The 288,358-nt window shown below is 49.8% G+C and overlaps 1 long non-coding RNA gene across 1 annotated transcript; it reads left to right on the plus strand.

The window, feature by feature from the left end:
- Window positions 1–4,084: 4,084 nt before the first annotated feature.
- LOC142289851 (uncharacterized) lies at window positions 4,085–140,506 on the plus strand. The gene is made up of 5 exons (XR_012750174.1): window positions 4,085–4,161; window positions 12,376–12,474; window positions 57,999–58,065; window positions 107,440–107,486; window positions 140,437–140,506. It is a non-coding gene; the product is annotated as an uncharacterized LOC142289851 (long non-coding RNA).
- The last annotated feature ends 147,852 nt before the right edge of the window (window positions 140,507–288,358 follow it).

Raw genomic sequence — 288,358 nt, forward strand, 5'->3', positions numbered from 1 at the left:
AGAGGCATGTGGCTCATCCCTTTGGCTGCCTTTGAGAAGCGGCTTGCACTCTGATAATGCTAAAGTATGGAAACCATGAATATGTGAACATGGACCTGCATTACTGCTAAGGAAAATCTGAGAAAAATGAGATATTTAGCATATATAAATGGCCATTTGTATATCTGCCCAGTTGCCCCTTCACGGCATATCTCGTAACTGGGTCCCTGATGCTATGCTGAAGCCTCTCTCTAGGTTAGCGAGATATGCCGTGAAGGGGCTACTGGGCAGATATACAAATGGCCATTTATATATGCTAAATATCTCATTTTTCTCAGATTTTCCTTAGCAGTAATGCAGGTCCATGTTCTGGTTTCCATACTTTAGCATTATCAGAGTGCAAACAGTTTTTTTGTATTTTATGTCATGTTCAGTTATGCACCTGTTCACAGGTCAGGTCGAGGAGTGCAGTCAGTCTTTTTTGTCTATTTGAGAAGCGGCTGACAGCGGAAGTTCCGGCATCGGTCGCTATGGTTACCCGATACACATCCTGTATCGGCAGACTACAAGAACCAGGAGGCCGGTGAAAGAAGGGAAGGTAAGGTGAGCAATTAGGCCATGGCCACACGGGGATTACTGTGATCCTCTCGTATGACACTCTGCTCACGCTGGCAGTACAGCAGAGCTGAGTGCCATGCGAGTGTCCATGCGACTGAGGTCTGATCGTGCGAGTGGACCTCAGCTGTGGGGAGCGGACCAGCTCTGCGGAGGGCGGGCCGGTGCTGCGGAGGGGAGGGATTTGTCTCTCTCTCTCCTCTGTTGCCGGCTATTGCCATTCTCGCACTGCGCTCGCGGTACACCGGTGTACCGCGAGTGCAATGCAGTTTTTCTCTTGCCCAGTAGAGTTGAATAGGTGTGAGAGAAACAATGATCGCGTTACAGTCACAGCATGCTGCAATTGTTTTCTCGGTCTGATTAGGGCTGAGAAAATAAATCACTCATGTGCGCTGGCTGACACATAGGCTAATATTGTGATGTTTTATCGCACTCCACTCGCACCGATTTTGATGCCGTGTGGCTTAGGCCTAATGTGTGTATGCGTATGTGTTTGTGCGGACTGCAAAAGCGGCTCAGAGCGCGGTGAAAGTACGGAACCAGAAGTGTGTGCTGTATTTGCTCGTACAGCAAGCTTTGCTCATATAGCGAAATACTCACACACCAAGTTACTGGTAAACAGGGGCGTAATTAGAGTTTGATGGGCCCCGGTGCAAAGTTCAGACCTGGGCCCCCCCTCCACGTACATTGACATTTAGGGTACAGGATAATGACACTGACACTCGGGGTACAGGATAATGATGCTGACACTTGGCTTATACCCACATCACCCAGATTTCCCATGATCTGAAATCCCTCTATCAGCACCCAGCTTTCCTATTTTCTGATATCCATCTTGTCCTCGGCACACTGCTTCCCCATGCTCTGCTATACATCTTTCCCTCAGCACCCAGCTTTCCCATATCAGAGCATGGGAAAGCTGAGTGCTGAGAGAAGATGTATAGCAGAGCATGGGAAAGCTGGGTGCTGAGAGAAGATGTATAGCAGAGCATGGGAAAGCTGGGTGCTGAGGGAAAAGAGCCTTTTTCCCTCAGCACAAAACATTCCCATCCCCTGCTTGTTCTTTGTCCCCCCTTGTATATAGTTCTCCAAATACAATAATGGCACCCACATAGCCTTCCAAATAGTATAAAGGGTCCCACATAACCCTTCATATATTAGAATACACTTCCATAGTACTCCATGTATTATAATGCTTTTCCCATAGTTCTCCATGCATTATAATTCACCCCATAGTACTCAATATATAATACTGCACCACATAGTCCTCCATATATTATAATGCACCCCCATAATCCTCCATGTATAAAGTAGCCCTTCAATTATTATCTTGAATTTCTCATAGTTCTCTATGTATTATATTTCACCCCATAGTTCTCCATGTATTATACTGCACCACATAGGCCTCCATATATTATAATGCAGCCCTATAGTCCTCCTTGTATAAAGTAGCCCTCCAATTATTATAATGAATTTCTCATAGTTCTCCATATTATAATTCACCCCATAGTTCTCCATATATTACACTGCACCACATAGTCCCCAATGTTTTATAATGCACCCCCATAGTCCATGTATAAGGTAGCCTCCATAGTCCTCCATATATTATAATGTAGCCCCCATAGTCCTATATGTATTATAACGCAACCCCATAAAACTTCATATTGCATTATGCAGCCCCATACTCCTCCATGCATAAGGCACCCCTATATTCCATGTATAAGGTGTCCTTCATTTTGTATTATGCAACCCTCCCAGACCTCCATATAGAATAATGCAGCCAGCCACTCCAGGCCTCCATGTATAACAATGCACCCAGCCTCCTCAGGCCTCCATGTATAATATAGCACCCAGTCTCTCCAGACCACCTCCATGTATAACAATGCACCCAGCCTCCTCAGGCCTCCATGTATAATATAGCAGCCAGCCTCTCCAGGCCTCCATGTATAACAATGCACCCAACCTCCTCAGGCCTCCATGTATAATGCAGTATCTCCAGGCCTCCATGTATAAAGCAGCCTCTCCAGGCCTCCATATATAATGCAGCCTCCTCAGACCTCCATGTATAAAGCAGCCTCTCCAGGCTTCCATGTACAATAATGCAGCTTCCCCAGAACTGCCTTCCCAAGCCTCTGGCCACCGTTTACTCACTTATATTAAAAAAAAAAAACAAGTACTCACCTTCTCTCTTCCTTCCACCGCTGCTGTCCTCCCCGCTGCTCGTTCTCCCGGTGCTGCGGTCGGCGTCCTCCTGTCCTGCACTCTGTGCACTCAGCACAGCAGTCGCTCGGGAGTTACGTCATCGCACAGGGGGAGAATGGTGATGCATAGCGCGGCACCGGCCGCGCTATGCTTCATCATTACTGTGCGCGGTGACGGGGGAGACGCCGCAGCCGCTGACACCAGGTAGGGGGCCCCGGTGCCGCCGCTGACATCAGGCAGGGGGGCCCGGTGTCGGCGGCGGCAGCGGGTCAAATAGCAGCCGCGAGGTCTGTGACAGATCAGCGCAGCTCCTCTCACACTGACAGGAGCTGGCTGCTGATCTGCCTGGCGGCCGCCGGGCCCCTAACCTCCCGGGCCCGGTCGCGTCCGCTGCGACCGCGGTAGTTACGCCACTGCTCGTAAACCAAGGTTCCACTGTATAATGTCCCATCCCCCTGCATAGTCTAAACTGGTACCATTTACTGACTTTTGTGTGACACTAAAGGGTGTTTAGCATTGTATTTAGCTAAAAAAAAAAATTAAGAAAGCAACGTATTTTTGATAGCCAGCTAAGATAAAGCAGACGGCTGCAGCCTCCAGACCACAGCGCTCAGCTTTACCTTGGCTGGTGATCCAATTTGGAGGGCACCCCATGCTGGCTTTTTAATTATATATAAATAATAAAAAAAAAGTAGGGTCCCACCAAAATGGATTGCTAGCTAAAGAAAAGCAGACAGCTGTGAATTGGTATTTTCAGGGTCTGAAGAGCCATGGTTATTTGGCCCTTCCCAGCCTAAAAAAAGCAGGCCACAGCCGCCCCAGAATTGGCGCATCCATTAGATGCGCCAATCCTGGTGCTTCGACCCAGCTCATCCCATTGCCTTGGTGTGGTGACAAACAGGGTAATATATGGGGTTGATACCAGCTGTGTAATGTCATCTGGCATCAAACCCAGCAGTTAGTGATGTCACGGCGTCTATATGAATATAAGATACCCGACATCACTAACTGTCAGTAATTAAAAAAAACAAACACTTTTTTTATTTGAAGAAAAAAAAAAAAACACTCCCCAACACATTCCCTCTATCCCCGATTTATTGAGAAGAAAAAAAAACAAATCCGATCCATTTTGGAGGTCCCACGATGTTCCAGGAGATGAGGGGCACGCTCAGGGAACGTATCCCCCATTTTCTGGGAGTGCAGACCCTCCATGCGAGGAGTGTGGAAGCAGTGATCTGAGTGAGACTGCTGCACTACACTCACACTGCGATCGGGAAGCCGCCTGACAGCCGCTCTGCGCATGCGCCAGCATTTCCTCTGACCGCAAGGAGAAGGAGGGGAGGCGGGAGATAAGAGCTGCAAGAGGTAACGGGGGACCGGAGCAGGACCGGGGGGGAGAGGGTGGGTGACAGCCTGACGGGGGGGAGGACCTGGGAGGACCTTACTGTGCCATCTGTCATCTCGGGTTGCACAGAACTCAGAGGAGACGGAGGATGGCTGCGGCTGACACACAACTCGTGCGGCCGCCATTTTAGATCATCGGGACGGGGACCGGGGGGGCTGACCTTGGCCACACCGGGACCGGGGCAGAGCATTCATCTCCCATCTGATATGTTTGATCAGGCCAGATGGGAGAAGAATCTTTTTTTACCGGCTCTGCAGTAATTTGCACATGGTCGCTGTTACACGGTGTATAACGGCGATCATGTGACCTGGGACCGAAAGAAACCGGCCCGGGCCGTGATCTCCAGGGTCTCAGCTACTCCCGGTAGCTGAAATCCCGGAGATCCTCCGACGCTGGGGGGCGCTATTCCCTTTATCCTGAGCGCCGTAATAAAGCGGCGCAGAGGAATAAGCACCTCAGGTAGGGGCCGTTAGGAGGCGTGCGGGCGCGCGCTCTGGGGTTAACGCATTAGTGACCGGGGGAGTTTGGGGCTCACCTTTTCTTTCCATCTTCCTTGTAATTTTCCATGTGAAATACACAATGAGTTCGGGTTTTCTGCAGAGAAGCGCTAGTCTAGGGATGACGTCACTCTGCAATGTACCGACCAATGAGAGAGCTCCAACCGAAGGAAACGGGAATGGCACGGAATTTCCCCCATAGGTGTGTGTGGTCCATTGTGATCCGGGGCCGTGATTGCAGCAGCCCCAGACTTGTGCCAATGGAGTATAGAACGCAATAAAGACTACAATGGTTTCCTTCTCTGTAGCAATTTCTCCTAAACCTCTTCCCTGTGGAGCCATCGGTTTCTTGCTCCTAATCTGGAGCACAGAGCACATATCCCCTCCATCAGAGGAAGAGATTGAAAGACTCCACACAATCATTTATTTTATAGTCTTCATTTTATACAAAACCAGATATTATTTTCCCTTTTAATATTCCGGGTGCCGCGTCCCTTCCTGTTCACCCCGTCGTTCCGTCAGCAGGGCGCCCGTCTCGCAGGCTCCGTGTGAGGATCTCATAGCATGGGGCGACGCCGAGCTCCCGCTCCAGCCCACCGCAGACAGCCGAAGCCCTGAGGAGGTGCATCCAGGCCCGAATGCCGGCTTTTGGTAAGAAACCAAACTTCCACACCGGGTCGGACCTGGGAGAATCCGTGGGTTCGTCCCATCAGGACAGGAAACCAAACTGATGTGGAGGAGAGGTACCGCCTTTTTATCAGTGGGTTTCCTGTCCTGATGTGGGCGGAACCTCTCTCTCAGGTGGTGCTGTCATGGGCTTCTGAAAATCCCATTACCAGTAAGTAATTAAGATTTTCCCTTTTAATATTTGGACTGGGGAAAGGAGGGGATTTCTAGGTGTTTATTGTATGTTTATAGACTTTCTATATCACCTTTAGCTGATCCTGCGATCCTCTGATCCTTGCACTATAGGGGTGCTTGGCAGTTGGTGAACCCTTCAAGATTTTCCAATATTTTTGCATAGATTTGGCCTAAAATCATACATCAGATTTTCACACAAGTATTAACAGTAAATGGTGAATAAAGATTTTTTTTTTTTTATCATGGAAAATGATCTGATATTGCATGTCTGTGAGTGGCAAAAGTACGTTCCGTATTTTTCGGATAATAAGACGCACTTTTCTTCCCAAACATTTGGGAGGAAAATGAGGGGTGCATCTTAAAATCCAAATGTAGCTTACCGGGGGGTGGTGAAGAGGAGTCAAAGTAGGCAGGGATGATGCTATGCGGTGTGCTGAGGGCTCTGCTCTGTGCAGTGCATCTCTACTCTGTTGGGCAGTGAGGGATTGGCCATTCTGAAGATGTCTGTGGTGAAGGCTTCAAATAATGGCGCCTAGAGTCGGCGCGTGCACAGATGGAGCTCTCATCTTCGTGTGCACTGACTCCGGCCGCCATTACTTGAAGCCCTCACCGCCAACATCTTCAGAATGGCTGGAGCCACGCCGCACAGGCACGTCCTCAGCCCCGGCACAGAGCAGTGCCCATAGTGAGTATCTGGGCCCCCTCTGTACCACTCGCAGCATCACTGTACTCCAGTACTGCTGCCCCCCCTCCCTGGTAAGACACCACCAGATTATAAAACAGACCCCATATTTTATTTTATTTTTTATTACTTTTTTTTTCTTAAAATTTGGGGTGCGTCAATAAAACGAAAAATACAGTAGTAATAATAATCATTTATATAGCGCTATTAATTCCACAGCGCTTTACATACATCAGCTCTGTCCCCATGGGGCTCACAATCGATCTCTACATCTTTGGAGTGTGGGAGGAAACCAGAGTACCCAGAAGAAACCCACGCAAGCTCAGGGAGAACATACAAACTCCTTGCAGATGATGTCCTTGCTGGGATTTGAACCCAGGACCTCAGCGCTACAAGACTGCGCTGCTAACCACTGAGCCACCATGCCGCCCATACGTTATCAATTGTTTTCAGTCCATGATGTGATCCCTTTGTGCAGCAATAATTGTACCTAAACATTTTCGGTAATTGTTGTTTAGTCCTGAATAGTGATGGGCAAACCCAATCTGTAGAGTTCGGGGTTCGTACTGAACATAGTGTTCATGCACACGATCCCGAACACTAGCTTTCTGGGAAGCTCGTGTTACAGTTCGGGTCCGGGGGCTGTAATAATAAAAAAAACTCCACACATTAAAAAACATTATTATTATACATACAGGTCCCGGGACACGTCCTGCAGACTGTCTCCCGGCCGCTTCTGCTTCCATGTCCGATCAGTGCTGTGCCGCCCGGTAAGCACCACTGAATAAAGGACCTTCCATGACGTCATTGCCATGTGACTAGTCTGGTGTGAATGTTGTACAGACATTGGCTTACAGACTAGTCACATCGCTATGACGTCATTGAAGGTCCTGTTAACTTACGGTGGTATTCACTGCACTGTTTGTCACTCGGCAGTCTTCAGCTGTTTTCGTCCTTGTTCGCAGTTACCTCAGGGTTTACCCGAGTCCATGGCTCATGGACTCGATTGAACTTTGTGTGTCACAGCGGCATGACCTGGTACGGCCACACACTCTCCTGACAAAAGCAGTCGGCTGCATGTATTTCCATGTAGGCTGAGGCGCTCGTGTCCGGACAATGTCAGTCCGTGTCGGGTGATGGAGATGCGAGACTGCACAAATCATACGCAAGTGGAACTCTGGCCTCAGTGTCAGCCTGCTTCTCACTCTGTATAGACGCTGTCTATACAGACTGATGAAACAGAGCTGACAATGCTCCACCTGTGGCGTCCAAACTCTTTAGAGATGGGTTTTGTAACCTTTTTTTTCACCCTGATGAGCAACAATTCATCTTCTAATGTCCTCAGAAGTCTCCTTTTCATACTTTTCATATCGTGACACACTTCCACAAGTATTTGTTGTGCAGATTGATAGGTCCCTATTTTTAATTAAACAAAAAAAAAGGGGTCTGAGCAGAGTTATTGGTCGGCGTTCCATGGGCACTACCTGTTTTGGATATTATGACCGATGCCAGCGTAGTCGGCTGGGGGTGTCGGGGGGTTCTTCCAAGTCGGGGAACTGTGCACTTGGGAAAGGTTTTTCTGCTCTCTCCTCTGCTAGCGGGTCGCCATGTACGGATCTTATTGGACAACAGGGGGTAGCTGTGTCATACATCATTCACCAGGGGGTACACGGTCAACCACCCTAATGAGGCTAGCACGCCATATATTCTCCCTAGCTCAAGTCCACTTATTGTCTCTTACAGCTCTACACATCAGGGGGATGGACAATGCAGCTGCCAAGTTCCTCAGTCGCATCGGTCAGGGAAGTGGTGTTTTCACGAAGAGGTCTGGATCCTGCGGGGGAGACAGACTCTTCTCCTTCAGGGCCCTATTCTTTCTTTTCAATGTTTTATTTAAATTTCCATATAAACATACAGCCCATTAGAGCACTTTGCAATAAACAACATTATATATCACGGACGACAAAATCGTGAATACAGGTAGCTATTACAGCATGTCACTCAAAAAGCCAGAGTTTAGCCTCAGCCACGTGGTGGCGCCACCTCACTGCTTACATTGGACAGGGCCCTCTTCTTCATTTTCAGGTTCAGGCCTTCATCTACGGCCTGGATTTTAAGAGGAGCGGTTAGAGAATCGGAGTTTTCCTCGAACCTGGTGCCACTCTTAAGTAGTAGGAAACCTTCTCCCCCTAGTTTTTATAAACAGAGTATGACAGAAATTCCTTCCTCTACAGGTCGTTGCCTGGGGGAAGAGGCCCCTGTTCACACGATTCTGCAGTCCAGGGTGGTCTGGAATTGGGGTTGTCAGTCAGTGCCTTAAAAATGCAGGGGGTCAGCCTTAGGGGGCACTGTTGTAAGGTGTTACGGTAAATATTGTTTTTATAGAGTCTAGTACAAGGGAAACACAGAGACACAGCTTTAAAAGCAGTTCTTGTATTACTTCATACAAGTAATTGCACAAAACATGAAGGGTTAAACAGTTGCAGGGTGCAGAGGCTGAGAACAAATTAAGCAAGAATGGATCCTCAAGTTCAGCAGAAGTGTCAAAGTATAATTCAGTCTCTTTTACTGTACTTGTAAATATCCATGGCAGAGCAGAAGGTTCCTGTGTGGACACGAGTTCCAGGGATTCAAAACAGAGGATGGCAGAAAAGTAGTTTTTCCAAAGACTTTAGGAGACCAGGTTACAGGCAGACTGCAAACAGGATTCAGAAACACTGGTCCATCAGCTGAGATGGCTTAAGCAGGTAATTGGCAGGGAACAGGGCGGGAACATAGAAGCTGTGGAATCCATATTGACTGAGGGCAAAGGTGAGGGCAACAGAACAGGAAGCAAGATGTCCAATGAAGAAAAAACAGATTAAAGCAAAATGACAAAACAAGGCAAAAAGTCAGAAATCCTCACATTACTCCCCCCTTAGGGACAGCTACTGGACGACCCCAGACCAGGCTTGTCTGGGTATCTCTGATGGAACTGGCGGAGTAAGCAGGGAGCATTGATGTTGTCAACTGGTTCCCAAGTGTTGTCTTCCGATGAGTAGCCCTGACACTTAATCAGGTATTGTAGCTGATTTCTGTGCAACCTTTGAGTCCAGGATCTTCTCCACTACAAATTCTTCCTGACCATCAAGTAACACTGGATCAGGAGGGGAAGGAGAATGTCCAGGAAATGTATTAGTTACTGCTGCCTTTAGGAGAGAAACGTGAAACACAGGATGGATTCTCATAGTTCTGGGCAGTTGAAGACGACAAGCCACAGCACTTACAATCTTAGTGATCTTGTAGGGTCCAACATACCTTTGTCCCAATTTAGATGATGAAATTCTCAACTTAAGGTTTCTGGTTGATAGCCAGACCAAATCTCCTACCTTGAAGGCTGGTGCAGGCTTACGAAACTTATCAGCTGCTTTGTTATACCTCTCTTGAGCCCAGGTTCTCCTTTAGAAGATCAAGATTCTGCTGTAGCGAAGAGATTCTGTCAGCCACAGCTGGTAAGGGCGAATCTATGGGAAGGCGAGGAAGAATATTAGGGTGATAGCCTAGATTAGCATAAAAAGGAGACTGTTTAGTGGAGGCGCTCTGAGAATTGTTATATGAAGAGGCTGCTTTCACACATCCGGTTTGTGCTGAGCGGCACAATCCGGCTCAAAAACCTATGCAACGGATGCGGCGAAAAAAACGGATCCATTGCATAAGTTTTTCCCATGCAGCCCGTCCGGTTTTTGACGGATGCGGCTTGATACTGAGCATGCTCAGTACAAAAAAACCGCATCCGGCGTTTTTTGCCGATGCGGCGTCCATAGGCTTGCATTGTGAATCGCGCTGGATCCGACGCGATGCGTTTTTTTCGCCGCACAAAAAACGTGCCAGGCAACGTTCCATCCGGCCGCCGCATGCGCTAAATATGCCGCATCCTGCAAAAACCGGACGCAATGCAAGGCCATGCGGCACAATACGGCGCTAATGCAAGTCTATGCAGGAAAAAACGCAACCGGCGGCAAAAAAAAGGTTGCGTTTTTTCTGCAGAGCGCCGTATTGTGCCGCAGGGCAAAAACTGGATGTGTGAAAGCAGCCAAACTCAGCCAGTGGGAGAAGATCCACCCAGGCATCTTGTAGATGGCAGATGAAACAGCAGAAATACTGTTCCAAGGTCTGGTTGGGTTCGCTCAGTTTGTCCATTTGTCTGGGGGTGAAAGGCAGAAGAAAGATTAACTTTGATGTCTAATGCCGTACAAAAATTCTGCCAGAACTTTGAAGTGAATTGCACCCCTCGATCAGAAATAACCTCATCTAGTACTCCATGCAACGGAACACATTTTGAATGATTAGGTCAGATGTCTGTTTTGCAGTGGGTAAGCCGACACAGGGGATAAAATGAGCTGCTTTCGTTAAACTGTCCACCACCACCAAAATAGTGTTCTTCCCTTGGGAGGTTGGCAATTCTACAATAAAGTCCATTGCAATGGAACCCCATGGACGGGATGGAATAGGTAGGGGCTGTAATAGACCTGTAGGTGAAGAACGTGGAGTCTTGAATCTCGCACAGACTTCACATGAAGTAACGTAATTTTGAACGTCTCTTCTGTAAGTGGGCCACCACAAGAAACGAGAAAGGAACCTCTCCCCCCCCCCTCCTCTCCCCCCCTCCCCTCTCCTCTCCCCCCCTCCCCTCTCCTCTCCCCCCCTCCCCCTCCTCCCCCCCCCTTTCCCCCTCTTTCCCCTCTCCTCTCCCCCCTCTCCCCTCCCCCCCTCTCCTCTCCCTACTCTCCTCTCCCTCCTCTCCTCCCCCTCCTCTCCCTCCCCCCCTTTCTCCTCTCCCCTCCCACCTCTCCCCTCCCCCCCCTCTCCTCTTCCTCCTCTCCTCTCCCCCCTCTCCTCTCCCTCCTCTCCTCTCCCCCTCCCCCTCCCCCCTCTACACCCTCCCTCTCCTTTCCTTCCCCCCCCTCCTCTCTCTTCTCCTCTCCTCACCCCCCCTCTCCTCCGACTGACCAACAGAAACAGTGGGTGGAAAATGCAACCAAAATGCACTGAAGAAGTGACATGCTGCTTTTTTTTACTCAACGATTTTGTCAAATAGTTGGCATCCAAAACGGTGCCTAAGGCCTCTTTCACACGTCCTTGTCTCCGGTACTTGTTTGGTCCTTTTCCTCACGTACCGAGACACGGGCACACGTAGACCCTTTAAAATCAATGGGTCTGCGCTCATGTGCGTGTTTTGCCATGGACCGTGTATACGTGTGGAGCATTTGTGTGTCCGTGTGCTCCACACGTCAACATGTCCGTTTTTCCCCGGCATCACGGGTGTCACACAGAACGCAAACGGACCACACGGAGGTGTTCTGTGTGACACGCGCCGGAGAAAACACACGTATCTCAGAAAAAAAAACTTGACTCACCTTCTCCAGCCCTCCTGTCTCTGCTGCTGCTGTCACTTGCTGCCGACCGCCGCTCATTATGCTCATTGCATATTCACTTCACTGCGGCCGGAAGCTGCAGCAGCGGGGAGTGGGCAGGACCAGAGACCGAAGATCAGCACCACGGACAGCGATGCCAGGGACAGGTGAGCAGAAAGTTCCCGTTCTCCGTGTGTTATCACGGATAACACACGGAGAACACACGTATGCCATAAACACGGTTCACGGAGGGGAAAACGCACCTTTCACACGTCCGTGAAAAACGTGCGTGATTTTCACAAACGTATGAAAGAGGCCTAAAAAAAGCAACGTGCGCATGGAATTTGCTGACTTCTCATAGACTTTGCTGGGGAAGCAAAACACATGCATTTTGTCAATGACAGTGCAGTTTTAAACGCAGCCAAAATGCAGGAAAAAATGCAACGTGCGCACACAACCTTACTGTTTCCCTATAATAGTTTACTTTATGTTTACGCCTCCTTGCCATGGCGACCGGCCACTGCTGCTAGAAGTTGTCCAGGATCACTGGATCAGGCTGTTACTACGTTTTCCTGGCCAGCTTCAGCGCAGTAATTGCAAGCTAAACAACCGCGGTGGTCAGCCTCCTAGGCAAAAGAAGTGTTAATATCTCATGAATAACTCCCAATCTTAATAAGTAAAGTGCTCATTATTACAAGCACTATTTGACAATAGCCATCTTGTATCTGTTCATTTCAATAGACTCCTGACAGTAAGAAAATGGATGGAGTTCCTTTCAAAACACGTCTGGAAAGAAGCCAGCACAACTTTCACATACGAATGATGGCCATATATGAGAAGGTTAGTAATTTTTTTTCCTCATACCACAAATGCAGGCCTCAAAAATGAAATTCTTTGTTTTAGAAACTATGAAAAAGGGGAGAAAAAGATGTTACACAAGCACAAGACAGTATAATGTGATAATACAAAAACCATTATTGAACAACAGTAAAATCAATTAAAATACAAGACTACACACCCTGTAACCCATGGTCTCAAATAACCTCATCTGGTAATATTATCACGGTGCAAAACAATCAAGTGTTAATAATAGATCACAGAAGTATCGAACCCCAGTATGACACATCTATGACCGGCAATTATATTATTCAACCCTGTAGCCAAATGACAATACAATCACAATTCGAATAACGAGACAAAAGCTATGCTGGTCATTAGTACCTACATAAATGGTAGTGCAATCATAAGATTAGAGCAAAACTAGAGAATAGAAGATTGAAATAACAGAAGGCTCTGGGAATTACCCGCAAACCTGGAGGAAAAAGTGGCCAACCAGGAACTCTGCATAAGAATTGATAGGGACACAGGGACGCCTGGACCGCTGCAGAGCGAGATGGAGAGAAAGCCTGGTAAGAACACCGATGCAAGAGCAGAGCGGCCAGGGGAGGGAGCTCCTGTGTCATGAGACCAAGGTGGGTAAGCGGGTGTGCAGCCAAGCCCCATGCGTATCGCTGTTGCTGCAGCTTCGTCAGGGAAAGTGTGGGGATGTAAGGTTCAAGAGGCTTATATATATGTATATAACAAAAGATAATATTATAATCACCTGTTTGTGAACGCTGGCACAGCCCGAGCCATGGAACAGGAAGTGCGGGCACGTGCGCAGTAGCAGGTGGACGGAGAGCAGGATAGGACAAAAGCATGGGATCACAGCGACCGTAATGGCACAGGGCAGGATGCAGGCACAACTACCGCATATACAGAAGGGAAAGTGTCAGTGTGTATGGCAGAGGTCAGCTTGGTGCTGAAAGATGTAGGAGTGTATAGCTCATTAGATGCCATAAGAAACAAATAAGGCAATATATTGCATAAGTGTTGGTAGATAAAAAATTGAACACTAGCAACATATTACAACCATCCTAAGATGGACAATAATTAAGATGGTTGTAAATTGGAGGATAGTTAGCATATTCCCACACGTGCAGAGTAGCATTGATCTGCACATGAAGGAAATGCACAAAAAACAAGAAAGCCACGGGGCGGAAGACATTGGAAAAAGCAATGGAACATAAGGGGGTACACATGATTACTACCCCTGTATATGTTGAGGAAACTTATGCATCTGAGAACTGTGAGAAACTGTGCCTAGGTGGTCAAAAGGACAATGGAAAAGGTACACCAAGGTTCACTCAGAAGTCAAGTAGAACCCATATGTATAACCGGGAGGAAAATGCAAACCCTAGAGAAACCATGTGTGGCCGCACATCACAAGGGTACACAAAACAATAAAGGGGATTGAACTCTGAAAGGTTCAGAATGCGGAACCAACACCACACAACATGGAGAGAAAAAAAACACAAAGGGTAAACACAAAACCGGTTAAGGATGAACATTATGTTAGAAAATGTATTTCTTTGTCGCTCCATTGGGAGACCCAGACAATTGGGTGTATAGGCTATGCCTCCGGAGGCCGCACAAAGTATTACACTAAAAGTGTAAAGCCCCTCCCCTTCTGCCTATACACCCCCCGTGCTCCCACGGGCTCCTCAGTTTTTTGCTTTGTGCGAAGGAGGCAGACATGCACGCACAGCTCCACAGATTGGTCAGCAGCAGCTGCTGACTATATCGGATGGAAGAAAAGTGGGCCCATATAGGGCCCCCAGCATGCTCCCTTCTCACCCCACTCTTGTCGGCGGTGTGGTTAAGGTTGAGGTATCCATTGCGGGTACGGAGGCTGGAGCCCACATGCTGTTTTCCTTCCCCATCCCCCTTAGGGCTCTGGGTGAAGTGGGATCCTATCGGTCTCCAGGCACTGAGACCGTGCTTCATCCACAACTCCTGTGGAGCCTGCTGGATAGGAGCCGGGTATCGTTCAGGGACATGGCCCTGCTACTTGGAGGTACTCTGTATCCCTGTGGGGACAGCGCACAGCAACACTCCAGCTTTGCTGGGTGTGCTAGTGCACCGGGGACCGCGGCGCTGACCGGGTTAATATGTGCCATTACACACTCAGCGTTGCTGAGTGTGTTTATGTATAGGGACTGCCGCACTGACCGCCGCTGCCATGGAAACACCGCGGCGCGGCTGGGACTTGTAGTGCGCCGGGGACTTCCACGCCGGCCACGCTTTTACGGCGGCCGCGTTTATTACTAGAGTCCCCGGCTTTTTGCGGCCTAGTTTCTTTTCTTCCCACCCCCAGCCCTGACAGGCAGGGGAAGGGCGGGACGCTGCACAGAACGAGCAGCACTGAGGGCTGGAGCATGCTTTGCTTACTCCACCCCCCTCACTGTGCACAGTGCGGGCACCAGTTCCCGCACTTTCTGGGTCACGCCCACGGCTCCCTCCTCTCCTCAGGACGCCGGCAGCCATTCCTGTCAGCTCCTCGGACGCTGCAGAGGGGGACAAAGTCTGGGAGACCCAGGCAGGGACTCTGGTGGCCTCACAACCGCTTTAAGCGGGTGGTAAGCAGCACCTGTGGTGCTAGCCCCATTGTGCAGTAGTGTAACATTATATGTTTATGGTATATATATTTTACACTGTATGGTGCACAGTTGATTTCTGGCTATATACCCTATTGTGTTGCTCAGGGAAGATAATAGCATGGCGCCCACGAAAGGCAGGGGTGCCAAAACACAGGTTTTTTATGCTGCCTGCGCCGCATGTACGACCCCGCTACCGGCAGGTTCCACTGACCCTCATTGTGTGCACTGTTCGGCCCCTGTGGCACTTACTCTGCCAGAGCCTCTGCTAAGAGGGGCCCAGGGGGAGCCACCTGCTGACACTGTCCAGGTGACGGGGACGGAGTTTGCAAAACTCTCTGAGACTATGGCTAAGATACTAGAAGCCTTGCAGTCCAGGCCGGTATCTCAGCACAGGGACTCTGTTGAATCTTTGTTCCCTGGCCCACCTCAGTTGGACCAACAATGTCCTCCCGGGGTATCTCATGGGTCCCAGGCTGAGGGTTCTGACACAGACCCCAGCCCCAGACCGACTAAGCGAGCTCGCTTAGAATTTCCCTCGACATCATCATATTGTGCAGGGTCTCAGAGGGGGGAATCTCTGGTTGATGAAGCGTGGACAGTTGATCAGGATTCTGATCCTGAGGCCGTTCTCAATCTTGATACTCCTGACGGGGACGCCATAGTGAACGATCTTATTGCGTCCATCAATCTAATGCTGGATATTTCTCCCTCAGCTCCTCCGGCGGAGGAGTCGGCTTCTCAGCAGGAGAAATTCCGTTTCAGGTTTCCCAAGCGTACACCGAGTATGTTTCTGGACCACTCTGATTTCAGGGAGGCAGTCCAGAATCACCATGCTTGTCCAGATAAGCGTTTTTCTAAGCGCCTTAAGGATACACGTTATCCCTTTCCCCCTGACGTGGTCAAAAGTTGGGCTCAGTGTCCCAAAGTGGATCCTCCAATCTCCAGACTGGCAGCTAGATCCATACTTGCAGTGGAAGATGGGGCTTCACTCAAAGATGCCACTGACAGGCAGATGGAGCTCTGGTTGAAATCCATCTATGAAGCTATCGGCGCTTCTTTTGCCCCAGCATTCGCAGCCGTATGGGCGCTACAAGCTATCTCAGCAGGTCAAGCGCAAATTGACGCAGCCACACGAACGTCCGCGCCACAGGTGGCGTCCATAACCACTCAGACTTCGGCATTTGCGTCTTACGCTATTAATGCTGTCCTGGACTCTGCGAGCCGTACGGCGGTTGCAGCCGCCAATTCGGTGGTACTACGCAGGGCCTTGTGGCTACGGGAATGGAAGGCAGATTCTGCTTCCAAAAAGCGCTTAACCAGTTTGCCAATTTCTGGCGACCGATTGTTTGGCGAGCGTTTGGATGAAATCATCAAACAATCCAAGGGAAAGGATACATCCTTACCCCAGCCCAAACCGAACATACCCCAACAGAGGAGGGGGCAGTCGAGGTTTCGGTCCTTTCGGGGCGCAGGCAGGTCCCAATTCTCCTCGTCCAAAAGGCCTCAGAAAGATCAAAGGAACTCTGATGCATGGCGGTCTAAGTCACGTCCTAAAAAGACCACCGGAGGTGCCGCTACCAAAGCGGCTTTCTCATGACTTTCGGCCTCCTCACTCCGCATCCTCGGTCGGTGGCAGGCTCTCCCGCTTTTGCGACACCTGGCTGCCACGGGTAAAAGACCGTTGGGTGAGAGACATTCTGTCTCACGGTTACAAGATAGAGTTCACCTCTCGTCCCCCGACTCGATTCTTCAGGTCATCCCCGCCTCCCGAGCGAGCCGAGGCTCTTCTGCAGGCGCTGGGCACTCTGAAGGCAGAAGGAGTGGTGGTCCCTGTTCCTTTTCAGCAACAGGGCCACGGTTTTTACTCCAACTTGTTTGTGGTCCCAAAGAAGGACGGGTCTTTCCGTCCTGTCCTGGATCTGAAACTTCTCAACAAACACGTAAAGACCAGGCGGTTCCGGATAGAATCCCTCCGCTCCGTCATCGCCTCAATGTCCCAAGGAGATTTCCTTGCATCGATCGATATCAAAGATGCTTATCTCCACGTACCGATTGCTCCAGAGCACCAGCGCTTCTTGCGCTTCGCCATAGAAAACGAACACCTGCAGTTCGTGGCACTGCCGTTCGGCCTGGCAACAGCCCCACGGGTTTTCACCAAGGTTATGGCTACTGTAGTAGCGGTCCTCCACTCTCAGGGTCACTCGGTGATCCCGTACTTGGACGATCTGTTGATCAAGGCACCCTCTCAAGAGGCATGCCAACACAGCCTCGACGCTACCCTGGAGACTCTCCAGAGTTTCGGGTGGATCATCAATTTTCCAAAGTCAAATCTGACACCGGCCCAATCGCTGACATACCTTGGCATGGAGTTTCATACCCTCTCAGCGATAGTGAAGCTTCCGCTGATCAAGCAGCGGTCACTACAGAAAGGGGTACAATCTCTCCTTCAAGGCCAGTCACACCCCTTGAGGCGCCTCATGCACTTCCTGGGGAAGATGGTGGCAGCAATGGAGGCAGTCCCTTTCGCGCAGTTTCACCTGCGTCCTCTTCAATGGGACATCCTACGCAAATGGGACAGGAAGCCGACGTCCCTCGACAGGAACGTCTCCCTCTCTCAGGCGACCAAAGCTTCCCTTCGGTGGTGGCTTCTTCCCACTTCATTATCGAAGGGGAAATCCTTCCTACCCCCATCCTGGGAGGTGGTCACGACGGACGCGAGTCTGTCAGGGTGGGGAGCGGTTTTTCTCCACCACAGGGCTCAGGGTACGTGGACCCAGCAAGAGTCCTCGCTTCACATCAATGTTCTGGAAATACGGGCAGTGTATCTTGCCCTGAAAGCGTTCCAGCAGGGGCTGGAAGGCAAGCAGATCCGAATTCAGTCGGACAATTCCACAGCGGTGGCATACATCAACCACCAAGGCGGCACACGCAGTCGGCAAGCCTTCCAGGAAGTCCGGCGGATTTTGATGTGGGTGGAAGCCACGGCCTCCACCATCTCTGCAGTTCACATCCCAGGCGTGGAAAACTGGGAAGCAGATTATCTCAGTCGCCAGGGCATGGACGCAGGGGAATGGTCCCTTCACCCGGACGTGTTTCAGGAGATCTGTTGCCGCTGGGGGGTGCCGGACGTCGACCTCATGGCGTCCCGGCACAACAACAAGGTACCGACGTTCATGGCACGGTCTCAAGATCCCAGAGCTCTGGCGGCAGACGCCTTAGTTCAGGATTGGTCGCAGTTTCAGCTCCCTTATGTGTTTCCTCCGTTGGCACTGTTGCCCAGAGTGTTACGCAAGATCAGGGCCGACTGCCGCCGCGTCATCCTCGTCGCTCCAGACTGGCCGAGGCGGTCGTGGTACCCGGATCTGTGGCATCTCACGGTCGGCCAACCGTGGGCACTACCAGACCGACCAGACTTGCTATCTCAAGGGCCGTTTTTCCATCTGAATTCTGCGGCCCTCAACCTGACTGTGTGGCCATTGAGTCCTGGATCCTAGCGTCTTCAGGGTTATCTCAAGACGTCATTGCCACTATGAGACAGGCTAGGAAACCAACGTCCGCCAAGATCTACCACAGGACGTGGAAAATTTTCCTGTCGTGGTGCTCTGCTCAGGGTTTTTCTCCCTGGCCTTTTGCCTTGCCCACTTTTCTGTCCTTCCTTCAATCTGGACTGGAAAAGGGTTTGTCGCTCGGCTCCCTTAAGGGACAAGTCTCAGCGCTCTCTGTGTTTTTCCAGAAGCGCCTAGCCAGACTTCCACAGGTACGCACGTTCCTGCAGGGGGTTTGTCACATCGTTCCTCCTTACAAGCGGCCGTTAGAACCCTGGGATCTGAACAGGGTGCTGATGGTTCTTCAGAAACCACCATTCGAGCCAATGAGAGATATTTCTCTCTCACGCCTTTCGCAGAAAGTGGTTTTTCTAGTAGCAGTCACTTCACTTCGGAGAGTGTCTGAGCTAGCAGCGCTGTCATGCAAAGCCCCTTTCCTGGTGTTTCACCAGGACAAGGTGGTTCTGCGTCCGGTTCCGGAATTTCTCCCTAAAGTGGTATCCCCCTTTCATCTCAATCAGGATATCTCCTTACCTTCTTTTTGTCCTCATCCGGTTCACCAATGTGAAAAGGATTTGCACTTGTTAGATCTGGTGAGAGCACTCAGGCTCTACATTTCTCGGACGGCGCCCCTGCGCCGCTCGGATGCACTCTTTGTCCTTGTCGCTGGCCAGCGTAAAGGGTCACAGGCTTCCAAATCAACCCTGGCTCGGTGGATCAAGGAACCAATTCTCGAAGCTTACCGTTCTGCTGGGCTTCCGGTTACCTCAGGGCTGAAGGCCCATTCTACCAGAGCCGTGGGCGCGTCCTGGGCTTTGAGGCACCAGGCTACGGCTCAGCAGGTGTGTCAGGCAGCTACCTGGTCGAGCCTGCACACTTTCACGAAACACTATCAGGTGCATACCTATGCTTCGGCGGATGCCAGCCTAGGTAGACGAGTCCTTCAGGCGGCGGTTGCCCACCTGTAGGAAGGGGCCGTTTTACGGCTCTATCACGAGGTATTATTTTACCCACCCAGGGACTGCTTTTGGACGTCCCAATTGTCTGGGTCTCCCAATGGAGCGACAAAGAAGAAGGGAATTTTGTTTACTTACCGTAAATTCCTTTTCTTCTAGCTCCAATTGGGAGACCCAGCACCCGCCCCTGTTTTTTTGTGTACACATGTTGTTCATGTTGAATGGTTTCAGTTCTCCGATATTCCTTCGGATTGAATTTACTTTAAACCAGTTTATAATTCTTTTCCTCCTTCTTGCTTTTGCACCAAAACTGAGGAGCCCGTGGGAGCACGGGGGGTGTATAGGCAGAAGGGGAGGGGCTTTACACTTTTAGTGTAATACTTTGTGCGGCCTCCGGAGGCATAGCCTATACACCCAATTGTCTGGGTCTCCCAATTGGAGCTAGAAGAAAAGGAATTTACGGTAAGTAAACAAAATTCCCTTCTTATCAAAACATAAAAGAACCGGAATAGGGCATACAGTTGAAGGGAAGTCCTAAAGAGGACATGAAATCATAGGGGCATCCAAATGGGTGAGCAGGGCTAGCTCTAATCCAAGCAGGAAGCAGGGCACAGATGAACAGGCACAGTCCATAGCATGTAGTTTCCAAGGCAAAAGGATCCCACGACAACAGATCCAATGTTGATAATACGACACGGCATCTATATATATAATTGCCTTATTCTGTCTGTCTGTCTGTCTGTCATGCTTCAAAATTGTGTCCTTCCGGTGACATTGTGTCCTTACGGTGACACAAAGCTGATTGGCCGCTGGGCTCGCCATGGCCCCGCCCCCCCACACCGATTGGCCGCTCGCCCAGGCTGCGCCCCCACACGGATTGGCCAGCCGCTCGCCCAGGCTCCGCCCCCCCCTTACAGATTGGCCTCTCGCCCCGGCACCCTGCAGGCATTGGCAACTCGGCCACGCCACGCCCAACACCCCCCCCCCCCCCCCGCGCATTCCTCGAACTGACACGGTCACGGCTCCCAGGTGAGTACTGTACAACCCCCCCCCCCCCCAACGGGAGCCCACATTAGCGTACGCCGCCAACCCAGCCGACACTTACCCTCGCATTGCTGGCCTTGCCGCCGTATGCTGGTGTGGGCTCCCGTGCGAGTGGGGGACGTGATGCGCTGGTAACCATGGTAGCATAGTTACCAGCACATCAAGGTCCTGCAGCGGCGGAAGATCCACACGCACACACATAACAGCACACACACACACACATCAGATCACACTCACTCTCACACACACCTCACATCGCATCCACACATCAAGGTCCTGCAGCGGCGGAACATACACACACACACACACATACACACACACACATCAGATCACACTCACTCTCACACACACATCACACACACATCACATCGCATCCACATACTCACAACATCCTGGGATATCGCTTGCTTCTCGGCGGCGATACCGTGCTGTGAGCTTCCAGGACCTGCCGGAGGATCACATGGCCAGAAGCATGTGGTATCTCAGGATGTTGTGAGTATAAGCGCGTATGTGCGATATCGTCAATGTGTGTGTGTGTGAGTGTATGCGATCGTGTGTGTGTGTGAGTGTATGCGATCGGATCTGTGAGTGTCGGCAGAGGAGCATGGCGTGCTGGAGGAGGCTGGGAGGAGAGAGGCTGATCCTAGGGAAGGCTGGGATGGGGAGGCTGATGCTGGGATGAGAGAGGCTGATGCTGGGATGAGAGAGGCTGAGCCTGGGGAAGGCTGGGATGGAGAGGCTGATGCTGGGGACAGAGAGGCTGATGCTGGGGACAGAGAGGCTGATGCTGGGGACAGAGAGGCTGATGCTGGGGACAGAGAGGCTGATGCTGGGGACAGAGAGGCTGATGCTGTGATGAGAGAGGCTGATCCAGGGGAAGGCTGGGATGGAGAGGCTGATGCTGGGGACAGAGAGGCTGATGCTGGGGACAGAGAGGCTGATGCTGGGGACAGAGAGGCTGATGCTGGGGACAGAGAGGCTGATGCTGGGGACAGAGAGGCTGATGCTAGGGACAGAGAGGCTGATGCTGGGGACAGAGAGGCTGATGCTGGGGACAGAGAGGCTGATGCTGGGGACAGAGAGGCTGATGCTGGGGACAGAGAGGCTGATGCTGGGGACAGAGAGGCTGATGCTGCGGGGAGAGAGGCTGATGCTGGGAGGAGAGAGGCTGATGCTGCGGGTAGAGAGGCTGATGCTGGCGCAGCATGGCGGATGGAGCACGTTTCGGAGTGCGCAGCATGGCGGATGGAGCATGTTTGGGAGTGCGCAGCATGGCGGATGGAGCACATTTGGGAGTGCGCAGCATGGCGGATGGAGCACGTTTGGGAGTGCGCAGCATGGCGGATGGAGCACGTTTGGGAGTGCGCAGCATGGCGGATGGAGCACGTTTGGGAGTGCGCAGCATGGCGGATGGAGCACGTTTGGGAGTGCGCAGCATGGCGGATGGAGCACGTTTGGGAGTGCGCAGCATGGCGGATGGAGCACGTTTGGGAGTGCGCAGGATGGGAGATGGAGCACGATGGGGGGTGCGCAGCATAGGGGATGGAGCACGTTTGGGAGTGCGCAGCATAGCGGATGGAGCACGTTTGGAAGTGCGCAGCATGGGGGATGCAGCACGATGGGGAGTGCGGAGTATGGCGGATGTAGCACGTTTGGGAGTGCGCAGCATGGCGGATGGAGCACGTTTGAGAGTGCGCAGCATGGCGGATGGAGCACGTTTGGGAGTGCGCAGCATGGGAGATGGAGCACGATGGGGAGTGCGCAGCATGGCGGATGGAGCACGTTTGAGAGTGCGCAGCATGGGGGATGGAGCACGATGAGGAGTGCGCTGCATGGCGGATGGAGCACGATGGGGAGTGCGGAGTATGGCGGATGGAGCACGTTTGGGAGTGCGCAGCATGGCGGATGGAGCACGTTTGGGAGTGCGCAGCATGGCGGATGGAGCACGTTTGGGAGTGCGCAGCATGGGGGATGGAGCACGATGGGGAGTGCGCAGCATGGCGGATGGAGCACGTTTGGGAGTGCGCAGCATGGGGGATGGAGCACGATGGGGAGTGCGCTGCATGGCGGATGGAGCACGTTTACGAGTGCGCAGGATGGGAGATGGAGCACGATGGGGGGTGCGCAGCATAGGGGATGGAGCACGATGGTGACTGCGTTGCATGGGGGATGGAGCACGATGGGAAGTGCACACCTCCCCCCAACACACACACGCGCGCGCACTGCACAACACACCACACACACATACTGGGAACCACAAACAACTGCCCTACACAGACACCCACACACAGACAACGCTGCACACACAAATATACGCACATACCGCACAACACACACATTGCACAAAACATACCTCCCCCCAAAACACACCACACACACACAAACCGCGCAACACACACACAACGCTACAGACACACAGCGCTCCACAAACAACGCAACACACATACAACACCGCTCTCACCCCCCGCCACACCCAGACAACACCCAGAACATGTACAGCGCCCTACACAAACATTTGGTAACTACACACAACAACATCTATCTATATATATATAATTGCCTTATTCTGTCTGTCTGTCTGTCATGCTCCAAAATTGTGTCACCGTGACATTGTGTCACCGTGACATGTCCTTACGGTGACACAAAGCTGATTGGCCGCTGAGTTCGCCATGGCCCCGCCCCCCCACACGGATTGGCCTCTCGCCCCGGCTGCGCCCCCACACGGATTGGCCAGCCGCTCGCCCAGGCTCTGCCCCCCCCCACAGATTGGCCTCTCGCCCCGTCACCCTGCAGGCATTGGCAACTCGCCCACGCCACGCGCCGCCCCCCTCACGCAATAAACGTTAGCTCTCGCCCCCCCCCCGCCCCCCCCCCGCATTGCCCGAACTGACACGGTCACGGAGCCACGAATCCCAGGTGAGTACTGTACTCCCCCCCCCCCCCTTTTCCCCCTCACCAACGGGAGCCCACATCAGCGTACGCCGCCGCCGTATGCTGGTGTTGGCTCCCGTGCGAGCGGGGGACGTGTTGCGCTGGTAACCATGCTTGCATAGTTACCAGTAAATCAAGGTCCTGCAGCGGCGCGACTTCCACTTACCAGTAAATCAAGGTCCTGCAGCGGCGCGACTTCCACACGCACAAACATAACAGCACACACACACGCATACACACACATCAGATCGCACTCACTCTCACAAACACCTCACACACCCCTCACACACACCTCACACACACATCGCATCCACACACTCACAGCATCCGGCGATATCGCTTGCTTCTCGGCCTCGATACTGTGCTGTTGTGATCTTCCAGGACCTGACGGAGGATCACATGGCCAGAGGCATGTGGTATGTCCGGATGTTGTGAGTATCAGCGCGTATGTGCGATATCGTCAGTGTCTGTGAGTGGATGCGATCGGGTGTGTGTGAGTGGATGCGATCGGGTGTGTGTGAGTGGATGCGATCGGGTGTGTGTGAGTGGATGCGATCGGGTGTGTGTGAGTGGATGCGATCGGGTGTGTGTGAGTGGATGCGAGGGGCTGAGGCTGGGGACAGAGAGGGGCTGAGGCTGGGGACAGAGAGGGGCTGAGGCTGGGGACAGAGAGGGGCTGAGGCTGGGGACAGAGAGGGGCTGAGGCTGGGGACAGAGAGGGGCTGAGGCTGGGGACAGAGAGGGGCTGAGGCTGGGGACAGAGAGGGGCTGAGGCTGGGGACAGAGAGGGGCTGGGGACAGAGAGGGGCTGAGGCTGGGGACAGAGAGGGGCTGAGGCTAGGGACAGAGAGGGGCTGATGCTGGGGACAGAGAGGCTGATGCTGCGGGTAGAGAGGCTGATGCTGGTGCAGCATGGGGGATGGAGCACAATGGGGGGTGCGCAGCATGGGGGATGGAGCACGTTTGGGAGTGCGCAGCATGGGGGATGGAGCACGTTTGGGAGTGCGCAGCATGGCGGATGGAGCACGTTTGGGAGTGCGCAGCATGGCGGATGGAGCACGTTTGGGAGTGCGCAGCATGGCGGATGGAGCACGTTTGGGAGTGCGCAGCATGGCGGATGGAGCACGTTTGGGAGTGCGCAGCATGGCGGATGGAGCACGTTTGGGAGTGCGCAGCATGGCGGATGGAGCACGTTTGGGAGTGCGCAGCATGGCGGATGGAGCACGTTTGGGAGTGCGCAGCATGGCGGATGGAGCACGTTTGGGAGTGCGCAGCATGGCGGATGGAGCACGTTTGGGAGTGCGCAGCATGGCGGATGGAGCACGTTTGGGAGTGTGCAGCATGGCGGATGGAGCACGTTTGGGAGTGCGCAGCATGGCGGATGGAGCACGTTTGGGAGTGCGCAGCATGGCGGATGGAGCACGTTTGGGAGTGCGCAGCATGGCGGATGGAGCACGTTTGGGAGTGCGCAGCATGGGGGATGGAGCACGATGGGGAGTGCGCAGCATGGGGGATGGAGCACGATGGGGGGTGCACAGCATGGGGCATGGAGCACGATGGGGGGTGCACAGCATGGGGGATGGAGCACGATGGGGAATGCGCAGCATGGGGGATTGAGCACGATGGGGAGTGTGCAGCATGGGGGATGGAGCACGATGGGGGTGCGCAGCATGGGGGATGGAGCACGATGGGGGGTGCGCAGCATGGGGGATGGAGCACGATGGGGATTGCGCAGCATGGGTGATGGAGCACGTTTGGGAGTGCGCAGCATGGGGGATGGAGCACGATGGGGAGTGCGCAGCATGGGGGATGGAGCACGATGGGGAGTGCGCAGCATGGGGGATGGAGCACGATGGGGAGTGCGCAGCATGGGGGATGGAGCACGATGGGGAATGCGCAGCATGGGGGATGGAGCACGATGGGGAATGCGCAGCATAGGGGATGGAGCACGATGGGGAGTGTGCAGCATGGGGGATGGAGCACGATGGGGAGTGCGCAGCATGGGGGATGGAGCACGATGGGGAATGCGCAGCATGGGGGATGGAGCACGATGGGGAGTGTGCAGCATGGGGGATGGAGCACGATGGGGAGTGCGCAGCATGGGGGATGGAGCACGATGGGGAGTGCGCAGCATGGGGGATGGAGCACGTTTGGCAGTGCGCAGCATGGGGGATGGAGCACGATGGGGAATGCGCAGCATGGGGGATGGAGCACGACGGGGAATGCGCAGCATAGGGGATGGAGCACGACGGGGAATGCACAGCATGGAGGATGGAGCACAATGGGGAGTGGGGATGGAGCACGATGGGGGGTGCGCAGCATGGGGGATGGAGCACGATGGGGGGTGGACCACGATGGGGGGTGCACACCTCCCCCCAAAACACACACACACACTGCCACACACGCACTGCACAACACACCACACACACACTGGGAACCACAAACACCACCCTACACAGACACCCACACACACAGACAACACCGCAGACACACAACACCCAACACACAAACACCGCGGCACAGACAAATATACGCACATACCGCACAACACACACATTGCACAAAACATACCTCCCCCCAAAACACACACACACCCACACAAACCGCGCAACACACACACACAACGCTACAGACACACAGCGCTCCACAAATAACGACCCCCCCGCTACACCCAGACAACACCCAGAACATGTACAGCCCCTACACAAACACTTGGTAACTACACGCAACAACATCTATATATATATATATATAACAAAAATCATACATGAACTACACAATACGTAAATTCTAGAATACCCGATGCGTAGAATCGGGCCACCTTAGTAATTCATATTTGTTGATGAGACAAGATATCTTCTAAATTAAGAAATAATTTTCTTTAGAACACCGAGGGTAACTTGATGCCAGGAAAGGTGCAGAGACCTAGGGATGGCAAAAAAGTGGTCTTTATTAATATTATAGTAATAAGAGATCAGTACCAAAAGTCAAAGAGCCAGGTTATCCAAGGAATCCTGTGAGCAAAAGTTCTTCGTTTAAACCTGCAGGGGCAACCGTGCGTAAAAGGAAAATCCATTTGGATTCATGTTGCTGTAGCCACTTATGGCATGAGCCTCCCCTGCCATTCCCGACAAACTTCTGTAGGCCAAACACCCGAATGCCACGTGTGCTTCCCTGGTGGTGAACTAAGAAATGGGTAGCCACCGAAGTAACAAACTTGCCTTTTTTCAGGTCAGACGCAGCCAAATTGATGTTAGAAAAGTGTTTCTGAATACTTTTGCGACATTCTTGCATTGTTTGTCCCACGTAGACCTTATCACAAGGACATAAGAAACAGTAAATCATATCCCTGGTCTTACAATTTATGTAGCTGGTAATGGCGTAATCCTTGGAGTCTTGTGGGTTTCTAAAGACATTCATTGGGTGTAGGGTGCATGAAACTGCACACATTACATTCCCCACAGGGAAAAGACCCTCTGAGGACAATGCCCCGATGAAGTCTGGTCAGCGGCCTAACAAAGTGACTTCTAGTAATGAGGTCTCTTAAATTGGGTGCCCTGCGCGCTGTAATCTGGGGATATGAGCATACCACATCTGATGTTTGTATATCCGTGGTCAGAACCGGCCACCGATTGTGTAGTATGTTCTTAATTCTGTTCCACTGATCATTAAAAGTGATGATGAATCTGGCCTTACCGTCAGTCCACCCAGTAGTACCAACAGCAAGAGAAGCCTGTGTCTCCAAAGAAGCACGTTGATAAGCTTTAGACAAAACCCTTCTAGGGTATCCATGGGCAAGAAACCTGTTGGTAAGCAATTTGGCCTCTTGACGAAAGTCACTATCTTCGGAACAGTTACGTCTGATACGAAGAAACTGACCTGTGGGGACCACGTTCTTAATATGCTGCGGATGAAAACTGTTATATTCCAGGAGGTTATTAGTTGCTGTCTTTTTCTGGAACAGGGTAGTAGACAAACCATCTTCCTTCACCGAGACTTGTAAATCCAAATAGGACACACTGATGCGTGAACTGTTGTGGGTCAAAAAGATGTTAAATACGTTATTATTGAGGGATGAAATAAAGTCCCCACATTCATCTTCCGTCCCAAGCCAGATAAAGAAAATGTCATCGATATATATCGACACCAGTGGCGAACCAGACTTTGCAACCGTTCAGAGGGGAACACAACAGTAGCCTCCCAGCACCCTAAGAACAGGTTGGCGAAGGCAGGCGCACATCGCATACCCATCGCCACGCCTGAAGTTTGTCTATAGAACTCTCTGTCAAACAGGAAATAATTATGATTGAGCATGGAGTCCAGAATGTCAATCAGAAAGGAATCGTGCTTTCGGTCAGAGTGTCCCTGTGCATCCAAAAAGTACGTGACCGCATGCATTCCCTCATCGTGCCTAATGTTGGAATATAAAGACTCCAGGACGTTGCTTCGGCCTCGCGCCTTGTTTGTAATGTGGTTTATATTTCCGATTTCTGGTGGTTCTTCCTGCGGAAGCCCCTATTGCGTCCCCCTCGTCTGGTCCTGTGTCTGGATCGCTGCCGGTTGTAGACAAAAAAAATCACTGGAACTGGCATCCCTGGAGATGGCGTGTCCCTGGGAATTTGCCAGATAGGTCCTAGCGGGTTTAGTCCGACGATTGTTCCCCTTATGTTTCCATCTAAAGATGGTTTTGAAGTCAAAATCAGAACGGTCCCTCTGGAATTATTTACGCTTTTTGTCAATAATATCATGCTCATAGCGATCAACAGACTCATTAAGTTTGCTCTGAAAAGCTGAAACCATTGATTGATCATCCAATTTACTAAGCTTGGCTTCCAGATCTTTAATATTGGTCTTGGTGGTGGCAAGGAGCGTCCGATCATGTTTGATTACTATGTTGGAGCATCTGAGGAGGCCCTGTTCCCAAGCCGGAAAGATGGAAACTCTTAACCCCTGCGGTAGAATACCAGCCCTTAGGTACTCCTCAAGGCTGCATGTATGCCACCATAATCTCACACCTGTTTTGTGAGCCGCAGTCAAATCTTATGTAAGTATGGAGAACTCATCAGATGCATGGGAGGGCGTACTCCCTGATAAAAACACGCTACCTTATTCCTCGATTGCTGATTCCTGATTCCCGAGGGTTAAGAGTTTCCATCTTTCCGGCTTGGGAACCCTCGGTTGCGTTTCAAGACACTTGGGAACAGGGCCTCCTCAGAGGCTCCAACATATTAATCATGAAAACGGAACGAGAGAGAAAAATAGTGAATTTAGAAATTATAGGGCATCATCAATTCTTTACGAATCGACATCTTGCATACAGAAATGCTATGATATGAAACCTATGACCCCCCCCTAAAACATTGAATGCTGGTCACGCATATGGCGCTCATTTAACTTTGATGCTCAAAGTGGCCGCCGTCAGCTGCAATGCACATCTGGACAGCATACTGTATCTTGCTGCACGTTGTGCAATATGATAGGTGACACGTTTGTACAAGCATCTATGATACGTTGTCGTAGGTCCTGCAATGTTGGTGGAGGGGTCGCATACACCTGCTGTTTCATGTGACCTCACAGAAAAAGTCCAATGTGGTTAGTTCAGGTGAGCGTGGAGGCCACTCCACGCAGCCACCATACCCAATGACATGTAGGAAGGTCTCCATGAGGTATCGCTTCACGTCCGCAGCCTTTTGAGTTTTACATGTTCTAATCATAGCATTTCTGTATGCAAGGTGTCGATTAGTATTGAATTGATGATGCCATACAACTTTGTAATTCACTTTTTTCCTCTATCTCGTTCCATTTTCGAGATAAAAATGCTAACTCCGGAGTTTTTCACCAGGTGGCGAAATAGGTGGTTTCATTGCGTAGCGCATGGCTACTTTACTATACCTAGACACCACTTCTATGCTTATAGCAGCCGCCATTCTCAAGTTAATGGCGGTGGACAGGATATGGGTGGACACACTGCGTGCGTGAATGTATGTATGTATGTGTATATATATATATATATATATATATATATATATATATATATATATATATACAAACACTATGTAATAAACTATGTGGCAAAAAAAACAGTTTTTAACAAAATATACTAAACAATATTGTGCAGTCTATGAATTTGTTCTAAGAAATAGAATAGCCTCCATCAGATCCTCCTTCATAGATGACCTCAAATCTGACCTGATAATTTTAAGGCTAGAGAACAACCTCTTTACACTAACTTGGGTTGGAGGCAAAAGGCAAAGCCGTAACCACATGGGCAACATCTCTTAACAATTTCCGAGTATAAAGGAATTGCCTCATGCAGTCAGTTTTGATGAACGGTTGAATTTTTCTATTATTTGCGAGCAAGTGAAAAATGTTGCTGAAATATGGTCAATGTGCTTGCTATAGGAGACGGAATTAAATATTTTTCCTTGTGGCAACGCTTTGCCTGCTCCTTGTCCAAATACTTGTCAAAGTTAAACTCCTCATCTGATGAGGATGAAAATATGGCAGCAGTAGCACTGTCAGGACCCAAGTCCTCTTGCGCCTGGGACTCCTGTAGGCCACTCATGCTAACTGCTACCTCAGTCAGAGCTTCTTTTCCTTTAGTAAGCTGTTGATCATTAAGCAGTATACGATGACTTGGGTTTACATAAACAGCTGCCAGAAGAGTATTATTTTCCAATAGCTGTGTCTCTCCATTTCATTAAAGCAGAAATGCCATCTGGGATTAAATCTCCTCTTTGGGACAGGCAAAATAGCAAGTTCTTCCACTGCCTTATAAAAATGCCAGGAGTTAAATCCTCGGCTTGTAATTTTTAGTCACAGTAAATGGGTGGTTAAGCAATTCCTTCAATTCAGCCACCTGTGTCCATTGACCTTCATTTAGCGTTACCTGAAGGTTCGCCATATCTATAAGAAACGATTTTAGTTCAAGCAATCACTCAATCATTAAATAAGTGCTGCCCCACCGTGTGGCTTGATCAACAATTGCCCCTTTCCCAGCACGTCTCTTCAAAATGGAATCAATTTTAGGGGTTCTGGCGGCAATAACCAATTTCCTCACTTTTCCAATCAGATTTCCAGCATTACCCTCTTGCAGACTATGGGGTACTTTGCACGCTGCTACATCGCTAGCGATCTCGTTAGCGATGTGAAATGCTAGATCGCACATGCGTAAAATGACCTATGTGCGATCTCGAAAGATCGCACTTGCGATCTAGCATTTCACATCGCTAACGAGATCGCTAGCGATGTCGCAGCGTGCAAAGTACCCCTATCTCTTATTGCCAGCTGCAGTGTGTGAACAACACAGCACATGTGATGAATATGAAAGTTTTTGAAGCAGCTTCAACAAGATCATCTAATTCTAAAGTATAATTTTGCTGTTCTTCTGTTGTAATATGTTTGTTCCTCAGTTACATGACCAGCACTGTGGCCTTCCGTCTCAAACATACTGAATCCTAAATTTTCTTCTAGCTGTTGTTCATTACTCTCATTCATCAGTTTAATTGTACTTATCATGTTTGAAGCATTGTTTTGTGAGGATCCGTTTTTGGGCTCATAAACGGATCCTCACGAAGAATGAGCATGTAGGTTTGTGTAGCGTTTTTCTAATCTGCTTTTGCTATTGAAAACAATATCTATTAGCTCAAAAATCTTTCAGGTGATGCGGTTTTTTAGAAAAAACGCTGTGTGTGAAAGTAGCCTTAAGGGCACTTTACACGCAGCGATATCGCTAGCGAGCATACCCGCCCCCGTCAGTTGTGCGTCACGGGCAAATCGCTGCCCATGGCGCACAACATTGCTAACACCTGTCACACTACTTACCTGCCTAGCGACGTCACTGTGGCCGGCGAACCGCCTCCTTTCTAAGGGGGCGGTTCGTGCGGCGTCCCTAAGCGGGCGCCCAATAGAAGGAGGGGCGGAGATGAGCGGGACAAATATCCCATCCACCTCCTTTCTTCCTCATTTCAGGCGGCCGCAGGTAAGGTGATGTTCCTCGTTCATGCTGTGTCACACATAGCGATGAGTGCTGCCGCAGGAACGACGAACAACATCATACCTGCAGCAGCAACGATAATCGAGAATGGAACGACGCGTCAACAATTAGGTAAGTAATTTTGATCATTAACGGTCGTTCGTGCGTTTCACACGCAACGATGTCGCTAACGAGGCCGGATATGCGTCACAAATTCCGTGAACCCAACGACGTCTCGTTAGCGATGTCGTTGCGTGTAAAGCGGCCTTTAGATCAGGAATAGAACAGCCATTTATAGGACATTTCATAACTTTCCCAAATTCCCATGAAAAAATATTCAGCACATTCTGCATTGAATTACTGTACGCTTTTCTGGCCAATGCCTGATTTGCCAGTCCCTGTGGTGGGCCGGAACCTGTAGTGGGCCGCTGTATCTGCAGTCACCGCCACGCTCCTCAACAGTGTGTGCATGCCGGGCACACTAGCTGCAGCAGGACCAGGAGGCAGCGCTGCGCTTTCCCTGCTGTGTGCCCGGCATGCACACACTGCTGAGGAGCTCGCCGGTGCCGGTGACCGCAGATACAGCGGTCCACCACAGGGACCTGCCCATCTTTCAGACGTAAATACATTTGAACAGTGCACCGGGACTGGGCCCCGCCCCTGACGTGCAGCAACGTGATGAGATCAGCATCTTGCTGACGTCATCACAGTGCTGCGGGCGCCACACAGGAGACATCAGGGAGCGGTAAGCGCTCCATGGAGGAGCCGAAAATGGCAGGTTTAATTATTGAGGATGAGTGGGGAGGGACTGAGGACACATAATGGGGAACATTTGTGAAGGAACACAGCTTTGTGACAGGCAGAGGGGGAGTGCTGTATTCCGAGGGAGGGGGGAGGCAGGAGTGTGTAGTGATGGGGTAGTGTAATTTGTGTGTGTAAGGGGTGATGGGGGGGTGCATTGTATTATGTCTGGGGAGGGGGTAATGGAGGGTGCATTGTATTGTGTGTGGGGCGGAGGGGTAATGGGGGCTGCATTGTAGTGTGTGTGTGTGTGTGTGTGTGTTTGTGTGTGCACGCGCGCGTGTGTGTGTGTGTAGAGGCTGATGGGGGGTGTATTGTATTGTATGTGGGGGGAGGGGTAATGGAGCCTGCATTGTATTGTGTGTGTGAGTGAGGGTAATGGGGGTGCATTGTATTGTGTGTGTGTGGGTAATGGGGGTGCATTGTATTGTGTGTGGGGAGAGGTAATGGAGGTGCATTGTATTGTGTGTATGTGTGTGTGTGTGTGTGTGTGAGGGTAATGGGGGTTCATTGTATTGTAGGTGTGTGTGTGTGAGGAGTGGTAATGGGGGTGCATTGTATTGTGTGTGTGTGGGGAGTGGTAAGTACTCACATAATGCCATACGGTGCTCACTTAATGCCATATAGTACTCGCATAGTGTCATACAGTACTCACATAATGCCATACAGTACTTACAGTGCCATACAGTACTCACATAATGCCATACAGTACTCAGTGCCATACAGTACTCACATAATGCCATACAGTGTCAAATAATGCCATACAGTGCTCACAGTGCCATACAGTACTCACATAGTGCCATACAGTGTCACATAGTGCCATACAGTGTCACATAATGTCATACAGTGCTCACATAGTGCCATACAGTGCTCACATAGTGCCATACAGTACTCACGTAATGCCATACAGTACTCACATAGTGCCATACAGTGTCACATAGTGCCATACAGTGTCATATAATGCCATACAGTACTCACATAGTGCCATACAGTGTCACATAATGCCATACAGTACTCACAGTGCCATACCGTACTCACATGCCATACAGTGTCACATAATGCCATACAGTGCTCACTTAGTGCCATACAGTGCTCACATAATGCCATACAGTACTCACATAGTGCCATACAGTACTCACATAGTGCCATACAGTGTCACATAGTGCTATACAGTGACACATAGTGCCATACAATGCTCATATAATGCCATACAGTACTCACATATACAAGTGCAGAAATATATCACACATTCACCATGCGAAAAGTGGGCCTGTGCACCCCCAAATGCCCGGACTGAATTTTAGTCCCAGTCCGGCACTGACCCAATTTATTATATATTTTAGGAGTCGGACCATTTTATACCGACTCCGACTCCACAGCCCTGGTTCTAACAGGCCAAGTGTCAGTGTAAAATGGAGAGCTCTTGTGTCCTTCCCTGAGGTTTTCCTGCAGTAGGCAAAGCCACCTGTCTTTTTCTTAAAAGTTTTTTATGGTGGTCTTGCCATAGTTTTTACAGCGTCTCCACCGCTGGCAACTTATAGGCTAAATTGTAAACAAAAAATATCTAGCAGCTTCCTAACAGAAGTCACCTGGAAGGTTAGCACGCTACTATTAGGCTGCTTTCACACTACGTTTTTTTTAACATGAGTCATGAACGTTTTTTTTAACGCAAAAACGGATCCAGTGCAAATGCGTTTTCATTTCAATGCATTTGCAATGGACTCGCGTCAACATGCGTTCACATGCGTTTGCGTGCGTTATAGTGAGGATCCAGCGACTTGCAGTTTTTTAACTTTTTTCAAAACCGCTACTTGTAGCATTTTTGAGCTGCGTCCAAATACTGTTTTCTTCGGCGCTCCATTGGGAGACCCAGACGATTGGGTGTATAGCACTGCCTCCGGAGGCCACACAAAGCATTACACTAAAAAGTGTAAGGCCCCTCCCCTTCTGGCTATACACCCCCAGTGGGATCACTGGCTCACCAGTTTTCTGCTTTGTGCGAAGGAGGTCAGACATCCACGCATAGCTCCACTGTTTAGTCAGCAGCAGCTGCTGACTATGTCGGATGGAAGAAAAGAGGGCCCATACTAGGGCCCCCAGCATGCTCCCTTCTCACCCCACTTGCGGTTTGTAAGGTTGAGGTACCCATTGCGGGTACGGAGGCGGGAGCCCACATGCTGTTTTCCTTCCCCATCCCCCTGAGGGGCTCTGAGGAAGTGGGATCTTACCGGCCTCCAAGCCCTGAGGCCGGGCTCCGTCCACAGACCCATTGAACCTGCTGGATAAGGAGCCGGGGGTACCGTTCAGGGACAAGGCCCTGCAACATTCAGGTACTCTGTGTCCCCCTATGGACTGGCCGCGCACACTCCAGACTTGCTGGGTGTGCTCGTGCGCCGGGGACAGTAGCGCTGCGCGCTGGGGTTTGAGTCACTGCAGCTTGGCTGAGTGACTTTATGTGTTGGGAACTACCGCGCCGGCCGCTCCGGGAGCGGCGGCGCGGCTGGGACTTGTAGTGCGCCGGGGACTTAGCGCCGACCGTGCTTTTACGACGGCGGCGCTTATAAATCTAGTCCCCGGCTTTTGCGGCCTAGCTCCGCTTCGTTCCCGCCCCCTCCCTATCAATAAGGGAAGGGGACAGGCGTTGTGCAATCGTCAGCGCCGAGGGCTGGAGCCTTATTTACATGCTCCAGCCCTCTCACTGGGCACAGTGGGACGCAGGTTTCCCACTTTTTGTCTGAGCACACCCAGGGCCCGCCCCCCCTCCACAGAGACGCCGGCAGCCATTCCTGCATGCAGTCTGGCTGGGGAACGGACACAGGCTCTGGGAGACCCAGACAAGGGATTTCTGGCGACCACACACCCGCGTTAAGCGGGCGGTAAGCAGCACATTCGTGCTGGCCCCACTAGTGCCACAGTGTTATTTGGTGTACTTTTTCCTGTACCAGATATATCTATATATATTGCACTGTAAGGTCGCTTCTTGGCTGTATACCCCTATTGCTCTGAGGAGACGACAACATGTCATCTGCAAAACGCAAGGGTGCCAAGACACAGGCTGTGAACGCTGCTTGTGCTGCTTGTGGGGCTAATCTACCGGCAGGTTACAATGACCCCCATTGTGTGCAATGTTCGGTCCCTGTGCCACTTCGTCAGCCGGAGCCTATGGTGGTAGTGGCCCAGGCAGAGTCGCCGGTGAACCCTGTCCCGGTGACGGGGACAGAGTTTGCTGTTTTCGCTGACAGGATGTCTGTCACTATGACAAAAATCCTAGAGACCTTGCAGGCCAGGCCAGTTACTCAGTCCATGGACACTGCTGCGGCAATGTTCCCCGGTCCCCCTCAGTTGGAGTTAATCAGTGCTTCAAGGGGGTCCCAGGCATCTCAGCCTGACGGCTCTGATTCAGATGACAGTCCCAGGCAGCCTAAGCGTGCTCGCTGGGAGAGACCCCCCACGTCATCACGCGGATCAGGGTCTCAGCGAGAAGAGTCTCTACATGATGAGACAGAGGAGGGTGATCAGGAGTCTAATCCTGAAACCGCTCTCAATCTGGATACTCCTGATGGTGATGCCATGGTAAATGACCTTATAGCGGCCATCAATAGACTGTTGGATATTTCTCCCCCAGCCCCTTCTGCAGAGGAGGCAGCTGCACAGCAGGAGAAGTTCCATTTCAGGTATCCCAAGCCTAAACTGAGTACTTTTCTGGACCACGCTGACTTCAGAGAATCAGTCCAGAAACACCATGCCTACCCAGATAAGCGTTTCTCCAAACGTCTTAAGGATACACGTTATCCCTTTCCCCCTGACGTGGTCAAACGCTGGACCCAGTGTCCAAAGGTGGATCCCCCAATCTCCAGGCTTGCAGCTAGATCCATAGTTGCAGTGGAAGATGGGGCTTCACTTAAAGATGCCAATGACAGACAGATGGACCTTTGGTTGAAATCTGTCTATGAAGCTATTGGCGCGTCGTTTGCTCCAGCATTCGCGGCCGTGTGGGCACTCCAAGCTATTTCAGCTGGCCTGGCACAGGTGGACTCTATCATATGTCCAGCAGTGCCCCGAGTAGCGTCCCTAACCTCGCAAATGTCTGCGTTTGCGACTTACGCTATCAACGCTGTCCTGGACTCTACAAGCCGTACCTCAATTGCGTCTGCCAACTCTGTTGTCTTACGCAGAGCCTTGTGGTTAAAGGAATGGAAAGCGGATTCCGCTTCCAAAAAATGTTTAACCAGCTTGCCGCTATCTGTAGATAGACTGTTTGGTGAACAATTGGCTGAAATCATTAAGCAATCCAAGGGTAAGGACTCCTCCTTACCCCAGCCCAGATCAAGCAAACCTCAGCAGAGGAAGTGGCAGTCGAGGTTTCGGTCCTTTCGAGGCTCCAGCAAGACCCATTTCTCCTCGTCCAAAGGGACTCAGAAGGAGCAAAGGAGCTCAGATTCCTGGCGGGCTCAGTCACGCCCCAAGAAAGCAACCGGAGGAACCGCTTCCAAGGCGGCTGCCTCATGACTTTCGGCCTCAGCCCTCCGCATCCTCGGTCGGTGGCAGGCTCTCCCGCTTTTGCGACATTTGGCTGCCACAGGTCAAAGACCGGTGGGTAGCAGACATTTTGTCTCACGGGTACAGGATAGAATTCAGTTCTCGTCCTCCGCCTCGGTTCTTCAGAACCTCCCCACATCCCGACCGAGCAGATGCCCTTCTGCAGGCGGTGTGCTCACTAAAAGCAGAAGGAGTGGTGATCCCTGTTCCTCTGCAGGAACAAGGGCAAGGTTTTTACTCCAATCTCTTCATGGTTCCAAAAAAGGACGGCTCGTTCCGTCCTGTTCTGGACCTAAAGCTGCTAGATAAGAACGTTGCGCTGGAGACTCTCCAGACGTTCGGGTGGATCATCAACTTTTCAAAGTCAAATCTGTCCCCGACCCAATCACTAACATATCTTGGCATGGAGTTTCATACTCTCTCAGCGACAGTGAAGCTTCCGATGGACAAGCAGCGTTCACTACAGACAGGGGTGCACTCTCTCCTTCAGGGCCAGTCGCACCCCTTAAGACGCCTCATGCACTTCCTGGGGAAGATGGTGGCAGCAATGGAGGCAGTTCCGTTTGCACAGTTTCATCTGCGCCCACTTCAATGGGACATTCTCCGTCAATGGGACGGGAAGTCGACGTCCTTAGACAGGAAAGTCTCCCTTTCCCAGACGGCCAAGGACTCTCTTCAATGGTGGCTTCTTCCCACCTCATTATCTCAGGGAAGGTCCTTCCTACCCCCATCCTGGGCGGTGGTCACGACAGACGCGAGTCTGTCAGGGTGGGGAGCAGTTTTTCTCCACCACAGGGCTCAGGGTACGTGGACTCAGCAGGAGTCCACCCTTCAGATCAATGTTCTGGAAATCAGGGCAGTGTATCTTGCCCTACAAGCCTTTCAGCAGTGGCTGGAAGGAAAGCAGATCCGAATTCAGTCGGACAACTCCACGGCGGTGGCATACATCAACCACCAAGGCGGGACACGCAGTCGGCAAGCCTTCCAGGAAGTCCGGCGGATTCTGATGTGGGTGGAAGCCACGGCCTCCACCATATCCGCAGTTCACATTCCCGGCGTGGAAAACTGGGAAGCGGACTTCCTCAGTCGCCAGGGTATGGACGCAGGGGAATGGTCACTTCACCCGGACGTGTTTCAGGAAATCTGTCGCCGCTGGGGAAGGCCGGACGTCGATCTAATGGCGTCCCGGCACAACAACAAGGTCCCAAATTTCATGGCACGGTCTCGCGATCACAGAGCTCTGGCGGCAGACGCCTTAGTGCAAGATTGGTCGCAGTTCCAACTGCCCTATGTGTTTCCCCCTCTGGCACTCTTGCCCAGAGTGCTACGCAAGATCAGGTCCGATTGCCGCCGCGCCCTGCTCGTCGCCCCAGACTGGCCGAGGAGGTCGTGGTATCCGGATCTGTGGCATCTCACGGTCGGCCAACCGTGGGCGCTACCAGACCGGCCAGACTTACTGTCACAAGGGCCGTTTTTCCATCTCAATTCTGCGACCCTGAACCTGACTGTGTGGCCATTGAGTCCTGGATACTAGCATCTTCAGGATTATCTCAAGGGGTCGTGGCCACCATGAGACAGGCTAGGAAGCCCACGTCCGCTAAGATCTACCACAGAACGTGGAAGATTTTCTTATCCTGGTGCTCGGCACAGGGAGTGTCCCCCTGGCCATTTGCATTGCCTACTTTTCTTTCCTTCCTGCAATCTGGTTTGGAAAAAGGCTTATCGCTCGGCTCCCTTAAAGGGCAAGTCTCAGCGCTATCGGTATTTTTTCAAAAGCGTCTAGCACGACTTCCTCAGGTACGCACGTTCCTGCAGGGGGTTTGTCACATCGTCCCTCCGTACAAACGGCCGTTAGATCCATGGGATCTGAACAGGGTACTAGTTACTCTCCAGAAGCCGCCCTTCGAGCCTCTGAAAGATGTTTCACTCTCCCGGCTCTCACAGAAAGTGGCCTTTCTGGTAGCGGTCACGTCTCTTCGGAGGGTATCCGAGCTGGCAGCGCTGTCATCCAAAGCTCCCTTCCTGGTTTTTCACCAGGACAAGGTAGTGCTGCGCCCGATTCAGGAGTTTCTCCCTAAGGTGGTATCCTCTTTTCATCTCAATCAGGATATCTCCTTGCCTTCCTTTTGTCCTCATCCAGTTCATAGGTATGAAAAGGATTTGCATTTGTTGGATCTCGTGAGAGCACTCAGAATCTACATTTCCCGCACGGCGCCCCTGCGCCGCTCGGATGCACTCTTTGTCCTTGTCGCTGGTAAGCGCAAAGGATCGCAGGCTTCCAAATCCACTCTGGCTCGATGGATCAAAGAACCAATTCTTGAAGCCTACCGTTCTGCTGGGCTTCCGGTTCCATCAGGGCTGAAGGCCCATTCTACCAGAGCCGTGGGTGCGTCCTGGGCACTACGACACCAGGCTACGGCCCAACAGGTGTGCCAGGCAGCTACCTGGTCGAGTCTGCACACTTTCACCAAACATTATCAGGTGCATACCTACGCTTCGGCGGACGCCAGCCTAGGTAGAAGAGTCCTGCAGGCGGCGGTTGCCTCCTCGTAGGAGAGGGCTGTTTTGCAGCTCTAACTTGAGGTATTACTTTACCCACCTGCTTTTGGACGTCCCAATCGTCTGGGTCTCCCAATGGAGCGCCGAAGAAGAAGGGAATTTTGTTACTTACCGTAAATTCCTTTTCTTCTAGCTCCAATTGGGAGACCCAGCACCCGCCCTGTTTCCTTCGGGATTTTTGTTTTTTTCGGGTACACATGTTGTTCATGTTGAACGGTTTCAGTTCTCCGATGTTACTTCGGATTGAATTTGTTTAAACCAGTTATTGGCTTTCCTCCTTCTTGCTTTAGCACTAAAACTGAGCAGCCGTGATCCCACGGGGGGTGTATAGCCAGAAGGGGAGGGGCCTTACACTTTTTAGTGTAATGCTTTGTGTGGCCTCCGGAGGCAGTAGCTATACACCCAATCGTCTGGGTCTCCCAATTGGAGCTAGAAGAAAAGGAATTTACGGTAAGTAACAAAATTCCCTTCTTTGCAACCTGTACCTCTTGTGCGGCTATGTTACCTGCAGGTTCCACCTACCCTCACTGTGAGCAATGCTCGGCCCCTGTTGCACTCGCTCAGCCGGAGCCTCGGGCACTGGTGGGACCCTCGGCTCAGGTAGAGCCGCCGGCTGCCCCTATCCAGGTGACAGGGACAGAGTTTGCAGTTTTGGCTGAGAAACTCTCTGAGTCGCTTTCACAATCCATGGCTCAGTCTATGGACAGATGTTCTGCTAAGATACTAGAAGTCTTGCAGTCCAGACCGGTCCTTACACAGGCCCCGGGCACTGTAGGATCATCGCCCCCAGGGCCCTCTCGGGCTGCGCCGCAGCGTGCTCCTGGGGTGGCCCCTATGTCTCACGGGGAGGACTCCGGCACGGACCGCAGTCCCAGACCGGCTAAGTGGGCTCGCTGGGAATCTTCCCCGACTTCATCACGCTGTTCGGGGTCTCAGCTTGATGACTCTCTGGAGGATGAAGCGGACGTCGCAGCTCAGGACTCTGAACCTGACGTTGCTCTCAATCTTGATACACCTGAAGGGGACGCCATAGTGAATGACCTTATAGCGTCCATCAACCAGGTGCTAGATCTCTCTCCCCCAACTCCACTTATAGAGGAGTCGGATTCGCAGCAGGAAAAGCACCAGTTTAGGTTTCCCAAACGTACACGGAGTGCGTTTTTCGATCACTCTAACTTCAGAGAGGCTGTCCAGAAGCACAGAGCATTTCCGGACAAGCGCTTTAATAAGCGCCTTAATGACACACGTTACCCCTTCCCCTCTGACGTAGTTAAGGGTTGGGCTCAATGTCCCAAGGTGGATCCGCCAGTCTCTAGATTGGCGGCTAGATCCGTAGTTTCAGTGGCAGATGGTTCATCGCTCAAGGATGCCACTGACAGGCAGATAGAGCTCCTGATGAAATCCATCTATGAAGCCACAGGTGCGTCTTTTGCCCCGGCCTTCGCAGCCGTGTGGGCACTCCAAGCTATCTCAGCTTGTCTGTCTGAGATTAATGCGGTCACACGTACCTCTGCTCCGCAAGTTGCGTCCTTGACTTCTCAGGCGTCGGTATTTTCATCCTACGCCATAAATGCCGTCCTGGACTCTGCTAGCCGTACAGCGGTAGCGTCCGCCAATTCGGTGGCAGTCCGCAGGGCCATGTGGCTACGCGAATGGAAGGCAGACTCTGCTTCCAAGAGGTTCTTAACCGGTTTGCCATTTTCCGGCGACCGATTGTTTGGCGAGCGATTCAAGATCACAGAGCTCTGGCGGCGGACGCATTAGTTCAGGATTGGTCGCAGTTTCGACTACCTTATGTGTTTCCTCCTCTGGCAATGCTGCCCAGAGTGTTACGCAAGATCAGGTCCGACTGCCGCCGCGCCATCCTCGTCGCTCCAGACTGGCCGAGGAGGTCGTGGTACCCGAATCTGTGGCACCACACGGTCGGTCAACCGTGGGCACTCCCAGACCGACCAGACTTGCTGTCTCAAGGGCCATTTTTCCATCTGAATTCTGCGGCCCTCAACCTGACTGTGTGGCCATTGAGTCCTGGATCCTAGCGTCCTCAGGGTTATCTCAAGATGTCATTGCCACTATGAGACAGGCCAGGAAACCAACGTCCGCCAAGATCTATCACAGGGCTTGGAGGATCTTCTTATCCTGGTGCTCTGATAAGGGTTTTACCCCCTGGCCGTTTGCCTTACCCACCTTTCTTTCCTTCCTTCAATCCGGAATGGACAAGGGTTTGTCTCTCGGCTCTCTCAAGGGACAAGTTTCGGCGCTTTCCGTGTTTTTTCAAAAGCGTCTAGCCAGACTTCCGCAGGTCCGCACGTTCCTGCAGGGAGTTTGCCACATAGTCCCACCTTACAAGCCGCCGCTGGAACCTTGGGATCTTAACAGAGTGCTAAGGGCTCTTCAGAAACCACCCTTCGAGCCGCTGCGGGATGTCTCTCTATCACGTCTTTCGCAGAAGGTGGCTTTTCTAGTGGCGGTTACGTCGCTCCGTAGAGTGTCGGAGCTAGCAGCGTTGTCATGCAAAGCCCCCTTCCTGGTTTTTCACCAGGATATGGTGGTTCTGCGTCCGGTCCCGGAATTCCTCCCTAAGGTGGTATCCCCGTTTCATCTCAATCAGGATATTTCCTTACCTTCATTTTGACCTCATGCAGTTCACCAATGTGAAAAGGATTTGCACTTGTTAGATCTAGTGAGAGCACTCCGGCTCTACGTGTCTCGCACGGCGCCCCTGCGCCGTTCAGATGCGCTCTTTGTCCTTGTCGCTGGCCAGCGTAAAGGGTCGCAGGCGTCCAAGTCAACCTTGGCTCGGTGGATCAAGGAACCGATTCTTGAAGCCTACCGTTCTTCTGGGCTTCCGGTTCCTTCAGGGCTGAAAGCCTATTCTACCAGAGCCGTGGGTGCGTCCTGGGCATTGCGGCACCAGGCTACGGCTCAGCAGGTGTGTCAGGCGGCTACCTGGTCTAGTCTGCACACTTTCACGAAACACTATCAGGTGCATACCTATGCTTCGGCAGATGCCAGCCTAGGTAGGCGAGTCCTTCAGGCGGCGGTTGCCCACCTGTAAGAGGGGGCCGTTTTCGGCTCTTTTTATCGAGGTATCTTTTACCCACCCAGGGACTGCTTTTGGACGTCCCAATTGTCTGGGTCTCCCAATGGAGCGACAAAGAAGAAGGGAATTTTGTTTACTTACCGTAAATTCCTTTTCTTCTAGCTCCTATTGGGAGACCCAGCACCCGCCCCTGTTCCCTTCGGGCTGTTTGTTCTTTTGTGTACACATGTTGTTCATGTTGAATTGTTCTTTTGGTTCATGGTTCAGTTCTCCGAACATCCTTCGGATTGAATTTACCTTAGACCAATTTATAAGTTTCCTCCTTCCTGCTTTTGCACCAAACTGAGGAGCCCGTGATGCACGGGAGGGTGTATAGGCAGAGGGGAGGGGTTACACTTTTTAAAGTGTAATACTTTGTGTGGCCTCCGGAGGCAGAAGCTATACACCCAATTGTCTGGGTCTCCCAATAGGAGCTAGAAGAAAAGGAATTTACGGTAAGTAAACAAAATTCCCTTCTTTACATTGCTGTGCATTATTTCTTTTTTGCTGAGCATTTTCACCTGAAAGACATGCACACATCTATCCTGTGCTCTACCCTGAGCACTTACATCTGGGTTACGTTCCAAATCCCCTTAAAAAATTGATTCATACAAAACCCCTGATTGAGCCATTTATTATAATGCGGCAGATGGTGTCACTTTGGACTCCCTCAGGCCTCTATATCATTAGTGTGACCTCATTTTACTGTATTTTTGCATGCACCTAAAATAGATGGGAAAACACCTGGAAACAGAGACCAGACAGTCCAAATTGATTACCAGTCTTATTATAGTGATTTGTTCTGTCTGGGGTTTTATATGAATCGCATTTTCTTTGTCGCTCCTAATTGGGAGACCCAGACAATTGGGTGTATAGCTACTGCCTCCGGAGGCCACACAAAGTATTACACTTAAAAGTGTAAGGCCCCTCCCCTTCTGGCTATACACCCCCCCGTGGGATCACGGGCTCCTCAGTTTTATGCTTTGTGCGAAGGAGGTCACCGGCCGCTGGGGTCAGTGTTTACTGCGTCGCGGCTGGGATTTGTGGTGCGCCGGGGACTTCCGCGCTGGCCGTGCATATATGACGGCCGCGCTAGATTACTACAGTCCCCGGCTTTTGCGGCCTAGTTCGTATCGTTCCCGCCCCCGGACCTGCCAGTCAGGAGGAGGGCGGGACGCTGTACAGACCAGCAGCGCTAAGAGCTGGAGTCTGTTTTACATACTCCAGCCCTCACACTAGGCACAGTGGGACGCAGTTTCCCGCACTTTTGTTTGTGGCACGCCCACGGTCCGCCCCTCTTCACAGGACGCCGGCAGCCATTCCTGCCTGCACGCTGAGCTGCAGAGGGGAGGCTGGGAGACCCAGACAAGGGATTCTACGACCTCACACCCGCTTTTCAGCGGGCGGTAAGCAGCCCTCAAGGGCTCTCCCCCACTTGTGCCATAGTGTACTTTGTATTTTGTGCTGGCAATACTTTGCACTGTACGGTCGCTGGTGATTTTCTGCTATATACCCTCCTTAGATTTCTCAAGGAGACAACAGCATGTCGTCCGCAAAAAGCAAAAGTGCCAAGGCACGGACTTTATATGCTGCCTGTACCGCATGTGGGGCTGCTCTACCGGCAGGTTCCACTGACCCCCATTGTGTGCAGTGCTCGGCCCCTGTGGCAATTGCTCAGCCGGGGCCTCTGCTAGAGGTGACCCAGGGAGAACCACCTGTGAATGCTGTCCAGGTGACAGGGACGGAGTTTGCAGCTTTTGCTGACAGATTGTCTATGACTATGTCTAAAATTCTTGAAACATTGCAGTCTAGACCAGTAACTCAGACCATGGACACTGTTGGTTCATTGCCCCCTGGTCCCCCTCAGCTGGAACACTTCCTAGCTCCGGGGGTGTCACATGCACCCCAGGGTGACGGCTCTGACTCGGACGACAGTCCCAGACAACCTAAGCGGGCTCGCTATGAGCGACCCTCAACTTCATCACACTGGTCAGGGTCCCAGCAGGACGACTCTCTGTGTGATGAGGCGGATGTAACTGATCAGGATTCTGATACTGGGGCCGCTCTCAATCTAGATACCCCGGATGGTGACGCCATAGTGAATGATCTTATAGCGTCCATCAATAAGATGTTAGATATTTCTCCACAAGCTCCTCCTGCGGAGGAGGCAGCTTCACAGCAGGAGAAATTCCATTTCAGGTATCCCAAGCGTAAATTAAGCACTTTTCTGGACCACTCTGACTTTAGAGACGCAATCCAGAAACACCACGCTTATCCAGATAAGCGTTTCTCCAAACGGCTTAAAGATACGCGCTATCCTTTTCCCCCTGACGTGGTCAAGGGCTGGACACAGTGTCCCAAGGTGGACCCTCCAATCTCCAGGCTTGCAGCCAGATCTCTAGTTGCAGTGGAAGATGGGGCGGCACTTAAAGATGCCACTGACAGACAGATGGAGCTCTTGTTAAAATCCATCTATGAAGCTATTGGAGCGTCGTTGGCGCCAGCATTCGCAGCCGTATGGGCACTCCAAGCTATTTCAGCTGGCCTTACACAGGTCGACACGGTCACACGTACATCTGCTCCGCAGGTGGCACCATTGACCTCTCAAATGTCTGCATTCGCGTCTTACGCGATTAATGCTGTCCTAGACTCTACGAGCCGTACGGCGGTGGCGTCAGCCAACTCCGTGGTTTTACGCAGAGCCCTGTGGTTGAGAGAATGGAAGGCAGATTCTTCTTCCAAGAAGTGCTTAACCAGTTTGCCTTTTTCTCGTGACCGATTGTTTGGTGAGCGTTTGGATGAAATCATTAAACACTCCAAGGGTAAGGATTCAGCCTTACCGCAACCCAGACAAAACAAACCCCAACAGAGGAGGGGACAGTCTGGTTTTCGGTCCTTTCGAGGCTCCGGCAGGTCCCAATTCTACTCGTCCAAAAGGACTCAAAAGGATCAGAGGAGCTCAGATTCTTGGCGGACTCAATCACGCCCAAAAAAGCCAGCCGGAAGAACCGTTACCAAGACGGCTTCCTCATGACTTTCAGTCTCCTCTCTCCGCATCCTCGGTCGGTGGCAGGCTCTCCCGCTTTGGCGACATTTGGCTGTCACAGGTCAAAGACCGTTGGGTGAGAGACATTCTGTCTCACGGGTACAGGATAGAGTTCAGCTCTCGTCCTCCAACTCGTTTCTTCAGAACTTCTCCACCGCCCGACCGAGCCGATGCTCTGCTGCAAGCGGTGTCCGCTCTAAAGGCGGAAGGAGTGGTGACTTCCGTTCCTCTTCAGGAACAAGGCCACGGTTTTTACTCCAATTTGTTTGTGGTGCCAAAGAAAGACGGGTCGTTCCGTGCCGTCCTGGATCTAAAGCTGCTCAACAAACACGTAAAAACCAGGAGGTTCCGGATGGAATCTCTCCGCTCCGTTATCGCCTCAATGTCTCAAGGAGATTTCCTAGCATCAATAGACATCAAGGATGCTTATCTCCACGTGCCGATTGCACCAGAGCATCAGCGTTTTCTACGCTTCGTTATAGGAAGCGAACACCTGCAGTTCGTAGCTCTACCTTTCGGGCTGGCGACAGCCCCTCGGGTCTTCACCAAGGTCATGGCAGCAGTAGTAGCAGTCCTGCACTCGCAAGGTCACTCTGTGATCCCGTATTTAAACGATCTACTTATCAAGGCACCCTCTCAAGAGGCATGCCAACACAGCCTGAACGTGGCACTGAAGACTCTCCAGAGTTTCGGGTGGATCATCAACTTTTCAAAGTCAAATCTAACCCCGACCCAATCACTAATACATCTTGGCATGGAGTTTCATACTCTCTCAGCGATAGTGAAACTTCCACTGGACAAACAGTGCTCGCTACAGACAGGGGTGCAATCTCTCCTGCAGGGCTAGTCGCACCCCTTGAGGCGCCTCATGCACTTCCTAGGGAAGATGGTAGCAGCAATGGAAGCAGTTCCTTTTGCGCAGTTTCATCTGCGTCCATTACAATGGGACATTCTCCGCCAATGGGACGGGAAGTCGACGTCCCTCGACAGGGAGGTCTCCCTCTCTCAGGCAGCCAAGGAATCTCTCCGGTGGTGGCTTCTTCCCACCTCATTGTCAAAAGGAAAGTCGTTCCTACCCCCATCCTGGGCGGTGGTCACGACAGATGCGAGTCTATCAGGGTGGGGAGCAGTGTTTCTCCACCACAGGGCTCAAGGTACGTGGACTCGGAAAGAGTCCACCCTTCAGATCAATGTTCTGGAAATCAGAGCAGTCTATCTTGCCCTACAAGCCTTCCAACAGTGGCTGGAAGGCAAGCAGATCCGAATTCAGTCGGACAACTCCACAGCGGTGGCATACATCAACCACCAAGGGGGAACACGCAGTCGGCAAGCCTTCCAGGAAGTCCGGCGGATTCTGACGTGGGTGGAAGACACGGCATCCACCATATCCGCAGTCCACATCCCAGGCGTAGAAAACTGGGAAGCAGACTTTCTCAGTCGCCAGGGCATGGACGCAGGGGAATGGTCCCTTCACCCGGACGTGTTTCAGGAGATCTGTCGCCGCTGGGGGATGCCGGACGTCGACCTGATGGCGTCACGGCACAACAACAAAGTCCCGGTTTTCATGGCACGGTCTCACGATCACCGAGCTCTGGCGGCAGACGCCTTAGTTCAAGATTGGTCGCAGTTCCGGCTACCGTATGTGTTCCCACCTCTGGCATTGTTGCCCAGAGTGCTCCGCAAAATCAGGCCTGACTGCCGCCGCGCCATTCTCGTCGCTCCAGACTGGCCAAGGAGGTCGTGGTACCCGGATCTGTGGCACCTCACGGTAGGCCATCCGTGGGCACTACCAGACCGTCCAGACTTGCTGTCTCAAGGGCCGTTTTTCCATCTGAATTCTGCGGCCCTGAACCTGACTGTGTGGCCATTGAGTCCTGGATCCTAGCGGCCTCAGGTTTATCTCATGAAGTGGTTGCCACCATGAGACAGGCTAGGAAGCCATCCTCCGCCAAGATCTACCACAGGACGTGGAGGATATTCCTATCTTGGTGCTCTGCTCAGGGAGTTTCTCCCTGGCCTTTTGCATTGCCTACTTTTCTTTCCTTCCTGCAGTCTGGGTTGGAAAAAGGTTTGTCGCTTGGCTCCCTTAAAGGTCAAGTCTCCGCGCTATCCGTATTTTTTCAGAAACGCCAGGTACGCACGTTCCTGCAAGGGGTTTGTCATATCGTCCCCCCTTACAAGCGGCCGTTGGAGCCCTGGGACCTGAACAAGGTTCTAATTGCTCTCCAGAAGCCGCCTTTCGAGCCTATGAAGGAGGTTTCCCTTTCTCGTCTTTCACAGAAAGTGGCCTTTCTAGTGCCGGTCACGTCTCTTCCGAGAGTGTCCGAGCTGGCGGCGTTATCATGCAGATCTCCATTCCTGGTGTTTCACCAGGACAAGGTAGTTCTGCGTCCAATTCCAGAATTTCTTCCCAAGGTGGTATCTTCCTTTCATCTCAATCAAGATATCACTTTACCGTCTTTGTGTCCGCATCCAGTTCACCAATTTGAAAAGGGTTTGCATTTATTGGATCTGGTGAGAGCACTCAGGATCTACATTTCCCGCACGGCGTCTCTGTGCCGCTCGGATGCACTCTTTGTCCTTGTCGCTGGTCAGCGTAAAGGGTCGCAAGCTTCCAAATCCACCCTTGCGCGGTGGATCAAGGAACCAATTCTTCACACCTACCGTTCGGCTGGGCTTCCGATTCCATCAGGGCTGAAGGCCCATTCTACCAGAGCCGTGGGTGCGTCCTGGGCATTACGGCACTAGGCTACGGCTCAGCAGGTGTGCCAGGCGGCTACCTGGTCGAGTCTGCACACTTTTACCAAGCATTATCAGGTGCATACCTACGCTTCGGCGGATGCCGGCCTAGGTAGACAAGTCCTTCAGGCGGCAGTGGCTCACCTGTAGGAAAGGGCTGTTTGACGGCCCTATCACGAGGTATTCTTTTACCCACCCAGGGACTGCTTTTGGACGTCCCAATTGTCTGGGTCTCCCAATTAGGAGCGACAAAGAAGAAGGGAATTTTGTTTACTTACCGTAAATTCCTTTTCTTCTAGCTCCAATTGGGAGACCCAGCACCCGCCCTGTTTTCTTAGGAAGTTTGTTTTTTTCGGGTGCACATGTTGTTCATGTTGAACAGTTCAGTTCTCCGAGGCTGTTTCTCGGGTTGAATTTGTATTTAAAACAGTTATTGGCTTTCCTCCTTCTTGCTTTTGCACTAAAACTGAGGAGCCCGTGATCCCACGGGGGGGTGTATAGCCAGAAGGGGAGGGGCCTTACACTTTTAAGTGTAATACTTTGTGTGGCCTCCGGAGGCAGTAGCTATACACCCAATTGTCTGGGTCTCCCAATTGGAGCTAGAAGAAAAGGAATTTACGGTAAGTAAACAAAATTCCCTTCTTTTGGGGGGATTAAGACAGTCCGATGTAAGCGCTCAGCAGGGAGCACAGTATGTATACCGTAAATATGGACTAAGCCTTATACTGATATTTATTCCAAAACTGTGGCTTTCCACTTTACTGGTAGTCCAAAGTCTGCATAAAAGCAATATAAACTCCACTCCCCCAAAAAATAAATAAGAAATTATTCTGTAGAATTGTGCTCCCAAATGCCCAACTCCCATCTGATCTTCCCAATGAGCCTAATCCACCATTAACTCCATATTTCTGCCATGAAGAACCCACCTGACTATATACATGATGCATGTTTCTAAAAGCACAAGCTGGGCACAATGTATGGGTAGTAAGCTGGCATATATGCAATTATATCTCTGAAATGTCACATCATTAGTAGTGATGGGTGGACCCGAACTGTAAAGTTCGGGGTCCGTACCGGATACCTAGTGTCCGTGCACAGACCCCGAACAATAACTTCTCAGGGAAATCTGTGTGGCTGTTCAAGTTCAGCTACCCAAATAATGATAGAAATTTAAAAAAAAAATCAAAATCAGGAATAAAGCATGAGCGTTATACTTACCCACTTTCCCCACAGCTGTCACAGTGCTTCTGGGTCTGCTCATTAGCCCTCAGACATAGCCACTGCTTCCACCACGCGTCTGTGATTGGTTGCAGTCAGACCGCGCCAACACCCTGTGTGACAGCGTCTGGTCGGTTGGAATCCTACACGCTGTCTGCTTTGTGTTTGCTAAGAAATGCAGATTTGTGCTGAAATTATACACCAAATTCCTGCACCAAATGTCCACCTCCTGGCAAAAAAGTCACTTCAAAACTGCATCGCATTGTTTAGATATATATCTATATATTATAAAAAAAAATAGGTATTTGATTCTTCCCAGCCTAAAAATAGCAGCCCACAATTGCCCCAGAGGTGGCACATGTATTAGATGCGCCAAATCTGGCTCTGTACCTTTCTCTTCCCATAGCCCTGGTGCGGTGGACATCTGTAATAAATGGGGTTGATGCTAGTTGTGACTTGCCATCTGGCATCAAGCTTTCGTATTAGTAGAAATATTAAACATTTCCTTTCCGCCTTCTGACTCACATACAGTTGAGCAAGGCAGGGACTGGGGTACCACGGCGATCTCCCGCTCCTGTCTTCATCTCACGGAGCGCTTACCTTTCCCCTCCTGGCTGCTGCGTCCTCGCCACCTCCATGGCTTTGCGTTGCCTTTAGCAGAGTGATGAGATTGCAAAGTGATAATCTCATCACACTGCTGAACATTGGGCCACGAGATGGCACAATGGCACAATGCTCTGCTCCACTGACCTTGCCTCCTCCACATGGCTAATTTGCATGTGATGCCCCTGAAGTGCTTTGCATACAAATTAGCCACTGTAGTGACCAAAGCAAAACGGCCGGGCCCCTCTACTGTGACGAGGGTCCTGTAAAGAGGGGAGCCTGGGGCTTAATAAAACTAAGGAATTACCCCAGTCCCCCCTCTTCACCATATACCAGTCATGGTTGTCATGCCCTGGTTTTGAGGTACTGTGAAAAACTCCAGCTGTGACCGCACATAAACTCAATGACGTCACAGCTGCGGCTCAGTCAGTCTCTGCCTGCAGCCACAACGGGCGGTCATGTTTTGTGCCTGTTCGCTATGACTTCAGGATGTAGCAGAGCTTTGTCAGACCTGTGTGTTTTGGGAATTAATAAAGGGGTGAAAGAGTGGTGTTTAATCTTTTATTTCAAATAAAGGATTTTTTCTACAGGATTAGTAATGGGGGGAGGAGGGTCTCATAGACCCTACTCATTACTATTCTAGAGCTTATTGGCATCTGTGAGCTGTCATTAACCCTTTTATATTAACCGAATTGCCACATCACCAGGGCAATCTGGATGAGCCTGGATTGTCCCATCTAATGGATGTTACATTTCTGTGTGGCTGCAGGCTGCTATTTTTAGGCTAGGGGGCCCAATAACCATGGGTCTCCCAAGCTTAATAACACCAGCCCGCAGCTGTCGGCTTTATCTTGGTGAGTATCAAAATTGAGGTGGAAGGGGGCTGCATGCCGGATTTAATTTATTTAAATAATTAAAAAAAAACAAAACACAACCCGCCTAGGGTCCCTCTTATTTTGATAACACAGCCAAGATAAGCACACGGCTGGGGGCTGCAGCCTGTAGCCTTATGCTTTATCTGTGCTGGGTGTTATAATATGGGGGAACCCTACGCATGACAGCGCGATCAAAATGGTTAACAGGCGCAAGTCACCCTCACTTGTTAGCTGCACATGTGGACTGATCTGATTAGAACATGTCGACTGATCCCCGTGTCAAAGGGAGGGAGGCAACCTACGATGTCTATATACATCCTAGGTCGTTAAGGGGCTTTCCAATGAACAATGTCAATTTTAAAATTTTATTTAAATCTGTGGATCTTGGCATAGTAAATTCCATAATTGGATATTTAAAAAAAAATTCCTGTACTGAGATTATTATGATTTCCTACTATGCTGTGTAATGGATGTGTCTGACTGAGCAGGGATATGGTCTGATCATACCACAGCTCCTGAGCAGGGGAGGACAGAAATCAAGAGTATTCAGACAGCACAACAGAGGATCATAGCTGATTCTGTTTGTGATGCAAACCATTTCCCTGTGTGGAGTGGGGTTTGTTTTTTTTGTTTTGTTTTGTTTTTTTTTCTTTCTTTTTACATAAAATCGCAAATATTTTTTTTTTTATGCTGTAATGTCTGTATACATTAAGTTATAATTAAGTTATAAGTTCCCCCCTGGTCCAGGAGATGTGGTATGATCAGATTTTCTTCAGCGCTCTATTGGGAGACCCAGACGATTGGGGTATAGCTACTGCCCTCTGGAGGCCACACAAAGCACTACATCAAAAGTGCAAGGCCCCTCCCCCTCTGGCTATACCCCCCCCGTGATATCACGGGTTCTCCAGTTTTAGCTTTGTGTGCGAAGGAGGTCAGACATTCCATGCATAGCTCCACAGATTTTAGTCAGCAGTAGCTGCTGGCTATTTCGGATGGAAGAAAAGAGGACACATATAGTGTCCCCAGCATGCTCCCTTCTCACCCCTGGATGGTGTTGTAAGGTTGAGGTACCTATTGCTGGTACAGGGCTGGAGCCTGACATGCTGTTTTCCTTCCACATCCCCTTGTAGGGCTCTGTGGAAGTGGGATCCTGCCGGCCTCTCAGCTCTGACGCCGGGCTCCATCCACAGACCCATTAGAACCTGATGGATTCGGAGCAGGAGTACGATCAGGGACAGGCCCTGCATCATACAGGTACTCTGTGTCCCCGGCAGGCACAGACACACTCCGGGCTGGCTGGGTGTTGTAGTGCGCCGGGGACCGCAACGTTGGAGTTACTGTCCCTACAGATTACTGGGGGATTTTTTGTGTATGGGAACGCAGCGCCGACCCCCTCTGGACCGGGCGGCGCTGCTGTGACTTGTGGTGCGCCGGGGATCCGCCGTCCGCGCTTTTACGGCGGCGGCGGTTATAAATTGAGTCCCCGGCTTTTTGGGCCTAGGACGCCGGCAGCTCCGATTCGTTCCCGCCCCCACCCTGTCATTCAGGGTAGGGGAGAGACGCTGTTCGCTAGCAGCGACGAGGGCTGGAGCCTGATTTACATGCTCCAGCCCTCACACTAGGCACAGAGGGAAGCAGGCTTCCCGCTCTTAGCCAGGAACGCCCAGGGCCCGCCCCCCTTCCTCTCAGGACGCCGGCAGCCATTACATGCAGTCTGGCTGGAGGAAGGACGCAAGGCTCTGGGAGACCTGGACTAGGGGCTATCTGGCGACCACACACCCGCTTTTTAAGCGGGCGGTAAGCGATTTTTCTGTGCTGGTCCCTCTAGTGCCTCACGGTGTATTGGTGTACTGTGTACAGATATATAGATATTGTTTTTCTTGCACTGTGAGGTCGCTTCTGGCTGCTCTCCCAGATCACTCTGTGGAAGCAGCAACATGCCATCCTCAAAACGCAAGGCTGCCAAGGCCAGGGCTGTGTGTACTGCGTGTGCTGCATGTGGGGCTAATCTACCAGCAGGCTCCCATTGTGTGCAATGCTCCGACCCGGTGCTGCTTCGCCAGCCGGAGTCAGGAGAGGTAGTGACCCAGGCTGAGACGCCTGTAAGTCCTGCCCCGGTGACAGGGACAGACTTTGCAGTTTTTGCTGATAATATGTCTCTGTCTATGGCAAAAATCCTTGAAACCTTGCAATCTATGCATGGGGCTCAGTCTTTGGGCACGGCGAGGCCTCTGTCCTCAGGTCCCCCTCACTTGGAATTAATCCAGCCCACAGGGGGGTCCCCGGCTTCACAGGCCGAGGATTATGACTCAGATGATAGCCCCAGCCACCCTAAGCGAGCTCGCTGGGAAAGACCCTCGACGTCATCACATTGCTCAGGGTCTCAGCGCAATCAGTCTCCCGGTGATGTGTCTGATGAGAGTGATCAGGAATCCATTCCTGGAACCCCTCTCAACCTGGATACCCCTGATGGGGACGCCATGGTAAACGACCTTATCTCAGCCATCAATAGGCTGTTGGATATTTCTCCCCCAGCCCCTTCAGCAGAAGAGGCAGCGGCAGAGCAGGAGAAGTTTCGTTTCCTTTATCCCAAGCGTAAATTGAGTGCTTTCTTGGATCACTCTGACTTCAGAGAATCAATCCAGAAGCACGACGCTCACCCAGAAAGGCGTTTCTCTAAACGATCTAAAGATACGCGTTTCCCTTTCCCCCCTGAGGTGGTCAAGCGCTGGACACAGTGTCCAAAGGTAGACCCCCCGATTTCCAAACTCGCAGCTAGGTCCATAGTTGCAGTGGAGGATGGCGCTTCACTTAAAGATGCCAATGACAGACAGATGGACCTTTGGTTAAAATCTGTCTATGAAGCTATCGGCGCGTCGTTTGCTCCGGCATTCGCAGCCGTATGGGCACTCCAGGCTATTTCAGCTGGCTTAGCAAAAGTGGATGCTATCATACATCCAGCAGTGCCGCAAGTGGCGCATCTTACCACGCAGATGTCGGCGTTTGCGTCTTACGCTATCAATGCGGTCCTAGAATCTACCAGTCGCACCTCAATGGCGTCCGCCAATTCGGTAGTTTTGCGCAGAGCCTTGTGGTTAAAGGACTGGAAAGCAGATGCTGGTTCCAAAAAATGTTTAACCAGTTTGCCTTTATCTAGAGATAGACTGTTTGGCGAGCCATTGGCTGATATCATTAAGCAGTCCAAGGGTAAAGACTCCTCTTTACCCCAGCCCAGAACAACCAAACCTCAGCAGAAAAAGTGGCAGCAGAGGTTTCAGTCCTTTCGAGGTTCGGGCAAGACACCATTTACCTCGTACAAAGGGACTCAGAGGACGCAAAGAAACTCAGATTCGTGGCGGGCTCACACGCGCCCCAAGAAAGCAAATGGAGGTACCGCTTCCAAAGCGGCTACCTCATGACTTCCAGCCCCCTCCCTCCGCATCGCCGGTCGGGGGCAGGCTCTCCCGCTTTTCCGGCATTTGGATGTCACAGGTCAAAGACCGGTGGGTGACGGACATTTTGTCTCGCGGGTACAGAATCGAGTTCAATTCTCGTCCTCCAGCTCGGTTCTTCAGAACCTCCCCACATCCAGACCGAGCAGATGCTCTGCTGCAGGCGGTGGACTCCCTAAGAGCGGAAGGAGTGGTGATCAGAGTGCTACGCAAGATCAGATCCGAGTGCAGCCGCATCATACTCGTCGCTCCAGACTGGCCGAGGAGGTCGTGGTATCCGGATCTGTGGCATCTCACGATCGGTCGACCGTGGTCACTGCCAGACCGACCAGACTTACTGTCCCAAGGGCCGTTTTTCCATCAGAATTCTGCGGCCCTGAACCTGACTGTGTGGCCATTGAGTCCTGGATCCTAGCATCGGCAGGATTATCTCAAGGAGTCGTTGCCACAATGAGACAAGCTAGAAAGTCGAATTCGGCTAAGATCTACCACAGAACGTGGAAGATTTTCTTATCCTGGTGCTCTGCTCAGGGAGTGTCTCCCTGGCCATTTGCATTGCCCAAGTTTCTTTCCTTCCTGCAATCGGGGTTAGAAAAGGGCTTGTCGCTCAGCTCCCTTAAAGGGCAAGTTTCGGCACTATCCGTGTTTTTTCAGAAGCGTCTAGCACGTCTTCCTAAGGTGCGCACGTTCCTGCAGGGGGTCTGTCATATTGTGCCCCCGTACAGGCGGCCGTTAGATCCATGGGATCTGAACAGGGTACTAGTTGCTCTCCAGAAGCCGCCTTTCGAGCCTCTGAAGGAAGTTTCCTTTTCTCGCCTGTCACAGAAAGTGGCGTTTCTTGTTGCGATCACATCGCTTCGGCGAGTGTCGGAGCTGGCAGCTCTGTCATCCAAGGCTCCCTTCCTGGTGTTCCATCAGGACAAGGTAGTGCTGCGCCCCATTCCGGAGTTTCTCCCTAAGGTCGTATCCTCGTTTCATCTTAATCAGGATATATCCCTGCCTTCCTTTTGTCCTCATCCGGTTCACCGGTATGAAAAGGACTTACGTTTGCTAGATCTGGTGAGAGCACTCAGAATCTACATTTCCCGCACGGCGCCCATGCGCCGTGCCGATGCACTTTTTGTCCTTGTCGCTGGTCCGCGCAAGGGGTTGCAGGCTTCTAAAGCCACCCTGGCTCGATGGATCAAAGAACCAATTCTAGAGGCCTACCGTTCTGCGGGGCTTCCGGTTCCTTCAGGGCTAAAAGCCCACTCAACCAGAGCCGTGGGTGCGTCCTGGGCATTTCGACACCAGGCTTCGGCTCAACAGGTGTGCCAGGCAGCTACCTGGTCCAGTCTGCACACTTTCACCAAGCATTATCAGGTGCATACCTATGCTTCGGCGGATGCCAGCTTAGGTAGAAGAGTCCTGCAGGCGGCAGTGACATCCCCGTAGGGGAGGGCTGTTTTGCAGCTCTAACATGAGGTATTTCTTTACCCACCCAGGGACAGCTTTTGGACGTCCCAATCGTCTGGGTCTCCCAATAGAGCGCTGAAGAAGAAGGGAATTTTGTTACTTACCGTAAATTCCTTTTCTTCTAGCTCTTATTGGGAGACCCAGCACCCACCCTGTTGTCCTTCGGGATGTTTTTTTGTTGTTTGCGGGTACACATGTTGTTCATGTTGAACGGTTTTTCAGTTCTCCGATGTTATTCGGAGTTAATTTGTTTAAACCAGTTATTGGCTTCCTCCTTCTTGCTTTGGCACTAAAACTGGAGAACCCGTGATATCACGGGGGGGGTATAGCCAGAGGGGGAGGGGCCTTGCACTTTTGATGTAGTGCTTTGTGTGGCCTCCAGAGGGCAGTAGCTATACCCCAATCGTCTGGGTCTCCCAATAAGAGCTAGAAGAAAAGGAATTTACGGTAAGTAACAAAATTCCCTTCTTGTCAGTGTACGGTCAGACACAGCCATTACACAGTACATGGCAGGGACACATTTATGAGATTACCTCAACACAGGAACATTTTATGTATTTATTTTTAAAACACATTCAACTGTGGAACTTATTATTCCTAGATTTATTGATTAAAATGAACTTTGTTCGTGAGAAAACCTCTTTTTAAAGGCATCAGTCAGTAGGTTTTTGCAATGTAAGCTGAAGACAGCACGCTGCAAGGGTTACAGCATAGAATTCAAGGATTCGTGTCTTGTCATGTTCCGTCCCATTGTTTATTTGCTTAAGGCCCCGTTACACGGGACGATATATCGTGCGATTGCAAAAGCGATCGCAACCGTCATTTGTGCGTCATGGGCAATTAGTTGCCCGTAGCGCACAAAGTCGGTAACACTCGTCACACGTACTTACCTCCCGGACAACGTGTCTGTGGGCGGCGAACATCCTCTTTCTGATGGGGGAGGGACGTTCGGCGTCACAGCGACGTCACACAGCGGCCGGCCAATAGAAGCGGAGGGGCAGAGATGAGCGGGACATAACATCCCACCCACCTCCTTCCTTCCGCATAGCCGGCGAGACGCAGGTAAGGAGATGTTCGTCGTTCCCGGGGTGTCACACGTAGCGATGTGTGCTGCCTCGGGAACGATGAACAAACGACGCACAGAAGGAGGGACGATATTATGAAAATGAACGACGTGTCAACGAGCAACGATAAGGTGAGTATTTTTGCTCGTTCACAGTCGTTCGGTGGTGTCACACGCTACGATATCTCTAAAGATGTCGAATGTGCGTCACGAATTTTGTGACCCCCAACGACATATCGTTAGATATATCGTCCCGTGTAACGGGGCCTTTAAACATCAGGATTGATTGTTGCTCGGACCACACTGTCATGCACGTGGCAGTCTGCACTTCCCCTCTTCTGACTGAGCATTGACTTTCAAGATGTCAATCTCTATAGAGTCTGGTATGAGCGGGGGCAGCTTTCTCAGCTCAGCTACATGGCTAAATCTAAAATTTGCACCCAATAATCTAATTGGTATATTGTTGGATTCAGGGTGTCTGCTATCTCATCTGAGAGCAGCATGATGTAGACAAAAAGCTGCTGACAGATTTTAATTGGGGTCCTGGTGCTGAGACCCCCACAGATCACGAATACTGCACAGTGGAACTATTCACTACTCTCCTCATAGACTGACGACTGCTTCCCTAGAATCCTCTTCAGTCTGGGAGGAGAGACTGAGACTGTTCCTCAGTTTTAGTGATCACTGGAGGTCTCTGTACCACAACCCAAAGCAAACATGACTTCCCTGTGGTTGCCCTTTTAAAGGGATTGTTTGTGCCATGTCCCCTAAGTTATGGTGTTGTTTTGGTAAAGTTTGGGTAACTCAAAGATTCCTTTTATTAATTTGGGACTTAAAACCTTTTATGCTTATGACCAACTCTACAGCCTTCTGTGCTGGAGCTAGATAATGCACATTCTGCCCATCTGTTCTATACTGGTTTTCACTGAATGTCATATCTGATAATGAGTGTTATGCCACTTACATACAATGTTAATTTGTTCTTATGTTTCCTAAATTTAGTACGACCGACCCTTTGAGGATGATATTGTTGTGAGCATGGAAGATCTGGCTTATGACACCCCCAGAGGTAAGCAAAGTTTTTGTGCTTTAAAAAAAATAAATAAATGAAAAAAAGTTTTATTTTGGGGGGGTCCAATTTCATCTTTACCATTTTTCACTATGTTTATAATTGATGCAACATTTATTGATATGTAATAACATTATTGGATTGCATTTTAATGGGAACCTGTCACCAGAACGTTCGCTATTAAACTAAAAGAATCCTCTTCTGCAGCTCCTGGGCTGCATTCTAGAAAGGTTCATCTTGCTACTGGCCCCCCTTTCATACCTAATAACAACTTTATAAAATATTACCTTTTGCTATGGTAATGAGGTTTGCTGGCCCCGTGGGCGGGCTGTATTTTACCTGTTATCCCACCTCCTGCCACTGTTTGCCGTCCCCCAGTGTTCATTTACATAGATGAGGCCGCCGCCCTCATGTTCCGCACAGTACTCCTGGAGTCTCACGCATGCGCAGCAGGACTGAGCACTGTTTTCAAATCGCGAGCGCCGTTGATGTTATTGCGCAGGCTCGAGATTATAGGTGGGTACTTGGATGACGCTGGTGATGACATTCACAGCGCCGCCCATAATCTCGCGCCTGCACAATCACATCACCGGCGCTCGCGATTTGAAAACAGTGTTCAGTCCCGCGATAGTGCCACTGCGCATGCGCGAGACTCCAGGAGCACTGTGCGGAACATGAGGGCGGCGGCCTCATCTATGGAAATGAACACTGGGGGACGGCAAACAGCAGCAGGAGGGGAAATAACAGACAAAATACAACCCGCCCACGGGGCCAGCAAACCTCATTACCATAGCAAAAAGGTAATTTCTCTATCGCTTTCATTGGGGGACACAGGACCATGGGTGTATGTTGCTGTGACTAGGAGGCTGACACTAAGTAGAGATAAAAAAAAGTTAGCTCCTCCCTAGCAGTGTACACCCTGAACCGGAGGCGGATCTATGCCAGTTTTTTGCTTAGTGTTGTAGGAGGCTGAAGTGGGCCCATATCTCTGTGGGCCAACCTCAGCCTAGGCTATTCCTTTTTTTCCTTTTTTTTTTTTTTGTGCTATACGGCGCCGCTCAGCCTTTTCATCTTTCTAGGTTTTTTGTCTCTTCTGCAGGGTTAAAGTCCCCGCATCAGAAAGAACCCTCGCCTTCTCCTCCCCTCCGGGTACCGTCCCCAGGGTTGTCTGAGGCTCGAGACGCCAGGCCCTATCCCCCTCCTGCCCCATGGTACCGCCCCAGGGGCTGCTTGGGGTCGAACATTTTTATTTTTTGTAAGGGCACACTCCCCGTCGGCCCCTATGGTACCGTCCCAAGGGGTGCTTCTGGTGGAGGCGGCAAGGAATCTCTGCTACCCAGTACCCGATGTCAGGATCGCAGGCTGCAGCGCAGGAGCGCTCACAGCACCAGGCCTCCCCCAGCGTTCTTCCTTCTACCCTGGGCCCAGGCAGTGGATTTCTTCATGCAGCGCAGGAGCGCTCTGCAGCGTTCCCCAAGCTCCCCAGCGCTTCCCCCCTGGTGTCTCCCAGAGGCAGACTGGACTCACCGGCAGCCGCAGCATCAGAGGATGGGGCCGTGGATCAGAGCGACGCCGCCAGGACGCAGGTGGGATCTTCTCCGCGCGCAGCGCTGCGCTCCCGGCGGCCGCTCAGTAATTTAGCCCCCGGCTTCGGGCCTACCTCAGGCTGGAGCGACCGCCCCCCTGTTTGCGCGCGCGCTTTTCCGGCCAACCCCCCCCCCTCTCCTTCTGCCCGGAGACAGCCAGCTCAGTCCTGCAGCACGCCCCCCATTCCTCCCAGCGTCCCCTACGATGCAGGATCCATGGGGAGGATCACAGCTGCAGCGCAGGAGCGCTCAGCAAATCCAGGCTTCCCCAGCGTTTACTTCTTCCCTGGGCCCAGGCAGGGGATCGTGGTGACCACAGCGCAGGAGCGCTCGGCAGTTCTCCCCAGGCACCTTTCCGGCAGGCAGGATGGGGCCGAGGATCACAGCGACGCCGGCACAACGCAGGTAAGACTCCTCTGCGCTGCGCTCCCGGCAGGCCGCCCACTACTCTAGCCTCCTGTTTCGGCCTGCCTCAGGCCTTCAGTCCTCCGCCTCCCCGTTTGCGCGCGCGTCTTTTCTTTGTCGCTCCATTGGGAGACCCAGACAATTGGGTGTATAGGCTATGCCTCCGGAGGCCGCACAAAGTATTACACTAAAAGTGTAAAGCCCCTCCCCTTCTGCCTATACACCCCCCGTGCTCCCACGGGCTCCTCAGTTTTTATGCTTTGTGCGAAGGAGGCAGACATGCACGCACAGCTCCATAGATTGGTCAGCAGCAGCTGCTGACTATGTCGGATGGAAGAAAAGTGGGCCCATATAGGGCCCCCAGCATGCTCCCTTCTCACCCCACTCTTGTCGGCGGTGTTGTTAAGGTTGAGGTATCCATTGCGGGTACGGAGGCTGGAGCCCACATGCTGTTTTCCTTCCCCATCCCCCTTAGGGCTCTGGGTGAAGTGGGATCCTATCGGTCTCCAGGCACTGAGACCGTGCTTCATCCACAACTCCTGGGAGCCTGCTGGATAGGAGCCGGGTATCGTTCAGGGACATGGCCCTGCTACTTGGAGGTACTCTGTGTCCCCGTGGGGACCGAGCACAGCAACACTCCAGCATTGCTGGGTGTGCTAGTGCACTGGGGACCGCGGCGCTGACCGGGTTAAATGTGCCATTACACACTCAGCGTCGCTGAGTGTGTTTATGTAGGGGGACTACCGCGCTGACCGCCGCCGCCATGTTTAACACTGAGGCGCGGCTGGGACTTGTAGTGCGCCGGGGACTTCCGCGCGGCCGCGCTTTTACGGCGGCCGCGCTTATTACTCGAGTCCCCGGCTTTTGCGGCCTAGTCTTTCTTCCTCCCGCCCACAGCCCTGACAAGCAGGGGAAGGGCGGGACGCTGTACAGACGAGCAGCAATGAGGGCTGGAGAATGCTTTGCATACTCCACCCCCCTCACTGTGCACTGTGGGGCACCAGTTCCCGCACTTTCTGGGTCACGCCCACGGCTCCCTCCTCTCCTCAGGACGCTGGCAGCCATTCCTGTCAGCTCCTCGGACGCTGCAGAGGGGGACAAATTCTGGGAGACCCAGGCAGGGATTCTGGTGGCCTCACAACCGCTTTAAGCGGGTGGTAAGCAGCACCTGTGGTGCTAGCCCCATTGTGCAGAAGTGTAATTATATGTTTATGGTATATACTTTACACTGTATAGTGCACAGTTGTTTTCTGGCTATATATCCCTATTGTGTTGCTCAGGGAAGACAATAGCATGGCGCCCACAAAAGGCAGGGGTGCCAAAACACAGGCTTACTATGCTGCCTGCGCCGCATGTACGACGCCGCTACCGGCAGGTTCCACTGACCCTCATTGTGTGCACTGCTCGGCCCCTACTGCACTTGCTCAGCCGGAGCCTCTGCTAAGAGGGGCCCAGGGGGAGCCACCTGCTGACACTCTCCAGGTGACAGGGACGGAGTTTGCAGTCTTTACGGATAAACTCTCTGAAACTATGGCTAAGATACTAGAAGCCTTGCAGTCCAGACCGGTATCTCAGCACAGGGACTCTGTTGAATCATTGTTCCCTGGCCCCCCTCAGTTGGACCAACAATGTCCCCCCGGGGTATCTCATAGATCCCAGGCTGGGGGCTCTGACACGGACCCCAGACCGATTAAGCGAGCTCGCTTGGAGATTCCCTCGACATCATCATATTGTTCAGGGTCTCAGCGGGGGAATCTCTGGTTGATGACGCGGAGACAGCTGATCAGGATTCTGATCCTGGGGCCGCTCTCAATCTTGATACTTCGGACGGGGACGCCATAGTGAACGATCTTATTGCGTCCATCAATCGAATGTTGGATATTTCTCCCTCAGCTCCTCCGGTGGAGGAGTCAGCTTCTCAGCAGGAGAAATTCCGTTTCAGGTTTCCCAAGCGTACACCGAGTATGTTTCTGGACCACTCTGATTTCAGAGAGGCAGTCCAGAATCACCATGATTGTCCAGATAAGCGTTTTTCTAAGCGCCTTATGGATACACGTTATCCCTTTCCCCCTGACGTGGTCAAAGGTTGGACTCAGTGTCCCAAGGTGGATCCTCCAATCTCCAGACTGGCGGCTAGATCCATACTTGCAGTGGAAGATGGGGCTTCACTTAAAGATGCCACTGACAGGCAGATGGAGCTCTGGTTGAAATCCATCTATGAAGCTATCGGCGCTTCTTTTGCCCCAGCATTCGCAGCCGTATGGGCGCTACAAGCTATATCAGCAGGTCAAGCGCAAATTGACGCAGCCACACGCACTTCCGCGCCGCAGGTGGCGTCCATAACCGCTCAGACGTCGGCAATGGCGTCTTACGCTATTAATGCTGTCCTGGACTCTGCGAGCCGTACGGCGGTTGCATCCGCCAATTCGGTGGTACTCCGCAGGGCCTTGTGGCTACGGGAATGGAAGGCAGATTCTGCTTCCAAAAAGCGCTTAACTAGTTTGCCAATTTCTGGCGACCGATTGTTTGGCGAGCGTTTGGATGAAATCATCAAACAATCCAAGGGGAAGGATACATCCTTACCCCAGCCCAAACCGAACATACCCCAACAGAGGAGGGGGCAGTCGAGGTTTCGGTCCTTTCGGGGCGCGGGCAGGTCCCAATTCCCCTCGTCCAAAAGGCCTCAGAAAGATCAAAGGAACTCTGATTCATGGCGGTCTAAGTCACGTCCTAAAAAGACCACCGGAGGTGCCGCTACCAAAGCGGCTTCCTCATGACTTTCGGCCTCCGCAATCTGCATCCTCGGTCGGTGGCAGGCTCTCCCGCTTTTGCGACACCTGGCTGCCACTGGTAAAAGACCGCTGGGTGAGAGACATTCTGTCTCACGGTTACAAGATAGAGTTCACCTCTCGTCCCCCGACTCGATTCTTCAGGTCATCCCCGCCTCCCGAGCGAGCCGAGGCTCTTCTGCAGGCGCTGGGCACTCTGAAGGCAGAAGGAGTGGTGGTCCCTGTTCCTCTTCAGCAACAGGGTCACGGTTTTTACTCCAACCTGTTTGTGGTCCCAAAGAAGGACGGGTCTTTCCGTCCTGTCCTGGACCTGAAACTGCTCAACAAACACGTAAAGACCAGGCGGTTCCGGATGGAATCCCTCCGCTCCGTCATCGCCTCAATGTCCCAAGGAGATTTCCTTGCATCGATCGATATCAAAGATGCTTATCTCCACGTACCGATTGCTCCAGAGCACCAGCGCTTCTTGCGCTTCGCCATAGGAGACGAACGCCTGCAGTTCGTGGCACTGCCGTTCGGCCTGGCAACAGCCCCACGGGTTTTCACCAAGGTTATGGCTACTGTAGTAGCGGTCCTCCACTCTCAGGGTCACTCGGTGATCCCTTACTTGGACGATCTCCTGATCAAGGCACCCTCTCAAGAGGCATGCCAACACAGCCTCACCGCTACTCTGGAGACTCTCCAGAGTTTCGGGTGGATCATCAATTTTCCAAAGTCAAATCTGACACCGGCCCAATCGCTGACATATCTTGGCATGGAGTTTCATACCCTCTCAGCGATAGTGAAGCTTCCGCTGATCAAGCAGCGGTCGCTACAGAAGGGGGTACAATCTCTCCTTCAAGGTCAGGCACACCCCTTGAGGCGCCTCATGCACTTCCTGGGGAAGATGGTGGCAGCAATGGAGGAAGTCCCTTTCGCGCAGTTTCACCTGCGTCCTCTTCAATGGGACATCCTTCGCAAATGGGACAGGAAGCCGACGTCCCTCGACAGGAACGTCTCTCTCTCTCAGGCGACCAAAGCTTCCCTTCGGTGGTGGCTTCTTCCCACTTCATTATCGAAGGGGAAATCCTTCCTACCCCCATCCTGGGAGGTGGTCACGACGGACGCGAGTCTGTCAGGGTGGGGAGCGTTTTTTCTCCACCACAGGGCTCAGGGTACGTGGACCCGGCAAGAGTCCTCACTTCAGATCAATGTTCTGGAAATACGGGCAGTGTACCTTGCCCTGAAAGCGTTCCAGCAGTGGCTGGAAGGCAAGCAGATCCGAATTCAGTCGGACAATTCCACAGCGGTGGCATACATCAACCACCAAGGCGGCACACGCAGTCGGCAAGCCTTCCAGGAAGTCCGGCGGATCTTGATGTGGGTGGAAGCCACGGCCTCCACCATCTCTGCAGTTCACATCCCGGGCGTGGAAAACTGGGAAGCAGATTATCTCAGTCGCCAGGGCATGGACGCAGGGGAATGGTCCCTTCACCCGGATGTGTTTCAGGAGATCTGTTGCCGCTGGGGGGTGCCGGACGTCGACCTCATGGCGTCCCGGCACAACAACAAGGTACCGACGTTCATGGCACGGTCTCAAGATCCCAGAGCTATGGCGGCAGACGCCTTAGTTCAGGATTGGTCGCAGTTTCAGCTCCCTTATGTGTTTCCTCCGCTGGCACTGTTGCCCAGAGTGTTACGCAAGATCAGGGCCGACTGCCGCCGCGTCATCCTCGTCGCTCCAGACTGGCCGAGGAGGTCGTGGTACCCGGATCTGTGGCATCTCACGGTCGGCCAACCGTGGGCACTACCAGACCGACCAGACTTGCTGTCTCAAGGGCCGTTTTTCCATCTGAATTCTGCGGCCCTCAACCTGACTGTGTGGCCATTGAGTCCTGGATCCTAGCGTCTTCAGGATTATCTCAAGAGGTCATTGCCACTATGAGACAGGCTAGGAAACCAACGTCCGCCAAGATCTACCACAGGACGTGGAAAATTTTCCTGTCATGGTGCTCTGCTCAGAGTTTTTCTCCCTGGCCTTTTGCCTTGCCCACTTTTCTGTCCTTCCTTCAATCTGGACTGGAAAAGGGTTTGTCGCTTGGCTCCCTTAAGGGACAAGTCTCAGCGCTCTCTGTGTTTTTCCAGAAGCGCCTAGCCAGACTTCCACAGGTACGCACGTTCCTGCAGGGGGTTTGTCACATCGTTCCTCCTTACAAGCGGCCGTTAGAACCCTGGGATCTGAACAGGGTGCTGATGGCTCTTCAGAAACCACCATTCGAGCCAATGAGGGATATTTCTCTCTCACGCCTTTCGCAGAAAGTGGTTTTCCTAGTAGCAGTCACCTCTCTTCGGAGAGTGTCTGAGCTAGCAGTGTTGTTGTGCAAAGCCCCTTTCCTGGTGTTTCACCAGGACAAGGTGGTTCTGCGTCCGGTTCCGGAATTTCTCCCCAAGGTGGTATCCCCCTTTCATCTCAATCAGGATATCTCCTTACCCTCTTTTCTTCGGCGCTCCATTGGGAGACCCAGACGATTGGGTGTATAGCACTGCCTCCGGAGGCCACACAAAGCATTACACTAAAAAGTGTAAGGCCCCTCCCCTTCTGGCTATACACCCCCAGTGGGATCACTGGCTGCTCAGTTTTCAAGCTTTGTGCGAAGGAGGTCAGACATCCACGCATAGCTCCACTGTTTAGTCAGCAGTAGCTGCTGACTACGTCGGATGGAAGAAAAGAGGGCCCATACTAGGGCCCCCAGCATGCTCCCTTCTCACCCCAGTATATTGGTGGTGTTTGTTAAGGTTGAGGTACCCATTGTGGGTACGGAGGCTGGAGCCCACATGCTGCTTTCCTTCCACATCCCCCTGAGGGGCTCTGAGGAAGTGGGATCTTACCGGCCCCCAAGCCCTGAGGCCGGGCTCCATCCGCAGACCCGTAGAACCTGCTGGATACGGAGCTGGGTACCGTTCAGGGACAAGGCCCTGCAACATTCAGGTACTCTGTGTCCCCGTATGTACAGGCCGCGCACATTCCAGACTTGCTGGGTGTGCTAGTGCGCCGGGGACAGTAGCGCTGCGCGCTGGGGTTACAGTCTCTGCAGTTTCTCTGAGGGACTTTATGTGTTGGGGACTGCCGCGCCGGCCGCCCCTGGAGCGGCGGCGCGGCTGAGACTTGTAGTGCGCCGGGGACTTAGCGCCGACCGTGCTTTTACGACGGCGGCGCTTATAAATCTAGTCCCCGGCTTTTGCGGCCTAGCTCCGCTTCGTTCCCGCCCCCACCCTGTCAATCAGGGCAAGGGAGAGACGCTGTACGATAGTCAGCGCAGAGGGCTGGAGTCTTTTTTACATACTCCAGCCCCCTCACTGAGCACAGTGGGACGCCAGTTCCCGCTCTTTGTCTGCAGCACGCCCAGGGCCCGCCCCTCTCCACAGGACGCCGGCAGCCATTCCTACATGCAGTCTGGCTGGAGAACGGACACAGGCTCTGGGAGACCCAGACAAGGGATTTCTGGCGACCACACACCCGCGTTAAGCGGGCGGTAAGCAGCACATTAGTGCTGGCCCCACTAGTGCCACAGTGTTATATTGGTGTATTTTTTTCTCTATACCATATATATAGATATATTGCACTGTAAGGTCGCTTCTTGGCTGTATACCCTATATTGCTCTGAGGAGTCGACAACATGTCATCCGCAAAACGCAAGGGTGCCAAGACACAGGCTGTATATGCTGCTTGTGCCGCTTGTGGGGCTGATTTACCGGCAGGTTCCAAAGACCCCCATTGTGTGCAATGTTCGGTCCCTGTGCCACTTCGTCAGCCGGAGTCTATGGTGGTAGTGGCCCAGGCAGAGTCACCGGTGAACCCTGTCCCGGTGACGGGGACAGAGTTTGCAGTTTTTGCTGACAGGATGTCTGTCACTATGACAAAAATCCTAGAGACCTTGCAGGCCAGGCCAGTTACTCAGTCCATGGACACTGCTGCGTCAATGTTCCCAGGTCCCCCTCAGTTGGAGTTAATCCGTGCTTCAGGGGGGTCCCAGGCATCTCAGGCTGAAGGCTCTGACTCAGATGACAGTCCCAGGCAGCCTAAGCGAGCTCGCTGGGAGAGACCCTCCACGTCATCACGTGGATCAGGGTCTCAGCGAGAAGAGTCTCTGCGGGATGAGACAGAGGAGGGTGATCAGGAGTCTAATCCTGAGACCGCTCTCAATCTCGATACTCCTGATGGTGACGCCATGGTAAATGACCTTATAGCGGCCATCAATAGACTGTTGGATATTTCTCCCCCAGCCCCTTCAGCAGAAGAGGCAGCTGCACAGCAGGAGAAGTTCCATTTCAGGTATCCCAAGCGTAAACTGAGTACTTTTCTGGACCACGCTGACTTCAGAGAATAAACACCATGCTTATCCAGACAAGCGTTTCTCCAAACGTCTTAAGGATACACGTTATCCCTTTCCCCCTGACGTGGTCAAACGCTGGACCCAGTGTCCAAAGGTGGATCCCCCAATCTCCAGGCTTGCGGCTAGATCCATAGTTGCAGTGGAGGATGGGGCTTCACTTAAGGATGCCAATGACAGACAGATGGACCTTTGGTTGAAATCTGTCTATGAAGCTATCGGCGCGTCGTTTGCTCCAGCATTCGCGGCCGTGTGGGCACTCCAAGCCATTTCAGCTGGTCTGGCACAGGTGGACTCTATCATACGTCCAGCAGTGCCGCAAGTGGAGTCCTTAATTTCGCAAATGTCTGCGTTTGCGACCTATGCTATCAACGCTGTCCTGGACTCTACGAGCCGTACCTCAATGGCGTCGGCCAACTCGGTGGTTTTGCGCAGAGCCTTGTGGTTAAAAGAATGGAAAGCGGATTCTGCTTCCAAAAAATGTTTAACCAGCTTGCCACTATCTGTAGACAGACTGTTTGGTGAGCAATTGGCTGAAATCATTAAACAGTCCAAGGGTAAAGACTCCTCCTTACCCCAGCCCAGATCAAGCAAACCTCAACAAAAGAGGTGGCAGTCGAGGTTTCGGTCCTTTCGAGGCTCAGGCAAGGCCCAATTCTCCTCGTCCAAAGGGACTCAGAAGGAGCAAAGGGGCTCAGATTCCTGGCGGACTCACTCACGCCCCAAGAAAGCAACCGGAGGAACCGCTTCCAAGGCGGCTGCCTCATGACTTTCGGCCTCCTCCCTCCGCATCCTCGGTCGGTGGCAGGCTCTCCCGCTTTGGCGACATTTGGCTGCCACAGGTCAAAGACCGGTGGGTAACAGACATTTTGTCTCACGGGTACAGGATAGAGTTCAATTCTCGTCCTCCGCCTCGGTTCTTCAGAACTTCCCCACATCCCGACCGAGCAGATGCCCTTCTGCAGGCGGTGGGCTCTCTAAGAGCAGAAGGAGTGGTGATCCCTGTTCCTCCTCAGGAACAACGGCAAGGTTTTTACTCCAATCTCTTCGTGGTTCCAAAAAAGGACGGCTCGTTCCGTCCTGTTCTGGACCTAAAGCTGCTCAACAAGCATGTGAACGCCAGGCGGTTCCGATGGAATCCCTCCGCTCCGTCATTGCCTCAATGTCTCAAGGAGATTTCCTCGCATCAATAGACATCAAAGATGCTTATTTCCACGTGCCGATTGCTACGGAGCACCAACGTTTTCTACGTTTTGTGATAGGAGACGAACATCTCCAGTTCGTAGCTCTGCCATTTGGTCTGGCGACAGCCCCACGGGTTTTCACCAAGGTCATGGCGGCAGTGGTAGCAGTCTTGCACTCCCAGGGACACTCGGTGATCCCTTACTTGGACGATCTACTGGTCAAAGCACCCTCTCAAGAGGCATGCCAACACAGCCTGAATGTTGCGCTGGAGACTCTCCAGACTTTCGGGTGGATCATCAACTTTTCAAAGTCAACTCTGTCACCGACTCAATCACTAACGTATCTTGGCATGGAGTTTCATACTCTCTCAGCGATAGTGAAGCTTCCGCTGGACAAGCAGCGGTCACTACAGACAGGGGTACAGTCTCTCCTTCATGGTCAGTCGCACTCCTTAAGGCGCCTCATGCACTTCCTAGGGAAGATGGTGGCAGCAATGGAGGCAGTCCCGTTTGCACAGTTTCATCTGCGCCCACTTCAATGGGACATTCTCCGCCAATTGGACGGGAAGTCTACTTCCCTGGACAGGAAAGTCTCCCTTTCCCAGACGGCCAAGGACTCTCTGCAATGGTGGCTTCTTCCCAACTCATTATCACAGGGAAGATCATTCCTGCCCCCATCCTGGGCAGTGGTCACGACAGACGCGAGCCTGTCAGGGTGGGGAGCAGTTTTTCTCCACCACAGGGCTCAAGGGACGTGGACTCAGCAGGAGTCCACCCTTCAGATCAATGTTCTGGAAATCAGGGCAGTGTATCTAGCCCTACTAGCCTTCCAGCAGTGGCTGGAAGGAAAGCAGATCCGAATTCAGTCGGACAACTCCACAGCGGTGGCATACATCAACCACCAGGGAGGGACACGCAGTCGGCAAGCCTTCCAGGAAGTCCGGCGGATTCTATTGTGGGTGGAGGACAGAGCATCCACCATATCAGCGGTTCACATCCCGGGCGTAGAAAACTGGGAAGCAGACTTCCTCAGTCGCCAGGGTATGGACGCAGGGGAATGGTCCCTTCACCCGGACGTGTTTCAGGAAATCTGTCGCCGCTGGGGGGTGCCGGACGTCGACCTAATGGCGTCACGGCACAACAACAAGGTCCCGACGTTCATGGCACGGTCTCGCGATCAAAGAGCTCTGGCGGCAGACGCCTTAGTGCAAGATTGGTCGCAGTTCCGGCTTCCTTATGTGTTCCCACCTCTGGCGCTCTTGCCCAGAGTGCTACGCAAGATCAGATCCGATTGCAGCCGCGTCATACTCGTCGCCCCAGACTGGCCGAGGAGGTCGTGGTACCCGGATCTGTGGCATCTCACGGTCGGCCAACCGTGGGCACTACCAGACCGACCAGACTTACTGTCCCAAGGGCCGTTTTTCCATCGGAATTCTGCGGCCCTGAACCTGACTGTGTGGCCCTTGAGTCCTGGATCCTAGCGTCTTCAGGATTATCCCAAGGAGTCGTTGCCACCATGAGACAGGCTAGGAAGCCCACTTCTGCTAAGATCTACCACAGAACGTGGAGGATTTTCTTATCCTGGTGCTCTGCACAAGGAGTATCCCCCTGGCCATTCGCGTTACCTACTTTTCTTTCCTTCCTGCAATCTGGATTGGAAAAGGGCTTGTCGCTCGGCTCCCTTAAAGGGCAAGTCTCGGCTCTATCCGTGTTTTTTCAGAAGCGTCTAGCACGACTTTCTCAGGTGCGCACGTTCCTGCAGGGGGTTTGTCATATCGTCCCTCCGTACAGACGGCCGTTAGATCCATGGGATCTAAACAGGGTACTAGTGGCTCTTCAGAAAACGCCTTTCGAGCCTCTGAAGGATGTTTCACTTTCACGACTCTCACAGAAAGTGGCCTTTCTGGTAGCGGTCACGTCTCTTCGGAGAGTGTCTGAGCTAGCAGCGCTGTCGTCCAAGGCTCCCTTCCTGGTTTTCCACCAGGACAAGGTAGTGCTGCGCCCCATTCAGGAGTTTCTCCCTAAGGTGGTATCCTCTTTTCATCTTAATCAGGATATTTCCTTACCTTCCTTTTATCCTCATCCACTTCATCGGTATGAAAAGGATTTGCATTTGCTAGATCTGGTGAGAGCACTCAGAATCTACATTTCCCGCACGGCGCCCCTGCGCCGCTCGGATGCACTCTTTGTCCTTGTCGCTGGTAAGCGCAAAGGGTCGCAGGCTTCAAAAGCCACCCTGGCTCGATGGATCAAAGAACCAATTCTTGAAGCCTACCGTTCTGCTGGGCTTCCGGTTCCATCAGGGCTGAAGGCCCACTCTACCAGAGCCGTGGGTGCGTCCTGGGCATTACGACACCAGGCTACGGCTCAACAGGTGTGCCAGGCAGCTACCTGGTCGAGTCTGCACACTTTCACCAAACATTATCAGGTGCATACCTATGCTTCGGCGGACGCCAGCCTAGGTAGAAGAGTCCTGCAGGCGGCAGTTACCTCCCCGTAGGGGAAAGCTGTCTTTGCAGCTCTAACATGAGGTATTTCTTTACCCACCCAGGGACTGCTTTTGGACGTCCCAATCGTCTTGGGTCTCCCAATGGAGCGCCGAAGAAGAAGGGAATTTTGTTACTTACCGTAAATTCCTTTTCTTCTAGCTCCTATTGGGAGACCCAGCACCCGCCCTGTTGTCCTTCGGGATTGTTGGTTTTGTTCGGGTACACATGTTGTTCATGTTGAACGGTTTTCAGTTCTCCGATGTTACTTCGGAGTGAATTTGTTTAAACCAGTTATTGGCTTTCCTCCTTCTTGCTTTAGCACTAAAACTGAGCAGCCAGTGATCCCACTGGGGGTGTATAGCCAGAAGGGGAGGGGCCTTACACTTTTTAGTGTAATGCTTTGTGTGGCCTCCGGAGGCAGTGCTATACACCCAATCGTCTGGGTCTCCCAATAGGAGCTAGAAGAAAAGGAATTTACGGTAAGTAACAAAATTCCCTTCTTTGTCCTCATCCAGTTCACCAATGTGAAAAGGATTTGCACTTGTTAGATCTGGTGAGAGCACTCAGACTCTACATTTCTCGTACGGCGCCCCTGCGCCGCTCGGATGCACTCTTTGTCCCTTGTCGCTGGCCAGCGTAAAGGGTTACAGGCTTCCAAATCAACCCTGGCTCGGTGGATCAAGGAGCCAATTCTCGAAGCTTACCGTTCTGCTGGGCTTCCGGTTCCCTCAGGGCTGAAGGCCCATTCTACCAGAGCCGTGGGCGCGTCCTGGGCTTTGAGGCACCAGGCTACGGCTCAGCAGGTGTGTCAGGCGGCTACCTGGTCGAGCCTGCACACTTTCACGAAACACTATCAGGTGCATACCTATGCTTCGGCGGATGCCAGCCTAGGTAGACGAGTCCTTCAGGCGGCGGTTGCCCACCTGTAGGAAGGGGCCGTTTTCCGGCTCTATTACGAGGTATTAATTTACCCACCCAGGGACTGCTTTTGGACGTCCCAATTGTCTGGGTCTCCCAATGGAGCGACAAAGAAGAAGGGAATTTTGTTTACTTACCGTAAATTCCTTTTCTTCTAGCTCCAATTGGGAGACCCAGCACCCGCCCCTGTTTTTTTGTGTACACATGTTGTTCATGTTGAATGGTTTCAGTTCTCCGATATTCCTTCGGATTGAATTTACTTTTAAACCAGTTTATAATTTTTTTCCTCCTTCTTGCTTTTGCACCAAAACTGAGGAGCCCGTGGGAGCACGGGGGGGGTGTATAGGCAGAAGGGTAGGGGCTTTACACTTTTAGTGTAATACTTTGTGCGGCCTCCGGAGGCATAGCCTATACACCCAATTGTCTGGGTCTCCCAATTGGAGCTAGAAGAAAAGGAATTTACGGTAAGTAAACAAAATTCCCTTCTTTTTCCCAAGCTGTACCCCTGCATTTCCTGCCCGGTCCCAAGCCAGCCTGCCCCCCCCTACTGTAAAAAAAAAAAAATGAATGAAGGGCTGCGTTTTTTCTCCACCAATGCTGTCCCTGCAGTTTCTGAGACCTCTGCTGACCTTAACCCTAGCCTCTCCATCCAAACCGGGGCCCCTTTATAGTTTCTTATGCATGCACAGCCTGCTAGGTAAATTCCTCCCAAGCCAGGCTACGCCCCCCGCTCGGCTTGCACCCCAAACCATCCTGTCACCTCCAGCACCCGAGCTCCGCTGCGCTCCCTTACCCCGAGTGGTAGACCCCCTATCCCAGTCTGTGGACTCTCTGCCAAGGGCGTCTATGACCATCGCGCAGGCGTTGCAGTCGCTCCCTACACCCGGGACATGCTCCCCCGGTCCAGCTGGCTCTGGACTATAGTCGGTCTGATCCAGACCCTACTACTGGAGCGCAGAAGGGGACCGGCTGGGCCTCCTCTCAACCCCTCCCGGAGATCTCTATCACCTCCAGGCCCCGAGTGCTCCTCGTCTCCGCGACCGGCCGACCTTTTCTCAGGAGAAGAGTCGGATGCAGCCTCGATGCTGATTCCAGATCAGAGGGCTGATGTCAGAGGTAGGGTGGATAGTCCGGTCAAAGTGGTAAGTCATACACAAAAGCCCCAGATGGGCTCCGTGACTACCCAGTGCTTGCATGTCTCCTTCTAACTGGTTAAACGGGCACACAGGCAATTCGGTAACCATTCAGACTTTGCTGAAATTCTATACAAGTACAGACGACAACCGGTCAAGATATTCAACAATGGTAGGTCGTTTGATTTACTTTTCCGCTTCCCTGAGGCTCCCAGGAAGTAATGGGCAGGCTCGCCTATGGTCGTCCTTAGTTGTTTTTCCGTCTGTCATCTTCCAGTACTATCTTCCCCGCACGGGGCATCGCTCCAAGACGCCACGGATCGAAACACCGAGAGAGTTGCCTGTTCAGTTTTTTCTTCAGACGTCAGGCACGGTTCCCCTACCGCCTTCGCCGCCATCCGGCTGGCAGCATCCATGATGTCCTGGGACGATAACCTCCACAACGGTCTTCGCGCGGGATCGAGCAATCCGAAGTTCACAACATGGCTACACAGATTGCTCTAGTGGATGAGTACATACTCATCGCAGCTCTGTCAGCAACCAACTGCGCACTGCAGGCGGCTAGCAGCACGGAGGGCCATCTGTCGGGCGATCTGGCTCAGCCTGGTATGCGGACGCGGCTTCTAGGATATCACTTACAGCCCTCCCCTTTACAAAAGGTCGTCTGTTTGGGGAATGGCTGGATCAGATTATCGACGAGATCACAGGAGCTTCGGTTCCACACACACAAGAAAACCAGGTCCCCGCAGAGGAACAGGAAGATTCTGTCCCTCAATACATACCTTTTCGGGCATGTCTCAGCCACGCCAGCCGTCAAAGACGACGTCCGGATCACAGCGCTATCCCGCTAGATGACTCTTGTCTTCGTGCGCGGGCGCAGACCTGGTGGAGGTGGGGGCGCTTGTATCATCTCAATCAAGTCTGGCGGACTTGGATCACGGACGCCTGGGTCGGAGAGATGCTGGTCGCAGGGCACACAATAGAGTTGTTCAGCAAGTCTATCGTCGGACATACGGGGCACACCTAATTTGCCAACAGAACAGATGTTTCCTGCGTTTCGCAATAGCAGACGATCATTTTTGGTGATTCCGTACCTGGACGCCTTGCCGATCAGGGGTTCTTCTTTTTGGCGACTGTCTCCTAAGTGTTCAGGTCACCATCGATATCCTGTCCCGACTCGGCTAGCTCATCAATCGGAAGAAGCCCTCTCTGACCCCGGCCAGCAGGATTACCTGTATAGGCATGGAGTTCGATACCATCCAAGGATGCGTGTCCCTCCAAAGAGACCTCCAGATCCTCCGTCACTCCAAGCTGGAGAGTCCTCAGTCGGATGGTGGCGGCAATAGAGGCGGTTCCGTTTACCGCTTCCACCTTCGTCTCCTGCAGCTGACTTGGTCGAACAGATGGGACAATTCTCTATTCACCTTGAATCGCAGGATCCAATTGTCTCCGGGAACCCGCCGCTCGCTTCTATGGTGGGCCAGCGGCCCTCATCGGTCCAGAGGAATGTTCTTCATACCAGTACACTGGCAGGCAGTCACCACGCTGACTGGGGAGCGGTGTTCCGAACCACACGGCTCACGGTCGGTGGTCCTCCCAGGAGAGCCGTCTGCCTATCAATTTTTTTTAGGGATCAGAGTTTTTTCTCCGAGCCCTACAGATTTTTCAGCTTTTCATACAAGAATCGCCATCCAGGATCCAGTCGCACATCACCTGGGCGGAACAAGGAGCGTCATGGCGATGACATAGGTGAATAAGATCTTACAGTGGGCATGACCTCACCTCTCCAGAATTTGTCCGCAATCATTTTTCCGCCGTGGAGAATTGGACAGCAGACAATATCAGCAAGGTCTGGCGGCAGGCGAATGACCCCTCAACAGAGAGGCTTTCGAATGGATCTGCCTAAGATGAGGTATTCCAAATGTGGACCTGATGCCCTCTCGATTCAACAATCAAGTCACACAGGTCATCTCCCTTTACCACGACCGGCAAGTGCCAGGAGTCGACGCTTGCATACCTCCGGGGAATCAGGTTTCCCTTCATCCTTCTTCCGCTTCCACTGATCCCAAGAGTCCGCAGGAAACTCAGGGGGGTATTCCAGTGTCTCTCATTGCTATGGATTGACCCAGGCAAGCGTTGTTCGCAGAGCTCACGCAGCTTATCAGACACCCCATGGTAGCTTCCAGATCGTCTGAACTTCCTGTCGTAAAGTCCTCTTTCTTTGTCGCTCCATTGGGAGACCCAGACAATTGGGTGTATAGCTTCTGCCTCCGGAGGGCACACAAAGTATTACACTTTAAAAAGTGTAACCCCTTCCCCTCTGCCTATACACCCTCCCGTGCATCACGGGCTCCTCAGTTTTATGCTTTGTGTGGAAGGAGGCACACATCCACTCAGCTTCTCATTTTAGTTATATCGGTTGGAAGAAAAGTGGGCTCCCACGGGGCCCCCGGCATGTTCCCTTCTCACCCCACTATGTCGGCGGTGCTGTTAAGGTTGAGGTACCCATTGCGGGTACAAAGGCAGGAGCCTCATGCCGTCTCCTTCACCATCCCTTAGTGGCTCTGGGAGAAGTGGGATCCTGAGCGGTCATCCAGTCACTGGGACCGTGCTCCCTCCGCAGCCCCTGGGGGAATCTGTCGGACAGGAGTTTGTTGATCCTCAGGGATCGGGCCCTGCATCACTAAGGTACTCTGTACTCCCATGGGGGATGTGCATGGAGCGCCTACATCCCGGACGCTGCAGCAGCTGCTTATTTGTGACGGCCGGCGGACTTCCGCGCCGACCGCGCCTGTTTGTCGGCCGCGGTGTTAAATTTAGTCCCCGGCTTCAATTGCGGCCTAGTAGCAAAACTCCCGCCCCCAGGCCTGTCTATCAGGGATAAGGGCGGGACTGCCGACCTGACGTCGGCTGTGAGGGCCAGGGCATCCTGTATGTTCCTCCCCCCCCTCACTGATCACTGTGGGGACTCCAGATTCCCGCACTTTTCTAACGCCGCCCACGGCTTCTCTCCTCCCCTGAGAGCTCCGGCAGCCATTTCTTTGGCACTCTGCCTGTGGAAGATTTCCTGGAAAGAGCTCTGCAACGCTGGGAGACCTAAGGCAGGGAATCTGGAGGACACACACTCCGCTTTTTAGCGGTCGGTAAGCCACACCGGTCACCCGGTGCTGGTCCCCTTAGGGTGCCGGAATAGATACTATATATATTTATATATTTCTGTTCGGTCGGGCTGTATACCCTTCCCATATACCCTCAGTGATCACTCTCCTAGGAGACAACAGCATGTCGTCCACAAGGAGCAAGGGGGCCAAGACACAGGGTTATTTTGCGACCTGTACCTCTTGTGCGGCTAAGTTACCTGCGGGTTCCACCTACCCTAACTGTGAGCAATGCTCAACCCCTGTTTTACTTCCACAACCGGAGCCTCGGTCACTAGTGGGCCCCTCAGCTCAGGTAGAATCCGTTGCTCCCCCTGTCCAGGCGGCAGGGACAGAGTTTGCAGTCTTTGCTGAAAAACTCTCTGAGTCACTCTCACAATCCATGGCTCAGTCCATGGACAAATGGTCTGCTAAGCTGCTGGAAGCTTTGCAGTCCAGACCGGTCCCTACACAGGCCCCGGGCCCTGTTGGATCTTCACCCCCAGGCCCCTCTCTGCCCGCGCCGCAGCACGCTCCCAGGGGGGGCCCTAGGTCTCATGGGGAGGACTCCGGCCCGGACCACAGTCCCAGACCGGCTAAGCGGGCACGCTGGGAATCTTCCCCGACTTCTTCACGCTGCTCGGGTTCCCAGCGTGAGGACTCTCTGGAGGACGAGGCGGACGTCGCAGCTCAGGGCTCTGACACTGACGTTGCCCTCAATCTTGATACACCTGACGGGGACGCCATAGTAAATGATCTTATCTCGTCCATCAACCAGGTGTTAGATATCTCTCCTCCACCGCCACCTGTAGAGGAGTCGACTTCTCAGCAGGAGAAACACCAGTTTCGGTTCCCTAAACGTACACGGAGTGACAGATGCTGTCCAGAAGCCCAGAGCGGTTCCGGACAAGCGCTTTACTAAGCGCCTTACTGACACGTTACCCCTTCCCTTCTGACGTTGTCAAGGGTTGGGCTCAATGTCCCAAGGTGGATCCCCCAGTCTCTAGATTGGCGGCTAGATCTGTAGTATCGGTTGCAGATGGATCATCGCTAAAGGATGCCACTGACAGGCAGATAGAGCTCCTGATGAAATCCATCTATGAAGCCACGGGCACGTCTTTTGCCCCGGCCTTTGCAGCCGTGTGGGCACTACAAGCTATCTCAGCTTGTCTGGCTGAGATTAATGCCGTTACACGTAATTCTGCTCCGCAGGTTACGTCTTTGACTTCCCAGGCGTCAGTTTTTTCTTCCTACGCCATGAACGCAGTTTTAGACTCTGCTAGCCGTACAGCGGTGGCATCCGCTAACTCTGTGGCAGTCCGCAGGGCCATGTGGCTGCGCGAATGGAAGGCAGACTCGGCTTCCAAGAGGTTCTTAACCGGTTTGCCGTTTGCTGGCGACCGATTGTTTGGCGAACGATTGGATGAGATTATTAAGGAATCTAAGGGAAAGGACTCCTCCTTGCCCCAGTCCAAGCCAAAGAGACCTCAGCAACGACAGATACATTCGAGGTTTCGGTCCTTTCGTCCCTCCGCCAAGCCCCAATCCTCTTCGTCCAGCAGGCCGGAGAAAGGCCAGAGGAACTCCTATGCGTGGCGGGCTAAGTCACGCCCCCAAAAGGCCGCAGGAGGCACTGCTTCCAAGGCGGCCTCCTCATGACTCTCGGCATCCCCGAACCGCATCCTCGGTCGGTGGCAGGCTCTCCCGCTTTTGCGACGCCTGGTGGCCACATGTTCAAGACCGATGGGTGAGAGACATTCTGTCTCACGGTTACAGGATAGAGTTCAGCTCTCGTCCTCCGACTCGTTTCTTCAGAACATCCCCGCACCCCGAGCGAGCCGATGCACTTTTTCAGGCGGTGAACGCTCTGAAAACAGAAGAAGTTGTGATACCTGTTCCCCCCCCAGGAACATGGTCGCGGCTTTTACTCCAACTTGTTTGTGGTGCCAAAAAAGGACGGCTCGTTCCGTCCCGTTCTGGACCTCAAACTACTCAACAGACATGTGAGCACCAGACGGTTTCGGATGGAATCTCTCCGCTCTGTCATCGCTTCAATGTCACAAGGAGACTTCCTAGCATCGATCGACATCAAGGATGCTTATCTCCATGTGCCGATCGCACCCAAACATCAACGCTTTTTGCGCTTCGCCATCAGGGACGAACACCTTCAGTTCGTGGCATTGCCTTTCGGCCTGGCGACAGCCCCACGTGTGTTCACCAAGGTCATGGCATCTGTTGTGGCGGTCCTACACTCTCAGGGCCATTCGGTGATTCCCTACTTAGACGATCTTCTGGTCAGGGCACCCTCTCAGTTGGCGTGTCAAAACAGCCTTTCCGTCGCTCTGGCGACTCTCCAGCAGTTCGGGTGGATAATCAACTTCCCAAAATCCAAGTTGACACCGACCCAATCACTGACGTACCTTGGGATGGAGTTTCATACTCAGTCAGCGGTAGTCATGCTACCGCGGGACAAACAGCTTTCTCTGCAGGCAGGGGTGCAATCTCTTCTTCGAGGTCAGTCACACCCCTTGAGGCACCTCATGCACTTCCTGGGGAAGATGGTGGCAGCGATGGAGGCAGTGCCCTTCGCGCAATTCCATCTGCGGCCACTCCAGTGGGACATTCTCCGAAAATGGGACAGGAGGTCGACTTCACTCGACAGGAACGTCTCTCTGTCCCTTGCGACCAAGACGTCACTTCAGTGGTGGCTCCTTCCCAACTCTCGCAGGGGAAATCCTTCCTACCCCCCACCTGGGCTGTGGTCACGACGGACGCGAGCCTGTCAGGATGGGGGGCGGTTTTTCTCCACCACAGGGCTCAGGGAACCTGGACTCTGATAGAGTCATCCCTTCAGATCAATATTCTGGAGATAAGGGCAGTGTATCTAGCCCTATTGGCCTTTCATCGGTGGCTGGTGGGCAGGCAGATCCGAATCCAGTCGGACAACGCCACGGCCGTCGCTTACATCAACCACCAAGGCGGCACTTGCAGTCGTCAAGCCTTCCAGGAAGTCCGGCGAATTCTGCAGTGGGTGGAAGCCACAGCCTCCACCATCTCCGCAGTTCACATCCCGGGCGTAGAAAACTGGGAAGCAGATTTTCTCAGCCGACAGGGCATGGACGCGGGGGAATGGTCTCTTCACCCAGACGTGTTTCGAGAGATCTGTCGCCGCTGGGGAACGCCGGACGTCGATCTCATGGCGTCACGGCACAACAACAAAGTACCGGCATTCATGGCCCGGTCTCAAGATCACAGAGCTCTGGCGGCGGACGCATTAGTTCAGGATTGGTCGCAGTTTCGACTTCCCTATGTGTTTCCTCCTCTGCTGATGCTCCCCAGAGTGCTGCGCAAAATCAGGTCCGACTGTCATCGCGCCATTCTCGTCGCTCCAGATTGGCCGAGGCGGTCGTGGTACCCGGATCTGTGGCATCTCACGGTGGGTCAACCGTGGGCGCTCCCAGACCGCCCAGACTTGCTGTCTCAAGGGCCGTTTTTCCATCTGAATTCTGCGGCCCTCAACCTGACTGTGTGGCCATTGAGTCCTGGCTCCTAGCGTCCTCAGGGTTATCTCAAGATGTCATTGCCACTATGAGACAGGCCAGGAAACCAACGTCCTCCAAGATCTATCACAGGTCTTGGAGGATCTTCTTATCCTGGTGCTCTGACAAGGGTTTTACTCCCTGGCCCTTTGCCTTACCCACTTTTCTTTCATTCCTTCAATCCGGAATGGACAAGGGTTTGTCTCTCGGCTCTCTCAAGGGACAAGTATCGGCGCTTTCCGTATTTTTTCAAAAGCGTCTAGCCAGGCTTCCGCAGGTCCGCACGTTCCTGCAGGGAGTTTGCCACATAGTCCCACCTTACAAGCGTCCGCTGGAACCCTGGGACCTCAATAGGGTGCTAACGGCTCTTCAGAAACCACCTTTCGAGCCGCTGCGGGAGGTCTTTATCACGTCCTTCGCAAAAGGTGGCATTCTAGTGGCAGTTACGTCGCTCCGTAGAGTGTCGGATCTGGCAGCGCTGTCATGCAAAGCCCCCTTCCTGGTTTTTCACCAGGATAAGGTGGTTCTACGTCCGGTCCCGGAATTTCTCCCTAAAGTGGTATCCCCTTTTCATCTCAATCAGGATATCTCCTTACCTTCATTTTACCCTCATCCAGTTCACCAATGTGAAAAGGATTTGCACTCATTAGATTTAGTGAGAGCACTCCGACTCTACGTGTCTCGCACGGCGCCCCTGCGCCGTTCAGATGCCCTCTTTGTCCTTGTTGCTGGCCAGCGTAAGGGTTCGCAGGCTTCCAAGTCAACCTTGGCTCGATGGATCAAGGAACCAATTCTTGAATCCTACCGTTCTTCTGGGCTTCCACTTCCTTCAGGGTTGAAAGCCCATTCTACCAGAGCAGTGGGTGCGTCCTGGGCACTGCGGCACCGGGCTACGGCTCAGCAGGTGTGTCAGGCAGCTACCTGGTCTAGTCTGCACACTTTCACGAAACACTATCAGGTGCATACCTATGCTTCGGCAGACGCCAGTCTAGGTAGGCGAGTCCTTCAGGCGGCGGTTGCCCACCTGTAAGAGGGGGTCGTTTTCGGCTCTTTTTATCGAGGTATTCTTTTACCCACCCAGGGACTGCTTTTGGACGTCCCAATTGTCTGGGTCTCCCAATGGAGCGACAAAGAAGAAGGGAATTTTGTTTACTTACCGTAAATTCCTTTTCTTCTAGCTCCTATTGGGAGACCCAGCACCCGCCCATGTTCCCTTCGGGCTGTTGTTCTTTTGTGTACACATGTTGTTGCATGTTGAATTGTTCTTTTGGTTCATGGTTTTCAGTTCTCCGAACATCCTTCGGATTGAATTTACCTTAGACCAATTTATAAGTTTCCTCCTTCCTGCTTTTACACCAACACTGAGGAGCCCGTGATGCACGGGAGGGTGTATAGGCAGAGGGGAGGGGTTATACTTTTTAAAGTGTAATACTTTGTGTGGCCTCCGGAGGCAGAAGCTATACACCCAATTGTCTGGGTCTCCCAATAGGAGCTAGAAGAAAAGGAATTTACGGTAAGTAAACAAAATTCCCTTCTTTCCATCAATGTTTAGGGGGTTCTCGTTTCCACCGCATGATAACAGAGAGCACAAGAGAGTGGTGTTTTAATGCCGCGCCAATAGATCACTTCAGATGATGTTCAGACCAGTGTTACTTTATTGTTTTCCAGGTCAACGCGTTTCTGGGGCATCTGCCCCCTTCATCAGGACCACCAAAGAAACAGATAACATCCAATCTGTCTAGTACAGACAATGTATACAATATATAGACACATTGACATCACAGGCACATCCCCTAAAGAAAAAAACGAGCGGGAAGGACTGCCACGTTGCATGGAATGACGTCAAACAACCACTTAACATAAAAAAAAAAAAAAAAAAAACCAACACAACAAATAAAAATAAAAATAAAGATTCATCCATATTTGACATGTATTAACATATATTTCCTTATACAGGGATACACATTATTTTCCGTATTGTGTAAAAGAGAAATAAATATATATATATGTGCACAATAAAAGACAAATAAAGAAAAGTGTGTAAAACCATTCATCTGCAATATGTGAAATAATACGTGTACACCCATGGATATTAAACTTGTCTTATACGCCGGACAAGTCAGCGATTTCACAAGGGAGGGATGAGAACCCTCGATTTAATATGTGTAATCCACTTCAGACATTTCAAAGCCACGGCATTATAACCTGCCGCCACCTGTGCTTTTACATCTTTCAACCACCACCATGAAACAGCAAGTGCAGTGTGCCTAACGAAAGAACTAAAGAGATTCAGAAGAACCGCTTCTGATCTGTGAACTCAGACCGCAGTTCAACCCAGGACAAGACCGTGGGAAAAAAAGCAAGAGAGCATGCGCCGAAGCAAAGTACAGGTAATGAGCCGGCACAAGTTCACGGGAGTGCAGGAGCGTGGGAACCAAAACCATTACGCATGCTCAGCCAATCTAATTCATAGACGCCCTGCAACAACCCATAGAACCCGTATAACCTCAGACTTTGAGCCGACCATGAGATTACTCATGATCGCGCTAAGATCATACTAGGGTCAAAGAAACCACAAAACTAACAATAGTGATTTAAGAGCACATCGCCTGTGAACCGGCGAGAATCACAAACCCCCGTGTGGGACAAACAGATAGAATATGGTACAACCTTAAAAATCAGGGTATTTAACCAACATATAAATATAAAAAATTTGCATAAGCAACCATAAATATACACATATACAAACAGTAAAACTGGTGGTCCACTAAAACCGATACACAGAATTTCACAAGTTATGACAATAAAAACAACATAAAATCGCCTAAGAAAGCATAAAACATACACCAAACAAATATTAAAATACATCAGTGAAATAGGTCTGTGACCTCATTGAGGCCATGGGGTTTTAACGTATTAAGTTTATAAATCCAGTACGTCTCTTTTTTGTTTAGGGTCTCCATCCTATTTGCAACTGACACAGGTACATGCTCAATAGGGGTCACTTTCAAGGCGATTTTCTTGTCATGGAAAATGGTGGTATGACGGGACAAACCATGTAACATATACCCTATTTTAATATTATGTCTATGAGAATTGATGCGGTTGTGGAGGGCTTGGATCGTCCTCCCCACGTACCGTTTGTCACAGTCACATTCAATCAGATATATGACATAGTCCGATTGACACGTGAGATGTCCTCGTATACTAAACTCAATACCCCCAGGATCACATCCGAAGCTAACCCGCCTATGCTGGATGGACCTGCAGCAAAGGCAGTTTTTGGTCATACATTTATATGATCCCATGGGTTTGTTTGTCCCTACACAACTGGGGGGACCCCTTAACCTGCTAGGAGCCAGCTGGTTTTTAATCGTCATGGCCCTACGGAAGGTCACCCCCGGTCGGGATGGCAGAACGCCCTTAAGGTAAGGGTCATTACATATAACTGGCCAGTGTTTTCTTAAAATCCCCTTAATGACCTCTCCATCACAGCTAAAAGTGGTTAAAAAATTGGATGAAAAACTCCCATTGGTGGGGGTGGGTACCACTCTACCAGATCCATTGTCAACATCAAGGCTCAAATTCCGCCCCTGGCCTCTAGCTTCTTGATATGCCTTCTTAACTAACGTTAGCGGATATTTCTTCTCCAAAAATCTCTCTCTGGGAGTTTTTCATCCAATTTTTTAACCACTTTTAGCTGTGATGGAGAGGTCATTAAGGGGATTTTAAGAAAACACTGGCCAGTTATATGTAATGACCCTTACCTTAAGGGCGTTCTGCCATCCCGACCGGGGGTGACCTTCCGTAGGGCCATGACGATTAAAAACCAGCTGGCTCCTAGCAGGTTAAGGGGTCCCCCCAGTTGTGTAGGGACAAACAAACCCATGGGATCATATAAATGTATGACCAAAAACTGCCTTTGCTGCAGGTCCATCCAGCATAGGCGGGTTAGCTTCGGATGTGATCCTGGGGGTATTGAGTTTAGTATACGAGGACATCTCACGTGTCAATCGGACTATGTCATATATCTGATTGAATGTGACTGTGACAAACGGTACGTGGGGAGGACGATCCAAGCCCTCCACAACCGCATCAATTCTCATAGACATAATATTAAAATAGGGTATATGTTACATGGTTTGTCCCGTCATACCACCATTTTCCATGACAAGAAAATCGCCTTGAAAGTGACCCCTATTGAGCATGTACCTGTGTCAGTTGCAAATAGGATGGAGACCCTAAACAAAAAAGAGACGTACTGGATTTATAAACTTAATACGTTAAAACCCCATGGCCTCAATGAGGTCACAGACCTATTTCACTGATGTATTTTAATATTTGTTTGGTGTATGTTTTATGCTTTCTTAGGCGATTTTATGTTGTTTTTATTGTCATAACTTGTGAAATTCTGTGTATCGGTTTTAGTGGACCACCAGTTTTACTGTTTGTATATGTGTATATTTATGGTTGCTTATGCAAATTTTTTATATTTATATGTTGGTTAAATACCCTGATTTTTAAGGTTGTACCATATTCTATCTGTTTGTCCCACACGGGGGTTTGTGATTCTCGCCGGTTCACAGGCGATGTGCTCTTAAATCACTATTGTTAGTTTTGTGGTTTCTTTGACCCTAGTATGATCTTAGCGCGATCATGAGTAATCTCATGGTCGGCTCAAAGTCTGAGGTTATACGGGTTCTATGGGTTGTTGCAGGGCGTCTATGAATTAGATTGGCTGAGCATGCGTAATGGTTTTGGTTCCCACGCTCCTGCACTCCCGTGAACTTGTGCCGGCTCATTACCTGTACTTTGCTTCGGCGCATGCTCTCTTGCTTTTTTTCCCACGGTCTTGTCCTGGGTTGAACTGCGGTCTGAGTTCACAGATCAGAAGCGGTTCTTCTGAATCTCTTTAGTTCTTTCGTTAGGCACACTGCACTTGCTGTTTCATGGTGGTGGTTGAAAGATGTAAAAGCACAGGTGGCGGCAGGTTATAATGCCGTGGCTTTGAAATGTCTGAAGTGGATTACACATATTAAATCGAGGGTTCTCATCCCTCCCTTGTGAAATCGCTGACTTGTCCGGCGTATAAGACAAGTTTAATATCCATGGGTGTACACGTATTATTTCACATATTGCAGATGAATGGTTTTACACACTTTTCTTTATTTGTCTTTTATTGTGCACATATATATATATTTATTTCTCTTTTACACAATACGGAAAATAATGTGTATCCCTGTATAAGGAAATATATGTTAATACATGTCAAATATGGATGAATCTTTATTTTTATTTTTATTTGTTGTGTTGGTTTTTTTTTTTTTTTTTTTTTTTTTTTTTTATGTTAAGTGGTTGTTTGACGTCATTCCATGCAACGTGGCAGTCCTTCCCGCTCGTTTTTTTCTTTAGGGGATGTGCCTGTGATGTCAATGTGTCTATATATTGTATACATTGTCTGTACTAGACAGATTGGATGTTATCTGTTTCTTTGGTGGTCCTGATGAAGGGGGCAGATGCCCCAGAAACGCGTTGACCTGGAAAACAATAAAGTAACACTGGTCTGAACATCATCTGAAGTGATCTATTGGCGCGGCATTAAAACACCACTCTCTTGTGCTCTCTGTTATCTACCGTTTTGGTGGCTGCAGCCTTGGATTGTGTGATACATGCGATTACAGTAGTTGTGGCTTCTCACAACTACATCTGGTGAGTAGTTTCACTCCCCCACCCCCACCCCTCACATATTGGGGTAAGACCCTATGCGCTTGTTTTTCCACAGCTTTTTCTCCGTTTCCACCGCATGGCTGTGGAACCATGGCTACTAGCCCAGGCAGGCTTTATCCCACAGGTGATACAGACTATGGTCAGAACTCAGAAGCCTCCATCTTCAAACAGCTACTACCACACCAGAAAGGCCTTCTTTCAAGAGTGTGAGCTCAACGTCAGCTCATCTCCACTGGTTCTGTCACTCCCAGCGTTACTGGCCTTCCCACAGTCAGGCTTACAGGCGGGCTCTCGCTAGCAACCTTCAAAGGGCAGGTGACGGCTCGATCTGTCTTTCCAGAGAAATCTTGCATCTCGGCCGCAAGTCAGGCCGTTCATCCAAGGAATCGAGCATCTGGCACCTCTAGATCGTTTCCCGCTAGAACCATGAGACCTCTAGCTGGCTGTAGGGTCTCTTCAATTAGCCCTGTTCGATCCTCAATCTCACGCCTACCCGGGAAGGTGGTTTTTGTTGATGGCAGTCACTTCAATCAGTGGAAGGTCTGAACGGTCAGCCCTCTCATGCGGGTCTCTTTTTTCTTGTTTCCACCAAGACAAGGTTGTTTGGCACCCATCTCAGGTTTTTCTTTGTCGCTCCATTGGGAGACCCAGACAATTGGGTGTATAGCTATGCCTCCGGAGGCCACACAAAGTATTACACTAAAAGTGTAACGCCCCTCCCCTTCTGCCTATACACCCCCCGTGCTCACGGGCTCCTCAGTTTTTATGCTTTGTGCGAAGGAGGCAGACATCCACGCATAAGCTCCACAACTTAGTCAGCAGCAGCTGCTGACTAGGTCGGATGGAAGAAAAGAGGGCCCATAACAGGGCCCCCAGCATGCTCCCTTCTCACCCCACTTTGTCGGCGGTGCTGTTAAGGTTGAGGTACCCATTGCGGGTACACAGGCAGGAGCCACATGCTGTTTTCCTTCCCCATCCCTTAATGGGCTCTGGGTGAAGTGGGTACCGGATCGGTCTCCAGGCACTGGGACCGTGCTCCCTCCGCAGCCTCTGGGAATCTGCAGGATAGGAGCTGGGTATCGTCAGGGACAAGGCCCTGCTACTATGAGGTACTCTGTGTCCCCGTGGGGACCGCGCATGGAGCGCTGGTGCCATACACATTACAGCACTGCTGGGTGTGTTAGTGCGCCGGGGACTACCGCGCATGGAGCGCTTGTGCCATACACATTGCAGCACTGCTGGGTGTGTTAGTGCGCCGGGGACTACCGCGCATGGAGCGCTTGTGCCATACACATTGCAGCACTGCTGGGTGTGTTAGTGCGCCGGGGACTACCGCGCGACCGCGCTCATTGCCGGCCGCGCTTATAACTTTAGTCCCCGGCTTCTGCGGCCTAGTGTCGTATATTCCCGCCCACAGGCCTGCCAGTCAGGGGAAGGGCGGGACGCTGCACAGATCGTCAGCGCTGAGGGCTGGAGCATACATTAGTATCCTCCTCCCTCCTCACTCAGTACACTGGGGCACTGGATTCCCGCACTTTTCTTGGGCACGCCCACGGTTCCCTCCTCCCCACAGAACGCCGGCAGCCATTCCTGTCAGCGATTCAGACGCTGGATAGGAGAGACAACACAGGGAGACCCAGGCAGGGAATCTGGTGATCACACAACCGCTCTCAGCGCTCGGTAAGCAGCACCTGTGGTGCTGGCCCCACTGAGTACCGAAGTGTATATATATATATAGGTATACATTTGCACTGTGCGGTCGCTCTATTGATTTTTGGCTATATACCCTCCTGTTGTTCTCAGAGGAGACAACATGTCATCAAAAGGCAAGGGTGCCAAAGCACAGGAGTACTTTGCAACCTGTACCTCATGTAAAGCTGTACTACCGGCAGGTTCCACTGACCCTCATTGTGTGCAATGCTCGGCCCCTGTAGCACTTACTCAGCCGGAGCTGGTGGCCCAGAGGGACTCTCTGGAGGATGAAGCGGAGGTATCACATCAGGATTCTGATCCTGACAACCTAGATACACCTGAAGGTGACGCTGTAGTGATTGATCTTATAGCGACCATCAATCAGGTATTGGATATTTCTCCCCCAGCTCCTCCAATTGAGGAGTCTGCTTCTCAGGAGAAATTCCGTTTCAGGTTTCCCAAGCGTACATTAAATATGTTTCTGGATCACTCTGACTTCAGAGAGGCAATCCAGAAAAATCGAGACTGTCCAGACAAGCGTTTTTCCAAGCGCCTTAAGGACACACGTTATCCTTTCCCCCCCGAGGTTGTCAAGGGCTGGACTCAGTGTCCTAAGGTGGATCCTCCAATCTCCAGACTGGCGGCTAGATCCATAGTTGCAGTGGAAGATGGGGCTTCCCTCAAAGATGCCACTGACAGACAGATGGAACTATGGTTGAAATCCATCTATGAAGCTATCGGCGCGTCGTTTGCTCCAGCATTCGCAGCCGTATGGGCACTCCAAGCTATCTCAGCCTGTCAGGCGCAGATTAATGCACTAACACGTACATCTGCCCCGCAAGTGGTGTCCTTAACCACTCAGGCGTCGGCATTTGCGTCCTACGCCATTAATGCTATCCTAGACTCGGCGAGCCGTACGGCGGTGGCATCCGCCAATTCGGTGGTACTCCGCAGGGCCATGTGGCTACGTGAATGGAAGGCAGACTCTGCTTCCAAAAAGTTTTTAACCGGTTTGCCATTGTCTGGCGACCGCTTGTTTGGTGAGCGATTGGATGAAATCATTAAACAATCCAAGGGAAAGGATTCATCCTTACCCCAGTCCAAACCAAACAGACCTCAACCACGGAAGGTACAATCGAGGTTTCGGTCCTTTCGGACCGCGGGCAGGTCTCAATTTTCCTCGTCCAAAAGGCCTCAGAAAGAGCAGAGGAACTCCGATGCATGGCGGTCTAAGTCACGTCCTAAAAAGACCACCGGAGGAACCGCTCCCAAAGCGGCCTCCTCATGACTTTCGGCCTCCTCAAACCGCATCCTCGGTCGGTGGCAGGCTCTCCCGCTTTTGCGACACCTGGCTGCCACAAGTAAAAGACCGATGGGTGAGAGACATTCTATCTCAAGGTTACAGGATAGAGTTCAGCTCTCGTCCTCCGACTCGATTCTTCAGAACATCTCCGCCCCCCGACAGAGCCGAGGCTCTTCTGCAGGCGGTGTGCACTCTGAAGGCGGAAGGAGTGGTGATCCCTGTTCCTCTTCAGCAACGGGGTCACGGTTTTTACTCCAACTTGTTCGTGGTGCCAAAAAAGGACGGATCCTTCCGTCCCGTTCTGGACCTAAAACTGCTCAACAAGCATGTGAAAAACCAGGCGGTTCCGGATGGAATCGCTCCGCTCCGTCATCGCCTCAATGTCCCAAGGAGATTTCCTGGCATCAATAGACATCAAAGATGCTTATCTCCACGTACCGATTGCACCAGAGCATCAGCGTTTCATGCGTTTCGCCATAGGGGACGAACACCTTCAGTTCGTGGCACTGCCTTTTGGCCTGGCAACAGCCCCACGGGTCTTCACCAAGGTCATGGCAACAGTGGTGGCAATCCTACACTCTCAGGGACACTCGGTGATCCCTTACTTAGACGATCTACTTGTCAAGGCACCCTCTCAAGTGGCATGCCAGCACAGCCTGAACATTGCTCTGGAGACTCTCCAGAGTTTCGGGTGGATCATCAATTTTCCAAAGTCAAATCTGACACCGGCCCAATCACTGACAATCTTGGCATGGAGTTTCATACTCTCTCAGCGATAGTGAAGCTTCCGCTGGACAAACAGCGTTCACTACAGACAGGGGTGCAATCTCTCCTTCAAGGTCAGTCACACCCCCTGAGGCGCCTCATGCACTTCCTAGGGAAGATGGTGGCAGCAATGGAGGCAGTTCCTTTTGCGCAGTTTCATCTGCGCCCACTTCAATGGGACATTCTTCGCAAATGGGACAGGAAGTCGACGTCCCTCGACAGGAACGTCTCCCTTTCTCGGACAGCCAAAGCTTCCCTTCAGTGGTGGCTTCTCCCCACTTCTCTGTCGAAGGGGAAATCCTTCCTGCCCCCATCCTGGGCGGTGGTCACGACGGACGCGAGCCTGTCAGGGTGGGGAGCGGTCTTTCTCCACCACAGGGCTCAGGGTACTTGGACTCAGACAGAGTCCTCCCTTCAGATCAATGTTCTGGAGATAAGGGCAGTGTATCTTGCCCTAAAGGCGTTCCAGCCGTGGCTGGAAGGCAAACAGATCCGAATTCAGTCGGACAACTCCACAGCGGTGGCATACATCAACCACCAAGGCGGGACACGCAGTCGGCAAGCCTTCCAGGAAGTCCGGCGGATTCTGCTGTGGGTGGAAGCCACAGCCTCCACCATATCCGCAGTTCACATCCCGGGCGTAGAAAACTGGGAAGCAGACTTTCTCAGTCGCCAGGGCATGGACGCAGGGGAATGGTCCCTTCACCCGGACGTGTTTCAGGAGATCTGTTGCCGCTGGGGCATGCCGGATGTCGACCTAATGGCGTCCCGGCACAACAACAAGGTCCCGACATTCATGGCACGGTCCCAAGATCACAGAGCTCTGGCGGCAGACGCCTTAGTTCAGGATTGGTCGCAGTTTCAACTCCCTTATGTGTTTCCTCCTCTGGCACTGTTGCCCAGAGTGTTACGCAAGATCAGGGCCGACTGCCGCCGCGCCATCCTCGTCGCTCCAGACTGGCCGAGGAGGTCGTGGTACCCGGATCTGTGGCATCTCACGGTCGGCCAACCGTGGGCACTACCAGACCGACCAGACTTGCTGTCTCAAGGGCCGTTTTTCCATCTGAATTCTGCGGCCCTCAACCTGACTGTGTGGCCATTGAGTCCTGGATCCTAGCGTCTTCAGGATTATCTCAAGAGGTCATTGCCACTATGAGACAGGCTAGGAAACCAACGTCCGCCAAGATCTACCACAGGACGTGGAAAATATTCCTGTCGTGGTGCTCTGCTCAGGGTTTTTCTCCCTGGCCGTTTACCTTGCCCACTTTTCTGTCCTTCCTTCAATCCGGATTGGAAAAGGGTTTGTCGCTCGGCTCCCTTAAGGGACAAGTCTCTGCGCTCTCTGTGTTTTTTCAGAAGCGCCTAGCCAGACTTCCACAGGTACGCACGTTCCTGCAGGGGGTTTGTCACATCGTCCCTCCTTACAAGCGTCCGTTAGAACCCTGGGATCTGAACAGGGTGCTGATGGTTCTTCAGAAACCACCATTCGAGCCAATGAGGGATATTTCTCTCTCACGCCTTTCGCAGAAAGTGGTTTTCCTAGTAGCAGTCACTTCACTTCGGAGAGTGTCTGAGCTAGCAGCGTTGTCGTGCAAAGCCCCTTTCCTGGTGTTTCACCAGGACAAGGTGGTTCTGCGTCCAGTTCCGGAATTTCTCCCTAAGGTGGTATCCCCTTTTCATCTCAATCAGGATATCTCCTTACCCTCTTTTTGTCCTCATCCAGTTCACCAATGTGAAAAGGTTTTGCACTTGTTAGATCTGGTGAGAGCACTCAGATTCTACATTTCTCGTACGGCGCCCCTGCGCCGCTCGGATGCACTCTTTGTCCTTGTCGCTGGCCAGCGTAAAGGGACACAAGCTTCCAAATCAACCCTGGCTCGGTGGATCAAGGAACCAATTCTCGAAGCTTATCGTTCCTCGGGGCTTCCGGTTCCCTCAGGGCTGAAGGCCCATTCTACCAGGGCCGTGGGAGCGTCCTGGGCCTTGCGGCACCAGGCTACGGCTCAGCAGGTGTGTCAGGCAGCTACCTGGTCGAGCCTGCACACTTTCACGAAACACTATCAGGTGCATACCTATGCTTCGGCAGATGCCAGCCTAGGTAGGCGAGTCCTTCAGGCGGCGGTTGCCCACCTGTAGGACGGAGCCGTTTACGGCTCTATTATGAGGTATTATTTACCCACCCAGGGACTGCTTTTGGACGTCCCAATTGTCTGGGTCTCCCAATGGAGCGACAAAGAAGAAGGGAATTTTGTTTACTTACCGTAAATTCCTTTTCTTCTAGCTCCAATTGGGAGACCCAGCACCCGCCCCTGTTTTTTGTGTACACATGTTGTTCATGTTGAATGGTTTCAGTTCTCCGATATTCCTTCGGATTGAATTTACTTTAAACCAATTATAATTTTTTCCTCCTTCTTGCTTTTGCACCAAAACTGAGGAGCCCGTGAGCACGGGGGGTGTAAAGGCAGAAGGGGAGGGGCGTTACACTTTTAGTGTAATACTTTGTGTGGCCTCCGGAGGCATAGCTATACACCCAATTGTCTGGGTCTCCCAATTGGAGCTAGAAGAAAAGGAATTTACGGTAAGTAAACAAAATTCCCTTCTTTCCTAACGAAAGTAGTATCTGAATGTGGTGATCGTGCTTCCATCCTTCGGTCCAGCCTCCATTCGATCCTCGGAGAGGTCACGGCTTACATCGGATCTAGTGCGAGCTCGGAGGAGTTACGTTTCGAGATCCGCGCCCTTCTGCAACTCAGACGACCTATCGTCCTGCCTACTGGGCCCAGGAGGGGCATGCCGGCGTCCAGGGCTACCATTGCAAGTTGGATCAGGCCGACCATATCAGAGGCCTGCAGGATTAGAGTCAGGTTTTTCTCCGAGGGGTGTAAAAGCCTTTCCTCCTGTACAATTGTGGCGTCTAGGACAATCAGACGCAGGCGTCAGCCGAGCAAGTCTACAGAGCCGCCGCGTGGTCAAGCTTTTCATACCTTTTCCAGGGTTTCCAGGATACAGCAAGCGGCTGTCGCACACCTATGATAGGTCGGTATACTTTTGCACCGAGCATTCTTACAGAGTTTTGGATATGTTTTGAATCTGTATGATTGCTCCTGTTCCCACCCAGGGACTGCTTTTGGACGTCCCATGGTCCTGTGTCCCCCAATGAAAGCGATAGAGAAAGAAGGATTTTTGTGTACTCACCGTAAAATCTGTTTCTCTGAGTCTTCATTGGGGGACACAGCACCCACCCTGTTTGGATATTGGGTTGCTCTTAGTTTACCGGATGTTACTGGTTCTTTATGGGAACACGTTCTTCTGTACCCGGCTTATTTATGTCTTTTTATATATATATATATATATATATATATATATATATATATATATATACAGTATAGGTTTAGATAAGATACTGTGTGTTTCTTGTTATTACCTTGATTAGTTATGGTTGTTCAGGTTTCTCCTACTACTGCTTGTACACTAAAATGGCATAGATCCGCCTCCGACTCAGGGTGTACACTGCTAGGGAGGAGCTAACTTTTTTTATGTCTACTTAGTGTCAGCCTCCTAATCACAGCAGCATACACCCATGGTCCTGTGTCCCCCAATGAAGACTCGGAGAAAGAGATTTTACGGTGAGTACACAAAAATCCTTCTATTTTATAAAGTTGTTATTTAGGTCTGAAAGGGGGGCCACTAGTTCACACTGTACTTGTTCTTTATCTTGTGTCAGTGAAAAGCTGCATCCTCTTCTAAGTGTGACAGAAGACAGAATGAATGAATTATTTTGCTACTGTACCATGATCATTTACTGAAGCTGAAATCCTTATTGTCTCTGCCTCCTTCCAGGGGAAATTTTGCATTTTATTTAGTGAATGATCAGTTCAATGGGAACGATTGTGGGGAGACGAGTAAAAAATGATGAGATGTGGAGAAATTAGTAAAAAAAAAATTCTCTGATATACCTCCAAGTTTTTTATACTTTGAGTATTATTTAACCTCTTTAAAGCAGTGATCCCCAACCTTTCTGACCTTGAGAGCCACATTCATATCTGAAGGAGGGTCACGAGCCACATCTAGCTGCCGCCCCTCACAGAAGTGACACCAGAGCCCTGAGAACAAGTATAATGAGAGCCATAGCTTTACCACAGATATCGCCACACACAGTATACAAGTATCCAGGGGTTCTTACCTCCATTCCGATTTGTTCTTCAGTGTATGGCTACTCACATGTCACCATCTGGAGGCTGCTCTAAATAGCTGTCTGCAAGATCTGGTGCTAAAGCAATAGCTGACAGCCGGGAGCCACACATCATGGGCCCGCAAGTAACGTGACTCCTGAGCCTCAGGTTGGGGACTCCTGCCTTAAAGGGAACCAACTAGCAGAATTTTGCTACATAAAGTAAAGCCATTCCCACACTGGTGCTAGGAAGCTGAATGCAATGATACCATTACTTCACAGATTGCTGAAATATCTTTAATCCAAGTCCCAGAAATGCACTGCTCGTTTGTTTGGGGTGGGACTATGTGGGTCTATTCATGCTTTCTCTTTGCCTGGACTTTCTTCCCTGTCGCCGACATTTCCTACGTTGGCAGTATCATTGTGAAGTATTTTAATCAACTCTTGCACTATCCCCTGCACCATCTTATTGAAGATGTCTCCTCCCGCTTGCTACTCCTCTGATGCTGTTGCCAAGGACGGCACATGCTCCCTCGCCTCCTTTTCCCTCTTCAAGACCACGGGAGTGCATGTGGTCACAATAGAAGAGGAGCCATTACCACAACTAAAGCCAACAGGATGGCAACAGTCTTGAAGAGGGAAAAGGAGGCGAAGGCGCGTGTGCTGCCCTCAGCAACAGCATCAGATAAGTAGGAAGCCGGAGGAGACGTCTTCAATAAGATGGCGCTATGCACAGGGGCTGACTCCAACTCCATCTTAGTAAAGAGTTGATTAAATACTTCACGATGATATTGTGTGTGTGCACAGGAAATAAATGAAATGGCAACGATGGGGGAGAAAGACCAGGCAAAGAAAATGGGGATGATTAAGAATGCTGGACCCGAACCACGTAGTCCTGCCCCGATGCACACGCCAAACAAACGAGCAGTGCATTTTTGGGACTTGATAAGATATTTCAGCAATCAAGCATGGAATCTGTGAAGTGAAGGTATCATTGCATTCAGCTTCCTAGCACCAGTGTGGCACTGGCTGTCTCTATACAGCAAAATTCTGCTGGTTGGCTCCCTGTAAGGACTGGGAGTTTTTTGGGGGGATTTCTTTGTCGCTCCATTGGGAGACCCAGACAATTGGGGTGTATAGGCTATGCCTCCGGAGGCCGCACAAAGTATTACACTAAAAGTGTAAAGCCCCTCCCCTTCTGCCTATACACCCCCCGTGCTCCCACGGGCTCCTCAGTTTTTATGCTTTGTGCGAAGGAGGCAGACATGCACGCACAGCTCCATAGATTGGTCAGCAGCAGCTGCTGACAATGTCGGATGGAAGAAAAGTGGGCCCATATAGGGCCCCCAGCATGCTCCCTTCTCACCCCACTCTTGTCGGCGGTGTTGTTAAGGTTGAGGTATCCATTGCGGGTACGGAGGCTGGAGCCCACATGCTGTTTTCCTTCCCCATCCCCCTTAGGGCTCTGGGTGAAGTGGGATCCTATCGGTCTCCAGGCACTGAGACCGTGCTTCATCCACAACTCCTGGGAGCCTGCTGGATAGGAGCCGGGTATCGTTCAGGGACATGGCCCTGCTACTTGGAGGTACTCTGTGTCCCCGTGGGGACCGAGCACAGCAACACTCCAGCATTGCTGGGTGTGCTAGTGCACCGGGGACCGCGGCGCTGACCGGGTTAAATGTGCCATTACACACTCAGCGTCGCTGAGTGTGTTTATGTAGGGGGACTACCGCGCTGACCGCCGCCGCCATGTTTAACACTGAGGCGCGGCTGGGACTTGTAGTGCGCCGGGGACTTCCGCGCGGCCGCGCTTTTACGGCGGCCGCGCTTATTACTCGAGTCCCCGGCTTTTGCGGCCTAGTCTTTCTTCCTCCCGCCCACAGCCCTGACAAGCAGGGGAAGGGCGGGACGCTGTACAGACGAGCAGCAATGAGGGCTGGAGAATGCTTTGCATACTCCACCCCCTCACTGTGCACTGTGGGGCACCAGTTCCCGCACTTTCTGGGTCACGCCCACGGCTCCCTCCTCTCCTCAGGACGCCGGCAGCCATTCCTGTCAGCTCCTCGGACGCTGCAGAGGGGGACAAATTCTGGGAAACCCAGGCAGGGATTCTGGTGGCCTCACAACCGCTTTAAGCGGGTGGTAAGCAGCACCTGTGGTGCTAGCCCCATTGTGCAGAAGTGTAATTATATGTTTATGGTATATACTTTACACTGTATAGTGCATAGTTGTTTTCTGGCTATATATCCCTATTGTGTTGCTCAGGGAAGACAATAGCATGGCGCCCACAAAAGGCAGGGGTGCCAAAACACAGGCTTACTATGCTGCCTGCGCCGCATGTACGACGCCGCTACCGGCAGGTTCCACTGACCCTCATTGTGTGCACTGCTCGGCCCCTACTGCACTTGCTCAGCCGGAGCCTCTGCTAAGAGGGGCCCAGGGGGAGCCACCTGCTGACACTCTCCAGGTGACAGGGACGGAGTTTGCAGTCTTTACGGATAAACTCTCTGAAACTATGGCTAAGATACTAGAAGCCTTGCAGTCCAGACCGGTATCTCAGCACAGGGACTCTGTTGAATCATTGTTCCCTGGCCCCCCTCAGTTGGACCAACAATGTCCCCCCGGGGTATCTCATAGATCCCAGGCTGGGGGCTCTGACACGGACCCCAGCCCCAGACCGATTAAGCGAGCTCGCTTGGAGATTCCCTCGACATCATCATATTGTTCAGGGTCTCAGCGGGGGGAATCTCTGGTTGATGACGCGGAGACAGCTGATCAGGATTCTGATCCTGGGGCCGCTCTCAATCTTGATACTCCGGACGGGGACGCCATAGTGAACGATCTTATTGCGTCCATCAATCGAATGTTGGATATTTCTCCCTCAGCTCCTCCGGTGGAGGAGTCAGCTTCTCAGCAGGAGAAATTCCGTTTCAGGTTTCCCAAGCGTACACCGAGTATGTTTCTGGACCACTCTGATTTCAGAGAGGCAGTCCAGAATCACCATGATTGTCCAGATAAGCGTTTTTCTAAGCGCCTTAAGGATACACGTTATCCCTTTCCCCCTGACGTGGTCAAAGGTTGGACTCAGTGTCCCAAGGTGGATCCTCCAATCTCCAGACTGGCGGCTAGATCCATACTTGCAGTGGAAGATGGGGCTTCACTTAAAGATGCCACTGACAGGCAGAAGGAGCTCTGGTTGAAATCCATCTATGAAGCTATCGGCGCTTCTTTTGCCCCAGCATTCGCAGCCGTATGGGCGCTACAAGCTATATCAGCAGGTCAAGCGCAAATTGACGCAGCCACACGCACTTCCGCGCCGCAGGTGGCGTCCATAACCGCTCAGACGTCGGCAATGGCGTCTTACGCTATTAATGCTGTCCTGGACTCTGCGAGCCGTACGGCGGTTGCATCCGCCAATTCGGTGGTACTCCGCAGGGCCTTGTGGCTACGGGAATGGAAGGCAGATTCTGCTTCCAAAAAGCGCTTAACTAGTTTGCCAATTTCTGGCGACCGATTGTTTGGCGAGTGTTTGGATGAAATCATCAAACAATCCAAGGGGAAGGATACATCCTTACCCCAGCCCAAACCGAACATACCCCAACAGAGGAGGGGGCAGTCGAGGTTTCGGTCCTTTCGGGGCGCGGGCAGGTCCCAATTCCCCTCGTCCAAAAGGCCTCAGAAAGATCAAAGGAACTCTGATTCATGGCGGTCTAAGTCACGTCCTAAAAAGACCACCGGAGGTGCCGCTACCAAAGCGGCTTCCTCATGACTTTCGGCCTCCGCAATCTGCATCCTCGGTCGGTGGCAGGCTCTCCCGCTTTTGCGACACCTGGCTGCCACGGGTAAAAGACCGCTGGGTGAGAGACATTCTGTCTCACGGTTACAAGATAGAGTTCACCTCTCGTCCCCCGACTCGATTCTTCAGGTCATCCCCGCCTCCCGAGCGAGCCGAGGCTCTTCTGCAGGCGCTGGGCACTCTGAAGGCAGAAGGAGTGGTGGTCCCTGTTCCTCTTCAGCAACAGGGTCACGGTTTTTACTCCAACCTGTTTGTGGTCCCAAAGAAGGACGGGTCTTTCCGTCCTGTCCTGGACCTGAAACTGCTCAACAAACACGTAAAGACCAGGCGGTTCCGGATGGAATCCCTCCGCTCCGTCATCGCCTCAATGTCCCAAGGAGATTTCCTTGCATCGATCGATATCAAAGATGCTTATCTCCACGTACCGATTGCTCCAGAGCACCAGCGCTTCTTGCGCTTCGCCATAGGAGACGAACACCTGCAGTTCGTGGCACTGCCGTTCGGCCTGGCAACAGCCCCACGGGTTTTCACCAAGGTTATGGCTACTGTAGTAGCGGTCCTCCACTCTCAGGGTCACTCGGTGATTCCTTACCTGGGCGATCTCCTGATCAAGGCACCCTCTCAAGAGGCATGCCAACACAGCCTCGACGCTACTCTGGAGACTCTCCAGAGTTTCGGGTGGATCATCAATTTTCCAAAGTCAAATCTGACACCGGCCCAATCGCTGACATATCTTGGCATGGAGTTTCATACCCTCTCAGCGATAGTGAAGCTTCCGCTGATCAAGCAGCGGTCGCTACAGAAGGGGGTACAATCTCTCCTTCAAGGTCAGGCACACCCCTTGAGGCGCCTCATGCACTTCCTGGGGAAGATGGTGGCAGCAATGGAGGCAGTCCCTTTCGCGCAGTTTCACCTGCGTCCTCTTCAATGGGACATCCTTCGCAAATGGGACAGGAAGCCGACGTCCCTCGACAGGAACGTCTCTCTCTCTCAGGCGACCAAAGCTTCCCTTCGGTGGTGGCTTCTTCCCACTTCATTATCGAAGGGGAAATCCTTCCTACCCCCATCCTGGGAGGTGGTCACGACGGACGCGAGTCTGTCAGGGTGGGGAGCGGTTTTTCTCCACCACAGGGCTCAGGGTACGTGGACCCGGCAAGAGTCCTCACTTCAGATCAATGTTCTGGAAATACGGGCAGTGTACCTTGCCCTGAAAGCATTCCAGCAGTGGCTGGAAGGCAAGCAGATCCGAATTCAGTCGGACAATTCCACAGCGGTGGCATACATCAACCACCAAGGCGGCACACGCAGTCGGCAAGCCTTCCAGGAAGTCCGGCGGATCTTGATGTGGGTGGAAGCCACGGCCTCCACCATCTCTGCAGTTCACATTCCGGGCGTGGAAAACTGGGAAGCAGATTATCTCAGTCGCCAGGGCATGGACGCAGGGGAATGGTCCCTTCACCCGGACGTGTTTCAGGAGATCTGTTGCCGCTGGGGGGTGCCGGACGTCGACCTCATGGCGTCCCAGCACAACAACAAGGTACCGACGTTCATGGCACGGTCTCAAGATCCCAGAGCTATGGCGGCAGACGCCTTAGTTCAGGATTGGTCGCAGTTTCAGCTCCCTTATGTGTTTCCTCCGCTGGCACTGTTGCCCAGAGTGTTACGCAAGATCAGGGCCGACTGCCGCCGCGTCATCCTCGATGCTCCAGACTGGCCGAGGAGGTCGTGGTACCCGGATCTGTGGCATCTCACGGTCGGCCAACCGTGGGCACTACCAGACCGACCAGACTTGCTGTCTCAAGGGCCGTTTTTCCATCTGAATTCTGCGGCCCTCAACCTGACTGTGTGGCCATTGAGTCCTGGATCCTAGCGTCTTCAGGATTATCTCAAGAGGTCATTGCCACTATGAGACAGGCTAGGAAACCAACGTCCGCCAAGATCTACCACAGGACGTGGAAAATTTTCCTGTCATGGTGCTCTGCTCAGAGTTTTTCTCCCTGGCCTTTTGCCTTGCCCACTTTTCTGTCCTTCCTTCAATCTGGACTGGAAAAGGGTTTGTCGCTCGGCTCCCTTAAGGGACAAGTCTCAGCGCTCTCTGTGTTTTTCCAGAAGCGCCTAGCCAGACTTCCACAGGTACACACGTTCCTGCAGGGGGTTTGTCACATCGTTCCTCCTTACAAGCGGCCGTTAGAACCCTGGGATCTGAACAGGGTGCTGATGGCTCTTCAGAAACCACCATTCGAGCCAATGAGGGATATTTCTCTCTCACGCCTTTCGCAGAAAGTGGTTTTCCTGGTAGCAGTCACCTCTCTTCGGAGAGTGTCTGAGCTAGCAGCGTTGTCGTGCAAAGCCCCTTTCCTGGTGTTTCACCAGGACAAGGTGGTTCTGCGTCCGGTTCCGGAATTTCTCCCCAAGATGGTATCCCCTTTTCATCTCAATCAGGATATCTCCTTACCCTCTTTTTGTCCTCATCCAGTTCACCAATGTGAAAAGGATTTGCACTTGTTAGATCTGGTGAGAGCACTCAGACTCTACATTTCTCGTACGGCGCCCCTGCGCCGCTCGGATGCACTCTTTGTCCTTGTCGCTGGCCAGCGTAAAGGGTCACAGGCTTCCAAATCAACCCTGGCTCGGTGGATCAAGGAGCCAATTCTCGAAGCTTACCGTTCTGCTGGGCTTCCGGTTCCCTCAGGGCTGAAGGCCCATTCTACCAGAGCCGTGGGCGCGTCCTGGGCTTTGCGGCACCAGGCTACGGCTCAGCAGGTGTGTCAGGCGGCTACCTGGTCGAGCCTGCACACTTTCACGAAACACTATGAGGTGCATACCTATGCTTCGGCGGATGCCAGCCTAGGTAGACGAGTCCTTCAGGCGGCGGTTGCCCACCTGTAGGAAGGGGCCGTTTTCCGGCTCTATTACGAGGTATTAATTTACCCACCCAGGGACTGCTTTTGGACGTCCCAATTGTCTGGGTCTCCCAATGGAGCGACAAAGAAGAAGGGAATTTTGTTTACTTACCGTAAATTCCTTTTCTTCTAGCTCCAATTGGGAGACCCAGCACCCGCCCCTGTTTTTTTGTGTACACATGTTGTTCATGTTGAATGGTTTCAGTTCTCCGATATTCCTTCGGATTGAATTTACTTTAAACCAGTTTATAATTTTTTTCCTCCTTCTTGCTTTTGCACCAAAACTGAGGAGCCCGTGGGAGCACGGGGGGTGTATAGGCAGAAGGGGAGGGGCTTTACACTTTTAGTGTAATACTTTGTGCGGCCTCCGGAGGCATAGCCTATACACCCCAATTGTCTGGGTCTCCCAATTGGAGCTAGAAGAAAAGGAATTTACGGTAAGTAAACAAAATTCCCTTCTTTTTGCTCGTTTTTTTTCCCCTCCCCTTATTCCAACAGGATTTGTTTATTTACGTGATGAGTTCTACTTCTGAATGTCACAATACATTTTATCATATGATGTAATGGTAAGCGGGGAAAAAAATCCAAATGTGGCAAAATGGCAAAAGTGAATTTCTGCAGTTTAAGTGGTGAAAAAATATAAATTTTGAAAAAAAATTGCTTGTCATGACTTTCTGAGAGCTTTAACATGTTCAATTTTTGTCATATGGAGCTCTGTGAAGGCTTATTTTTTGTGCCCCGAGCTGATGTTTTAAATTTATTATTTTCGAGTATATCCATGGAATGTTTTGATCTTATTGTAGTTTTTATTTTTTTTCTGTTGTAGTTGTCAAAAAACTGAAATTCTGTCATTTTTTTCTTGTTACTCTGTTTACCGTTTACTGATCAGATTAATTTATTTTATATTTTGATACATCATACTTATACGAACACAGTTATACCACATGTGTACATTTCTTTGTCGCTCTATTGGGAGACCCAGACAATTGGGTGTATAGGCTATGCCTCCGGAGGCCGCACAAAGTATTACACTCAAAAGTGTTAAGCCCCTCCCCTTCTGCCTATACACCCCCCGTGCTCCCACGGGCTCCTCAGTTTTATTGCTTTGTGCGAAGGAGGCAGACCTGCACACATAGCTCCACAGATTGGTCAGCAGCAGCTGCTGACCAGGTCGGATGGAAGAAAAGTGGGCCCATATAGGGCCCCCAGCATGCTCCCTTCTCACCCCACTCTTGTCGGCGGTGTTGTTAAGGTTGAGGTATCCATTGCGGGTACGGAGGCTGGAGCCCACATGCTGTTTTCCTTCCCCATCCCCCTCAGGGCTCTGGGCGAAGTGGGATCCTATCGGTCTCCAGGCACTGAGACCGTGCTTCATCCACAACTCCTGTGGAGCCTGCTGGATAGGAGCCGGGTACCGTTCAGGGACATGGCCCTGCTACTTGAAGGTACTCTGTATCCCTGTGGGGACCGCGCACGGCAACACCTCAGCTTTGCTGGGTGTGCTAGTGCACCGGGGACCGCGGCGCTGACCGGGTTAAACTGTGCCATTACACACTCAGCGTCGCTGAGTGTGTTTATATGTAGGGGCTACCGCGCTAACCGCCGCTGCCATGGGAAACTGCGGCGCGGCTGGGACTTGTAGTTCGTCGGGGACTTCGGCGCCGGCCGCGCTTTTACGGCGGCCACGCTTATACTCGAGTCCCCGGTTTTCTTGCGGCCTAGTTTCCTTTTCTCCCGCCCCTAACCCTCAGGGCTGCACAGAACGAGCAGCACTGAGGGCTGGAGTATGATTTCCATTCTCCACCCCCCTCACTGTGCACAGTGTGAGCACCAGTTCCCGCACTTTCTCAGGCACGCCCACGGCTCCCTCCTCTCGTCAGGATGCCGCAGCCATTCCTGTCAGCTCCTCCGACGCTGCAGAGAGGGACAAACCCTGGGAGACCCAGACACGGTCTCTGGTGGCCTCACAACCGCTTTAAAGCGGGTGGTAAGCAGCACCTGTTGGTGCTAGACCCATGGTGCTGTAGTGTATTGATACATTATTTGTTTATAGTATACTCTTTCACTGTATGAGCACAGTTCATTCTGGCTATATACCCTATTGTGTTACTCAGGGAAAACAATAGCATGGCGCCCACAAAGGCAGGGGTGCCAAAACACAGGCTTATTATGCTGCCTGCGCCGCTTGTACGACCCAGCTGCCGGCAGGTCCCACTGACCCTCATTGTGTACAATGTTCGGCCCCTGTGGCACTTCTTCAGCCAGAGCCTCTGCTAAGAGGGGCCCAGGGGGAGCCACCTGTTGACACTGTCCAGGTGACGGGGACTGAGTTTGCAAAACTCTCTGAGACTATGGCTAAGATACTAGAAGCCTTGCAGTCCAGGCCGGTATCTCAGCAAAGGGACTCTGTTGAATCATTGTTCCCTGGCCCCCCTCAGTTGGACCAACAATGTCCTCCCGGGGTATCTCATACATCCCAGGCTGAGGGTTCTGACTTAGACCCCAGTCCCAGACCGACTAAGCGGGCTCGCTTAGAATTTCCCTCGACATCATATTGTTCAGGGTCTCAGCGGGGGGAATCTCTGGTTGATGATGCGGAGACCGCTGATCAGGATTCTGATCCTGAGGGCGTTCTCAATCTTAATACTCCAGACGGGGACGCCATAGTGAACGATCTTATTGCGTCCATCAATCAAATGCCGGATATTTCTCCCTCAACTCCTCCGGCGGAGGAGTCAGCTTCTCAGCAGGAGAAATTCCGTTTCAGGTTCCCCAAGCGTACACCGAGTATGTTTCTAGACCACTCTGATTTCAGAGAGGCAGTCCAGAATCACCATGCTTGTCCAGATAAGCGTTTTTTCTAAGCGCCTTAAGGATACACGTTATCCTTTACCCCCTGACGTGGTTAAAGGTTGGACTCAGTGTCCCAAAGTGGATCCTCCAATCTCCAGACTGGCGGCTAGATCCATACTTGCAGTGGAAGATGGGGCCTCGCTCAAAGATGCCACTGACAGGCAGATGGAGCTCTGGTTGAAATCCATCTATGAAGCTATCGGAGCTTCTTTTGCCCCAGCATTCGCAGCCGTATGGGCGCTACAAGCTATCTCAGCAGGTCAAGCGAAAATTGAAGCAGCCACATGCACGTCCGCGCCACAAGTGGCATCCATTATCACCCAGACCTCGGCATTTGCGTCTTACGCTATTAATGCTGTCCTGGACTCTGCGAGCCGTACGGCGGTTGCGGCCGCCAATTCGGTGGTACTCCGCAGGGCCTTGTGGCTACGGGAATGGAAGGCAGATTCTGCTTCCAAAAAGCGCTTAACCAGTTTGCCAATTTCTGGCGACAGGCTGTTTGGCGAGCGTTTGGATGAAATCATCAAACAATCCAAGGGAAAGGATACATCCTTACCCCAGCCCAAACAGAACATACCCCAACAGAGGAGAGGGCAGTCGAGGTTTCGGTCCTTTCGGGGCGAGGGCAGGTCCCAATTCTCCTCGTCCAAAAGGTCTCAGAAAGAACAAAGGAACTCTGATGCATGGCGGTCTAAGTCACGTCCTAAAAAGACCACCGGGGGCGCCGCTAACAAAGCGGCTTCCTCATGACTTTCGACCTCCTCTAGCAGCATCCTCTGTCGGTGGCAGGCTCTCCCGCTTTTGCGACACCTGGCTGCCACAAATAAAAGACCGCTGGGTGAGAGACATTCTGTCTCACGGTTACAAGATAGAGTTCACCTCTCGTCCCCCGACTCGATTCTTCAGGTTATCCCCGCCTCCCGAGCGAGCCGAGGCTCTTCTGCAGGCGCTGCGCACTCTGAAGGTAGAAGGAGTGGTGATCCCTGTTCCTCTCCAGCAACAGAGCCACGGTTTTTACTCCAACTTGTTTGTAGTCCCAAAGAAGGACGGGTCTTTCCGCCCGGTCCTGGACCTGAAACTGCTCAACAAACACGTAAAAGCCAGACGGTTCAGGATGGAATCCCTCCGCTCCGTCATCGCTTCAATGTCCCAAGGAGATTTCCTTGCATCGATCGATATCAAAGATGCTTATCTCCACGTACCGATTGCTCCAGAACACCAGCGCTTCTTGCGCTTCGCCATAGGAAACGAACAACTGCAATTCTTGGCACTGCCGTTCGGCCTGGCAACAGCCCCACGGGTTTTTACCAAGGTTATGGCTACTGTAGTAGCGCTCCTACACTCGCAGGGTTACTCGGTGATCCCGTACTTGGACGATCTGCTAATCAAGGCACCTCTCAAGAGGCATGCCAACGCAGCCTCGATGCTACCCTGGAGACTCTCCAGGGTTTCGGGTGGATCATCAATTTTCCAAAGTCAAATCTGACACCGGCCCAATCACTGACGTATCTTGACATGGAGTTTCATACCCTCTCAGCGATAGTGAAGCTTCCGCTGATCAAGCAGCAGTCACTACAGAAAGGGGTACAACCTCTCCTTCAAGGCCAGTCACACCCCTTGAGGCGCTTCATACACTTCCTGGGGAAGATGGTGGCAGCAATGGAGGCAGTTCCTTTCGCGCAGTTTCACCTGCGTCCCCTTCAATGGGACATCCTACGCAAATGGGACAGGTAGTCGACGTCCCTCGACAGGACCGTCTCCCTCTCTCAGGCGACCAAAGCTTCCCTTCGGTGGTGGCTTCTTCCCACTTCATTATCGAAGGGGAAATCCTTCCTACCCCCATCCTGGGAAGTAGTCACGACGGACGCGAGTCTGTCAGGGTGGGGAGCGGTTTTTCTCCACCACAGGGCTCAGGGTACGTGGACCCAGCAAGAGTCCTCGCTTCAGATCAATGTTCTGGAAATATGGGCAGTGTATCTTGCCCTGAAAGCGTTCCAGCAGTGGCTGGAAGGCAAGCAGATCCGAATTCAGTCGGACAATTCCACAGCGGTGGCATACATCAACCACCAAGGCGGCACACGCAGCCAGCAAGCCTTCCAGGAAGTCCGGCGGATTTTGATGTGGGTGGAAGCCACGGCCTCCACCATATCCGCAGTTCACATCCCAGGCGTGGAAAACTGGGAAGCAGATTATCTCAGTCGCCAGGGCATGGACGCAGGGGAATGGTCCCTTCACCCGGACGTGTTTCAGGAGATCTGTTGCCACTGGGGGGGTGCCGGACGTCGACCTCATGGCGTCCCGGCACAACAACAAGGTACCAATGTTCATGGCACGGTCTCAAGATCCCAGAGCTATGGCGGCAGACGCCTTAGTTCAGGATTGGTCGCAGTTTCAGCTCCCTTATGTGTTTCCTCCGCTGGCACTGTTGCCCAGAGTGTTACGCAAGATCAGGGCCGACTGCCGCCGCGCCATCCTCGTCGCTCCAGACTGGCCGAGGAGGTCGTGGTACCCGGATCTGTGGCATCTCACGGTCGGCCAACCGTGGGCACTACCAGACCGAACAGACTTGCTATCTCAAGGGCCGTTTTTCCATCTGAATTCTGCGGCCCTCAACCTGACTGTGTGGCCATTGAGTCCTGGATCCTAGCGTCTCCAGGGTTATCTCAAGACGTCATTGCCACTATGAGACAGGCTAAGAAACCAACGTCCGCCAAGATCTATCACAGGACGTGGAAAATTTTTCTGTCGTGGTGCTCTGCTCAGGGTTTTTCTCCCTGGCCATTTGCATTACCTACTTTTCTGTCCTTCCTTCAATCTGGACTGAAAAAGGGTTTGTCGCTCGGCTCCCTTAAGGGACAAGTCTCAGCGCTCTCTGTGTTTTTTCAGAAGCGCCTAGCCAGACTTCCACAGGTACGCACGTTCCTGCAGGGGGTTTGTCACATAGTTCCACCTTACAAGCGGCCGTTAGAACCCTGGGATCTAAACAGGGTTCTGATGGTTCTTCAGAAACCACCATTCGAGCCAATGAGAGATATTTCCCTCTTACGACTTTCGCAGAAAGTGGTTTTTCTAGTAGCAGTCACTTCCCTTCGGAGAGTGAGCTAGCAGCGTTGTCGGGCCAAGCCCCTTTCCTGGTGTTTCACCAGGACAAGGTGGTTCTACGTCCGGTTCCGGAATTTCTCCCTAAGGTGGTATCCCCCTTTCATCTCAATCAGGATATTTCCTTACCTTCTTTTTATCCTCATCCAGTTCACCAATGTGAAAAGGATTTGCACTTGTTAGATTTGGTGAGAGCACTCAGACTCTACATTTCTCGTACGGCGCCCCTGCGCCGCTCGGATGCACTCCTTATCCTTGTCGCTGGCCAGCGTAAAGGGTCACAGGCTTCCAAATCAACCCTGGCTCGGTGGATCAAGGAGCCAATTCTCGAAGCTTACCGTTCTGCTGGGCTTCCGGTTCCTTCAGGGCTGAAAGCCTATTCTACCAGAGCCGTGGGCGCGTCCTGGGCTTTGAGGCACCAGGCTACGGCTCAGCAGGTGTGTCAGGCGGCTACCTGGTCGAGCCTGCACACTTTCACGAAGCACTATCAGGTGCATACCTATGCTTCGGCAGACGCCAGTTTAGGTAGGCGAGTCCTTCAGGCGGCGGTTGCCCACCTGTAAGAGGGGGTCGTTTTCGGCTCTTTTTATCGAGGTATTATTTTACCCACCCAGGGACTGCTTTTGGACGTCCCAATTGTCTGGGTCTCCCAATAGAGCGACAAAGAAGAAGGGAATTTTGTTTACTTACCGTAAATTCCTTTTCTTCTAGCTCTAATTGGGAGACCCAGCACCCGCCCCTGTTTTTTTGTGTACACATGTTGTTCATGTTGAATGGTTTCAGTTCTCCGATATTCCTTCGGATTGAAGTTACTTTAAACCAGTTTTTAATTCTTTTTCCTCCTTCTTGCTTTTGCACCAAAACTGAGGAGCCCGTGGGAGCACGGGGGGTGTATAGGCAGAAGGGGAGGGGCTTAACACTTTTGAGTGTAATACTTTGTGCGGCCTCCGGAGGCATAGCCTATACACCCAATTGTCTGGGTCTCCCAATTAGAGCTAGAAGAAAAGGAATTTACGGTAAGTAAACAAAATTCCCTTCTTTTTTTACTTTTAATGTGGTAAAAAGTGTACTGTGTTTAATTTTGAACCTGCAATAGTTTGATCACTTGTCCTATATTGCTGTGTGTGTGTGTGTGTGTGTGTGTGTGTGTGTGTGTGTGTGTGTGTGTGACACAAGAGTTGTCACAGAAGACAACACATCGGCGTCATGGGCACACGATGAGGGGTCAGAACTGCACCCTCTGTCAGTGTCATGTTAAATGCTGCTCTCAGAGATTGACATCTGGATTTAACATCTTAAGAGCTGTGTGCAGGGAGGCAGTTGAAGGCTGAATCATTCAGCCATCATCTGCAGGGAAAGATGTGGGCTTGGCCTGCGAGCCCGCATCAATGGCTGGGAAATGACATATGATGTGTATAGCACGTCATGGGTCCTTAAGGGCGTTAAAGTAGTCATGTCAAACAGTGCATATACAGAATTAAGTACTAAGTATAATTTTTATCATTTTTATTCCAGGTCGACGACGGTCATGGATAGGTGAAAGATTGAAGTCAAAAAAAGTGGTACATGTTCTTTATTCATATAACTGTAAAATGTTTTAGCTTTCACACACATAAATGCAGCTAACACATTATTTTTCATTACTAAGGCTGCTTTCACACCTTCGGTTTCTGCAATGCGGCACACTCCGGCACTTTGCAGGAAAATCGCAACCGTTTTTTTTTTTGCTGCCGGTTGCGTTTTTTCTGCATAGACTTTAATTAGTGCCGCATGGCCTTGTGTTCCATCCGGTTTTTGCCGCATGCGGCAGATTTAGCCGATGCGGCGGCCAGATGGAACGTTGCCTAAAACGTTTTTTCGTGCGGCAAAAAAACGCATTGCGCCGCATTCGGCCGATGCGGCGCATTTTTCAATGCATGCCTATGGCGGCCGGATGCGATGCGGCAAAAACCGCATCCGGCCACCGCATGCGGTTTTTGCCACTGCGCATGCTCAGTAGCATGCCACAAGCGGCAAAAACCGGACAGGCCGCAAGGGAAAAACTTATGCAAAGGATGCGGTGTTTTCACCGCATCCGTTGCATAGCTTGCACAGCCGGATTGAGCCGCAGAGCTCAAGCCGGATGTGTGAAAGCAGCCTTAGACAATAAAAACTGTTTTCATTGAGACGTTTTAACTCAATATGTGCTCTTCTATTTCTGAATATCTTATGCACTATAACTTCGCCACCAAATCTTGGGATTGGAATCTACCCTTTTTCTTAAATGGGTTGGCCACTTTATCATTACTGTAACTGATGTGTTAGGGGACATGATTGATTTATTAATTTTTTAAGCACTTACTAAAATAGAGAGGCATAGGAGCATTTTCCTTACGAGATGGGTGGTCTTATGTCAAAGTAACTTTCCTCCTAAAGTGTTATCAGGGGCAGAGGTTGCATCCTGTGCCACCTCCCCTCTAACAAAGCATCATCAGTGAAGCTCTTTTCAGGAACTGGGTTAGTTCCACCTGGCTGTGCACATTGACCATGCGCTCTTCTTTTTTTTTTTTATTTTTATTATAATATTGTAGGCTCAGCTCAGTTGTAGAGAGCCAGCAACAGAGCTGTGTCAGAATAACCGGCGTGCACAGATCAGAGCCGCCTCCACAAGTGACATCACTAGTCTCTGCACACTAGGTAACCAAACACCGCTCTGTTGCCCGATTGTTTCTCCTGATCTGATCCAACAACAGAGTGTGCGCTGGTATCGTAGACCAGCCCCAGAAACGATCACCACTGAAGACGCCTAGTCTCAGAGAGGGGGCAGTGGCTGCAGCAGTGACCAGTCTATGGCCCCTGATGACCGCTCTTTTGCGTATCCCAGCATGCATTGAAATTCTTAAAAGAAACCTAATCAAAAAGGGGAAAAAAATACAATAGCAGATTTTTAGTTAGGGAATTTTTAATGGTACAGTAATGGCTGAAACTGTTGGCACCCTTGAAATTGTTCCAGAAAATGATGTATTTATCTGAAAATTATTGAAATGACACGTTTGTTTCCTTTGTGTGTATTGGAATAACACAAAAAGCTGAAGAGGGGGAAAAGCCAAATTAAACATAATTTTACACACAACTCCAAAAGTTGGCCAAACAAAATGGTTGGCACCGTTCCAAAATTGTGCGTAAACAACTTTGTTTCAAGCACGTGATGCTCTTTCAAACTCACCTGTGGCAAGTAATAGGTGTGGGCAATATCAAAATCACACCTGAAACTAAATAAAAAAGGCAGTAGTTGACAGTCTTTGCATTGTTTGTGTGCCACACTAAGCATGGAATTCTGAAAGAGAAGACAACTGTCTGGGGACTTAAGAACTAAAATTGTTGGAAAATAAATCGGCAATCTCAAGAGTACAGAGCCAACTCTGGAGAGCTTGATGTTCTTTTGTCCATGGTTCGCAACTTAATCAAGAATTTTAAGATCAAGATCCCAGCATCGCAAGGTTATGTCTGGCGCTGCTGGGATCGTGACGGAGCCGGTGTACACTGGTAACTATGATACACATCGGGTAACTAAGGGACCTTAGTTACCCGATGTGTATAATGGTTACCAGCGTTCACCGCCTCCGTCACGATCCCAGCAGCGCAAGGTTATGTCTGGCGATGCGTGCGGAGGGCCGGGGCGAGTGGCCAATCCATGCGGAGGGCGGGGCCAGGCCGAGGAGAGCGACCAATCCGTGGGGGGGGCGGAGGCGAGGCGAGCTGCCAATCCGTGCGGGGGGCGGGGCCATGGCGAGCCCAGCGGCCAATCAGCTTTGTGTCACCGTAAGGACACAATTTTGGAGCAAGACAGACAGACAGAATGAGGCAATTATATATATATAGATAAAATAATTTCTTTTATTGGAACTTCTTAAAAACAGTGACTTAAAATCACATGTGCATGAGCCGCTGAAATCTCCTGCCTCGTGTTTCGGACATATGTCCTTACTGATAGGCATGGTATAATAAAAGAAACATATACAAAATCATAGTGACATGTCCCAATGGAGACTGATAATAAATTCATTATATTGCACGAGACAGAACCTATATGGCAAGGTGTTGAATGGGCTGCATTTTGAACACGCCCCTCTATCACGTGACAAATGACGTCATACCTGGAAGGAGCTCGTATATTCTAGCATCTACCATACCAGGATGGGGACATATATATTTATATATAAATTTGGCTTTTATGTTTTGTATCAATAAAAGCCATGTTTAGATCTAAATTGCTGGGTGTGCACATTTTTTTTTTCTATCCAGGTTTTTTCCTCATGTTCCAATCCTTTTTTTTTTTTTGCGTAGCTTTTGCTAGCACCCTTTGTTTATATTCACTACCCTGTGATGCCCACTACTTTCTTAACAAAGTGCTGTGAGGAGCAGCGTGTGTGGAATAGTATACAGAAGGGCAGTGTGTGTGGGAGGATATTGTAAAGAGGGGCAGTGTATTATCATGTCTGAGGGAAATGCTTCCTTTTCTAGAACAACTTCAAGGGTGCTAACACCTTCAGCCGGGTGTGTGTGTACACACATCCTCTATTACATATACTGTATATATATAATATGGTGGTGTTTGATGTAAACTGTTAATGTGTGATTTGGTGAGTATGTAGTGCAGAAATTGAGTTTTCTTTGTCGCTCCATTGGGAGACCCAGACAATTGGGTGTATAGCTATGCCTCCGGAGGCCACACAAAGTATTACACTAAAAGTGTAAAGCCCCTCCCCTTCTGCCTATACACCCCCCGTGCTCACGGGCTTCTCAGTTTTTATGCTTTGTGCGAAGGAGGCAGACATCCACGCATAGCTCCACAGCTTGGTCAGCAGCAGCTGCTGACTAGGTCGGATGGAAGAAAAGAGGGCCCATAACAGGGCCCCCAGCATGCTCCCTTCTCACCTTACTTTGTCGGCGGTGTTGTTAAGGTTGAGGTACCCATTGCGGGTACACAGGCAGGAGCCACATGCTGTTTTCCTTCCCCATCCCTTAATGGGCTCTGGGCGAAGTGGGACCCGGATCGGTCTCCAGGCACTGGGACCGTGCTCCCTCCGCAGCCCCTGGGAATCTGCTGGATAGGAGCTGGGTATCGTCAGGGACAAGGCCCTGCTACTATGAGGTACTCTGTGTCCCCGTGGGGACTGCGCATGGAGCGCTGGTGCCATACACTTTCCAGCTCTGCTGGGTGTGTTAGTGCGCCGGACATGGAGCGCTTGTGCCAGACACTTTCCAGCTCTGCTGGGTGTGTTAGTGCGCCGGACATGGAGCGCTTGTGCCAGACACTTTCCAGCTCGGCTGGGTGTGTTAGTGCGCCGGACATGGGGCGCTTGTGCCAGTCACTTTCCAGCACTGCTGGGTGTGTTAGTGCGCCGGACATGGAGCGCTTGGGCCAGACACTTTCCAGCTCGGCTGGGTGTGTTAGTGCGCCGGACATGGGGCGCTTGTGCCAGACACTTTCCAGCACTGCTGGAGGTGTTAGTGCGCCGGGGGACTACGCGCGGCCGCGCTTATTGCCGGCCGCGCTTATAACTTTAGTCCCCGGCTTCTGCAGCCTAGTGTCGTTTATTCCCGCCCACAGGCCTGCCAGCAGGGGAGGGGCGGGACGCTGCACGGATCGTCAGCGGAGGGCTGGAGCATACATTAGTATCCTCCTCCCTCCTCACTCAGTACAGTGGGGCACTGGGTTCCCGCACTTTTCTTGGGCACGCCCACGGTCTCCTCCTCCTCACAGAACGCCGGCAGCCATTCCTGTCAGCGATTCAGACGCTGGAGAGGAGAGACAACAGGGAGACCCAGGCAGGGAATTTGGTGACCACACAACCGCTCTGAGCGGTCGGTAAGCAGCACCTGTGGTGCTGGCCCCACTGAGTACCGAAGTGTATATATATATATATATAGGCTTATAGGCTATACATTGCACTGTACGGTCGCTCTGTTGATTCTTGGCTATATACCCTCCTGGTTGTTCTCAGAGGAGACAACATGTCATCTGCAAAAAGCAAGGGTGCCACAGCACAGGCGTATTTTGCAACCTGTACCTCATGTACAGCTGTACTACCGGCAGGTTCCACTGACCCTCATTGTGTGCAATGCTCGGCCCCTGTAGCACTTACTCAGCCGGAGCCTCTGCTACAGGTGGCCCAGGTGGATCCACCTGCTACCACTGTCCAGGTGACAGGGACGGAGTTTGCAGCCTTTGCTGACAAACTGTCTGAGACTATGGATAAATGGTCTGCTAAAATACTGGAAGCTTTGCAGTCCAGACCGGTGATTCAGGCCCCGGGCTATATCCAATCCTTGACCCCTGGTCCCCCTCAATTGGAACGGCAAAGTGCCCCGGGGGTAAACCATAGGTCCCAGGGTGAGGTCTCTGACACGGACTGCAGTCCCAGGCCGCCCAAGCGGGGTCGCTGGGAAATTCCCTCCACTTCATCACACTGTTCGGGGTCCCAGCAGGGGGACTCTCTGGAGGATGAAGCGGAGGTATCAGATCAGGATTCTGATCCTGAAGCCGCTCTCAACCTAGATACACCTGAAGGTGACGCAGTAGTGAATGACCTTATAGCGACCATCAATCAGGTGTTGGATATTTCTCCCCCAGCTCCTCCAATTGAGGAGTCTGCTTCTCAGGAGAAATTCCGTTTCAGGTTTCCAAAGCGTACATTAAATATGTTTCTGGATCACTCTGACTTCAGAGACGCAATCCAGAAAAACCGAGACTGTCCAGACAAGCGTTTTTCCAAGCGCCTTAAGGACACACGTTATCCCTTCCCCCCTGAGGTTGTCAAGGGCTGGACTCAGTGTCCTAAGGTGGATCCTCCAATCTCCAGACTGGCGGCTAGATCCATAGTTGCAGTGGAAGATGGGGCTTCACTCAAAGATGCCACTGACAGACAGATGGAACTATGGTTGAAATCCATCTATGAAGCTATAGGCACGTCTTTTGCTCCAGCATTCGCTGCCGTATGGGCACTCCAAGCTATCTCAGCTTGTCAGGCGCAGATTCATGCAGTAACACGTACATCTGTCCCGCAAGTGGTGTCCTTAACCAATCAGGCGTCGGCGTTTGCGTCCTACGCCATTAATGCTATCCTGGACTCTGCGAGCCGTACGGCGGTGGCATCCGCCAAATCGGTGGTACTCCGCAGGGCCATGTGGCTACGTGAATGGAAGGCAGACTCTGCTTCCAAAAAGTTCTTAACCGGTTTGCCATTGGCTGGCGACCGCTTGTTTGGTGAGCGATTGGATGAAATCATTAAACAATCCAAGGGAAAGGATTCATCCTTACCCCAGTCCAAACCAAACAGACCTCAACCACGGAAAGTACAATCGAGGTTTCGGTCCTTTCGGACCGCGGGCAGATCTCAATTTTCCTCGTCCAAAAGGCCTCAGAAAGATCAGAGGAACTCCGATGCATGGCGGTCTAAGTCACGTCCTAAAAAGACCGCCGGAGGCACCGCTCCCAAAGCGGCCTCCTCATGACTTTCGGCCTCCTCAAACCGCATCCTCGGTCGGTGGCAGGCTCTCCCGCTTTTGCGACGCCTGGCTGCCACAAGTAAAAGACCGATGAGTGAGAGACATTCTATCTCACGGTTACAGGATAGAGTTCAACTCTCGTCCTCCGACTCGTTTCTTCAGAACATCTCCACCCCCCGACAGAGCCGAGGCTCTTACGCAGGCGGTGGGCACCCTGAAGGCGGAAGGAGTGGTGATCCCGGTTCCTCTTCAGCAACGGGGTCACGGTTTTTACTCCAACTTGTTCGTGGTGCCAAAAAAGGACGGATCCTTCCGTCCCGTTCTGGACCTAAAGCTGCTCAACAAGCATGTGAAAACCAGGCGGTTCCGGATGGAATCGCTCCGCTCCGTCATCGCCTCAATGTCCCAAGGAGATTTCCTGGCATCAATAGACATCAAAGATGCTTATCTCCACGTACCGATTGCGCCAGAGCATCAGCGCTTCCTGCGCTTCGCCATAGGGGACGAACACCTTCAGTTCGTAGCACTACCTTTTGGCCTGGCGACAGCCCCACGGGTCTTCACCAAGGTCATGGCAACAGTGGTGGCAATCCTACACTCTCAGGGACACTCGGTGATCCCTTACTTAGACGATCTCCTTGTCAAGGCACCCTCTCAAGGGGCATGCCAACACAGCCTGAACATTGCTCTGGAAACTCTCCAGAGTTTCGGGTGGATCATCAATTTTCCAAAGTCAAATCTGACACCGGCCCAATCACTGACATATCTTGGCATGGAGTTTCATACTCTCTCAGCGATAGTGAAGCTTCCGCTGAACAAACAGCGTTCACTACAGACAGGGGTGCAGTCTCTCCTTCATGGTCAGTCACACCCCCTGAGGCGCCTCATGCACTTCCTAGGGAAGATGGTGGCAGCAATGGAGGCAGTTCCTTTTGCGCAGTTTCATCTGCGCCCACTTCAATGGGACATTCTCCGCAAATGGGACAGGAAGTCGACGTCCCTCGACAGGAACGTCTCCCTTTCTCGGGCAGCCAAAGCTTCCCTTCAGTGGTGGCTTCTTCCCACTTCTCTGTCGAAGGGGAAATCCTTCCTGCCCCCATCCTGGGCTGTGGTCACGACGCACGCGAGCCTGTCAGGGTGGGGAGCGGTCTTTCTCCACCACAGGGCTCAGGGGACTTGGACTCAGACAGAGTCTTCCCTTCAGATCAATGTTCTGGAGATAAGGGCAGTGTATCTTGCCCTAAAGGCGTTCCAGCCGTGGCTGGAAGGCAAACAGATCCGAATTCAGTCGGACAACTCCACAGCGGTGGCATACATCAACCACCAAGGCGGGACACGCAGTCGGCAAGCCTTCCAGGAAGTTCGGCGGATTCTGCTGTGGGTGGAAGCCACAGCCTCCACCATATCCGCAGTTCACATCCCGGGCGTAGAAAACTGGGAAGCAGACTTTCTCAGTCGCCAGGGCATGGACGCAGGGGACTGGTCCCTTCACCCGGACGTGTTTCAGGAGATCTGTCGCCGCTGGGGCATGCCGGACGTCGACCTAATGGCGTCCCGGCACAACAACAAGGTCCCGACGTTCATGGCACGGTCTCAAGATCACAGAGCTCTGGCGTCAGACGCCTTAGTTCAGGATTGGTCGCAGTTTCAACTCCCTTATGTGTTCCCTCCTCTGGCACTGTTGCCCAGAGTGTTACGCAAGATCAGGGCCGACTGCCGCCGCGTCATCCTCGTCGCTCCAGACTGGCCGAGGAGGTCGTGGTACCCGGATCTGTGGCATCTCACGGTCGGCCAACCGTGGGCACTACCAGACCGACCAGACTTGCTGTCTCAAGGGCCGTTTTTCCATCTGAATTCTGCGGCCCTGAACTTGACTATGTGGCCATTGAGTCCTGGATCCTAGCGTCTTCAGGATTATCTCAAGAGGTCATTGCCACCATGAGACAGGCTAGGAAACCAACGTCCGCCAAGATCTACCACAGGACGTGGAAAATATTCCTGTCGTGGTGCTCTGCTCAGGGTGTTTCTCCCTGGCCGTTTACCTTGCCCACTTTTCTGTCCTTCCTTCAATCCGGATTAGAAAAGGGTTTGTCACTAGGCTCCCTTAAGGGACAAGTCTCTGCGCTCTCTGTCTTTTTTCAGAAGCGCCTAGCCAGACTTCCACAGGTACGCACGTTCCTGCAGGGGGTTTGTCACATCGTACCTCCTTACAAGCGTCCGTTAGAACCCTGGGATCTGAACAGGGTACTGATGGTTCTTCAGAAACCACCGTTCGAGCCAATGAGGGATATTTCTCTCTCACGCCTTTCGCAGAAGGTGGTTTTCCTAGTAGCAGTCACTTCGCTTCGGAGAGTGTCTGAGCTAGCAGCGCTGTCATGCAAAGCCCCCTTCCTGGTGTTTCACCAGGACAAGGTGGTTCTGCGTCCGGTTCCGGACTTTCTCCCTAAGGTGGTATCCCCCTTTCATCTCAATCAGGATATCTCCTTACCCTCTTTTTGTCCTCATCCAGTTCACCAATGTGAAAAGGATTTGCACTTGTTAGATCTGGTGAGAGCACTCAGATTCTACATTTCTCGTACGGCGCCCCTGCGCCGCTCGGATGCACTCTTTGTCCTTGTCGCTGGCCAGCGTAAAGGGACACAAGCTTCCAAATCAACCCTGGCTCGGTGGATCAAGGAACCAATTCTCGAGGCTTATCGTTCCTCCGGGCTTCCGGTTCCCTCAGGGCTGAAGGCCCATTCTACCAGGGCCGTGGGAGCGTCCTGGGCTTTGCGGCACCAGGCTACGGCTCAGCAGGTGTGTCAGGCGGCTACCTGGTCGAGCCTGCACACTTTCACGAAACACTATCAGGTGCATACCTATGCTTCGGCAGATGCCAGCCTAGGTAGGCGAGTCCTTCAGGCGGCGGTTGCCCACCTGTAGGACGGAGCCGGTTGCGGCTCTATTATGAGGTATTATTTACCCACCCAGGGACTGCTTTTGGACGTCCCAATTGTCTGGGTCTCCCAATGGAGCGACAAAGAAGAAGGGAATTTCTTTGTCGCTCTATTGGGAGACCCAGACAATTGGGTGTATAGGCTATGCCTCCGGAGGCCGCACAAAGTATTACACTTAAAAGTGTTAAGCCCCTCCCCTTCTGCCTATACACCCCCCGTGCTCCCACGGGCTCCTCAGTTTTTTTGCTTTGTGCGAAGGAGGCAGACATGCACGCACAGCTCCACAGATTGGTCAGCAGCAGCTGCTGACTATGTCGGTTGGAAGAAAAGTGGGCCCATATAGGGCCCCCAGCATGCTCCCTTCTCACCCCACTCTTGTCGGCGGTGTTGTTAAGGTTGAGGTATCCATTGCGGGTACGGAGGCTGGAGCCCACATGCTGTTTTCCTTCCCCATCCCCCTCAGGGCTCTGGGTGAAGTGGGATCCTATCGGTCTCCAGGCACTGAGACCGTGCTTCATCCACAACTCCTGTGGAGCCTGCTGGATAGGAGCCGGGTACCGTTCAGGGACATGGCCCTGCTACTTGAAGGTACTCTGTATCCCTGTGGGGACCGCGCACGGCAACACCTCAGCTTTGCTGGGTGGGCTAGTGCACCGGGGACCGCGGCGCTGACCGGGTTAAACTGTGCCATTACACACTCAGCGTCGCTGAGTGTGTTTATATGTAGGGGCTACCGCGCTAACCGCCGCTGCCATGGGAAACTGCGGCGCGGCTGGGACTTGTAGTTCGCCGGGGACTTCGGCGCCGGCCGCGCTTTTACGGCGGCCACGCTTATACTCGAGTCCCCGGCTTTCTTGCGGCCTAGTTTCCTTTTCTCCCGCCCCCAGCCCTGACAGGCAGGGGAAGGGCGGGACGCTGCACGGAACGAGCAGCACTGAGGGCTGGAGTATGATTTGCATATTCCACCCCCCTCACTGTGCACAGTGTGAGCACCAGTTCCCGCACTTTCTCGGCCACGCCCACGGCTCCCTCCTCTCGTCAGGACGCCGCAGCCATTCCTGTCAGCTCCTCCGACGCTGCAGAGAGGGACAAACCCTGGGAGACCCAGACACGGTCTCTGGTGGCCTCACAACCGCTTTAGGCGGGTGGTAAGCAGCACCTGTGGTGCTAGCCCCATGGTGCTGTAGTGTATTGATACATTATTTGTTTATAGTATATACTTTGCACTGTATGAGCACAGTTCATTCTGGCTATATACCCTATTGTGTTGCTCAGGGAAAACAATAGCATGGCGCCCACAAAAGGCAGGGGTGCCAAAACACAGGCTTATTATGCTGCCTGCGCCGCTTGTACGACCCAGCTGCCGGCAGGTTCCATTGACCCTCATTGTGTGCAATGTTCGGCCCCTGTGGCACTTCTTCAGCCAGAGCCTCTGCTAAGAGGGGCCCAGGGGGAGCCACCTGTTGACACTGTCCAGGTGACGGGGACGGAGTTTGCAAAACTCTCTGAGACTGTGGCTAAGATACTAGAAGCCTTGCAATCCAGGCCGGTATCTCAGCAAAGGGACTCTGTTGAATCATTGTTCCCTGGCCCCCCTCAGTTGGACCAACAATGTCCTCCCGGGGTATCTCATACATCCCAGGCTGAGGGTTCTGACTTAGACCCCAGCCCCAGACCGACTAAGCGGGCTCGCTTAGAATTTCCCTCGACATCATATTGTTCAGGGTCTCAGCGGGGGGAATCTCTGGTTGATGATGCGGAGACAGCTGATCAGGATTCTGATCCTGAGGGCGCTCTCAATCTTAATACTCCAGACGGGGACGCCATAGTGAACGATCTTATTGCGTCCATCAATCAAATGCTGGATATTTCTCCCTCAGCTCCTCCGGCGGAGGAGTCAGCTTCTCAGCAGGAGAAATTCCGTTTCAGGTTCCCCAAGCGTACACCGAGTATGTTTCTAGACCACTCTGATTTCAGAGAGGCAGTCCAGAATCACCATGCTTGTCCAGATAAGCGTTTTTCTAAGCGCCTTAAGGATACACGTTATCCTTTTCCCCCTGACGTGGTTAAAGGTTGGACTCAGTGTCCCAAAGTGGATCCTCCAATCTCCAGACTGGCGGCTAGATCCATACTTGCAGTGGAAGATGGGGCCTCGCTCAAAGATGCCACTGACAGGCAGATGGAGCTCTGGTTGAAATCCATCTATGAAGCTATCGGAGCTTCTTTTGCCCCAGCATTCGCAGCCGTATGGGCGCTACAAGCTATCTCAGCAGGTCAAGCGCAAATTGAAGCAGCCACATGCACGTCCGCGCCACAAGTGGCATCCATTACCACCCAGACCTCGGCATTTGCGTCTTACGCTATTAATGTTGTCCTGGACTCTGCGAGCCGTACGGCGGTTGCGGCCGCCAATTCGGTGGTACTCCGCAGGGCCTTGTGGCTACGGGAATGGAAGGCAGATTCTGCTTCCAAAAAGCGCTTAACCAGTTTGCCAATTTCTGGCGACAGGCTGTTTGCCGAGCGTTTGGATGAAATCATCAAACAATCCAAGGGAAAGGATACATCCTTACCCCAGCCCAAACAGAACATACCCCAACAGAGGAGAGGGCAGTCGAGGTTTCGGTCCTTTCGGGGCGCGGGCAGGTCCCAATTCTCCTCGTCCAAAAGGTCTCAGAAAGAACAAAGGAACTCTGATGCATGGCGGTCTAAGTCACGTCCTAAAAAGACCACCGGAGGCGCCGCTAACAAAGCGGCTTCCTCATGACTTTCGACCTCCTCTAGCAGCATCCTCGGTCGGTGGCAGGCTCTCCCGCTTTTGCGACACCTGGCTGCCACAAATAAAAGACCGCTGGGTGAGAGACATTCTGTCTCACGGTTACAAGATAGAGTTCACCTCTCGTCCCCCGACTCGATTCTTCAGGTCATCCCCGCCTCCCGAGCGAGCCGAGGCTCTTCTGCAGGCGCTGCGCACTCTGAAGGCAGAAGGAGTGGTGATCCCTGTTCCTCTTCAGCAACAGAGCCACGGTTTTTACTCCAACTTGTTTGTGGTCCCAAAGAAGGACGGGTCTTTCCGCCCGGTCCTGGACCTGAAACTGCTCAACAAACACGTAAAAACCAGACGGTTCAGGATGGAATCCCTCCGCTCCGTCATCGCCTCAATGTCCCAAGGAGATTTCCTTGCATCGATCGATATCAAAGATGCTTATCTCCACGTACCGATTGCTCCAGAGCACCAGCGCTTCTTGCGCTTCGCCATAGGAAACGAACACCTGCAATTCGTGGCACTGCCGTTCGGCCTGGCAACAGCCCCACGGGTTTTTACCAAGGTTATGGCTACTGTAGTAGCGCTCCTACACTCGCAGGGTCACTCGGTGATCCCGTACTTGGACGATCTGCTAATCAAGGCACCCTCTCAAGAGGCATGCCAACGCAGCCTCGACGCTACCCTGGAGACTCTCCAGGGTTTCGGGTGGATCATCAATTTTCCAAAGTCAAATCTGACACCGGCCCAATCGCTGACATATCTTGGCATGGAGTTTCATACCCTCTCAGCGATAGTGAAGCTTCCGCTGATCAAGCAGCAGTCACTACAGAAAGGGGTACAATCTCTCCTTCAAGGCCAGTCACACCCCTTGAGGCGCCTCATGCACTTCCTGGGGAAGATGGTGGCAGCAATGGAGGCAGTCCCTTTCGCGCAGTTTCACCTGCGTCCCCTTCAATGGGACATCCTACGCAATGGGACAGGAAGCCGACGTCCCTCGACAGGACCGTCTCCCTCTCTCAGGCGACCAAAGCTTCCCTTCGGTGGTGGCTTCTTCCCACTTCATTATCAAAGGGGAAATCCTTCCTACCCCCATCCTGGGAAGTAGTCACGACGGACGCGAGTCTGTCAGGGTGGGGAGCGGTTTTTCTCCACCACAGGGCTCAGGGTACGTGGACCCAGCAAGAGTCCTCGCTTCAGATCAATGTTCTGGAAATACGGGCAGTGTATCTTGCCCTGAAAGCGTTCCAGCAGTGGCTGGAGGGCAAGCAGATCCGAATTCAGTCGGACAATTCCACAGCGGTGGCATACATCAACCACCAAGGCGGCACACGCAGCCGGCAAGCCTTCCAGGAAGTCCGGCGGATTTTGATGTGGGTGGAAGCCACGGCCTCCACCATATCCGCAGTTCACATCCCAGGCGTGGAAAACTGGGAAGCAGATTATCTCAGTCGCCAGGGCATGGACGCAGGGGAATGGTCCCTTCACCCGGACGTGTTTCAGGAGATCTGTTGCCGCTGGGGGGTGCCGGACGTCGACCTCATGGCGTCCCGGCACAACAACAAGGTACCAATGTTCATGGCACGGTCTCAAGATCCCAGAGCTCTGGCGGCAGACGCCTTAGTTCAGGATTGGTCGCAGTTTCAGCTCCCTTATGTGTTTCCTCCGCTGGCACTGTTGCCCAGAGTGTTACGCAAGATCAGGGCCGACTGCCGCCGCGCCATCCTCGTCGCTCCATACTGGCCGAGGAGGTCGTGGTACCCGGATCTGTGGCATCTCACGGTCGGCCAACCGTGGGCACTACCAGACCGAACAGACTTGCTATCTCAAGGGCCGTTTTTCCATCTGAATTCTGCGGCCCTCAACCTGACTGTGTGGCCATTGAGTCCTGGATCCTAGCGTCTTCAGGGTTATCTCAAGACGTCATTGCCACTATGAGACAGGCTAGGAAACCAACGTCCGCCAAGATCTATCACAGGACGTGGAAAATTTTTCTGTCGTGGTGCTCTGCTCAGGGTTTTTCTCCCTGGCCATTTGCATTACCTACTTTTCTGTCCTTCCTTCAATCTGGACTGGAAAAGGGTTTGTCGCTCGGCTCCCTTAAGGGACAAGTCTCAGCGCTCTCTGTGTTTTTCCAGAAGCGCCTAGCCAGGCTTCCACAGGTACGCACGTTCCTGCAGGGGGTTTGTCACATCGTTCCACCTTACAAGCGGCCGTTAGAACCCTGGGATCTAAACAGGGTGCTGATGGTTCTTCAGAAACCACCATTCGAGCCAATGAGAGATATTTCCCTCTCACGACTTTCGCAGAAAGTGGTTTTTCTAGTAGCAGTCACTTCTCTTCGGAGAGTGTCTGAGCTAGCAGCGTTGTCGTGCAAAGCCCCTTTCCTGGTGTTTCACCAGGACAAGGTGGTTCTACGTCCGGTTCCGGAATTTCTCCCTAAGGTGGTATCCCCCTTTCATCTCAATCAGGATATTTCCTTACCTTCTTTTTATCCTCATCCAGTTCACCAATGTGAAAAGGATTTGCACTTGTTAGATTTGGTGAGAGCACTCAGACTCTACATTTCTCGTACGGCGCCCCTGCGCCGCTCGGATGCACTCTTTCTCCTTGTCGCTGGCCAGCGTAAAGGTTCACAGGCTTCCAAATCAACCCTGGCTCGGTGGATCAAGGAGCCAATTATCGAAGCTTACCGTTCGGCTGGGCTTCCGGTTCCCTCAGGGCTGAAGGCCCATTCTATCAGAGCCGTGGGCGCGTCCTGGGCTTTGAGGCACCAGGCTACGGCTCAGCAGGTGTGTCAGGCGGCTACCTGGTCGAGCCTGCACACTTTCACGAAGCACTATCAGGTGCATACCTATGCTTCGGCGGATGCCAGCCTAGGTAGACGAGTCCTTCAGGCGGCGGTTGCCCACCTGTAGGAAAGGGCCGTTTTACGGCTCTCTTGCGAGGTATTATTTTACCCACCCAGGGACTGCTTTTGGACGTCCCAATTGTCTGGGTCTCCCAATAGAGCGACAAAGAAGAAGGGAATTTTGTTTACTTACCGTAAATTCCTTTTCTTCTAGCTCTAATTGGGAGACCCAGCACCCGCCCCTGTTTTTTTGTGTACACATGTTGTTCATGTTGAATGGTTTCAGTTCTCCGATATTCCTTCGGATTGAAGTTACTTTAAACCAGTTTATAATTCTTTTTCCTCCTTCTTGCTTTTGCACCAAAACTGAGGAGCCCGTGGGAGCACGGGGGGTGTATAGGCAGAAGGGGAGGGGCTTAACACTTTTAAGTGTAATACTTTGTGCGGCCTCCGGAGGCATAGCCTATACACCCAATTGTCTGGGTCTCCCAATTAGAGCTAGAAGAAAAGGAATTTACGGTAAGTAAACAAAATTCCCTTCTTTTTTTACTTACCGTAAATTCCTTTTCTTCTAGCTCCAATTGGGAGACCCAGCACCCGCCCCTGTTTTTTGTGTACACATGTTGTTCATGTTGAATGGTTTCAGTTCTCCGATATTCCTTCGGATTGAATTTACTTTAAACCAATTATAATTTTTTCCTCCTTCTTGCTTTTGCACCAAAACTGAGGAGCCCGTGAGCACGGGGGGTGTATAGGCAGAAGGGGAGGGGCTTTACACTTTTAGTGTAATACTTTGTGTGGCCTCCGGAGGCATAGCTATACACCCAATTGTCTGGGTCTCCCAATTGGAGCTAGAAGAAAAGGAATTTACGGTAAGTAAACAAAATTCCCTTCTTTCCAAGAGTGGCGGTTGGAGTCGGTACTGTGAAAGGTTTGAGGGGTGAAGGCTGGGCTGAGTCTCAAGGGGGCCAGTGTGGTGTTCTGAAATTCCTGGTGGCAGCCCTGCCAGAAGCCCAATGATTTTAGGACACTGGGTCACAGTACATCATAGTCCATCAGTATCGCACTTCTCTCTGTTTTAGAGCCAAGCGCCGTGTGGTATACATGGACAAGGCCTTAAAGTATAGCGGCACCGAAAACTTCTATGGCCCCAACAGCAACACACACATTTTCTTGTCACGGCACTAATCCTGTGTTCTCTGCTGGAACCAGAGAGATCACGCTGCTCAGGGCAGATGGATCACTTCTGTAATGAGGATCCTCTAGGCATGCTGGGAGCTTCCATTCCAGATGCCTTACTTCAACTGTCAGTAAATAATCATTACTTTGCATATCATTTTATGCAAATGCCTTTAACTAATGATTTTTTGTTTCATTTATGTTTAGAAAAAATATTTTTTCTAAACATAAATGAAACAAAAATTTATATTACTCATTACTATTCAGAGCCTAAATAAATCAGTTAGCGACACTACTTCCCCTTCTGTTGTTATATCTTGCACATTGTGTAGATGGAAAGCTGGGGGTATGGAGGAGGTGGCTTCTGTTCTAAATGGTTTACAAAATTTATTAACCCCTTTAACCCCCATGCGATTTTTCGTTGTTTTTGTACTTTTAAGTGAAACCATGAGTTTTACCATATAATGTACTGGAAAACAGCAGAAAAATTCCGAGTGAAAAAAAATTGCAAATAAAGTGAGATTGCACAATTTGGTTTTGTGATATTTTATTCACTGTTTACTATATGGTAAAACTGATGTTGATGTGATTGAGGTCAGTACAAGTTTGTAGACAACAAACATGTATAGGTTTACTTTTATCTACAGGGTTAAAAAAAATTCAAAGTTTGTCCCAGAAAAGTGGCACACTTTTTGCGCCATTTTCCACCACCAGTAGCGTTTTCATTTTTCAGGATATGGGACTCAGTGATGGCTTATTTTTTTGCGTCTTGGGCTAACTTTTTTAATGGTATTATTTTTGCGCAGATGCTACATTTTGATCGCTTGTTATTGCATTTTACACAAAATTTGCGACAACTGAAAAAACATAATTTTGGCTTTTGGAACGTTTTTGCTGCTACGCCGTTTTCTGATCAGAATAATTAATTTTTATACTTTGATAGTTCAGGCATTGCTGAACGCGGTGATACTAAATGTGTGTTTTTTTGTTTTTTTAACCCTTTAATTTTCAATGGGGGGTGATTTGAACTTTAGGTTTTTTGTTTTTTCTTTATCGTTCCTTTGGGAGACCCAGACCTTGGGTATATAGCTTCTGCCTCCGGAGGACACACAAAGTACTACACCTAAAAGGTGTAGCTCCTCCCTCTGAGCCTATACACCCCCTGGTGAATCAGTCACAACCAGTTTTTCGCTTTGTGTTCAGGAGGCATACATCCACACATGCGTTCTCATATGATTTTTTTTTTTTTTCCCTTTTTTTGGAAGAAGATTGAAGAAATGCGGGTCCACGTCTGGACTCCCGGCATGTCCCTTCTCACCCCACTGTGTCGGTGGTGTTGTAAGGTTGATTTCCAAGGCTGGAGCCTTACATGCCGTGCTCCTTCACCATCCCTCCTGGGCTCTGGATTGAAGTGGGAGCAAGCGTGGTCTCCATGCCTGGCAGGAGACCGGTCTCCGGCCACAGCCCCTTGAGGACCCTGCTGGACCGGAGCACTCACCCCCAGGGACCTGGCCCTGCGTCTCAGCAGCTAAGTACCTTGAGACGTTCATATGTTGGGGATCCCTGTCATTTATTGTGGGGGGAGAGTGTGTTTACTGTGTTTTTTAGCATTTCTGGCCGGTCCTCTGGCTTTTCGCTCGAGAACCGCGCCGATGGTGCCTGCGCGTCGGCCTCGCTTCTTAAATTTAGGCCCTGGCTGCGCCGGAGGACTTGTTTCTGTTACCTGCCCTCGCATGTCACTCATGCTGAGGGACAGGCATGGCCCCTCCCGGTGGCCGTCCTGCACAGGGGAGGGACCCTCCTCACTGCTTGTGTGCGACTCCCCCCCTGCAGGCCTCTATGGCCCTCCAGATTCCGCCCTTCCTACAGAGACGCCCAAGGTTCCGCCCCCTCTCTTCGCTCCGGCGGCCATTTTCTTGGGCAGGTTTCACTCTGTTCTGGCCCGTCCTGCACTCTGCATCCCTGCTGAGGTGCTGTGCATTGGGGGTCCGGGCTTCGGGATCTGGAGGGCACACAACACCGCTTCCAGCGGTCTGGTAAGCCACAGCCGGTCTCCGGTTGTGGACCTCTGCTATATTCTCCCTGGGATTCATTCCCTTTATAGAAGCTGTTTCCCCCCACTCAGGCAGCATGTCTCACACAAGGAGCAAGGCTCCAAAGCTTTATGCTGTATGTGCTGCATGTAAGCTTTTGCTGCCTGAAGCGAGCACCTATCCACATTGTGAGGTCTGCTCTAACTTGGAGGTGCCACGGCCTGGGGTCTCGGCCCCAGTGGTCTCTCAGGCTGCTCCTGCACATGTGGCTGAACCCCCGGCCTGGGTAGAGTCCTTTTCTAGGTCTATCTCCCAGTCATTTGCTGAGTCCATGGGACTTCTGTCCAGGACTTTGATGAATATGCATCAGCCCCCTTCACAGGGTGCCTCTAATGCTCTTGCTAAGGGGCCTTTAGGACTGGAGCTCACAGAGGATTCATCATCAGGGCACGGACCCCGTCCGTCTAAGAGGCTCCGCACGGTTCCCTCTCCCTCCTCATCCCGTGGCTCTGATTCAAGGGCTGAGGACTCGCAGGATGAGGAGGATGCCTATACAGGGGGCTCGAAGACTAACTCCATGTGCCCCATTGCTCCTTCCGAGGGTGACTCAGAATTTAGTGACTTGATTGCTTCCATTAATTCTGTACTGGATCTCAATCCGCCAGTATCAGAGGAGCAACACTCTCTGGCAGAAAAGCACCAGTTTACCTCGCCTAAGAGAGTAAAGAGTGTGTTCTTTAACCACTCCAGTTTTCAGGCCGCTGTGACCAAACCCAGGGCCTGTCCTGACAAACGCTTCCCAAAGCGTGGTTCTGATGACCGTTTTCCCTTTCTGGTATTCCCCCTGAAGTCATCTCCACTATGACTCGGGCCCGTAAGTCTTCGTCCGCTAAGATCTATCACAGGACTTGGAAAATTTTCCTGTCCTGGTGTCGCTCTACCGGCCATTCTCCTTGGCCATTCTCCTTGCCGACCCTTCTGTCTTTTCTACAGTCCGGTCTGCAGCTAGGTCTGTCCCTCAACTCTCTCAAGGGACAGGTTTCGGCCCTGTCAGTCCTGTTCCAGCGGCGTCTCGCTCGGCTGGCTCAGGTCCGCACCTTCATGCAGGGCACGTCTCACATCATCCCGCCTTACCGGCGGCCCTTGGACCCCTGGGACTTTAACTTGGTTCTCACGGTCTTGCAGAAACCCCCCTTTGAGCCCCTTAGGGAGTTTTCTTTGTATCGTCTCTCACAGAAAGTGGCCTTTCTGGTTGCTATAACTTCTCTCAGGAGAGTTTCTGATTTGGCTGCGCTCTCCTCGGAGTCACCCTTTTTAGTCTTTCATCAAGACAAGGTGGTTCTCCGTCCGACTCCGGACTTCCTTCCTAAGGTGGTCTCTCCTTTCCACCTTAACCAGGACATTACCTTACCTTCCTTCTGTCCGGCCCCTGTTCATCGCTTTGAAAAAGCTCTACATACTCTAGATCTGGTGCGTGCTCTCCGGATCTATGTGTCTCGCACAGCTGCGCTTAGGCGGTGTACCTCTCTTTTTGTGCTAACCACAGGTCGGCGCAAGGGCCTCCCTGTTTCTAAGCCGACCTTAGCCCGTTGGATTAGGTCGACCATTTCGGACGCCTACCAAAGTTCGCAGGCTCCTCCCCCGCCGGGGATCAAAGCGCACTCGACCAGGGCTGTCGGTGCCTCTTGGGCTTTTCGGCACCAGGCTAGCCCACTTGGGCTAGCCTGCATACCTTCTCGAAGCACTACCAAGTGCATGCTCATGCTTCGGCAGATGCGAGCTTGGGCAGACGCATCCTTCAGGCGGCGGTCGCCCATTTGTGAAGTTAGGTTTCTGCCTACTTCTTAGTTTTTTTGTTTATTTTCCACCCAGGGACTGCTTTGGAACGTCCCAAGGTCTGGGTCTCCCAAAGGAACGATAAAGAAAAAGAGAATTTTGTTTACTTACCGTAAATTCTTTTTCTTATAGTTCCGTCTTGGGAGACCCAGCACCCTCCCTGTTGGCAATTTCCTTGTTCCGTGTGTTCTCACCGGCTGTTGTCGTGGACAGAGTCCCCGGTTGTTCCGGCTCTTGCTTTGTTCTACTTGTGGGTGGCTATTCTCCTTCAGCTTTTGCACTAAACTGGTTGTGACTGGTTCACCAGGGGGTGAGGGGGTGTATAGGCTCAGAGGGAGGAGCTACACCTTTTAGGTGTAGTACTTTGTGTGTCCTCCGGAGGCAGAAGCTATACACCCAAGGTCTGGGTCTCCCAAGACGTAACTATAAGAAAAAGAATTTACGGTAAGTAAACAAAATTCTCTTTTTTTACTTAGTTCCCCTAGGAGCCTTTAACCCCTTCACGACCATGGACGGAAAGATCCGTCATGGTGCCCTGGGCCTTAAAGAACAAGGACGGATCTTTCCGTCATGGCGGAATCGCGGCACCGGAGCCCCCAGTGACTGCGATCGGTTAACACAAACCGCAGATTCGGGGAGGAGGGGACCTGTACCTGAGCTCAGGAGGGGTGGTGCCTCCTCCCCGGACCTACGGAGGCTGTGATTGGCTGACGAACGCCACTCAACCAATAACAGCCACTGTAATGTGCCAGCCATTTAAAGTGACTGAAACATTAAAATCCAGCCATGCTCAGTGCAGCTGTAGCACTGGCAATTGGCTGGAGCTGGGTGACCTCACTGGATCACACTCCCCCAGCTCCAGTAGCTCTGATTGGAGAGATCGGCCTTGTGACCGATCTCTCCAATCACAGTGGACCTGTTGCCGGTGACCTCCCCCATCAGCTTCACTTGTCGGTCCCTGCAGCACGCCAGCACAGTGAGTTTATACAGTGCAATGGCAGGGCAACAAGCTCCAGTCTCATGCTGTTATGTGACGGGAGCATGGGACCCGGAAGTTGCCGCTGCACTGTATGAAACCGGCGAAAAGCCTCCCGATCCGCCGCCGCCCTCCATCTGCCACAGTGCTACCGCTCCCCCCGATCTGCTGCCCGACCCCTCCCCCTCGTGATCGGTGCCCGCCCCCCCCTCCTCCATTATGTGCTGCCCGGCCCCTCCCCCTCGTAATCGGTGCCCGCCCCCGCTCCTCCGTTATGTGCTGCTCGCCCCCTCCTCTCCGTGATGTGCTGCACGCTCCCCCCACCTCTCACCCCTGTGATCGCCTACCCGCCCCCTCCCCTGTCACCTCCGTGATCTGTGCTCCCTCCCCTGTCACCCCCGTGATCTGTGCTCCCTCCCCTGTCACCCCCGTGATGTGTGCTCCCTCCTCTGTCACCCCCGTGATGTGTGCTCCCTCCCCTGTCACCCCCGTGATGTGTGCTCCCTCCCCTGTCACGCCCGTGATGTGTGCTCCCTCCCCTGTCACCCCCGTGATGTGTGCTCCCTCCCCTGTCATCCCCGTGATGTGTGCTTCCCCTCCCCTGTCACCCCCGTGATCTGTGCTCTCTCCCCTGTCACCCCCGTGATCTGTGCTCTCTCCCCTGTCACCCCCGTGATGTGTGCTCCCTCCCCTGTCACCCCAGTGATGTGTGCTCCCTCCCCTGTCACCCCCGTGATGTGTGCTCCCTCCCCTGTCACCCCCGTGATGTGTGCTCCCTCCCCTGTCACCCCCGTGATGTGTGCTCCCTCCCCTGTCACCCCCCGTGATGTGTGCTCCCTCCCCTGTCACCCCCGTGATGTGTGCTCCCTCCCCTGTCACCCCCGTGATGTGTGCTCCCTCCCCTGTCACCCCCGTGATCTGTGCTCCCTCACCTGTCACCCCCGTGATCTGTGCTCCCTCACCTGTCACCCCCGTGATCTGTGCTCCCTCACCTGTCACCCCCGTGATCTGTGCTCCCTCACCTGTCACCCCCGTGATCTGCTGTCCACTCTCCCTCCACCTCCTACCCCCGCGATCTGTGCTCTGCTCACCTGTCTCCCCCGTGATCTGCGCTGCGCTCCCTCTCCCACCTCTCACCCTCCCCGATCTGCTGCCTCCTTCATCTCCTGTGATCCTGCTGCCTAGATCCATCCTGTAGGGTAACTATCCCCAATCTCACCTCCCACTCCCCTTCCCTCCCATCCCCCCTTCGCCCCATCCTCTGCCGCTCCTGCATCCACTGCGCCTTCTCCCATCTGCCCCACCCTATCCCAGCCGCCGCCGTCTCACATTCACAGATGCTCCCTTTATATGCCGCTGCCGCCCCATCTGCCGCCCCCCCCCTCCCATCTGCCGCAGTTCTGATCCATCCTGTAAGTATTTTTCGTGACTCTTTTCTAACTATCTCCAATCGCATCTCCCACTCCCTCTCCCCCCCTCCTCCCCCACCTGCTTGCCGCCAAGTGCTGATCAGCTACGTGATTGGCTGATCAGGTACGTAATTGTTGCTCTAGTTTTTGCTATTTTTGTGCACCCCAAATAAAAAAAAACAAACAAAACAAAACTTGAACAATTATGTACCTGATCAGGAATCGTCCTGCAGTCATACTCGACTTTGGACAGGACTTCTTTTTTCCATCCCACCTAGTCCCCCCCCTTTTTTTGCAGAACATTTGTGCATGCGCCCTATTTTTTTTCTCTATGCCATGGGGGTCTAGTTTCCAAAATGGGGGCACATGTGGGGGTGCTCCACTGTTTCGGCACCTCGGGGGGGTCTCCAAACACAACATGGAATACGCTAATTATCCCAGACAATTTTGCGTTTGAAATGTCAAATGATGCTCCTAGTATTCTGAGCCCTGCTGTGCGCCCAAACATTTGATCTCCACCACATATGAGGTGTCTGTGTACTCAGGAGAAATTGCACAATACATTTTATGGTGCAATTTTTCCTGATACTCTTGTGAAAAAAAAAGCTACCTGGTTGAATTAACAATTTTGTGGAAAAAATTTATTTTTTATTTTCACGGCTCAACTCTATTAACTTTTGTGAAGCCCCCAGAGGTTCAAAGTGCTCAATAAACATCTAGATAAATTCCATGAGGGGTCTATTTTCCAAAATGGGGTTACATGTGGGGGAGCTCCACTGTTTTGGCACCTCAGGGGCATTCCAATCGCAACATGGTGCGGTTAACGATTCCAGCTAATTTTCTGTTCAAAATGTCAAATGACGCTCCTTCCCTTCCGAGTCCTGCCGTGCGCCCAAACAGTGGTTTTTCGCCACATATGAGGTATCTACGTGCTCAGAAGAAATTGCCCAAGAAATTTTGGGGGTTCATTTAATCCTGTTACCCTTGTGAATATGCAAAATTTGAGGCTAAATTAACATTTTTGTTGCAAAAAGTAAAATGTTCATTTTTTCCTTCCACATTGCTTTAGTTACTGTGAAGCACCTGAAGGGTTAATAACCTTCTTGAATTGGTTTTGAGTAGCCTGAGGGGTACAGTTTTTGGAATGGTGTCACTTTTGGGTGTTTTGTGTCATGTAGATCTTTCAAAATCGCTTCAAATGTGATCTGGTCCCTAAAAATAGTGGCTTTGTAAATTTTGTTGTAAAAATGAGAAATTGCTCATAAACTTTGAAAATTGTTCTGATGTAAAGTAGACATGTGGGAAATGTTATTTATTAATTATTTTGTGTCATATGTCTCGTTAGTTTTAGAGCATAAAAATTAAAAGTTTGAAAATTACAAAATTTTCGCGAAATTTCCGTTTTTTTCACAAAGAAACGCAAAAAAAATATCGGCCTAAATTTACCACTAACATGAAGCCCAATATGACACGAGAAAACAATCTCAGAATCACCGGGATCCGTTGAAGCGTTCCAGAGTTATAACCTCATAAAGTGACACTGGTCAAAATTGCAAAAAATGCCTTGGTCTTTAGGGTCAAAATAGGCTTGGGGCTGAAGGGGTTAGGTTCAGCAGTCTGATCTCTCATTCATTTCTCCTTATCAGAGCTGCACAGCTCAGAACAGGCAAAATACTCGCCTTCTGTTACAGCTGCTGCTCTGCCGGCTGTAACAGAAAGTGAGTTATGATAGCGACAAGAGTTACCACATGATCCTGTGCTACCATGGCAACCATAGGCTCCCCATTATCACGTCACGGGGCCCCCGATGGCGGCGGGTAAGTGCGTATTTCCCACTGCGGCCATTTAAATCATGTCACATTTTGACAGCGCTATTTAAGGGGTTAACAGGTCCGGGTGGATCGCAGATCCACCCGCACCTGTAAGCCACACGTCTGCTCTACAAATCCTCAGACATGTGCTGGGATCACTACCGGCTCACCCCTTCATGATTTAGGACGTACCGGTACATCCTCGGTCGTGAAGGGGTTAAGTAAAATATAATGGTTATATACTTCTTGGAACTTAAAGCAAATTAAGAAATAAAGTCTCACTGACAACCCATGCAACTTAGGGATGACCACTTACGATGATTCAATAAATAATCAGAATTATGTAAATTGTACAAATAGTCACAGCAGCGGCTCTGCCTCTGTGCACAGCTGCAGAACATGCTGATGCTATACAAGCAATGGGAAATATATCTAGCTGCTGTGTGTAAGGGTATGTGCGCACGTTGCTTTTTACCTGCTTTTTTGCTGCTTTTTCTTCTGCGCTGTTTAATGCCAAAATGGATGTGTTCTTCTATTCAAGCAAAGTCTATGGGAATTTGGGTTTCTTGTTCACACTATGTTGTTCAAAATGCTGCCTTTTTGTGGCAGACCTTTGGTCAAAAACTCAGCTTTTCAAAGAAGCAACATGTCAATTGTTTTTGCCATTTGGGTTTTGCACTGGGCTTTTTGCTCTTGCAACATCCGGTTGTAAACAGTGTATGGAGATGGGACAACACCGCTCCAATTACTAGTGGTGTAGTGGCTTTTCCATACTATTTCTTTCCTATGTACTGCAGCTTGGCTCTTATAAATGACATTTGCTACTCTGGCTCTGTATACTGTTTACATCCGCCTGCTACCAGCACTACAAACTGTTAGTCTGTGAGGGTGTCTGTCCCCACGTATCCTAAAGATAGGTTGTCATTGTCAATATATCAGTGGTGGATTATCCCTTTTTAAACTAACTCCAGATTGTAATTTATTTTTCTCTTGTCAGTAGTCCTATCTGAAAATTTGTGGATATTTTCTGATCAGGTCCACTGCGATCACAGTTACTTATGATGATTAAACAGCTCCTTTGAGAAAGTTATGACAGCTCAATCTCAATAACTGTATATTTATACTCTTTTATCCTACTTAAGGGATTATAGAAAGGATACTAATAATTCTATATCACAGCATGAAGAAATGGCACAGTCCATGTAATTTGTGATGTCCAAAAATCATCAGTCATTAATTTTTAAAACTATCTTGTGTATTGTGCTGGTTAAGATGTCAGTATCCAAAATTCATAGCGTACTATTCAATTTATAGCTTTGTTTAGTAAAGATAAAGTGTTGAATATATTAGGTTTTCAGTAGTTTTTATGAAAGTCGTTATCCACTACTTAAACAATCGTCCCGAAATGAAACTGTTCCATGTCAATTAAAAATTGTATATACTGATCTGGACCGTTACTGTCACTGTAGTGTTGGAGTCTTGTCTATGGGTGTTGTTACCAGGGCTGTGGAGTTGGAGTCGGTATAAAATGGACCGACTCCTATAAAATATATAATAAATTGGGTACAGCGTTCCAATGCAGAATGTGCTTAATATTGTTTCACAAGAGTTTGGGAAAATTATAAAATGTCCTATAAATTTCTGTTCTATTCCTGATGAAAGAATCTCTCTTTTTTGGTTGAGATGAATCTGTGCTGCACTTTAGCTACATTATATAAGTAGTGATGTTACCATTTTACTACAGTAAATTTATCACAAACATGAGTCATGTATACACTATAAAGACACATCTGCATGTTTTTCTAACTATCTGACATGAAATCAGAATGAACCTTTCCCGTTTTAGGTCAATTAGGAACCAAAATTATTTCTATTTGCCAAATGCCAGAATGAGAGGGCATGTTTTAAGACATTTTTATTACTTTCTGCAAAGTCAAAAGTTTACATACACTAATAGTACTATACCTTTAAACAATATGGAACAGCCCATATGATGATGTCATGTCTTTGGAAGCTTCAGAGTTAGAGACATACATGTGGATGTATTTTACTGCACACCTGAAACACACTGCTTCCTTGTGTAGTATCATGGGAAAGTCAAAAGAAATCAGCCAAGATCTCATGAAGAGAATTGTGGACTTGCACAAGTCTGGTTCATCCTTGGGTGCCATGTTCATCTAGAAAAAATTATACCATTAAACAAGATGGGAATGTCCAGCCATTATACGAAGGAGACCAGAGATGAACATGCTTTGCTCAGACATGTGCCTATTAACCCAAGAACAAAAGTAAATTACCTTGTGGAGATGCTGGCGGAAGCTGGTAAGCTTTTGTCATTATCCACAGTGAAACGAGTACTATATCAACATGGGCTTAAAGGACACTCTGCCAGGAAGAAGCCATTACTCCAAAAGAAACATAAAAAAGACAGATTAATGTGTGGACAGGAACAAAAACCTTAATTTTCGGAGACATGTCCTGTGGTCTGATGAAACTAAAATTGAACTATTTGGCCATAATGACCATCGTTATGTTTGGAGGAAAAAGGGAGAAGCTTTTAAGTCTAAGAACCGCATCCCAACTGTGAAATAGGGGTGGCAGCATCATGCTGTGGAGTTGTATTGCTGCAGGAGGGACTGCACTTCACAAAATAGATGGCATCATGAGGAAAGAAGATTATGTGGCAATACTAAAGCAATATCTCAAGACATCAGCTGGGAACTTAAATCTTGGGCGGAAATGGGTCTTCCAAATGGACAATGACCCAAAGCATACTGCCAAACTGGTTACAAAGTGGCTTGTGGATACAGTCCGTGTTTTGGAGAGGCCGTCACAAAGCCCTGATTACTGATGTGTGGAAGGCGCTATGGAATTAATAGCGCTATATAAGTGAATAATTATTATATAATATTATTTCAACTCTATTGAAAATTTATGGGCAAAGCTGAAAAGGTCGGTGCGAGCAAGGCGACATACAAACATGGCTCAGTTACACCACTTCTTTCAGGAGGAATGGGCCCAAGTTCCTACCAACTATTGTGAGAAGGTTGTGGAAGGATGTCCAAAGTGTTTGACCCAAGTCTTAAGCGGGCTTTACACGCTACGATATCGTTAATGAATTATCGTCAGGGTCACGGTGTTTGTGACGCACATCCGGTGTCATTAACGATATTGCAGTGTGTGACACTTATGAGCGACCTTAAACGATCGCAAAAGTGGTCAAAATCGTTTGCCGCGGAGAAGTCGTCCTGAAACAAAAAATCGTTTTCTGCTTATTAGCGATGTTGTTCCTCATTCCTGCGGCACCACACATCGCTGTGTGTTACACCGCAGGAGAGACGAACATCTCCTTACCTGCGTCCACCGGCAATGCGGAAGAAAGGAGGTTACGTCCCGCTCATCTCCGCCCCTCCGCTTCTATTGGACGCCTGCCGTGTGACGTCGCTATGACGCCGCACGAACCGCTTCCATAGAAAGGTTCGCCGGCCAGAGCGATGTCGCAGGGCAGGTAAGTGCGTATGACGGGGTTAAGCGAGGTTGTGCGGCACGGGCAGCGATTTGCCCTGTCGTACAACCGACGGGGGCGGGTACGATCGCTTGCTATCTCGCGTGTAAAGCCCGCTTTACAGATTAAGGGCAATGGTACCAAATACTAATGAAATGTAAGTAATACAAATGCCTTAAAACATATTCTCTCACGCGCTCTCTCTGGGGTGCGCTCGCTCATTTTGGTTCCTAATTGACAAAACTGGAAAGGTTTATACTGATTTCATGTCAGATATTGAGAAAAACCTGAATATGTGTCTTTATAGAGAGCGAAGGGAAACTAAGAGTTTCCCCTGTATGAGGGAGATGGAGTTGGAGGTTTGGCCTACCGACTCCGCAGCCATGGTTGTTACATGTGTAACAGTGCATGATTGGCGTCAGCTTTCTGGTTATATAACAATGTAACGCATGCACCCACAAACACAGCGCCAACATGTCTAGGACAGTCATGGCGAACCTTTTACAGGCCGAGTGCGCAAACTGTAGCCCTAAACCCAATTTTTTTTCCGAAGTGCCAACCAATCCTATTATGTAAATAATTGATTGCAACCTTACCTTTGACGTCTTCTCTTCTCAGCAGGGGGCATCACGCTTATGCATGCTTACCACACATTGAAGCTGAGGCCTTTCCAGACACAGCAGTTGATCTTTCTGGAAAAAATTGCAGCATATTAGACAGAGATTTTATCCTGGAATGCAATCAGATTTCACCCTGTGATCCACATCTACATTTCAAAGTCTGAACATCTTGAAATCCCATAAAGACGTACGAGTTGCTCCCCTCCCCATCATTGTGTAGTTATGTCCCCTTCCTGGGCCATTTCTTGGTAAACATGTCCCCCATCCTGATATATATTTCCTACATTCTGGTATATTTGTCCCCATTATGGCCCCATCCTGGTAAATTTACCTCATCCTGGTAAATGTCCTCCATCCTGGTAAATGTACCTTACTCTGGCATGTTCCCCCATGCTGGTAAATGTACCCCATCCTGACATATAGCCCATCCTTGTAAATGTTCCCCAATCCCGGCATGTACCCCATTCCTCGTAAATGTCCTCCATCCTGGTAAATGTTCCCAATCCTGGTTAATTTACCCCCATCCAGGTAAATGTACCCCTTCCTAGCATGTACCCCTTCCTGGTAAATGTTCCCCTTCCTGGTAAATGTTCCCCTTCCTGGTAAATGTACCCTATCGTGGCATGTTTCCTCCATCCTGGCATACATGTTTCCTCCATCTTGGCATGTATGTTTTGCCCATCCTGGCATGTATGTTTTCTCCATCCTGCCATGCATGTTTCCTCCATCCTGGCATGCATGTTTCCCCATCCTGGCATGCATGTTTTCCCCATCCTGGCATGTATGTTTTCCCCATCCTGGCATGCATGTTTTCCCCATACTGGCATGCATGTTTTCCCCATCCTGGCATGCATGTTTTCCCCATTTTGGCATGCATGTTTCCTCCATCCTGGCATGTATGTTTCCTCTATACTGGCATGCATGTTTCCTCCATCCTGGGATGTATGTTTCCTCCATCCTGGCATGCATGTTTCCTCCATCCTGGCATGCATGTTTCCCCATCCTGGCATGCATGTTTCCTCCATTCTGGCATGCATGTTTCCTCCATCCTGCCATGCATGTTTCCTCCATTTTGGCATGTATGTTTTGCCCATCCTGGCATGCATGTTTCCTCCTTCCTGGCATGCATGTTTCCCCATCCTGGCATGCATGTTTTCCCCATCCTGGCATGTAAGTTTTCCCCATCCTGGCATGCATGTTTTCCCCATACTGGCATTTATGTTTTCCCCATCCTGGCATGCATGTTTTCCCCATCCTGGCATGCATGTTTCCTCCATCCTGGCATGCATGTTTCCTCCATCCTGGCATGCATGTTTCTTCCATCCTGGCATGCATGTTTCCCCATCCTGGCATGCATGTTTCCTCCATCCTGGCATGCATGTTTCCTCCATCTTGCCATGCATGTTTCCTCCATATTGGCATGTATGTTTTCCCCATCCTGGCATGTATGTTTCCTCTATCCTGGCATGCATGTTTCCTCCATCCTGGGATGTATGTTTCCTCCATCCTGGGATGTATGTTTCCTCCATCCTGGCATGCATGTTTCCTCCATCCTGGCATGCATGTTTCCTCCATCCTGGCATGCATGTTTCCCCATCCTGGCATGCATGTTTCCTCCATCCTGGCATGCATGTTTCCTCCATCCTGCCATGCATGTGTCCTCCATATTGGCATGTATGTTTCCTCCATCCTGGCATGCATGTTTCCTCCATCCTGGCATGCATGTTTCCTCCATCCTGGCATGCATGTTTCCCCATCCTGGCATGCATGTTTCCTCCATCCTGGCATGCATGTTTCCTCCATCTTGCCATGCATGTTTCCTCCATATTGGCATGTATGTTTTCCCCATCCTGGCATGCATGTTTCCTCTATCCTGGCATGCATGTTTCCGCCATCCTGGGATGTATGTTTCCTCCATCCTGGCATGCATGTTTCCTCCATCCTGGCATGCATGTTTCCTCCATCCTGGCATGCATGTTTCCTCCATCCTGGCATGCATGTTTCCTCCATCCTGCCATGCATGTTTCCTCCATATTGGCATGTATGTTTTCCCCATCCTGGCATGCATGTTTCCCGATCCTGGCATGCATTGTTCCCCATCCTGGCATGCATGTCATTCCCCCCATGCTGGCATGTGTGTGTCCCCCCCCATGCTGGCATGTGTGTTCCCCCCCCATGCTGGCATGCGTGTTTCCCCCCCATGCTGGCATGTGCGTCCCCCCCCCCCCCATACTGGCATGTGTGTTTCTCCCCCACCCCATGCTGGCATGTGTGTTTCTCCCCCACCCCATGGTGGCATGTGTGTTCTCCCCCACCCATGCTGGCGCTAGCACTGCCCCCTCCCATCCCCACCTTGGCACAGCAGCACACGAGTTATAAAAAAAAAAAAGCAACACACAACTTACCTTCCTGCACACGCTCCCCCGCTGCGCGCCGCTGGGTCCTCAGTTCCCACGCGGCCAGAAGATCTCATTATGCCGGCGCCGCTCGCTGACGCTCCTCCGTCTCCTAGACAACACACCTGCAGCCTGGGGGAGGAGTGTCAGAGCCAGGAGAAATGTCTCTTCCGCTCCAACAAAGCTTTGATCTGCCGGCGTGACTGCACCAGCAGATCAAAGCGGCAGGATCAGGCGACCGCACGCGTGCCAGCAGAATGAGCTCTGCGTGCCCCTGGTGGCACGCGTGCCATAGGTTCGCCATCACTGGTCTAGGAGGTATTTGCCATTTTTATTTTACATTGGACATTGTTGCTTTTAAGAATGACTTGTCTAAGTATAGTACAACCCTTATAAAAGGGATCCATTTAACTCCCCTGATGTGATTTGTGCATTTGGTAAGTTCTTAAGTTTTTTTCTATTGGACTCATTTAGACACGAATGACCGTCAAGAGAGAAAGCGGACAGTGTTTATGGTAAATGCGAATATTGTTTTGCATGTGATGAAAGAAGGGTTTCTCAATGAATTTCAGTAACACATACACTGCTAATATTGCCATCTATTTAGGTGGCCTTAAGTAGAAAATGGGTAACTGCCATTGACTATAAGGCTCTGTGCGCACTGGGAAATGGAATTTTCTTGTGAAAATTCCGCATGCTCTCAAAGATTACCGCACCCGCGGTAAAAAACCGCGGGGAAACCGCACCCGAAAACCGCATGCGGTTTGCCGCGGTTTTACCGCGGTATTATTCGCGGTATTGCCGCGGTTGTGCCGCGTGCGGGTTGGGATGTGCTTTATTGCATTCAGTGCAATAAAGCACATTGAAGAAAAAGAAAAAAAAAAAAGTCATTTAATTCTGAGATAGTAGATAGACAGAAGAATAGATAGAGGGATAGATAGACAGAGGGATAGATAGATGACAGATCGCTGCATTTCCCACGGTCGGCAGTGAGTTCACATTACCGGCCGTGGGAAATGACCGGTAATTACCTCTGCTGTCTGCTGCTTTCATTCAGCGCTGTGTGTCAGTCGCGGCTGGATGGAAGCAGCGCAGGACGTCGGACCTGTGGATTACGCCGGAGCTTTGTTTGGGGGGGTTAATAAAATGGTGAACGAGGCTTGTTGGTTTTATTTAAAATAAAGGATTTTTCGGTGTCTGTGTTTTATTCACTTTACTTACGGGTTGATCATGTCAGCTGTCACATAGACGCTGCTATGATCAAGCCTGGAGTTAATGGTGGTGGTCCTCCATCACTATTAACCCCTTGTATTACCTTGCCACCACTGCTACACGGTGGCAAGAAGAGCCGAGGACACTCCGGTATTGCCGCATAATGCATGCGACAGTCCCGGGGCAGCTGCGGCTGATATTCTCGGCTGCGGGAGGGGGAGTGAGGCGGAGGGGGACATTAACCCTGCCCCTCTCCCTCCCCAGCCTGAGAATACCGGGCCGCCGCTGTGTGCTTACCTCGGCTGGAAGGTAAATATGCAGCGGAGCCCACGTTCTTTTTTTTCTATATTTCCGTTTTCTTTCTGTGTGTTCTATGTGTCTGTGTCTGTGTTCTATGTCTGTGGTGTGTTGTGTGTCTGTGATGTGTCTGTGTGTGTGATCTGTGTGTGTTTACTCTCTGCACTGCTTCCTCTTCCTATAATGACATCACTTCCCTGCAAAACCGCAGACAAGCGATGCACATGACCGGAGGTAAACCGCGAAATACCGCAGGGAATAACGCAGGAAAACGCAGTGAACCGCACAGAATTTGCTGCCTGCGTTATTCCCTGCGGGATTTCATGATTAACATTGAGTCAATTGAGTGAAATCCCGCAGCGATGTGCGGAAAAGAAGTGACATGCACTTGTTTTTGCTGCGGGATTCCCGCAGCAAAACATGCAGCTGTCAAATTCCGCCCAGTGCGCACAGGATTTTTTTTCTCCATAGGATTTGCTGGTGATTCACTGCAGAGATGTTATGAACATTTTCTGCAGCGAAACATGCAGCAAATCCGCGGAAAATCCGCGGCAAAATCCGGTAAGTGCGCACAGGGCCTAAAACTGGTTGGTACTGTTTAGGATTTTTGCAGTCCATTTTGTACTAAAATAGCCGAATAGGCCCTGTAGCACCCGGCTAGTAATGTGATTGAATGGTTTTTATTCAGGACCATCTAAATGTTGTTTTCCTTTTTCTATTTTATTTATTTTTTTTCTTCTAGAAGCCAAATTCTGAACGTATAGCAGTTTTCAGTAATGTTTGTGCTATTTAGGGGTTGTTTGGGGTGTTTTGTTTTGCTTAGGATAGGCCTAGACCTGAAAACTGTCATTAGAAAGCCTAGAAGATTCCATTATAACCAGCTTAATTCTTCACCCAGATCTACCTACTAATACATGGAGCTTAGCAGACAATGGAGCTATGGAGGGTACAGTAAAGATATTGGGGTCTCTCCCCTCATTCTGATTCAGCATAGTAAATACGGAGTGAGAAGCAGCAATCCATGATCAGACAGTGTAATTCTATCATCTGCGCCATACACATAGGAAAGTGCCGTGTCAGCCATGTTCAGCGATTAAATCAAGTTGCCTAAACTATTCTTCTCTTTTTGTCCAGATGATTGAATAGGTCAGGATCTCCAGTATGTGTAATACTCTAATGACTGTGCTGCTCTCTTTTAGGCTAAACCTTTCTCTGGTGAAACGTCTACGGCCTTAATGGAATATAGAAAAGAAAATCCTGATAATGATCCACTTGTGACTTTTAGGATCGCTACTTCCAATAGGTGGCGCTGTGCTAGAGTTTGTCTCCTTTACTGGAGAGACAATTTGAATATTTCCCAGAGGGGCATTGCAGCTATAAGTCCCCTTACCTGGCAGCCAGACTGGCTTGCAAAGTCTCCTTAAGGAGAATAGTGTTCCCCCGTGGAATTTTAGGGGCATTGCAGCTATAAGTCCCCTTACCTGGCAGCCAGACTGGCTTGCAAAGTCTCCTTAAGGAGAATAGTGTTCCCCCGTGGTCCCCACATAGCTTTCTCATGAGCCAGATCAGACACCCCCATACTTTGCACTGACGAGGGGCAAGCACCCCGAAACACCGTGTCTGCAAATTGGGATTCTGATCTGGCTTATATATCCTGAGTCATATTGCAAAGGATTGTCAAAAATCCACTTGTGACTTTTAGGATCGCTACTTCCAATAGGTGGCGCTGTGCTAGAGTTTGTCTCCTTTACTGGAGAGACAATTTGAATATTTCCCAGAGGGGCATTGCAGCTATAAGTCCCCTTACCTGGCAGCCAGACTGGCTTGCAAAGTCTCCTTAAGGAGAATAGTGTTCCCCCGTGGAATTTTAGGGGCATTGCAGCTATAAGTCCCCTTACCTGGCAGCCAGACTGGCTTGCAAAGTCTCCTTAAGGAGAATAGTGTTCCCCCGTGGTCCCCACATAGCTTTCTCATGAGCCAGATCAGACACCCCCATACTTTGCACTGACGAGGGGCAAGCACCCCGAAACACCGTGTCTGCAAATTGGGATTCTGATCTGGCTTATATATCCTGAGTCATATTGCAAAGGATTGTCAAAAATCCACTTGTGACTTTTAGGATCGCTACTTCCAATAGGTGGCGCTGTGCTAGAGTTTGTCTCCTTTACTGGAGAGACAATTTGAATATTTCCCAGAGGGGCATTGCAGCTATAAGTCCCCTTACCTGGCAGCCAGACTGGCTTGCAAAGTCTCCTTAAGGAGAATAGTGTTCCCCCGTGGAATTTTAGGGGCATTGCAGCTATAAGTCCCCTTACCTGGCAGCCAGACTGGCTTGCAAAGTCTCCTTAAGGAGAATAGTGTTCCCCCGTGGTCCCCACATAGCTTTCTCATGAGCCAGATCAGACACCCCCATACTTTGCACTGACGAGGGGCAAGCACCCCGAAACACCGTGTCTGCAAATTGGGATTCTGATCTGGCTTATATATCCTGAGTCATATTGCAAAGGATTGTCAAAAATCCACTTGTGACTTTTAGGATCGCTACTTCCAATAGGTGGCGCTGTGCTAGAGTTTGTCTCCTTTACTGGAGAGACAATTTGAATATTTCCCAGAGGGGCATTGCAGCTATAAGTCCCCTTACCTGGCAGCCAGACTGGCTTGCAAAGTCTCCTTAAGGAGAATAGTGTTCCCCCGTGGAATTTTAGGGGCATTGCAGCTATAAGTCCCCTTACCTGGCAGCCAGACTGGCTTGCAAAGTCTCCTTAAGGAGAATAGTGTTCCCCCGTGGTCCCCACATAGCTTTCTCATGAGCCAGATCAGACACCCCCATACTTTGCACTGACGAGGGGCAAGCACCCCGAAACACCGTGTCTGCAAATTGGGATTCTGATCTGGCTTATATATCCTGAGTCATATTGCAAAGGATTGTCAAAAATCCACTTGTGACTTTTAGGATCGCTACTTCCAATAGGTGGCGCTGTGCTAGAGTTTGTCTCCTTTACTGGAGAGACAATTTGAATATTTCCCAGAGGGGCATTGCAGCTATAAGTCCCCTTACCTGGCAGCCAGACTGGCTTGCAAAGTCTCCTTAAGGAGAATAGTGTTCCCCCGTGGAATTTTAGGGGCATTGCAGCTATAAGTCCCCTTACCTGGCAGCCAGACTGGCTTGCAAAGTCTCCTTAAGGAGAATAGTGTTCCCCCGTGGTCCCCACATAGCTTTCTCATGAGCCAGATCAGACACCCCCATACTTTGCACTGACGAGGGGCAAGCACCCCGAAACACCGTGTCTGCAAATTGGGATTCTGATCTGGCTTATATATCCTGAGTCATATTGCAAAGGATTGTCAAAAATCCACTTGTGACTTTTAGGATCGCTACTTCCAATAGGTGGCGCTGTGCTAGAGTTTGTCTCCTTTACTGGAGAGACAATTTGAATATTTCCCAGAGGGGCATTGCAGCTATAAGTCCCCTTACCTGGCAGCCAGACTGGCTTGCAAAGTCTCCTTAAGGAGAATAGTGTTCCCCCGTGGAATTTTAGGGGCATTGCAGCTATAAGTCCCCTTACCTGGCAGCCAGACTGGCTTGCAAAGTCTCCTTAAGGAGAATAGTGTTCCCCCGTGGTCCCCACATAGCTTTCTCATGAGCCAGATCAGACACCCCCATACTTTGCACTGACGAGGGGCAAGCACCCCGAAACACCGTGTCTGCAAATTGGGATTCTGATCTGGCTTATATATCCTGAGTCATATTGCAAAGGATTGTCAAAAATCCACTTGTGACTTTTAGGATCGCTACTTCCAATAGGTGGCGCTGTGCTAGAGTTTGTCTCCTTTACTGGAGAGACAATTTGAATATTTCCCAGAGGGGCATTGCAGCTATAAGTCCCCTTACCTGGCAGCCAGACTGGCTTGCAAAGTCTCCTTAAGGAGAATAGTGTTCCCCCGTGGAATTTTAGGGGCATTGCAGCTATAAGTCCCCTTACCTGGCAGCCAGACTGGCTTGCAAAGTCTCCTTAAGGAGAATAGTGTTCCCCCGTGGTCCCCACATAGCTTTCTCATGAGCCAGATCAGACACCCCCATACTTTGCACTGACGAGGGGCAAGCACCCCGAAACACCGTGTCTGCAAATTGGGATTCTGATCTGGCTTATATATCCTGAGTCATATTGCAAAGGATTGTCAAAAATCCACTTGTGACTTTTAGGATCGCTACTTCCAATAGGTGGCGCTGTGCTAGAGTTTGTCTCCTTTACTGGAGAGACAATTTGAATATTTCCCAGAGGGGCATTGCAGCTATAAGTCCCCTTACCTGGCAGCCAGACTGGCTTGCAAAGTCTCCTTAAGGAGAATAGTGTTCCCCCGTGGAATTTTAGGGGCATTGCAGCTATAAGTCCCCTTACCTGGCAGCCAGACTGGCTTGCAAAGTCTCCTTAAGGAGAATAGTGTTCCCCCGTGGTCCCCACATAGCTTTCTCATGAGCCAGATCAGACACCCCCATACTTTGCACTGACGAGGGGCAAGCACCCCGAAACACCGTGTCTGCAAATTGGGATTCTGATCTGGCTTATATATCCTGAGTCATATTGCAAAGGATTGTCAAAAATCCACTTGTGACTTTTAGGATCGCTACTTCCAATAGGTGGCGCTGTGCTAGAGTTTGTCTCCTTTACTGGAGAGACAATTTGAATATTTCCCAGAGGGGCATTGCAGCTATAAGTCCCCTTACCTGGCAGCCAGACTGGCTTGCAAAGTCTCCTTAAGGAGAATAGTGTTCCCCCGTGGAATTTTAGGGGCATTGCAGCTATAAGTCCCCTTACCTGGCAGCCAGACTGGCTTGCAAAGTCTCCTTAAGGAGAATAGTGTTCCCCCGTGGTCCCCACATAGCTTTCTCATGAGCCAGATCAGACACCCCCATACTTTGCACTGACGAGGGGCAAGCACCCCGAAACACCGTGTCTGCAAATTGGGATTCTGATCTGGCTTATATATCCTGAGTCATATTGCAAAGGATTGTCAAAAATCCACTTGTGACTTTTAGGATCGCTACTTCCAATAGGTGGCGCTGTGCTAGAGTTTGTCTCCTTTACTGGAGAGACAATTTGAATATTTCCCAGAGGGGCATTGCAGCTATAAGTCCCCTTACCTGGCAGCCAGACTGGCTTGCAAAGTCTCCTTAAGGAGAATAGTGTTCCCCCGTGGAATTTTAGGGGCATTGCAGCTATAAGTCCCCTTACCTGGCAGCCAGACTGGCTTGCAAAGTCTCCTTAAGGAGAATAGTGTTCCCCCGTGGTCCCCACATAGCTTTCTCATGAGCCAGATCAGACACCCCCATACTTTGCACTGACGAGGGGCAAGCACCCCGAAACACCGTGTCTGCAAATTGGGATTCTGATCTGGCTTATATATCCTGAGTCATATTGCAAAGGATTGTCAAAAATCCACTTGTGACTTTTAGGATCGCTACTTCCAATAGGTGGCGCTGTGCTAGAGTTTGTCTCCTTTACTGGAGAGACAATTTGAATATTTCCCAGAGGGGCATTGCAGCTATAAGTCCCCTTACCTGGCAGCCAGACTGGCTTGCAAAGTCTCCTTAAGGAGAATAGTGTTCCCCCGTGGAATTTTAGGGGCATTGCAGCTATAAGTCCCCTTACCTGGCAGCCAGACTGGCTTGCAAAGTCTCCTTAAGGAGAATAGTGTTCCCCCGTGGTCCCCACATAGCTTTCTCATGAGCCAGATCAGACACCCCCATACTTTGCACTGACGAGGGGCAAGCACCCCGAAACACCGTGTCTGCAAATTGGGATTCTGATCTGGCTTATATATCCTGAGTCATATTGCAAAGGATTGTCAAAAATCCACTTGTGACTTTTAGGATCGCTACTTCCAATAGGTGGCGCTGTGCTAGAGTTTGTCTCCTTTACTGGAGAGACAATTTGAATATTTCCCAGAGGGGCATTGCAGCTATAAGTCCCCTTACCTGGCAGCCAGACTGGCTTGCAAAGTCTCCTTAAGGAGAATAGTGTTCCCCCGTGGAATTTTAGGGGCATTGCAGCTATAAGTCCCCTTACCTGGCAGCCAGACTGGCTTGCAAAGTCTCCTTAAGGAGAATAGTGTTCCCCCGTGGTCCCCACATAGCTTTCTCATGAGCCAGATCAGACACCCCCATACTTTGCACTGACGAGGGGCAAGCACCCCGAAACACCGTGTCTGCAAATTGGGATTCTGATCTGGCTTATATATCCTGAGTCATATTGCAAAGGATTGTCAAAAATCCACTTGTGACTTTTAGGATCGCTACTTCCAATAGGTGGCGCTGTGCTAGAGTTTGTCTCCTTTACTGGAGAGACAATTTGAATATTTCCCAGAGGGGCATTGCAGCTATAAGTCCCCTTACCTGGCAGCCAGACTGGCTTGCAAAGTCTCCTTAAGGAGAATAGTGTTCCCCCGTGGAATTTTAGGGGCATTGCAGCTATAAGTCCCCTTACCTGGCAGCCAGACTGGCTTGCAAAGTCTCCTTAAGGAGAATAGTGTTCCCCCGTGGTCCCCACATAGCTTTCTCATGAGCCAGATCAGACACCCCCATACTTTGCACTGACGAGGGGCAAGCACCCCGAAACACCGTGTCTGCAAATTGGGATTCTGATCTGGCTTATATATCCTGAGTCATATTGCAAAGGATTGTCAAAAATCCACTTGTGACTTTTAGGATCGCTACTTCCAATAGGTGGCGCTGTGCTAGAGTTTGTCTCCTTTACTGGAGAGACAATTTGAATATTTCCCAGAGGGGCATTGCAGCTATAAGTCCCCTTACCTGGCAGCCAGACTGGCTTGCAAAGTCTCCTTAAGGAGAATAGTGTTCCCCCGTGGAATTTTAGGGGCATTGCAGCTATAAGTCCCCTTACCTGGCAGCCAGACTGGCTTGCAAAGTCTCCTTAAGGAGAATAGTGTTCCCCCGTGGTCCCCACATAGCTTTCTCATGAGCCAGATCAGACACCCCCATACTTTGCACTGACGAGGGGCAAGCACCCCGAAACACCGTGTCTGCAAATTGGGATTCTGATCTGGCTTATATATCCTGAGTCATATTGCAAAGGATTGTCAAAAATCCACTTGTGACTTTTAGGATCGCTACTTCCAATAGGTGGCGCTGTGCTAGAGTTTGTCTCCTTTACTGGAGAGACAATTTGAATATTTCCCAGAGGGGCATTGCAGCTATAAGTCCCCTTACCTGGCAGCCAGACTGGCTTGCAAAGTCTCCTTAAGGAGAATAGTGTTCCCCCGTGGAATTTTAGGGGCATTGCAGCTATAAGTCCCCTTACCTGGCAGCCAGACTGGCTTGCAAAGTCTCCTTAAGGAGAATAGTGTTCCCCCGTGGTCCCCACATAGCTTTCTCATGAGCCAGATCAGACACCCCCATACTTTGCACTGACGAGGGGCAAGCACCCCGAAACACCGTGTCTGCAAATTGGGATTCTGATCTGGCTTATATATCCTGAGTCATATTGCAAAGGATTGTCAAAAATCCACTTGTGACCTTTAGGATCGCTACTTCCAATAGGTGGCGCTGTGCTAGAGTTTGTCTCCTTTACTGGAGAGACAATTTGAATATTTCCCAGAGGGGCATTGCAGCTATAAGTCCCCTTACCTGGCAGCCAGACTGGCTTGCAAAGTCTCCTTAAGGAGAATAGTGTTCCCCCGTGGAATTTTAGGGGCATTGCAGCTATAAGTCCCCTTACCTGGCAGCCAGACTGGCTTGCAAAGTCTCCTTAAGGAGAATAGTGTTCCCCCGTGGTCCCCACATAGCTTTCTCATGAGCCAGATCAGACACCCCCATACTTTGCACTGACGAGGGGCAAGCACCCCGAAACACCGTGTCTGCAAATTGGGATTCTGATCTGGCTTATATATCCTGAGTCATATTGCAAAGGATTGTCAAAAATCCACTTGTGACTTTTAGGATCGCTACTTCCAATAGGTGGCGCTGTGCTAGAGTTTGTCTCCTTTACTGGAGAGACAATTTGAATATTTCCCAGAGGGGCATTGCAGCTATAAGTCCCCTTACCTGGCAGCCAGACTGGCTTGCAAAGTCTCCTTAAGGAGAATAGTGTTCCCCCGTGGAATTTTAGGGGCATTGCAGCTATAAGTCCCCTTACCTGGCAGCCAGACTGGCTTGCAAAGTCTCCTTAAGGAGAATAGTGTTCCCCCGTGGTCCCCACATAGCTTTCTCATGAGCCAGATCAGACACCCCCATACTTTGCACTGACGAGGGGCAAGCACCCCGAAACACCGTGTCTGCAAATTGGGATTCTGATCTGGCTTATATATCCTGAGTCATATTGCAAAGGATTGTCAAAAATCCACTTGTGACTTTTAGGATCGCTACTTCCAATAGGTGGCGCTGTGCTAGAGTTTGTCTCCTTTACTGGAGAGACAATTTGAATATTTCCCAGAGGGGCATTGCAGCTATAAGTCCCCTTACCTGGCAGCCAGACTGGCTTGCAAAGTCTCCTTAAGGAGAATAGTGTTCCCCCGTGGAATTTTAGGGGCATTGCAGCTATAAGTCCCCTTACCTGGCAGCCAGACTGGCTTGCAAAGTCTCCTTAAGGAGAATAGTGTTCCCCCGTGGTCCCCACATAGCTTTCTCATGAGCCAGATCAGACACCCCCATACTTTGCACTGACGAGGGGCAAGCACCCCGAAACACCGTGTCTGCAAATTGGGATTCTGATCTGGCTTATATATCCTGAGTCATATTGCAAAGGATTGTCAAAAATCCACTTGTGACTTTTAGGATCGCTACTTCCAATAGGTGGCGCTGTGCTAGAGTTTGTCTCCTTTACTGGAGAGACAATTTGAATATTTCCCAGAGGGGCATTGCAGCTATAAGTCCCCTTACCTGGCAGCCAGACTGGCTTGCAAAGTCTCCTTAAGGAGAATAGTGTTCCCCCGTGGAATTTTAGGGGCATTGCAGCTATAAGTCCCCTTACCTGGCAGCCAGACTGGCTTGCAAAGTCTCCTTAAGGAGAATAGTGTTCCCCCGTGGTCCCCACATAGCTTTCTCATGAGCCAGATCAGACACCCCCATACTTTGCACTGACGAGGGGCAAGCACCCCGAAACACCGTGTCTGCAAATTGGGATTCTGATCTGGCTTATATATCCTGAGTCATATTGCAAAGGATTGTCAAAAATCCACTTGTGACTTTTAGGATCGCTACTTCCAATAGGTGGCGCTGTGCTAGAGTTTGTCTCCTTTACTGGAGAGACAATTTGAATATTTCCCAGAGGGGCATTGCAGCTATAAGTCCCCTTACCTGGCAGCCAGACTGGCTTGCAAAGTCTCCTTAAGGAGAATAGTGTTCCCCCGTGGAATTTTAGGGGCATTGCAGCTATAAGTCCCCTTACCTGGCAGCCAGACTGGCTTGCAAAGTCTCCTTAAGGAGAATAGTGTTCCCCCGTGGTCCCCACATAGCTTTCTCATGAGCCAGATCAGACACCCCCATACTTTGCACTGACGAGGGGCAAGCACCCCGAAACACCGTGTCTGCAAATTGGGATTCTGATCTGGCTTATATATCCTGAGTCATATTGCAAAGGATTGTCAAAAATCCACTTGTGACTTTTAGGATCGCTACTTCCAATAGGTGGCGCTGTGCTAGAGTTTGTCTCCTTTACTGGAGAGACAATCTGATAATGATGGTAAGTTTTCAGGTTTGTGTAATACGTTGCGTATATTGTAATGCACTGTGTGTATTATGTGGAATAAAATGTTTCCGCAGTTGGTTGTAATTGTATTTTAACAGATTTTCCCCAGCTGCTAACATTTCTCCCAATACATTGCAAGCTGCCGGATTCCTTTCAGCCTTAACCACTTAGTGACCAGGCCAAATTTATCAAATCTGATGTCACTTTGTGGCAGTAGCTCTGCAATGTGTCAACAGATCCCAGGGATTTTGAGACAGTTTGGGTTTTTTTTGGAGGGGGTTTGTGTGACACATATTTTATGATGTATGATAACGATAAATGTAGGTCGATATGTTTGTGAGTTTTATTTATTTAAACAAAATCAGAAATTTGTAAAACTTTTAAAAATGTAACAATATTCAATCTTATAGATGATTAATCCTTGAATCCAGCATCATCTGTAAAAAAAAAAAAAAAAATGTTTTATTTTAGGTCATGAAGGGGTTAAAGCTTTTATGACATACTGGTACTTCACTTTTCACGTGTTTTGTTCCCCTTTTCCGAGAGCTATAACCTTCTTTTCTTTTTTAAATTTTTTTATTTTTTGTTCAGTCTTTCCATATGTGGGCTCTTTTTTTTTTTTGGGACGAGTTGTACTTTTGATTGAAACCATAAGTTTTACCACATATAGTACCTTGTGAAAGTATTCGGCTCCCTTAAATTTTTCAACTTTTTCCCACATTTCCAGCTTCAAGCATAAAGATAAAAATTTTAATGTTATGGTGAAGAATCAACAACAAGTGGGACACAATTGTGAAGTTGAACTAAATGTATCCCTTATTTTCAACTTTTTAAAAAATAAATAACTGAAAAATGTGGCGTGCAATATTATTTGTCCCCTTTAAGTTAATACTTTGAAGCGTCACCTTTTGCTGCGATTACAGCTGCAAGTCGCTTCCGGTATGTCTCTATCAGTTTTGTACATCGAGAGACTGAAATTCTTGATCCATTCTTCCTTTGCAAACAGCTCGAGCTGAGTGAGGTTGGATGGAGAGCGTTTGTGAACAGCAGTTTTCAGCTCTTTCCACAGATTCTCGATTGGATTCAGGTCCGGACTTTGACTTGGTCATTCTAACACCTGGATACGTTTATTTGTGAACCATTCTATTGTAGATTTTGCTTCATGTTTGAGATAATTGTCTTGTTGGAAGACAAATCTCCGTCCTAGTCTCAGGTGTTATGCAGACTCCAACAGGTTTTCTTCAAGAATGGTCCTGTATTTGGCTCCATTCATCTTCCCATCACTTTTAGCCATCTTCCCTGTCCCTGCTGAAGAAAAGCAGGCCCAAACCATGATGCTGCCACCACCATGTTTGATGACAGTGGGGATGGTGTGTTCAAGGTGATGAGCTGTGTTGCTTTTACGCCAAACATATCATTTGGCATTGTGCCCAAATAGTTTGATTTTGGTTTCGTCTGACCAAAGCACCTTCTTGCACATGTTTGGTGTGTCTCCCAGGGGGCTTGTGGCAAACTTAAACAACAATTTTTATGGATACCTTTGAGAAATGGCTTTCTTCTTCCCACTCTTCCATAAAGGCCAGATTTTTGCAGTATACGACTGATTGTTGACCTATGGACAGACTCTCCCACCTCAGCTGTAGATCTCTGCAGTTCATCCAGAGTGATCATGGGCCTCTTGGCTGTATCTCTGATCAGTCTTCTCCTTGTTTGAGATGAAAGTTTGGATGGATGTCTGGGGTTTGGTAGATTTGCAGTGGTATACTCCTTCCATTTCAATATGATCGCTTACACTGTGCTTGCGATGTTTAAAGTTGTGGAAATCTTTTTGTAACCAAATCCGGCTTTAAACTTCTCTACAACAGTATCACGGACCTTCCTGTTTTCTTCCTTGGTCTTCATGATGCTCTCTGCGCTTTAAACAGAACACTGAGTCTATCACAGAGCAGCTGCATTTATACGGAGACTTGATTACACATGGGTGGCTTATATTTATCATCATCAGTCATTTAGGACAACATTGGATCATTCAGAGATCCTCAATGAACTTCTGGAGTGAGTTTGCTGCACTGAAAGTAAAGGGGATGAATAATATTGCCCAATTTTCAGTTTTTTATTTTTTACAAAAAATTAAAATAAGCAATACATTTCGTTCAAATTCACAATTGTGTCCCACTTGTTGTTTCTTCACCATAACATTAACATTTTTATCTTTATGTTTTGAAGCCTGAAATGTGGGGAAAGGTTGAAAAATTCAAGGGGGCCAAATACTTTCGCAAGGCACTGTAGTGTACTGGAAACTGCAAGGAAATATCAGTGTGTGGTGAAATTGCAAAAAAAAGTGCAATTATATTTGGACTATTTTATTTAGTGTTCACTAACATGTCAGTATGATGAATCAGGTCTGTACGAATTCGTAAATACCAAACTTGTATAGTGTTATAAGAAAAAGGATCCAGCATCCCACGTAAAATAAATGTAAAATCCACGAACGTTTATTCAAAAGAATTTAAAAACATTACAAGAAAATGAAAAAAGACCTGGTAAAAAACAGATATATCTCAGGTCAGGGCAAACATGTTTTAGACAAACCTTTGTGATGCTGGATCCTTTTTCTTGTACCATTGGACTTTGCACGTGAACCATCAGTGACGTCTCCTGCTGTGGAGTGTGGTGAGCTGACTTTTTTTGCTTGTGGTATTGCTTTTCATATGTATACTTTTACTCTTATCTAAGGGGTTAAAAGAAAATTCAGTGCCTTTCGCGCCATTTTCCTAGATCCTTAGGGTTCTCATTTGTCGACATCTGGGGCTTAGCGACAGCGTATTTCTTTGTCGCTCCATTGGGAGACCCAGACTATTGGGTGTATAGGCTATGCCTCCGGAGGCCGCACAAAGTATTACACTAAAAGTGTAAAGCCCCTCCCCTTCTGCCTATACACCCCCCCCGTGCATCACGGGCTCCTCAGTTTTTATGCTTTGTGCGAAGGAGGCTGACATCCACGCATAGCTCCACATCTTAGTCAGCAGCAGCTGCTGACTAGGTCGGATGGAAGAAAAGAGGGCCCATAACAGGGCCCCCAGCATGCTCCCTTCTCACCCCACTCTTGTCGGCGGTGTTGTTAAGGTTGAGGTACCCATTGCGGGTACATAGGCAGGAGCCACATGCTGTTTTCCTTCCCCATCCCTCTCAGGGCTCTGGGTGAAGTGGGATCCTTATCGGTCTCCAGGCACTGGGACCGTGCTCCCTCCGCAGCCCCTGGGGATTCTGCTGGACTGGAGCTGAGTATCGTCAGGGACAAGGCCCTGCAACTGTGAGGTACTCTGTGTCCCCGTGGGGACCGCGTATGGATCGCTTGTGCCACACACACTGCAGCACTGCTGGGTGTGTTAGTGCGCCGGGGACTACCGCGCCGGCCGTGCTTATTTGCCGGCCGCGCTTATAACTTTAGTCCCCGGCTTTTGCGGCCTAGTTTCGCTTATTCCCGCCCACAGGCCTGCCAGTCAGGGACAAGGGCGGGACGCTGTACAGGACGTCAGCGCTGAGGGCTGGAGCATACATAGTATCCTCCTCCCCCCTCACTCAGCACAGTGGGGTACTAGATTCCCGCACTTTTCAAGGGCACGCCCACGGCCCCCTCCTCCCCACAGAATGCCGGCAGCCATTCCTGTCAGCGATTCAGACGCTGGAGAGGAGAGACAACACAGGGAGACCCAGGCAGGGAATCTGGTGATTACACAACCGCTCTGAGCGGTCGGTAAGCAGCACCTCTGGTGCTGGCCCCACTGAGTACCGAAGTGTATATATATATATAGGCTTATAGGCTATACATTGCACTGTACGGTCGCTCTGTTGATTTTTGGCTATATTCCCTCCTGGATTGTATCAGAGGAGACAACAGCATGTCGTCCGCAAAAAGCAAGGGTGCCAAAGCACAGGCTTACTTTGCAACCTGTACCTCATGTGCGGCTATACTACCGGCAGGTTCCACCGACCCGCATTGTGTGCAATGCTCGGCCCCTGTGGTTCTTACTCAGCCGGAGCCCCTGCCACTGGTGGCCCAGGTAGAACCACCTGCTACCACTGTCCAGGTGACAGGGACGGAGTTTGCAGTATTTGCTGACAAACTGTCTGAGTCTATGGATAAATGGTCTGCTAAGATACTAGAAGCCTTACAGTCCAGACCGGTGATTCAGGCCCCGGGCACTGTTCCAGCATTGACCCAAGGCACCCCTCAATTGCAGCAGCAAAGTGCTCCTGGGGTGACCCACAGGTCCCAGGGTGAGGTCCCTGACACGGACCGCAGTCCCAGGCCGCCTAAGCGGGCTCGCTGGGAAATTCCCTCTACTTCATCACACTGTTCAGGGTCCCAGCAGGAGGACTCTCTGGAGGATGAAGCGGAGGTAACAGATCAGGATTCTGATCCTGAGGCCGCTCTCAACCTAGATACACCTGAAGGTGACGCAGTAGTGAATGACCTTATAGCGACCATCAATCAGGTGTTGGATATTTCTCCTCCAGCTCCTCCAATTGAGGAGTCTGCTTCTCAGGAGAAATTCCGTTTCAGGTTTCCCAAGCGTACATTAAATACGTTTCTGGATCACTCTGACTTCAGAGAGGCAATCCAGAAAAACCGAGACTGTCCAGACAAGCGTTTTTCCAAGCGCCTTAAGGATACACGTTATCCCTTTCCCCCTGACGTAGTCAAGGGTTGGGCTCAGTGTCCTAAGGTGGATCCTCCAATCTCCAGACTGGCGGCCAGATCCATAGTTGCAGTGGAAGATGGGGCTTCACTCAAAGATGCCACTAACAGACAGATGGAGCTCTGGTTGAAATCCATCTATGAGGCTATCGGCGCGTCCTTTGCTCCGGCATTCGCAGCCGTATGGGCGCTCCAAGCTATCTCAGCTTGTCATGCGCAGATTAATACGGTCACACGTTCATCTGCTCCGCAAGTGATGCCCTTAACCACTCAGGCGTCGGCGTTTGCGTCCTACGCCATTAATGCTGTCCTGGACTCTGCGAGCCGTACGGCGGTAGCATCCGCCAATTCGGTGGTAGTCCGCAGGGCCATGTGGCTACGTGAATGGAAGGCAGACTCTGCTTCCAAAAAGTGCTTAACCGGTTTGCCATTGTCTGGCGGCCGCCTGTTTGGTGAGAAATTGGATGAAATCATTAAACAATCCAAGGGAAAGGATTCATCCTTACCCCAGGCCAAACCAAACAGACCTCCACAACGGAAGGTACAATCGAGGTTTCGGTCCTTTCGGACCGCGGGCAGGTCTCAATTCTCCTCGTCCAAAGGGCCTCAGAAGGATCAGAGGAACTCCGATCATGGCGGTCTAAGGCACGCCCTAAAAAGACCGCCGGAGGAACCGCTCCCAAAGCGGCTTCCTCATGACTTTCGGTCTCCTCACACCGCATCCTCGGTCGGTGGCAGGCTCGCCCGCTTTTGCGACACCTGGCTGCCACAAGTAAAAGACCGATGGGTGAGAGACATTCTATCTTACGGTTACAGGATAGAGTTCAGCTCTCGTCCTCCGACTCGATTCTTCAGAGCATCTCCGCCCCCCGAGAGAGCCGATGCTCTTCTGCAGGCGGTGTGCACGCTGAAGGCGGAAGGAGTGGTGATCCCTGTTCCTCTTCAGCAGCAGGGTCACGGTTTTTACTCCAACTTGTTCGTGGTGCCGAAAAAGGACGGATCCTTCCGTCCTGTTCTGGACCTCAAACTGCTCAACATCAAAGATGCTTATCTCCACGTACCGATTGCACCAGAGCATCAGCGCTCCCTGCGCAGTTCGTGGCACTGCCTTTCGGCCTGGCGACAGCCCCACGGGTCTTCACCAAGGTCATGGCAACAGTGGTAGCAGTCCTACACTCTCAAGGACACTCGGTGATCCCTTACTTAGACGATCTGCTTGTGAAGGCACCCTCTCAAGTGGCATGCCAACACAGCCTGAACATTGCTCTGGAGACTCTCCAGAGCTTCGGGTGGATCATCAATTTTCCAAAGTCAAATCTGACACCGGCCCAATCACTGACATATCTTGGCATGGAGTTTCATACTCTCTCAGCGATAGTGAAACTTCCGCTGGACAAACAGCGTTCACTACAGACAGGGGTGCATTCTCTCCTTCAAGGTCAGTCACACCCCCTGAGGCGCCTCATGCACTTCCTAGGGAAGATGGTAGCAGCAATGGAGGCAGTCCCTCTTGCGCAGTTTCATCTGCGTCCTCTTCAATGGGACATTCTCCGCAAATGGGACAGGAAGTCGACGTCCCTCGACAGGAACGTCTCCCTTTCGCGGGCAGCCAAGGCCTCCCTTCAGTGGTGGCTTCTCCCCACTTCTCTGTCGAAGGGGAAATCCTTCCTACCCCCATCCTGGGCGGTGGTCACGACGGACGCGAGCCTGTCAGGGTGGGGAGCGGTTTTTCTCCACCACAGGGCTCAGGGTACTTGGACTCAGACAGAGTCCTCCCTTCAGATCAATGTTCTGGAGATAAGGGCAGTGTATCTTGCCCTAAAGGCGTTCCAGCAGTGGCTGGAAGGCAGGCAGATCCGAATTCAGTCGGACAACTCAACAGCGGTGGCATACATTAACCATCAAGGCGGCACACGCAGTCGGCAAGCCTTCCAGGAAGTCCGGCGGATTCTGCTATGGGTGGAGGCCACAGCCTCCACCATATCCGCAGTTCACATCCCGGGCGTAGAAAACTGGGAAGCAGACTTTCTCAGTCGTCAGGGCATGGACGCAGGGGAATGGTCCCTTCACCCGGACGTGTTTCAGGAGATCTGTTGCCGCTGGGGGATGCCGGACGTCGACCTAATGGCGTCCCGGCACAACAACAAGGTCCCGGCATTCATGGCGCGGTCTCAAGATCACAGAGCTCTGGCGGCAGACGCCTTAGTTCAGGATTGGTCGCAGTTTCAACTCCCTTATGTGTTTCCTCCGCTGGCACTGTTGCCCAGAGTGTTACGCAAGATCAGGGCAGACTGCCGCCACGTCATCCTCGTCGCTCCAGACTGGCCGAGGCGGTCGTGGTACCCGGATCTGTGGCATCTCACGGTGGGCCAACCGTGGGCACTGCCAGACCGACCAGACTTGCTGTCTCAAGGGCCGTTTTTCCATCTGAATTCTGCGGCCCTCAACCTGACTGTGTGGCCATTGAGTCCTGGATCCTAGCGTCATCAGGGTTATCTCAAGAGGTCATTGCCACTATGAGACAGGCTAGGAAACCAACGTCCGTAGTTTAACAATTACAAATACTGATGGGAATGTTCAAAATATGTTTAACCAGTGTGCAATACAATTCCCTTTAAAAAATCAATTTTATTAGTTCATATAAAAACGCCCAGGTGAAAAAATCCCAAAAACTCAAACAATAAAAAGGGAGCTACTATGGATCAGGTACAGCCATATACCCTCAGGTTTCGTAGGCAATAAAATGTCAGACCAGAATTTATTTATGCTATTGTGACCCTAATATGTCACTATGTCTGGCCTTGCCTAACAACGGAGGGTGTGACGCCCTAACTTAGCTGGACGCCCCCGTTCCTCGACGGCTGACCCTCACTCTCCCTACTAAGACCCTACCAATATGATGATAGTTTCTGTACCCAAAACTTTCAATAACATATGGTGTAATACTCCATATTAAACTCAGTAAGAGGAAAAATACCTCAAATCACAACTTTGCAGGCACAGAGCAGGGAACTAGGGGAGCTACTGTGAAAACGGGTACAGCAATAATAACATAACAGAGGCAGATATAAAGAACAAGGCAGTCCCAAGCTCATTTGAGCCAAAGTGCCCCTAATATATCACTATATCTGGCTCTGCCTAACAACGGAGGGTGTGACGCCCTAACTTTACTGGGCGCCCCCGTTCCTCGACGGCTGACCCTCACTCTCCCTAGTCAACCCTGCCAATACAAGGATAGTGCCTGTGCCCGATAATCTCAGTTATCAATATGTAGTATAATACTCCATTTAGAGTCCAATTAAGGGATTAATACCCCAATAGACAAACTTCCAGGTACAGAACACAAACAAAGGACATCTGCTGCCTCAATCAGCTTACAGCATGTCTATCAATATACAATGGGGACAAAAAATGTACTTCCCTCAGTTTGATGCTGTTTACATGGCCTCAACGCGTTTCCCCGCCCGTCATCGGATCATCAGGAAGCCCAAGGGTAATGATAAGAGAATATAAATCCCAGCATCATGTGTGGTAGTGGCCGGCGCCATTGAATCATTGGTTTAAATAAGCCAGACCTTAACACTAGAGATCCACTATGGAGAGTCAACATACCAGACTACTGTCCTCAGGTCATCACTGCGCATGTCCGTTTCCACCAGACACTAGAGCACATAAATCTCCTGAGGGGCGCTACTGCGCATGTCTCTGACGCTGCAGCTCTGGTCTCCTATCAGCCATCTGTATCATCGATATTAAGGAGGTGATTCATCAAGGAATCCCTAACATCCAATCCCTGTGAGGCATCTCCGTCACATGGGACAGAATGCATCATGTTACTGATACAAGGCCATACATTCTAGCACGGAGACAGTCTCTGACACTACAGCTCTGTCAGCCAATCAGCCGACTGCATCGCCGTTGCTAAGGAACGCCCATGGTCATGACGCTCCTCCCTAGTGACCTAACAGAAAAGCATGTTACTGATACAAGGCCATACATTCTAGCACGGAGACAGTCTCTGATGTTACAGCTCTGTCAGCCTATCAGCCGACTACATCCTATCTGGGCATAGCGTTCCTGATAGTAAAACAGTGCCCCTAAAAAGCCTAGTGGAAAAGGGGACATGTTATACAGGGTGCAAAACGCCACCCATTAACCCCTACATGAATAAACGCAGTAAACCCTCAGATTATTCCTGGTATAATTATGCATTGATGTATCAGTTATAGATCTCTCCATTTTATAACAGGGACTAATTGATTAAGTGTGGGGGGAACAGTTATATCAGTAAGGGGTCTGTCCCCAACTAATCAGCCAAAAAAAAAAAAAAAAAAATTATAAAAATAATAATAATAATAAATAATAATAATAATAATAATAAATAATAAATAGTGGCCCCTAGATGTCCATACCGATGCAGGTGGCCTTTCGAGCAATATAATGCAAATAAAGATAATTTTTGATACTTTTGATATTTTTGATATTTTCATTTGGCCGCTAGAATACCCACAAATGGGACACCCTCCATCCCATAGGGCATATCAGTCCCCCCATTGACATTAATCATACAAGAGTCAGGCTCCATTAACCCCTAGACGTAGACTTAGATACTTCACGCCCCTGCGTGAAACAAAGGGGGCCCCATTTTCGGGCCGATAAAGGGTCCTAACTAACCAGAGCCTAAATATCCAATACTCTGAACTACAAAGGTAAGGCCCTCTAAGCAATGAATGGTGTATAATTCAACCTCTCATTCAGGCCATTAGGGGTCTGGGACTTAAGACGAAAGATCCATTGACACTCCTTCTGTAAAATTCTGTTATCCCAATCCCCACCCCTCAAATTCCGTCTAACAACCTCAAGGACACAAAAGCGAATCGATTTAGGGTCACCCTGATGGTGCTCCCAGACGTGCCTGGCAATAGGGGTGTCTCTTTTATGCCTGATGTCTCCCACGTGTTCCCCTATTCGCCTCCTCAATTCCCTAGTTGTCTTTCCCACGTAATTACGGGGACAGCTGCAACTTGCCAAATAAACCAGGCCCTCACTCTTACAATTGGCAAAGTCCCTCATATAGTACCGTCGACCTGTGCTAGCACTAGTACAGAATTTGCCCTGTACAATCCAATCACAATATTTACATCCCCCACACCGAAAGGTGCCCAGGGGTCTCCTATCCAACCATGTCCCCCCCGATAACGGTCGACTATAGTGACTATGCACCAATTGATCACCTATCGAACCCCCTTTCCTGTACGTTATCATGGGGTAAGATGGTATCACATCAACAAGGTCTGGATCAGCTCTAAGGATCCCCCAGTGCTTACGTAGGATCTGGGAAACCCTTTCAGACTGGTTATCAAAGGTTCCAATGACCCTAAATGGGCCACCCTCCTCCTCCTTTTTCTTACCAGTCTGTAACAAGGAGCTACGGTCCCTACTTAATGCATGTTGAAAAGCCCCATGTAGGACGTGTTGGGGATAACCTCTATCCCTAAACCTCCTCCTCAGGTCATTAGACTGCTCGAAGAACTCAGGACTCCCCGAACAGTTTCTCCGTGCCCTGAGGTATTGGCCTTTTGGTATGCCTTTCTTCAAAGGCAAAGGGTGGTAACTATCCCAACGTAATAAATTGTTGGTTGAAGTGGGCTTACGATAGGTTTTAGTCGATAAGAGGCCTTCCTCATTTTTTGTGATAAAAACATCTAGGAATGGAAGTTGTGATTCATGGATCTCACAGGTGAATTTGAGATTGATTTCATTGTGGTTAATGCATTCAACAAACTGATGGAACTCTTGTGTGGTACCTGCCCAAATGACAAAAACGTCGTCTATAAATCTCCCCCAGTATAGTATCAGGGGAGCCCACCAAGGGGTATCGACGTTAAAAATGGTTGTTTCCTCCCACCAGCCTAGGAACAAGTTAGCATACGAGGGAGCACATGAGCTCCCCATTGCTGTGCCCCTAAGCTGGTGGAAGTACTTACCATCAAACAAAAAATAGTTGTGTGTTAACACAAAGTCTAGCAGTTCCAAAATCAGCCTGTTATGATCTTGCAAAAAAGTTGCTCTCGAACGGAGAAAGTGATGCACCGCCTTGAGACCCTCCGAGTGAGGAATTGAGCTATATAAGGACTCGACATCTATTGATGCCAGGTAGAAGTCCCCCTCAAAGGCGATATCCTGGATCTTTAGGAGTAGGTCAGAAGTATCCCTGATATAGGATGGGAGGGACGTCACAAAGGGTCTCAACACCCTATCCAGGTAGATACTTGTGTTCTGAGTCACTGACCCCACTCCCGAAACTATCGGACGACCTCTGAGGGGGGTCAAGCCCTTGTGGACCTTGGGGATCGCATAAAAGGTGGGTATCATAGGGTTCCCCGGTATCATAAATTCATACTCATTTTTAGAAATTAATAACCTATCAAGGGCCACATCCAGGCTCCATGTTAATTCCTGACAAAAGACCTCCGTCGGATCCTTCTCGAGAACCCTGTAGGTATTTTTATCTCTTAGCATATGGTAACACATCTCCCTATATGGTCCATGGTCCATAAGGACCAGGTTCCCACCTTTGTCAGATGGTTTCAGTATGATACTTTGATCTTTTCCCAATTGCTGTAACGCCTCCCTTTCCCCCTCAGTCAAGTTATCTGGGCCCTCAGTATACCGAACCTTACTCAAATCCTCCTCCACCACCCTGATGAAAATGTCTATGCTGCTCAAATCACCGGTTGGTGGTTGTCTTCGACTCTTTTTCTTAAGGTCGGTAAAGGGACCTAGGCCTCTAGCAGTCTCCCCTTCTTCTAGCAACTCCGTCAGTGTATTAACCACTCCCAGATCCTCCATGTCTATACCGAGCTCATGACATTTCTCACGATCGTTATTCTTAAAAAACTTGTGCCATTTCAATTTTCGGCCGAACAGATGGATATCCTTTGTCCAGCTAAACCTATCAAATGTAACCCGTGGTACATAAGAGAGACCTTTCTGTAATAAGGACATCATGTCTGCTGTAAGTTGACAAGATGACAAGTTTATAATCTGGCCTGACTCGAGATTCTTTTCCCTTACGGCCGTTTCCGCAATTCGTAACGGTCGAGTACTCCTTTCTCTAAAAAAGAGGACGAGGATGATGAGGCTGAGGATCCAGGTGGACCAGAAGAAGCGGGCCCCAAAGTATGTCCCGGCTCCTGACCTCCTATGGTCCCATGTTCTCCTGGACCCCCCATATTTGTGGGTTGATAACGGTTCCCCCACCAGTTCATCCATCTTCCCCTCTGTGGTCTCCTATTACCGCTCCCCCTGCCTCTTCCTCTCTGTCTATTTCTTGACTCAGTTCTCTCTGAGTCAGAAGTTTCTTGTTCAGAAGAGGAGACGTCAGTGTACTCAGGTGCCGTATAGGTGGACTGATATGCCCTATGGGATGGAGGGTGTCCCATTTGTGGGTATTCTAGCGGCCAAATGAAAATATCAAAAATATCAAAAGTATCAAAAATTATCTTTATTTGCATTATATTGCTCGAAAGGCCACCTGCATCGGTATGGACATCTAGGGGCCACTATTTATTATTTATTATTATTATTATTATTATTATTATTTATTATTATTATTATTTTTATAATTTTTTCTTTTTTTTTTTTGGCTGATTAGTTGGGGACAGACCCCTTACTGATATAACTGTTCCCCCCACACTTAATCAATTAGTCCCTGTTATAAAATGGAGAGATCTATAACTGATACATCAATGCATAATTATACCAGGAATAATCTGAGGGTTTACTGCGTTTATTCATGTAGGGGTTAATGGGTGGCGTTTTGCACCCTGTATAACATGTCCCCTTTTCCACTAGGCTTTTTAGGGGCACTGTTTTACTATCAGGAACGCTATGCCCAGATAGGATGTAGTCGGCTGATAGGCTGACAGAGCTGTAACATCAGAGACTGTCTCCGTGCTAGAATGTATGGCCTTGTATCAGTAACATGCTTTTCTGTTAGGTCACTAGGGAGGAGCGTCATGACCATGGGCGTTCCTTAGCAACGGCGATGCAGTCGGCTGATTGGCTGACAGAGCTGTAGTGTCAGAGACTGTCTCCGTGCTAGAATGTATGGCCTTGTATCAGTAACATGATGCATTCTGTCCCATGTGACGGAGATGCCTCACAGGGATTGGATGTTAGGGATTCCTTGATGAATCACCTCCTTAATATCGATGATACAGATGGCTGATAGGAGACCAGAGCTGCAGCGTCAGAGACATGCGCAGTAGCGCCCCTCAGGAGATTTATGTGCTCTAGTGTCTGGTGGAAACGGACATGCGCAGTGATGACCTGAGTACAGTAGTCTGGTATGTTGACTCTCCATAGTGGATCTCTAGTGTTAAGGTCTGGCTTATTTAAACCAATGATTCAATGGCGCCGGCCACTACCACACATGAAGCTGGGATTTATATTCTCTTATCATTACCCTTGGGCTTCCTGATGATCCGATGACGGGCGGGGAAACGCGTTGAGGCCATGTAAACAGCATCAAACTGAGGGAAGTACATTTTTTGTCCCCATTGTATATTGATAGACATGCTGTAAGCTGATTGAGGCAGCAGATGTCCTTTGTTTGTGTTCTGTACCTGGAAGTTTGTCTATTGGGGTATTAATCCCTTAATTGGACTCTAAATGGAGTATTATACTACATATTGATAACTGAGATTATCGGGCACAGGCACTATCCTTGTATTGGCAGGGTTGACTAGGGAGAGTGAGGGTCAGCCGTCGAGGAACGGGGGCGCCCAGTAAAGTTAGGGCGTCACACCCTCCGTTGTTAGGCAGAGCCAGATATAGTGATATATTAGGGGCACTTTGGCTCAAATGAGCTTGGGACTGCCTTGTTCTTTATATCTGCCTCTGTTATGTTATTATTGCTGTACCCGTTTTCACAGTAGCTCCCCTAGTTCCCTGCTCTGTGCCTGCAAAGTTGTGATTTGAGGTATTTTTCCTCTTACTGAGTTTAATATGGAGTATTACACCATATGTTATTGAAAGTTTTGGGTACAGAAACTATCATCATATTGGTAGGGTCTTAGTAGGGAGAGTGAGGGTCAGCCGTCGAGGAACGGGGGCGTCCAGCTAAGTTAGGGCGTCACACCCTCCGTTGTTAGGCAAGGCCAGACATAGTGACATATTAGGGTCACAATAGCATAAATAAATTCTGGTCTGACATTTTATTGCCTACGAAACCTGAGGGTATATGGCTGTACCTGATCCATAGTAGCTCCCTTTTTATTGTTTGAGTTTTTGGGATTTTTTCACCTGGGCGTTTTTATATGAACTAATAAAATTGATTTTTTAAAGGGAATTGTATTGCACACTGGTTAAACATATTTTGAACATTCCCATCAGTATTTGTAATTGTTAAACTACTCATATATGGCGGGCTTTCTTTCTGGTCCTGTTAATTCCAATAATTGGCTGGAGGACGCAGAGGAGGTTTTTGCAATTGATGGTGTACAAGTAGGGAATACTACCATTACCTCTCTTAAAACTATATTCAAGGACCTACATGACGAATATTATGAGAATCAAAGGGCATGGTGGGAAGTGAAGACCATTGAAAACTATATCAAACATAACATAGTGCCTAGAGGCCTACGTATTTATATTCCCCCAGCCCCGAGATTGAGAGACCCTGACTTTTTGGTGGAGTGGGAAAAAGAGTCTGTGGCTTCGTCTATCCGCTTGATGACTCTAGTGCTAGAAAAGGAGAGAAAAAATCTCAGTGAGTCTACTAATAAGTTGGACATCCTGAGACAGAAGGCCTTAGAACATAAAAAAGAATCGGATTTTGCAAAAAAAGAGGCAACCCTGCAGAATAATATTGAAAAACACCAGATTACCCTAAAGAGAAGAAAACAAAAACAATTCTCTAGGGACTTTGGTGATTTTAGGGATAAAAAGGCCTATAATTTCAACTCTGTATATACGGCACCTGAGTACACTGACGTCTCCTCTTCTGAACAAGAAACTTCTGACTCAGAGAGAACTGAGTCAAGAAATAGACAGAGAGGAAGAGGCAGGGGGAGCGGTAATAGGAGACCACAGAGGGGAAGATGGATGAACTGGTGGGGGAACCGTTATCAACCCACAAATATGGGGGGTCCAGGAGAACATGGGACCATAGGAGGTCAGGAGCCGGGACATACTTTGGGGCCCGCTTCTTCTGGTCCACCTGGATCCTCAGCCTCATCATCCTCGTCCTCTTTTTTAGAGAAAGGAGTACTGGACCGTTACGAATTGCGGAAACGGCCGTAAGGGAAAAGAATCTCGAGTCAGGCCAGATTATAAACTTGTCATCTTGTCAACTTACAGCAGACATGATGTCCTTATTACAGAAAGGTCTCTCTTATGTACCACGGGTTACATTTGATAGGTTTAGCTGGACAAAGGATATCCATCTGTTCGGCCGAAAATTGAAATGGCACAAGTTTTTTAAGAATAACGATCGTGAGAAATGTCATGAGCTCGGTATAGACATGGAGGATCTGGGAGTGGTTAATACACTGACGGAGTTGCTAGAAGAAGGGGAGACTGCTAGAGGCCTAGGTCCCTTTACCGACCTTAAGAAAAAGAGTCGAAGACAACCACCAACCGGTGATTTGAGCAGCATAGACATTTTCATCAGGGTGGTGGAGGAGGATTTGAGTAAGGTTCGGTATACTGAGGGCCCAGATAACTTGACTGAGGGGGAAAGGGAGGCGTTACAGCAATTGGGAAAAGATCAAAGTATCATACTGAAACCATCTGACAAAGGTGGGAACCTGGTCCTTATGGACCATGGACCATATAGGGAGATGTGTTACCATATGCTAAGAGATAAAAATACCTACAGGGTTCTCGAGAAGGATCCGACGGAGGTCTTTTGTCAGGAATTAACATGGAGCCTGGATGTGGCCCTTGATAGGTTATTAATTTCTAAAAATGAGTATGAATTTATGATACCGGGGAACCCTATGATACCCACCTTTTATGCGATCCCCAAGGTCCACAAGGGCTTGACCCCCCTCAGAGGTCGTCCGATAGTTTCGGGAGTGGGGTCAGTGACTCAGAACACAAGTATCTACCTGGATAGGGTGTTGAGACCCTTTGTGACGTCCCTCCCATCCTATATCAGGGATACTTCTGACCTACTCCTAAAGATCCAGGATATCGCCTTTGAGGGGGACTTCTACCTGGCATCAATAGATGTCGAGTCCTTATATAGCTCAATTCCTCACTCGGAGGGTCTCAAGGCGGTGCATCACTTTCTCCGTTCGAGAGCAACTTTTTTGCAAGATCATAACAGGCTGATTTTGGAACTGCTAGACTTTGTGTTAACACACAACTATTTTTTGTTTGATGGTAAGTACTTCCACCAGCTTAGGGGCACAGCAATGGGGAGCTCATGTGCTCCCTCGTATGCTAACTTGTTCCTAGGCTGGTGGGAGGAAACAACCATTTTTAACGTCGATACCCCTTGGTGGGCTCCCCTGATACTATACTGGGGGAGATTTATAGACGACGTTTTTGTCATTTGGGCAGGTACCACACAAGAGTTCCATCAGTTTGTTGAATGCATTAACCACAATGAAATCAATCTCAAATTCACCTGTGAGATCCATGAATCACAACTTCCATTCCTAGATGTTTTTATCACAAAAAATGAGGAAGGCCTCTTATCGACTAAAACCTATCGTAAGCCCACTTCAACCAACAATTTATTACGTTGGGATAGTTACCACCCTTTGCCTTTGAAGAAAGGCATACCAAAAGGCCAATACCTCAGGGCACGGAGAAACTGTTCGGGGAGTCCTGAGTTCTTCGAGCAGTCTAATGACCTGAGGAGGAGGTTTAGGGATAGAGGTTATCCCCAACACGTCCTACATGGGGCTTTTCAACATGCATTAAGTAGGGACCGTAGCTCCTTGTTACAGACTGGTAAGAAAAAGGAGGAGGAGGGTGGCCCATTTAGGGTCATTGGAACCTTTGATAACCAGTCTGAAAGGGTTTCCCAGATCCTACGTAAGCACTGGGGGATCCTTAGAGCTGATCCAGACCTTGTTGATGTGATACCATCTTACCCCATGATAACGTACAGGAAAGGGGGTTCGATAGGTGATCAATTGGTGCATAGTCACTATAGTCGACCGTTATCGGGGGGGACATGGTTGGATAGGAGACCCCTGGGCACCTTTCGGTGTGGGGGATGTAAATATTGTGATTGGATTGTACAGGGCAAATTCTGTACTAGTGCTAGCACAGGTCGACGGTACTATATGAGGGACTTTGCCAATTGTAAGAGTGAGGGCCTGGTTTATTTGGCAAGTTGCAGCTGTCCCCGTAATTACGTGGGAAAGACAACTAGGGAATTGAGGAGGCGAATAGGGGAACACGTGGGAGACATCAGGCATAAAAGAGACACCCCTATTGCCAGGCACGTCTGGGAGCACCATCAGGGTGACCCTAAATCGATTCGCTTTTGTGTCCTTGAGGTTGTTAGACGGAATTTGAGGGGTGGGGATTGGGATAACAGAATTTTACAGAAGGAGTGTCAATGGATCTTTCGTCTTAAGTCCCAGACCCCTAATGGCCTGAATGAGAGGTTGAATTATACACCATTCATTGCTTAGAGGGCCTTACCTTTGTAGTTCAGAGTATTGGATATTTAGGCTCTGGTTAGTTAGGACCCTTTATCGGCCCGAAAATGGGGCCCCCTTTGTTTCACGCAGGGGCGTGAAGTATCTAAGTCTACGTCTAGGGGTTAATGGAGCCTGACTCTTGTATGATTAATGTCAATGGGGGGACTGATATGCCCTATGGGATGGAGGGTGTCCCATTTGTGGGTATTCTAGCGGCCAAATGAAAATATCAAAAATATCAAAAGTATCAAAAATTATCTTTATTTGCATTATATTGCTCGAAAGGCCACCTGCATCGGTATGGACATCTAGGGGCCACTATTTATTATTTATTATTATTATTATTATTTATTATTATTATTATTTTTATAATTTTTTTTTTTTTTTTTTTGGCTGATTAGTTGGGGACAGACCCCTTACTGATATAACTGTTCCCCCCACACTTAATCAATTAGTCCCTGTTATAAAATGGAGAGATCTATAACTGATACATCAATGCATAATTATACCAGGAATAATCTGAGGGTTTACTGCGTTTATTCATGTAGGGGTTAATGGGTGGCGTTTTGCACCCTGTATAACATGTCCCCTTTTCCACTAGGCTTTTTAGGGGCACTGTTTTACTATCAGGAACGCTATGCCCAGATAGGATGTAGTCGGCTGATAGGCTGACAGAGCTGTAACATCAGAGACTGTCTCCGTGCTAGAATGTATGGCCTTGTATCAGTAACATGCTTTTCTGTTAGGTCACTAGGGAGGAGCGTCATGACCATGGGCGTTCCTTAGCAACGGCGATGCAGTCGGCTGATTGGCTGACAGAGCTGTAGTGTCAGAGACTGTCTCCGTGCTAGAATGTATGGCCTTGTATCAGTAACATGATGCATTCTGTCCCATGTGACGGAGATGCCTCACAGGGATTGGATGTTAGGGATTCCTTGATGAATCACCTCCTTAATATCGATGATACAGATGGCTGATAGGAGACCAGAGCTGCAGCGTCAGAGACATGCGCAGTAGCGCCCCTCAGGAGATTTATGTGCTCTAGTGTCTGGTGGAAACGGACATGCGCAGTGATGACCTGAGGACAGTAGTCTGGTATGTTGACTCTCCATAGTGGATCTCTAGTGTTAAGGTCTGGCTTATTTAAACCAATGATTCAATGGCGCTGGCCACTACCACACATGATGCTGGGATTTATATTCTCTTATCATTACCCTTGGGCTTCCTGATGATCCGATGACGGGCGGGGAAACGCGTTGAGGCCATGTAAACAGCATCAAACTGAGGGAAGTACATTTTTTGTCCCCATTGTATATTGATAGACATGCTGTAAGCTGATTGAGGCAGCAGATGTCCTTTGTTTGTGTTCTGTACCTGGAAGTTTGTCTATTGGGGTATTAATCCCTTAATTGGACTCTAAATGGAGTATTATACTACATATTGATAACTGAGATTATCGGGCACAGGCACTATCCTTGTATTGGCAGGGTTGACTAGGGAGAGTGAGGGTCAGCCGTCGAGGAACGGGGGCGCCCAGTAAAGTTAGGGCGTCACACCCTCCGTTGTTAGGCAGAGCCAGATATAGTGATATATTAGGGGCACTTTGGCTCAAATGAGCTTGGGACTGCCTTGTTCTTTATATCTGCCTCTGTTATGTTATTATTGCTGTACCCGTTTTCACAGTAGCTCCCCTAGTTCCCTGCTCTGTGCCTGCAAAGTTGTGATTTGAGGTATTTTTCCTCTTACTGAGTTTAATATGGAGTATTACACCATATGTTATTGAAAGTTTTGGGTACAGAAACTATCATCATATTGGTAGGGTCTTAGTAGGGAGAGTGAGGGTCAGCCGTCGAGGAACGGGGGCGTCCAGCTAAGTTAGGGCGTCACACCCTCCGTTGTTAGGCAAGGCCAGACATAGTGACATATTAGGGTCACAATAGCATAAATAAATTCTGGTCTGACATTTTATTGCCTACGAAACCTGAGGGTATATGGCTGTACCTGATCCATAGTAGCTCCCTTTTTATTGTTTGAGTTTTTGGGATTTTTTCACCTGGGCGTTTTTATATGAACTAATAAAATTGATTTTTTAAAGGGAATTGTATTGCACACTGGTTAAACAGAAACCAACGTCCGCCAAGATCTACCACAGGACGTGGAGGATATTCTTATCCTGGTGCTCTGATCAGGGTTTTACTCCCTGGCCATTTGCCTTACCCACTTTTCTGTCATTCCTTCATTCCGGACTGGAAAAGGGTTTGTCGCTCGGCTCCCTTAAGGGACAAGTCTCAGCGCTCTCTGTGTTTTTTCCAGAAGCGCCTAGCCAGACTTCCACAGGTACGCACGTTCCTGCAGGGGGTTTGTCACATAGTCCCTCCTTACAAGCGGCCGTTAGAACCCTGGGATCTGAACAGGGTGCTGATGGCTCTTCAGAAACCACCATTCGAGCCAATGAGGGATATCTCTCTCTCACGCCTTTCGCAGAAAGTGGTTTTCCTAGTAGCAGTCACTTCACTTCGGAGAGTGTCCGAGCTGGCAGCGCTGTCATACAAAGCTCCTTTCCTGGTGTTTCACCAGGACAAGGTGGTTCTGCGTCCGGTTCCGGAATTTCTCCCTAAGGTGGTATCCCCCTTTCATCTCAATCAGGATATCTCCTTACCCTCTTTTTGTCCTCATCCAGTTCACCAATGTGAAAAGGATTTGCACTTGTTAGATCTGGTGAGAGCACTCAGACTCTACATTTCTCGTAAGGCGCCTCTGCGCCGCTCGGATGCACTCTTTGTCCTTGTCGCTGGCCAGCGTAAAGGGACACAGGCTTCCAAATCAACCCTGGCTCGGTGGATCAAGGAACCAATTCTCGAAGCCTACCGTTCTTCTGGGCTTCCGGTTCCTTCAGGGCTGAAGGCCCATTCTACTAGGGCCGTCGGTGCGTCCTGGGCTTTGCGGCACCAGGCTACGGCTCAGCAGGTGTGTCAGGCGGCTACCTGGTCGAGCCTGCACACTTTCACGAAACACTATCAGGTGCATACCTATGCTTCGGCAGATGCCAGCCTAGGTAGGCGAGTCCTTCAGGCGGCGGTTGCCCACCTGTAGGAAGGGGCCGTTTTACGGCTCTATTACGAGGTATTATTTTACCCACCCAGGGACTGCTTTTGGACGTCCCAATAGTCTGGGTCTCCCAATGGAGCGACAAAGAAGAAGGGAATTTTGTTTACTTACCGTAAATTCCTTTTCTTCTAGCTCCAATTGGGAGACCCAGCACCCGCCCCTGTTCCCTTCGGGCTGTTGTTCTTTGTGTACACATGTTGTTCATGTTGAATGGTTTCAGTTCTCCGAAATTCCTTCGGATTGAATTTACTTTAAACCAATTTATAATTTTTCCTCCTTCTTGCTTTTGCACCAAAACTGAGGAGCCCGTGATGCACGGGGGGGTGTATAGGCAGAAGGGGAGGGGCTTTACACTTTTAGTGTAATACTTTGTGCGGCCTCCGGAGGCATAGCCTATACACCCAATAGTCTGGGTCTCCCAATTGGAGCTAGAAGAAAAGGAATTTACGGTAAGTAAACAAAATTCCCTTCTTTTTGCATCTTGAGCTGAAGTTTTTAAGTACTCCATTACTTACAGTACATCATTGGTTGTGAAGGGGTTAATGCGGGCTCTTGGGACTAGCCCGCATGTTTCCTCACACATGTGCAAACAACACGTGTGGGTGACTCTCTGATCCACCTGCACCTGTTAACTATTTGAATCCCGCTGTATAATCTGAGTGTACAGCCCAAGTGATAAGATCACAGCTTCAAGTCCCCTAAGGGAACTAATAAAAAAGAATAAGGCTAGGTTCACACACTGCGTTTTTTTGACGCTGCGTTTTTGTGCATTTTTTTGCGGCAAAAACTGCACAAAAAACACACCCGCGTCAAAAAAACGCGGCAATAAACGCACGCGTTTTTGCTGCGACTTGGTGCGTTTTTTGCTGCGTTTTGCTGCGTTTTTGCTTACTGCGTCTTTATGCGTTTTTTTATCAGTGAACAAAAAGAAAAGGTCTGATGTCATTTCCTTCTTCAATATGTTCTTCATTCTCCACTAGTGTATGCAGGAGAGCAGACAGCTGCAGAACTACAAGGCTCAGCATACTCCATTCAATAGTGTATGCAGGAGAGCAGACAGCAGCTGCAGAACTACAAGGCTCAGCATGCTCCATCCAGGACTGTATGCTGGAGGGAGAGTCAGGAGGAGCAGACCTACAAGGCTCAGCATCCTCCATCCAATAGTGTATGCAGGAGAGCAGACAGCAGCTGTCGAACTACAAGGCTCAGCATCCTCCATCCAATAGTGTATGCAGGAGAGCAGACAGCAGCTGTCGAACTACAAGGCTCAGCATCCTCCATCCAATAGTGTATGCAGGAGAGCAGACAGCAGCTGTCGAACTACAAGGCTCAGCATCCTCCATCTAATAGTGTATGCAGGAGAGCAGACAGCAGCTTTCGAACTACAAGGCTCAGCATCCTCCATCCAATAGTGTATGCAGGAGAGCAGACAGCAGCTGTCGAACTACAAGGCTCAGCATCCTCCTTCCAGGACTGTATGCAGGATTTCTTTGCCCCCCCAAACAAAAAAATTACGTGGGCTTCGCCATATTTTTGTATGCTAGCCGGGTACAGCAGGCAGGTACGGGCTGCCCCCAACCCCCAGCTGCCTATTTGTACCCGGCTGGGAACCAAAAATATAGAGAAGCCCTTTTTTTGTAATTATTTCATGAATTTCATGAAATAATTAAAAAAAAAAAAATGACGTGAGCTTCGCCTAATTTTTGTGTCCAGCCGGGTACAACTAGGCAGCTGGGGATTGGAATCCACAGTGCAGGGTGCCCATGCTTTCTGGGCACCCCCGCTGCGAATTGCAGTCTTCAGCCACCCCAGAAAATGGCGCTTTCATAGAAGCGTCATCTTCTGGCGCTGTATCCAACTCTTCCAGCTGCCCTGATGCCGGGTGGCTCACTGGGTAATAATGGGGTTAGGGCTAGCTGTATATTATCAGCTGGCCCTAAGCCCGAAATTCATGGTGTCACGCCAATATTAGGCATGGCCACCATGAATTTCTAGTAAAGATAAAAAAAAACACAACACACAGAAAAATATTTTTATTAGAAATAAAACACAACACAATTAGTGACTCCATCTTTATTGAAATAAAGAACCCCCCTCCGCAGTAATCCTGGGTCAAGGGTCCTGCGCCGTCCAATCCGGATCCAATATCATCTGATCGGTTTGCTGGAAGACAAAGCGATCAGATGATGTGTCAGCTTCAAGTGCCTGAATCACATCACACATCAGCTGCTTGTATAAAAGCCGTTTATACAATCAGCAGATGCATCGGTGCGCAAAAAAAAAAAATACTTATGTGCTGATTACTGGCAGCTCCTGTAGCGATTGGAGGAGTCTGATCCCGTCCGATCGCTGCAGGAGCTGCCGGTAATCAGGGATGAAGTCTCCTGACGCATCCGCTGATAGGTTAAACCGGCCGGCCGCTGGCGTCACCCCGAGACTTACGATCAGCTGATGCGTCAGGTGATTGCATCAGGTGGTCCATCGCCAGGTCCTGCATCCTGCAGGCATACGTACCCGGGAAGACTGCACACACCCGGAGCGGCGGTACCGGGAGGAGGAGCTGGGAGCGGGCATGGCACCGGGAGTCTGCAGACAGGTGAGTATGACATTTTTTTTTCTACTGTTCACTTTTTGTTTTCGCAGCCGCTTCCACTGCCTGCCCGTACATGATGCCGCACGGCAGCAGACATGCACAGGACGGGAGGTGGAAGCGGCGGTGACGGTATCGGGAGGATTCACGCTTCTGTGTTTACTGACAGAAGGAATCCTCTTCCTGTACATGTCACTTTACTACCCACCTCCTGCGTTTATAGCTGCGTGTTTGGTCTTAGAAACGCACCAAAACGCACCTATTTGCATTTCTCATTGCGTCTTTCAACATCCCATTGCACTCAATGGATGAAAAGCGCAGTGAAAAACGCGGGAATAATTGACATGCTGTGTTTTTGTGGCACCACAAAAACGCAGCTGAAAAAAAAAGCTGTGTGCAGACAGCAAAAATGAAAACTCATAGACTTTGCTGGGGAAGCGAAGTCATGCAGTTTTCTGAGCAAAAACGCACCCAAAAACTGCGCAAAAACGCCGCAAAAAACGCACTGTGTGAACTTACCCCTAAGGGTATGTGCCAACGATCAGGACTCACTGTGTCCTGGACGCAGCGGGTCCAGACCTGCAGGGCCGCAAGTCTCCTTCGCAGATAAACGCAGCTGCTCGTACCCATGATCAGGGTTCAGTGCACTACAGTCTCTCGCTTGTGTCTCCCTACGGAGGACGCATGCGAATCCGCAGCAATCAATTGACATGCTGCAGTCTGGAAAGCCATACCGCAGGTCCGTGTTTGCTGCGGAAAAAACAAGAATAGTGGGCATGGGATTTCTAGAAATTCTGTCCACTATGCTTGAACTGTACACCGCAGCGTTTTGGACGCAGCTGAAGCATGCTGAATCTAAAACGCTGCAAATACTGATCTTGGGCACCACCCTTAAAAGCGTTAAAGAAAGGTTTGTTTGTTTTTTTTAAATTAAAAAATTAAATCACATTCAAATCACCCCTTTTGCCCCATTGAAAATAAAACAATTTAAAATGAATGTTTAGTATCATCACATTCAGAAAAGCCTGAGCTATTAAAATATAAAACAAATTAATCTGATCAGTAAAGGGCGTAACGAGAAAAAACATCAAAACACCAAAATTACGTTTTTATGACCTATTAATTAAATCCGTTTTTTGTGTTTAGTTTTGGCAATGTTTTTTTTTCTTTTTTGATATGACTATCTGTAATACAAATACATACCTCCCAACCGTCCCAGATTCTGCGGGACTGCCCCGATTTTAGAGGTGTGTCCCGCACTCCCACGGCTCACAGCTGATGTCCCGGCTCCTCTCCTTAGTGCAGTGAATAAATTAAATTATCATCAGCTCTGGATTATCGGGGCGACTGGGACGCAAACCCGTGAACCATGAGAGCTCATTGTTCCATAGGCAGCAGCTCTACCACTGAGGCTCTGCCTGTATTGAAAATCATAGGCAGTTTTGGTTATGTTGACCTCTATATTGCTGTTGAGAAACCAGAAGCAGATTATTCAGCTGCAAAGATGGATGGAGGGATGGATGAATGGAGGGAGGATAGAGGGATGGATGGATGATAGAGGGATATATAGATACATGACAGATAATAGATAGATGGATAGATAGATAGGATACACTTTATTGATCCCGTGGGAAATTATGGTATCACAGCAGCACAACTTAGTAGACAATAGTTAAAGTTAAAGTAGTTAAAGTAGACATAATAGATAGATATAATTGATAGCTAGATAGATAGATATAATTGATAGATAGATAGAAGGATAGATATAATTGGTAGATAGATAGAACTTAGATTCGAACCAGCAAACTACAGCTTTCCTAGCTGCTATAGCTGTTGAGCCACTAGGAATTGATGATGTAAGAGGGTGGATTTTATATGAATAAACCTACAATGCAGCCTCTTACACAGCAGATTACACAGGACACAGCTCCATTGTACACAGCAGTGTCTCTATCTCCTGTATTCTAGAGGGAGAGGAAAAGAGGGGTTTTTTTCTTCTAATAAAAGTACTAAAAATAATTAAAAAAATAGAATAATGTAATTTTTATTACACTTTTTTATAAAATAATAAACATCACAAATCAGCAAATAACATGGACATATTTGGTGTCCCTGTAATCGTAACGACCCGAACAAGACAGCGATCAGATTATTGATGGGGATCGGTAAATGGTGTGAAAAAAATGTCGCAATTTATTATTTTTCTTTATTAAAACCCAGAAAAAATGTAATAAAAATGTATCACTGATGCCGTGTTCACACGGAGCGTAAATGCTGTTTTTTTCTGCCGCTATCCGCACCCCGAGCGCAATAACATTCTTCTCTGATTATTGCGTGTTTGCGGTATTTTTTATGCATTGTCCCTTTTTTGATACATGTTTGGGGCAGATATGAATCCTGAAGATTATAAAAGAAAAAAACCCACCAAATCCTCACAGTTCAGCGGCGAGTTTAGACACCAGGGGCGGAGATTTCATGACGTCTCATCCACTTTGCTTGGACATTTAGTCTGTGTTCACATGTAGTGTAAATGCTGCATTTTTTTTCTGCTGTTTTTTTTTGCATATTTATTCTGCTGTGTTTAATTATCCAAGTAAAGTGGATTCCATGAGAAGACGCCGCTGAACTGTGCGGTTTTGATGCTTTTTTTTCTCTGGAGGTTTCTATGTGGAGCGTAAATAACCCAGGAAAAAGCTTCTCAGTACAATAAAAAACGCAGATTCACATCTGAACCAAAAACACATTAAATAATGAAGAAAAGGCAGAAAAAATGCAGCAAAAATTGAATAATCAGAGAAGATTCTTATTGTGTAGTTTGGTGCCGACAGCGGCAGAAACAAAAATACCTGAAATTATGCAACGTGTGAACACGGCTTTATGGGCACAAATAAGCAACATGTCATATAGTGACACATATAAATATAAGAAAATTCTGGCTGCTATGACTATTAACGAACAGTCCGGGACATCTGCTGAATGACCCTTACTGACAAATGGGTGTGGCTAGGGGCGTGGTCAAAATTTGTCGCACCGCGCTGCGCGCGCCGCTTGCTTTGTCCCTCTTTCCTTTCTTCAAAAGTTGGGAGGTAGGCAAATAAAAAATGGAAACCTTGTAATTTTAACATTAGCTGTGGAGAATGTTTTTTAGATTCATACATACTTTTGTTTCAAGAAACACCACCTATACATGGCCACAATAGTCAGATCCCGACCCTTTTTTTTTTTTGTATTGAGAGCAGTTTAGTCGGACAGGCCCTTCTCATTTCCCATTTTTGTCCCTTGTAAAATAAAAAAAATTTAAACAGTGGAACCTCGGTTCCTGGGTAACTTGGTGTGTGAGTATTTCGCTATATGAGCAAAGCTTGCTGTAAATTTGTAACTCAGTTTACGAGCAATCTTTGCTGCACGAGCAAATATTCACCGCACACACTTCTGGGTCCGTACTTTCACCGCGCTCTGACTTGCTCTTGCAGACTGCACAAACACATACGCACACACACAAATTATGCTCACCTTACCTTTTGTTCCCTCACTGGCCTCCTGGTTCTTATAGTCCACATGTACAGTATGTATATCCGGTAATCATCGCGACGATGGAGGAACTTCCGCTCTGAAGGCAGCGCGCTGACCAATCAGAGGCAAGCAACTCATGCCTTTGACGTCAGTGTGCTGGCTAATCAGAGGCAAGCGGATCCTGCGTATGACATTATGACATCTACTGCTGAAGCTCTGAAAGCGGAAGGTCCGGCATCGGTCGCTATGGTTACCGGATACACATACCTGCAGACTACAAGAAACAGGAGGCCAGCGAGGGAATGGAGGGTAAGGTGAGCATTTGCGTGTGTGTGTGTGTGTGTGTGTGTGTGTGTTTTTGTGCATGTGTGGAATGGCACAATAGGGGACCAGGATGGGACATTGAACAAGTTGTGGAACGAATTGTCTGAGCTTCCATTATTTCCTATGGGAAATTTTGTTTTGCTAGACGAGAAACTTGGTTTACAAGCACAATCTCAGAACGGATTGTTCTCGTAAACCAAGGTTCCACTGTACTTTCTTCTCGTGCCAATGCCATTCTAGCAGTGTTGGCACTCGTGTTCCCGTGTCTCATTTGATATTGTTACATCAAGTGAGCCTGACACCAAATCACCACCAGCTTCACTCACTCCGCCTTCGGACTTATTAAGTAATCAGGAAGAAGCAATCACTGGAGAAGCTGTATACAGAGCTCGTCCCTGCACAGCGCCCGGGAATCTGTCCTCTGATATAAAGCTCTGTCAGCGGCAGTCCCTGATGCTGCTTGCTGCGTGTAGGCCCTGCAGCCCCCTTGCTGATCGCTGCCTGTGCAGGGGCCACCGCTGACAGAGCTCTATATCAGAGGACAGATTCCCAGGCACTGCGCAGGGACGAGCTCTCTGTACAGCTTCTCCATTGATCAGCCTCTGACCTTTTGATTGTCCGGCGACTGATCATTGCAGTAGCTGTATAAAGAGCTCATCCCTGCGCAGCCCCCGGGAATCTGTCTTCTGATATAAAGCACTGTAGGCAGCGGCCTCTGATGCTGCTTGCAGGGTCGTGGCCCCTTTGCTGGTCACTGCCAGTACAGGGGCTGCCACTCACAGAACTTAATATCTGAGGACAGATTTCCGGGTGCTGCGCAGGGATGAGCTCTGTATACAGCTACTGCAATGATCAGCTGCCAGCCAATCAAAGGTCAGCAGCTGATCACTGGAGAAGCTGTACAGAGAGCTCGTCCCTGCTAAGCACCCGGGAATCTGTTCTCTGATCTAAAGCTCTGTCAGTGTGGCCCCTGCACTGGCAACGTTACAAAGACAGGACACCTAGTGAACGAGGATAGGTGAGAAGAATTTGTCTTTGTTTTTTTTGCGTGTGCGAAGAATGGCACAATATGGGACACTACTACAGGATGGAGCATTGCTACAAGGAGAGGACTAGGAAAAGGGACATTACTACAAGATGGGCACAAGGATGGGGCACATTACTATATTATGGGGATAAGGATGGGCACATTACTACATTATATGTGGGGTGAATGTGAGGTGAGGTGATTGTGCTGTCACAGATGAGATGTAGTATCCAGTGGCGTAACTAGAGTTTGATGGGCCCCGGTGCAAAGTTTGGACCTGGGCCCCCCCTCTACGTACACCGACACTTGGGGTACGGGACGATGACACTGGTACTCGGGGTACGGGATAATGACGCTGACACTTGGCTCTTACCCTCAGCACCCAGCTTTCCTATGTTCTGAAATACCTCTATCAGCACCCAGCTTTCCTATGTTCTGATATCCATCTGGTCATCGGCACCCAGCTTCCCCATGCTCTGCTATACATCTTTCCCTCAGCATCCAGCTTTCCCATATCAGAGCATGCGAAATCTGGGTGCTGAGAGATGTATAGCAGAGCATGGGAAAGCTGGGTGCTGAGGGAAAGAGCCCTTTTCCCTCAGCACAAAACGTTCCCATTTCATGCTTGTATCTTTGTCCCCCTTGTATATACTTCTCCAAATACTATAATGGCCCCCACATAGCCTTCCATATTGTATAAAGGGTCCCACATAACACTTCATATATTAGAATGCAGCTCCATAGTCCTCCATGTATTATAATGCATTTCCCATAGTTCTCCATATACAGTGGAACCTTGCTTAACGAGAATAATCCGTTCTGGGACTTTGCTTGTTAACCAAGTTACTCGTTTAGCAGGGCAAGATTTCCCATAGGAAATCATTGCAATGCAGACAATTTGTTCCACAACTAGTTAAATGTCCCATCCTGGTCCCCTATTCTGTCATTCCACACATGCACAAACGCACACAAACACACAAGCACGCACACGCACATATATGCTCACCTTACCTTCCGTTCCATCGCCGGTCTCCTGGGACTTGCTGTTCTCCGCTGCGGGCCGTGTATCGGGTTACCATAACGACGAGGGATGAACTTCCTGCCAGAGCGCTGACGTCAAAGGCAGAGCCGCTTGCCTCTGATTGGCCAGCGCGCTGCCTTTGAGTAGCGGTGACAGGAACCAGGAAGTTCCTGCTTTGTCGCTATGGATGCCGATGCACAGCCTGGAGTGGAGCGGCGAGGCGAACTACAGGACCCAGGAGGCCGGCGATGAAACGGAAGGTACACATATTATATGCTCACCTTACCTTCCGTTCCACCGCCGGACTCATGGTACTTGTAGTTCGCCGCGAGCATGTCGCGATGTACCCGGGAACTACAAGAACCATGAGACCGGCGATGGAACGGAAGGTAAGGTAGGCATAATACTGTATGTGTTTGCGTTCTTGTGTATGTTTGTGTGGACTGCAAGTGCGGGTCAGAGTGCGGTGGATGGACGGAACTGGAAGTGTGTGAGGTGAGGGTTTTGCTCGCACAGCAAAGCTTTCTCGTAAACCGGGTTACAAATTTACAGAAAGCTTTGCTTGTTAAGCGAAATTCTCGTTAAGCGGGTTACTCGTTACACGAAGTTCCACTGTATTATAATTCACTCCATAGTACTCCATATATTATAATTCACCCCAGGCCTCCATGTATGATGCAGCCTGCCCCCCATGCTTCATGTACAGTGCCTACAAGTAGTATTCAACCCCCTGCAGATTTAGCAGGTTTGATAAGATGCAAATAAGTTAGAGCCTGCAAACTTTAAACAAGAGCAGGATTTATTAACAGATGCATAAATCTTACAAACCAACAAGTTATGTTGCTCAGTTAAATTTTAATAAATTTTCAACATAAAAGTGTGGGTCAATTATTATTCAACCCCTAGGTTTAATATTTTGTGGAATAACCCTTGTTTGCAATTACAGCTAATAATCGTCTTTTATAAGACCTGATCAGGCCGGCACAGGTCTCTGGAGTTATCTTGGCCCACTCCTCCATGCAGATCTTCTCCACGTTATCTAGGTTCTTTGGGTGTCTCATGTGGACTTTAATCTTGAGCTCCTTCCACAAGTTTTCAATTGGGTTAAGGTCAGGAGACTGACTAGGCCACTGCAACACCTTGATTTTTTCCCTCTTGAACCAGGCCTTGGTTTTCTTGGCTGTGTGCTTTGGGTTGTTGTCTTGTTGGAAGATGAAATGACGACCCATCTTAAGATCCTTGATGGAGGAGCGGAGGTTCTTGGCCAAAATCTCCAGGTAGGCCGTGCTATCCATCTTCCCATGGATGCGGACCAGATGGCCAGGCCCCTTGGCTGAGAAACAGCCCCACAGCATGATGCTGCCACCACCGTGCTTGACTGTAGTGATGTATTCTTGGGGTTGTATGCAGTGCCATCCAGTCTCCAAACGTCACGTGTGTGGTTGGCACCAAAGATCTCGATCTTGGTCTCATCAGACCAGAGAACCTTGAACCAGTCTGTCTCAGAGTCCTCCAAGTGATCATGAGCAAACTAGACGAGCCTTGACATGACGCTTTGAAAGTAAAGGTACCTTATGGGCTCGTCTGGAACGGAGACCATTGTGGTGGAGTACGTTACTTATGGTATTGACTGAAACCAATGTCCCCACTGCCATGAGATCTTCCCAGAGCTCCTTCCTTGTTGTCCTTGGGTTAGCCTTGACTCTTCGGACAAGCCTGGCCTCGGCACGGGTGGAAACTTTCAAAGGCTATCCAGGCCGTGGAAGGCTAACAGTAGTTCCATAAGCCTTCCACTTCCGGATGATGCTCCCAACAGTGGAGACAGGTAGGCCCAACTCCTTGGAAAGGGTTTTGTACCCCTTGCCAGCCTTGTGACCCTCCACGATCTTGTCTCTGATGGCCTTGGAATGCTCCTTTGTCTTTCCCATGTTGACCAAGTATGAGTGCTGTTCACAAGTTTGGGGAGGGTCTTAATTAGTCAGAAAAGGCTGGAAAAAGAGATAATTAATCCAAACATGTGAAGCTCATTGTTCTTTGTGCCTGAAATACTTCTTAATACTTTAGGGGAACCAAACAGAATTCTTGTGGTTTGAGGGGTTGAATAATAAATGACCCTCTGAATAAACTTTTCACAATTTTAAAAAAAAAAAGAAATAACATTCTTTTTTGCTGCAGTGCATTTCACACTTCCAGGCTGATCTACAGTCCAAATGTCACAATGCCAAGTTAATTCCGAATGTGTAAACCTGCTAAATCTGCAGGGGGTTGAATACTACTTGTAGGCACTGTATAATGGAGCCAGCCCCCCATGCTCCATGTATAATGCAACCAACCTCCAAGGCCTTCATGTATAATGCAGCCAGCCCCCCATGCTCCATGTATAATGCAGCCAGCCCCCCATGCTCCATGTATAATGCAGCCGGCCCACCATGCTCCATGTATAATGCAGCCAGCCCACCATGCTCCATGTATAATGCAGCCCCCATGCTCCATGTATAATGCAGCCCCCCCATGCTCCATATGTAATGTAGCCAGCGCCCCATGCTCCATGTATAATGCAGCCCCCTATGCTCCATGTATAATGCTGGTAGCCCCCCATGCTCCATGTATAATGCAAGTCCCCAATGTTCCATGTATAATGCAGTCAGCCCCCCATGGTCCATGTATAATGCAGCCAGCCACCCATGTTCCATGTATAATGCAGTCCCCCATGCTCCATGTATAATGCAGCCTGCCATACTCCATGTATAATGCAGTCCGCCATACTCTATGTATAATGCAGACCCCATGCTTCATGTTTAATGCAGCCCCCATGCTTCATGTTTAATGCAGCCAGGCCCTCCCATGTATAATGCAGCCCCCATACTCCATGTATAATGCAGCCCCCCCATGCTCCATGTATAATGCAGCCCCCCATGCTCCATATGTAATGCAGCCAGCGCCCCATGCTCCATGTATAATGCAGCCCCCTATGCTCTATGTATAATGCAGCCCGCGCCTCATGCTCCATGTATAATGCAGCCCCCCTATGCTCCATGTATAATTCTGGCAGCCCCCCATGCTTCATATGTAATGCAAGCCCCCCATGCTCCATGTATAATGCAGCAAGCCACCCATGTTCCATGTATAATGCAGCCCCCCATGCTTCATGTATAATGCAGCCAGCCCCCCCATGCTCCATTTATAATGCAGCCCCCATACTCCATGTATAATGCAAGCCCCCCATGCTCAATGTATAATGCTGTCAGCCCCCCATATTCCATGTATAATGCTGGCAGCCCCCCATACTCCATGTATAATGTTGGCAGACTAACCCTTCCCCACCCTGTCCACCGTGTACGCACTGATTTTTTAAAAAACAACAAACAAGTTCTTACCTCTCCTCCGTTCCCCCTCTGCTCTGGTCGGCGTCCTCCTGTCTTGCGCTCTGTTCTCTCAGCACAGCAGTCGCACGGGAGTGACATCACCGCGCAGGCACAGAGGGAGAATGATGAAGCGTGGAGCTGCACGGGCTGCTCCACGCTTCATTGTTGCTGTGTGTGATGATGGGGAGGGGGGCCCAGTGCCGCCGCTAACAACGGGCATATAGCAGTCGCGTGGTCTGCGACAGATCGGGGCGGCTCCTCTCACAGAAAGGAGCTGGCTGCTGATCTGCAGAGCGGGCCCCTAAGCTGCCGAGCCCGGTCGCAGTCGCGACCTCGGTAGTTATGCCCCTGGTAGTATTACTGCTCTGTATTACCAATGCTGGAGCGATCAGTGCTGAGCAGAATACTAACTGCCAATGAGTGTGCAGAGGGCTGGGCTACACAGTGAGGCCGGGTGGTGCCAGCTCTGACTGTGAGGTTTAGCAAACAAGGAAAGGAAAAAGTCAAGTTTGCTTGAGCTACAGGTCAAAAAAGTGGCTGCAGAGAATAAAGTGATAACTCAAGAGAAATAAAAGTTAGAAAACAAAAGAAAACCAATGTAGGAATATTTTAATGACAATACAGCAAATATTAGCTTAAAAAAAGTTTGGAGTTTGTCAAACAACTTCTTTAATTTATTTCAGTTATTCAATTCAAAAAGAGAAACACATAGATCACTCTATTCGTAATGAGTCTATATAATATATTTCAAATGTGTTATTTCTGTTAAAGTTGATGATTATGGCTTACAGCCAACAAAAACCCAAGTCATTCTCAAAAAATTAGAATAATCACCACAAAACACCTGTGAAGGCTTCCTAAGCGTTTAAAATGGTCCCTTAGTGTGGTTCAGTAGGCTACACAATCATGGGGAAGAATGCTGACTTGACATATGTCCAGAAGGCAGTCATTGAAACACTCCACAAAGAGGGTAAGCCACAAAAGGTCATTGCTAAAGAAGCTGGCTGTTCACAGAATGCTGTATCCAAGCATATTAATAGAAAGTTGAGCGGAAGGAAAAAGTGTGGTAGAAAAAGGTGCACAAGCAACCGGGATAATTACAGCCTTGATAAGATTGTTAAGCAAAGGCCATTCTAAAATCAGGAGACAGATTCTCATGTAGATCTGTGTCTGGCTCATAGCCTGGAACAGCTCATTTACATATAAGAAAAGCGTAGTTTTCTCTGGAATAAGTAATTGGATCGCAGATATCAAAGTATCATTTTATTCAACTTTCAATGACCTACATGCCCATATAGACAGCTTAGAAGGGCTGATCCTACTGACAGTTTTCCTTTTAAATAGATAATTATCTGGTGACTGCTTCCCTTTTAATTGTGTGTATGCTGTTTTTTTTGTTGTCTTACTTTAATATGCTTCTAAATCAAAAGTTAAACTAACATTTCACTGAGTCATTCACTACATTGATATGTTTCCATTTCCAGACTGCAAAGGATTTCCATCAACCCCATATAGTGCTGTGCCAAACAATTTTATCAACATGAACAACAAACAAGTCTTATTAAAGTCTCCTAGAAGGTCCAATGTAGCGGAAGCCAGCTTCTCTAGGCCAGGGAATACAACCATTGAAGAGCTTTACCCACAAATGATTGTGCGCATGAACAGGGCTCGGAATATAAATTTTAAAAACAGAGCTGCTGGTAATGTCCGGAGTGAAAGACACCAACTTTGGTGTAAAAATAAGATGGAAGCCATGAAAATGATCAGCAAGTGTCTTAAGACGACAATACGCCCTGCACCAAATTTAGAGGATACTGTGAGTGTGATTAAATAATGTCCAATTATTTTTTTTTCAAGTATGTTAGATAGATCTTAAATACCTGTTTACCCCAACATCCCTATTACCATGCATATTCAGCTTTTAGACTCGGCATATTCTGTGCCTTGAACATTTTAATGCAGTATGTGGATCTCTGAGAATTTCCTACTATGTGCATTCGATTCCTGACATAGGAGTTGCCTCTACACTGTTTGACCCTCCTGAAATATGTTTGGCAAATACCGTATGAGACGCACCCCAAATTTAGAGAAGAAAGGGGGTATGTCTTACGATCCAGTGGTCTCTTACCGGGAGTAGGATGGCAGCGGTGGTGGAGCGGGGCCACAGGAGGCAGGGGCAGTAGTGGGGTGGGTCAATGTTGCGGGTGGTGCGGCTGGCGGGTGTCCCAGATGCTGTGAGGTAACTTCAAGAAACTGTCGGTGGTGCGAGCTTTAAACAAAGGACGCTCAGAGTCGGCGCGTGCGCAGATTGAGCTATCTTCTCAATGACAAGCCGAGATCTCATCTGTGCACGCGACACCTCCAGGCACCATTTTCCTTAAGTCCGCTGGTCCAGAAATGGCGCTTGCGCAGATGAGATCTTGAGCGTAGAGCGAGCCTGCGTGCACAGCCGCCTCCGGGCACCATTATTTGAAGCCCACACCTTTGACATTTTCAGGATGCTCCTGCCTTACCGGTCGCAGCAGGGCACCCAGCACAGCACCCCGCAGGATCCCTCTCCACTACCTCCCGAAAGGTGCATTTGGGTTATAACCGGCACCCCTCATTTTCCTCCCAAATTTATGGGAGGAAAAGTGTGTCTTGTAATTTGAAAAATACGGTACTTTAGAAGCCATATTTCATCATTTTATTCTGTTAGATTTATTTTTCTCTTACAGTATTTGCTGCTGTTTTTAATTTGGGTAACCTCTTTAAAACATTTTTATTTTCAGGTTGTTGCCTCAGGTCATATGTTCCATCACAGCCCAGGGTCACAGAGTAAGTAAACTTTGAGTCTTTTAGGCATGAAAAAAATCATCTTAATGCTTAAAAGATAAGAATAAAAGTTTATTTTTGGTTTAAAAAAAAAAAATCTATATATATATTTTCTTGTTATTGAGATATATTATAATAAAATTGGGTTAATAGTTAACTCTTATAGATATAATAAATGTTTGCAGTTTGCTTTCCATTTTTGCTCAAGGTTGGGTTTTTCCTCCATGGGGTACGATACATTTGAGATTGCAAATACAGGGTCCAATTCACCAAAGTCTTTACCTATGCGTGTTCAGAAAGAAAAACATAGTGTAGGTAAAAGAAAAATGCAAGGAAAAAGCAGAAGTGCACGATAGTTTAGAAATCTCGTTCATTGTGATGTAACAGTAAAATGCTGTGTTTTATGTAGGGTTTTTCTGTTTTTCTTTTTACAGAGTCCTATAACTCAGGAAGGAATGCTGGAAGTCCTAAAACACATGCATGGTATAGTATTGATATATATGTATAGTTCATCTTTTTAGAAATCGTTTTGCTGACCGCGAGGAGCGGGGGAGTGTTTAGATGACGCATCCTGATGTGGAAAAAGTGCTTCAATAGTTTTTATAGGAGAAAAGCTCTTAAATTGATCTTGTATGTAGTAGATAAATACATGTCTCTTTATTTGGGGCCTATTCACGTTTTCTGACATAAACTGGATGTGTTTCTTTCAGAAATCAATATAATCCCTTCATATTCTAAGCTGCTCTGGAAAATTAAACCCAGTGACATGATTTTATTGCTAAGAGTACCACCGCTATTTGTGTATCACACCATTATTATAGATGAAATACATTACAATTCATAGAACAATAGTCCGTGTGTGGGAGCAGAGCCCATTATGTTAGGCCTCATTCACACTGTGTATAAAGCCTGCTTTACATGTTACGATTTTGCATACAATATCGTATGCGATCGTAACCGCCAGGGCTGTGGAGTCGGTAAGCCAAACCTTCGACTCCGACTCCGACTCCTCAAATTCTCTTGCACCGACTCCGACTCCGGCTCCGACTCCGGCTCCGACTCCTACATATATTGCTTATAGTTAGGTGAAAAATTTATTGTAGTACATGAATATGTGTATGTGAACATTAGACATTTAATAATTTTTATGATACAATAATCAAGATATTTGGATAGAACATAAAATATATTTATTGGATACAACTTTAGAACACAAAAAACTGTAATAAATTGTAAATATGTAATACACTATGTAATATACAGTAGATTACATATATATCTTGTGTGTGTATATACACTGTGTATATATATATAATATTACATATTTACAATTTATTAGTTTTTTGTGTTCTAAAGTTGCATCCAATAAATATTTTATGTTCTATCCAAATATCTTGATTATTGTATCATAAAAACAATTAAATGTCTGATGTTCACATTATACTACAATAAATTTTTCACTTAAATATAAGCATTATACTAAATGTTATTATTTAGTAAAATATTCAGCACATTCTGCATTGCACTCCTGTCCCCAATTTATTATATATTTTAGGAGTCGGAGTCGGTGCATTTTATACCGACTCCAACTCCGACTCCACCAAAATGAGCTCCGACTCCGACTCCACGACTCCGACTCCACAGCCCTGGTAACCGCCCCCATCGTATGTGCGGCACGTTCAATTTGTTGAATGTGCCGCACAAACGATTAACCCCTGTCACACGTACTTACCCGTCCATACGACCTCGATGTGGGCGGCAAACGTCCACTTCCTGGAGTGGGAGGGACGTTCGGCGTCACATCGACGTCACGCAGCAGCCGGCCAATAGAAGCGGAGGGGCGAAGATGAGCGGGACGTAAACATCCCGCCCACCTCTTTCCTTCCGCATTACCGGCCTGGAGCCGCAGGACGCAGGTAAGATCTGTTCAATGTTCCCAGGGTGTCACACACTGCGATGTGTGCTGCCTTGGGAACATTGAACAACCCGACGTGCAATTCGTCAGGATTCAACGACGTGTATGCGATGAACGTTTTAACGTTCAATCGCACGTACCTGTCACACACTACAATGTACTTTACGATGCCGGATGTGCGTCACGACGTGAGCCCGCCGACACATCGTAAGATATATTGTAGCGTGTAAAGCGGGTTTTATGCTCACAAATCCCACACTGATTGCAATTCTACCAACTTGCGCTATTGGCACGTAGATCTCTACGATACTGTTAGTCCAGGTCCTTGATTTGGAGAATATAACTCCTTCCTGAAGATTATTCTCTTAGAAATCTGCTGCACACACTCATATTTGTAACAGGTTTATCTTGGTCTTGGTTTTCTCATTTCTCTCTTATGTTGCTAACTTGTCATTTTATTTCTTTACATAAAACGTGTGCAGGAAACGGATTTGCCAAAAAGACAACAACTAAAGGAGTCTCCGCTAAGTCATCTCTATGCAACTGGAAAGAAAAAAAGCTTGTTCACTGGTTTTACATGTTGTGTTTGTGGAATATTCCTGTGATATCGTATCAATATCCTAACTTACAGGGAGTCTTTTAGTCACAAGATGCATATTAAAGTACATAAGTAGTTATGTAGTGGACCCTCTGTAGAAATCATCATACAAGCAGTATACATTTGCATGTTTTCTATGTGACATGGAAATGAGGGAGCTTCGTTTCATCCTTTGTGTAACTAAGGGCTCTGAACTTACTGCCCTTCAATTTGCATTATGAGCGTATATTCTGATTGACAGCTGTCGCTTGCCTGAACTTTCTGCGGCACACTGACACTGAAAGAACCCAGTGGCACACATAGTGTGAATGCAGGCGTACCCTCATTCCTGGCTCTTGTCTGTAAAATTAAAGTCCATTTCTCAGTCACAAAATACTAAAATGTATACTGTTGGTATGATCTTTATATTGGCCAGGTCTCCATGTAAGGGTTTAAAGGGGTGGTTCACTACTCTTTAATAGTGGCCACATCCCTGTAAAACTGATAGAAAAGGCTTTTTCTAAATTCTAAATACCTTGTTCATCCAATTCTGCCTCTGAGTGGCGCTATTGTGACCCCCACCCCCGAGCTCCGTGATCTGGTGAAGTTATGTCAACTTCCAGTTGACCCAAGGTCACCAAGCCCGGCCCTGGTCTTCCTGAGTTTCAGGGCTGTGAGCGGAGTTTCACCACTCGTCACAGCCCAGCGTGTTCGCTGCAGAGCGCCACAATCAGGAGTAATGCTGGGCTGTCACGAGCAGTGAAACTACACCCACAGCCCAGTTACTCAGGGAGACTTCGGCCCACCTCGGTGATGTTGGGTCAACTGGAAGTTGACGTGACCTCACCGGATCTCAGACGTCACGGAGCCCCGAGGGTCACTTCATGGGAATAAGTGGAGCACAATAGCACCGCTCAGAGGCAGAATTGGCTGAACAAGGTATTTAGAAAAAGCCTTCCGTATCAGTTTTACAGAGATTTGACCACTATTGCAGAGTAGTGAACACCCCTTCAATATGCATTTTGGGGGTGACAGGTTTTCTTGTTTTTATGTCATGCCAAATCAAAAACTGGAGACATAGATAAATGTTACAGGTCTTGTTTTAATTCCTTCATGTTAATGTTTCTATATTTGCATTTATTACTGTAAAAGAGTTTTTATCCAAAACCTAATAATGGCTATAATACTGAGAAATCTTAGGTTGGAGCAGCTACCCGAGGCTTACAATTGTTTCCTATTATTGCAGTGGTCCATTCTAGTAACAATAATTGCAGCATGAGTTGCTGAAAAGCAAATCCATTAGTGACACTAAATGTGGCGGCACTTCCAAAGTTCCGGACAAAGTTGCACAATTATTGGCTACTGCTATAAAATCTTCTTTCTGTGGCCATCTCTCAAATGAGTCAGGAAATTTTACTTAATGGTGTCCACAACTCTGACAACCCCTTCTCAATTACAATATTCCCTCAAATACACTGTATTGTCCTTAGGTGCTGGCGTCATTCCAGCGATGCCTGGCTTGTGTGACATTGCCAAGTGAGTCCTGCAGCCAATCTGCAGTCGCTAATGGGCTGCTTCACTGTCATTTCCCACAGATGGCCGTTTCTTCTTAAGGAAGTGAGAGTGAAGCAGCCTCTGATTGGCTGCAGGACTCTCACATGACTTAATGTCACTCGAGACCTGTAACGGTGCCAGAGTTGACAAGGAGTTGTCTGAGTTGTGCACAGCCCCTCGAAAGATTTTATGTACTACTACCACATGGGTTGTTTTATTTTATATTTTACCATATTTACCCAACCATTTCCCCCACTGCAGTTGTTCTGCCATTCTTACTGTTAAACATTAACACGTGAAAAACACCAAACACCACCAGAATCCTGAAAATTCATAGGAGGGCACAGGAAATCTATGATGTACCCTTATTTCTTCATGTCATCATTTTGGAATTGGAAAACTTTGCTTAGGACCTATCTCTCCCTGAGTTCTCAGATTTTGAATTTGGTTGGGTTTTAGGCAATTTTAGAGCAAATTGTTGTAAAAATAAATAGTTTTATTGTTTTCCACTGTTATTTAGTATGTAATAATACCATGTTTTACAGAAATATTTGATGTTTTAAGAAGAAATAAATACTTTCAATAGTTTGTGTTTGTCTCTTTTGTCCACCTGACACAAAAGCATATCGGATATGGAATGGCGGAAATATTTTTGGTTTTCTTCACCCTGTTCGGATCAGTCTGTGGTTTGAGTTAGACAGAGGGAAGAAGAGAGTTTTGCTTAGCAAAATAGCCACAATCAAGCCCACTTCTGTGTATTATGCATCAGTACTGATGCAGCGTCAGCCCAAATTTTATAACTGGTGGATGGTTTATAGAGATGAAGTAGTACCGTAATATTCGTACTCGCTATACTCGTAACGAGTACTTTGTAATATGCGTGCATTCGTTCCGAAGCGAGTACAATGCAAGTCAATGGGAAATGCAAGCAATTTTCCACTGGACCCAACAAAGAGATCTGGGGGCGTAAGGAAAAGGCTGAAATGGATGGGAAAATGATGAAACTGAATGAGAAGAGCCTGGAGAATATGCCTGCATGCATTCCTAACTCATATGGTTTCTAGGAATGAGGATGTCACAGTATTACGCCACTTTTACAGATGCACAAGAACACCTACCTAACCTAAATTGCATTTTACAAGCCAAAAAGATTAGCACTGTTTTTCCTACATAATTGCTTGTATATATAAGCAACATCTGAATATAAATGGGGATGTGAAAATGACCCACAGTGTAGGTCAAGACTCACCCTAAATAATACCAAAATATGTGATAGAGGCCCTGAAATATTTAATTCAACTTATAAACCAAAAAGAGTCATGCAACTACCAGGTTGAATACAGAAAATAATTTTCTTTATAAAATGACCATAGAATAATAACACCACAAAATACAAAATAAAAATAGAAGAATTAGTGCTGATGAGGATAAGAAAAGGGATACCCAGACACAGAAAATTAATGGGAGGTGGGTATAAGGTGCCAATGCACAATAGCAGCCAGATTGTAAATATTGCACAAAAAAGAAGGGGAGTGCAGCCATGCACTTCAGAAATATAGTAACCAGTAAACAAGGGCAATGCTGGAAGTACACAATCCAAATAAAGTGCATATGCATAGTGCTGCAAGATGTATTCAGCCGCCTATAAATGAACACTCACCCATAATAACTCCTTGTCTGTGAGGGGATGTACCTCCAGGACCACGACGTGTGTTTTGCGCGGGCTTCTTCGGGGGAGCCATAAAGGTGAGTGTATTCCCAAGGGCATATATAGCATACACTCCCTAAGTCAACGTGTATGTACTGCCGTCCAGTGCGGCGCATGCGTTGTCGGCTGAACCGCCAGACGGAAGCCATGTAAGCACTACAGGGACAGGGCTGAGGAGGGAATACGCCTTCAGACTTCATGCCCAGACCATCGCTTGTAGGAGATGTCAGCAACCTGCGTCTACATTTTGTAGGTCACTTTGTTATACATAATTTCTAGTTAGCTATTCCCCAGCACTTTATAAGGCCAACTAGAACGTGCCCGTTGGTATGTTGATCTTTGATCTGAGGGGCCTCAAGCGGTCCTGTAACATACGTTTTTGAGGGACTGCTGTTACTTATACATTTGGACGTTCCCTCCCTCATTTAGAGTCAGATAGTGGAATACATATTCCATAGCAGTGTACAGTGTGCCCATTGTGGCAGTGGTCTTTATCCTCCTCTTCCACCATGTCATTCTGCGGCCCTCAATTCAAGTTTTCAGAGGGCCATTAGTTGTTCATCAGTTATCAACAATCATTGTAAATTGCTATCGAATTTGTATCCCCTATCTCAGTTACAATGTGAGACAACCCAGGGATGTTTTTTTGGCAGCTATAGTGACTGACAGTAGATTTCTATTGAATATGTATCCCGTATTTCAGTCACAATGTAAACAACCTCTGACATGGGTCTCCAATGACAAATATTAGTTTGGTAGGACTACTGTCCTTTTTTGTCCACCACTGCACAATGTGCCTAGTGTTTACAAAAATTCGCCCTATGACCTGAGTCATGGTTGTCGCAGGAATGAAACGCTTTATTTGGGAAGGGGTGGATGTTAACAGCAGTAGTAAAAATCAACAATTTGGGGGAATTTACTTTGGCTTGCTCTCATCTGGAGGGATTACAAACTAGAGAAATCCAGTCCTTTTTTAATTTAATCAGAGTAACACTGCCTGCTTTTTCTGTGAAAAGACGTGTGCCTATCAGTGATGATTGCCTCAGCAGAACTGACAACACGCTCTGACATCACACTAGTAGCCGGGCAGGCCAGCACCTCCAAGGCATATAAGGAGAGGTCGGCCAAGTGTTCAGCTTGGACACCCAATAATTAAAGTGAACTGACATGTCAGAAAGGACGCAGGTATGGTCACTTAAGTACCCCTTGACCATATTGTGCAACTTCTCCCTGCTTGACATTGTTACAGGCACAGATAACCCTTGCTGATGTGCTGGTTTATTGAAAATGGCCCAGTTTGCGCACATTTTCCTCCCACCTCTGTTGGACTTGGTGTTGGTGTCTCTCCCCATACTCCTTTGTGTTGAAAAGACCCTCCAGCGTTGTCTGAGGGTGATGTTTTCAGGAACGTATCTACAATGACCCTCTTAAAGGCTTTGTTAAGGGGCCATAATTTACAGTGATGCAATCCAAGTTATGTATCTACCTTTACCCCATCTGCATCCAAATCATGAGTCATTTTTCATTAGAATGCTATTCATCCACACTGGACCAGTAAGAAATGGTACACTAATCGAGGTAGAAGATATGACTGACTTTATTGCGGATGTTAAGATACATTTAAAGAAATCCATTGGCTAGGAGCCAAAAATACGTAACACGTCTCCTATTGGGTAAAGTGTAGAAGAGTTTATTCTGCGATATATATACATATATATATATATGTGTGTGTGTGTGTGTGTGTATATATATATATATATATATATATATATATATATATACTGTATAGTGTTTCCTCATTTATATTAAGCTAAGTCAGCATAATTCAATTAAAATAGGAAAGTCTCAGAATGAGTCTTATGATGTCTGCTGAATGCAGATATATGTGTGGTACACAGTTCAAGCTTCAAGCACTATCTTAAATTCTGTTTTTGAATATCTTCATATAATTCCTAATGCTCCATAACAGTTCATAATTATGTCCATAACATTCCCCCCTTTTGGAGATAGCCAAAAATCTTTCCTTACTTTCGTCGAGTCTATCGATCTGTCTTTGTGTCGATGGTTACCTCACTTGCCTATGAGATAACCCATCTGTCACTGGGAGTATGGATTATCCAGGGTCTCCTGTGCTGACCCTGTGACTGGGGACCCTGTGCTCTCCCTCATCCCGACAGTAGACCTAATGGTGGTCAGGGCTGAGCCTCAAGAGTATCCCTATCTCCTGACAGACCCTGGCTTAATTCCCCTTGATTGACCTTTTGGCTATGTTCCACACTCTCGTACAGCATCTGGGGGGAAGGAGGTGATGGTCCTCTCATCAGTTCATATTCATCGGGGTTGGTTGCACTCAGAGCCTCATTTTCCTCAGTCCTCAGGCGGTGATGGTGGGACATCATCAAAGGCGCGATGCACAGTCATCTTCTGGTCCACAAGCTTGGGTAGAAGAGGGAAGACAGCCATCTCCTGGGTCCAGGTCCGACATCATTTGTAGTGGGATGCATGGATCTTTGACAGAAAGGAAGAGAGAGAGTGAGAAAGGAGAGAGGGGAATATGGAGAGCGAGTGAAGAGAAAGATCTAGATCTGGTTGGATCTGGAGGAGAAAACTCAAGCACATATATTAGTGAAATGTTTCGGTTAAAGGAGTTGTCTGACATAAACTCAAACATTTTTGTTAAGCTAATCTGTGCTGTATTGTCATATAAAACACCTCTACATTGTTATTTTGTTTTCTAACTTTTGTTCCTCTTGAATTATCCCTTTATTCTCTACAGCTCTTTGTTTACATTTAGCTCCAGAAAACATGATAACTTCCTGTGCGAAATCTCCCAGTCAGAGCTGGCACCGCCCGGCCTCAGTGTCCAGCCCCACCCCAGTGTCCACCCTCTGCCCGCCTCGCCCTCTGCACACACATTCCCTGTCAGTATTCTGCCCAACACTGACCTGTTATCACTACAGCATTGCAAATAACAGCCCTACATCAGGCTCTGCACCTCACACCACATCGGGCTTTGCACCCCACACCACATCGGGCTCTGTACACCACACACACATATGGCTCTGCATCACACAAATCGGACTCTGCACCGCACACACACATATGGCTCTGCACCGCACACACATCGGACTCTGCACCGCACACACACATATGGCTCTGCACCGCACACACACATCGGACTCTGCACCGCACACACACATTGGACTCTGCACCGCACACACACATCGGACTCTGCACCGCACACACAGGGCTCTGCACCGCACACACACATAGGGCTCTGCACCCCCCACACACACATATCGCTCTGCACGGCACACACATCGGACTCTGCACTGCACACACACATCAGACTCTGCACCGCACACACACATATGGCTCTGCACCGCACACACACATAGGGCTCTGCACCGCACACACACATAGGGCTCTGCACCGCACACACACATAGGGCTCTGCACCGCACACACAGGACTCTGCACCGCACACACACACACAGGGTTCTCTGTACCTACCCCCATAGGGAACACATGTAGGGAATACATACCCATCCTCGGTCCCCGCCGCTCCTGCACGTTCGCACACTGTCTGTGCTCTGGCCATATCAGCACAGTAGTGACGTCACCGCTGTCCTGAACTGTCAGACACAGACTGCACGGGCAGTGATGAGAAGCAGTGCTGCCCTCCCTCTCATCAACGCTTTCAAATATATCGGCATCTGTGATCTGTGATGCCGGTACATTTGAATGTGCGATTCTGAGCAGAGGGCCCGGTGCTGGCGGTGACACCGTGGGCAGCCGCAGGCAGGCCCCTCCCCCGGGTAACGGACCCCACAGCAGTGCAGGGGGAGGTTGTGGGCAGAGTACGGGGTGCGGGGGAATGTGTGGGAGGGTGCAGGGAAGGGGGGCGGGGACTCACGCACTGTAGCCGCCCAGCAGGGCGGCAACATGCTGTTTCCAGATTTGCATGTCAACATGGTCCTGCCCATGTTGACATGAAATGACCGGAAGCAGCAAAATCGCGGCAGGATCGGTCACATGACCACTCTGAGCCTGGAGAGAGGGGCTGACAGCAGGGCAGGTAAGTACTCACTATCTACTTACCTGTCCCAATGTAGCCCAATAGTGAAATAATAAAAAAAAGCAAATTAAGCCGGATAACCCCTTTAAACAACAAGCTTCAGAAAACCTAGGCATTCTTTTGCATTGGGCTGCAATATCGAGTCGACCCATTCAGATAGATGTTCCGTCAGTGATCCAATAGCCAATATAATCGGTCACATAGGAGGTTTAGATAGATCTTTGTGAACTTTAGGTAGTCCATGCATTATAGGGTGATTTACCAGAAAAAAATCTCGATCCGATTTTGAAAAAACTCCAAGTGCAATCCCTTCATCCACCAAGGTTGTAAGATTGTTTTTTATTCTCGTTGTGGGATCCTTACTCCATTTGACGTAGGTAGCATCATTTCTTTATCGTTCCTATGGGAGACCCAGACATTGGGTGTATAGCTTCTGCCTCCGGAGGACACACAAAGTACTACACTAAAAAGTGTAGCTCCTCCCTCTGAGCCTATACACCCCCTGGAGAACCAGATCTAGCCAGTTCATTGCTTTGTGTTCAGGAGGCATACATCCACACATGCATTCTCATCTGATTTTTCATTTTTGGAAAGATTTTGAAGAAAAGCGGGTCCAAGTCTGGACCCCCGGCATGTCCCTTCTCACCCCACTGTGTCGGCGGTGCTGTTAAGGTTGATTCCAAGGCTGGAGCCTTACATGCCGCGCTCCTTCACCATCCCTCGGGCTCTGGCTTGAAGTGGGAGCCAGCACGGTTCTCCATGCTTTGCAGGAGACCGGTCTCCATCTGCAGCCCTTCAGGATCCTGCTGGACGGAGCACTCATCCCCAGGGACATGGCCCTGCGTTTCAGCAAGCTAAGTACCTGAGACGTTTATATTCCGGGGGTCCCTGTACTTTATTATGTGGGGAGAGTGTGCTGAGTGAGTTTTCTGACATTTCCGGCCGGTTCTCTGGCTGTCGCCTGAGAACCGCGCCGAGGGTGCCTGCGCTCCGGCTGCACCGCTCAAATTTAGGCCCCGGCTTCGCCGGAGGCCTACTTTCGGTTTCACTGCCCTCGCATGTCATTCATGCAGAGGGACAGTGTGGCTCCGCCCAGCGGCCGTTCTGCACAGGGGAGGGACACTCCTCACTGAGTACATGTCTCCTCCCCTGTAAGTCTCTTTGGCCCTCCAGATCCCGCTCTCAGGGTTGGCCCCGCCCCCTCTCCTCGCTCCGGCGCCATTTTATCAGCGTTTTCTCTGCAATCAGCACTGGCTGCAGCATCCCTGCTGAGGTGCTTGGGGGTCCGGGCTTCGGGATCTGGAGGGCACACAACACCGCTCCAGCGGTCTGGTAAGCCACAACCTCTGGTTGTGGGCCTCTGTATATACTCTCTGGGGGTCACTCTGGCAGAACCCCCACTTCAGCAGCATGTCTCACACGAGGAGCAAGGCTCCAAAGCTATATTCAGTATGCACTGCATGTAAGCTCGTGCTGCCTGAACCGAGCACATATCCACATTGTGATGCCTGCTCTAACCTGACAATGCCTCAGCCTGGAATCGCACCCACAGTGGTCTCTCCGGCTGCTCCGGCTCCTGTGGCTGAACCCCCGGCTTGGGTAGAATCCTTCTCTAGGTCAATCTCCCAGTTTTTTGCCGACTCCATGGGACAGCTGTCCCGGACTTTGCTGAACATGCATCAGCCCCCTTCACAGGGTGCCTCTGCTGCTAGGGCTCTCTCAGCGGAGCTCACAGAGGATTCATCATCTGGTCCCAGACCCCGTCCTCCTAAAAGGAGACGCAGGGCTCCCTCTCCTTCCTCGTCCCGCGGCTCTATTTCAGAAGCTGACTCGCCGGACGAGGAGGATGCCTTTACTGGGGGCTCGGAGGCTACCTCCATGTGCCCCATTGATCTGTCCGAAAGTGACTCAGATGTTAGTGATTTGATTGCGTCCATTAATTCTGTACTGGACCTCAATCCGCCAGTATCAGAGGAGCAACCCTCTCTGGCAGAAAAGCACCAGTTTACCTTGCCTAAGAGGACAAGGAGTGTGTTCTTTAACCACTCCAGTTTTCAGGCCACTGTGACCAAGCCTAGGGCCTGTCCTGACAAACGCTTCCCAAAGCGTGGTTCTGATGACCAATTTCCCTTTCCACCTGAGGTGGTCAAGGAGTGGGCTCATTCACCAAAGGTAGACCCCCCGGTGTCTAGACTCTCAGCCCTGACCGTTGTATCAGTGGCTGATGGCACCTCTCTTAAGGATTCCACTGACCGCCAGGTTGACCTTCTGGCCAAATCTGTATATGAGGCGGCAGGGGCCTCGTTCTCCCCATCTTTTGCAGCAGTGTGGGCTCTCAAAGCCATCTCTGCTTCTCTAGAGGAGATGCATTCCCTCACCAGGGAATCTATGCCCGAAATGGTTGCCTTAACTTCCCAAGCTTCAGCTTTTTCATCCTATGCCATGTCTGCCATGCTGGAGGCTTCTCACCGCACTGCGGTGGCTTCGGCTAATTCCCTCGCTATCCGCAGGATCTTGTGGCTTCGAGAGTGGAAGGCAGATGCTTCTTCAAAGAAGTACCTTGCTGGGCTCCCTTTTGCTGGGTCCAGGCTATTTGGTGAACAACTGGATGAAATTATTAAGGAAGCTACTGGCAGGAAGAGTACTTCCATGCCACAAACCAAAACCAGGAAACCTGTCCAGGGTAGGAACCAGTCGAGGTTTCGTTCCTTTCGTTACTCCAACTGCTTGTCCTCTAAGCCCTCGGCCTCGTCCACTAACTCAGCCAAGGACCAGAAATCCAACTGGCGCCCAAAAGCGCGTCCACAGAAGACCGCAGGAGCTGCTGCCACTAAGGCAGCCTCCTCTTGACTATCTGTCCGCGCCAGCAACGTCCTTAGTCGGTGGCAGGCTCTCCCACTTTGGCGACGTGTGGTTTCAACACGTCTCCGATCAGTGGGTGCGGGATATCATCTCCCACGGCTACAGGATAGAATTCTCTTCCAGCCCGCCAAACAGATTTTTTCTCTCCACTCCATCCTGCTCCAAGGCCGCCGCCTTCTCTCAGGCCGTGGCATCCTTGCAGGCCAACGGAGTAATTGTACCGGTTCCCGCCCGGGAACGGTTCAGAGGTTTCTACTCAAATCTCTTCCTAGTCCCCAAAAAGGACGGTTCCTTCCGGCCCATCCTGGATCTCAAGCTTCTCAACAAGCATGTTCAGGTGCGGCATTTTCGCATGGAGTCTCTGCGATCAGTCATTGCCTCAATGACCCAAGGGGATTTCCTGGCATCCATCGACATCAGAGATGCCTATCTGCATGTGCCAATTGCAGTTTCACACCAGCGTTGGCTACATTTTGCAATCGGAGAGGAACATTTCCAATTCGTGGCTCTCCCATTCGGGTTAGCCACGGCCCCTCGGGTATTCACCAAGGTCATGGCAGCAGTGGTTGCGGTTCTGCACCTCCAGGGGTTGGCAGTGATTCCTTACCTGGACGACCTTCTAGTCAAGGCTTCATCCAGCGCAGACTGTCAGCGGAGTGTCTCGCTCACTCTCGCCGCTCTAGCCCAATTCGGGTGGCTTGTCAATCTGCCCAAATCCACTCTGACTCCGACCCAGAGGCTCACGTACCTAGGGATGCAGTTCGAGACTCTGCCGGCACTTGTGAAGCTGCCCTTAGTCAAACAGCAGTCCCTCCAACTGGCGGTGCGCTCTCTGCTGAGGCCCCGCCATCAGGCACCTAATGCAGGTGCTGGGTCAGATGGTGGCGTCAATGGAGGCTGTTCCCTTTGCCCAGTTCCATCTGCGTCCTCTGCAGCTGGACATTCTCCGCTGTTGGGACAAGCGGACTTCCTCCTTGCACAGGCTAGTGGCTCTGTCGCCACAGACCAGGAGCTCTCTTCAGTGGTGGCTTCGGCCCCTCTCTCTGTCTCAGGGGCGCTCCTTCCTGGCCCCGTCCTTGGTGATCCTCACCACGGATGCCAGTCTATCCGGCTGGGGAGCGGTATGTCTCCACCACCGAGCGCAGGGCACTTGGACTCCGTCCGAGTCAGCCCTTTCAATCAATGTGCTGGAAACCAGAGCCATGCTTCTAGCTCTTCTAGCTTTTCACCACCTGTTGGCGGGCAAGCACATCCGAGTCCAGTCAGACAACGCGACAGCGGTTGCCTACATCAATCACCAAGGCGGGACACGCAGCCGCCTGGCAATGTTGGAGGTTCAACGCATCCTTCAATGGACGGAGGACTCCAAGTCCACCATATCCGCAGTCCACATCCCAGGCGTGGAAAACTGGGAAGCAGATTATCTCAGCCGTCAAACCGTGGACAGTGGCAAGTGGTCCCTGCATCCGGCAGTGTTTCAGTCAATCTGTCGCAAGTGGGGCACTCCGGAAGTGGACCTAATGGCATCCCGTCACAACAACAAGGTTCCGGTTTACGTGGCTCGCTCCCACGATCCTCAGGCCTTTGCAGCGGACGCTCTGGTTCAAGACTGGTCCCAGTTTCGTCTGTCCTACTTGTTTCCCCCTCTAGCTCTCTTGCCCAGAGTTCTGCGCAAGATCAGAATGGAGGGCCGTCGGGTCATCCTCATTGCTCCGGACTGGCCCAGGCGAGCTTGGTACCCAGACCTGCTCCATCTGTCCGTAGAGGTGCCGTGGCATCTTCCGGACTGTCCAGACCTTCTCCCACAAGGTCCGTTTTTCCGCCAGAATTCTGCGGCTCTCAGATTGACGGCGTGGCTTTTGAGTCCTGGATCTTGACGGCTTCTGGTATTCCTCCTGAAGTCATTTCCACTATGACTCGGGCTCGGAAGTCTTCCTCGGCCAAAATCTATCACAGGACTTGGAGAATTTTCCTGTCCTGGTATCGCTCTTCCGGCCATGCTCCTTGGCCTTTTTCCTTGCCGACCCTTCTGTCCTTTCTACAGTCCGGTCTGCAGCTAGGACTATCCCTCAGTTCCCTCAAGGGACAAGTCTCAGCTCTGTCAGTACTGTTCCAGCGGCGTATCGCCCGGCTGGCTCAAGTGCGCACCTTCATGCAGTGCGCGTCTCTCATCATTCCGCCTTACCGGTGGCCCTTGGATCCCTGGGACCTCAATTTGGTCCTCACGGCCTTGCAGAAACCCCCCTTTGAGCCTCTTAGGGAGGTTTCTTTGTTTCGTCTTTCACAGAAAGTGGTCTTTCTAGTGGCCATAACTTCCCTCAGGAGAGTCTCTGATTTGGCTGGGCTCTCTTCGGAGTCACCTTTTTTTGGTTTTTCATCAAGACAAGGTGGTTCTCCGTCCGACTCCGGACTTTCTCCCTAAGGTGGTTTCTCCTTTCCACCTTAACCAGGACATTTCCCTGCCTTCCTTTTGTCCGGCTCCTGTTCATCGCTTTGAAAAAGCGTTGCATACTCTGGATCTGGTGCGGGCGCTCCGGATCTATGTGTCTCGCACCGCTGCTCTTAGGCGGTGCACCTCTCTTTTTGTGCTAACCACAGGTCGGCGTAAGGGCCTCTCTGCTTCTAAGCCGACCTTAGCTCGTTGGATTAGGTCGACTATTTCCGATGCCTACCAGTGTTCTCAGGTGCCTCCCCCGCCGGGGATCAAGGCACACTCGACCAGAGCTGTCGGTGCCTCTTGGGCTTTCAGGCACCAGGTTACGGCTCAGCAAGTCTGTCAGGCTGCCACTTGGACTAGCCTGCATACCTTTTCAAAGCACTACCAAGTGCATGCTCATGCTTCGGCAGATGCGAGCTTGGGCAGACGCATCCTTCAGGCGGCTGTCGCCCATTTGTGAAGTTAGGCTCTGCCTACTTCTCAGTTTTTCTGTTTATTCCCACCCATGGACTGCTTTGAGCCGTCCCAATGTCTGGGTCTCCCATAGGAACGATAAAGAAAAAGAGAATTTTGTTTACTTACCGTAAATTCTTTTTCTTATAGTTCCGTATTGGCAGACCCAGCACCCTCCCTGTTGCCTGTTGGCAGTTTCTTGTTCCGCGTGTTATCACCGGCTGTTGTCGTGGACAGAGTCTCCGGTTGTTCCGGTTCTTGCTCTGTCTTTACTTGTGGGTGGCTATTCTCCTTCAGCTTTTGCACTAAACTGGCTAGATCTAGTTCTCCAGCGGGTGTATAGGCTCAGAGGGAGGAGCTACACTTTTTAGTGTAGTACTTTGTGTGTCCTCCGGAGGCAGAAGCTATACACCCAATGTCTGGGTCTCCCAATACGGAACTATAAGAAAAAGAATTTACGGTAAGTAAACAAAATTCTCTTTTTTCCAGAAGTGACATGATTTGTTCTTTATATAAAGATCTTTTCATAATGACGACCACTCCGCCCTTATCAGAGGCTTTTATTATTATGTCACTATACATTTTTAACCTTTGTAGGGCTTTGCGATGTTTTTGGGATAAATTAGAAAAAGATTTATTATGTGAAGCTTCAACATCCAATTTATTCAGTTCCCTATAAATGGTTTCCTGAAATGTATCCATTCAATCAGCACGAGTCTGCACAGGATAAAAGAGAGGATTCCTGGTTCTAAATTTATGTGTACACATAGGTCAAGTTCAGACTTGTCATTTCCCATTTGGAGATCTAACATTGTTAGGAGAGATTTTTGTCCTGAAAAATTTAAACCTCGATATTGATTATGAGTAGAAGTTGAATTAGATATTTCACAGGCTTCTTTATTATTGAAAAAATTGCGTTTGATAGGTTTCTCCTAAATTTGTTAATCTCTTAACAATATGTCAAATAGGTCAAAATCCTTGTTTGGAGCAAAATTAAGTCCAAGATTAATGTCCAGGTTTTCTGAAGGATTCCAAAGATGTTCTGGAACAATTGTCTGGTGTAACATGGAAGAGTAAATATACTTGGTTATCATGTGATGTAAAATCATTATACACAGTCATATGAAAAAGTTTGGGCACCCCTATTAATGTTAACCTTTTTTCTTTATAACAATTTGGGTTTTTGCAACAGCTATTTCAGTTTCATATATCTAATAACTGATGGACTCAGTAATATTTCTGGATTGAAATGAGGTTTATTGTACAGAAAATGTGCAATCCGCATTTAAACAAAATTTGACCAGTGCAAAAGTATGGGCACCCTTATCAATTTCTTGAGTTGAACACTCCTGAGGCTGGAGTCACACTTGCGAGAGACTCACGCAAGTCTCACATCGCATCACCAGGTATGGCCACACACTCTCCTGACAGGAGCGGGTCAGCTGCATGTATTTCTATGCAGCTGAGATGCTCCTGTCCGGAGAGCTGCAGGCCATGTCGGGTGATGTGATGCAAGACTTGCAAGAGTCTCTCATAAGTGTGAGTCCGGCCTAACTACTTTTTACTGACTTACTAAAGCACTAAATTGGTTTTGTAACCTCATTGAGCTTTGAACTTCATAGGCAGGTGTAGCCAATCATGAGAAAAGGTATTTAAGGTGGCCACTTGCAAGTTGTTCTATTTGAATCTCCTATGAAGAGTGGCATCATGGGCTCCTCACAACAACTCTCAAATGATCTGAAAACAAAGATTATTCAACATAGTTGTTCAGGGGAAGGATGCAAAAAGTTGTCTCAGAGATTTAAACTGTCAGTTTCCACTGTGAGGAACATAGTAAGGAAATGGAAGAACACAAGGTACAGTTCTTGTTAAGCCCAGAAGTGGCAGGCCAAGAAAAATATCAGAAAGGCAGAGAAGAAGAATGGTGAGAACAGTCAAGGACAATCCACAGACCACCTCTAAAGACCTGCAGCATCATCTTGCTGCAGATGGTGTCAATGTGCATCGGTCAACAATACAGCGCACTTTGCTAAAGGAGAAGCTGTATGGGAGAGTGATGCGAAAGAAGCCGTTTCTGCAAGCACGCCACAAACATAGTCGCCTGAGGTATGCAAAAGCACATTTGGACAAGCCAGTTACATTTTGGAAGAAGGTCCTGTGGACTGATGAAACAAAGCTTGAGTTGTTTGGTCATACAAAAAGGCGTTATGCATGGAGGCAAAAAAACACGGCATTCCAAGAAAAGCACTTGCTACCCACAGTAAAATTTGGTGGAGGTTCCATCATGCTTTGGGGCTGAGTGGCCAATGCCAGAACCCGGAATCTTGTTAAAGTTGAGGGTCGCATGGATTCAACTCAGTATCAGCAGATTCTTGACAATAATGTGCAAGAATCAGTTACGAAGTTGAAGTTACGCAGGGGATGGATATTTCAGCAAGACAATGATCCAAAACACCGCTCCAAATCTACTCAGGCATTCATGCAGAGGAACAATTACAATGTTCTTGAATGGCCATCCCAGTCCCCAGACCTGAATATCATTGAACATCTGTGGGATGATTTGAAGCGTGCTGTCCATGCTCGGCGACCATCAAACTTAACTGAACTGGAATTGTTTTGTAAACAGGAATGGACAAAAATACCTTCATCCAGGATCCAGGAACTCATCAAAAGCTACAGGAAGCGACTAGAGGCTGTTGTTTTTGCAAAAGGAGGATCTACAAAATATTAATGTCACTTTTATGTTGGGGTGCCCATACTTTTGCACCGGTCAAATTTTGTTTAATTGCAGATTGCACATTTTCTGTTAGTACAATAAACCTCATTTCAATCCAGAAATATTACTGAGTCCATCAGTTATTAGATATATGAAACTGAAATAGCTGTTGCAAAAACCCAAATTGTTATAAAGAAAAAAGGTTAACATTAATAGGGGTGCCCAAACTTTTTCATATGACTGTACTTCCATACCACATAGCATTGCTGTGCAAGCACTAGAATTTCTTCTTTCCAGAACTGGTACTTTTAATCATGATTTCTGCAACTTTCTCACCCAATCTGCATGGTTCTTACTAACAAACAATTTTTTCTCCTTTGATGGTGATTTTTTTCATGCAATCGGTCGGCGTTTCAATGGGGGCTAAGTATTCCCCCTCTTTAGCCAACCTTGTAATGTCTTTTTGGGAATATAAATATTTATATGCCGATTCCAACCTCTTTAGCTCATCTATTTTCTGGTATGCCAGATTCAAAAATGATACACTTTTCATCTGGGATGGACATGAATCTGGCATACCAAAATGTATTTAATATTTTAACAATAATGAATATAATCTGTCTTTTACTTTCCAGAGCAGTTCCGAAAAAACTTTCCTTTCTTAAAGGGGTGGTTCACCCATTTTTTTTATTTTCTATATGAGTGTAACTTACCATTTTAGGTGTTTTCTTCATTGGCTTCTATTTGCAGGTCTGGCACTGAGTGGCGCTATCCTGCACGCTCAGTGCCGGTCACATGACCCCCTGGTGCTGTGGCCGCTAGTATCCTCTGACGTCACGTCAAGTTCCGGGCTCTCAAAATGGACGTTACGTCGGGATGTTGGCGCCACTCTCATTGATTGACTGTGCTGTGGGCGGTGACTACCGCATGTCACAGCCCAGCATCGAGGGGAGGTTCCGGAGGACGCCAGTGTGGAGCGGTGAAGAGGGCTAAGCGTCCGGCAGATGTGTGAGGCACGGGGCGCCAGTGTGGAGTACAGGGGGAGTTTCTTCAGCTGAAACCCCCCGTCACATAAGTATCTGATCTCACTCCACTCTGTCGGGCAGTGTGATCATGTGCTCCTCCCACCAGCACTACAGGACGCAGCAAGACACTGACAAGCTGGTGACATGCAGCACCGCATGTGTCAGAGCAGAGCATGTCACCGCTCTGCTCTGTCACCTGTCCTGCTGCATGGGACCAACTGTCTCCACTCTCACCTGCACAACAAGTCACAGAGTGGAGCAAGTTGATGACAGAGTGTTGAGGAGAGCCATAAGATGAAATACTTAATTAACTTCTTGACAAGGGATTGTGGGAAATATGTCGATTTGCCTTACATAATTCAGGTTTCAGATCATATACATGACACAGATATAAAGATGGCTGCCATTGCCTGTTTCTCCACACCTTGCCTGGAATGCAAGGAATGTCCAGGTGTAAGAAGATACCATATAAGGGAAGACCCCTGGTCAAGCTAAAAGACCAAACCATCAGCATGGATCCACCAGATGACGTCCCTCCCATCACCATTACCATGGATCCATCCAATGATGTCATAGACCCGCCTACAATGACGCCCACCAATCAGCTCATGGACTAACACATTGTTCGACCCACTGACCAATGAACACATCCGGACATGCCCCTTTGCAAGGTTATATCAGAGCAAGCTCAGTTGTAATAAAGGCAGAGCATGGGCTGACTTCTGTCGAGGAAAGATGAATATCCGCCTGTGTCTGATCTCATTTTTCAAGCATGCACTCGATCCACACCATTTAGACCAGGCAGTAGGCAACTAGTGATCTCTGATTGAGAGTTCACCCTAACATTATTGGTGCCCAATGTGGGGTCAGTATAGGAGAAACTCTACAATCTTGAGGACCGGCGATTGTAATGGCAGGACGTGCTGGATATCCTGATCCAAGAGTCTGATCAGCTCTTTATACGAGAACATGGTAAGTCTGCTGATTTTTATAATCTGAAGTCTTACTCGTGTGTCTCAGGGTATGTGGCACTGATTGCTTGACCGTGTCCGGTTTTTGCGATCTCTGTGACGGCAGAAGAGTTTCTCCGCTGCTGGCCATATTTAATCTCGGAAGAACCGTCACATATTCAGTTGCCTGCTGTCTGTTGTGTGTATTTGTGAAGAGGGGAAATTAAGAGAGCATGTGGGTTTGTGAGTTCTGTTAGTTGTCGCCTGTGATATGGTTTGTGGTTCTAGTGGAGACTTAAGTAGTTAATACGGTTTGGTACAAGACCTAGAGATATAGCGCAGGTTTTAATTGGTCAGGTTAGGCACGTGTTTTTCACGGGCTCTCAAATTTGTTGATATGGTAAAGGATTTTGTCTGTGGTATAGTATACGGTTGTCGCCTGTGGTACAGTTTATGGCTCTGTAAGGAAATACGTGGGACTGCTGGTACGTGGTAATCTTGGGGCCTAGCGCAGTGTAGCATGGAATGGCTGGTACGGATACCATTGGGGCATAGCGTTTAAGTTGCGCATTGTGGATGGTACGTGGTAGTCTTGGGGCCTAACGCTGGACGTGAAATGGCTGGTACGGATACCATTGGGGCTTAGCGCAAGCTTGGGTGATATAATTGGTATGAGGTGTCTTGGGGTCTAGAAAAAGCGCTGGACGTGAATCGGCTGGTACGGGCACCTTGTAGCCAGGGGTGACACCATTGGTGTCTTTATGAATTACGGACCATGTAGAAACTGGGCAGGGACACCGTGACGAGGCGCCTGCTGCAGACTTAACAAAAACTTTACTTAGTGTTCAAGTTGTGTGTCAGTTGTGAGTCATCTCCTCCTGTCTTTGTTTGTTGGTTTTGTTGGTGTTGTTTATCTTGAAAGAAAGATGGAAAAATTGATGAAGCGGTGTCTAGTTGTGCCGGAAAGATCCGGATGAAAGTTTACTTTGTTGGGATGTGGGGACTCTAGGCCGCAATCCTGTGATAAACCATGTGCTAATCATGGAGGCAGACATTTTAGATCAGATTTTAAAATGGTGGACGAAGCACATGGCTGAGGCATGATTGAGACAAAGAAAACGAAGTGAGTCGGGGGATGTGCAATGGATTGGATGGAGTACTATATACTTAGACAGAAACATGAGTGTTTTTAACTGTAGTTGGATCAGGGCTGTAGATATCTGAATGTGTGTATATGATATATATATAAATGTATGTTTGAGTATGAATAAAATCCAGACTATGGAATATAGGGGGAAATAGTTGAGAGGAAAAAAAAAAAATCAGTTTAGCTTCCCCTTCCCCCCCACCTGATGCTACAATCCCAACAAAGAGAAGGAAATCACGTGCTGTGGGGCCATTTTCTATAGGCCTCAGTGCAGCTGACAAAACTGCTCTCACTGACTAACATATGAAGTGTTAGTAAACGTTTATAGTACTAAAAGATGGAACATTGAATGATTGGGTAGTTGTGGAAGACACTAAATATAAATCCAGTGTGCAGGTTGGATTGAGTCAGGACAGTCACAAGGAGCAATATCTTATTAATTAGTAAGCAATAAAATTAAAAAAAAAAAACTTCAAATAACGTACCTTTGCAGTAGAGGTCATGATAAAGAAGTAAATAATAAATATTTCCGTTATGGATCTGATAGATTTATCCTGAGAGTTGCATGTTTTAAAAACTAAAAATAAACAAATAAATCAACAGAAGAAGGGAAATTTGACTAGTCTCTTGCAGCTGAAGAAGCCTCTTTCCATCTGGTTTTGGGGGGAGGAGCAATCTTAAAAACTTGTGGAACAGGGTTTTTTGTCTCCCCTTGGAACCTATTGTGGGCCTGCTGTAAAAGGAGCAGCCCAAACATGGTCATGTTTCTTTAAAAAAAAAAGAGGGCTTTCTGCATTTAATTCATTGTAAAGTGTATCAGAAAACATTGTTGAAACTAGTTTTTTATTTTACTAATTTTATCCCAAAGAAATAAAAGTTAACTGTGGACATGTTTAGATTCATTGATAGCTTTTCAAGCATAGAGGTCTGTTAGATGATTTTTCTATGGCAAATCAACATTTTGTTTTCCCACATGGCCAGTTTATTTGTTCTAGATTCTTTTATCCCTTCAAGTTATAGGACAGTATCACAGAGATGCTGATAATGTCCTCAATGATTCAAAAATGAACGCCCCTACATCCAATATCCAAAGGTTCTGCTACGTTATTATAGTTATTATTATTAATAATAATAATAATAACAACAATAATATAATAATTTATTAATATATTTATTAATAATTACAATAATTTGTTTTAAGGAATGTGGATGATTTATGGAATTCTGTGTTTTATATTTAATGTATTGAATAATCTGCTTTCTTTTTATAGAAAGAATGATTGCAGTGCAGATTTTTGTGGTTCAAGCAAAGGTTATAAAAGCCATTGAAAGGGTTTTCCATTATTAAGTTACAGATAAAAACAATATTTCTGGTGTTCCCGATTAGGTACAATCTATACAATGTGACTTTTATGCCTAAATGTAGAGCTCCGGGGCCACACACTTTTTGAATCTAATTATGTTTTGGATAATAGATTCAAAAAGGGGGGAAAGATGATGTGGAAAAATCACGTATTATTTAAGGTTTTAATTTGTTCATCGATTGGGTTTTTCTATTAAGTGTTCTTTATATTTTTATCTGTAAGGAGGACACAGCAGACAGACATATATCATGATTGCTCTGATGTAACAAGAATTGTCAGGTTTTGAACATGTCTCAGATGAGCCCATTGCTAATGCAGATTTTGAGTTTTTCCGTAGATGGATCCAGATACCAAGATGCTGGTTGATTCTGCACTGGATATGCTGAGGTTACACAACATGAGGTAATAAAAATCAAACCACTCCCATAGGAGAACGAGTTGAAGATTTGCGATCACTGTGGTTTATAGAGCGGAAAGGGGTAAGATAGTCAAAATGTGGATATAGGCAGCAGCCAGAGGAGACGCTCGCACAGGTGCACAACATAGAAGAATGGGCCTAGAGTTGAGAGTCCAATGCAGACCAGTACCTCGGTGGCTCCTGTCACGTCGTCCGTGACATTGGTCACTCCTTGTGTTCTTAAATCCTTACAAGAACAAGTGATTCAGCAAGGAACGGAGTGTGAGACGCAGGGAGCCAGTGACTGAGGAAGGTCTGTTGATAAAGGGCGGTAAGCTTTCTCTGCCGTGAGCGTTCTACTCAATAATGGCCCAGGTAACCATGTGATAAAGGTGTTGGGATGGACAAGATATGGGCGGCACCACTGCTCAGTATCCAGGTGGCCAGACACATCCAGTCTTGTAAGACGTGTGCCTATTAAGGTAGAAAAAACTGTAAAGACCTCGTAGAAACACTCCCCTCATCCGCTCTACTGCTCCGGTGACTGCAGATTAGTCATATACATCTACCATGAGTAGGTTTATATGAGTTTTGTGCGTGTTGAGTGAATTTCTTTTCAGGCCTCCTCTGAAACATATCCAGTGTGGAAAACGTTACTGCTGAAAAATGGTGCTGGTGCTATGTAAAGATGGAGTTCCTAAAAAGCGGTAAAAGAACATATTCTATAGCAGAGGTCACTATAGAGATCAGTACCTGATGAATCCATCTGCCATTGTGAAGAAGGGAGAAACGCGTTGGGATTCTTTCACGCTAAATGTCTGACAAATATGCGTTTATTTTATTAGCCTGAGTGTGAATTGGACAGTGGAGAGTCTGTGATCGGACAAGATCTCCTCATGACTTTACCTGGCCTTATTATTATTATATTTATACAGTGGGTACATGTTATACATGTGAGATATTTAATTTATTTTAGGGTTTGGTCCTTGAATTTGCTGTATCATATTGATTTAAGCTACCAAACAGCTATGTAAAATACAGAGTGTGAATATTTAATCTTTGGGAATGACTTGGATATATATAATTGCATATTGACGCCTCTTTATCCCCTGTATGTCACGGTTTCTATATTCCCTAACTGACATTAGCAGCACGTATTAGCTTAGCAGTGTAGGGATAGGGAGGGTGAGCCGTCGGTGAGCGGGGGCGCCAATTCGACTTATAGGGTGCCGACCTCCGCTGCGAGGTAGGGAGAGTTTAGGGCTATTGCCCCAATCCCTGCCCCTCCTTTATTGGAATATTTAATTGTGTCTATACTCACATGGGTGTATGTTGTTTGGAATTTTAATGATTATGATAACATAAAAATGTAACGATCCACAAGATAATGGTGAACGCTGCAAATCATGTAACAAATGTTCATTTTCCTTTAATAATTAGATCTTTATATAAGGTATTTTTGGTTTAGTACCTAGAACATGATTATATTTCTCTCAGATACTGCAGATACAGTGTGATATCCTGACCAGTGATGTACGAGCCGTATACAACTGCCTATATAGTATGTTAAACATTTGTAGCCACCAATTCCAGATCCTAAATCAGTGTCAGGAGCACGTGGTCTCCAGCCAGGAGACTGGGTGACCCTAAAAAGACATGTCAGAATGAGCCACGAGTCAGAATCAGATGGACCGATCCAGCTTATCCCAACCACAGCAACTTCCATGAAGCTTGAGGGAAAACCCATCTGGAGACAACAGCCGCTGTAAAGAGTCCATCTTACCAGCAGAATTAGGGTCACAACACACATAGTGCTGGATTATCTCACATAGAACCTTATGGAGAATTTCTAGATTGGGGATGATACATGGCAATTAACCATAAGGGAACAATGGGTACAGGAACATTATACAAATAAGGGCTCATGGTGGGAAAAACATTATCTGACCTGAACCAATCAATTATTTTAAGGGTTTAAGTGACTTTTTAAGGATAACATACACTTGTAGGTAACTGGTATTGTTTTATTTGCTGGTATTTGAAGCCGTAAAAGTGCTAATCTGTGTTACTGAAGGTAATCAGATCCATGCGTAAGGGAAATCTTGTTAAAGGCCTCCTGGTGGTAGATTATAGACCCAAGACAAGAAGAGATCCATTAGTGTTGTGATACAATCAGGTGTATTCGGGTAGAAAAGTCTCGAAGACGTGGACAGCACTCGGATATTGACTGAGAATCAGTCTTTCAGAAACAGTAATGCTAAAAGCTGCAGCATAACAGTAAGAAGCTTATTCTTACAATTGCCTTACTCTTTCTAATCGATTAATCTCAAATTCTGAGTAAGCTCTTCAGCATTAAATAAATCTGTTCTAGTTACCTGTGCCTCTGTGAACTGTGTGTGCGGGATGTGATCAACTCTCTGATCAGCAGTCTGTATCAGTGGGGGCAAAGGCTTAGTATTGCTTGTATAGCGGATAGCAAAACGAAAAAAGGTTGCAGTTAAAGCATTAGAGCTGATGTGTTAGAGGACCACGGTAGGGTCAGAAGGTTAATAAAGTATTTAGGGGGGACTGTTGAGGAGAGCCATAAGATGAAATACTTAATTAACTTCTTGACAAGGGATTGTGGGAAATATATCGATTTGCCTTACATAATTCAGGTTTCAGATCATATACATGACACAGATATAAAGATGGCTGCCATTGCCTGTTTCTCCACACCTTGCCTGGAATGCAAGGAATGTCCAGGTGTAAGAAGATACCATATAAGGGAAGACCCCTGGTCAAGCTAGAAGACCAAACCATCAGCATGGATCCACCAGATGAGGTCCCTCCCATCACCATCACCATGGATCCATCCAATGATGTCATAGACCCACCTACAATGACGCCCACCAATCAGCTCATGGACTAACACATTGTTCGACCCACTGACTAATGAACACATCCGGACATGCCCCTTTGCAAGGTTATATCAGAGCAAGCTCAGTTGTAATAAAGGCAGAGCATGGGCTGACTTCTGTCAAGGAAAGATGAATATCCGACTGTGTCTGATCTCATTTTTCAAGCATGCACTCGATCCACACCATTTAGACCAGGCAGTAGGCAACTAGTGATCTCTGATTAAGAGTTCACCCTAACAAGAGCACCTCTCTTCTCCCCTCCTCTCTTCTCTCCCCCCACTCTCTTCTCTTCCACCCCTTTCTTCTCCCTCGCCTCTTTTCTCCCCCTCTCTCTCCCCCCCTCCTATCCCCCCCTTTTCCCTCTCTTTTCCCTCTCTCTTTTCCCTCTCTTTTCCCTCTCTCTCTTCCCTCTCTTTCTCTCTCTTCCCTCTCTCTTCCCCCTCTTTCTCTCTCTCTCTTCCCTCTCTCTTCTCTCTCACTTCCCTCTCTCTCTCTTCTCTCTCTCTCTCTCTCTTCCCTCTCTGCCTCTTTTCCCTCCCACTTTTCATCCCACTCTCTTTTCCCTCCCCCTCTCTTTTCCCTCCCTCTCTCTTTTCCCTCCCTCTCTCTCCTGGCATGGTCAGTACAGAAATAAACATGGAGTCCCTATTGTGTCTGTGTATTTATTTCTAATAAAGTATTTTTCTCTGTTCCCTCTCTCTCTTTTCCCTCTCTCTCTTTTCCCTCTCTCTTTTCCCTCTCTCTTTTCCCTCTCTTTCTCTCTCTTCCCTGTCTCTCTTCCCTCTCTCTCTCTCCTGGCGTGGTCAGTACAGAAATAAACATGGAGTCCCTATTGTGTCTGTGTATTTATTTCTAATAAAGTATTTTTCTCCGTGTGATGTCTTAAGGCTTTTATCTAGGTGTATAGTGAGCATTTTGAGTTCACGAGTACTTCACAGAATTTGATAAGCTTAGGTCGCCATATTGAAAATTTTCATTTTTTTTCACAAATGTTACTTTAGCATCAAATTTCTCACTTTTTCAAGAGGCAACAACAAAAAGTGAACCCCACAGGTTGCTATCCAATTTATTATGAGCGCAGGGATACCCCACATGTGGCCAAAAACGTCTGTTTGGATAAATGGGAGGGCTTGGAATGGAAGGAGCAGTATTTGAATTTTGGAAAAGTTGAAATAAATTGCGGGCACCATGTCACATTTGCAGGGCCCCTTGTGTACGTATACAGCAGAAACCCCCCACAAGTGACCCAATTTTGGAAACTGGACACCTCAAGGATTTTATTCAGAAGTAAGCATTTTGAATCCACAAGTACTTCACAAAAATGTTGCTGTAGCAACAAATTTCTCACTTTCCGGCTATGTGGCCATGATCCAGCGACACGGCGTCTAGTACACAGTGTCAGCCTTCCTGCAGAGATATGAGGGTTGTCCACGGGAGAGCGCAGCTGCCATGTCCACGATTTAGGTTCAGGCTGCTGTGGACTTTCGCTCTATTCTACCTGCAGAGAACACTCTCGTCTCCGCAGCATAAATTGACATGCTGAGGCTCAGGAAGGAGTGCCGCAGGTCAGTTTATGCTGCGAAGAAAAAAAGCACAGTGGGCATAGGATTTCTAAAAATCCTTCCACTGTGCTTCTACTGCACAACGCAGCGTTATGAATGCAGGGAAAACACTGCTCCCAAAACGCTGCAAATCCTGATTGTGGGCACACAACCTAAAATGCTACAATGGATAGATGTCAAACATATATAACGTCCCACCCCCCTGCATATTCTAAGCTGGCGCCCTTTAGTGCCTTTCATGTGGCTCTAAAGGATGCCTAGTCTTGTATTTAGCCCCCCCCCAAAAAAAATAATTAAAATAAACAACGTGGGGTCCCCCCTATTTTTGATAGCCAGCTAGAGTAAAGCAGACAGCTGTAGCCTGCAAACCACAGCTGACAGCTTCCCCTTGGCTGGTGATCAATTTGGAGGGCCCCCAAGCTGTTTTTTTTAATTATTTATAAATAAATAATTAAAAAAAAACCAAAAACGTGGGGTCACCCCAAATTAAATCACCAGCCAAGGTGAAGCTAACAGCTGGGGTCTGGTATTCTCAGAGTGGGAAGAGCCATGGTTATGGGACTCTTCCCAGCCTAAAAATAGCAGGCTGCAGCCGCCTCAGAAGTGGCGCATCTATTAGATGCGCCAATCCTGGTGCTTCGCCCCAACACATCCCGTTGCCCTGGTGCGGTGGCAAACGGGGTAATAAATGGGGTTGATACCAGATGTATAATGTCACCTGGCAACAAGCCCAGCAGTTAGTTATGTCACGGCGTCTATCTGATACCTGACATAACTAATTGACAGTAATAAAAAAAAATTGACAAAAAAAAAAAAAAAATATTTGAAAAAATAGTCCCCAAAACATTCCCTCTTTCAGCAATTTATTGAAAAGAAAAAAAAATTGGGTCCCACGACGATTCTGGACCTTCTAGAATATGGGGGGCACGTTCAGGGAACGTATCCCCCATTTTCTAGGAGTGCAGACCCTCCATTTGAGGAGAGTGGGTGCAATGACACTGCATCCACCCTCCCTGGGTTACAGCTGCAGAGAGCGAGCAGCAGCCAGCGTCTCTGAACACAGGAAGCAGAGCTGTCAGCTGCTCTGCACATGTGACCAGCGTCTGCTGTGAAGGAGGAAGGGGCCTCGGGGATCAGAGCTGCAACAGGTACGGGGGACACCGGGGGGAATAGGGGGCGACCTGGCAGGCCCTGGGGAGCAGTTTTCGGTTGCATGTCTCATGGTACATGCGACAGAAAACAGAGGAAGAGGGTAAATGCGGCCGGCGCGCTAATGTGCGCACGGCCATCTTGGATTTTCGGGAGGGGGTCGGGGGTGGGGCACTTTGGTGACACCGGGGGCCCGTAGGGGACCGGGGAAGAGATTTATCTCCCATCTGACATGTTTGTTCACGCCAGATGGGAGATAAATCATTTTTTACCGGCGCTGTCATTTACTGTAACGTGATCATCGGTATACGGTGTATACCGGTGATCACGTGAGCGGGGACCGGAAAAACCGGCCTGAATCATGATCTACTGGGTCTCAGCTACCCCCGGTAGCTGAAACCCCGGAGATTTTCTGACGCTGGGGGGCGATGTTTACCTTTTTCTGGCCGCTGTTTTAAAACGGCAGAAAGGAATAAGTACCCTTTTTTGCTGCCGTTTTAAAACGTAAGGCTGTCGTTATGGGGAACAAAAACAAAACAATCGACATGGGCTTTGCCCATCGAGCACCAGAGCATTTTACTGCTTAGGCTACTTTCACACATCCGGTTTTTGCTCTGCGGCACAATACGGCGCTCTGCAGAAAAACCGCAACCGTTTTTTTTGCCACCGGTTGCGGGTTTTTTTGCACAGACTTACATTAGTGCCGTATTGTGCCGTATGGGCTTGCGTTCGGTCCGGTTTTTGCCGCATGTGGAAGATTTAGCCGATGCCGCGGCCGGATGGAACATTCCCTGGCACGTTTTTTGCTCCGGCAAAAAAAACGCATCTCGCCGCATCCGGCCGCTGCGGCGCATTTTTCAATGCATGCCTATGGACGCCGGATGCGGCGCGATGTGGAAAAAAACGCATCCAGCTGCCGCATGTGGTTTCATCCACTGCGCATGCTCAGTAGCGTGCCGCAACCGGAAAAAAACGGACGGGCCGCATGTAAAAACGTATGCAAAGGATGCAGTGTTTTCGCCGCATCCGTTGCATAGGTTTCACAGCCGGATTGAGCCGCACTGCTCAAACCGGATGTGTGAAAGTAGCCTTACTCATCCCTACTCCTGACCACAGCTCCAGCAGAACAAGTAATCAGATGACTCCAGTGTTGGCCGATTACTTTTTCTGTGTCTCCCTGCATCCATCGCAGCGTGTGCAGGCTGTGAGGTCACCTGAGTTCAGTCCAGCACTGGAGTCAGCTGATCTGAACTCAGCTGAACTCCAGCCCGCACACGCTGCGATGGATGCAGGGTGTGAGGTAGCGTGGTCGGCTGCGCGGCAGAAGATACGGGATCCAGGCACCAATGGTCACAGCACACGGTTTATTGCACAAACCAAAAGTCCAAAACAGCACACATGTCTTTCTCTGGCAGAAACTCAGGGAGTTGTGTTCACTCCCTCACACTAGGGACCCACGCCCATGTTCCTGTTTCCTTTTAACCCTCCTTTCAGCCTGTAGGGAAACAGCATTAACCCTGGAGTGGAGTTGCTTTCTATACATGGAGGGAGCACAACCGGGGCGAGACGTACCGGCCGTCATAGACAACCCCGGTCACAGTCTCACATACCCCCCCCCCCTCAGTTCAAGCGTGCGGGGTTGAACTCCCGCCATCAAACACGGGCCGCGGGACAAGGCATCGGCGTTTCCCTGCAACCTACCGGCCCGGTGTTCAACCGTAAACCAGAAGTTCTGCAGAGAAAGGAACCACCGGGTAACCCGGGCATTCCGTTCCTTGGCGGACCTCATCCAGACCTGCGGAGAGTGATCAGTCACCAAGCGAAACTGTCGTCCCAGCAGGTAATAGCGTAGGGACTCCAAGGCCCACTTGATCGCCAGGCACTCCTCCACTACGCTATAATTCCGCTCGGGAGGGGTGAGCTTCCTACTTAAGAAGGTGACGGGGTGTTCCTCCCCCTGAACCACCTGAGACAGCACTGCCCCCAGGCCGACCTCAGAGGCGTCAGTCTGTACTATGAACTCCTTCTGGAAATCAGGGTTGACAAGAACGGGCTGTCCGCACAGGACCCCCTTCAGGGCCCGGAAGGAGTCCTCGGCCTGCGGAGTCCAGCGCACCATGACGGACTTAGAAGGTCCGTCAAGGGGGCTGATAGTCCCGCAAAAATTTTTTACAAACCTCCTGTAGTACCCCACGATACCCAGGAAGGCCCTAACCTGCTTCGTGGTCAGGGGTCTAGGCCACTTCTGGATCGCCTCAACTTTGTTAATTGGGGGCTTAATCACTCCTTGGCCTATTACGTAGCCCAAGTAGCGGGCTTCCGTAAGCCCCAACGCACATTTCTTGGGATTGGCTGTCAATCCGGCTGTTCGGAGCGCGTTCACCACCGCTTGTACCTGTTCCAAGTGGGTCTGCCACTCAGAGCTGTAAATAATGATGTCATCAAGGTACGCTGATGCATACGCCTGGTGGGGTTCCAGCACCAAGTCCATCAACCTCTGGAACGTGGCCGGAGCGCCATGTAACCCAAAAGGCAAGACAACATAGTGGAAGAGACCCTCCGGCGTAACAAAAGCGGTTTTCTCCTTGGCGGACTCCGTCAGTGGCAGCTGCCAGTACCCCTTGGTCAGGTCGAGCGTGGTGAAATATCGCGCCTGTCCCAGCCTATCAATCAGCTCATCCACCCGGGGCATGGGGTAGAGATCGAACTTGGATATTTCGTTCAATCTCCTAAAGTCATTGCAGAACCTTAAGGAGCCATCGGGTTTTGGTATTAGGACAATGGGACTAGCCCATTCACTCTGGGATTTTTCGATGACCCCCAGGCGTAGCATTGTCTTCACTTCCTCTGATATGGCTTGTCTTCGAGCCTCCGGTACCCGGTATGGCTTCAGGCGTACCTTCAGGTGAGGCTCGGTGACAATGTCATGTCATATCAGACTGGTCCTACCAGGCAGCTCGGAGAAGACATCGGGGTTCTGCTGAACCAGCCGTCTGGCCTCTCGCCTCTGTTGCTTGGTGAGGGCTTCTCCAATCCTTACTTCCGGTTCATCCTCTCCGGAGGTCGCTGGAGCCGGGTTTGAACGACCCGAAGAGGAGGGAGATGGGGAAAAATCAACCATCAGGCTTTCCCGTTCCTGCCAAGGTTTTTTTAACAGGTTGACATGGTATATTTGTTCAGGTTTCCGCCTACCGGGCTGCAATACCTTATAGTTGACCACCCCGATTCTTTCCTTTATCTCCTATTATCCTTAGATAGTATTCTCTGCACATTTGTCCTGAGGAAGAGGACGGATATGTCCTTGAAACGCGTAGACCTGTGTAAAGACCTGTGAAAATAAAGAAAAGAGTTTTACTATCTTCACCTGGACTCCTGTGGTTTGGCGCGGTATTCTAATCCTGCATTTCTCCTGCTGATTTAAACCTTTCCTTTATCTCGTAAGGGCCTTGCCATTGAGCCAGGAATTTACTCTCCGCCGTGGGGATCAATACCAACACCCGATCCCCGGGTTTAAAGGTCCGCACGGTGGCTTGTCTATTGTAGCGGCCGCTTTGCGCGGCCTGAGCCTCCTGTAAATGCTCCTTCACAATTGGCATGACCGCGCTTATGCGGTTCTGCATTCCTAAAATGTGTTCAATCACACTTTTATGGGGGGTGGGCTCCTGCTCCCATGTTTCCTTTGCCAGGTCCAACAATCCCCGGGGATGTCGCCCGTATAACAACTCAAAAGGCGAAAACCCCGTGGATGCCTGTGGCACCTCTCGGATGGCAAACATCAAATAGGGAAGAATCATATCCCAGTCTTTCCCGTCTTTGGAAATCACCCTTTTGAGCATGGTTTTCAGGGTTTTTTGAATCGCTCCACTAAACCGTCCGTTTGAGGATGATACACAGACGTACGCAACTGCTTGATCTGGAGTAGCCGGCATAGCTCTTTGGTCACTTTAGACATGAATGGGGTCCCCTGATCCGTAAGGATCTCCTTGGGCAACCACACCCGGCAGAACACAGCAAACAACTCCCGAGCTATAAGCTTCGCCGCAGTATGTCTGAGAGTTATCGCCTCTGGATACCGGGTGGCATAGTCAACGATCACTAGGATGTGTTGGTGCCCTCGAGCGGACTTTATGAGGGGCCCCACCAGATCCATCCCTATCCGTTCAAAAGGGACTTCTATAATGAGTAACAGTACCAACGGACTGCGAAAGTGGGCCAGGGGTGCGGTAAGCTGACACTCCGGGCAGGTTTCGCAGAACCGTTTTACCTCCCCAAAGACCCCAGGCCAATAGAACCTTTGCAATATTCGCTCCTGTGTTTTCTTGACCCCTAGGTGGCCACTCATCAGGTGTTTATGAGCCAAGTCGAGGACCCGCCGGCGATACAACTGGGGCACCACCAACTGCTCTACCCCCACGCCCCGTATTTCATCTACCCGGTAGAGTAAATCATGCTTAAGAGCGAAATGGGGGTACCTTACCTGGGCATCGGGCAGCTGTGCCACCCCGTCAACCACTGTCACCCGACTCCGGGCATGTATTAATGTAGGGTCCTGGAGTTGGGTTGTCCCAAACGTATCCGGGGACGCCTCCAACTCCGGGATGGGCTCGACCATCTCAGCCTCTCCTGCCAATACCTCTAGGGGCGACCTATCGGGTTCACATTCAGTCCCTATCATGGGGACCCCTACGGCAGGCGTCCCGGATTCGGGTTTGTCGGGCTCAGGTCCCGGACTGTCCAATACCTGAGGGGACTTAGGAGGCCCCTTCCATAGAGTCCAAAAATACGGCAGATCCCTTCCTAGGATCACGTCATAGGGAAGAGTGTTCATAAGTCCCACCTCATGTTGCACCTGCCCGCAGGGTGCTGTGATGGTGACAACCCCCGTGGGATAGTCTCGGCGGTCCCCATGTATGCAAACCACCCCCACGGTACGTCCTGTGGCCTTTACTTCAGCCCTTAGGGTTGATCGCACAAGGGTCACTAAGCTTCCGGAATCCAACAAGCCTGTAACCGGACATCCATTCACCTGTATTTGGCACAAGTGGGGCTCAGTCTCCGGGGAGACAAGGTCCGCGGTACACACCGCCTGAGCATACATTGAACCCCGCCGGGTAACCCCACAATCCATGGGCTCCGTGGTGAGTGGACACTGGGCTTCCATATGTCCCACCCGCTGGCGCCGCCAACATCTAATAGGGAAGGAAACCCCCTTGACGAGTTGTCGTTTAGGGTACATAGCCTTCCGGACCTCAGGGACGGCGGGCGCGGCCTCAGACGGGACGGTAGCGGACTCCCGCACCGGTGTCAGCGGTGGGTCCTTGGCCCGCGGCTTGGAGGGGCCGGATCGACGGGCGGCACGCAAAGTCTCAGTGTCCCGTATCAAGTCCTGCGTAGCCACATGCCGCTCCACCAGGCACACTAATTGGTCCAGGGTACTTGGGTCGCCCTGTCCTACCCACCGTTGAATGGTGACGGGTAAAGTGCGCACAAAGCGATCAACCATTACCCTTTCCACCATTTGCGCAGGGCTCAGAGTGTCAGGCTGCAACCACTTCTTTACCAGATGCAACAAGTCATAGGCCTGGGAGCGTACGGGTTTGACTTCCTCATAGAACCACTGATTTACCCGCTGAGCCCGTACATAGGTATTCACCCCCAACCGAGCAAGTATTTCGGCTTTCAGGGTCGCATATTCTATGGCGTCCTCGGTACAGAGGTCCAGGTACGCTTTTTGGGGCTCCCCCGTCAGATAGGGCGACAATACCTCAGCCCACTGGGGGGTCGGCAGCTTTTCCCGCTCGGCCACCTGCTTAAACACCGCCAGGAACGCGTCCACATCATCCCCCGGGGTCATCTTTTGCAACGCTTGTCTCACCATTTTCCGGACGCTGCCGTCGTCACCCGGTCCCGGGGTTGTTGCTGCCGGTCCGGCACGGATCGACTTGGCCAGGAGAACCATCTGTTCTTGGTGCCTTTGTTCCTGCAATTGCAAGGATTGCTGCTGACGATCCAACGACCGGAGCAGGTGTGCATTGGTCTGTTGTTGCTGTGCATTAGCTTGTTGTTGCTGTGCATTAGCCTGAGCCAGTTGCTTTAGTATGTCCTCCATGGCGTCGCCGGGTTTGGGCTGTAGTATAGCCGCTCGAATCCAGGACATGTGCTACTGGGTCACCAGGGATGGATGCTACACCTCACCGGGCTGGCATGCCCACATTCTCCACCATCTGTGAGGTAGCGTGGTCAGCTGCGCGGCAGAAGACACGGGATCCAGGCACCAATGGTCACAGCACACGGTTTATTGCACAAACCAAAAGTCCAAAACAGCACACATGTCTTTCTCTGGCAGAAACTCAGGGAGTTGTGTTCACTCCCTCACACTAGGGACCCACGCCCATGTTCCTGTTTCCTTTTAACCCTCCTTTCAGCCTGTAGGGAAACAGCATTAACCCTGGAGTGGAGTTGCTTTCTATACATGGAGGGAGCACAACTGGGGCGAGACGTACCGGCCGTCATAGACAACCCCGGTCACAGTCTCACAAGGGGGACACAGAACAAGTAAGGCCTAAGCCACACGGCGAGAAAAACGGTACGAGTGGAGTGCGATAAAACATTGCATTCTATTCGGACCAATATTAGCCTGTGTGTCAGCGCACATGAGCGATTATTTTCTCAGCCCTAATCGGACCGAGAAACAATCACAGCATGCTGCAATTGTAATGCAAGACTCTTTCTCTCGCACCCATTCAAGTGTATGGGGTGAGAGAAAAATCGCACTGTACTCGCGGTACATCGGTGTACCGCGAGTGCAGAGCGCGAATCGCAATAGCCGACTACAGAGGAGAGAGGGAGAGAAATCCCTCCCACCCCTCCTCAGTGGCAGCCCGCCCGTCCCCCTGCAGCGCTGGGCCGCCCCTCCTCAGTGCCGGCCCGCCCCTCCTCAGTGCTTGCCCGCCCCCCGCAGCTGAGGTCCGCTTGCACAGTCGGACCTCAGTCACAGGGACACTAGCATGACACTCGGCTCTGCTGTACTGCCAGCGTGAGCCGAGTGTCATGCGAGGGGATCGCAGTAATCCCCGTGTGGCCCCGGCCTAATCGGCCGACACTGGAGTCAGCTGATCTGAACTCAGCTGAACTCTTGACCACACAGCCCGCACACGGTAACACGTGATCGGCAGCAGGCAGTGACTGCTGTTAACCTGCATCCATTGCAGCGTGTGCAGGCTGTGAGATCAGGAGTCAGCTGACACCAGTGCCGGCCGATAAATTCTGTGTCCCGCTGCAGAAGGATCCGGTAAAATAACGGTTGCATTCGTTGCACATTTAATCCACAGGATCCGGTCATATGCGGTTTGCAGTTTTTTGTCTACAGTCAAAAAACGCTGATGTGAAAATAGCCTGCAAAATGCATGCCACACGGATGATACGGACGACACACAGACTAGGCAAGAGGGAAAAAAAGCAATCTCATGACCCCTTCATTTTTTTTTTCCCCAGTTATTTTTTTCACATGTTGCGCTGGCTAATAATCATAATTTCTGTACACACACACACACACCACATCAGTTCTCCCTATGATCTCCCTGCAGCTGTGCTCCCCTGCGTCTGGCCGACACTCACACATCAGAACACAGTCACACATCAGACAGCATACACACACACACACACACACACACACATCACTTCTCCCTGTGCTCTCCAGTGGGCGGTCCCAGCAGCTGTGCTGCACGCCGTCCTCCTGCCGACACTCACAGATCCGATCGCATACACACACTCACACATCAGACAGCATACACGCACACATCTGATCGCATACACTCACACACACACTCACAATATCGCACATTCGCGCGCACACACTCACAACATCCAGAGATACCACATGCTTCCAGCCATATAATACTTGGCAAGTCCTGGAAGATCACTGCACACACAGTGCACAGTATCGCCAAGCGATATTGCTGAATGTGGTGAGTGTGTGCATGCGATCTGTAGTGTGTGTGTGTGTGTGATCTGGTGTGTGTGTGTGTGTGCGTGTGTGTTCCGCTGCAGGACCTTGATGCGCTCACCTGCTCCCGGTCGGCATCTGGTAAGTATGATCAGGGGTCTCCTTTCTTCTGTCTTCTCTCTTCTGGGGGTTCCCGCTGCCTACAATGAAGTGTCCTGCAGTGTCTTTAACTTTTTCACCGCTGCATGACACTTCATTATTGACCGTGGCTAGGTCTTATTTTCAGGGGATGTCTTATATTAAAGCTTCCTGAAAACTCCTGTGAGGTCTTATTTTCGGGGAAACATGGTATAAAGCCTCATTGAAGCAACCGTTAGTGAGCTGGTAAAAATTCTGTTTTGCTTCTATGTTATATTGGTCTTACCTTGCTCCCATTGTGCATTCCTTTTTTCATTAATGACAAAGAATTTTTATTACAACCTTACAAGCAGAATGCTTTAAGTTGCTTCATGGCATATTAAAATTAGCATTTTTTCAGAGGAAAATTTTTCATTTTTTTTTCTTTTCTTTGAAGCAGTGCTACAAGAGGATTATTGTCATACATTTTTTAACAATTTACTAGCATGGATAGAAAACGCAAGGCACAGGAGGTTTTTTCTACCTCATTATTTCGGTCAACTGAAATTCCCGATGTTATGTCTGATTTCAAAAACCTTGAGAAACTAATGATTCAAGGAACCAAAGTTTGATGGGATCATGAAACCCTCGATAATTATATATCAAAGCATATGATACCGAGAGGTTTAAGAATAAAAAAAAAATCCAACTACAATTTTTTCTCAGGATTTTGTGAAACAATGCAATCTCTCCTTTCTGAATGCTCATTGAATCTCATACAACTTAATATTAAGCAGGAAGAGAATAAATTGCAGGACATTCAATCTAAAATTGCAAAGATTAAATCCGACCTAGAAATATATAAAACTGATGCAAATTTTGACACCAATATGGATTAATCAGAGCATTTCTAAAATGGAAACTATCATAACCTCTAGAAAACGTAAAAAATTTCAATGTGATCTAAGAGATTATGCCACGGATACAGTATATGAATGGGGAAGATGGGGAGACAATACCCCCAAATCAATACTAAAGAATAGTGTCGCGGGCGGGGAGGAGGGTGTCAGCACACCGCGCTCACCCCTTCTGCTCGGGTCCGGCAGCTGCTCCTGGTGGCTCGAGCTGTGGGCCGGATCCTGGGGTTTCTCGAGCGACACTCCTCGCCCGTGAGTGAAAGGGGGTGTTGGGTGTGGGGATTGTTATAGTTCGTGACGCCACCCACGGTTGTGGTGATTGCACCACCGCTGCTCATTATGGGGGTCCCGGGGGATGGTGATGCGGAGCAGCCAGGTGTTGTGTTGCCCCTCCGTGGGTAGGGGCTGGTGATCCCGGGGCCCGGTGATGAGATGTAAAGTGTAGGGCCTGGAGGGCGCAGGGACGCGGGGGCAGCGCTGTGCCTTGCGGCACTATGGTACTCACTCAGCCTGACACACGGACACAGTTTGTACGGTAAACCAACGGCTGGTAGGACGGTCCCACAGACGGCTGCACCTGCACTCCCGGTAGGTGACGGTGATGTCTCTCTTCCTTGCACCTGTGTTGACTGATGGTAGCGGTGGATTCCCTCCGGTTACCCGCTCCCCGGCTGCAATCTGGGCCGGAGGAGCTCTACACTTTGCCCGCAGGCGCTGGCCCTGAGAAACTTGTGCCGTGGCGGTGGCGGTGTCTCTCCAATACGGGTTGGGCTGTTGCCTTCAATCGGGACTTGGTTGTTGGGGGATCTGCGTCCCCGTCACTGACGGATTTGGCAAATCTGGCGACTCCTAGCCTTGCCGGGGTCCGAGAGGCCCCTGCCCTGGTGCTGACTGTCCTTCGGAACACTGCTCCAGACCACCGGGCACACAGCCAACGGGGTCCTTCCAGGAACTTCCAAACGGTCCCCCTCCAGACAGTCACCGCCGTTGCTGACCTTGCTGTTCTGGCCCTCACAAAGCTGGACCCTTCAGGCTGTCTTTCTCTTCTGTCACTTTACTTGCTTTTTCCTCCTTTTCTACTTTCACCTTCACTTTCTTAACTCCTCACTTAGCTCCTCACACTTGCCCTGCCTGGGCTTCACTTCACTCCTTCCACTTCCTCCTCCCTGACAGAACTCTGTTGTTTTACTCTAGCTCGTCCCTGAGCTGACTGCCTGGTTACTTCCTGCCTCCAGAGCTGTGAGCTCCTTGGTGGGCGGAGCCAACCGCCTGGCCCACCCCCTGGTGTGCATCATCAGACTCCTGGAGGGAGGCAACAAGGATTTCTGGTTAGCTGTGATGTGCCTACCTGGAGTGTGGGGTGTGGTGGTGTGTGACCTGTGTCCCCTGGCTTGCCCAGGGCGACACATTCCCCCTTAGCAAAATGCAGACCGTCCGCGGGCTGCCGTCCTACACCGGTTTTATTTTTCTGTAAAAAGGGGATAACAGGGTTAAGCAAAACATAAATAACATTTTCAATCAAAACTCTTCCCAAGACGGGAGGCACATTTACTTAAACGTTGCAACGGTATACGGTCACGGTTTCCGCTCTCTCCCACCCAAGCAACCTGGCCCTGATGCTGCCCCTAAAACCCAGGCAGCACCCCTTGACCCACAGTCCAGCACAAGTTACCCGAGCGGGATCTGTCCTTCCCCTCCAGAGGGTGGCCACCGGTTCCTTTGGTGGCTGGGCCCTAGCCTGCTCTGCTGAGGGCCCTCCCTCCAACCTGCCTCTCCGGAGGCGGCATTGCGGAAACGGTAACGGTACCCAACATATTTACAAGCCACTTAACGTTTGTGGTGCCCTGCAAGTTCACGGGCTTGTCCATGGATAGTTCCCATGCATATAAACTTTAAACGGTCCCCACGGGGACAACGGTGCCGGCTCCTGCCGGTTCAATCACAAGGCAAATCAGATGAAAAACTCGGTATCATTTCACTTATCATTCTTTCAACAACTTTTTCAAAACTTTTTCAAACAAACAACAACACTCTTACATTTGCGGACCCCTTTCATTCATAGAACGGTCTCCCTGTACCTAAGTGGGGGTCTACCTAGGTTGGAATGGGTGGACCTTCGGGGCCCGGTGTCAGTGGTGCTAGACAGTGGGGTAGAGGGAACAATCGGTTCCTCCTCCCTGCTATAGTGTGGAGCAGGCGGAGGTGCAGGGGGGCTGGGTACAGGTTCATCCCTGGGCACCGGCACTGGTTCTGGCTCACGGTTGACCGCTTCCACTACTTCTTCATCCACGGGTTGTGGGAACAGTATCACTGGAAGAATCACCGCGCCGTCCTGTGTAGGCCAGTCTGCTGGGAAGTCACCCATTACAGTGTGGATTACCTCTGCTGCCTTCTCCACTGGTGGAGGAACCGGTACTTCAGCCTCTGCCTTCAGCGCTGGGGGGCATTTTTTAGATGGTCCCGGGAAACTGTGGCTAGGGTGTCCCCTTGGTCACGACTGATCTGGTAAGTCTTCCCGTCTCCCCATTCTGTGGGTTGTATGACATAAGGGACTTGCTCCCACTGATCATCCAGCTTGTGGGTTTTCCTCTTCCGTTTCAGCACCACATCCCCTGGCTGGAAAGGACCTGCGGGCACCTTCTGGTTGAACCGGTGCTCCTGCTGCTCTCGACTTCGACTGAGGTTTTTCTCCACATACTCCTGGATTTGCCGGTACTGTGCCCTCCTCCGACTTTCCCACTCTGCCGTTGAGGGGAGTGCTTCCGGGGCTTCCAACCCCATCTCCAGATCCACCGGCAGGCGGCCAGGCCGAGCCCTCATCAGATACGCTGGGGTGCACTTCGTCGAGCTGGATGGGATATTATTATACATGTCGACCAAGTCAGGTAGCTTTTCCGGCCACATGTTCCGTTCTTCCAGCGGTAGCGTCTTGAGGAGCCCCAGGACCAAGTGATTCATTTTCTCGCACATGCCGTTGGTTTGGGCGTGGTACAGAGTGGTCCGGATCTTCTTGCAGCCGTACAACTGGCAGAATTCGTGAAACACCTCTGCTTCAAAAGCCGGGCCTTGGTCAGTCAGCACCTTCTCGGGGTACCCATGGGGTCGGCAGAAATAAGCCTGGAACGCTCGAGCAGCGGTTCGACCAGTTAGGTCCTTAACGGGGACTACCACCATAAATCTTGAGTAGTGGTCTACCATGGTCAATGCGTAGGTGTACCCACTTCGGCTAGGGGCGAGCTTGACATGGTCCAGGGCGACCAGCTCCAGCGGCTGATGGGTGACTATGGGATGTAACGGTGCCCTCTGGCTAGTCTCGTCCTTTCTCCTCAGTGTACAAGGACCACACTCTCGACACCAGGCTTCCACCGATTCACGCATCCCACTCCAATAAAACCGCTCCCTCAACAGCATCTCCAGCTTCTTCCACCCGAAGTGGCCAGCACCATCATGGTATGCCCGCAGGACAGTAGCGACCTCAGCTTGAGGAACGATTAACTGGCATATCTTCTCATGGGTCTTCGGGTTGATCAGCTCACGGTACAGCCTCCCTTGGTGTAGGTAAAGCCGTTTTCGTTCTTTCCACAAGCGTTGAGCTTCGGCTGGAGCGGCAGGGTCTATTCCCATAGCACCTTGTTCCACCAGAGCCTTGACAAGGCGGACAGCTGGCGCTTGGTCCTGGGCGTCCTGCCACTCTTGACTGGGCCGCGGGTCCAGATCCACCCTTTGCTGACAGACTTGTACCCTCTCAGTAGGCAGCTGGTGAAACGCAGGCAACTCGATCTCCTCGAGGTCGTCATCCTCGCACCCCTCTTCTGACAAATGGGGCATCCGGGAGAGTGCATCAGCATTTATGTTGACACGACCAGCTCGGTACTTTATGGTGAAATCATAGTTAGCTAGCCGGGCTACCCACCGCTGCTCCAGCGCGCCCAACTTGGCCGTGTTCAGGTGAGTCAGCGGGTTGTTGTCCGTAAACGCTGTGAATTTGGCTGCCGCCAAGTAGTGGCGGAACCGCTCCGTGATAGCCCACACCAACGCCAATAGCTCAAGCTTGAAGGAGCTATAGTTCTCAGGGTTCCTTTCGGTCGGCCGGAGTTTTCGGCTAGCGTAGGCAATCACCTTCTCCTTCCCACCCTGGACCTGGGATAGGACCGCTCCTAGCCCCACATTACTGGCGTCCGTGTGGAGGATGAACGGGCTCCCATAGTCAGGGTACGCCAGGACCTCTTCTCCGGTCAAGGCCGCCTTCAACTGGCAAAAGGACTCCTCATGCTTGTCCTCCCACAACAGTGGGGCCCCAATGGGTCTACCACCTTTGGTCTGTCCCACGAGGAGATCTTGCATGGGGGCAGCCATCTTCGTGTATCCCTTTATAAAGCGCCGATAGTACCCCACCAGACCCAGGAACTGCCTTACTTCCCTCACTGTAGTTGGTCTCGGCCAGCTCTGGATGGCAGTAATCTTCTCAGGGTCGGGGGCGACACCATCCGCACTCACCACATGCCCTAGATACTGCACTCTGGGTTTCAGCAGGTGGCATTTTGAGGGCTTCAACTTCATCCCGTACTGGGCAAGGGACGCGAACACCTCGGCCAGGTGCTCCAGATGGGCTTCATACGTCTGGGAATAAACAATCACATCATCCAAATACAGCAGGACGGTCTCGAAGTTTAAATGTCCCAGACAGCACTCCATCAACCGTTGGAAGGTCCCAGGGGCATTGCACAGCCCAAACGGCATGCTATTGAATTCGCAGAGTCCCATCGGGGTGGTGAAGGCGGTCTTCTCCCGGTCCTCTGGGGCCACGGCCACTTGCCAGTATCCGCTGGTGAGGTCAAGGGTCGAGAAGTAGTTTGCGGTTCTCAGTGCAGCGAAAGACTCTTCAATACGGGGTAAGGGATAGGCATCTTTATGGGTTATCTGGTTGATCTTCCGGTAGTCCACACACATCCGCATGGTACCATCCTTCTTCTTGACCAGTACCAACGGAGCGGCCCAGGGACTACAGCTGTCCCGAATAACCCCTGCCTCCTTCATATTCCTCAACATATCTTTGGCACACTGGTAATGTGCAGGGGGAATAGGTCTATACCTCTCTTTGATAGGGGGATGTTCACCTGTGGGAATGTGGTGTTGAACCCCCTTGATCCGCCCAAAGTCTAGGGGGTGCTTACTGAAAACCTGTTCGTACTCCTGCACCACCCTGTGTACCCCGGCCCTGTGATGTGTAGGGGTATCATCAGTGCCTACATGTAGCTGTTGGTGCCACTCCTTTGTGTCCCCCTGGGGTGGGGAAGTGCTGGGGGTAGGTGGGAGTGTGGATGGACTGGCTTCCTGGATAGTGTGAGGGTCCAGGGTGAGCAGCTTGGCAATGGTGGCATACCGGGGGAGCCTGACTTCTTCCTCCCCACAGTTCAACACTCTCACGGGCACTCTCCCTTTCTTCACATCTACCACCCCTCGGGCGGCCACTACAGTGGGCCAGTGCTCGGAGGGCATGGGCTCCATCATCGCAGGGTAGTCACGCCCCTGAGGCCCTACTGCTGCCCTACACCAGATCATCATCTCACTCCTAGGGGGCACAGTCAATGGAGCAACATCCATCACTCTCACTCCACCAATCTCCCCTCCTGTTGAGCTTACATGCTGGCGGTACATCAGGGCGCGGATCTCACGCTGCACAGCCCTCTGCCGGCTCCCCGCCGCTGTGGCGGCTAGCTGTTGCAATAGGTTAAACACATCAGCCATGCAGTGTTCCATCACATTGGTTCCCAGCACTATTTTCGGGTTATGATCACTGGGTTCATTCATGATCACAATCATACCCTGGTGTTGCAGTTCAGCTTGCCCCACTGTCATAGCCACTTGTTTATACCCCACCTGGGTCAATGGAAGTCCATTAGCGGCAATCAAATTTATACTATTGTCTGGAGGCGCCAGCTCGTCTGTGGCCCAATACTGCCGATACAACGTGTACGGTATGGTAGTTACCTGTGATCCAGTGTCCAAGAGAGCCATCACTGGTATGCCGTCCACAGCCACAGGGATGATAGGGCGGGCCCCGACATATCGGTCTCGCCAGTCCGGGGGGCCACGGTGTTCTACTCCTGAGGATTGGCCCGGGGCCCCAGGGGTTGCTCGTTGCCTGAGGTATGCAAAAGCACATTTGGACAAGCCAGTTACATTTTGGAAGAAGGTCATGTGGACTGATGAAACAAAGCTTGAGTTGTTTGGTCATACAAAAAGGCGTTATGCATGGAGGCAAAAAAACACGGCATTCCAAGAAAAGCACTTGCTACCCACAGTAAAATTTGGTGGAGGTTCCATCATGCTTTGGGGCTGAGTGGCCAATGCCAGAACCCGGAATCTTGTTAAAGTTGAGGGTCGCATGGATTCAACTCAGTATCAGCAGATTCTTGACAATAATGTGCAAGAATCAGTTACGAAGTTGAAGTTACGCAGGGGATGGATATTTCAGCAAGACAATGATCCAAAACACCGCTCCAAATCTACTCAGGCATTCATGCAGAGGAACAATTACAATGTTCTTGAATGGCCATCCCAGTCCCCAGACCTGAATATCATTGAACATCTGTGGGATGATTTGAAGCGTGCTGTCCATGCTCGGCGACCATCAAACTTAACTGAACTGGAATTGTTTTGTAAACAGGAATGGACAAAAATACCTTCATCCAGGATCCAGGAACTCATCAAAAGCTACAGGAAGCGACTAGAGGCTGTTGTTTTTGCAAAAGGAGGATCTACAAAATATTAATGTCACTTTTATGTTGGGGTGCCCATACTTTTGCACCGGTCAAATTTTGTTTAATTGCAGATTGCACATTTTCTGTTAGTACAATAAACCTCATTTCAATCCAGAAATATTACTGAGTCCATCAGTTATTAGATATATGAAACTGAAATAGCTGTTGCAAAAACCCAAATTGTTATAAAGAAAAAAGGTTAACATTAATAGGGGTGCCCAAACTTTTTTTTATGACTGTACTTCCATACCACATAGCATTGCTGTGCAAGCACTAGAATTTCTTCTTTCCAGAACTGGTACTTTTAATCATGATTTCTGCAACTTTCTCACCCAATCTGCATGGTTCTTACTAACAAACAATTTTTTCTCCTTTGATGGTGATTTTTTTCATGCAATCGGTCGGCGTTTCAATGGGGGCTAAGTATTCCCCCTCTTTAGCCAACCTTGTAATGTCTTTTTGGGAATATAAATATTTATATGCCGATTCCAACCTCTTTAGCTCATCTATTTTCTGGTATGCCAGATTCAAAAATGATACACTTTTCATCTGGGATGGACATGAATCTGGCATACCAAAATGTATTTAATATTTTAACAATAATGAATATAATCTGTCTTTTACTTTCCAGAGCAGTTCCGAAAAAACTTTCCTTTCTTAAAGGGGTGGTTCACCCATTTTTTTTATTTTCTATATGAGTGTAACTTACCATTTTAGGTGTTTTCTTCATTGGCTTCTATTTGCAGGTCTGGCACTGAGTGGCGCTATCCTGCACGCTCAGTGCCGGTCACATGACCCCCTGGTGCTGTGGCCGCTAGTATCCTCTGACGTCACGTCAAGTTCCGGGCTCTCAAAATGGACGTTACGTCGGGATGTTGGCGCCACTCTCATTGATTGACTGTGCTGTGGGCGGTGACTACCGCATGTCACAGCCCAGCATCGAGGGGAGGTTCCGGAGGACGCCAGTGTGGAGCGGTGAAGAGGGCTAAGCGTCCGGCAGATGTGTGAGGCACGGGGCGCCAGTGTGGAGTACAGGGGGAGTTTCTTCAGCTGAAACCCCCCGTCACATAAGTATCTGATCTCACTCCACTCTGTCGGGCAGTGTGATCATGTGCTCCTCCCACCAGCACTACAGGACGCAGCAAGACACTGACAAGCTGGTGACATGCAGCACCGCATGTGTCAGAGCAGAGCATGTCACCGCTCTGCTCTGTCACCTGTCCTGCTGCATGGGACCAACTGTCTCCACTCTCACCTGCACAACAAGTCACAGAGTGGAGCAAGTTGATGACAGAGTGTTGAGGAGAGCCATAAGATGAAATACTTAATTAACTTCTTGACAAGGGATTGTGGGAAATATGTCGATTTGCCTTACATAATTCAGGTTTCAGATCATATACATGACACAGATATAAAGATGGCTGCCATTGCCTGTTTCTCCACACCTTGCCTGGAATGCAAGGAATGTCCAGGTGTAAGAAGATACCATATAAGGGAAGACCCCTGGTCAAGCTAAAAGACCAAACCATCAGCATGGATCCACCAGATGACGTCCCTCCCATCACCATTACCATGGATCCATCCAATGATGTCATAGACCCGCCTACAATGACGCCCACCAATCAGCTCATGGACTAACACATTGTTCGACCCACTGACCAATGAACACATCCGGACATGCCCCTTTGCAAGGTTATATCAGAGCAAGCTCAGTTGTAATAAAGGCAGAGCATGGGCTGACTTCTGTCGAGGAAAGATGAATATCCGCCTGTGTCTGATCTCATTTTTCAAGCATGCACTCGATCCACACCATTTAGACCAGGCAGTAGGCAACTAGTGATCTCTGATTGAGAGTTCACCCTAACATTATTGGTGCCCAATGTGGGGTCAGTATAGGAGAAACTCTACAATCTTGAGGACCGGCGATTGTAATGGCAGGACGTGCTGGATATCCTGATCCAAGAGTCTGATCAGCTCTTTATACGAGAACATGGTAAGTCTGCTGATTTTTATAATCTGAAGTCTTACTCGTGTGTCTCAGGGTATGTGGCACTGATTGCTTGACCGTGTCCGGTTTTTGCGATCTCTGTGACGGCAGAAGAGTTTCTCCGCTGCTGGCCATATTTAATCTCGGAAGAACCGTCACATATTCAGTTGCCTGCTGTCTGTTGTGTGTATTTGTGAAGAGGGGAAATTAAGAGAGCATGTGGGTTTGTGAGTTCTGTTAGTTGTCGCCTGTGATATGGTTTGTGGTTCTAGTGGAGACTTAAGTAGTTAATACGGTTTGGTACAAGACCTAGAGATATAGCGCAGGTTTTAATTGGTCAGGTTAGGCACGTGTTTTTCACGGGCTCTCAAATTTGTTGATATGGTAAAGGATTTTGTCTGTGGTATAGTATACGGTTGTCGCCTGTGGTACAGTTTATGGCTCTGTAAGGAAATACGTGGGACTGCTGGTACGTGGTAATCTTGGGGCCTAGCGCAGTGTAGCATGGAATGGCTGGTACGGATACCATTGGGGCATAGCGTTTAAGTTGCGCATTGTGGATGGTACGTGGTAGTCTTGGGGCCTAACGCTGGACGTGAAATGGCTGGTACGGATACCATTGGGGCTTAGCGCAAGCTTGGGTGATATAATTGGTATGAGGTGTCTTGGGGTCTAGAAAAAGCGCTGGACGTGAATCGGCTGGTACGGGCACCTTGTAGCCAGGGGTGACACCATTGGTGTCTTTATGAATTACGGACCATGTAGAAACTGGGCAGGGACACCGTGACGAGGCGCCTGCTGCAGACTTAACAAAAACTTTACTTAGTGTTCAAGTTGTGTGTCAGTTGTGAGTCATCTCCTCCTGTCTTTGTTTGTTGGTTTTGTTGGTGTTGTTTATCTTGAAAGAAAGATGGAAAAATTGATGAAGCGGTGTCTAGTTGTGCCGGAAAGATCCGGATGAAAGTTTACTTTGTTGGGATGTGGGGACTCTAGGCCGCAATCCTGTGATAAACCATGTGCTAATCATGGAGGCAGACATTTTAGATCAGATTTTAAAATGGTGGACGAAGCACATGGCTGAGGCATGATTGAGACAAAGAAAACGAAGTGAGTCGGGGGATGTGCAATGGATTGGATGGAGTACTATATACTTAGACAGAAACATGAGTGTTTTTAACTGTAGTTGGATCAGGGCTGTAGATATCTGAATGTGTGTATATGATATATATATAAATGTATGTTTGAGTATGAATAAAATCCAGACTATGGAATATAGGGGGAAATAGTTGAGAGGAAAAAAAAAAAATCAGTTTAGCTTCCCCTTCCCCCCCACCTGATGCTACAATCCCAACAAAGAGAAGGAAATCACGTGCTGTGGGGCCATTTTCTATAGGCCTCAGTGCAGCTGACAAAACTGCTCTCACTGACTAACATATGAAGTGTTAGTAAACGTTTATAGTACTAAAAGATGGAACATTGAATGATTGGGTAGTTGTGGAAGACACTAAATATAAATCCAGTGTGCAGGTTGGATTGAGTCAGGACAGTCACAAGGAGCAATATCTTATTAATTAGTAAGCAATAAAATTAAAAAAAAAAAACTTCAAATAACGTACCTTTGCAGTAGAGGTCATGATAAAGAAGTAAATAATAAATATTTCCGTTATGGATCTGATAGATTTATCCTGAGAGTTGCATGTTTTAAAAACTAAAAATAAACAAATAAATCAACAGAAGAAGGGAAATTTGACTAGTCTCTTGCAGCTGAAGAAGCCTCTTTCCATCTGGTTTTGGGGGGAGGAGCAATCTTAAAAACTTGTGGAACAGGGTTTTTTGTCTCCCCTTGGAACCTATTGTGGGCCTGCTGTAAAAGGAGCAGCCCAAACATGGTCATGTTTCTTTAAAAAAAAAAGAGGGCTTTCTGCATTTAATTCATTGTAAAGTGTATCAGAAAACATTGTTGAAACTAGTTTTTTATTTTACTAATTTTATCCCAAAGAAATAAAAGTTAACTGTGGACATGTTTAGATTCATTGATAGCTTTTCAAGCATAGAGGTCTGTTAGATGATTTTTCTATGGCAAATCAACATTTTGTTTTCCCACATGGCCAGTTTATTTGTTCTAGATTCTTTTATCCCTTCAAGTTATAGGACAGTATCACAGAGATGCTGATAATGTCCTCAATGATTCAAAAATGAACGCCCCTACATCCAATATCCAAAGGTTCTGCTACGTTATTATAGTTATTATTATTAATAATAATAATAATAACAACAATAATATAATAATTTATTAATATATTTATTAATAATTACAATAATTTGTTTTAAGGAATGTGGATGATTTATGGAATTCTGTGTTTTATATTTAATGTATTGAATAATCTGCTTTCTTTTTATAGAAAGAATGATTGCAGTGCAGATTTTTGTGGTTCAAGCAAAGGTTATAAAAGCCATTGAAAGGGTTTTCCATTATTAAGTTACAGATAAAAACAATATTTCTGGTGTTCCCGATTAGGTACAATCTATACAATGTGACTTTTATGCCTAAATGTAGAGCTCCGGGGCCACACACTTTTTGAATCTAATTATGTTTTGGATAATAGATTCAAAAAGGGGGGAAAGATGATGTGGAAAAATCACGTATTATTTAAGGTTTTAATTTGTTCATCGATTGGGTTTTTCTATTAAGTGTTCTTTATATTTTTATCTGTAAGGAGGACACAGCAGACAGACATATATCATGATTGCTCTGATGTAACAAGAATTGTCAGGTTTTGAACATGTCTCAGATGAGCCCATTGCTAATGCAGATTTTGAGTTTTTCCGTAGATGGATCCAGATACCAAGATGCTGGTTGATTCTGCACTGGATATGCTGAGGTTACACAACATGAGGTAATAAAAATCAAACCACTCCCATAGGAGAACGAGTTGAAGATTTGCGATCACTGTGGTTTGTAGAGCGGAAAGGGGTAAGATAGTCAAAATGTGGATATAGGCAGCAGCCAGAGGAGACGCTCGCACAGGTGCACAACATAGAAGAATGGGCCTAGAGTTGAGAGTCCAATGCAGACCAGTACCTCGGTGGCTCCTGTCACGTCGTCCGTGACATTGGTCACTCCTTGTGTTCTTAAATCCTTACAAGAACAAGTGATTCAGCAAGGAACGGAGTGTGAGACGCAGGGAGCCAGTGACTGAGGAAGGTCTGTTGATAAAGGGCGGTAAGCTTTCTCTGCCGTGAGCGTTCTACTCAATAATGGCCCAGGTAACCATGTGATAAAGGTGTTGGGATGGACAAGATATGGGCGGCACCACTGCTCAGTATCCAGGTGGCCAGACACATCCAGTCTTGTAAGACGTGTGCCTATTAAGGTAGAAAAAACTGTAAAGACCTCGTAGAAACACTCCCCTCATCCGCTCTACTGCTCCGGTGACTGCAGATTAGTCATATACATCTACCATGAGTAGGTTTATATGAGTTTTGTGCGTGTTGAGTGAATTTCTTTTCAGGCCTCCTCTGAAACATATCCAGTGTGGAAAACGTTACTGCTGAAAAATGGTGCTGGTGCTATGTAAAGATGGAGTTCCTAAAAAGCGGTAAAAGAACATATTCTATAGCAGAGGTCACTATAGAGATCAGTACCTGATGAATCCATCTGCCATTGTGAAGAAGGGAGAAACGCGTTGGGATTCTTTCACGCTAAATGTCTGACAAATATGCGTTTATTTTATTAGCCTGAGTGTGAATTGCACAGTGGAGGGTCTGTGATCGGACGAGATCTCCTCATGACTTTACCTGGCCTTATTATTATTATATTTATACAGTGGGTACATGTTATACATGTGAGATATTTAATTTATTTTAGGGTTTGGTCCTTGAATTTGCTGTATCATATTGATTTAAGCTACCAAACAGCTATGTAAAATACAGAGTGTGAATATTTAATCTTTGGGAATGACTTGGATATATATAATTGCATATTGACGCCTCTTTATCCCCTGTATGTCACGGTTTCTATATTCCCTCACTGACATTAGCAGCACGTATTAGCTTAGCAGTGTAGGGATAGGGAGGGTGAGCCGTCGGTGAGCGGGGGCGCCAATTCGACTTATAGGGTGCCGACCTCCGCTGCGAGGTAGGGAGAGTTTAGGGCTATTGCCCCAATCCCTGCCCCTCCTTTATTGGAATATTTAATTGTGTCTATACTCACATGGGTGTATGTTGTTTGGAATTTTAATGATTATGATAACATAAAAATGTAACGATCCACAAGATAATGGTGAACGCTGCAAATCATGTAACAAATGTTCATTTTCCTTTAATAATTAGATCTTTATATAAGGTATTTTTGGTTTAGTACCTAGAACATGATTATATTTCTCTCAGATACTGCAGATACAGTGTGATATCCTGACCAGTGATGTACGAGCCGTATACAACTGCCTATATAGTATGTTAAACATTTGTAGCCACCAATTCCAGATCCTAAATCAGTGTCAGGAGCACGTGGTCTCCAGCCAGGAGACTGGGTGACCCTAAAAAGACATGTCAGAATGAGCCACGAGTCAGAATCAGATGGACCGATCCAGCTTATCCCAACCACAGCAACTTCCATGAAGCTTGAGGGAAAACCCATCTGGAGACAACAGCCGCTGTAAAGAGTCCATCTTACCAGCAGAATTAGGGTCACAACACACATAGTGCTGGATTATCTCACATAGAACCTTATGGAGAATTTCTAGATTGGGGATGATACATGGCAATTAACCATAAGGGAACAATGGGTACAGGAACATTATACAAATAAGGGCTCATGGTGGGAAAAACATTATCTGACCTGAACCAATCAATTATTTTAAGGGTTTAAGTGACTTTTTAAGGATAACATACACTTGTAGGTAACTGGTATTGTTTTATTTGCTGGTATTTGAAGCCGTAAAAGTGCTAATCTGTGTTACTGAAGGTAATCAGATCCATGCGTAAGGGAAATCTTGTTAAAGGCCTCCTGGTGGTAGATTATAGACCCAAGACAAGAAGAGATCCATTAGTGTTGTGATACAATCAGGTGTATTCGGGTAGAAAAGTCTCGAAGACGTGGACAGCACTCGGATATTGACTGAGAATCAGTCTTTCAGAAACAGTAATGCTAAAAGCTGCAGCATAACAGTAAGAAGCTTATTCTTACAATTGCCTTACTCTTTCTAATCGATTAATCTCAAATTCTGAGTAAGCTCTTCAGCATTAAATAAATCTGTTCTAGTTACCTGTGCCTCTGTGAACTGTGTGTGCGGGATGTGATCAACTCTCTGATCAGCAGTCTGTATCAGTGGGGGCAAAGGCTTAGTATTGCTTGTATAGCGGATAGCAAAACGAAAAAAGGTTGCAGTTAAAGCATTAGAGCTGATGTGTTAGAGGACCACGGTAGGGTCAGAAGGTTAATAAAGTATTTAGGGGGGACTGTTGAGGAGAGCCATAAGATGAAATACTTAATTAACTTCTTGACAAGGGATTGTGGGAAATATATCGATTTGCCTTACATAATTCAGGTTTCAGATCATATACATGACACAGATATAAAGATGGCTGCCATTGCCTGTTTCTCCACACCTTGCCTGGAATGCAAGGAATGTCCAGGTGTAAGAAGATACCATATAAGGGAAGACCCCTGGTCAAGCTAGAAGACCAAACCATCAGCATGGATCCACCAGATGAGGTCCCTCCCATCACCATCACCATGGATCCATCCAATGATGTCATAGACCCACCTACAATGACGCCCACCAATCAGCTCATGGACTAACACATTGTTCGACCCACTGACTAATGAACACATCCGGACATGCCCCTTTGCAAGGTTATATCAGAGCAAGCTCAGTTGTAATAAAGGCAGAGCATGGGCTGACTTCTGTCAAGGAAAGATGAATATTCGACTGTGTCTGATCTCATTTTTCAAGCATGCACTCGATCCACACCATTTAGACCAGGCAGTAGGCAACTAGTGATCTCTGATTAAGAGTTCACCCTAACAAGAGCACCTCTCTTCTCCCCTCCTCTCTTCTCTCCCCCCACTCTCTTCTCTTCCACCCCTTTCTTCTCCCTCGCCTCTTTTCTCCCCCTCTCTCTCCCCCCCTCCTATCCCCCCCTTTTCCCTCTCTTTTCCCTCTCTCTTTTCCCTCTCTTTTCCCTCTCTCTCTTCCCTCTCTTTCTCTCTCTTCCCTCTCTCTTCCCCCTCTTTCTCTCTCTCTCTTCCCTCTCTCTTCTCTCTCACTTCCCTCTCTCTCTCTTCTCTCTCTCTCTCTCTCTTCCCTCTCTGCCTCTTTTCCCTCCCACTTTTCATCCCACTCTCTTTTCCCTCCCCCTCTCTTTTCCCTCCCTCTCTCTTTTCCCTCCCTCTCTCTCCTGGCATGGTCAGTACAGAAATAAACATGGAGTCCCTATTGTGTCTGTGTATTTATTTCTAATAAAGTATTTTTCTCTGTTCCCTCTCTCTCTTTTCCCTCTCTCTCTTTTCCCTCTCTCTTTTCCCTCTCTCTTTTCCCTCTCTTTCTCTCTCTTCCCTGTCTCTCTTCCCTCTCTCTCTCTCCTGGCGTGGTCAGTACAGAAATAAACATGGAGTCCCTATTGTGTCTGTGTATTTATTTCTAATAAAGTATTTTTCTCCGTGTGATGTCTTAAGGCTTTTATCTAGGTGTATAGTGAGCATTTTGAGTTCACGAGTACTTCACAGAATTTGATAAGCTTAGGTCGCCATATTGAAAATTTTCATTTTTTTTCACAAATGTTACTTTAGCATCAAATTTCTCACTTTTTCAAGAGGCAACAACAAAAAGTGAACCCCACAGGTTGCTATCCAATTTATTATGAGCGCAGGGATACCCCACATGTGGCCAAAAACGTCTGTTTGGATAAATGGGAGGGCTTGGAATGGAAGGAGCAGTATTTGAATTTTGGAAAAGTTGAAATAAATTGCGGGCACCATGTCACATTTGCAGGGCCCCTTGTGTACGTATACAGCAGAAACCCCCCACAAGTGACCCAATTTTGGAAACTGGACACCTCAAGGATTTTATTCAGAAGTAAGCATTTTGAATCCACAAGTACTTCACAAAAATGTTGCTGTAGCAACAAATTTCTCACTTTCCGGCTATGTGGCCATGATCCAGCGACACGGCGTCTAGTACACAGTGTCAGCCTTCCTGCAGAGATATGAGGGTTGTCCACGGGAGAGCGCAGCTGCCATGTCCACGATTTAGGTTCAGGCTGCTGTGGACTTTCGCTCTATTCTACCTGCAGAGAACACTCTCGTCTCCGCAGCATAAATTGACATGCTGAGGCTCAGGAAGGAGTGCCGCAGGTCAGTTTATGCTGCGAAGAAAAAAAGCACAGTGGGCATAGGATTTCTAAAAATCCTTCCACTGTGCTTCTACTGCACAACGCAGCGTTATGAATGCAGGGAAAACACTGCTCCCAAAACGCTGCAAATCCTGATTGTGGGCACACAACCTAAAATGCTACAATGGATAGATGTCAAACATATATAACGTCCCACCCCCCTGCATATTCTAAGCTGGCGCCCTTTAGTGCCTTTCATGTGGCTCTAAAGGATGCCTAGTCTTGTATTTAGCCCCCCCCCAAAAAAAATAATTAAAATAAACAACGTGGGGTCCCCCCTATTTTTGATAGCCAGCTAGAGTAAAGCAGACAGCTGTAGCCTGCAAACCACAGCTGACAGCTTCCCCTTGGCTGGTGATCAATTTGGAGGGCCCCCAAGCTGTTTTTTTTAATTATTTATAAATAAATAATTAAAAAAAAACCAAAAACGTGGGGTCACCCCAAATTAAATCACCAGCCAAGGTGAAGCTAACAGCTGGGGTCTGGTATTCTCAGAGTGGGAAGAGCCATGGTTATGGGACTCTTCCCAGCCTAAAAATAGCAGGCTGCAGCCGCCTCAGAAGTGGCGCATCTATTAGATGCGCCAATCCTGGTGCTTCGCCCCAACACATCCCGTTGCCCTGGTGCGGTGGCAAACGGGGTAATAAATGGGGTTGATACCAGATGTATAATGTCACCTGGCAACAAGCCCAGCAGTTAGTTATGTCACGGCGTCTATCTGATACCTGACATAACTAATTGACAGTAATAAAAAAAAATTGACAAAAAAAAAAAAAAATATTTGAAAAAATAGTCCCCAAAACATTCCCTCTTTCAGCAATTTATTGAAAAGAAAAAAAAATTGGGTCCCACGACGATTCTGGACCTTCTAGAATATGGGGGGCACGTTCAGGGAACGTATCCCCCATTTTCTAGGAGTGCAGACCCTCCATTTGAGGAGAGTGGGTGCAATGACACTGCATCCACCCTCCCTGGGTTACAGCTGCAGAGAGCGAGCAGCAGCCAGCGTCTCTGAACACAGGAAGCAGAGCTGTCAGCTGCTCTGCACATGTGACCAGCGTCTGCTGTGAAGGAGGAAGGGGCCTCGGGGATCAGAGCTGCAACAGGTACGGGGGACACCGGGGGGAATAGGGGGCGACCTGGCAGGCCCTGGGGAGCAGTTTTCGGTTGCATGTCTCATGGTACATGCGACAGAAAACAGAGGAAGAGGGTAAATGCGGCCGGCGCGCTAATGTGCGCACGGCCATCTTGGATTTTCGGGAGGGGGTCGGGGGTGGGGCACTTTGGTGACACCGGGGGCCCGTAGGGGACCGGGGAAGAGATTTATCTCCCATCTGACATGTTTGTTCACGCCAGATGGGAGATAAATCATTTTTTACCGGCGCTGTCATTTACTGTAACGTGATCATCGGTATACGGTGTATACCGGTGATCACGTGAGCGGGGACCGGAAAAACCGGCCTGAATCATGATCTACTGGGTCTCAGCTACCCCCGGTAGCTGAAACCCCGGAGATTTTCTGACGCTGGGGGGCGATGTTTACCTTTTTCTGGCCGCTGTTTTAAAACGGCAGAAAGGAATAAGTACCCTTTTTTGCTGCCGTTTTAAAACGTAAGGCTGTCGTTATGGGGAACAAAAACAAAACAATCGACATGGGCTTTGCCCATCGAGCACCAGAGCATTTTACTGCTTAGGCTACTTTCACACATCCGGTTTTTGCTCTGCGGCACAATACGGCGCTCTGCAGAAAAACCGCAACCGTTTTTTTTGCCACCGGTTGCGGGTTTTTTTGCACAGACTTACATTAGTGCCGTATTGTGCCGTATGGGCTTGCGTTCGGTCCGGTTTTTGCCGCATGTGGAAGATTTAGCCGATGCCGCGGCCGGATGGAACATTCCCTGGCACGTTTTTTGCTCCGGCAAAAAAAACGCATCTCGCCGCATCCGGCCGCTGCGGCGCATTTTTCAATGCATGCCTATGGACGCCGGATGCGGCGCGATGTGGAAAAAAACGCATCCAGCTGCCGCATGTGGTTTCATCCACTGCGCATGCTCAGTAGCGTGCCGCAACCGGAAAAAAACGGACGGGCCGCATGTAAAAACGTATGCAAAGGATGCAGTGTTTTCGCCGCATCCGTTGCATAGGTTTCACAGCCGGATTGAGCCGCACTGCTCAAACCGGATGTGTGAAAGTAGCCTTACTCATCCCTACTCCTGACCACAGCTCCAGCAGAACAAGTAATCAGATGACTCCAGTGTTGGCCGATTACTTTTTCTGTGTCTCCCTGCATCCATCGCAGCGTGTGCAGGCTGTGAGGTCACCTGAGTTCAGTCCAGCACTGGAGTCAGCTGATCTGAACTCAGCTGAACTCCAGCCCGCACACGCTGCGATGGATGCAGGGTGTGAGGTAGCGTGGTCGGCTGCGCGGCAGAAGATACGGGATCCAGGCACCAATGGTCACAGCACACGGTTTATTGCACAAACCAAAAGTCCAAAACAGCACACATGTCTTTCTCTGGCAGAAACTCAGGGAGTTGTGTTCACTCCCTCACACTAGGGACCCACGCCCATGTTCCTGTTTCCTTTTAACCCTCCTTTCAGCCTGTAGGGAAACAGCATTAACCCTGGAGTGGAGTTGCTTTCTATACATGGAGGGAGCACAACCGGGGCGAGACGTACCGGCCGTCATAGACAACCCCGGTCACAGTCTCACATACCCCCCCCCCCTCAGTTCAAGCGTGCGGGGTTGAACTCCCGCCATCAAACACGGGCCGCGGGACAAGGCATCGGCGTTTCCCTGCAACCTACCGGCCCGGTGTTCAACCGTAAACCAGAAGTTCTGCAGAGAAAGGAACCACCGGGTAACCCGGGCATTCCGTTCCTTGGCGGACCTCATCCAGACCTGCGGAGAGTGATCAGTCACCAAGCGAAACTGTCGTCCCAGCAGGTAATAGCGTAGGGACTCCAAGGCCCACTTGATCGCCAGGCACTCCTCCACTACGCTATAATTCCGCTCGGGAGGGGTGAGCTTCCTACTTAAGAAGGTGACGGGGTGTTCCTCCCCCTGAACCACCTGAGACAGCACTGCCCCCAGGCCGACCTCAGAGGCGTCAGTCTGTACTATGAACTCCTTCTGGAAATCAGGGTTGACAAGAACGGGCTGTCCGCACAGGACCCCCTTCAGGGCCCGGAAGGAGTCCTCGGCCTGCGGAGTCCAGCGCACCATGACGGACTTAGAAGGTCCGTCAAGGGGGCTGATAGTCCCGCAAAAATTTTTTACAAACCTCCTGTAGTACCCCACGATACCCAGGAAGGCCCTAACCTGCTTCGTGGTCAGGGGTCTAGGCCACTTCTGGATCGCCTCAACTTTGTTAATTGGGGGCTTAATCACTCCTTGGCCTATTACGTAGCCCAAGTAGCGGGCTTCCGTAAGCCCCAACGCACATTTCTTGGGATTGGCTGTCAATCCGGCTGTTCGGAGCGCGTTCACCACCGCTTGTACCTGTTCCAAGTGGGTCTGCCACTCAGAGCTGTAAATAATGATGTCATCAAGGTACGCTGATGCATACGCCTGGTGGGGTTCCAGCACCAAGTCCATCAACCTCTGGAACGTGGCCGGAGCGCCATGTAACCCAAAAGGCAAGACAACATAGTGGAAGAGACCCTCCGGCGTAACAAAAGCGGTTTTCTCCTTGGCGGACTCCGTCAGTGGCAGCTGCCAGTACCCCTTGGTCAGGTCGAGCGTGGTGAAATATCGCGCCTGTCCCAGCCTATCAATCAGCTCATCCACCCGGGGCATGGGGTAGAGATCGAACTTGGATATTTCGTTCAATCTCCTAAAGTCATTGCAGAACCTTAAGGAGCCATCGGGTTTTGGTATTAGGACAATGGGACTAGCCCATTCACTCTGGGATTTTTCGATGACCCCCAGGCGTAGCATTGTCTTCACTTCCTCTGATATGGCTTGTCTTCGAGCCTCCGGTACCCGGTATGGCTTCAGGCGTACCTTCAGGTGAGGCTCGGTGACAATGTCATGTCATATCAGACTGGTCCTACCAGGCAGCTCGGAGAAGACATCGGGGTTCTGCTGAACCAGCCGTCTGGCCTCTCGCCTCTGTTGCTTGGTGAGGGCTTCTCCAATCCTTACTTCCGGTTCATCCTCTCCGGAGGTCGCTGGAGCCGGGTTTGAACGACCCGAAGAGGAGGGAGATGGGGAAAAATCAACCATCAGGCTTTCCCGTTCCTGCCAAGGTTTTTTTAACAGGTTGACATGGTATATTTGTTCAGGTTTCCGCCTACCGGGCTGCAATACCTTATAGTTGACCACCCCGATTCTTTCCTTTATCTCCTATTATCCTTAGATAGTATTCTCTGCACATTTGTCCTGAGGAAGAGGACGGATATGTCCTTGAAACGCGTAGACCTGTGTAAAGACCTGTGAAAATAAAGAAAAGAGTTTTACTATCTTCACCTGGACTCCTGTGGTTTGGCGCGGTATTCTAATCCTGCATTTCTCCTGCTGATTTAAACCTTTCCTTTATCTCGTAAGGGCCTTGCCATTGAGCCAGGAATTTACTCTCCGCCGTGGGGATCAATACCAACACCCGATCCCCGGGTTTAAAGGTCCGCACGGTGGCTTGTCTATTGTAGCGGCCGCTTTGCGCGGCCTGAGCCTCCTGTAAATGCTCCTTCACAATTGGCATGACCGCGCTTATGCGGTTCTGCATTCCTAAAATGTGTTCAATCACACTTTTATGGGGGGTGGGCTCCTGCTCCCATGTTTCCTTTGCCAGGTCCAACAATCCCCGGGGATGTCGCCCGTATAACAACTCAAAAGGCGAAAACCCCGTGGATGCCTGTGGCACCTCTCGGATGGCAAACATCAAATAGGGAAGAATCATATCCCAGTCTTTCCCGTCTTTGGAAATCACCCTTTTGAGCATGGTTTTCAGGGTTTTTTGAATCGCTCCACTAAACCGTCCGTTTGAGGATGATACACAGACGTACGCAAATGCTTGATCTGGAGTAGCCGGCATAGCTCTTTGGTCACTTTAGACATGAATGGGGTCCCCTGATCCGTAAGGATCTCCTTGGGCAACCCCACCCGGCAGAACACAGCAAACAACTCCCGAGCTATAAGCTTCGCCGCAGTATGTCTGAGAGTTATCGCCTCTGGATACCGGGTGGCATAGTCAACGATCACTAGGATGTGTTGGTGCCCTCGAGCGGACTTTATGAGGGGCCCCACCAGATCCATCCCTATCCGTTCAAAAGGGACTTCTATAATGAGTAACAGTACCAACGGACTGCGAAAGTGGGCCAGGGGTGCGGTAAGCTGACACTCCGGGCAGGTTTCGCAGAACCGTTTTACCTCCCCAAAGACCCCAGGCCAATAGAACCTTTGCAATATTCGCTCCTGTGTTTTCTTGACCCCTAGGTGGCCACTCATCAGGTGTTTATGAGCCAAGTCGAGGACCCGCCGGCGATACAACTGGGGCACCACCAACTGCTCTACCCCCACGCCCCGTATTTCATCTACCCGGTAGAGTAAATCATGCTTAAGAGCGAAATGGGGGTACCTTACCTGGGCATCGGGCAGCTGTGCCACCCCATCAACCACTGTCACCCGACTCCGGGCATGTATTAATGTAGGGTCCTGGAGTTGGGTTGTCCCAAACGTATCCGGGGACGCCTCCAACTCCGGGATGGGCTCGACCATCTCAGCCTCTCCTGCCAATACCTCTAGGGGCGACCTATCGGGTTCACATTCAGTCCCTATCATGGGGACCCCTACGGCAGGCGTCCCGGATTCGGGTTTGTCGGGCTCAGGTCCCGGACTGTCCAATACCTGAGGGGACTTAGGAGGCCCCTTCCATAGAGTCCAAAAATACGGCAGATCCCTTCCTAGGATCACGTCATAGGGAAGAGTGTTCATAAGTCCCACCTCATGTTGCACCTGCCCGCAGGGTGCTGTGATGGTGACAACCCCCGTGGGATAGTCTCGGCGGTCCCCATGTATGCAAACCACCCCCACGGTACGTCCTGTGGCCTTTACTTCAGCCCTTAGGGTTGATCGCACAAGGGTCACTAAGCTTCCGGAATCCAACAAGCCTGTAACCGGACATCCATTCACCTGTATTTGGCACAAGTGGGGCTCAGTCTCCGGGGAGACAAGGTCCGCGGTACACACCGCCTGAGCATACATTGAACCCCGCCGGGTAACCCCACAATCCATGGGCTCCGTGGTGAGTGGACACTGGGCTTCCATATGTCCCACCCGCTGGCGCCGCCAACATCTAATAGGGAAGGAAACCCCCTTGACGAGTTGTCGTTTAGGGTACATAGCCTTCCGGACCTCAGGGACGGCGGGCGCGGCCTCAGACGGGACGGTAGCGGACTCCCGCACCGGTGTCAGCGGTGGGTCCTTGGCCCGCGGCTTGGAGGGGCCGGATCGACGGGCGGCACGCAAAGTCTCAGTGTCCCGTATCAAGTCCTGCGTAGCCACATGCCGCTCCACCAGGCACACTAATTGGTCCAGGGTACTTGGGTCGCCCTGTCCTACCCACCGTTGAATGGTGACGGGTAAATTGCGCACAAAGCGATCAACCATTACCCTTTCCACCATTTGCGCAGGGCTCAGAGTGTCAGGCTGCAACCACTTCTTTACCAGATGCAACAAGTCATAGGCCTGGGAGCGTACGGGTTTGACTTCCTCATAGAACCACTGATTTACCCGCTGAGCCCGTACATAGGTATTCACCCCCAACCGAGCAAGTATTTCGGCTTTCAGGGTCGCATATTCTATGGCGTCCTCGGTACAGAGGTCCAGGTACGCTTTTTGGGGCTCCCCCGTCAGATAGGGCGACAATACCTCAGCCCACTGGGGGGTCGGCAGCTTTTCCCGCTCGGCCACCTGCTTAAACACCGCCAGGAACGCGTCCACATCATCCCCCGGGGTCATCTTTTGCAACGCTTGTCTCACCATTTTCCGGACGCTGCCGTCGTCACCCGGTCCCGGGGTTGTTGCTGCCGGTCCGGCACGGATCGACTTGGCCAGGAGAACCATCTGTTCTTGGTGCCTTTGTTCCTGCAATTGCAAGGATTGCTGCTGACGATCCAACGACCGGAGCAGGTGTGCATTGGTCTGTTGTTGCTGTGCATTAGCTTGTTGTTGCTGTGCATTAGCCTGAGCCAGTTGCTTTAGTATGTCCTCCATGGCGTCGCCGGGTTTGGGCTGTAGTATAGCCGCTCGAATCCAGGACATGTGCTACTGGGTCACCAGGGATGGATGCTACACCTCACCGGGCTGGCATGCCCACATTCTCCACCATCTGTGAGGTAGCGTGGTCAGCTGCGCGGCAGAAGACACGGGATCCAGGCACCAATGGTCACAGCACACGGTTTATTGCACAAACCAAAAGTCCAAAACAGCACACATGTCTTTCTCTGGCAGAAACTCAGGGAGTTGTGTTCACTCCCTCACACTAGGGACCCACGCCCATGTTCCTGTTTCCTTTTAACCCTCCTTTCAGCCTGTAGGGAAACAGCATTAACCCTGGAGTGGAGTTGCTTTCTATACATGGAGGGAGCACAACTGGGGCGAGACGTACCGGCCGTCATAGACAACCCCGGTCACAGTCTCACAAGGGGGACACAGAACAAGTAAGGCCTAAGCCACACGGCGAGAAAAACGGTACGAGTGGAGTGCGATAAAACATTGCATTCTATTCGGACCAATATTAGCCTGTGTGTCAGCGCACATGAGCGATTATTTTCTCAGCCCTAATCGGACCGAGAAACAATCACAGCATGCTGCAATTGTAATGCAAGACTCTTTCTCTCGCACCCATTCAAGTGTATGGGGTGAGAGAAAAATCGCACTGTACTCGCGGTACATCGGTGTACCGCGAGTGCAGAGCGCGAATCGCAATAGCCGACTACAGAGGAGAGAGGGAGAGAAATCCCTCCCACCCCTCCTCAGTGGCAGCCCGCCCGTCCCCCTGCAGCGCTGGGCCGCCCCTCCTCAGTGCCGGCCCGCCCCTCCTCAGTGCTTGCCCGCCCCCCGCAGCTGAGGTCCGCTTGCACAGTCGGACCTCAGTCACAGGGACACTAGCATGACACTCGGCTCTGCTGTACTGCCAGCGTGAGCCGAGTGTCATGCGAGGGGATCGCAGTAATCCCCGTGTGGCCCCGGCCTAATCGGCCGACACTGGAGTCAGCTGATCGGAACTCAGCTGAACTCTTGACCACACAGCCCGCACACGGTAACACGTGATCGGCAGCAGGCAGTGACTGCTGTTAACCTGCATCCATTGCAGCGTGTGCAGGCTGTGAGATCAGGAGTCAGCTGACACCAGTGCCGGCCGATAAATTCTGTGTCCCGCTGCAGAAGGATCCGGTAAAATAACGGTTGCATTCGTTGCACATTTAATCCACAGGATCCGGTCATATGCGGTTTGCAGTTTTTTGTCTACAGTCAAAAAACGCTGATGTGAAAATAGCCTGCAAAATGCATGCCACACGGATGATACGGACGACACACAGACTAGGCAAGAGGGAAAAAAAGCAATCTCATGACCCCTTCATTTTTTTTTTCCCCAGTTATTTTTTTCACATGTTGCGCTGGCTAATAATCATAATTTCTGTACACACACACACACACCACATCAGTTCTCCCTATGATCTCCCTGCAGCTGTGCTCCCCTGCGTCTGGCCGACACTCACACATCAGAACACAGTCACACATCAGACAGCATACACACACACACACACACACACACACATCACTTCTCCCTGTGCTCTCCAGTGGGCGGTCCCAGCAGCTGTGCTGCACGCCGTCCTCCTGCCGACACTCACAGATCCGATCGCATACACACACTCACACATCAGACAGCATACACGCACACATCTGATCGCATACACTCACACACACACTCACAATATCGCACATTCGCGCGCACACACTCACAACATCCAGAGATACCACATGCTTCCAGCCATATAATACTTGGCAAGTCCTGGAAGATCACTGCACACACAGTGCACAGTATCGCCAAGCGATATTGCTGAATGTGGTGAGTGTGTGCATGCGATCTGTAGTGTGTGTGTGTGTGTGATCTGGTGTGTGTGTGTGTGTGCGTGTGTGTTCCGCTGCAGGACCTTGATGCGCTCACCTGCTCCCGGTCGGCATCTGGTAAGTATGATCAGGGGTCTCCTTTCTTCTGTCTTCTCTCTTCTGGGGGTTCCCGCTGCCTACAATGAAGTGTCCTGCAGTGTCTTTAACTTTTTCACCGCTGCATGACACTTCATTATTGACCGTGGCTAGGTCTTATTTTCAGGGGATGTCTTATATTAAAGCTTCCTGAAAACTCCTGTGAGGTCTTATTTTCGGGGAAACATGGTATAAAGCCTCATTGAAGCAACCGTTAGTGAGCTGGTAAAAATTCTGTTTTGCTTCTATGTTATATTGGTCTTACCTTGCTCCCATTGTGCATTCCTTTTTTCATTAATGACAAAGAATTTTTATTACAACCTTACAAGCAGAATGCTTTAAGTTGCTTCATGGCATATTAAAATTAGCATTTTTTCAGAGGAAAATTTTTCATTTTTTTTTCTTTTCTTTGAAGCAGTGCTACAAGAGGATTATTGTCATACATTTTTTAACAATTTACTAGCATGGATAGAAAACGCAAGGCACAGGAGGTTTTTTCTACCTCATTATTTCGGTCAACTGAAATTCCCGATGTTATGTCTGATTTCAAAAACCTTGAGAAACTAATGATTCAAGGAACCAAAGTTTGATGGGATCATGAAACCCTCGATAATTATATATCAAAGCATATGATACCGAGAGGTTTAAGAATAAAAAAAAAATCCAACTACAATTTTTTCTCAGGATTTTGTGAAACAATGCAATCTCTCCTTTCTGAATGCTCATTGAATCTCATACAACTTAATATTAAGCAGGAAGAGAATAAATTGCAGGACATTCAATCTAAAATTGCAAAGATTAAATCCGACCTAGAAATATATAAAACTGATGCAAATTTTGACACCAATATGGATTAATCAGAGCATTTCTAAAATGGAAACTATCATAACCTCTAGAAAACGTAAAAAATTTCAATGTGATCTAAGAGATTATGCCACGGATACAGTATATGAATGGGGAAGATGGGGAGACAATACCCCCAAATCAATACTAAAGAATAGTGTCGCGGGCGGGGAGGAGGGTGTCAGCACACCGCGCTCACCCCTTCTGCTCGGGTCCGGCAGCTGCTCCTGGTGGCTCGAGCTGTGGGCCGGATCCTGGGGTTTCTCGAGCGACACTCCTCGCCCGTGAGTGAAAGGGGGTGTTGGGTGTGGGGATTGTTATAGTTCGTGACGCCACCCACGGTTGTGGTGATTGCACCACCGCTGCTCATTATGGGGGTCCCGGGGGATGGTGATGCGGAGCAGCCAGGTGTTGTGTTGCCCCTCCGTGGGTAGGGGCTGGTGATCCCGGGGCCCGGTGATGAGATGTAAAGTGTAGGGCCTGGAGGGCGCAGGGACGCGGGGGCAGCGCTGTGCCTTGCGGCACTATGGTACTCACTCAGCCTGACACACGGACACAGTTTGTACGGTAAACCAACGGCTGGTAGGACGGTCCCACAGACGGCTGCACCTGCACTCCCGGTAGGTGACGGTGATGTCTCTCTTCCTTGCACCTGTGTTGACTGATGGTAGCGGTGGATTCCCTCCGGTTACCCGCTCCCCGGCTGCAATCTGGGCCGGAGGAGCTCTACACTTTGCCCGCAGGCGCTGGCCCTGAGAAACTTGTGCCGTGGCGGTGGCGGTGTCTCTCCAATACGGGTTGGGCTGTTGCCTTCAATCGGGACTTGGTTGTTGGGGGATCTGCGTCCCCGTCACTGACGGATTTGGCAAATCTGGCGACTCCTAGCCTTGCCGGGGTCCGAGAGGCCCCTGCCCTGGTGCTGACTGTCCTTCGGAACACTGCTCCAGACCACCGGGCACACAGCCAACGGGGTCCTTCCAGGAACTTCCAAACGGTCCCCCTCCAGACAGTCACCGCCGTTGCTGACCTTGCTGTTCTGGCCCTCACAAAGCTGGACCCTTCAGGCTGTCTTTCTCTTCTGTCACTTTACTTGCTTTTTCCTCCTTTTCTACTTTCACCTTCACTTTCTTAACTCCTCACTTAGCTCCTCACACTTGCCCTGCCTGGGCTTCACTTCACTCCTTCCACTTCCTCCTCCCTGACAGAACTCTGTTGTTTTACTCTAGCTCGTCCCTGAGCTGACTGCCTGGTTACTTCCTGCCTCCAGAGCTGTGAGCTCCTTGGTGGGCGGAGCCAACCGCCTGGCCCACCCCCTGGTGTGCATCATCAGACTCCTGGAGGGAGGCAACAAGGATTTCTGGTTAGCTGTGATGTGCCTACCTGGAGTGTGGGGTGTGGTGGTGTGTGACCTGTGTCCCCTGGCTTGCCCAGGGCGACACATTCCCCCTTAGCAAAATGCAGACCGTCCGCGGGCTGCCGTCCTACACCGGTTTTATTTTTCTGTAAAAAGGGGATAACAGGGTTAAGCAAAACATAAATAACATTTTCAATCAAAACTCTTCCCAAGACGGGAGGCACATTTACTTAAACGTTGCAACGGTATACGGTCACGGTTTCCGCTCTCTCCCACCCAAGCAACCTGGCCCTGATGCTGCCCCTAAAACCCAGGCAGCACCCCTTGACCCACAGTCCAGCACAAGTTACCCGAGCGGGATCTGTCCTTCCCCTCCAGAGGGTGGCCACCGGTTCCTTTGGTGGCTGGGCCCTAGCCTGCTCTGCTGAGGGCCCTCCCTCCAACCTGCCTCTCCGGAGGCGGCATTGCGGAAACGGTAACGGTACCCAACATATTTACAAGCCACTTAACGTTTGTGGTGCCCTGCAAGTTCACGGGCTTGTCCATGGATAGTTCCCATGCATATAAACTTTAAACGGTCCCCACGGGGACAACGGTGCCGGCTCCTGCCGGTTCAATCACAAGGCAAATCAGATGAAAAACTCGGTATCATTTCACTTATCATTCTTTCAACAACTTTTTCAAAACTTTTTCAAACAAACAACAACACTCTTACATTTGCGGACCCCTTTCATTCATAGAACGGTCTCCCTGTACCTAAGTGGGGGTCTACCTAGGTTGGAATGGGTGGACCTTCGGGGCCCGGTGTCAGTGGTGCTAGACAGTGGGGTAGAGGGAACAATCGGTTCCTCCTCCCTGCTATAGTGTGGAGCAGGCGGAGGTGCAGGGGGGCTGGGTACAGGTTCATCCCTGGGCACCGGCACTGGTTCTGGCTCACGGTTGACCGCTTCCACTACTTCTTCATCCACGGGTTGTGGGAACAGTATCACTGGAAGAATCACCGCGCCGTCCTGTGTAGGCCAGTCTGCTGGGAAGTCACCCATTACAGTGTGGATTACCTCTGCTGCCTTCTCCACTGGTGGAGGAACCGGTACTTCAGCCTCTGCCTTCAGCGCTGGGGGGCATTTTTTAGATGGTCCCGGGAAACTGTGGCTAGGGTGTCCCCTTGGTCACGACTGATCTGGTAAGTCTTCCCGTCTCCCCATTCTGTGGGTTGTATGACATAAGGGACTTGCTCCCACTGATCATCCAGCTTGTGGGTTTTCCTCTTCCGTTTCAGCACCACATCCCCTGGCTGGAAAGGACCTGCGGGCACCTTCTGGTTGAACCGGTGCTCCTGCTGCTCTCGACTTCGACTGAGGTTTTTCTCCACATACTCCTGGATTTGCCGGTACTGTGCCCTCCTCCGACTTTCCCACTCTGCCGTTGAGGGGAGTGCTTCCGGGGCTTCCAACCCCATCTCCAGATCCACCGGCAGGCGGCCAGGCCGAGCCCTCATCAGATACGCTGGGGTGCACTTCGTCGAGCTGGACGGGATATTATTATACATGTCGACCAAGTCAGGTAGCTTTTCCGGCCACATGTTCCGTTCTTCCAGCGGTAGCGTCTTGAGGAGCCCCAGGACCAAGTGATTCATTTTCTCGCACATGCCGTTGGTTTGGGCGTGGTACAGAGTGGTCCGGATCTTCTTGCAGCCGTACAACTGGCAGAATTCGTGAAACACCTCTGCTTCAAAAGCCGGGCCTTGGTCAGTCAGCACCTTCTCGGGGTACCCATGGGGTCGGCAGAAATAAGCCTGGAACGCTCGAGCAGCGGTTCGACCAGTTAGGTCCTTAACGGGGACTACCACCATAAATCTTGAGTAGTGGTCTACCATGGTCAATGCGTAGGTGTACCCACTTCGGCTAGGGGCGAGCTTGACATGGTCCAGGGCGACCAGCTCCAGCGGCTGATGGGTGACTATGGGATGTAACGGTGCCCTCTGGCTAGTCTCGTCCTTTCTCCTCAGTGTACAAGGACCACACTCTCGACACCAGGCTTCCACCGATTCACGCATCCCACTCCAATAAAACCGCTCCCTCAACAGCATCTCCAGCTTCTTCCACCCGAAGTGGCCAGCACCATCATGGTATGCCCGCAGGACAGTAGCGACCTCAGCTTGAGGAACGATTAACTGGCATATCTTCTCATGGGTCTTCGGGTTGATCAGCTCACGGTACAGCCTCCCTTGGTGTAGGTAAAGCCGTTTTCGTTCTTTCCACAAGCGTTGAGCTTCGGCTGGAGCGGCAGGGTCTATTCCCATAGCACCTTGTTCCACCAGAGCCTTGACAAGGCGGACAGCTGGCGCTTGGTCCTGGGCGTCCTGCCACTCTTGACTGGGCCGCGGGTCCAGATCCACCCTTTGCTGACAGACTTGTACCCTCTCAGTAGGCAGCTGGTGAAACGCAGGCAACTCGATCTCCTCGAGGTCGTCATCCTCGCACCCCTCTTCTGACAAATGGGGCATCCGGGAGAGTGCATCAGCATTTATGTTGACACGACCAGCTCGGTACTTTATGGTGAAATCATAGTTAGCTAGCCGGGCTACCCACCGCTGCTCCAGCGCGCCCAACTTGGCCGTGTTCAGGTGAGTCAGCGGGTTGTTGTCCGTAAACGCTGTGAATTTGGCTGCCGCCAAGTAGTGGCGGAACCGCTCCGTGATAGCCCACACCAACGCCAATAGCTCAAGCTTGAAGGAGCTATAGTTCTCAGGGTTCCTTTCGGTCGGCCGGAGTTTTCGGCTAGCGTAGGCAATCACCTTCTCCTTCCCACCCTGGACCTGGGATAGGACCGCTCCTAGCCCCACATTACTGGCGTCCGTGTGGAGGATGAACGGGCTCCCATAGTCAGGGTACGCCAGGACCTCTTCTCCGGTCAAGGCCGCCTTCAACTGGCAAAAGGACTCCTCATGCTTGTCCTCCCACAACAGTGGGGCCCCAATGGGTCTACCACCTTTGGTCTGTCCCACGAGGAGATCTTGCATGGGGGCAGCCATCTTCGTGTATCCCTTTATAAAGCGCCGATAGTACCCCACCAGACCCAGGAACTGCCTTACTTCCCTCACTGTAGTTGGTCTCGGCCAGCTCTGGATGGCAGTAATCTTCTCAGGGTCGGGGGCGACACCATCCGCACTCACCACATGCCCTAGATACTGCACTCTGGGTTTCAGCAGGTGGCATTTTGAGGGCTTCAACTTCATCCCGTACTGGGCAAGGGACGCGAACACCTCGGCCAGGTGCTCCAGATGGGCTTCATACGTCTGGGAATAAACAATCACATCATCCAAATACAGCAGGACGGTCTCGAAGTTTAAATGTCCCAGACAGCACTCCATCAACCGTTGGAAGGTCCCAGGGGCATTGCACAGCCCAAACGGCATGCTATTGAATTCGCAGAGTCCCATCGGGGTGGTGAAGGCGGTCTTCTCCCGGTCCTCTGGGGCCACGGCCACTTGCCAGTATCCGCTGGTGAGGTCAAGGGTCGAGAAGTAGTTTGCGGTTCTCAGTGCAGCGAAAGACTCTTCAATACGGGGTAAGGGATAGGCATCTTTATGGGTTATCTGGTTGATCTTCCGGTAGTCCACACACATCCGCATGGTACCATCCTTCTTCTTGACCAGTACCAACGGAGCGGCCCAGGGACTACAGCTGTCCCGAATAACCCCTGCCTCCTTCATATTCCTCAACATATCTTTGGCACACTGGTAATGTGCAGGGGGAATAGGTCTATACCTCTCTTTGATAGGGGGATGTTCACCTGTGGGAATGTGGTGTTGAACCCCCTTGATCCGCCCAAAGTCTAGGGGGTGCTTACTGAAAACCTGTTCGTACTCCTGCACCACCCTGTGTACCCCGGCCCTGTGATGTGTAGGGGTATCATCAGTGCCTACATGTAGCTGTTGGTGCCACTCCTTTGTGTCCCCCTGGGGTGGGGAAGTGCTGGGGGTAGGTGGGAGTGTGGATGGACTGGCTTCCTGGATAGTGTGAGGGTCCAGGGTGAGCAGCTTGGCAATGGTGGCATACCGGGGGAGCCTGACTTCTTCCTCCCCACAGTTCAACACTCTCACGGGCACTCTCCCTTTCTTCACATCTACCACCCCTCGGGCGGCCACTACAGTGGGCCAGTGCTCGGAGGGCATGGGCTCCATCATCGCAGGGTAGTCACGCCCCTGAGGCCCTACTGCTGCCCTACACCAGATCATCATCTCACTCCTAGGGGGCACAGTCAATGGAGCAACATCCATCACTCTCACTCCACCAATCTCCCCTCCTGTTGAGCTTACATGCTGGCGGTACATCAGGGCGCGGATCTCACGCTGCACAGCCCTCTGCCGGCTCCCCGCCGCTGTGGCGGCTAGCTGTTGCAATAGGTTAAACACATCAGCCATGCAGTGTTCCATCACATTGGTTCCCAGCACTATTTTCGGGTTATGATCACTGGGTTCATTCATGATCACAATCATACCCTGGTGTTGCAGTTCAGCTTGCCCCACTGTCATAGCCACTTGTTTATACCCCACCTGGGTCAATGGAAGTCCATTAGCGGCAATCAAATTTATACTATTGTCTGGAGGCGCCAGCTCGTCTGTGGCCCAATACTGCCGATACAACGTGTACGGTATGGTAGTTACCTGTGATCCAGTGTCCAAGAGAGCCATCACTGGTATGCCGTCCACAGCCACAGGGATGATAGGGCGGGCCCCGACATATCGGTCTCGCCAGTCCGGGGGGCCACGGTGTTCTACTCCTGAGGATTGGCCCGGGGCCCCAGGGGTTGCTCGTTGCCTGAGGTATGCAAAAGCACATTTGGACAAGCCAGTTACATTTTGGAAGAAGGTCATGTGGACTGATGAAACAAAGCTTGAGTTGTTTGGTCATACAAAAAGGCGTTATGCATGGAGGCAAAAAAACACGGCATTCCAAGAAAAGCACTTGCTACCCACAGTAAAATTTGGTGGAGGTTCCATCATGCTTTGGGGCTGAGTGGCCAATGCCAGAACCCGGAATCTTGTTAAAGTTGAGGGTCGCATGGATTCAACTCAGTATCAGCAGATTCTTGACAATAATGTGCAAGAATCAGTTACGAAGTTGAAGTTACGCAGGGGATGGATATTTCAGCAAGACAATGATCCAAAACACCGCTCCAAATCTACTCAGGCATTCATGCAGAGGAACAATTACAATGTTCTTGAATGGCCATCCCAGTCCCCAGACCTGAATATCATTGAACATCTGTGGGATGATTTGAAGCGTGCTGTCCATGCTCGGCGACCATCAAACTTAACTGAACTGGAATTGTTTTGTAAACAGGAATGGACAAAAATACCTTCATCCAGGATCCAGGAACTCATCAAAAGCTACAGGAAGCGACTAGAGGCTGTTGTTTTTGCAAAAGGAGGATCTACAAAATATTAATGTCACTTTTATGTTGGGGTGCCCATACTTTTGCACCGGTCAAATTTTGTTTAATTGCAGATTGCACATTTTCTGTTAGTACAATAAACCTCATTTCAATCCAGAAATATTACTGAGTCCATCAGTTATTAGATATATGAAACTGAAATAGCTGTTGCAAAAACCCAAATTGTTATAAAGAAAAAAGGTTAACATTAATAGGGGTGCCCAAACTTTTTTTTATGACTGTACTTCCATACCACATAGCATTGCTGTGCAAGCACTAGAATTTCTTCTTTCCAGAACTGGTACTTTTAATCATGATTTCTGCAACTTTCTCACCCAATCTGCATGGTTCTTACTAACAAACAATTTTTTCTCCTTTGATGGTGATTTTTTTCATGCAATCGGTCGGCGTTTCAATGGGGGCTAAGTATTCCCCCTCTTTAGCCAACCTTGTAATGTCTTTTTGGGAATATAAATATTTATATGCCGATTCCAACCTCTTTAGCTCATCTATTTTCTGGTATGCCAGATTCAAAAATGATACACTTTTCATCTGGGATGGACATGAATCTGGCATACCAAAATGTATTTAATATTTTAACAATAATGAATATAATCTGTCTTTTACTTTCCAGAGCAGTTCCGAAAAAACTTTCCTTTCTTAAAGGGGTGGTTCACCCATTTTTTTTATTTTCTATATGAGTGTAACTTACCATTTTAGGTGTTTTCTTCATTGGCTTCTATTTGCAGGTCTGGCACTGAGTGGCGCTATCCTGCACGCTCAGTGCCGGTCACATGACCCCCTGGTGCTGTGGCCGCTAGTATCCTCTGACGTCACGTCAAGTTCCGGGCTCTCAAAATGGACGTTACGTCGGGATGTTGGCGCCACTCTCATTGATTGACTGTGCTGTGGGCGGTGACTACCGCATGTCACAGCCCAGCATCGAGGGGAGGTTCCGGAGGACGCCAGTGTGGAGCGGTGAAGAGGGCTAAGCGTCCGGCAGATGTGTGAGGCACGGGGCGCCAGTGTGGAGTACAGGGGGAGTTTCTTCAGCTGAAACCCCCCGTCACATAAGTATCTGATCTCACTCCACTCTGTCGGGCAGTGTGATCATGTGCTCCTCCCACCAGCACTACAGGACGCAGCAAGACACTGACAAGCTGGTGACATGCAGCACCGCATGTGTCAGAGCAGAGCATGTCACCGCTCTGCTCTGTCACCTGTCCTGCTGCATGGGACCAACTGTCTCCACTCTCACCTGCACAACAAGTCACAGAGTGGAGCAAGTTGATGACAGAGTGTTGAGGAGAGCCATAAGATGAAATACTTAATTAACTTCTTGACAAGGGATTGTGGGAAATATGTCGATTTGCCTTACATAATTCAGGTTTCAGATCATATACATGACACAGATATAAAGATGGCTGCCATTGCCTGTTTCTCCACACCTTGCCTGGAATGCAAGGAATGTCCAGGTGTAAGAAGATACCATATAAGGGAAGACCCCTGGTCAAGCTAAAAGACCAAACCATCAGCATGGATCCACCAGATGACGTCCCTCCCATCACCATTACCATGGATCCATCCAATGATGTCATAGACCCGCCTACAATGACGCCCACCAATCAGCTCATGGACTAACACATTGTTCGACCCACTGACCAATGAACACATCCGGACATGCCCCTTTGCAAGGTTATATCAGAGCAAGCTCAGTTGTAATAAAGGCAGAGCATGGGCTGACTTCTGTCGAGGAAAGATGAATATCCGCCTGTGTCTGATCTCATTTTTCAAGCATGCACTCGATCCACACCATTTAGACCAGGCAGTAGGCAACTAGTGATCTCTGATTGAGAGTTCACCCTAACATTATTGGTGCCCAATGTGGGGTCAGTATAGGAGAAACTCTACAATCTTGAGGACCGGCGATTGTAATGGCAGGACGTGCTGGATATCCTGATCCAAGAGTCTGATCAGCTCTTTATACGAGAACATGGTAAGTCTGCTGATTTTTATAATCTGAAGTCTTACTCGTGTGTCTCAGGGTATGTGGCACTGATTGCTTGACCGTGTCCGGTTTTTGCGATCTCTGTGACGGCAGAAGAGTTTCTCCGCTGCTGGCCATATTTAATCTCGGAAGAACCGTCACATATTCAGTTGCCTGCTGTCTGTTGTGTGTATTTGTGAAGAGGGGAAATTAAGAGAGCATGTGGGTTTGTGAGTTCTGTTAGTTGTCGCCTGTGATATGGTTTGTGGTTCTAGTGGAGACTTAAGTAGTTAATACGGTTTGGTACAAGACCTAGAGATATAGCGCAGGTTTTAATTGGTCAGGTTAGGCACGTGTTTTTCACGGGCTCTCAAATTTGTTGATATGGTAAAGGATTTTGTCTGTGGTATAGTATACGGTTGTCGCCTGTGGTACAGTTTATGGCTCTGTAAGGAAATACGTGGGACTGCTGGTACGTGGTAATCTTGGGGCCTAGCGCAGTGTAGCATGGAATGGCTGGTACGGATACCATTGGGGCATAGCGTTTAAGTTGCGCATTGTGGATGGTACGTGGTAGTCTTGGGGCCTAACGCTGGACGTGAAATGGCTGGTACGGATACCATTGGGGCTTAGCGCAAGCTTGGGTGATATAATTGGTATGAGGTGTCTTGGGGTCTAGAAAAAGCGCTGGACGTGAATCGGCTGGTACGGGCACCTTGTAGCCAGGGGTGACACCATTGGTGTCTTTATGAATTACGGACCATGTAGAAACTGGGCAGGGACACCGTGACGAGGCGCCTGCTGCAGACTTAACAAAAACTTTACTTAGTGTTCAAGTTGTGTGTCAGTTGTGAGTCATCTCCTCCTGTCTTTGTTTGTTGGTTTTGTTGGTGTTGTTTATCTTGAAAGAAAGATGGAAAAATTGATGAAGCGGTGTCTAGTTGTGCCGGAAAGATCCGGATGAAAGTTTACTTTGTTGGGATGTGGGGACTCTAGGCCGCAATCCTGTGATAAACCATGTGCTAATCATGGAGGCAGACATTTTAGATCAGATTTTAAAATGGTGGACGAAGCACATGGCTGAGGCATGATTGAGACAAAGAAAACGAAGTGAGTCGGGGGATGTGCAATGGATTGGATGGAGTACTATATACTTAGACAGAAACATGAGTGTTTTTAACTGTAGTTGGATCAGGGCTGTAGATATCTGAATGTGTGTATATGATATATATATAAATGTATGTTTGAGTATGAATAAAATCCAGACTATGGAATATAGGGGGAAATAGTTGAGAGGAAAAAAAAAAAATCAGTTTAGCTTCCCCTTCCCCCCCACCTGATGCTACAATCCCAACAAAGAGAAGGAAATCACGTGCTGTGGGGCCATTTTCTATAGGCCTCAGTGCAGCTGACAAAACTGCTCTCACTGACTAACATATGAAGTGTTAGTAAACGTTTATAGTACTAAAAGATGGAACATTGAATGATTGGGTAGTTGTGGAAGACACTAAATATAAATCCAGTGTGCAGGTTGGATTGAGTCAGGACAGTCACAAGGAGCAATATCTTATTAATTAGTAAGCAATAAAATTAAAAAAAAAAAACTTCAAATAACGTACCTTTGCAGTAGAGGTCATGATAAAGAAGTAAATAATAAATATTTCCGTTATGGATCTGATAGATTTATCCTGAGAGTTGCATGTTTTAAAAACTAAAAATAAACAAATAAATCAACAGAAGAAGGGAAATTTGACTAGTCTCTTGCAGCTGAAGAAGCCTCTTTCCATCTGGTTTTGGGGGGAGGAGCAATCTTAAAAACTTGTGGAACAGGGTTTTTTGTCTCCCCTTGGAACCTATTGTGGGCCTGCTGTAAAAGGAGCAGCCCAAACATGGTCATGTTTCTTTAAAAAAAAAAGAGGGCTTTCTGCATTTAATTCATTGTAAAGTGTATCAGAAAACATTGTTGAAACTAGTTTTTTATTTTACTAATTTTATCCCAAAGAAATAAAAGTTAACTGTGGACATGTTTAGATTCATTGATAGCTTTTCAAGCATAGAGGTCTGTTAGATGATTTTTCTATGGCAAATCAACATTTTGTTTTCCCACATGGCCAGTTTATTTGTTCTAGATTCTTTTATCCCTTCAAGTTATAGGACAGTATCACAGAGATGCTGATAATGTCCTCAATGATTCAAAAATGAACGCCCCTACATCCAATATCCAAAGGTTCTGCTACGTTATTATAGTTATTATTATTAATAATAATAATAATAACAACAATAATATAATAATTTATTAATATATTTATTAATAATTACAATAATTTGTTTTAAGGAATGTGGATGATTTATGGAATTCTGTGTTTTATATTTAATGTATTGAATAATCTGCTTTCTTTTTATAGAAAGAATGATTGCAGTGCAGATTTTTGTGGTTCAAGCAAAGGTTATAAAAGCCATTGAAAGGGTTTTCCATTATTAAGTTACAGATAAAAACAATATTTCTGGTGTTCCCGATTAGGTACAATCTATACAATGTGACTTTTATGCCTAAATGTAGAGCTCCGGGGCCACACACTTTTTGAATCTAATTATGTTTTGGATAATAGATTCAAAAAGGGGGGAAAGATGATGTGGAAAAATCACGTATTATTTAAGGTTTTAATTTGTTCATCGATTGGGTTTTTCTATTAAGTGTTCTTTATATTTTTATCTGTAAGGAGGACACAGCAGACAGACATATATCATGATTGCTCTGATGTAACAAGAATTGTCAGGTTTTGAACATGTCTCAGATGAGCCCATTGCTAATGCAGATTTTGAGTTTTTCCGTAGATGGATCCAGATACCAAGATGCTGGTTGATTCTGCACTGGATATGCTGAGGTTACACAACATGAGGTAATAAAAATCAAACCACTCCCATAGGAGAACGAGTTGAAGATTTGCGATCACTGTGGTTTGTAGAGCGGAAAGGGGTAAGATAGTCAAAATGTGGATATAGGCAGCAGCCAGAGGAGACGCTCGCACAGGTGCACAACATAGAAGAATGGGCCTAGAGTTGAGAGTCCAATGCAGACCAGTACCTCGGTGGCTCCTGTCACGTCGTCCGTGACATTGGTCACTCCTTGTGTTCTTAAATCCTTACAAGAACAAGTGATTCAGCAAGGAACGGAGTGTGAGACGCAGGGAGCCAGTGACTGAGGAAGGTCTGTTGATAAAGGGCGGTAAGCTTTCTCTGCCGTGAGCGTTCTACTCAATAATGGCCCAGGTAACCATGTGATAAAGGTGTTGGGATGGACAAGATATGGGCGGCACCACTGCTCAGTATCCAGGTGGCCAGACACATCCAGTCTTGTAAGACGTGTGCCTATTAAGGTAGAAAAAACTGTAAAGACCTCGTAGAAACACTCCCCTCATCCGCTCTACTGCTCCGGTGACTGCAGATTAGTCATATACATCTACCATGAGTAGGTTTATATGAGTTTTGTGCGTGTTGAGTGAATTTCTTTTCAGGCCTCCTCTGAAACATATCCAGTGTGGAAAACGTTACTGCTGAAAAATGGTGCTGGTACTATGTAAAGATGGAGTTCCTAAAAAGCGGTAAAAGAACATATTCTATAGCAGAGGTCACTATAGAGATCAGTACCTGATGAATCCATCTGCCATTGTGAAGAAGGGAGAAACGCGTTGGGATTCTTTCACGCTAAATGTCTGACAAATATGCGTTTATTTTATTAGCCTGAGTGTGAATTGCACAGTGGAGGGTCTGTGATTGGACGAGATCTCCTCATGACTTTACCTGGCCTTATTATTATTATATTTATACAGTGGGTACATGTTATACATGTGAGATATTTAATTTATTTTAGGGTTTGGTCCTTGAATTTGCTGTATCATATTGATTTAAGCTACCAAACAGCTATGTAAAATACAGAGTGTGAATATTTAATCTTTGGGAATGACTTGGATATATATAATTGCATATTGACGCCTCTTTATCCCCTGTATGTCACGGTTTCTATATTCCCTCACTGACATTAGCAGCACGTATTAGCTTAGCAGTGTAGGGATAGGGAGGGTGAGCCGTCGGTGAGCGGGGGCGCCAATTCGACTTATAGGGTGCCGACCTCCGCTGCGAGGTAGGGAGAGTTTAGGGCTATTGCCCCAATCCCTGCCCCTCCTTTATTGGAATATTTAATTGTGTCTATACTCACATGGGTGTATGTTGTTTGGAATTTTAATGATTATGATAACATAAAAATGTAACGATCCACAAGATAATGGTGAACGCTGCAAATCATGTAACAAATGTTCATTTTCCTTTAATAATTAGATCTTTATATAAGGTATTTTTGGTTTAGTACCTAGAACATGATTATATTTCTCTCAGATACTGCAGATACAGTGTGATATCCTGACCAGTGATGTACGAGCCGTATACAACTGCCTATATAGTATGTTAAACATTTGTAGCCACCAATTCCAGATCCTAAATCAGTGTCAGGAGCACGTGGTCTCCAGCCAGGAGACTGGGTGACCCTAAAAAGACATGTCAGAATGAGCCACGAGTCAGAATCAGATGGACCGATCCAGCTTATCCCAACCACAGCAACTTCCATGAAGCTTGAGGGAAAACCCATCTGGAGACAACAGCCGCTGTAAAGAGTCCATCTTACCAGCAGAATTAGGGTCACAACACACATAGTGCTGGATTATCTCACATAGAACCTTATGGAGAATTTCTAGATTGGGGATGATACATGGCAATTAACCATAAGGGAACAATGGGTACAGGAACATTATACAAATAAGGGCTCATGGTGGGAAAAACATTATCTGACCTGAACCAATCAATTATTTTAAGGGTTTAAGTGACTTTTTAAGGATAACATACACTTGTAGGTAACTGGTATTGTTTTATTTGCTGGTATTTGAAGCCGTAAAAGTGCTAATCTGTGTTACTGAAGGTAATCAGATCCATGCGTAAGGGAAATCTTGTTAAAGGCCTCCTGGTGGTAGATTATAGACCCAAGACAAGAAGAGATCCATTAGTGTTGTGATACAATCAGGTGTATTCGGGTAGAAAAGTCTCGAAGACGTGGACAGCACTCGGATATTGACTGAGAATCAGTCTTTCAGAAACAGTAATGCTAAAAGCTGCAGCATAACAGTAAGAAGCTTATTCTTACAATTGCCTTACTCTTTCTAATCGATTAATCTCAAATTCTGAGTAAGCTCTTCAGCATTAAATAAATCTGTTCTAGTTACCTGTGCCTCTGTGAACTGTGTGTGCGGGATGTGATCAACTCTCTGATCAGCAGTCTGTATCAGTGGGGGCAAAGGCTTAGTATTGCTTGTATAGCGGATAGCAAAACGAAAAAAGGTTGCAGTTAAAGCATTAGAGCTGATGTGTTAGAGGACCACGGTAGGGTCAGAAGGTTAATAAAGTATTTAGGGGGGACTGTTGAGGAGAGCCATAAGATGAAATACTTAATTAACTTCTTGACAAGGGATTGTGGGAAATATATCGATTTGCCTTACATAATTCAGGTTTCAGATCATATACATGACACAGATATAAAGATGGCTGCCATTGCCTGTTTCTCCACACCTTGCCTGGAATGCAAGGAATGTCCAGGTGTAAGAAGATACCATATAAGGGAAGACCCCTGGTCAAGCTAGAAGACCAAACCATCAGCATGGATCCACCAGATGAGGTCCCTCCCATCACCATCACCATGGATCCATCCAATGATGTCATAGACCCACCTACAATGACGCCCACCAATCAGCTCATGGACTAACACATTGTTCGACCCACTGACTAATGAACACATCCGGACATGCCCCTTTGCAAGGTTATATCAGAGCAAGCTCAGTTGTAATAAAGGCAGAGCATGGGCTGACTTCTGTCAAGGAAAGATGAATATCCGACTGTGTCTGATCTCATTTTTCAAGCATGCACTCGATCCACACCATTTAGACCAGGCAGTAGGCAACTAGTGATCTCTGATTAAGAGTTCACCCTAACAAGAGCACCTCTCTTCTCCCCTCCTCTCTTCTCTCCCCCCACTCTCTTCTCTTCCACCCCTTTCTTCTCCCTCGCCTCTTTTCTCCCCCTCTCTCTCCCCCCCTCCTATCCCCCCCTTTTCCCTCTCTTTTCCCTCTCTCTTTTCCCTCTCTTTTCCCTCTCTCTCTTCCCTCTCTTTCTCTCTCTTCCCTCTCTCTTCCCCCTCTTTCTCTCTCTCTCTTCCCTCTCTCTTCTCTCTCACTTCCCTCTCTCTCTCTTCTCTCTCTCTCTCTCTCTTCCCTCTCTGCCTCTTTTCCCTCCCACTTTTCATCCCACTCTCTTTTCCCTCCCCCTCTCTTTTCCCTCCCTCTCTCTTTTCCCTCCCTCTCTCTCCTGGCATGGTCAGTACAGAAATAAACATGGAGTCCCTATTGTGTCTGTGTATTTATTTCTAATAAAGTATTTTTCTCTGTTCCCTCTCTCTCTTTTCCCTCTCTCTCTTTTCCCTCTCTCTTTTCCCTCTCTCTTTTCCCTCTCTTTCTCTCTCTTCCCTGTCTCTCTTCCCTCTCTCTCTCTCCTGGCGTGGTCAGTACAGAAATAAACATGGAGTCCCTATTGTGTCTGTGTATTTATTTCTAATAAAGTATTTTTCTCCGTGTGATGTCTTAAGGCTTTTATCTAGGTGTATAGTGAGCATTTTGAGTTCACGAGTACTTCACAGAATTTGATAAGCTTAGGTCGCCATATTGAAAATTTTCATTTTTTTTCACAAATGTTACTTTAGCATCAAATTTCTCACTTTTTCAAGAGGCAACAACAAAAAGTGAACCCCACAGGTTGCTATCCAATTTATTATGAGCGCAGGGATACCCCACATGTGGCCAAAAACGTCTGTTTGGATAAATGGGAGGGCTTGGAATGGAAGGAGCAGTATTTGAATTTTGGAAAAGTTGAAATAAATTGCGGGCACCATGTCACATTTGCAGGGCCCCTTGTGTACGTATACAGCAGAAACCCCCCACAAGTGACCCAATTTTGGAAACTGGACACCTCAAGGATTTTATTCAGAAGTAAGCATTTTGAATCCACAAGTACTTCACAAAAATGTTGCTGTAGCAACAAATTTCTCACTTTCCGGCTATGTGGCCATGATCCAGCGACACGGCGTCTAGTACACAGTGTCAGCCTTCCTGCAGAGATATGAGGGTTGTCCACGGGAGAGCGCAGCTGCCATGTCCACGATTTAGGTTCAGGCTGCTGTGGACTTTCGCTCTATTCTACCTGCAGAGAACACTCTCGTCTCCGCAGCATAAATTGACATGCTGAGGCTCAGGAAGGAGTGCCGCAGGTCAGTTTATGCTGCGAAGAAAAAAAGCACAGTGGGCATAGGATTTCTAAAAATCCTTCCACTGTGCTTCTACTGCACAACGCAGCGTTATGAATGCAGGGAAAACACTGCTCCCAAAACGCTGCAAATCCTGATTGTGGGCACACAACCTAAAATGCTACAATGGATAGATGTCAAACATATATAACGTCCCACCCCCCTGCATATTCTAAGCTGGCGCCCTTTAGTGCCTTTCATGTGGCTCTAAAGGATGCCTAGTCTTGTATTTAGCCCCCCCCCAAAAAAAATAATTAAAATAAACAACGTGGGGTCCCCCCTATTTTTGATAGCCAGCTAGAGTAAAGCAGACAGCTGTAGCCTGCAAACCACAGCTGACAGCTTCCCCTTGGCTGGTGATCAATTTGGAGGGCCCCCAAGCTGTTTTTTTTAATTATTTATAAATAAATAATTAAAAAAAAACCAAAAACGTGGGGTCACCCCAAATTAAATCACCAGCCAAGGTGAAGCTAACAGCTGGGGTCTGGTATTCTCAGAGTGGGAAGAGCCATGGTTATGGGACTCTTCCCAGCCTAAAAATAGCAGGCTGCAGCCGCCTCAGAAGTGGCGCATCTATTAGATGCGCCAATCCTGGTGCTTCGCCCCAACACATCCCGTTGCCCTGGTGCGGTGGCAAACGGGGTAATAAATGGGGTTGATACCAGATGTATAATGTCACCTGGCAACAAGCCCAGCAGTTAGTTATGTCACGGCGTCTATCTGATACCTGACATAACTAATTGACAGTAATAAAAAAAAATTGACAAAAAAAAAAAAAAAATATTTGAAAAAATAGTCCCCAAAACATTCCCTCTTTCAGCAATTTATTGAAAAGAAAAAAAAATTGGGTCCCACGACGATTCTGGACCTTCTAGAATATGGGGGGCACGTTCAGGGAACGTATCCCCCATTTTCTAGGAGTGCAGACCCTCCATTTGAGGAGAGTGGGTGCAATGACACTGCATCCACCCTCCCTGGGTTACAGCTGCAGAGAGCGAGCAGCAGCCAGCGTCTCTGAACACAGGAAGCAGAGCTGTCAGCTGCTCTGCACATGTGACCAGCGTCTGCTGTGAAGGAGGAAGGGGCCTCGGGGATCAGAGCTGCAACAGGTACGGGGGACACCGGGGGGAATAGGGGGCGACCTGGCAGGCCCTGGGGAGCAGTTTTCGGTTGCATGTCTCATGGTACATGCGACAGAAAACAGAGGAAGAGGGTAAATGCGGCCGGCGCGCTAATGTGCGCACGGCCATCTTGGATTTTCGGGAGGGGGTCGGGGGTGGGGCACTTTGGTGACACCGGGGGCCCGTAGGGGACCGGGGAAGAGATTTATCTCCCATCTGACATGTTTGTTCACGCCAGATGGGAGATAAATCATTTTTTACCGGCGCTGTCATTTACTGTAACGTGATCATCGGTATACGGTGTATACCGGTGATCACGTGAGCGGGGACCGGAAAAACCGGCCTGAATCATGATCTACTGGGTCTCAGCTACCCCCGGTAGCTGAAACCCCGGAGATTTTCTGACGCTGGGGGGCGATGTTTACCTTTTTCTGGCCGCTGTTTTAAAACGGCAGAAAGGAATAAGTACCCTTTTTTGCTGCCGTTTTAAAACGTAAGGCTGTCGTTATGGGGAACAAAAACAAAACAATCGACATGGGCTTTGCCCATCGAGCACCAGAGCATTTTACTGCTTAGGCTACTTTCACACATCCGGTTTTTGCTCTGCGGCACAATACGGCGCTCTGCAGAAAAACCGCAACCGTTTTTTTTGCCACCGGTTGCGGGTTTTTTTGCACAGACTTACATTAGTGCCGTATTGTGCCGTATGGGCTTGCGTTCGGTCCGGTTTTTGCCGCATGTGGAAGATTTAGCCGATGCCGCGGCCGGATGGAACATTCCCTGGCACGTTTTTTGCTCCGGCAAAAAAAACGCATCTCGCCGCATCCGGCCGCTGCGGCGCATTTTTCAATGCATGCCTATGGACGCCGGATGCGGCGCGATGTGGAAAAAAACGCATCCAGCTGCCGCATGTGGTTTCATCCACTGCGCATGCTCAGTAGCGTGCCGCAACCGGAAAAAAACGGACGGGCCGCATGTAAAAACGTATGCAAAGGATGCAGTGTTTTCGCCGCATCCGTTGCATAGGTTTCACAGCCGGATTGAGCCGCACTGCTCAAACCGGATGTGTGAAAGTAGCCTTACTCATCCCTACTCCTGACCACAGCTCCAGCAGAACAAGTAATCAGATGACTCCAGTGTTGGCCGATTACTTTTTCTGTGTCTCCCTGCATCCATCGCAGCGTGTGCAGGCTGTGAGGTCACCTGAGTTCAGTCCAGCACTGGAGTCAGCTGATCTGAACTCAGCTGAACTCCAGCCCGCACACGCTGCGATGGATGCAGGGTGTGAGGTAGCGTGGTCGGCTGCGCGGCAGAAGATACGGGATCCAGGCACCAATGGTCACAGCACACGGTTTATTGCACAAACCAAAAGTCCAAAACAGCACACATGTCTTTCTCTGGCAGAAACTCAGGGAGTTGTGTTCACTCCCTCACACTAGGGACCCACGCCCATGTTCCTGTTTCCTTTTAACCCTCCTTTCAGCCTGTAGGGAAACAGCATTAACCCTGGAGTGGAGTTGCTTTCTATACATGGAGGGAGCACAACCGGGGCGAGACGTACCGGCCGTCATAGACAACCCCGGTCACAGTCTCACATACCCCCCCCCCTCAGTTCAAGCGTGCGGGGTTGAACTCCCGCCATCAAACACGGGCCGCGGGACAAGGCATCGGCGTTTCCCTGCAACCTACCGGCCCGGTGTTCAACCGTAAACCAGAAGTTCTGCAGAGAAAGGAACCACCGGGTAACCCGGGCATTCCGTTCCTTGGCGGACCTCATCCAGACCTGCGGAGAGTGATCAGTCACCAAGCGAAACTGTCGTCCCAGCAGGTAATAGCGTAGGGACTCCAAGGCCCACTTGATCGCCAGGCACTCCTCCACTACGCTATAATTCCGCTCGGGAGGGGTGAGCTTCCTACTTAAGAAGGTGACGGGGTGTTCCTCCCCCTGAACCACCTGAGACAGCACTGCCCCCAGGCCGACCTCAGAGGCGTCAGTCTGTACTATGAACTCCTTCTGGAAATCAGGGTTGACAAGAACGGGCTGTCCGCACAGGACCCCCTTCAGGGCCCGGAAGGAGTCCTCGGCCTGCGGAGTCCAGCGCACCATGACGGACTTAGAAGGTCCGTCAAGGGGGCTGATAGTCCCGCAAAAATTTTTTACAAACCTCCTGTAGTACCCCACGATACCCAGGAAGGCCCTAACCTGCTTCGTGGTCAGGGGTCTAGGCCACTTCTGGATCGCCTCAACTTTGTTAATTGGGGGCTTAATCACTCCTTGGCCTATTACGTAGCCCAAGTAGCGGGCTTCCGTAAGCCCCAACGCACATTTCTTGGGATTGGCTGTCAATCCGGCTGTTCGGAGCGCGTTCACCACCGCTTGTACCTGTTCCAAGTGGGTCTGCCACTCAGAGCTGTAAATAATGATGTCATCAAGGTACGCTGATGCATACGCCTGGTGGGGTTCCAGCACCAAGTCCATCAACCTCTGGAACGTGGCCGGAGCGCCATGTAACCCAAAAGGCAAGACAACATAGTGGAAGAGACCCTCCGGCGTAACAAAAGCGGTTTTCTCCTTGGCGGACTCCGTCAGTGGCAGCTGCCAGTACCCCTTGGTCAGGTCGAGCGTGGTGAAATATCGCGCCTGTCCCAGCCTATCAATCAGCTCATCCACCCGGGGCATGGGGTAGAGATCGAACTTGGATATTTCGTTCAATCTCCTAAAGTCATTGCAGAACCTTAAGGAGCCATCGGGTTTTGGTATTAGGACAATGGGACTAGCCCATTCACTCTGGGATTTTTCGATGACCCCCAGGCGTAGCATTGTCTTCACTTCCTCTGATATGGCTTGTCTTCGAGCCTCCGGTACCCGGTATGGCTTCAGGCGTACCTTCAGGTGAGGCTCGGTGACAATGTCATGTCATATCAGACTGGTCCTACCAGGCAGCTCGGAGAAGACATCGGGGTTCTGCTGAACCAGCCGTCTGGCCTCTCGCCTCTGTTGCTTGGTGAGGGCTTCTCCAATCCTTACTTCCGGTTCATCCTCTCCGGAGGTCGCTGGAGCCGGGTTTGAACGACCCGAAGAGGAGGGAGATGGGGAAAAATCAACCATCAGGCTTTCCCGTTCCTGCCAAGGTTTTTTTAACAGGTTGACATGGTATATTTGTTCAGGTTTCCGCCTACCGGGCTGCAATACCTTATAGTTGACCACCCCGATTCTTTCCTTTATCTCCTATTATCCTTAGATAGTATTCTCTGCACATTTGTCCTGAGGAAGAGGACGGATATGTCCTTGAAACGCGTAGACCTGTGTAAAGACCTGTGAAAATAAAGAAAAGAGTTTTACTATCTTCACCTGGACTCCTGTGGTTTGGCGCGGTATTCTAATCCTGCATTTCTCCTGCTGATTTTAACCTTTCCTTTATCTCGTAAGGGCCTTGCCATTGAGCCAGGAATTTACTCTCCGCCGTGGGGATCAATACCAACACCCGATCCCCGGGTTTAAAGGTCCGCACGGTGGCTTGTCTATTGTAGCGGCCGCTTTGCGCGGCCTGAGCCTCCTGTAAATGCTCCTTCACAATTGGCATGACCGCGCTTATGCGGTTCTGCATTCCTAAAATGTGTTCAATCACACTTTTATGGGGGGTGGGCTCCTGCTCCCATGTTTCCTTTGCCAGGTCCAACAATCCCCGGGGATGTCGCCCGTATAACAACTCAAAAGGCGAAAACCCCGTGGATGCCTGTGGCACCTCTCGGATGGCAAACATCAAATAGGGAAGAATCATATCCCAGTCTTTCCCGTCTTTGGAAATCACCCTTTTGAGCATGGTTTTCAGGGTTTTTTGAATCGCTCCACTAAACCGTCCGTTTGAGGATGATACACAGACGTACGCAACTGCTTGATCTGGAGTAGCCGGCATAGCTCTTTGGTCACTTTAGACATGAATGGGGTCCCCTGATCCGTAAGGATCTCCTTGGGCAACCCCACCCGGCAGAACACAGCAAACAACTCCCGAGCTATAAGCTTCGCCGCAGTATGTCTGAGAGTTATCGCCTCTGGATACCGGGTGGCATAGTCAACGATCACTAGGATGTGTTGGTGCCCTCGAGCGGACTTTATGAGGGGCCCCACCAGATCCATCCCTATCCGTTCAAAAGGGACTTCTATAATGAGTAACAGTACCAACGGACTGCGAAAGTAGGCCAGGGGTGCGGTAAGCTGACACTCCGGGCAGGTTTCGCAGAACCGTTTTACCTCCCCAAAGACCCCAGGCCAATAGAACCTTTGCAATATTCGCTCCTGTGTTTTCTTGACCCCTAGGTGGCCACTCATCAGGTGTTTATGAGCCAAGTCGAGGACCCGCCGGCGATACAACTGGGGCACCACCAACTGCTCTACCCCCACGCCCCGTATTTCATCTACCCGGTAGAGTAAATCATGCTTAAGAGCGAAATGGGGGTACCTTACCTGGGCATCGGGCAGCTGTGCCACCCCGTCAACCACTGTCACCCGACTCCGGGCATGTATTAATGTAGGGTCCTGGAGTTGGGTTGTCCCAAACGTATCCGGGGACGCCTCCAACTCCGGGATGGGCTCGACCATCTCAGCCTCTCCTGCCAATACCTCTAGGGGCGACCTATCGGGTTCACATTCAGTCCCTAACATGGGGACCCCTACGGCAGGCGTCCCGGATTCGGGTTTGTCGGGCTCAGGTCCCGGACTGTCCAATACCTGAGGGGACTTAGGAGGCCCCTTCCATAGAGTCCAAAAATACGGCAGATCCCTTCCTAGGATCACGTCATAGGGAAGAGTGTTCATAAGTCCCACCTCATGTTGCACCTGCCCGCAGGGTGCTGTGATGGTGACAACCCCCGTGGGATAGTCTCGGCGGTCCCCATGTATGCAAACCACCCCCACGGTACGTCCTGTGGCCTTTACTTCAGCCCTTAGGGTTGATCGCACAAGGGTCACTAAGCTTCCGGAATCCAACAAGCCTGTAACCGGACATCCATTCACCTGTATTTGGCACAAGTGGGGCTCAGTCTCCGGGGAGACAAGGTCCGCGGTACACACCGCCTGAGCATACATTGAACCCCGCCGGGTAACCCCACAATCCATGGGCTCCGTGGTGAGTGGACACTGGGCTTCCATATGTCCCACCCGCTGGCGCCGCCAACATCTAATAGGGAAGGAAACCCCCTTGACGAGTTGTCGTTTAGGGTACATAGCCTTCCGGACCTCAGGGACGGCGGGCGCGGCCTCAGACGGGACGGTAGCGGACTCCCGCACCGGTGTCAGCGGTGGGTCCTTGGCCCGCGGCTTGGAGGGGCCGGATCGACGGGCGGCACGCAAAGTCTCAGTGTCCCGTATCAAGTCCTGCGTAGCCACATGCCGCTCCACCAGGCACACTAATTGGTCCAGGGTACTTGGGTCGCCCTGTCCTACCCACCGTTGAATGGTGACGGGTAAAGTGCGCACAAAGCGATCAACCATTACCCTTTCCACCATTTGCGCAGGGCTCAGAGTGTCAGGCTGCAACCACTTCTTTACCAGATGCAACAAGTCATAGGCCTGGGAGCGTACGGGTTTGACTTCCTCATAGAACCACTGATTTACCCGCTGAGCCCGTACATAGGTATTCACCCCCAACCGAGCAAGTATTTCGGCTTTCAGGGTCGCATATTCTATGGCGTCCTCGGTACAGAGGTCCAGGTACGCTTTTTGGGGCTCCCCCGTCAGATAGGGCGACAATACCTCAGCCCACTGGGGGGTCGGCAGCTTTTCCCGCTCGGCCACCTGCTTAAACACCGCCAGGAACGCGTCCACATCATCCCCCGGGGTCATCTTTTGCAACGCTTGTCTCACCATTTTCCGGACGCTGCCGTCGTCACCCGGTCCCGGGGTTGTTGCTGCCGGTCCGGCACGGATCGACTTGGCCAGGAGAACCATCTGTTCTTGGTGCCTTTGTTCCTGCAATTGCAAGGATTGCTGCTGACGATCCAACGACCGGAGCAGGTGTGCATTGGTCTGTTGTTGCTGTGCATTAGCTTGTTGTTGCTGTGCATTAGCCTGAGCCAGTTGCTTTAGTATGTCCTCCATGGCGTCGCCGGGTTTGGGCTGTAGTATAGCCGCTCGAATCCAGGACATGTGCTACTGGGTCACCAGGGATGGATGCTACACCTCACCGGGCTGGCATGCCCACATTCTCCACCATCTGTGAGGTAGCGTGGTCAGCTGCGCGGCAGAAGACACGGGATCCAGGCACCAATGGTCACAGCACACGGTTTATTGCACAAACCAAAAGTCCAAAACAGCACACATGTCTTTCTCTGGCAGAAACTCAGGGAGTTGTGTTCACTCCCTCACACTAGGGACCCACGCCCATGTTCCTGTTTCCTTTTAACCCTCCTTTCAGCCTGTAGGGAAACAGCATTAACCCTGGAGTGGAGTTGCTTTCTATACATGGAGGGAGCACAACTGGGGCGAGACGTACCGGCCGTCATAGACAACCCCGGTCACAGTCTCACAAGGGGGACACAGAACAAGTAAGGCCTAAGCCACACGGCGAGAAAAACGGTACGAGTGGAGTGCGATAAAACATTGCATTCTATTCGGACCAATATTAGCCTGTGTGTCAGCGCACATGAGCGATTATTTTCTCAGCCCTAATCGGACCGAGAAACAATCACAGCATGCTGCAATTGTAATGCAAGACTCTTTCTCTCGCACCCATTCAAGTGTATGGGGTGAGAGAAAAATCGCACTGTACTCGCGGTACATCGGTGTACCGCGAGTGCAGAGCGCGAATCGCAATAGCCGACTACAGAGGAGAGAGGGAGAGAAATCCCTCCCACCCCTCCTCAGTGGCAGCCCGCCCGTCCCCCTGCAGCGCTGGGCCGCCCCTCCTCAGTGCCGGCCCGCCCCTCCTCAGTGCTTGCCCGCCCCCCGCAGCTGAGGTCCGCTTGCACAGTCGGACCTCAGTCACAGGGACACTAGCATGACACTCGGCTCTGCTGTACTGCCAGCGTGAGCCGAGTGTCATGCGAGGGGATCGCAGTAATCCCCGTGTGGCCCCGGCCTAATCGGCCGACACTGGAGTCAGCTGATCGGAACTCAGCTGAACTCTTGACCACACAGCCCGCACACGGTAACACGTGATCGGCAGCAGGCAGTGACTGCTGTTAACCTGCATCCATTGCAGCGTGTGCAGGCTGTGAGATCAGGAGTCAGCTGACACCAGTGCCGGCCGATAAATTCTGTGTCCCGCTGCAGAAGGATCCGGTAAAATAACGGTTGCATTCGTTGCACATTTAATCCACAGGATCCGGTCATATGCGGTTTGCAGTTTTTTGTCTACAGTCAAAAAACGCTGATGTGAAAATAGCCTGCAAAATGCATGCCACACGGATGATACGGACGACACACAGACTAGGCAAGAGGGAAAAAAAGCAATCTCATGACCCCTTCATTTTTTTTTTCCCCAGTTATTTTTTTCACATGTTGCGCTGGCTAATAATCATAATTTCTGTACACACACACACACACCACATCAGTTCTCCCTATGATCTCCCTGCAGCTGTGCTCCCCTGCGTCTGGCCGACACTCACACATCAGAACACAGTCACACATCAGACAGCATACACACACACACACACACACACACACACATCACTTCTCCCTGTGCTCTCCAGTGGGCGGTCCCAGCAGCTGTGCTGCACGCCGTCCTCCTGCCGACACTCACAGATCCGATCGCATACACACACTCACACATCAGACAGCATACACGCACACATCTGATCGCATACACTCACACACACACACTCACAATATCGCACATTCGCGCGCACACACTCACAACATCCAGAGATACCACATGCTTCCAGCCATATAATACTTGGCAAGTCCTGGAAGATCACTGCACACACAGTGCACAGTATCGCCAAGCGATATTGCTGAATGTGGTGAGTGTGTGCATGCGATCTGTAGTGTGTGTGTGTGTGTGATCTGGTGTGTGTGTGTGTGTGCGTGTGTGTTCCGCTGCAGGACCTTGATGCGCTCACCTGCTCCCGGTCGGCATCTGGTAAGTATGATCAGGGGTCTCCTTTCTTCTGTCTTCTCTCTTCTGGGGGTTCCCGCTGCCTACAATGAAGTGTCCTGCAGTGTCTTTAACTTTTTCACCGCTGCATGACACTTCATTATTGACCGTGGCTAGGTCTTATTTTCAGGGGATGTCTTATATTAAAGCTTCCTGAAAACTCCTGTGAGGTCTTATTTTCGGGGAAACATGGTATAAAGCCTCATTGAAGCAACCGTTAGTGAGCTGGTAAAAATTCTGTTTTGCTTCTATGTTATATTGGTCTTACCTTGCTCCCATTGTGCATTCCTTTTTTCATTAATGACAAAGAATTTTTATTACAACCTTACAAGCAGAATGCTTTAAGTTGCTTCATGGCATATTAAAATTAGCATTTTTTCAGAGGAAAATTTTTCATTTTTTTTTCTTTTCTTTGAAGCAGTGCTACAACAGGATTATTGTCATACATTTTTTAACAATTTACTAGCATGGATAGAAAACGCAAGGCACAGGAGGTTTTTTCTACCTCATTATTTCGGTCAACTGAAATTCCCGATGTTATGTCTGATTTCAAAAACCTTGAGAAACTAATGATTCAAGGAACCAAAGTTTGATGGGATCATGAAACCCTCGATAATTATATATCAAAGCATATGATACCGAGAGGTTTAAGAATAAAAAAAAAATCCAACTACAATTTTTTCTCAGGATTTTGTGAAACAATGCAATCTCTCCTTTCTGAATGCTCATTGAATCTCATACAACTTAATATTAAGCAGGAAGAGAATAAATTGCAGGACATTCAATCTAAAATTGCAAAGATTAAATCCGACCTAGAAATATATAAAACTGATGCAAATTTTGACACCAATATGGATTAATCAGAGCATTTCTAAAATGGAAACTATCATAACCTCTAGAAAACGTAAAAAATTTCAATGTGATCTAAGAGATTATGCCACGGATACAGTATATGAATGGGGAAGATGGGGAGACAATACCCCCAAATCAATACTAAAGAATAGTGTCGCGGGCGGGGAGGAGGGTGTCAGCACACCGCGCTCACCCCTTCTGCTCGGGTCCGGCAGCTGCTCCTGGTGGCTCGAGCTGTGGGCCGGATCCTGGGGTTTCTCGAGCGACACTCCTCGCCCGTGAGTGAAAGGGGGTGTTGGGTGTGGGGATTGTTATAGTTCGTGACGCCACCCACGGTTGTGGTGATTGCACCACCGCTGCTCATTATGGGGGTCCCGGGGGATGGTGATGCGGAGCAGCCAGGTGTTGTGTTGCCCCTCCGTGGGTAGGGGCTGGTGATCCCGGGGCCCGGTGATGAGATGTAAAGTGTAGGGCCTGGAGGGCGCAGGGACGCGGGGGCAGCGCTGTGCCTTGCGGCACTATGGTACTCACTCAGCCTGACACACGGACACAGTTTGTACGGTAAACCAACGGCTGGTAGGACGGTCCCACAGACGGCTGCACCTGCACTCCCGGTAGGTGACGGTGATGTCTCTCTTCCTTGCACCTGTGTTGACTGATGGTAGCGGTGGATTCCCTCCGGTTACCCGCTCCCCGGCTGCAATCTGGGCCGGAGGAGCTCTACACTTTGCCCGCAGGCGCTGGCCCTGAGAAACTTGTGCCGTGGCGGTGGCGGTGTCTCTCCAATACGGGTTGGGCTGTTGCCTTCAATCGGGACTTGGTTGTTGGGGGATCTGCGTCCCCGTCACTGACGGATTTGGCAAATCTGGCGACTCCTAGCCTTGCCGGGGTCCGAGAGGCCCCTGCCCTGGTGCTGACTGTCCTTCGGAACACTGCTCCAGACCACCGGGCACACAGACAACGGGGTCCTTCCAGGAACTTCCAAACGGTCCCCCTCCAGACAGTCACCGCCGTTGCTGACCTTGCTGTTCTGGCCCTCACAAAGCTGGACCCTTCAGGCTGTCTTTCTCTTCTGTCACTTTACTTGCTTTTTCCTCCTTTTCTACTTTCACCTTCACTTTCTTAACTCCTCACTTAGCTCCTCACACTTGCCCTGCCTGGGCTTCACTTCACTCCTTCCACTTCCTCCTCCCTGACAGAACTCTGTTGTTTTACTCTAGCTCGTCCCTGAGCTGACTGCCTGGTTACTTCCTGCCTCCAGAGCTGTGAGCTCCTTGGTGGGCGGAGCCAACCGCCTGGCCCACCCCCTGGTGTGCATCATCAGACTCCTGGAGGGAGGCAACAAGGATTTCTGGTTAGCTGTGATGTGCCTACCTGGAGTGTGGGGTGTGGTGGTGTGTGACCTGTGTCCCCTGGCTTGCCCAGGGCGACACATTCCCCCTTAGCAAAATGCAGACCGTCCGCGGGCTGCCGTCCTACACCGGTTTTATTTTTCTGTAAAAAGGGGATAACAGGGTTAAGCAAAACATAAATAACATTTTCAATCAAAACTCTTCCCAAGACGGGAGGCACATTTACTTAAACGTTGCAACGGTATACGGTCACGGTTTCCGCTCTCTCCCACCCAAGCAACCTGGCCCTGATGCTGCCCCTAAAACCCAGGCAGCACCCCTTGACCCACAGTCCAGCACAAGTTACCCGAGCGGGATCTGTCCTTCCCCTCCAGAGGGTGGCCACCGGTTCCTTTGGTGGCTGGGCCCTAGCCTGCTCTGCTGAGGGCCCTCCCTCCAACCTGCCTCTCCGGAGGCGGCATTGCGGAAACGGTAACGGTACCCAACATATTTACAAGCCACTTAACGTTTGTGGTGCCCTGCAAGTTCACGGGCTTGTCCATGGATAGTTCCCATGCATATAAACTTTAAACGGTCCCCACGGGGACAACGGTGCCGGCTCCTGCCGGTTCAATCACAAGGCAAATCAGATGAAAAACTCGGTATCATTTCACTTATCATTCTTTCAACAACTTTTTCAAAACTTTTTCAAACAAACAACAACACTCTTACATTTGCGGACCCCTTTCATTCATAGAACGGTCTCCCTGTACCTAAGTGGGGGTCTACCTAGGTTGGAATGGGTGGACCTTCGGGGCCCGGTGTCAGTGGTGCTAGACAGTGGGGTAGAGGGAACAATCGGTTCCTCCTCCCTGCTATAGTGTGGAGCAGGCGGAGGTGCAGGGGGGCTGGGTACAGGTTCATCCCTGGGCACCGGCACTGGTTCTGGCTCACGGTTGACCGCTTCCACTACTTCTTCATCCACGGGTTGTGGGAACAGTATCACTGGAAGAATCACCGCGCCGTCCTGTGTAGGCCAGTCTGCTGGGAAGTCACCCATTACAGTGTGGATTACCTCTGCTGCCTTCTCCACTGGTGGAGGAACCGGTACTTCAGCCTCTGCCTTCAGCGCTGGGGGGCATTTTTTAGATGGTCCCGGGAAACTGTGGCTAGGGTGTCCCCTTGGTCACGACTGATCTGGTAAGTCTTCCCGTCTCCCCATTCTGTGGGTTGTATGACATAAGGGACTTGCTCCCACTGATCATCCAGCTTGTGGGTTTTCCTCTTCCGTTTCAGCACCACATCCCCTGGCTGGAAAGGACCTGCGGGCACCTTCTGGTTGAACCGGTGCTCCTGCTGCTCTCGACTTCGACTGAGGTTTTTCTCCACATACTCCTGGATTTGCCGGTACTGTGCCCTCCTCCGACTTTCCCACTCTGCCGTTGAGGGGAGTGCTTCCGGGGCTTCCAACCCCATCTCCAGATCCACCGGCAGGCGGCCAGGCCGAGCCCTCATCAGATACGCTGGGGTGCACTTCGTCGAGCTGGACGGGATATTATTATACATGTCGACCAAGTCAGGTAGCTTTTCCGGCCACATGTTCCGTTCTTCCAGCGGTAGCGTCTTGAGGAGCCCCAGGACCAAGTGATTCATTTTCTCGCACATGCCGTTGGTTTGGGCGTGGTACAGAGTGGTCCGGATCTTCTTGCAGCCGTACAACTGGCAGAATTCGTGAAACACCTCTGCTTCAAAAGCCGGGCCTTGGTCAGTCAGCACCTTCTCGGGGTACCCATGGGGTCGGCAGAAATAAGCCTGGAACGCTCGAGCAGCGGTTCGACCAGTTAGGTCCTTAACGGGGACTACCACCATAAATCTTGAGTAGTGGTCTACCATGGTCAATGCGTAGGTGTACCCACTTCGGCTAGGGGCGAGCTTGACATGGTCCAGGGCGACCAGCTCCAGCGGCTGATGGGTGACTATGGGATGTAACGGTGCCCTCTGGCTAGTCTCGTCCTTTCTCCTCAGTGTACAAGGACCACACTCTCGACACCAGGCTTCCACCGATTCACGCATCCCACTCCAATAAAACCGCTCCCTCAACAGCATCTCCAGCTTCTTCCACCCGAAGTGGCCAGCACCATCATGGTATGCCCGCAGGACAGTAGCGACCTCAGCTTGAGGAACGATTAACTGGCATATCTTCTCATGGGTCTTCGGGTTGATCAGCTCACGGTACAGCCTCCCTTGGTGTAGGTAAAGCCGTTTTCGTTCTTTCCACAAGCGTTGAGCTTCGGCTGGAGCGGCAGGGTCTATTCCCATAGCACCTTGTTCCACCAGAGCCTTGACAAGGCGGACAGCTGGCGCTTGGTCCTGGGCGTCCTGCCACTCTTGACTGGGCCGCGGGTCCAGATCCACCCTTTGCTGACAGACTTGTACCCTCTCAGTAGGCAGCTGGTGAAACGCAGGCAACTCGATCTCCTCGAGGTCGTCATCCTCGCACCCCTCTTCTGACAAATGGGGCATCCGGGAGAGTGCATCAGCATTTATGTTGACACGACCAGCTCGGTACTTTATGGTGAAATCATAGTTAGCTAGCCGGGCTACCCACCGCTGCTCCAGCGCGCCCAACTTGGCCGTGTTCAGGTGAGTCAGCGGGTTGTTGTCCGTAAACGCTGTGAATTTGGCTGCCGCCAAGTAGTGGCGGAACCGCTCCGTGATAGCCCACACCAACGCCAATAGCTCAAGCTTGAAGGAGCTATAGTTCTCAGGGTTCCTTTCGGTCGGCCGGAGTTTTCGGCTAGCGTAGGCAATCACCTTCTCCTTCCCACCCTGGACCTGGGATAGGACCGCTCCTAGCCCCACATTACTGGCGTCCGTGTGGAGGATGAACGGGCTCCCATAGTCAGGGTACGCCAGGACCTCTTCTCCGGTCAAGGCCGCCTTCAACTGGCAAAATGACTCCTCATGCTTGTCCTCCCACAACAGTGGGGCCCCAATGGGTCTACCACCTTTGGTCTGTCCCACGAGGAGATCTTGCATGGGGGCAGCCATCTTCGTGTATCCCTTTATAAAGCGCCGATAGTACCCCACCAGACCCAGGAACTGCCTTACTTCCCTCACTGTAGTTGGTCTCGGCCAGCTCTGGATGGCAGTAATCTTCTCAGGGTCGGGGGCGACACCATCCGCACTCACCACATGCCCTAGATACTGCACTCTGGGTTTCAGCAGGTGGCATTTTGAGGGCTTCAACTTCATCCCGTACTGGGCAAGGGACGCGAACACCTCGGCCAGGTGCTCCAGATGGGCTTCATACGTCTGGGAATAAACAATCACATCATCCAAATACAGCAGGACGGTCTCGAAGTTTAAATGTCCCAGACAGCACTCCATCAACCGTTGGAAGGTCCCAGGGGCATTGCACAGCCCAAACGGCATGCTATTGAATTCGCAGAGTCCCATCGGGGTGGTGAAGGCGGTCTTCTCCCGGTCCTCTGGGGCCACGGCCACTTGCCAGTATCCGCTGGTGAGGTCAAGGGTCGAGAAGTAGTTTGCGGTTCTCAGTGCAGCAAAAGACTCTTCAATACGGGGTAAGGGATAGGCATCTTTATGGGTTATCTGGTTGATCTTCCGGTAGTCCACACACATCCGCATGGTACCATCCTTCTTCTTGACCAGTACCAACGGAGCGGCCCAGGGACTACAGCTGTCCCGAATAACCCCTGCCTCCTTCATATTCCTCAACATATCTTTGGCACACTGGTAATGTGCAGGGGGAATAGGTCTATACCTCTCTTTGATAGGGGGATGTTCACCTGTGGGAATGTGGTGTTGAACCCCCTTGATCCGCCCAAAGTCTAGGGGGTGCTTACTGAAAACCTGTTCGTACTCCTGCACCACCCTGTGTACCCCGGCCCTGTGATGTGTAGGGGTATCATCAGTGCCTACATGTAGCTGTTGGTGCCACTCCTTTGTGTCCCCCTGGGGTGGGGAAGTGCTGGGGGTAGGTGGGAGTGTGGATGGACTGGCTTCCTGGATAGTGTGAGGGTCCAGGGTGAGCAGCTTGGCAATGGTGGCATACCGGGGGAGCCTGACTTCTTCCTCCCCACAGTTCAACACTCTCACGGGCACTCTCCCTTTCTTCACATCTACCACCCCTCGGGCGGCCACTACAGTGGGCCAGTGCTCGGAGGGCATGGGCTCCATCATCGCAGGGTAGTCACGCCCCTGAGGCCCTACTGCTGCCCTACACCAGATCATCATCTCACTCCTAGGGGGCACAGTCAATGGAGCAACATCCATCACTCTCACTCCACCAATCTCCCCTCCTGTTGAGCTTACATGCTGGCGGTACATCAGGGCGCGGATCTCACGCTGCACAGCCCTCTGCCGGCTCCCCGCCGCTGTGGCGGCTAGCTGTTGCAATAGGTTAAACACATCAGCCATGCAGTGTTCCATCACATTGGTTCCCAGCACTATTTTCGGGTTATGATCACTGGGTTCATTCATGATCACAATCATACCCTGGTGTTGCAGTTCAGCTTGCCCCACTGTCATAGCCACTTGTTTATACCCCACCTGGGTCAATGGAAGTCCATTAGCGGCAATCAAATTTATACTATTGTCTGGAGGCGCCAGCTCGTCTGTGGCCCAATACTGCCGATACAACGTGTACGGTATGGTAGTTACCTGTGATCCAGTGTCCAAGAGAGCCATCACTGGTATGCCGTCCACAGCCACAGGGATGATAGGGCGGGCCCCGACATATCGGTCTCGCCAGTCCGGGGGGCCACGGTGTTCTACTCCTGAGGATTGGCCCGGGGCCCCAGGGGTTGCTCGTTTAACGGGCACTGTCGGTAATAATGGCCCGGCTTACGGCACTTGTAGCAGATTGGAGGTCTGCTCCGCGGGTTGTTAGCACTTCTCCGCTGCATCCAGGGAACATCTTCGGGACTGTCAGCAAGCTGTATCTGCGCTGGAGGCTGAGATCTGGTCAGAGGTTGTAGCGCAGCAAGGATCTTGGCAAGGTCTCCGTCCAGGCGACGGACCTGGGCTGCCAGCTCTTCCACGGTGCTGCTCGGGGCTGCAGGTATTAAGGAGGTTGGTTTGGCCGGGGCCGCCACAACGGGAGCTGTCTCAACGGGCCACGGGACGGGTTCCAGGACTTCAGCAGCTGGGGGCTGTAGTGCCTTGATAGCCCGCTCCTTTAACACAGCAAAGTCCACATCAGGGTGTTCCAGGGCCCACAGCCGGAGTTGTTTACGATCCTCAGGGGACCTCATCCCCTGCGCAAATTGCTCCACTAACATCTTGTTGCTATCCGCCTCGTTAATAGAGTTCACCCGCTTCAGCGTGCAGAGGGCGGTCTGCAGACGTAGAGCATAGTCCCGAATGCTATCTCCAGCTCGTTGCCGGCACTGGTAAAACTGCATCCTCAGCTCAGCTTCAGTCCGGGTCTCGAAGGCAGTCTGTAGCTTCTCGAAGATGGTGGCTACAGAGAGCCGGTCCCCCTCGGCCCAGGTCTCCGCCTCCTGCTCCGCCGCACCGGTTAACTGGCCTAGCACTATCGCTGCACGTTGCTTATCAGTCAGGGGATACAGCTCTAGCAACGGGTTAAGCTTTTTCCGGAAGGCCTGTAGGGCATCCGGTTTCCCGTCATACCGCGGTAGCCAGGCAGCTCCGGGCGCATAGGGCAAGGAGAATGGCATGACCTGAGCAAACGCGGGGGCCGCGGCACCTCCCGCCGGTACGACCGGGACCTGGGCAAGCCCATTCCCATCCGCGGGTGCCGCTGCGGCTGCGACCACCGCTCCTCCAGCGGCTCCGTCGGGCGCAGACATCTTGTTTCCGTCCCCCTTAGCTCTTCCCGGCCCCTCCTCTCTCGGGGCGGGGTTTTGGCCTTCGCGCCTCTACTGCTCGAGAAGACGCTCGAGCGGGAACTTTTCGCGCCAAAGATGGCGGCTTCTGAAATTTTTCTGCCGGATGCCTCCGGCGGTAACAAGGCGCACCTCTACCTGACGGCAGAGCGGTAAGATCCTGTTTGTGACGCCAAGTTGTCGCGGGCGGGGAGGAGGGTGTCAGCACACTGCGCTCACCCCTTCTGCTCGGGTCCGGCAGCTGCTCCTGGTGGCTCGAGCTGTGGGCCGGATCCCGGGGTTTCTCGAGCGACACTCCTCGCCCGTGAGTGAAAGGGGGTGTTGGGTGTGGGGATTGTTATAGTTCGTGACGCCACCCACGGTTGTGGTGATTGCACCACCGCTGCTCAGTATGGGGGTCCCGGGGATGGTGATGCGGAGCAGCCAGGTGTTGTGTTGCCCCTCCGTGGGTAGGGGCTGGTGATCCCGGGGCCCGGTGATGAGATGTAAAGTGTAGGGCCTGGAGGGCGCAGGGACGCGGGGGCAGCGCTGTGCCTTGCGGCACTATGGTACTCACTCAGCCTGACACACGGACACAGTTTGTACGGTAAACCAACGGCTGGTAGGACGGTCCCACAGACGGCTGCACCTGCACTCCCGGTAGGTGACGGTGATGTCTCTCTTCCTTGCACCTGTGTTGACTGATGGTAGCGGTGGATTCCCTCCGGTTACCCGCTCCCCGGCTGCAATCTGGGCCGGAGGAGCTCTACACTTTGCTCGCAGGCGCTGGCCCTGAGAAACTTGTGCCGTGGCGGTGGCGGTGTCTCTCCAATACGGGTTGGGCTGTTGCCTTCAATCGGGACTTGGTTGTTGGGGGATCTGCGTCCCCGTCACTGACGGATTTGGCAAATCTGGCGACTCCTAGCCTTGCCGGGGTCCGAGAGGCCCCTGCCCTGGTGCTGACTGTCCTTCGGAACACTGCTCCAGACCACCGGGCACACAGACAACGGGGTCCTTCCAGGAACTTCCAAACGGTCCCCCTCCAGACAGTCACCGCCGTTGCTGACCTTGCTGTTCTGGCCCTCACAAAGCTGGACCCTTCAGGCTGTCTTTCTCTTCTGTCACTTTACTTGCTTTTTCCTCCTTTTCTACTTTCACCTTCACTTTCTTAACTCCTCACTTAGCTCCTCACACTTGCCCTGCCTGGGCTTCACTTCACTCCTTCCACTTCCTCCTCCCTGACAGAACTCTGTTGTTTTACTCTAGCTCGTCCCTGAGCTGACTGCCTGGTTACTTCCTGCCTCCAGAGCTGTGAGCTCCTTGGTGGGCGGAGCCAACCGCCTGGCCCACCCCCTGGTGTGCATCATCAGACTCCTGGAGGGAGGCAACAAGGATTTCTGGTTAGCTGTGATGTGCCTACCTGGAGTGTGGGGTGTGGTGGTGTGTGACCTGTGTCCCCTGGCTTGCCCAGGGCGACACAATAGACGTTCCAATATGGAGTCCACGTCCATTAGACATGTTAGTTTCAGCTCAATTGAACAAACAAGTGATGACACTGCTTCTACCAGCAATGTTACGGGGGAACTTTCATATTACAGCAAACCAAAGAAGCATTTTCTTAAAAAAAATGCATCAGGCGGGGCGGAAGGAAACACCGCTCCAAGAACAAGCAATCACAACAAAAAACACCCCCCACACTAGATACATCAAATGTACCTAATCTATCTAGCAGGCAGTTAGATCAAGAGGAGATGGAGGTTCTCTCCCTGGGACTAAGGGGTACTTTGCACACTACAACATCACAAGCCGATGCTTGCGATGCCGAGCGTGATAGTCCCCGCCTCCGTCGCAGCTGTGATCTCTTGTGATAGCTGCCGTAGCGAACATTATCGCTACGGCAGCTTCACATGGACTTATACCTGCCCTGCGACATCGCTCTGGCCGGCGACCCGCCTCCTTCCTAAGGGGCGTTGTCGTGTGGCGTCACAGCGACGTCACACGACAGGCGGCCAATAGAAGCGGAGGGGCGGAGATGAGCGGGACGTAAACATCCCGCCCACCTCCTTCCTTCCACATAGCCGGCGTGAGCCGCAGGACGCAGGTAGGAGATGTTCATCGCTCCTGCGGCTTCACACACAGCGATGTGTGCTTCCGCAGGAACGAGGAACAACATCGTAACATCGGTCCTTCCGAAATTATGGAAATGACCGACGCTACACCGATGATACGATTTCGACACTTTGCGCTCGTTAATCGTATCAAAAACGATTTACACACTCCGATATCGACAGCGACGCCGGATGTGCGTCACTTTCGATTTGACCCCACCGACATCGCACCTGCGATGTCGTAGTGTGCAAAGTACTCCTTAATTTTGCTCCAAGCAAGGATTTTGACCTACTTGACACATTGTTAGAGATTAACAAATTTATGAGAAACCTGACTATCAAACGTCATTTTTTAGTTAATAAAGAAACCTGTGAAATATCTAATTCAACTTCTACTCATAATCAATATCAAGGTTTAAATTTTTCAGAACAAAAAACTCTCCTAACAATGTTAGATCTCCAAATGGAAAATGACAAGTCTGAACTTGACCCTATGTGTATACATAAATTTAGAACCAGGAATCCTCTCTTTTATCATGTGCAGTCTCGAGCTGATTGCATGGATACATTTCAGGAAACCATTTATAGGGAATTGAATAAATTGGATGTTGAAGCTTCACATAATAAATCTTTTTCTAATTTATCCCAAAAACATCGCAAAGCCCTACAAAGGTTAAAAACCTATAGGGACATAATAATAAAAACCAATGGCCAGGAAGCAGAAATCTACGCCAGACACCAACCAATTTTCCAAAGTGCTTTATTCCAACATCATGTGCAGTTAAAAGTAGCGGAGAGAGAGCAGAGTTCAGGCCCCCTAATGGACGACGGCAGTTTTGCACGTCCTTGTGCTCCTATGGGTCCAATGCAATGGTCGAGGCCTCACCGTCTAAATAGAGGTGCACCCGGATTTCATCCACCGCTAATTAAAAACAAGCTGAGTGCATAAATTACAATCCCAGAAAGGGGGCAGGCATTACAAAAAAGAAACAGTGTAACATACAAAATACAATTCATCATCAGAGGAAAGAAATGCAATTAAATCACTGAAAAGTCACATTATAAAAAGACAAATAAATCATTCCGGTCATTCAAACCTAAATTCCCTTGGGCCCGATACCTAATAATTAGTGATGAGCGAGCATGCTTGTTACTACTCGGTACTCGCACGAGTATCAATGTACTCGGGCTACTCGGCGGGGACCGAGTAATCTCGCGATACTCGTGCTGTACTCGTGGTCTTCATGTTGGCGCTCTTTTTACAGCCATCCCTTATGCAGGGATTGGCTGGCAGACTACTGCAATGCCACAGCCCTGTTGTGGAATTGCAGTGATTGGCCAGCCCGCACAGCGTGACCGTGCCTTTAGCCCGACACTTCCCCGCTCGGCTACGGCCCCTCCCGCACTCCACTCCGCGTGTATATATATATGCACGCTTACACACACACGCACGTTTTTTTTTTTAATTTACAGTTTTCTGGTTTCTACATGCTGCCGGGGGTGATTTCACAAAAATACTCGGGTCTCCCATAGGATAACATTGGGCTCGGTGCTCGGGCCGAGTACACGAGTATCTTGGGATGCTCGGCCCGAGCCTCGAGCACCCGAGCTTTTTGGTACTCGCTCATCACTACTAATAATCTAGCTTCTGTTTGTAACAATAGTTTGTGGAGGTCGCCACCTTGTGGTGGAAGAGAAACCCTCTCTAAACCTGCATATTGCATGGAATTCAGATCACTATTATGACACTCTTGGATATGCTGGACTAGGCGGGGAGAACCTTTACATGAAATAATAGAATTAAAGTGTTCTTTGAACCGTACATATAAGGGGCGAATCATCTTCCCAATGTAAAATCTTCCAAATGTACATATGATGATATACACAATAAATTTAGATTTACAAGAAATAAACTTCATCACAGTATGGTAAAAAGGCCAAAAAGTATGGGATTAAAGATCAAATGTGAACAACAAAAACGGCAATTTCCATAACGGAAATTGCCTGTGTGGCATGCTCTTTCAAGCCATGTCTGTTCTTAACCAAAAGGTCTTTAAAGGGAACCTGTCATCAGAAATTTAGCCCTCTGCAGCTCCTGAGCTGCATTCTAGCAAGGTTCCTGTACTTTTTGTGGCCCCTTTTAAACCAAATTAAATACTTTATAAACTTGTACCTTTTGCTATGTAAATTTTGTAAATCGTCCATGAGGCGGGCTCTCTGCTGACCGTTGCTGTTCCTCCAGCACATTGACGCCGTCCCCCCACGCTCCATTTCATCCATCAGGACGCCGCCCACTGCGCCCAAGGTGCCGCCCACGCCAGGATCGCTGGTGGCGTGTGTCACAAGCACGAGATTATGGGCGGCGCTGTGATTGCATCGCAAGTGCCTGCCCATAATCTCGTGGACGCGCTTTCCCCCACTGCCTCCAGCGTTCTGCGCAAGCGCTCGCCGGCCAAATTACCTCACGTCACCTCCTTCCCATCTTACCCTGCAGCAGGGCAAGATGGGAAAGAGGTGACGTCGGGTCATCTGGCCAGCAAACGCTTGCGCAGAACGCTGGAGGAAGAGGGGAAAGTGCGGTCACGAGGTTATGGGCGGCACTTGCTGATGACACTCACAGCGCCGCCCATAACCTCGTGCCTGCGCAAAACGTCACCAGCGGTCACACGTGCACAGAGTGCACAGTACCGCTACAATCGCACAGCGCATGCACGGGACCACGGGCGCCCAGGGGCGGCGTCCTGAGATATCAAATTCAGCGTTGGGGGGCGGCATAAATCTACTGGAGGAACAGCAACGGTCAGCAGAGAGCCCGCCCCCATGGACGATTTACAAAATTTACATAGCAAAAGGTACAAGTTTATAAAGTATTTAATTTGATTTAAAAGGGGCCACAAAAAGTACAGGAACCTTGCTAGAATGCAGCCCAGGAGCTGCAGAGGGGGAAACTTTTAGGTTTAAAGCTAAATTTCTGATGACAGGTTCCCTTTAAGGTTATTACACCTGCGGTGTGTAATCAAAGGTCCAAATAATGTAACATGTTTTAATTCAGGATCAGACTCTAAAACATGCCAGTAATTTAAAATTGCATTTCTAATTTGCTGATCTACCGGGCCAAATTTGAAATTGAACAAAAATCTACGGGACTTATTCTTGTTTGTTTGCTTTTTGTGTCCACAACCACTCCCCATAGGTGTCAATAGGGTTCTGGCCAAAGAATCCTCAACCAATGCATGAGGATAATCCCTTTCTTCTAGCCGCAATTTCAGATCAGCTGCCTGTATTCTGAAAGTTTCCTCATCACTATTCAGTCTTCTTAACCTCAGAAATTGATTAAAAGGTAAAGCCTTTTTTACATGGTGAGGATGTGCACTGTGATAGTGGAGCAGTGATTTAGAGGCTGTGGGTTTCCTATAAACTTTAGTATTCAAAACCCCATCTTTGATTGTGACCGTGACATAAAAAAAATCAAGAACGGCAACTCCAAAAACCGAAGTGAATGACAAATTCATCGTGTTAAGAGTTTAGATGTTGTACGAACTCCAGGAACTGCTCAGCTGAGCCGTCCCAGATGATGAATATGTCATCCATATATCTGGCAAAAAAATTAATGTGCTTGATGTAAGGATTATGCAATAAAAAAATGTACCGACTTTTAAAAATGCCAAGGAAGATATTTGCTAAAGAACATGCGACAGGGGTACCCATTGCAGTACCCCCGCATTGTAGGTACCACCTGTCCATGAACATAAAAGCGTTGTGAGACAAAATGAGCCCCTTCACGACCTTTGACGGATGTATCCGTCATGGTGCCCTGGTACTTAAAGACCCATGACGGATATATCAGTCATGGTGAAATTGCAGCCCCAGTGACCGCGATCGGTTTTCAAAAACTGCAGATTCGGGAAGGAGAGGACCTGTACCTGACCTCAGGAGGGGTGGTGTCTCCTCCCTGGATCTACGGAGGCTGTGATTGGCTGACGAATGCCGCTCAGCCAATCACAGCCAGTGTAATGTTTCAGCCATTGAAAATGTCTGAAACATTGAAATCCAGCTATGATCAGTCCAGCCATAGCACTGATCATTGGCTGGAGCTGGGTGACCTTTGCTGCACCTGCCCCCAGCTCTGATTGGAGAGATCGGCCTTGTGAACAATTTCTCCAAACATCGTGCATCTGGGACCGGTGATCTGTAGGAGATCACTCTCCTCAGCTTCTCTGTCCGTGGAAGCTGAGGAGAGCGATTCCCGCGGGTGCCCATCTGTGAGTCGCAGCCCCAGATAATCCGCTGCCCTCCTCCATCTGCTTCGTCCCTGCACCGCCGCTGCTCTCCTCCTACTGCGCCCCTGCATGTGACACCGCTGCGCCGCCCCTGCATCTGATGCCGCTGCTCTCCTCCCACTGCGTCCCTGCATGTGATGCCGCTGTACCCCCCTGCATCTGATGCCGCTGCTCTCGTCCCTCTGCGCCCCGCATGTGACGCCGCGGCACCCCTCCGCATTTGACACCGCTGCTCTCTTTCTGCTGCCCCCTTGTATCCGCCGCTGAGCCGCCCCTGCATCTGCCGCTCCACTCCCCCATCTGCCACCGCACTATCCCCATCAGCCACCGCACTCTGCCCATCAGCCACCGCACTCTGCCCATCAGCCACCGCACTCTCCCCATCAGCCACCGCACTCTCCCCATCAGCCAACGCACTCCCCCCATCAGCCACCGCACTCCATCAGCCGCTGGGCTCCTGCATCTGCCACCGCACTCCCCTATCAGCTACTGCCCCC

This window comes from Anomaloglossus baeobatrachus, chromosome 2, assembly GCF_048569485.1.
Source record: "Anomaloglossus baeobatrachus isolate aAnoBae1 chromosome 2, aAnoBae1.hap1, whole genome shotgun sequence".
Lineage (NCBI taxonomy): Eukaryota > Metazoa > Chordata > Amphibia > Anura > Aromobatidae > Anomaloglossus > Anomaloglossus baeobatrachus.